The sequence below is a fragment of the Patella vulgata genome, chromosome 8 (genome assembly GCF_932274485.2).
Source record: "Patella vulgata chromosome 8, xgPatVulg1.2, whole genome shotgun sequence".
Taxonomy (NCBI): Eukaryota; Metazoa; Mollusca; class Gastropoda; family Patellidae; genus Patella; species Patella vulgata.
Window position 1 is genome coordinate 36,330,006 of NC_065886.2, and position 215,233 is coordinate 36,545,238.

General features: G+C 37.3%; 2 protein-coding genes across 5 annotated transcripts; one reads left to right on the forward strand and one right to left on the reverse strand.

Annotated features, from left to right (window-relative positions):
- Positions 1-8,628: 8,628 nt before the first annotated feature.
- LOC126830560 (gamma-aminobutyric acid receptor subunit beta) lies at positions 8,629-86,846 on the reverse strand. The gene is made up of 9 exons (XM_050560959.2): positions 86,676-86,846; positions 69,389-69,483; positions 46,500-46,567; positions 38,133-38,356; positions 37,409-37,491; positions 29,868-30,002; positions 23,123-23,275; positions 21,241-21,485; positions 8,629-15,047 (listed from the first exon to the last, which is right to left on the reverse strand). Exons 1-9 carry the CDS (start codon positions 86,726-86,728, stop codon positions 14,664-14,666), a joined length of 1,440 nt encoding a protein of 479 aa, XP_050416916.2. The 5' UTR covers positions 86,729-86,846; the 3' UTR covers positions 8,629-14,663.
- A 12,415-nt stretch (positions 86,847-99,261) lies between these two features.
- On the forward strand, positions 99,262-214,136 carry LOC126830561 (gamma-aminobutyric acid receptor subunit alpha-2). Of its 4 annotated transcripts, none has more exons than XM_050560961.2 (10): positions 99,262-99,342; positions 127,994-128,101; positions 190,325-190,425; positions 191,808-191,875; positions 195,775-195,998; positions 201,922-202,004; positions 202,822-202,959; positions 204,537-204,689; positions 212,158-212,357; positions 212,675-214,136. In XM_050560961.2, exons 2-10 carry the CDS (start codon positions 128,052-128,054, stop codon positions 212,993-212,995), a joined length of 1,338 nt encoding a protein of 445 aa, XP_050416918.2. In that variant the 5' UTR covers positions 99,262-99,342; positions 127,994-128,051; the 3' UTR covers positions 212,996-214,136. The 4 variants fall into 4 exon arrangements, with proteins under 4 accessions (XP_050416918.2, XP_050416917.2, XP_050416919.2 ...); XM_050560960.2 differs by lacking the exon at positions 99,262-99,342 and adding an exon at positions 122,288-122,732; XM_050560962.2 differs by lacking the exon at positions 99,262-99,342 and adding an exon at positions 122,770-122,915.
- Positions 214,137-215,233: the final 1,097 nt, after the last annotated feature.

Consider the following 215,233-nt stretch of genomic DNA (forward strand, 5'->3'; position numbering starts at 1 on the left):
CTGCAGCTGGCTCTAATGTTTAAACTCGATCGTACCCATAGTGACTATTTATTCAAGAACACAAAATAACTATCGGTAAATAATCTCCCGGGTTGGATTCAGTCGGATTAAAAACAAAGCGCTGTCTTGTCTATATCGTCTGCAGTGCATGCCGAATATTGGATAACTTTCCATTCATCATTTCTTTGTAAATATTGAATGGAATAAACCATTTTATACTGATAATAATAGGTAAAGATGGCCCGGCGCTGCACAGGTTGTGCGCGGAACCGACTAAATCTATTTGTTAAGGTCAACTCAATTTTCGTCAATTAATGCGAACAGCGGAATTTAATCCAGAATAGACTAGTGGAAAAACTTGGCCTAGAAAGTTCTTCGAGATTTTCCCGCGGCAGGGATGCGGGACGGAGGTCCTGGCGAGGCGCAACGTCTAGACTTTCGCATGAAATGAAAACCTGACGTCATACAGGAACACTGTAGTTTGGAAGAAGAATAGGTTGTAACGCTGCTATCTGGTCATACTTTAACTCATATCACATTGCAAAGCGAACGCTCATCTTCATTAGCATAGGCTGGGCAGCCCCCCCCCCCGGCCCCTCTCTGATGCGTGACAATTTTTTCAGGCATCATCATATTTTTGTTTTGTTTTATCAATTATCCGGTCAAATAGTGCCCGAGATCTGATGACGTTTTGGTCTAGAGCCACCCCAATTCATTGTTTTCTGACATCCATCAATTTTTCGAGAACCGAAATTCTGTAAATTGAGTAATGGATACAAATTCAAAATCAGCGTAATAAACATTGTCCAGCGTTACTTGTGAGTAGTCACTCTGCTTAAACCGCGACATTTTTAAGGGCATCATCATTATTTGGTTCATCAATTTTTCGGGAAGTGAAATAGACTGCTTGATTGTTCGATTGAAATTGAGGTGGTCATAGAGTAGGATTTTGTGGGGCAAGTTGCTGTTCTCTTGTTGAAAAAATAATTCGGATCGAGGTCCACCATAACACACCCACCCCTGATACCATCATCCTTCAAGCCTTCGGCGGTCTCTGACACCCGGATTTATGTCCCCCTAAACCTTATTGGGCTCTTCGCATATTATGTTTATTATCCTGGTTGATGCAGACAGGAAGTGAAAATGAAATGGGGTTTAACGCCCCACTCTTCTGCTCCGAATGGGCTAATGCAGACGAACATGCGCCATACAGTGTGTTATGAGGGAAATTTTGCCCGGACAGTGACGCTACGGCCTACTCTTATATCTAATTCCAACTGCCGATGGATATTTTACGTGCACGCCAATATGTACACGGGACCTCGATTTTTCGTCCTATCCGAACGAGTAGACAGTTGTCCTTGTCAGGTGCTCCGTCCTACGCCTCTGTCAAGGGAAAAAAACGTCGGAAAATCCCGATGAACTTTCTCGGCCAACACCGTGAGCGAACCAGCGTCTTACTTAATTTTCCACCATGGCTCCCTGGGATCATATCACACGCCTATTTGTCCACAGTCTTTCGGTAAATTTAATTACCTATATCTACACAGGAGCTGGATTATATACAATGAGATACAAATGGAAATTAATCAAAGTCAATCATATCTCTGATTAAATAAGATATTCGTTAATTGAAAATTACCAATGTTTATTATCGCTCTAACATGGACAGGGTGTTGATCTACGTGATGTCTTCAACAAGACTTACGATTCTCAGACAAACCTTATGACACGGTAGGCAGCGAACTATAGAAAGTAAAATCTATCCAATTACTAAACCAATTCGGACACTTTTGTCCAAATTAGGATATGAATAAAAAGCAATAAGGGAATTATAGAAATGAAGTGAGGACGGTTCGTGTTAGGTTTGTTATTTTTGTATGTCTTCGTGGCTTAACTGTCCTGTGGATTGTTTTGTTGGTCAGAGGAGACTAACTGAAGTCGTGGACAGTAATAAGGTAGTTAGGGTTGATGATGGTCGACCATTAATTTAAAGAACGTGATTTGACTATGTATGTTACTATATGTGGAATTATTATTAGTCATCTCTATATAAGACCTATCCAGATAACTATTTTTCTGATAAGTTCATTTCTCTCTTTTCGATTAGGAAGCCACGATAGTTACGTGAGTAAGGCACTAGCCCACAAAGCTTAAAGCCCCGGGTTTCGAATCTTTAACTAGGCATGACATCGGGGCAGGTTGATTAGCTCTTAATAATAGTTTTTTTCGTCTGCAAATTAAATTCTAAAACATTTTTTTTAAATTATCAAGAAAAACAATAAAGGTGTTTGAAGTATATCTGGATAAAAATATTTTCTATTTAGTGACATACAATAGTACGCTGAGGCTTAGAATGAGCAAAAGGCACGAATTTGTATTAGTTACGTCCGATGTAAACAACGCACATGCCTTGGTACCTGTTATCAGAATCCGTACAACACTCGAGAAAGGTTGGCCAGGTATTGGACGTAAGGTCTCTATCGCGATTGGTCGACAGCAAACATGCGCGAATTGGAATAATAACTCACCGACCAATCACAGTAGGGATATAAATTCACGCCTTGAAATCTGAAATTTAAAAAGCAAAAACAACAAAAAAAAAACAAAAATCGACAATTCATTTTCCAAAATACTTTTTATGGTTACTATTAGTCACAAAATCCAGGGAAGTGTTTTGGCGGGAAAGGCCTAGATACGTTTCACGTATATATTGAAGAGCTAAGACCCGATCAATCCCAGTACAAACTTACACCTGAGGCCACGAATCAACGTTCAATTGTCGGTGCTTTTCTTTCACTTGGTCTGTTTCTTTATCTAAATCTTGGAATGGCAATGAAAAGAAACGGATCGAATACAAGTGCTTGTACAAGTAGGAAGACAAACCACCACAGGGAGAAGAGGAGAAGTGATTCCACCTCAACAACTCTATTTTCTTTAGTAAACACCTACCCTGGGACTTAGCCTCCAACAATTTACGTTTCTTTACAAATACGACCAATGGAGATAAATTGCTTTACCAACAATAATCAATGACAATTATGTAATCCGAATGCAACTAGAAGAAATGTTCAAAATCATTCGTCAGTTTTTATTTGTCTCGTTTTTATCAACTGAATAAAACAAATTTTGTGCGACCAGGGACACCAATTAATACAAGGGGCAATCAAAGAATGACGGAGAGAAAAGAATTCCATCTCGTGCCATTTTCGATCTTTCATTCTAATAACCGCGCATTTCAAATAATATCCATTAATTTGTATAGCTACTGCTGAAGATCTAAATGGTGAACAACTCCAGGGCGGACAGTAGACGACCCGCGAGCACCGAGTCCTCGACACAAAAGAATTAAATAACATAGGTCGACAAAAAAAGAATTTTATTAAAGGAACGAATATCCGGATAATAAAGCGGATGTTTTTCTGTGAAAAGAAAGAAGACAAATACTAATGTTCACTATGATATGAAATGAAATAGGGTTAAACGTTCCACTTTCCTGCACCAACCGGCGAATGAAGAAGGACATACACTATGCAGTGTGCTGTGAGGGATATTTTGCCCAGATAGAGGTGCTACGGTCTTTTCATATTTCGAATTCCAACTGCTACTGGATCCTACGTGTAGTCCGACGTCAACGTATAGTCTACATGAGACCCCAGTTTTTCGTCCTATCCGAAAAATTATACATTGTTCTCACCCGAGCCTTCGTCCGGCACCCTTGACATACCATAAACTATTTCATTGATATCATTTTAATTTTGAAATTTTAAAATGTTTTGCATGAATCCTAGAAGCAGGAATTTGTGTTCGCCCAAATGTTATAAAACTTCCAATGACCTTGCAATAATTGTCCTAGACGCCAATCTAGAATTAAAAAAAAAACCCATTGAATTGTTATTATCAGATGATTAATCGACTAGACAGATCTTTTTTATAATAATTGAAGAAGTCCTATAAAAATTATCTCTAATAGTTGTAAAATGATGAGTCCTCCATTTAATTGACCATTTCATTTCTCCCCTGGGGTTTCACTTAAATGATTTTTTTGATAGTATCGTAAGAGAGCTGTCAAGAACAATCCAGGGTTCAAATTGTGATGTGAACTATATATACAGCCGCTTGTTTGTCAAACTGTTGGATTCACACCAGTGATACATGGATGTCAGTTTGTACACGGATATCACTTTTGGACTGAGGTCCTGGCAAGGGACAACGTATAGTCGTTCGGTTGGGACGAAAAACCGAGGTCCCGTGTTGGAATTCGATATAAGAATAGGCCGCAGCGGCGCTGTCCGGGCAAAATTCCCTCGTGGCACACTGTATGGCGTATGTTCGTCTTCATTGGTGCAGTCAGTGTAAAACAGTAGGACGTTAAACCCCATTTCATTTGTACACACATATTTCTTTCACAAAAAAATTTTGAATTTTTGATTGCATCTATCTGTACCTTAAAAATCATTTGTACACGCATTATCACTTTCACAACAAATTTGAATTTTCTTTGCATTTATACATGTATTATAACCTTAAAACATAAACATTTGTATTATAATTTATGTTAAAGTCTATGCACGCCATTTGCAATTTTGCATGACTTAATCCTCTCTAAAATGTGTTCAAATAGTTTGGCCCATAATAAGATAGGGATGTAGTCAACATATATCCCACTAGGTAGAAGCGGACGTTAAACCCTCCCCTACTACTTCTACCACTAGTACAGAGAGAAAGAGGTGTGGTTTAACGGTCCACTCGACACAAACTAGATCATTTTGGGACTAGCATATGGTTCTATTTTTGTTATTAATTCGCTTGCTCGTATGGGTCTTTAGCAATATGAGGAAACCGGAGGACCCGCTGAAAACCCACGAGGTTGGGTAGGCGACCCTACCCCTTGTCACGTACAAGCGGTATTGGAAACCATGTCACTTAACTCGATAACAGACCTAATGATCTAACTCGCACGCCTTAGACCATTCGTCCACCGCGTCATTCTTAGCACAGTCAGTTCAGAAAAGTCGGACGTTAAATCACTTTTCATTTCATTTCCATTCGACCACGCAACCCCCGCTTGAGTAATAGATAGATATCAAACTCTATTCAGGACGGACATCATTTTCAGTTTTTTGTATGATGACACGCAATTAGTATTTATCTTCTATTAATCTAAAACCAAAAATACATTTGTAAAACTAATATTGTTGGGCGTGCAGGATATGAACTTTAATAACGTGTACATATATCCATTATACTTCTTTAAACAACATTCTGAAATAATCCGACTTTAAGACTCGAATAACATCATTTGATCTAAATGAATACTAAAAATAAACATTTGCTCCTATTGACTTTGATGTCCGGTGTTGGTAAAAGACAGTTGCATGTTTGTATAAAATCTGCAAAAGAACGATGAACCAACACTGCATTAGAAACATCGTCTCCGGTATAAGATTGATTCGCGGAAATCTAAACGTGGATTTATTATCTCTGTGTGAAATATTACCACATCAATTACTCTTTCCAAAACATGAAATACCAGGTGTAGCCCAACTGTCAAAAACTCCCCACATCCAACGTGCGAGGCATACTCTCTCCGCTCCTATATATTTTATTAGCCTTGTGATCGTCTAGTATTGTCGCTTGTACTGGTAATTTCTCTTATGACTCACGTTGTGTATATATTTTTATCTCCACCGTTAAGAAGTATCTTTAAACTTCACTCTGACATCCCACATTATCAGTCCCAAAATATCGTATGATTAACAAACACGATGACAAGAACAAAAGTACGGTTTCTACAGTTTTATATCAAGCTGGATACATCGATTACAAACATAGACCAAAATAAAGTCGTTCTCTCTATCTCTCAACCCAGATGTTACCATTTGAACCTCAACGAATTTCTACATGGTTATCTAAAATCGCGCACATCTCGAGTATTTTTATATGTCTTAATTTTTGCTATCTATTATTTAATTGGTCAAATATTAAGTAATTAATTATGATGATCGGTTACTAAGCCTAATGCTAAGTCAGATATGGAATGAAATATTCCTCACATGAGTGTAATATACAATAGAATTTATCCTTGGCCTTGGGCTCCAATGCCCTGTTATTGTCGCAATATTTCATAAACAATTTAATTTGCGTTTTAAAATAAACTCATACCATAGCTAATATACTGACAATGGAGAAGACAAATAAAACATATTATATTCGCCTCCTGCACTTTCGCATAAATTACTAAATAGAATTACACCGTAGACTCAACTTATTAATGCGGTAAAGACACCACTTCAGTATCTGGGTACTAATATCAAGGTGAATTAGGAGCGGCACTATACACTTCCGTTTAATAATAAAACTAGACACCGTGTCGTGATGGGAACGTCCGGTCTGTTTATATTGCCCTGATAGGAAGTGTGATTTAGATGACTAACTTGATGTATTAATGGACAAAATCATAATTTAGTCGGATGTCAGTGTTGTTTTCTTTTGATTAATTCTGTATCACGTGTTGTGCACACAATAACGTCGATTGTTGTTCCACAAATATTCAACCTAAAAACTTGATTACAAACTTAATTGGGGGGGTTGAATGGCCGAATGGTTAGCACGTGCGCGCTGCGCTGTATCATACGGTCTGTCATTGAGTCAACTGGCGGGGTTTCGATTCCCCGGTTGTACGTGACAAGGAGTAGGGTCGCCTGTCCAACCCCGTGGGTTTTCTCCGGGTCCTCCGGCTTCCTCCCACTGCTAATTAAACCATATGTTAGTCCCGAAATGACCTAGTTTGTGTCGAGTGAACGTTAAACCCCATTTCTCTCTCTCTCTCTCTCTCTCTCTCTCTACAAACTTAATTACAAGGTTCACATTGAAGAGTGTGGTGCTGGCTGGGAAATATCCTTAAGCGTTTCCCATCTGACTTACCTTTGTCGTTTTTGTGGGACGAAACACAGAGGTCCGTCCGTGTATTCGTTAGCGCGCATGTTAAAGAAACTTTGGCAAATGGAAACGTCACTGTACAGGCAAAATTACCCCCATAAATCAGTTCATAGCGTATGCTCGTCGCCCATAAAGTATGATATTAAACTGAATTTATATTCACACCAATCTCAATATATCTTATTCATGGATTGTGGTCATGGCCGGTTTTAGATGAAGAGAGGCCCTAGTCTATTCCACGTATGAGGCCTCTGTCAACCCCCCTCGCTCAGGAATATGATGACAGATGTTTAAGACGGCAGTACGCACATGACAGACTCATGACAGGGTCATGACAGGGCCCCTCCCCATCCCCATCTGCTCCGACTGTGGTACTGAAGACGGTCCATCAAGCCTATATGTAGGCCTTGGTTTAGCTGCTTTATTTGCACTATGGTTTATCGGATCAGTGGTTAATCCAGGAATAGTTTTATGGATGGCATATAACAGTTGCTTTACCTGCATTATTCCATAATATGTGAATGGTTTTGATGGTTATATAGAGATTCTAGCACCTTGTATTTGAAATAGGAAGATTATATGAGAAACCGATGCTTTTAAACAATTTTTCCCCTTATAAACCATTAAGTGAATTGTATCCGCAACGTCCGTTACCATATACGCAATGTCTGATATTGTGTCTAGACTAATGTTCGTTGTATGTTTGAAGCAGATACCGTATATGCTTTATTATATTACACTGGGCGCTCGAATACATCTTTAGCAGTGAAAAGAAACCGAAAACATAGTTTCATCTACACCATTTAGCCATTTACCTCATTTCAGGATGGTTAAGTGGAACCTTAAAGTCGCTGTGGGTCATTTGCATTTCCCCATGCTACTGATTATTTAACATTTAAAGATACATTATGTAAGAGCTAAATCTTTACGTTGGCTCCATTATTATTTATTCACATGACAAGCCTATAATCCACACTCTAGACCATCAGATGGTTGAGATTTAAATGGATTTGAACACCCTCGAGATTGAAAAATTTAATGATAAAATGGATCATCAAGACTCAATCTCGATTGTCAATTAACGTTGGTACGCTACAAAACTTCCAATATTTTCATTTTTCATTGTCTATTTTTGAACTATGATAGCAAGAACGACCAACTTTTTATCTAAATCTTACATAATACATCTTTAAAATTTTCAAATACCCATCCCTCTCTGGCCATTGCTGAATTGACTTCTGATACTTGAGTTTTTGAGGAAGTGTGTCTATTCTTCCCGTTTAATCAAATCTATCTTTAAGTACAGCAACATGACAGTCCTTCGTTTAATCTGGTAAAAGTATTGTTCGTCTCCAAACAATATTGTTTACATTATAGCCGTTTTTGATAGCCTCGTTTTTCATGCAATTAGTTTTTCTGCAATATTCGCGAGTCGTGACGTAACGTTATGTAAACATATTTGGAGGTATGTTTAAACCCGAATGATATTGTTACGCAGTTAGGTTTTGTTTGTTAATCGGACTATTGACCAGTCATAATTTGGAACAGAAATTTGCTTTCTTTACGGCAGTGCTTGAGTGGGATTAGTATAGGTCTATGCAAAGGAAACACTGCGGGGAGTATGTTCATCCACCGTCATCTCAATCTACAAGTCCATACACAAGTAAAATAAAGAGAGTTATTCAATACAGATATAAAATCTTTATTAATATTTTAATGATAATGTACATGACGAGGAGTAGATATATTTATATATATATATATTAAATGGGTGATCATGGTGTGTAGTAATAAAACTGTACAATCTTTATATATCTATATACACAATTATCTATACTGACGTACACAAGACAATACACAAATTAAGTTGCACTAAAATCACTTTCTAATTTGGATAATGAAACGGATGGGGGTAAACATAATCGTTGTAACCGATGACATACAACCTGTTCTAGTTCAGAGGTTCCGTTTGTCGGGGATCGGGGAAGCGGAGACCAGTGGATATGAGGCTTGCTCGGTAAGCAGGACGTATTTTGTTTGATCCCAGGTTTTAGCTGAGAAAGTTTTCCTCGGGATTTCCCCGCTTGGTTTTCCCTTGTCAATTATGCAAGACGGTGGGCTTTGTAGGAAATCGTCTAGTCGGATGGGACGAAAAACCACAACCCTTTGTATACCATTGGCGGGACGTTAAAGATCCCCTGGCAGTTTGAAATCTAAATAAAAGTAGACAGTATCGCCGCTGTCTGGGCAAAGACTTCCTCGCAGCACACTACAGGGTGCATGATCGACAACATTACCTAGATGGTACAGAATAGGTCTCGGTTTCACAAAGCATTCTCAGACTTGAGTTAAGAATTTACTCAACTTTCAATCACTGTTTATGAATATTATACCTTTGTTCCAGAAACGCCAAAATTTGCACATAGTTTCTTATTGGTGTATTTGATACATTAAAACAAAAAAGTTTTAAAAAGAGTTATATTTTAGTTAAAATAAGGCGAACAATTTTGAGTAAATTCTTAAGACTGAGAATGTTTTCTGAAACCGGGACCTGGACATTAAACCCCATTTTTATTTCTGATTCAGTTTGATGTTTTTGGGGTTTTTTTTTATTCAATCGTCTCCCAGTCTTTTTTCTGATGTACGTCAGTATATATTGTTATAATTAACTCGACCACAAGGCAGCAAAAAATTAGGCAAAAATTATTTGATTTTCTGTTCTTCGGTGTCTTGATAAATAAAAGGTCACTCGAATCTCGTAAAAGACGTTTTGTTTAAAATTTCAAAATTTAAAACTTGGGAACTAATACCTTTTAAATAATGCAACCCAGTACTCTCTGTTTTTAAATTATTTTTTTTTCATGAAGAATTAAAGTTTTGACAGGTGTTCCAGAAGAACAGAAATCAAATTGGTGTATCCATAGAGTATTATTACATTTAATTCAAACTTATATCTAATCTACAAACAAATAGTCCAAAATATAATTTTGTTATAACATTTGTTAAGACATTCGTGCATGTATAACATAACTACATTAGTTTGAAAACCCCCGAGCTTAACGACATTAGTCAAGAACTTCAAAACTATATTTAAAACATAATTCTATCGTAACATTTGTCAGATGTGCTTGCACAAATTACAGAACTACATAAGTTTGAATTATTAGTCTAGATTATGTTGAGTTTTATTTATCACTTGTCTGATTTTACTGTTCTGTATGATTTATAATTCGATTTTATTTGTCATGCTGTCGGTTGACGAAATAATAAATGCCAGAACTAGTCATTACAAATACAATAGTAATATAAATAGGCCAGCTGACGGAGAGATTGGCTACATAGTATTATTAGTGAAGAATATTTTTTTTCTTACAAGAAGACGAGTTCTGTTTGGGGGTTGGGGTTTGTGTAAGCGGACAATTTCATTAAGAATGAGTTGGTGAGGGGGCGGGGGTGCGGAGGTATGCTACAGGGGCTCGATTGGGATTGGGTTTGGAGGTGGGGGTAAGCTACTGGGCTCGGGTAAATAGTATTAGCTTTTACAAGAAGGCGATTTCTTTAAGGAGGGTGTGTGTGTGTTGGTTGTTGGCGGGGGGGGGGGGGGGGTACGCTACAGGAAACAGGTAAATAGACCGAGTGAATAAATGTCTTGTTCCAGAATTTATAAACGGCATTTAAGTCATAGAAAAATACTGAAGCACATTATTTCAAAAATTCATGAAACATTTCGTTCGCTATTTTATTTCCAGATTTAACGAGGTAAGCACCCCGTGTAACAGTAATATATCACACAGACTTTACTCATACAGATGAGATATTAAATTGTCCTCATTTATTCTAGAAATCTCCTGTACATCTGTCGTATGGCCCCTCTTTCCTGAACATCCAGTGCCACGCTTCACTTGAGACGTTGACGTGGTAACATAATATGTTTATATTTTTACTTGAATTAGTTGATAACAAACAAGTGCACAATGTTCTAAGTTAAAGTGTAAGAAACCACCATTCAGTTAATAAAAAGCCTAAAGAGGAGTTTAGACTATGCAATTTGTCCGTGGGGTCATCTGTCAAACCCGAAGGTAGATTTCGTCTCGTAAGACTGGTTTCATTCCACATTCCACAGCCAATCAAAACGTCCACGACCAGATCAGCCATAGTGGTCACTATGACGTCATTGTTAACAATAATGACGTGTATGTCTGGCGGTTAAGTCGCACAGTGTAACAATCATGAGATTTATACTTGAGACAAACCCCACGGATGTCATAGTTGACTGAACCCCACTTCAGTTAATAAAAATTCAGATTGAATTTAAACATTGATCATTTACTTAACATAATCATATTGTATATACAATATTTATAAATATATACACATATACATAACGATAAGAATTGTTTAGATTAAAAGTTTATGTACATCGATCTAACGTTACCTGGTCATGCTTGAACAATTTTATGGTCTCTGTCATACAGACTTTCATGCATGCAATCTATACAATGATGGCATTTCTAAACATGTCTCTCAGCGGAATTATGCCCCCCCCCCATTACAATTTTACTTCAGTGAGAACTAATTATAACAGAAAATTTTAAAGTTTAACACATGCTGTCTCTTATCTAAAAATGATTTATAATTTATAGAAAATAAGCCTTGAGAGTGTAGGATTGGGTCCACATTAGAAACACGGCTGTTTTAACGCGTGCGCACGCTGAGCCATTGCACGGGGTCCACTACAGCATAGGGGTTCAAAATGAAATGAAATGAAATGGTGTTTAACGTCCTACTGTTCTGCTCCGACTGGGTTAACGAAGACGGACATGCGCCATGCAGTGTGCTAGGAGGGAATTATATCGAATTCCAACTGCCAAGAGATCTTTTACGTGCATGCAAATGTGTACACGGGAACTCGATTTTTTCTCCCACCCGAAGGACTAGATGGTCCTGATTAGAAACACAAAGACTATTTATATGGAATACAATCAATTAAAAGAGAAAGATTTTGTTTGTTTGTTCGCTATATGAAACCAAATGGTTGAACTTACAAATTTTAATAAAACTTCAGAATTTACAGGGTTTGTTTTACAAGAAATTAAATGCTTCTATTGATTTTGTATTTGATATGTTATTTAATGATGAAATTAACAATTAATGGTTATTGCCTTATTAGGGATATTAGAAATTGAACGTTTACAATATCGTAGTTTTCGAGGGAATCAAAAATCCTTCAAATGATCAAAAGCGGCTTTAATGAAATGCCCGAATCATATGATAAGCTGAATCGTGAGCCCTACTATATATAAACACCTCTAACTGCAAACCTGAATCATTAAAGAAAAAAATCTAAGATCTATATATTATGACCTTTCAGTGCACTAATAAAACTCCAAATGTGAACATCTTCTGGATTGTTATGTACAGTGTACAAACGGTTCGATCGAATGATCTCTTTAAATAATGGCTAAAATAGACAATACTAACCCGCATCAAGGCGAACTTGTCCAAAATTGGGAAAAGCTAAATCTAAATTTAATGAGAAATATGTCAAGAAGATCTCACCCTTAATCTTTATTCACAATATATCAAAAACGAAAGGATAACACTTCAATATTTACAGACATTTAAAACAAATGTGGCGTCAGATGAAAATCTAGTTGCCATATTGTTGTCCAGAGGAGTTTACCCCTATGTAAACGATAGGTTTCCAGACAAGGAAACACACTCCCACATCGGAGCATTACCTGTAGCGGACGATAGGTTTCCAGGCAACGAGACACACACCCACATCGGAGCATTACCTGTAGCGGACGACGGGTTTCCAGGCAACGAGACACACGCCCACACTCGAGCAGTACATGTAGCTAACGATAGGTTCCCATGCAACGAAACACACGTCCGAGCACATGTAGATAACGTATTTTATTTGCAAGACACTAACAAGTGACCGAGGAAAAAATTATCAGAAATAATCAGATTCGTTTTACCTAATTGAATTTACTGTTTCATGGGACCTGTCGAATTGTTAACTAGTCCCCTTTTCCGGATAGAAAACAATATTCCAAGGCCATACAATTTGCAATTTTAGTTCTTCCGATACAGCGGTTAAAATTTTGGCGAGTTTTAAACAAGCCCAAACAAAAAAAAAAATGTTCTTAGTTGATCTTCTAAAAAAACAAACATTGTTCCTCGTCAGACGATTTGACAGAGTATAAGATCATCTTATAAATTTCCAGGATGAACTGCCTACTTCACTTCCTGTACAAATTCGATACACACAATGGATGTAAATCCGTCAAGTAATATCTAAAGCACTAAACCGTGTAGTGATGCCATTCTATCTGAAGTGGTGCGGAATTAAAACAATATTGAAAAAGCATAAATATGCTCAAAATCCATTTGGCTAATGCGACATTGAAAACTCAAAATCCATTTGGCTAATGCGACATTGAAAACTCAAGCAGTCTCGTAACAGGCGCGCTCGGCATGATATACAGTCATACTTTCAGCTTATTTTACAAGTTCATATTAAATTGCATAATACAGAAGATTACAACAATACAATGAAATATATTTAGATTTTACCCCAAAAAATCTTAATGGTGTAAGCTTACGTTTGAGAATTGGCATTTATACCCAGGAGATGAGAGGAAACTGAGTCCCTTCAGCCCCTTTACCCCTTCTCCTTTAATGACTTTAATATCCGGTTGATTATTTTAATAGAAACATGATTTTAAAAGTAAAATATACATGGGACATTATATCATATTATAATACACCTAAATAATAGCAAAAATAATCTACTCCTTATAATTATTAAAGGATATCTATAATGTTCGAATCAGACTTATATTGTTCTACTTTCATTTTCTAATTGATAATTCTGGAATTTTACTCAGAGAAATAGATAAAATATAATGAAATAGACATTTAATAGTTATCAATTGTCATAGTAACAATATACTGGACACTGTTGCCTTGGTAACGATGATTGCTTACTGCTATTGTCACCTTGATCAAATCTGGGTGTCATCTTTACAACAATTGAGTGTTACTATGGTAACACCGATGTATAAATGGTAACCTAGTGGCAGTAAATCTACTAACTCCTTGGTAACAACACGCTGTTTCCATAGTCACAAAATATTGTCTCCTTGGTAACGAGACATTATGTCCATGATAATAACACACTATAACCTTAGTAACAACACACTGTAATTTTGGTAGCAACACACTGTAACCGGGTAACAACACACTGTAACCATGGTAACGACACACTATAACCGTGGTAACAACACAATGTCATTGTGGTAACAACATCTTGTAGTCAATTGTATGAGTTTTAGGAGACAGTACGTCAAGATTCTGCACTTTGGTTTCATTCGCTATCATTTTACACTATCAATACAACACCCCATTACTGATATGGCGACACAAGATGTAGTAGCCAGGTTACCATAACAACGTCTAATACGACCAAACCACAAGTTTGTTGTTCTATCGGTTCAATCTTGAAAGGATATCGCCATGTCGTCCATTGTATAATATATTAGTTGCCATTATTGTCTTCACTTGAATTAGAAATGTAAAATGTTATCGTCATCGACACCAATGTTCCCAATGATATAACTGTGTTTTACACGTCACTAACAGCCATCTTAACAAGCTGGCCCTTCCGGTTTGTTCTCACGCTGACAACAATCTATATCAATAACAACAATATCCTATGACTGCATGAGATACACCGCCCAATAGGCACCATTAAAAAGTAAAAATAAAAGTGGGAAAACCAGTCTAGCATATTTATCAATAGTGTTGACGTCCTGCACACGCGGGATTTTCACTCGAATAGATTTTGCTTTTTGCTTAAAATTTGAGAAAAGTTTTTTCCGTTTAGGTATCCCGTTGCTATTTCTACGCCGCAACATGTTGCTAGGCAGGTAACCATGGGAAACGTATGTCCTTGGTAACACAGGCGCCATTCTGATATTAGGAGGTTCTGGGTTTCCTTCGTCTAACTCCATGTTAAAACTTTGACTATTTCGTATACCCAGCATTGGTGACATGCGCACTTCTCGCATTTCCATCGTATCATAAGCGTTGTTTTGCTACAAATATACAATAACATCAAAATTAAATGAAGTCAATTTAAGTATACAGGAAATTGGATGCTTAACCGTTCGGATTACTTTTAGAGTTTTGGATGCTACTTTTTTTACTGTGCGTTTGAGCCATATGCCTTTGTAATGCTATTATAGTGTCACATATATCTATAATCATTCTATACATGGTGTTAACCTCCACTCGATCGACACAACCAAGGTTATGAGGTTACAGACAGGCGACGCAACGCCTTGCCACGTACATTTGTGATATCGAAACCATGCCACTGGACTAACAGACAGACTCTATGATCTAAATTGCACGTATTAAACCATTTGCCCCCCCCACCCCGACACCCGACACCCGTTAGAGCCATATGCATTCGTAACAGTACTATAGACACCCGTTATAGACACTAATGTACCCGAAATTAATGGGTCAGTTCACTTGAGAAAATACTACACAAGGTTCATCATACCAACGCATTGATTCAAAATCCTAAATACTTTAAAATGGACATTTTCATGTAAAAAGAGCAATTATCACTCCTTACGAGTAGAAGGTACCATGGCTGGACAAGTGTAAACGCTTTGCAAATCATTAAACCATTGTGGTAAATTCTGAAAATATTCATGCTAGTAACAGTTCAAAAAAGTCAGACTTTTCTTTTAGTGCTGTCTGGGCAGCACAATAATACGACATAACCATTTATTACAGGACTCTGAAACCAGGCACGATAGTTTTGTCTGTGGAGAATAATCAAAGTCGCCCTCAAAAGGAAAAAAAAACTCATCAGTCTTCAAATCCCAGATTTTTTTTTTTTTTAAAAATCGCATTCAGTTAATTGACTAACCTTTCAAAGCTCTAGTAGACGGACTGAGTTTTTTTTTTATCATGAATGTGGTTTTATCTAGCAATCTTTATATAAAAACCTTTTAGACTTAAGTTTTATCAAGATACAATGCCAGCTCATTCGCTTAATGTTCTACCAAATAATCTTGACAGTGGTCGAGCCGTGTAAATTGAAAGTTAAGCGAGTCGTACTAGACAATTTTTGTCAAACCAAGACGGTTCATTTCACGTTGAACTAAGTCATCAAACTTCTTATAAAACATTGATTTTAACGCTCTTATTTCGACATCTCAAGAATGAACTAAGGACACTGCATCATACTTGATCAGTTATTTGAGACGGGCAAGAAGCGAGTATTTCAGATGAAGTCAATTCGATACCAAGCTTACAAAAAACCACCTCGAACGCATTTGACAAGATCAGACAAGTTTGTATACAAATCTTCAGTTTATCGTTATAAGAGACGGAAATGAATGGAAATATCATGAGTGAGTAGCCCGACATTAAACTCTATTCTCTAGTCAAACATTACCTGATCAAATATAGATTTAGATTCGATTAAGGAAACTTAATAAACTCATTTCATAGCGTCAAGATGTTTATCAAAATATCGAGAATCTTTAGTAAAACATTTCCAGACACTTGGTAATAGTTTTTATGTTCGTCAATGGGTTTATATACTCTAGGAATCTATAAAGTTGAATAGAATAATATCTTGATTACCCACTTGTCTCATAGAAAAACATATTCAAGTCAATTTTCATATATTTTCGTGTGGCAGACTCTCACTGACGAATATCACCTTCATTGATTTTGTAAATAATACGATTTTAAATATATAGATCTATGTGGATTGTATTTTAAAATTCAAATTTTTCTTGCATTCTGCACACAGAGATCCATCTACTTCATACATCGAGAATAGATCTCTGTCCTGAATAGCCTCCATATCCAAAAATTATTATACTGTTTTGCATCTGCTATACACAAAAAGACTAATTTTATAAAACGGAAGCAGAATAACTAATTAATAAAATTCTCGACGTATACTTAGTGTTCTCGACTTAAATCGTCGATTTAGGACTAAAAATGTCGGTCAAATAGTTTGGTGTCTGTTTTCAAGTTTAGTATAATTCCAAAGTTAACGATTAGAAATTGCCTCTTTAAAGATGCTACATGTAAGAGTTAATTAAGTCTGTTTATTTTCGCTTCTAATGTTATATAGATTATTAATTAGACATTTATTCACATGATAAGCCCATAATTAACCCTCTAGAACACCGGATGATCATGATTTTGAATGGATTGAAACACAATCGCCATTCAAACAAAACAAACCAGAGATTTGTATATCATCGTAACAACGCTAGCAAGGGAAAACATCGAGACTACACTACTCTTCAAACATTGACAACTTCGCTCAGAATAAAGTAATTTAACTGCAATGTTTAACATATTACTTTTTCATCATCTGTTTTAAACTGTTATAGCGAGAACTGTCAACTCTTTATCTAAATCGTACATAATGCATGCAGCTTTAATAAACATTGTATATGTATACTGAGAATGGAATAATGCTGTGTATTGGTTGTCTTCTCTTTTGATGCTATACAAATAAAGTAGCGCCATTGAGCAATACCTTGGTGGTGGGGGGGGGTGAAGGTGTTATTTAAACACATTATTGCCTCATATTAAATGGAGGGAGTGTTGGGATATTTTTGGAAAGAGAAAGTCAGTGTCTCGAGATCTACTCATCTACTTTGTTGTTCTTATTGGGGGTGACGTTTTTTTGAAAAGGACTAAGGCTCCGACAATCCAAGTACGTTCGACAAGTCACTTGGAATGACTGTTCCTTGGCTAATTGCGCATAGGTGGACGACATAGGTATACATATCGTTCTTGTTCGGTAGAACCATAATAGAAAATATAGTCATTCGTTGTGTGAAACCATTTTGCAGATAAAGTCACTAATTAGGTAGAACTGTACTGAGTTATCAGCTACAAGGAATGGCATTACTGGTCTGACACCGTAGACCGAGTTATTCAGCATCTAGATTCCATTTAAAGGACGTGGATGAGTTGTGCCGATTATCAATCGGGAATGTAAAGACTCTTGTCAAATGTATTTTTGTAATAGCACAAAAGAAAATCAAGCTAACGAAAGCGATATCTTTGTTACAAATATATTTATTTAAGATCTAGGAGTGGATAACTCTGCCAAGGTAAACTGGTATGAGTACCACATCACACCGTGTGAGAACCGCGTTCTTTAAATCAGGCGTGCAAGATTAACCGCCAAACAAACGTGAACCAGTTTCATATATTTACAGACCCGCCACGTACTAACTAGAAATACATCGTGTTTGCAAAATGAAACTATGGGGATGCTCGATTCACAGTCCAGAACGTCCCGAATTGACAGAATTGCAATCGAGTAACGCGGAATTCAGTTCTGTCACAGTTCTGTCAGTCCCAACAACGGAGGTGGTGTGAGTAGAATCGTGACGTAATTAAAAGGTTTCGGCTGCACAATTGGTTGAGATATTTACTAATTCAGTCGACGCATGCGCTGTAGCCCGAAATCCACCTTTTCACTCGATTGTCACTATTTTTGGAATTGAAGGAATTCAATTCCGGAACGTTCAATCGAGTACCCCCTGTATATAGATTGTATTCCGAATGGATAACGATCATGCTATATGTAACACACATCCTTGTTTTGAACACGACACACGATAATATTTGAAGAAGGGTAAGAAGACTCTATACGGAATACAAAATACAATTTTAAATTCATTAAAATCAAGTTACTTCCCCCTACTTTTAGACAATGGCGACGGTCGACAATATTTCACGCTTTTCAGATCACGATTGATTTCCAACTGTAGAAAACGTACTCGATATGCCGAGTGGGTAGAGTAAATATCATACGTAGAACATTCCTCCTACCTCGTGTATTATCGCAAGCTCTTCCCATTGTCATGGACCAGACAGAAGACCCAATGCGTAATGAGAAATTGTGAGGACATCGCTTAAAAAGAAAAGAAATCTTCGATCCAGAATCGATTTTTGATTCCTTTTTTTTATTTCTATATACTAGGTAATGACAGGCTGTTAATAGGGGGTATTGGTGCTATTCTGGTAGTAAGTTCTATCAGTTCTATTTAGTATATATTTCTGGATTCGGGGGCTCGATAGTTGAGAAGTAAGCTTGTGGTATTGGTATGTATTGTATAGCGTATTGATCAAGGCCAGCATACCGGTACGTTAATATTGAACTAGAGCATCTTGAGTTAATAGATTTACTCTAGAATTACAATCACATTGTATTGAAGACCAAGATATAAGATCAGTTTGTGGGATTGTATTTTGTAATGTAACCACATAAAACTGTTTATTTGTCGGTATTACTACTCTGGTTAGATTGATTACTTTTAATCAGTTTCCACAAACTGCGGTTTTATGAACGCCTGATTCCAGCCATGGACGGTTGATTCCGGTGACAACCGAACTTTTAGCAAGAAGATAAGAAGAAGGAGAGAACGTGTAGAACAATTCCGTGGTTTCGAGCGTTCGTGGTCAAATTGCGGGTGTTTCCGGTCATGGACGGTTGATCCCGGTGACAACCGCGCTGTTCGCAAGAAGAATAAAAAAGAAATGAAATGGGGTTTAACGTCCCACTTTTTTGCTCCGACCGGTCTAATGAGGACGGGCATACGCCATAAAGTGTGTTATGAGAGAAACTTTGCCAGGGCAGCGGCACCCTGGCCTATTCTTATACAGAATTCCAACTGCCAAGGGATTTTTTTTTACGTGCACGCCAATGTATACACGGGACCTCGGTTTTTCGTCCCATTCGAACGACTAGACAGCTGTCCTTGTCAGGCACTCCTTCACAAGAATAAAGAAAAAGGGGGAGTGAACGCGACCAGCTATTAAACCTCGGAGTAAAAACTACAATTGCTCTTCAAAGTTGTGCAATCTGATTTACTGCAGACGTTTCTTAAATGATCTCGTCGACAGGCCATAAAAAAAACCCCTCTTTTGCTTCATCTCACGAATCACTTCAATTTACAACTCAACAAAAACTTAAAGGAGCTAAATCGCTAACATTTGGGACCTAGAAATTGACAAAAGTGGGTCGCTACGCATATAATACTGTAATATGAATGTATATAAACTGATTTACATTCAAATGGTTTCCGTTTTTACTCCAATTTCAAATCAGTTATGTTCGGCGAAATAAGCCAGCAGTCTCAATCGAGTGCAAATTTCTAGCGTCTGGTTATTCCAGTCTACATACGCCCTTGAGTCTCTTTTTACAACTGGGGCTGAAGCGCATTATGGTACACGATTCGTGTACCAATGGTAAAATGTTTATTTTGTCTTAAATATTGGATATCAAAAGCCCATCTTATTCCGGTAAGATCACAACATAAATGTTGATTTAATTTGACAAATAAATCGTGTTTTCAATGTTGAAGATTTTGGATGATATTGAGTTAGAGACTTAGCTACTTTAAATGCCATAGACGCTGCACATTTGTTTGCTCTTGGATGACATTGTATTAATACTACTTTAAAGGCTCGATGCGCGTCATTTAAAAATGAAATGGGGTTTAGCGCCCTACTGTTCTTCTCCGACTGGGTTAATGAAATGGAATACCCTACAAGCTGCACTATTTTGACAGTTTAATCTCTAAAATGAATTTCAGCCCAAAAAAGGTTCAATTCCGTGCAGTATCTACAAAGTTATGATAAATTGAAACTTCACCTATAATCTTTAGTTGTTAACGGAGAAGCCTGATGGTCCTAGTTTAAATCCGATTAAATCAAATGAATTTCAGTCTAAAAAAGGTTCAATTCCGTGCAGTATCTACAAAGTTATGATAAATTGAAACTTCACCTATAATCTTTAATTGGTAACGGAGAAGCCTGATGGTCCTAGTTTAAATCCGATTAAATCAAATGAATTTCAGTCCAAAAAAGGTTCAATTCCGTGCAGTATCTACAAAGTTATGATAAATTGAAACTTCACCTATAATCTTTAATTGGTAACGGAGAAGCCTGATGGTCCTAGTTTAAATCCGATTAAATCAAAGCCGGGTGCTTGGTTTTCTTTTCTTAATTAAATATTCAATAATCAAATTGAGTACACATTTAGCGTGTGTTAAGCCGTGAGGAATTTGATATTTTAGCGACAATGCAAATAACGCACCGAGCTGGTCCATGATATTTTTCATCGAGAGCGCCAACAGCACGCGATTGAAATGTAACTGAAATTTTAAAAATAAAACAAATACATGTCTGACGAAGATAAAATTTAATTTAAAAAAACGAGCTTACCATGGTTTCCCCATCGTCTCTTGCTTTACGAACTGAATTAGCTCGTTCTCTTAATCGTTTAGCCTTTCGTTTAGCTCGAGCTCCCCAGTAGGTGTAATTAACGGCGGCGTACTCTAACAAGGCAGCGAATACAAATACAAAACACATGACAAGGTAGATATCTATAGCCTTTACATAAGATATTCTGGGTAGCGATGATCTCACACCATTACTGATAGTTGTCATCGTTAATACAGTTGTTATACCTGAAGATTGAATAAAAATAAAAAAATATATATATATCTATCGTTTGTCTGTTCACAGGCTGGCGGCTACACTAGGGCTGTCCCGAGGCTGACATTTAGTGTATAGGAGGAGTAGCTCGGACCGGGGAGTAACATACCTCTGGTGACGATGGACTACCCCTTCCGCTTTTGGAATTATGTTACTTCCGGTTCATGGCCATACCCCTTCCGGTTTTGGAATTATGCTACTTCCGGTTCATGGCTATACCCGTGCTACGCCGGGTCAACCGCTAGTTTAGTTTAAAGATAAGGTGAATGTACGATGTTATGGGAAGAAAGGGGAGCCACGGTGATTTAATGAGTAAGGCGCTGGATCACTGATCAGGAGTTTCCTGTGTGGTTTTCTTTTGTAAGTTGGAATGCGATGAACCTTTGAAGAAAATCAGGACGTCCAATGCCATTTCCTTTTATTTCATGGTCACAAAGGTTTTAACCCCAAACCTAACCAGTTAGCCCCTATAAGGTGCTTGCTTGATGGTTTGTGTTTAACCACTGCTTCCACAATACGTGATATCGCAGACAATCCTATGAACACCAGTCAGCACCTATTTAACCTCTGATGCCTTAAATTATGTGACCGAATCGTCCATCTACCTATAAGGTAACCCATAGAGGCCTGAGTTTTATTATTAACAGAGACAAAGCAGTGATGTGAAGGCAAAATATAATTTGACTCATACTATCTTGACACTATTTGAGCGACGAACCTACAATTTGGCAATTTGGAGGGAAGTTATCAAACATACATATTGTACAACATGTAAAACGTTAATGTTATAGGTGCAATGATTTTTGAATTATTCCACTTTAAATCGTGTACTCGTTTGCTCTGAACCATCCGATATAACACAGTGGATAAAGTCTTTCCAATGAACTGATAACTTTACAAAGAGAATAATGGTGCATCGATTTCTATCAACGACAAATAATCATTGGGAGACAGTAAATTATAGTACTTGATAGATTGTCACCGATGTTTCATCTGCTACGTGTGTGCTACTGGTGGATAATCTATCGCCGACAAACCATATTTCTAAATGTATGCAAACAATACTTACCTTCTATTGAATATAATTACTGTTTATTACGGAGCAACGTTTCAACTAGACTTCTGTAGTCTTTATCAAGTCGAAACATCGCCCAGTCATAAACAATTTCCCTAATATTTATAAAGTCCAAACGTCACCCAGTCATAAACAACTAGACTTCTCTAGTCTTTATCAAGTCAAAACGTCGCTCAGTCATAAACAATTTACCTAGTCTTTATCAAGTCGAAACGTCGCTCAGTCATAAACAATTTCCCTAGTCTTTATAAAGCCCAAACGTCGCTAAGTCATAAACAATTTTCCTAGTCTTTTTAAAGTCCAAACGTCGCTCAGTCATAAACAACTAGACTTTCCTAGTCTTTATAAAGTCCAAATGTCGTTCAATCATACACAACTAGACTTCTCTAGTCTTTATAAAGCCCAAACGTCGCTCAGTCATAAACAACTAGACTTCTCTAGTCTCTCAAGTAGCCTTCCGTAGTCGATCAGTAATAATATTCAATGGAATTGTGTCCGGCGTGTATCAGGTTCAATATATAACCGGACACTCACCTAAAGCTACCCTAGCGGAAGTAGCCTCGTGGTTTATCCAAAAAGACACCCATGATAACATGACTATTAGTATAGATGGTAAATACGTCTGGAAGATAAAGTATCCTATATTCCTCCTCAATGAAAAGTACAATGACAACCTCTTGTAATCCCCTGAAATAGAAGAAAACATAATGTATAGAATAACACATACAACATAATGTATGGAATAATACATACGACAGAGTTTGAATGTATGTGTAGTCCCACAGGGATATGCAAAAATAATTTTGAAATCAGAATACGAACAACTTGAAACCTTTATTAAAATGGCTGTTAAAGTTTATCAAATTTCATAAAATATTCTATAAATATACGTAAGCACATTATATGTACTAGGAAGCGAGCCATGTTGGAATTGTGATAATAGAATTCCCATCGATGGTTTAAAAATCATATACATCAGATTCTAGCCAATACACGCACGACTAAGTCTTCCGCCTCATAAGAAAATTGCTGTTCAGCATTTTATTCTTTTTTATTTCAATGTAAAAAGGTCGGTATTATGACGTGTAAGTATAAAAATATATTCACGAAGATTCAGCGGGTCTGTACAAGAAAACAAAAACGGTGCAAAAATGTCAAACTTCAAAAACATTTAAATAGAAGGACTGGTGTTATTATGTACGTTTAAAAGTATGTGTCTAAGGGCGATAAAGATAAGGATATGAAATCAAATGGCCATGTCCCTTAGGGGCCACGCTGGCGGCTTAGTGAGTAGGGCGTTGTCCCACTAACCCAGAGGTCCTGTGTTCGATACCTGCGTTGGCTGAGAATGTTCATCTGGCTTTTCCGGTGTGGTTCTCATTTGTGAGTGGTGGCAAGGAACAGGGTATAGTCGTTCGAATGGGACAAAAATACGAGATCCCGTGTACACATTGGCGTGAATGTAAAATAACCCTTGAAAGTTGGAACTCGAAAAAAGTTAGATCTTAACGCCGCTGTCCGGGCAAAATTTCTTCATTAGCCCAGTCGGTGCAGTGAAGTACATTTTTATTTTTTTTCAAGATGTCAATGATTGATTTTAATAATGTCTTGATCAAAGTATTTTATAATGCATGTATTATTGATATGGTCTTAAACGCTATATTCTGGTATTTTGAGGCTTCAAAGGTTACTATCGTAAAATATAAATCGAGGCTTAACTGACATAAATATAATACCGGGACCCCGCTCCACTGCGCAACTGAACCTCACCATATGACCTGTCATCCATTGAAGTTTGGTCCCGAATTCTGCCCCCCTCTCTCTCTCTCTCTCTCTCTCTCTCTCTCTCTCTCTCCCTCCCTCTCTCTTATAACAAAAGATTCCCTTGAAGTATCCCGAGAGATGTGTGTTCATCCTGTCACCATGAATGTATTATCCAATATGTATAGATGGCGAATTTAATAGGCTTATATATATAAAATACATAACGTATTTATTGACAATCTGTGAATATCTGAGAGAAGAATTACTGGACTATCAGGACCTAGATTCTATGATAGCAGAAGACAATTAAATGACCATTTGTACCCCATTGGGCAATCTCTGTATAATCTCATAAATGACAGTTTATTTCCCTAAGGAAATTGTTCAATATAATCAAACAGTCATGTTTGCATTCAATAAGCCTGAGTTCTGTCGACAGATCATAAAGGCAAACCACTTCCTTTCATTCTCCAAATATAAAACCCATTTATCGTCCAGTAACAAAATCCCTATTATCTCTATTCAAATCGAGCGAATAGTCAATTTTCAATTCCGGTCCGTTCGAATTCACGTGATATTCATATCCATGGAAAGTGTAATGGTCAGTTTAGAATAATGCACGTGCACAAAGAACTAATAACCATGTTTATCGGAAAAGAAAAAGGAAGAACGAGTCAAAGCCATATATAGGGAGTCTGGCCATTATGGTCATCTACAAACTTATATAGGTCAAAATTATATGGAATACAATTACTGCCTATTTCTAAGCAATGTTTCCATTAGGATTATCTAGTCTTTAGCAAGCTTGTTATTAACTAGAGAAGTCAAATCGAAACGTCGCGCAGTAATTGCATTCCATAGAATTGTGACCTGTATATTCAAGTTCAATTATTAAATGCCATTGAAACAATTTATCCACAAACTTAATGAATCCTACAAAATCCCAGCCCGTCTTCATAAGTCCAGTCGGCGCAGAAAAGTAGGGCGTTAAAATTCCATTACATTTCATTTTACAAACCTAATTCTCAAATACAACGTTTAAAATCTCTAAATCTATCTTAAATTAGTGTAGTAGACTAGACACCCATCCCCCTTTTGACAGCAGAGAAATACACAATGAACGTTACTGAAGAACCAGAGCTTAAACGTTTAGAATTTCTAAATTACAATTCTCAAATACAACGTTTGGAATCTCCAATCAAAATAACTTTTTTTTACAGGCGATGTAATAGAGAGATATGGTCGTTATTCAAGATTGTAATTGCGGATACTAGTGCAATAAGCCTGACAAGTCCATTCGACACAATCTGCAAAAAAATAGTATTTTAGACCAGAACACTAAAATTGACTTATATTGTGATAGAAATGATAAAAACGAACAGGTTGCTAAGAAAATCTGCTAAAAATGGATTTATTTGAAAACATCAAATGATCTTATTTAAAAACAACAACACTTGTCCACCTTCCAGCACTAAAATCCTCCATTGATAGTGAGAAGAATGGAGAAATAAAGGTAAGTACTGGAGTTAAATACATAATATACATAATTAACGATTAGTATGATTAAGCATTGACTTATTATGGCCACTTTAAGTTTTAGTAGGTTATGAAATCATTAATGTTTTAATCATAGTAAGAAACTCCTGCTACGTTAAACAAATGGCTCACAGCCCATCTTAAGAAAGTCATTTCCAATCTATTACTAATCAATGTATATAAAACGACTCATTAAGCGCGATGCAATCAGATAGGCCAAATATAAAAAGTCATTTCCTGCGCACGTCAAAGTAAAGCAGGCTGTTTCGGGTTCCTGTTGATTAGTTCAGAAAAGATTTCAGTAAATAGTCCAAGAGAAGGTTCCTGTCAGTAGCTGAGTCTAAGCAATGGTTCCTGTTAATTGTCACAGACAATATTCCTGGTAAAAGTCAAAGGAGCTGATGATTGCCTTGATAAGTTAATGTGTTTTCAGTCAAAGAGAAAGTGAAATACTGAAGTACTATGACCTCGATCTGATAATATAATGATCAAGAGTGATGACACTGTAGTCAAAATGAGCTTCAAATTACCAGTTATATATGTATAAAATTACGGGGTTTGATTGGGTTTTTTTTCTCAAAGAGTTAAAACTAACTTAGATATGTTTTGGTACAAATTGCCATTTAAATGAAACGAAATTGGGTTTTAACGTCCTACTTTTCTTTAAATGTCGTATATACGGTAATTACCAGGTAGCTCTTTAATAAACTTACATATTTCCTACTTACAAATAGCCCTTAATTAAACTTACATATTTCCTACTTACAAATAGCCCTTAATTAAACTTACATATTTCCTACTTACAAATTAAAAGGGCATTATGTAAGATTTAGATAAAGAGCTGGTAATTATCCCTAGAATATTTCAAAAATAGATAATGCAAAATTAATATCTTGAAAATTGCATTCAAATTACTTTATTTTGAGCAAGGTTATCAATGGTTGTAGTTTTGACAATATCGTAACTACTGTACTAGTCATTCGAGTCTTAACCTCTTTTCTCCATTTTTAAACTAAATCATTAGTTGGCCCAACCGTTTTAATCTATTTAAAATCGTAGGCGTCCAATGGCATCAAAGGTTGATATTTTAACTACAAGTCTAATAGTAGGTTTTTGTGTGACGATCGAGACTATGATAGAAACACGCGGCTTTGACACCTAAGGACTGAGTGTATATAGTTGGCATAAGATGCTATATTTAGGACACTAAATGGAAATATTAATATGTAGGCTAAATCTATTTCTTCAAATAAAAGACCACCGAACACAATCTAATCACATATTAACCCATTTTCTCAGAATGTCGTGTACCAAGACATATTTCTGTTTGAAAGAAGCCAGTTATTTTAAATGCAGCCCCAAAGCATATCAAATAAAGGAGATTATATTGGACGAAAGAAAAGATTTATTATCAAAGTGCGTTATAGGTCACGCAAACGGGTAATAATCATGGTATGAATTTTAATCATTCCGGCGTCTTTTCATAAAATCTTATTTTTTCAAATAAAAACGAATGAATAAGTTCAGGCGATCGTGCTATATTTCATTTTCTCCAATGATATTATAGAGTTGATAGTAATTGCTAGACTTGTCGGTCAGATATAGCGATACAATCCAGCACGGGGTGATTGAAAAACGATATATCCCGAGGTATTTAAATTAAAACTCCAAGTAATGTTGTTCTAAAATAACTAAAATTTGGTTCCAGAAATTTTCCTCACTATAAAACACCAATGAATGAATAATTCCGAGGTATTTAAATTAATACACTATATATAGTGTTATTCTAAAATAACTCAAATTTACAATAAACTATAACGCATACATATGGAAAAACAATGACTTATTTAATTTGGGCGACGTTTTGAAGAGTATCGCTCAAATAAATAAGTAGTTTAGTGATATGTGATATAGTTTATATTACTCTATCCAGTTACGAAATGTCACTTAAAGATTAACTAAAATTTAGTTTCAGAAATTTCTTCACTTTAAAATACCAATGAATGAATATTCCGAGGTATTTAAATTAATACACTATATGTAATGTTATCCTAAAATAACTAAAATTTGGTACTATAAAACATCATCTATCAGGGAGATTATTCTTATAAATGTTTAAATTGTTCTGTTCTGTGTTGCTGCTGGTTTTACTTTCCCTTTTCAAGTAACTTTTATCTGGGGAGAGACATCCACAAGAAAAAAAAACAACCTTTTAATAGACAACAGACTGCTTAAACGTAAAACTGGTGAACTGTTTTAAAGGTATATAAATGTTTAACCTTATGGAACTCACAAACAGATTTTAATTGGAAATAGCCGTAAGAACGTTATTTTTTTAAAATATTACCAATTTTTATTATTCTTTCATATGTAAAAAATCCTAATATAATATCATGCATAATGTATTGTACGTTAAATTTGTAATAAACAACAACTATCCGAGAGACGTGCCATTTTATACTAGTATTGGATGGAATGAGATTTAATGTCTAATGAGATTTAATAAAGCTTCAGTCTATTCAAGCGAAAATTAAAAGCTCTCCTTGTAATTTGCATTTTTCGGAAAATATCACATTTTCCCCACTGTTGAATACTCGCTAGAATGCACTAAAATTGATTATTTAACATAATTTTACAATCATCTGTTCTTTGTAAATACTGAACGAAATTCGGCTATTTTAGACTGCAAAGGGATTAACAATCCCTCGGACAAAAAAAATGAAGGCAAATAACATTTGCCGATATTGATGGAATTCAGTAAGAAATTTCATGGAATCAGTGTTACCATGGATATATAGTAAAGTTTCTATGATGTAGGCGGACATTAAAAGGCCATGGGGTGAGACACATCTGGGAATTCTGTAAGCGTTAGACAGAAAGGTCCTGTAAGATGATATCAGAGTTCCAAACTCACGCTTCTTCAAATTAGTTTCCTTTTCAATTCTTACCAGGCATGAATAAGCCAATATTACGACAGACAATTTAAATAAAAGAAATTGATAAAACCAATGTTTATATCAAATTATACCCGAGTCCGACTTGTATAAATTTCGTTTGTCTGAAATCTTTTATTTCTTCTGTCATTAAAATTGCATGTTTAGAGCCACTTCATGTCAACAAAACGTCTTTGTTGAAATATCAATTTTCGTTGTTTTATGAATTTCTTGTAATTTTATTGTCAATATCAATTTCTATGGAAACAGACAAGGTTGCGTGGAAACCATTTTAAGGTGATCAGCATCTATCATTACGTCAGAGGTTCATAAGTTAAAGACAAAACGAAATAACATAAACTTGATTGCTCAATGTCCGACTTGGTTGTCTCTTCCCAGAAGCCACAGTGACTTGTGAGTATGGCGCAGCTTGAGAACATTGCGGACTGGTTTTCTCTTGGTGGTGGTGCAGAACGGTAGGTCTCGCAATTAAACGATTCTAGTCCTGTACATGGGACAAAGAAAAACGTGGGCTCTATCCAGTATATCATTAAAGAGCCCCTGAAATTAAGTTAGGCCACAGTGTCGCTATCTAGGCAAAAGCTCCCTAAGCGCACTCCCTATGTATGAAATGAAATGGGGTTTAACGCTTTCCTGTTCTGCCCTGACTGGGCAAAAGAAGATGGGCTATCCGGGAAATCATGCCCGAACGGCGGCACTACAGCCTACTTTTATATAGAATTCTCACTGCCAATGGATCTTTTACTTGCACGCCAATGTATACACGGGACCTCGGTTTTTTTGTGCCATCAGAACGACTAGACAGCTGTCACCTACCAGACCCTCCGTTGTAAACCACTGGCAAGTGGAACTATGCCGGAAAATACAGATGAACTTTCTCGACCAACACCGGGTTCGAACAGGGGACCTCTAGGTCGGCAAACCAACGGCTTACTCAATGAGCAACCGCGGATTTCCCTCTCTATATATGTCCCTGGCATCCACCATTTGGGGATAACGATAGTCAAGGCTGTGTGACGTCTTACCTGTTAATAATTTCTCTATCCAGTGTCCTGCATGATAATTAACAATAGAAAACTGTGGTAATTCTAACTGATCCACACCCGATACAGCTTTATCTTGTAGCCACTGCAGCACCAAGTCATCTGTTGTGTAACCATCTGAAATATTGAAGAGTATGTATAATGTATGTGTATATCAAATGAGATTTACATGAAATGAAATGGTGTTTAACGTCCTACTGTTCTGCTCCAACTGGGCTAATGAGGATGGTCATACACTACGCAGTAGCTGCACTACTCTTATTTCGAATCCAAACCGTCAAGGGCTCTTTAACATGCATGCCATTGTGTACACGGGACCTCGGTTTTCGCACCATCAGAACAATTATACGCTGTCCCTTTCCAGGCCCTCCATCCTGCACAATGGGAAACCATGCCGGAAAATCGAGATGAAATCTATCGACCAACACCGGGATCGAACACGGGAATCCTAGGTTAGCGAGCAAACGTCTTACTCACTGAGCAACCGCGGCTCCCGCTATATTTGAGAGATATGGCCAATTTCGTTCTCTTACCAATTATACCCGATTATTTTGTGCCACAACGTCAGATGTCAACAACGCTGGTGTTATGATGTGATGTCACACATAAACCTATGCTGCACGTGCACTTAGAGATCAGTCATCTTACACAGAGTTAAATGAAGGCTTTCGCATTATCGCTATGACACAGACTGGGACAAGTGTGACTTGATAGCCATGTCTACGTACCTGAACCACCCATGCGATACCGAAAACAATACCCAAGTGTCCCCATAAGCAAATTAAAGACCATTTCCTAATGGATAAATAATTTACATGCCACTTTTAGACAACATAGTTCAATGAGTACCTTGTGAAACATTTAATATTTCAAAAGAGGGAACCTATTGATATTCCATATTTTAACAAAGACAAAGAACAAGGTTACGTTGAAAATGAACTTAAAAAAGAAAATTAGAAACTAAGCCAGAGTTTAAACCAATTTCAATCAGGTCATAATATCAAGTCCTAACTCACACGCAACTTGGAATTTTCAAACATCAACCTAGCAAGGCTGTGTATATAGATTGCCACAACGGGTTTTATTTATGTCATTAAAATTAAAAACCACCACAACACACTCAATCAGATTTGTTTATAGTCTCATTATGAGTTTCCACTGAATTAAGATCATACACATATTTTAGGAGCCTCAGATAAGAATTGAAATTGGAGAAACGTACTTTAAATATAGTTGCGGGCGATTCGTAAGCTTACAGACAGATCATTGGCACTTGGCATAAAACTATTTGTGTTCGCTATAAGCTCTATCTATGACATACCGGTTTTACAGAATCCTAGATTTTACTCTTTTCCTTTCAAAGTTACCGATTGCTTAACATCGGTAATTGTTTGATTTGAAACGTTTCATAGAAACTATATATTCCCCCAAATCTCTGAATCTCTCCCGGGAGAGTTATGAGCACGTTCCGGGCATCAAATGTCACAAAAAGTCAAGGCTTTGATTGATTGGGTGTAACATAATTGTACTCATTTACAACATCAAGGGAAAGTTGGCTGGTGTTTTGTACCCTGAATGGTTGATCAATACAAAATGTATGTCATTTACAATCAGTACTATTCAGCATTTATTATGGTTTTTTTTTGGTGCAATGACGCAATGGTGTTGCAATTCATGAATGAAAGCAATGCTTCCTATATCTTTACTTCACAGACGAAAATAAATACCATGTTGTATTTTGTTGTGATGGCGTTCTACTGCTAATGACGGTATTTTAATGTCGGCGACGGTGTTCTACTGTCAGTGGGGGTGTTCTTAGTTTAGTTTAAAAAGATTTATTCATTTGAAAAGGATTGGACAACAGGCAAAGCCTATGTAAGTTCTTTCCTCGTGTTCTACCTTCAGTAATGGTGTTCTACCGCCCCCGTCTTCATTTGCCCAGTTTAGGAGCAGAACAGTAGGACGTTAAACCCCATTTCATTTCATTTCTTTCTACCGCCAGTAATGGTGTTCTACTGTCAGTAATAGCGTTATATTGTCGGTAATGGTGTTCTGCTGGCAGTAATAGCGTTCGTTCTATTATAGTACAATGTTACGTTGTTAACCCCGATTTCTTATATCGTCATATCATATGATCGTTTATTCTATATTTAACTTATTCTGGGTTTCGATTTCCTGTCTCGTCTGAACAGAGAAAACGCAAAAAATATCTACATTATCCTAATATGACAATCTATAGAATAAATTTAATATGGGCGTTGATTAGGGGAAATTAAAGCGTTTCTAGAAGTATTACGAGTAACTTGTTTCAATTCTATAAATGTAACATAGACTGATAAATAATGAATAATTGACGATAACTTCAAGTCAAAGACACCTGCTTGGGTCTCAACAAATCCTGGTCAAAGACCGATATTCATAGAAAGTTTATATCGCTATCTCGATCTTCAATCATGACTACAGATGCTTTGTTTTTCACAATTCCATACCCCAGAGATATTTTTACGGACGATTCTTACTCTCGTGTCATTCATTTGACAGACAGCATAAAAGCCCGACAGTTAGATAAAATCAAAACAATATCAAAAAATATGTTTGTACAAAAGAACCACATTTAGTGAATTTCTTATATTTTAGATATAACCCTGTTGCCTTTTTTTTGATAAATTATCTAAAGTTCGACTTCCACTAAGGTAATATTTTTAAATATCAAAAGTCAAATTCAAAATAAAAATCAAAAAATGTTTCAATTCCGTTCAGTATTTACAAATTTATACCAAACTGACAATTTTATCGTTCTATGTTACTCCTTATGTAAAAAGACGACTGTCATCTTTATTTGCCGTGAACCAAATTGATAGGCCTATTTCATATCTGAATGAATCCAAGCTGGGAGATTATCGAGCGTTGTTATTTTGATTATGTTTAATTAAATGTTAAATACTCAAATTGAGTAAATATTAGCGTAAATTAAGTAGTGAAGAATTTGAAATTTTCCCCCAAAAATGCAATGCATGCATCATTACCTTAAAATTACAATTTCATATTTTCTAAGAAAGTCAATACATAATATTTATATGTCTTTTGCTCAATAGGTTGTCAACTCACTATTATACGATCATAGGTTATCTTTCTCACACTTAAAAATCTTCACACTGGAAATAATAACACAATTACCTCCCTTGTTTTCCTATTCCCCGCCATGGAATAGCTATCTTCAAAAGTTTGAATTTGAAGTGGAAAATGATATCTTTGCCAATTTCTCAACTGGCAATAGTAAATTATAGGATTAATAGGATTATTCTTTAACAAGGTAGGACTGTTTATAAATACCATCTATTTTAGGGCTTTATTTTAATACATTTTAAAAATGTAACTTAAAAATGTGAAATTGTAACTTTAAGACATTACTGAAAATCACAGACATTCAAAACAACAGTGTATGGCAATATGGTTGTAGTAAGACCATGTGTTGCTATATAGTAAGTAGGTAGCGTGGTGGTAACACAGATGCATTCGGTCTACAGACCTCTAGTCGTGATCAGCTAAATCATGATTCAATTATTGTGTCGGATTAAACATTTCTTTCTTCAATGAAAATGTGACCGTTTTAGTTGGCCTTTGATGTTGATATTGGCTCTCGCATTTATTGTAGTTTGTTGAACGGAACTGAATCTCATTCTTAGTTATTGATCACAAATCTTTAAATGTCACTTTTTTTATCTTCATTCTATTCACTTTAATGGCGCTTGTCCTTTATATCGGTCTTGCCACTCTGTTAACTCTATAACTCTACATCAGTCTTGTCGATCTGTACCCTCTAGAATTATATTCACACTAGAGCAGTCTTGTCAATATATTAACTGTAGATCGATCTTGCCATTCTATTAACTCTAGATAGGTATCGCCATAATTTGAACTCATGATCGGTCTTGCCATTCTAAACACTCTAGGTCACTCTTGCCAGTCTAGTCATTTTAGAAATGTCTTGTCATTCGATTAACTCTAGATCGGCCATATCATTCTATTATCTCTAGGTAGGTCTTGTCATTCTATGAACCCTAGAACGTTCCTGTCATTCTATTAACTCTAGAACAGTCTTGTCATTATATTAATTCTAGGAAGGTATGACCGTTCTATTAACTCTAGATAGGCCTTGTCATTCTATTAACTCTAGGTAGGTCTTGTTAATCTGTTAACTCTGGGTAGGTCTCATCTTTTTATTACCTCTAGATAGGTCTTGTCATTCTATTATCTTTAGACATGTCTTGTCATTCTGTTAACTCTAGGTAGGTCTGGCCATCATACTCATTCTAGGTAGGTCTTGCCATTCTATGAACTCTAGACAGATCTTGTCATTCTATTATCTTTAGACAGGTCTTGTCATTCTGTTAACTCTAGACAGGTCTTGTCATTCTATTATCTCTAGGTAGGTCTGGTCATTATATTCTCTCTGGGTAGGTCTTGTCATATTCACTATAGGTAGGTCATGTCAATATATTCACTCTAGGTAGGTCTTGGCGTTTATTAAATCTAGGTAACTCTTGACATTATATTCACTCTCTAGGTAGGTCTTGTCATTCTATTAATTCTAGGCAGGTCTTGTCATTGCCTTTCTATTCACACTGCATTGATCTTTCCATTTACATAACGTTATCTGTAGACAAATTTTCGCGTGAGGAGTAAAACACGACTTTTATTTTTATATGGATTGTGCAATTTAATATTATAAATAAAGAGCATAGGAATTATACTTTCTGCAAGCGGATTAATGAACTAAAATTGAACCATATGTTAGTCAGAAAATGCCCCCCTCTCTCTCTCTCTCTCTCTCTCTATCCGCCCCCTCTCTCTCTTCTTGGTATTTTAAGATAAAGAACAAGGGCCCTAAAATATTTTGAGAATACCAATTGTTGATTGGCTGAGCACTAAAACAATAACACAAATTTGAGCTCTTCGCAATTTAGTTATTGCAATAAAGTACGACGTTAAACCCCATGTCGTGGGAAACAAACAAGGTTAGTTCAAATAAAAGTATTGTTCATACCCACCACCCCCTTAAAAAAACAAAAACAAACAAACCAAAAAACTCCAACATCAAAAGCTGTAATACATTATTTTGAGTAACCTCCTACCAGTTGGTTTATTTGAAGGACATTTTGTTCATCAATTTAAGAACGGTCTATCATCCTATTTATATCGCCAGTCTTTTACAATCTTTATGTAGAATTACTTTTTAGAAACCTTTCATTGTAGTATCGATTAAGTTCGGTCACCTTTCAGCGACAAAAGACAATGAAATCCATTCTTTATGGAGTCTTTAATAGGATTTTTTTATGTGGGAATTTGTCTCAGCTCGTGAAATCAGACGCATTAATAACACAGAATCTACAGAATTACCAAATAAGGTCACCTAAGGAATATATTGAAGTAATTCTTTGTTTTTTTTCGGCAGGCGTCCGACTGAATAAGGGAAACTAGCGCACCTCGTAAGTACTAGCGTGCCTTTCTCAGCAACCAGCAAACCTTTCTTAGCAACTTTGATAGGACAAGGAATGTAGTCACTCCTAATTTAGTTTGTATTTTTGCTACTGGGCTATTCTAGTGGACTCTTGCATTCTACTTAAAACGGGTGCTTATTGCGCTAGTGATGACAAGTATACGCCATGCAATAAAAGATAACTACCTATACACATGTGAACAAATATTCCAAATTGACTCATTAAATAGAATACCGCAACGACCACTTAAAGAAAGATCCAAATAGTTCCTACCTCAGAGATTCCAACCCTTTCTTAAAGAGCGAAAACAAACCCTAGAATAGAGCATTCAACCGTTTCCTATAAACACATCTAAATAATTATTTTATGATGTAATTACAAATAAACCATAATTTCATTCAGTGGTTATTTAGTTTTAATTCAGTTTATTCACAGTGGTTATTTGGTTTTCAGTCAGTTAATCCACAGTGGTTACTTAGTTTTAAGTCACTTTATTCACGACGGGTTACTTGGTTTCAAGTCAGTTTATCCACAGTGGTTATTTAGTTTCAAGTCAGTTTATCCACAGTGGTTAGTTAGTTTTAAGTCAGTTTGTCCACAGTGGTTACTTGGTTTCAAGTCAGTTTATCCACAGTGGTTACTTGGTTTTAAGTCAGTTTATCCACAGCGGGTTACTTGGTTTTAAGTCAGTTTATCCACAGTGGTTACTTAGTTTTACGTCAGTTTATCCACAGTGGCTACTGTGTTTATATTCAGGTGTTTTTCAATTCATTTATTTTTTGTATTTCATATCTTACCAGACCCATTTTTTACTTTTAACCTAACAAATCTAACAAGTTGTATGTGTGTATAGTATTCTTCGTTGTCTATTGTAAACAGCTACGAACAAATAGCACAGGCAAACAACCGTATGTTAGATCTAATTATTTACGAAACATGCAGAAACATGCAGACTAATCAAATATGTAATATGAATTAGATTTTACTGTCCCTTGGGTAAGACCATGCTGCATATAAAACAGACATTATGCAAGAGTTAAATCTGCCTATTGCAGGTCTTTCTTTACGTCTGAAATGTTATCTAAATTATTAATTAGACATTAATTAACTTGTTAAGACCATGATCAACTTTTGATGTCATCGCTAGCTTGTGATGTTTATTGCATTAAGTTCCGATTTGCTGTTCGCTAAAATTTCGGTTCAGAGTAGATCAATTTGACTGAAATTTTCAGCAAATTCCCTTTACATTATCTAGTTTTTAACTATTATAGTGAGAACTGCCGATTCGTTATCTAATCTCCCATAATGTATCTTTAACAAACCATCTGCTATATCATATTAAAGAATTGACTAAAACTATAAAAATGGTTTTGACGACCAAAAACAAAATGTTTCGCGGGATAGATAAAGGACGAACAAGTTTGGCAGCATGAGTTAATTAAGCTGATTGGCTGATGGACTAATAAACACATGACTTAAACACAAGTAAATTTCCAGTCTTGTCTGTAATGCAAATCAAGGAGCTGCCCCTGACGCGTTGGGCTACTAAATTAAGGATTTTAAGAATGGCAGCTCAGAATGACAACCAATCAAGGCGAAATCTTCTATAACATTTAATACTTCTAATGTTCGTTTAAGATTTCAACTCGGAATGATAACTAAGCACTAATTTGTAGTTGCCCAAGGTACACCACAGTGGATGACCGACCTAGCTGCTACTAAGTCGGGTGACCTAATGACTTGCCTGTCGATGTTGTTTATTACAGATTTAACGTCCAATACAATACATATGGTATAATGGACAGATGTGATATGTACATTGGCCTTTATTTTCTATTCTAACTATTTATTAATGAATAAGCTCGAGTGTTGTCATCAAAACATATTAATGGATTACATACGTCTAATAGCTTCTACCCTGATTGACATTAACCGTAGCACATTAATTACTATCTAAATCTGACTGGTTGTTATAACTGGTCATAATATTTTAATTTTAACATAAAGAAATTCAATACTTACAACTTTCTATTTCTACTGTACATTCTTGTTCATCTAAAGGGTAATTATGCAGATCCATCATACAAGCTAACGTTGTCGTAAACCTAAAAACAAACAATAATCATCGATACATATCTGCTTCTATGGTTACTTACAGCATCATACCAAACTTACGCTGTCTATCTAATATTAGCACCGCTTGCAAACAGACACGAAGATAGTTGACCGACTTTTTAATTTCTAAATCGACGATTTTATTCGAAAACATTAAGTATAGTTCGCGAATTTAAAGAAGTATTTATCCCCCTTACTCCTAATAAAATTGAATAGGTTTAATTAGACTTTGTATGTATGACAGGTTTGAAACGGAGTAGAACCGCATTACAAAAGCGTATACTAATTTTTTGACATGGCTGTCATCCATGGCAGAGAGCTATTCTCGAAGTAAAGAGTTATCTTTGTGCAGATTGGTGTGTGGTAAAACGTGGCATGGTTGATTTCCATAACATTCTCTCCCATGTGCAACCAAGGTGGGCAATCTATACTGGTATTTATGACTGTCGTTTGTTTGTCTGTCTGTCTGTTCAGGGTTGGCGGCTACACCAGGGATGTATAGGGGTAGCTCGGATCGGGGAGTGACATAGCCGATAAACTACCACTTCCAGTTTCGAAGTTATACTACTTATATATCCGTCTAAGATAAAGTATGGGACGAAAAGCTTCCAAAAACACCGCCAAACCTTACCTCATTCCATATACTATGGACCCATTACCATATATCCGAATCATTTGATTTTTCTCTGTGACGTCATGAAGATAAGAGTTCTTGTCATTGGCTAAGAAAGTATCAGGAACCCAAATTCTCTCTGCGAATTCTCCGGTCAAGGTCATACTTTCGTTGCTATTTTTAGAGAACTCTAGACGATCGTCCCGCCAGTATTGGTTTAAATACATGGTAATTGTGTAGTCCTAGAAATATAATATATTGAATAGTATTAGTTAGCCAGACAGTTGAAATCAAAATGAAAAAAACCTGTAAATCGTTGAAATGAAATAAAATAAAATATAATTTAACTTAACGTACGTCCTACTATCCTGCACCAACGGCCTAATGAAGGCGGATAAACACTAAGCAATGTGCAACGATGGGCGTTTGCCCGGACAAAGGCGTTTATGTCTACTCTTCATCAAATTCCAACTGCCCAGGGGTCTTTTACGTGCACTCCATTAAATTTTAAATATTTTACAGATATACTCCAATAAATATTACATATTATACACACATACCCCATGAAATATTACATATTATACACACATACCCCATGAAATATTACATATTAAGGGGCCAATCTCGATTATATTTTGGAGAATAAAACTGCTTAACTTTGTGTGAAAAGCCCTTAAAAACATCTACCTTAGGGCCGAGCAACTACCTCAATATACGATTTGAAACAACTTAAACCCGTCAGTCTTCGTCTGGAAATGAAGACCGGTGTTCCAAGCGGTTTTGGCGTTCACGTCCAAACGACTCAATATTTTGAGCTGAAATTTTGAGACAAGCTAAATACATGTCATACATGCTCAGGTTTTATTTTTGAGACTCTGTTAAAATGGCATGGTCCCTTTAAACATGGGGTGGGATGGGGTAGATAGCCGAATATTTAGCACGTGCACGCTGTATCATAAGGTCTATCATTGAGTCAACGTTACTGGCGTGGTTTCGATTCTCTGGTTGTACGTGACAAGGAGTAGGGTCGCCTGTCCTCTGGTTTCCCACTGCTAAAGACCCCTACGCGCAAGCGAATTATTGGAATAGTATTTAACCATTATGTTAGTCCTCGAAATGACCTAGTTTGTGTCGAGTGGACGTTAAACCCCATGTACCCTTTACAGATCATTAAATAGTATATTCAAATATTTTATTTTATATAGGTATACCCCATTACATATTATACACATATATTCTACTAAATATTACATATTATACACATATATTCAAATAAATATTACATATTATACACAGATATCCCTTTAAAATATTACATATTATACACATATATTCAAATAAATATTACATATTATACACAGATATCCCTTTAAAATATTACATATTATACACATACACCACATTACATATAACATATTATAACATTACCTCATTACATTTTATACACGTATACCCCTTTAAAATATTACATATTATACAGATATACTCCTTTAAAATATTACATATTATACATTTATATTCCTTTAAAATATTACATATTATATACTAAATACCCCATTAATATAGTACATGTTATACAAATATACCCCATTACAATATTACAAATTATACAGATATACCACATTACATATTATACACATATACCACATTACGTATTACCTCTTTAAAATGTTACATATAAAATGGATATACCTCATCACTTAATATAGACATACACTCCTTTAAAATATTATACGCATAAATCCCATCAAAATATTACATATTATAGAGATATGCCCCTTTAAATAAATGAATTAAATATACGGATATATAATCTAATCCCAAGATGTTACTATCTGATATCACAGCAGTCTTCAAACGGTAAAAGATGAATTGGTGGGAAGGATATTTCCACCATTTAGATATGATTATTTACCATGCTTTCTGCTGTCTGTGAAACATAAAGTCAATAATACCGCGTCCTGTGCTATTTATGTACACAAATGTCAACGGTTACCTTGGATAATAAATGATAGCTGACACAACTTGTTTCTTTTCTTTTCTTTGAAGAAATATTGATCCGAGGATATTAAAATAATACCAAGATGTACTGATTTGAACTGAAGTTAGTAATTGTACATGTAAATATGGTAACATAACTACAGCTTAATTTCTTGCAAAAATAATCACTACAAGCGAATAACCAATCTATAGCCAATTTTGACTCTTCTCCTCAAGGTCAATATGAATTCGAAGTGAACAACATATTATATAATTATTATTCTCATTTTCTCATTAATACTTTGATGGCGTTGTTAATCGCCTAATAAGGAATCTATCTATAATAAGTTATTTACATTGTCGATAAGGAGTAAGAAGACATATACCTGGTTGATCAGGAGAAATAGCGACGCTACCTTGGGGACAAGGATTAATAGAGAATGTACCTTGTAGATAAGGATTAATAGGGAGACTACCTTAATTACTGATAAGTAGTGATAGGTACGTTAACTTGTAGATTAGGAATAATAAAAGTAAGGAAGGATAAGGAATGTTACCACAAAGGACAATTGTTAGCTATTAATAGGGAGGCTACTATAATTGTTGACGCTACCTTGTAGATTAGGAATAATAAAAGTAAGGAGGAATAAGGAATGTTACCACGAAGAACAATCGTCAGCTAATACACTGATCATATTTTAGGTGTGGAGACACATTATTCACTTCTTATAGCTAAATTGAACCAGGATTTTAGTCCGATGTCCACTTGTCAAATGATTGCGCGCACGGGCTACAGGACAATGAGTCTTGAAGAGATAAAAACTGCCAGTGCAAGAACCATAACAGTTTCACTTCAAAGAGCAAAAGGTCGAACATTTCATTGATCATATGACCATGGTAAATAGACATAATCATAAATTGGTCTCAAACGGCCATGATGTCTGGTTGAAAACACTTTAAATTCCATTCCGTTCCACCGCTTTGGTCAAAAATAAAATATATGGTACAATCCACTGTCGAGAGAAGTGGACGTGAAGGAGCTAGATAGTGTTAATATTCAAATTCAAATGTTAAAGATCTAAGACATGGGAATGAGAGTTATTATTACTTTGTTGAAAAAACCACTTCAGCGGTGAATACTGAAGCCTGGTCGTATTATTATTATCAACATTGATACCATTGGGGATGAGTTCTGTGATCACAGTACGTTTAACTGATGTTATACGTATTCACAAGAATAACCAGCCCATTGAATTATCTCTCAAATATTTTTAAAATTTATATTAGAAGCAAATAACTAATATCCTTTAATTCTCCCATCCCCTTTCACAACTTATATCTTCATCCACTTCCACAACACCCCAGCCCACGTTCATAATGCTCTCACTCACCCCACTTGCGCACCCCCCCCCCCCGCCTCAAGCCACTGCGACAACACCTCATTGCCCCAATTTCTTAACACTGACTCACTTTCACGACAGTCACTTTTACAATACCCACCTCCTTCATCCACTTTAATGTCCTCAAATCGCGTGCCGCTACCAATTATCACCCCAAACCCTGATACACACTTTCAAAACACCACCATCCCCAAGACCACCACCCGCTTTCAGAACACCTTCCCCGGCCTTCCCACTAGTCTATTTGTTTCTGAATATTGAAGAATCTTTATAAAAGATCGCTTTATTAAAGGGCCTATCCCGAATATATTTTGGAGAATAAAACTGCTTAATTTTGGGTTAAAATCCCATAAAAGCCTCTACCTTAGGGCCGAGCAACTAATTCAATATATGTGATACGTTTTCAAACAACTTAAACCCGTCAATCTTCATCGGGAAATGGAAACCAGCGTCCCAAGCTGTATTATGCGGTGTCTGGATAAAACCAAGACTTTTATTTTATAAAAATAATGTGTCGGTGAAATTTACCTTTCGTTACCAAGTATAGCACATGGGTCATTTACTGTATAAACCTCAAATGGAACGGGAATCGATTATCAGGTCACCCGTCGAAAAATTGACCCGAAATCTTAAAAGGGTTACGTGTCCGGATAAGCAGTTTGGAAGTTCACGTCCAAACGACTCAATATTTTGAGCTAGAATTTTGAGAAGGGGTATATAAAACATTCCTCTATATTTTGGCGTTTAAATTTCATACGTACTCAGACTTTTATTTTGTAGACTCTGTTCAAATCGGGATAGTCCCTTTAACAATCTCAAATTATCACAAAAAACAACAGTCAATATTTAAACAACGATTTTATTACCTAATACAATTTAATAAAACAATTATTCATACGTAATATCTTTTCAATCACAGTCCGTTTCAATAAAAGTTGCACATACAAATGAAGTGAGGGTTAAATGAAACGCAAGATAGAAGTGTTAGTAAATACTTCTAGCAACATATTGGGTCAAGTCTATACCAATTTCTCACCATCGATTTAATTGCTCAATCGCTTCCTTTTCACAACATAAAGTCTTCAGACAAACACGAATTCAATTATCGCAAGGAAATAACTTTTCTCTGAATCTTTATCTTCTTCAATTGAAATTCAACTTTTTAATCTTTCTTGACTGCCTTTTTCGTTAAACTATTTCTGTGAAGTGCATCGCTTGGGCTGTCACACGGCTGCATATCAGGGTTAGGAGTAGACAGTGATGAATGGAGCAAAACTTCTTAAAGAGCCGGTATTTCTTTGCTTTCTGTGTTTTTGTTGGTTTGATATTATCGCCTGTGTTATTTTAGATCGACTTCTCTCAACATGACAACATTTTAAAAAGAAAGCTTAAAGAGTTGTGCTTGTATTGAGAGTAAACAAAATGTGAATTTAGTAATATCGAAAGGAAATGAAATGGGGTTAAAATGTTCTACTGTACTGTTCAGGCTAATGAAGACGTGCATATGTCATGCAGTGTGCCAAGAGGGATATTTTGTCCGGTCTACATTTATATTGAATTTCAACCGCCAAGGGTTCTTTTACGTGCATGCTGATGTGTACACGGGACCTCGGTTTTTCGTACCATTCGAACGACTAGTCAGCAGCCGTGTCAGGCCCTCCGTCCTGCACCACTGACAAGAGGAAGCTGTGCAGGAAAAATCCCAATGAACTTTCTTGGCAAACACCTGGAGCGAACCGACCACCCCCAGCCTAGCGAACCAGCGTCTTACTCACTTAGCCACCGTGGCTCCAAAAACGTATAATAACATGTCATAAGATCATTACTTAAAATCTCTGCACATCATTTGTGGGATTTTGAATTTAATCTTGTGTTCTTGATCGTATATTAAATAATCAATTTGGGTTCATTTTAGATTAAGTGACATTTTCCCGTAAATACAAAGGGCGCACAGAGCCTTAAATTACCATCGTTCAAACCTAAGTAGCAAACCAGGCAGGACCTTTATTCGATGGAAATGAGGAGGTTGTTATTCGAGACTAAAAGATAATGTGCAGCTATCAAATCAAATCTAGGTGCTTTCCTCTGTCACATTTATGCTATTTGTGAGTAACGAAGAGCATTAATGGATTTATGTTACGTTATGTGAAGTTGGAAATAATTCTGTGTCTCTCGATTCTCGCTGTCATCGCCCACGACATCAATTTATACAAGCTTGGAAGTGTAAAAGTACAGGAAGTGTTATACCACATGCAGAGAGAGAGAGAGAGAGAGAGAGAGAGAGAGATAGATTTGGGAATCAGAATTCAGATAGGAAGTTGTATCGACATTTGAAAGTGATATTTGTTATTGTTAATTGAAAGTCGACACATAATGAACTTGTCCTACAGGTATATAAATTATGTGAAGTATACCAACAAGAAGTTAAACGCAGCGTAAGAACGATTTACTGGACGAATCCAGTAGCTGATTTAGTTCGGTGACGCACGTTTATACAACTGTAGATTATTCTGGCGGAGAAGAACCAAGAAAACCAATCTACACTAAAAGACTTTACCATCCAAATGTTCATGTTACTGTCTATAATATAGTCAGTTAAACACACACCTACGGTTGTCAACCACAGCATACATGCGCAGAAATGTTTGAAAGAAGAGATTTGGGAATAGACTTGATGAGAACACAATAACATGTCATGCCAGACCCGCCCCGGATGTTTAAGCTTGTCATAACGAATTCACTCAGATTGAAATGTGAACCTAACAAACGTCACGTAAGTCAATTAGACCTCTACAAACATCACGCGAGTCAATTCGAACCCAACAAACCTCACGCAAGTCAATTCGAACCCAAAATGTCAATTCGAACCAAACACACATCACGCAAGTCAATTCGAATTTTATATACTACGGCAAAACAATTGTTAGCTGGGAGAACTCGGATCCTTATAAAACAATATGCATATCATGCCTCATACACGGTATACGTCACAACTTAGGTTCCCTCCAGCGTACAGCGAATGTTTGCTATGTTATTTCATAAGTCGATAACTACTGATGTTATCCTTTCCTTACCGATCCTTGACTTGATAAAATCGTTCCACTGGTCTTTCGACTTTCATCCATGGTGATTACAAAACCATGTTAGCTTTAAACGAATCATATTTTTCTAATTACTGAGTAATGTTTCCAGCTTCCGTGTCTCAGAATCACCCACAAATACACTGTTACTTTATAGATATTTCAAAATCCAGGGTTATTAATCTGGAGTGACATTTAACCAAGATTTTGAAGAAGGTGGATTCGCCATTAGAATGTCGCGACGAATCTGGACTGGGGAATAATCATCGGCATGTTTCAACTTTGATTTCTACTTGGCCTCTGGGGTATATTAGCCTATATGGGCATAGCCAGTACGAGGAGACATATATACGCATCCTATAAGCATTAGCATACATGCACGTGTACGATCAATTGGCAGTTGGAATTCGAAGAATAGTAGACAGACAATTATCCCAATTATGCTAGGCACAAAATGTTCCAAATAAAAGACAAATATGCGTTAAATTCCGTTTTATTCAATAGTCTTCAGAAATTCCATGCCCATGTCTAATTATTGACATTTAATCTGGAAATCCTTTACTCGTTGTTAATCTTTGTTAATCCGTGTGCGTCATAATACAATGTCAAATCAAATACTGAATAGTTTCTGATCACGTGAAAGTGTAGACTAGATTATTTATCTAGGAACTGCCAATAATTGGACGAACATTGAAGCAGCATTGTATCTATAAAGACAATCTTTCATAATTATGGCGCATCATGTTTGTGAGTTTTTCAGATTAAAACCCCACACGGTTCCATCATGAGACGTGGTATATCAGGTCACATAATTTATATTTCGCGGTGGGTAAGACGCTGGCTCACTAACCGAGGGATCTCAGATTCGCTCGGGATTTTCCGGTGTGGCTTCCCCATGTCAGTGGTGCTGGATGGAGGTCCTGATAAGGAAGAGTGTCTAGTCGTCGTGATGGAAAAAAAATAGGGATCCTGTGTACAAATTATAATAAATAACCTGAATCTCACTGAAAACTGCATGATTGTAACCGCTTTCATCAAACTATAAACTTACTAAACATTGAAATTAAGAAATGAAATGACATGGGTTTAACGTCCTGCTGTTCTGCACCGACTGGGCTAATGAAGACGGACATACGCCCTCTGTCCTGCACCACCGAAAAGGGGAATAAAATAAAGAAAGTGCATCTGTAATACAATATGATCCCACGGATTTTGCAATATTTTATTACTATGTGCAAGAGAACCACACTTTACCACACACAAATCCCCAGACGACAAACCCATGGACAACATACACAACACGCATAATTACAAGACACACATAAGTAATAACTCCCCCCCCCCCCTGCCCGCCCACCATGATTATCAGCACATGGTGATACGTCGAGTAGGAATTGGGGTTATAATGGCACAAGTAATAATGACAAACCCAACCCTCTTACCTGAAACATTGCACCCATCACCCCGTTCACTTTCTTTACCATTCATCCATTAGTAGATACTTCAAAAATAATTTGCCAAGCTGTGCTCATGCCCTTTAAATATTCAAGATTCTTTCTTGACACAAGAGGTGTTTGGTGGCCGTATGGTTTAACCGTCTGATCAGAGGGTCTGTCATTGAATAAAGTGGCATGGTTTGGATTACCCGCTTGTATGTGACAAAGAGTAGGGTCGCGTGTCAAGCCTCGTAGGTTCCTCCAGTGTCCCCCTACTGCTACAGATCCCTAAGCATAAGCAAATTATGGCAAATAAAATTGAACCATATGTTAGTCCCGAAATGATTTAGTTTGTGTCGAGTGGACGTTTACCCCCTCTCTCTCTATCTCTCTCTCTCTCTTTTTTTTTGCAATGCTTAATGTGGAGACAACGATTGTTATAAAGAACAACCATGATGTTTAGATTATTATAATATATCGTATACTCACCATGTTAACCTCAGATATACTATCAAAACTGGCCAGTATTACCTCTATACCGATATTTAACGGTTCCTCTGAAAGAAAGAAAAAAATAAAATCGTGAGAATGGGTGAAATCTGGAGGGAGTTCTTGTTGTACACTATTATAAAGTGTCAGGAAAAAATAAGCCACAAGAAATGACAGGTATTGTCTTAATATTATATCTAAATTTGTACCTGGATACCAGTGTCTTTATAGTGACAAGAAAGTCTGGATAATCTATATCAATTTATTCTAGGGAGAGAGAGAGAAATGGGGTTTAACGTCCACTCGACACAAACTAGGTCATTTCGGGACTAACATATGGTTTAATTTTATTTACATAATTCGCTTGCGCGTAGGGGTCTTTAGCAGTGGGAGGAAACCGGAATTTATTCTAGGAGATAACAGACTTGAAGACATGTAGTGCCTTTATAGTGACTTGAAAGATTGGATAATCTGTTCCAAAATATCATATATCCAGGGCTGTGTAATGCCTTTATATTTTAACAGTGACATAGAACGTCTGTGTAATTTATATTAATCGTATATAATATATATTAATAGTGAATTAAAGATAATACTGTTTCGAGATTCTACATTAAATTACACAACCTATGATTATAGATTGCATCCAAATTATATGTGTTTTCCAAAACAATAATTTCCGACGTGTTTCGCATTGTCAATGGTGCAAGAAGGAGAGCATGGCAAGGACAGCTGTCTAGTCGTTCAGATGGGACGAAAAACCGAGGTCCCGTTTCCATATTGGCGTGCATGTAAAAGAACCTTGACAGTTTGAATTCGATATAAGAGTAGACCGTAGTGCTGCTGTACGGGCAAAATTTCCCTCATAGCACACTGTATGGCGTCAATCTACCTGCAGAGAAGTGACTCTGACACAGTGAATAGCCATGATATCCACATGACGTTATCTAAACGTCACAGGTCATGAGGTCACATCAACAAACAAATGTAAACACCATCATATTGATCATTATCAACATTACAAGACACAATGTTACATTGTAAACAATAGCCCTCTTGCAGCCTTTAGGACTGTATAATCCGTACAGAACGTCTTATCGCTTCTTCCAATGATTTTTCACAAAAATAACATCATCTACAACTCTAGATTTGACGTCGGCATATTGGCACTATTTTGTGCTTCGGTCGTGTCTATTTCAGATATACACAATCAATTATGTTAATGTTTTTAGCGTGGGTATTGACTAAAAGTTAATTTATTTCAGTCCTAAACAAAAATTTAAAACTTTAACGCAATTTTAAAAAAAATAGCCAAATTCTGGCTGGGATTACTGAGCAAAATGGCCATTCACTGTATACGTGCGAAAAAAAAGCCAGCTACCATTTAATTTTCGTATGTTAGTTACGTACGTGTATGGCGTATGCCCGTCTTCATTAGCCCAGTTCGGAGTACAGCAGTATGACATTAAACTCCATTTCATTTCATTTCATTTGTCATACAGCCCCCCTCCTCCTCCTTGTATAATTACTCATCTACAATGTCAAATGATGAACTTCAGGAATTACTCTAATCCTTGATACAGAAACCTCCTCTATATCGTATAACTTGTTAATGGTCTATTATCAGATATACATCTATAACCTTGAACGTAATTAGAAATGTACCGTGACAAGTTTGGTCTTACATGACTTATCATCATTATTCTAGTGTAGTTAACGTTTCTCTAATTCATCGATTTTACCTCAATTCAATGTAGATTCTCTCCCCGTATCTCGGTGTATTTGGCTATCAAATCAACTTTTACAAAACACACTGACTGTAATTTTGCCCTTCTTCTGGCTTTTCAATGTTCCGATCGATATGTTCATTGCATTTGAATCGCATGAAATATCGTTAAAACAGACAGTTAGTTGGGAATGAATGGCAACTAATGCCCCACAATGCATCATCATATCTTTAATTTCAAAGTTCCATTCGATTTAAGAAACATGGCTATTATTTACAATGTTGATTGGACACAAAACGAGTCAAGATATCGACATGAATAGAAAATAAAATCTATATGCATCATTTTATGAACGTCCTTGAGATGATGATTAGGGTGATAACGGAAGAAAGCGACTATAATAGGCAGAAACAAGCTTTAGAGTGGATGTGTTGTAGTAGCATCTTATATTTTTCACAAACCACACCATTGTTCAAACTTCCGATTTTAACCGGAATAAAACAAATATACGTTAACGAAGACGTTGAAGGACAATGTTGGCATCAGTGGGCTGAAATCACCTTTTATCTGTTATCGCACTCTACTTCCACAGTAAGGATGCCTCGCGTTTTTCCTTTTTAGTGTCAGTTCCAGGTCAACCGTATCATAGTGTAGCACCATGGGTCGTCTATCAGACGTGGAAAGCGGGCATTTGGCAATCAGGTCGCCACATCCGGCGTATGTCCCACGTATCGTTTCTTACTACATATTTAAGAACAGCCCTTGATCGGCTAGTATTGTTTCTGGTTGTGTTTGTCATGCACTTCTTATGACTCACGTTGTGTTTTTTTAAATGTCATTCTAATTCTGACATCCCTCGTTATCAATCCCAAAATAACGTATGATTAACAAACGAGATGACAGGAACAAAAGTACGGCTTCTACAGTTTTATATCAAGCTGGTTACATAATTACAAGCATAGATTATAATAAAGTCATTCCCCCTATCTCACGATCCAGATGGTTTCCCTTGAACTTCAACGGACCTTCCTAACGAATTTCTACACGATGTTTGCTCTCTCAAATCTACCTGGTGTCTACTCTAGAGCGCACATTCTATTAATCATATACTCTTAGATTCACAGCCATTAATTATTCTATTGGCTAATTATGATGTAATTAATCACGTGAATGGTCATGCCAAATATGGAGTGGTAACTTTCCTTTCACGTGTTTTAGACATATAATTTATCCTTAGCCTTAGACCTCTTTTCCTGTTATTCTCAGAATATTTCATAACAATTTAATTTGCGTTTTAAACAAACTTATACCACAGCTAATATACTGACAATGGAGAATACAAATAAAATATATGACGTTTATCAAATTATAAATCATATCCTCTGGTGTATTTATATTCGTCTAATGCAATTTCGCATAAATTATCAAATAGTATTAAAATAGATCGCTGTGTTAAGATTGTATTTGGAATGTGTTTAAACCGCCAAGTATACCACATATATGTTATACTGGCTGACACCAACATTTCCCTTTATCACTCTTATTGTAGTTATTTATAGCTAGAGAGAAAATGAATGATCTTCGTAATTGTAATGTTTAAAACTTGTCACTCAGATATAGTGATCGAGTACTGTTCGGCGTTAATGAGCTTGATCCTTATTAATAAAGCTTAATAATTTGTCGAAATTACCGTCTCCCATTTACTATTCGGTGGTACCAAATGGCCTCGATATCAAGAAATATCGACAGCTTGATTCATGAATTGACCGTTTGAAAACACAGTTATTAAATGGGACTTTAAGTGTAATCAGTATGAACAAATAATATCCTTTTAGTTGGGTCTTAGAATGTTATAAAATGTAAATTATTTTATTTATTTTATAATATCTAAGGCATTTTTGTCTGGAAATTAATTAATGTTATTTAATAAAAGCTATATTTGTTACAATCAATGCAGTTTTCTGCTTTAAGTGAGAAATGGACTATAGTTTTTCGGATTCACTCTGAATTAGCGGCAAAATGTGAGTTCAAAGTCTGCCGGAACACCCCCATCCCTCCTGATATATCCCGTTTTTATCTGATGAATTAATTATGTAACTTTTGAGTCATGTCTTCTTTTATTATAATGTTTAATTAGTAAGTAGAGACGGGAAATAAGTTACCGAATTTAGAAGAACTGGATTTGGCTGCCAGGTTTTCTTGTGAGGTACGGTGGCCCAGTGAGAGAGAGAGAGAGAGAGAGAGAGAGAGAGAGGGAGGGTGGGGGTAGGTTCACACGAACAAACTAGGACATTTCGTGATTAAAATTATGTTCAATTTTATTTCAATAATTCTACGGCGCCTTTAGGAGTGGGAGGAAACCGGAGGGCCCAGAGAAAACCCATGAGGTTGGACAGGCAACCCTACTCCTTGTCACGTACAAACGGGGAAATCGAAACCACGTTACTCGACTCAATGGCAGACCTCACGATGCAACGCACTCGCGTTAACCATTCGTCACACGCCCCGCTCTCAGTGAGTAAGGTATGGGCTCATTAACCAGGGGAAGTCCCAGATTCGACCCCGGTGTTTCCCATTGGCAGTGATTGCAGGGGGGGGGGGGGGGGAGGAAAAACCGCGGTCTCTTATACATATTATTATGCCCATAAATTAACTGTTGGAATTCGATAAAGAATTTGCTGGAACGCCGCTCTCCCTGCAAAATTTGCCACACAGCAAGGCACAGGCCGGTCTTTATTATCCCAGAAAAGTAAGACTGTAAATTTCTATGTTGTCTTTGTTGCTTTCTAGTTGTTATATTTGAACTAATAAAGAGTCTGGAATTTCTCTTGATGATCAATCAGTTTTATATTTGTAGACAGCAATATATCTTCTATTATTATTATTATTATTTCGTTTACTCTCCTTCCATATTAATAACAGTCAATTGTCTAATCAAAGGTTATTGCGTGCTCAGTGGAATAGTTGATGTAAGGCTGTTAAATTATCTAAGGCTGTTATTTGTGACGGAAGTTTACACATAACAAGACATGAAACATTAATAACACCACCTTCCCTGTAAGAAGAGTTACGTCACATGAGCCATTATGGCCTATTCCGATAATAAGATTTCCCTGAAGCCATGTCATTTCTGATTTGATAGTGGGACTTGTACAAAAGAAAGACAATAATCTATGTAAGGAACGTTTCTTATTTAGTCTAGGCGGGGAGGCCTAGAGACAATTTCCAAACACAATGCCTTGTCTATCGTAAGAGACACGGTTAGTGGAATTCAAAGAAATATTCCCCGACAGATCGTGCATGAATTTATCTACTATGGTTTCTTGGTTACAAGAAAAGTCGCATTCGAGTTTTCTCCTGACCATCCAGTTACAAACGCATTATTCAAAATAGAAAACGCAAACGTTTCCATAGGTTCGCCACAATTTACAAATAGTCCATTATGTAACTAACTTACCAGAAGAAAGAGGTAGAGAGATTTAACGTCAACCCGACCCAAACTAGGTCATTTCGGGACTAACATACGGTTAAATTTTATTGTGCGTAGAGGGATCTTTAGCAGTGGGCGGAAACCGGAGAAAATCCACGAGGTTGGATAAGCGACCCTACTCTTTGTCACGTACAAGCGGGAAATCGAAATCACGCCACTTTACACAATGACAGACCTTATTATATCACGCACACGCGTTCAATCACTAGACACACCCCCTATATATCTCTATTAGACCATATAAAGTTATTTTATATCTGACAGACATAAGTGTCCACTATAAATTATATTCTGTAATTGGATAATGCTTTCACTATAATATATATTAAATAAGTTTATTATTACGAAGTGACAACCAATCGGTCTGGCCTAAACGTGCAGTATTCACATAATGCCCGGAAACAGTCTGGTGCTGATATATCGCTGTATGCATTATCCATAAGTTGCTATGGATTTAGGATGGCGGTTGTCCAGGAATAATATTTTTAAAATCGGCTGTAGCTTTCGATAAGTAAAAACACAACAATGTTCAATTTGAAGTGATTCAACTCAAGTTAAATGGCGAGCCCAATCATCCAATCCATCGCTGAACACGAGACAATAGGCCTTATATTTGGCCTTATATTTGATTTCATAATTACAGTTTTTACTGGTTTCTGAGCCGTTTGACTCTAGGCAAGTGCTCTGAGTATTTAGTAACTAGCGGTTGACCCGGTGTAGCATGGGTATAGTCATGGACCGGAAGTAGCATAACTCCGAAATCGTAAGTGGCAATCCGTCGCCACAAGGGGCCTGTTTCACGAAATTTTAATTAAGATAAAATCCAGATTTTAGCAATTTGATTGGATAATATAGGGATTGATTTTAGTGCTTAGCCAATCAAAATTTGGATTTTATCTTTAGTTAAGATTTCGAGAAACAGGGCCCCGGCCTATTTTACTCCCTGGTCAGAGTTACCCCATTACAGCTCTAGTGGTAGCCGCCAACACTGAACAGACAAACAGACAAACGACAGTCACAAATATTAGTATAGATTACCTAACCGACTGTACAATTCAATAAAATTAAGTACTGCGTTTCTAAATATTGTACATACAATATAAAGTTATTGCTAGCGGTTTCTATCAGAACTGGCGCTGCCGTGACAGTAGAACCCGAGATAAACACACCATGCTGGGTCACAATAAAAGGAATACATATATGTTATGTTTATCAATAATTTCCTGGTGACGACCGGTCACTACTATCAAATGATTGGGTTAATGCAGAGAAGGCTATTTTATTGAAATGGATCTGTGATGATAAATAAGATATGGATATTTTATATTTATCTACAATTTCCTAATGGCGACCATATAATTCTTTCAGTGCAGCTTTTATCCTGTTTGTCAGTAATAACCCCCTTCCTGAACACACTTCATAAATTTGTTTAATATATATGCGAGATAAGTTGAATTCTTCCCATTTTTCATGTTTTCTGGTTTGCGTCACATTCAAATAGGACGCCGGGAATTTATTTACAGTTACCTCTTTAATCAGAGGAGGATATTTAAAATCTATATAACCAACAAACCGTTAGGTATCTATTGAAACTGCATCGTCTATATATCTTTGGGTAAAATTAAACCTTTTTGCGGTTTTGCAATTGAAATTTTAATAAATTCTTGAATGAAATCCGAAACACGAACCATATTAACGAGTAAACGAGGACGATTACTACCCACAGGAATACGAAGCCCTTGTTGAAATATGTCTTCACACAATTCCGCATAGGTGAAGTTCAAGTGCTCATCCAATACTAAGTAGCCTTTTTCATCGAGACTAGAACATTTGAATAATAACAGGCGTTGCATAAGAGGCATGGTATGTGCATCCCTTCTAGATACGATACTATAGCTTACAAAGTTTCTGTGGCTCATTGTTACATACACTGTTAAGGACTATTCCAGTAACGGAGAATAATTACTTGCTTTCCCGCATGGAATTAAACCTAGTTGTAGCGCAATTACAAGTCAAATTCAACGCCAATATGTCGGATCAACTTGAATCTAATAAGACAAGTAGCAGGTATATTAGTATGGTGATCTTCACAGACAACATGGCTCAAATTAAATTCTTCATTTGATTCCGTCATCACCACCTTCTGAACCTAACAATATTATTTTAAGACTATTGAGGAAACGTTTAGCAATAAGTAACTGGAAATCATTGGACGTTGTATACTCTTTGAGAGGCGATTAAACTGCAGTTATCTGGCGATAATGGCGGAAAGAAAGTGGTTTGTTGAAGGAGATTGTGTGTTATAGGATTAAAGGAATTAGAGCCAGACGTTTTAAAGCTGATTTATCTAAAGGTCATGTCTACAGTTTTAATAGTTTAACAGACAACGACTGCTATTGTTGGATATTTTCTAGATCGGGATAAAGAAATATAAGATCTACTGATGAACTACCTAAATCAAATCACAGACAGTGGCACTTAGTTATCTTCATAAAACCCGACTATAGATTTAAACTTATTGTGACATTTGTGAACTCGCCAAATACATAACAAGTAGCACAAGGTAAGCATACCGTGCCTCGTGCACGACATCCGGCAGTTGTTTGTGTTTGGTTTTTAGAAGACGAATCAGGTACCTTTAGAACTAGTGTCTCCAGTCGATTGACCGAAACTGTGAAATACTGTAATTAGTGTAAATGCAAAGGGGCAATATCATATTGTTCGAATGATGAAAATGCACACGAAGTTGCTATAATTTATACTATCAACAATACAACTATGGATAAGTGAACATACTGTTTGGTCTGCGATATCACCCTAGTTGAAAGCGGATGTTAAGTCAACACACTGTAGAAGTAGGTAAGTCTCCCTATTTGATGTTCCTACCTATTACTTATTCATTCATATATGTCATTATTCGCTCCCGGTGTTGGCCGGGAAAGTTCATCGAGATTTTCCGGCGTGGTTTCCCCTTATCAGTGGTACAGGACGGAGGTCCTGCCAAGGACAGATGTCTAGTCATTCGGATGGGACGAAAAACCGAGGTGTCGTGTGTACACAGGAATGCACGTAAAAGATCCCTTAGCAGTTGGAATTCGATATAAGAGTAGGCCGCAAAATTTCTGTCATAGCACACTGTATGGCGTATGCCCGTTTTCGTTAACCCAGTTGGGTATGAACAGTAGGATGTTAAACCCCATTTAATTTCATTACTTAAACGCCATTATTACCTTCAGTGTATAATTAATACCGATTATGTTAAAATATATGCGATTCGAAAGTTACTTGGGATCCTATGACATGCAATCTGTTGTTTTTGAGACACGCGTATTACACATTCCAAAAGTCACGTTAATATCAACAAATCGCTCAAATGTAAATTATGAAATGGTATCACATGCCATGTAAAATTACTGGTCTAATGTGGCACTAGACTCGATCGGATTAAGCTTGCATGGGGCCCCTGACTGACAATGAGGCATATTCTGGTCATTGTCCGTCACACTTACACAAATGAAATTTATATGTCAGTATAGTAGATAAGATTTATTTGGCTCAAACATACAACATAATAAATAAAATCATAAAATTATAAATTTCGCCCGCCTAGTTAAACTCTTTGAATATTTATTTATGGAACAATTTTTTACAAGAAGTAATTTGGGGCCCCTGGTTGCCATGAAGATACAGGGGCCGATCCTTGGAGCTACATGAAAAACATTGTAAAAGAAAACACTTGTATGAGAAAAATGTAATGATGGAATGGGATGGGCATTCAAAGCGCGAGATAATGATATAGACATATGTGATATCACAATTAATGCTTTGCATCAATGAAATTGAATCACAATGTGATCATAAACATATGTGATATCACAGTTCATGCTTTGCATCAATGACATTGAATCACAATGTGATCCTATTAATTCATAATAAAAAAATGACGTCAAACGGTGGTGTTGGATTTCTTTCTTTAAAAAGCTCAGTGCGTATGTATTTGGAGACGATGATGGCATCATGCATTGTCAACTGTCAAATTTCCTTGACAGGAACCTGACAAACTCCCTGCTGCAAAACCTAGAATTGTCTTATCGTCACCCTGATCGCACCTGTCATATTTCATGCTTGTATAGATACATACATACAACGTTTGCTTGATAGATATACCGGTAAGGCTATTGAAACGTTACATGTGGTTAATCCAAAATACGTTATACTTATACTTCTAAATTTCATTCAAGTATATAATAAAAGATACCAAAGATAAAATCATGGATTTTGTTCAGTGTAACAAGTAAATATCGACTATAAAATAAGGACATAGCCTCTGGTTTGACACCTAACACATAAATCAGCAGTAAAGACGAATTCGATTTTCTCACATCGTGAAGGAATGTGATGAACATGAAATACAAATGAAACAAAGTCGATATGAAAGGATGTTAATTCAATTAACCCACGCCTGAAATTCGAAACATATTAATAACGAGTGCAGCACTAATATTATAGCACATACTGTCAAACCAAATGACAAAGTAGGTTACTTAAAAACAATACATCAAAGTATGAAACAAAAAACTCAAATTAACCAGCAATGCCAGGGTGAATAGAAAACTGTTAGTCAAGTGCATATGTCCGAGGACAATTGAGCGGAGATTCTTGATTTCATCTGGCTTGAAAGCTTACATTGTTTCGTTATCTAATCATTCGCCATCCTTAAAACCTTATTTTAAATATTTAAATTAAATCCAACATATATTTCATTAACGTGGGCAAGACTTCTGAAATCCAAGTGATAAGTGTTTGGCATGATGTTGATCCTGTCCAGTAGCACTGTGATCAACACTCGGTAGAACAGTTCGATTTAGATTTGCATCCTTGACCAGCGCAGGATCTCCTTCTATTTACTCCGAAATGTTCGTTTTATTAATAAAGTTTTGATCGAACAATGCATGATTATATGAATTCGACAATTATCAAATACACAATTTAGGCCATCGATTTGTATACCAATGTTTAAATTGAAACTGACCAGGCGAAAATAGTCACGTCCATCAAGATTTTAACTCGGTTTATAAAACTGTTGATTGGAATCCATACATCATGTGATGAATTTGTCCCAGTAGGTTTGTGGGTATTGCGGACAAAGTCGGTTATAAACTCAACCCCTGACCGCAGCCTGTCAACGAATCACTTAAATTATTGGAAGTGTTGACCAGGTCGAGAAAAAGTGTTAATCCATAACGACTTCATCAGTTATTATTAGATCTAGCCTAGTTATACCATTTATTTATTACCCTCCTTTATTTTCCAATCACCGCCTTTTGGGATCAGATTCTGATGACATCGTTCGTCGCTAGAAGAAGTAATCAGCGGATGTTTTCTAAGCTCTTCATACCTACTGTTCAAACTCTTAACCGCTGGAAGCTAAAAACCATCAGTCCGGTTGTTGGGAAATACGGTAAGCCGACCCAACCATTCATTAGATTCTCATCTACGTATCTGGATTTCTAAGGTAAAATCCATATTTTAGTAATTTGATTGGATAATATTAGTTTGAATTTAGTGCTTAGCCAATCAAAATTGAAGTATCCACTAAAATTTGGATTTTATCTTTAGTTAAAATTTTGTGAAACAGGCCCCAGCAATTTTAAAACGGCTTAAGACACAACACTATTGGCCTTGACTATGGAGGCCGGTCGGTATTTGCATTGCTTTGGTATCTTTAACAATACATTAGAGAGGTTAAAAGCGATGGGGAAATCGTTTGTCCGTGAATGACACGAAATATATCAGTATAGTATATATTGTCTAAGCCATGGTGAAACTGTTTGTCCGTGAATGAAACGGAATGTATCCGAATTGTAATTAGCGACGTGTGAAGCGTGGATGTTGCATATAACATTACAACTGAGACACGTACTCTATATTCGAGAATCTTTACTAGTTTAGTAGAGGACGGGGAGGGGTTACTCAGATATTACCCAGCGAGTAAGGTGCTGGCTCACTAACCAAGAGGTTTTGTGCACCTTGGGGGTTTTCAGTATGGCTTCTTCATGTCAGTGGTGCAGAACGGATTGTCTAACAATCATAGTGGTATCATATCTATTCGTAAGACAAAAGACTGTTTCGCTAAACCTAGTCTACAAAAGATCAACGTGTTTAGCACTACATACCTTTGAACTCAGTACCGAGATTTAAGTGAAGTTTAATAATGTTACATGTAACAATAGATTACGTTTGTACGGAGTCGCTTGTTAGGACGGGGATAAGGTTATTGAGCATGTTAGCTTACATACGGATTGCTTGGTCAATCGTTCTCAAAGATTGCTTCACTGTCTGGGTACACAAACTCTACATCCAAATCAAACTCCAAACTTCGACATGGATCGACTAATTTCTTAATATAGCTTTACGTAATTACGTTGACAAACAAATAGGACCGATTGGCCATTCTTTGCTAAAAGCTAGCGTGGTCTTTGGAAGAGCCCAGACCAAATATAATTTAAGCGTGGGTTCGTCTCGCCCAAGTAGGTGATTATCCTTGCAATTTTACTGTACAACAAATAGCCAATAGTTTGAAAGGTTCCACTTCTTTGATATACGGATGAAATTAGATCTAGAAATCCCCCGGGATACATCCTTATAAAATTATGGGGAATTTAGGTCGAAGGAAAGCCATGTATGACATGCCTCCACAGTGTTTGGCTGAACCCTCTATTTTCTCTCTCAACTTATATTTCCTGTGTGGCTAACCAGGAAAGGGTACCTAGTCATTCGGATGGGGCGAACATATCAAGATTGGTGGTGCACGTAAGATATACCTTGGGGTTCTCCACTAACAATGTACACGTAACCATAAAATTATCACGCTTAAGTCTCAAAAGTCAAACTTCACATGGGGTCCACTTTAGCTCGGTCAGCAAGACGTTGGCTCGCTAACCCTTAGGTGTTGGCCGCGAAAGTTCATCGCGGTTTTCCGGCTCGTTTCTTCAGTCGTGCAGGACAGAGGAGCTGGCAAGGGACAGCGTATAGTCAGTCTTTCGGATAGAACGAAAAACAGAGGTCCCGTGTACACATTGCCGTGCACGTTAAAGAATCCTTGAACATTTCCCTGGTATCACACTGTATGGCGTATGTCCGTCTTCATTAGCCCACTCAGTGCAAAACATTAGGGGGTTAAATCCCCTTTCATAGCGCAAACTTCACCATGACCATCACTTATAAGTACCACATTAAGGTTCGTTGCGGATCTAGAGGGCGAGTGGGGGGGGGGGCTTCCCTGTCTCAATGTGATCCCATTAATTCATAATAAAAATTGACGTCAAACGGTGGTGTTGGATTTCCCTCTTTTAAAAATTCCTGGATCCGCACCTGAGGTTCATACAATCTTGGGGACACAATAAAAAGAATTTGTTTTTCTGTAACAACTGAGAAAAAAAAAATCCATCAATCTCACAATAAAATAAAATATCAGTTGCGTTTCATTTTGTTTTTGATGTTTCACTCCATCAATAATGTCGTTTAAAAATCAGCAAAATAATCAAAAGGAAATTGTAATCTAATTTTGAATAGATTGGCCTATCCATCTATACAATGGCCGAGTGGCCTGTCAGAGTAGTGAACGAGTAGGGTCGCCTGTTTTCTTCGGTTTCCTCCCAATGCGCAGGATACTTATTGAAACACAATTGAACATATATTAGTCTTGAAATGTCTTAGTTTGTAGTTACTCTTCACCCCCTCTCTCTCTCTCTCACTCTCTCTCTCTCTCTTTCTCTGACAGAGTAAACATAAAAGTACACACGCATCTTTAAAGAGAAACGCCCTATTATGATGTCATACTATTGCACGTCAGTGATTCTTTCTATGGAATTTTGTTATTGACACTTTCAACATATTCTGAATGTCATCTAATTGCGTGGTAATGCCCGACTTCCTTCCAGGAGAGACGTTCACGGTGTAGATCCCAATCACTGACTGATTATTTAACTTAATCCAGACATTTACAGAAACTAATTAGAGTTATTTACAATCAATGGAGCTATAATTAACTTAGGTTTCTTCCAGATTCGTTTTGGAATTGATTTCAGTCACTGGGTTTAGAACGACTGAACGGTTTTAAAAGGAGTTTTTAATGATTTCATTTCCGCTTTAAAGTCGAGAACGATACATAAACAATCTTGGGATTCTTTTACATTTTGGGAGAATTGGCTGAGGATGTGGTCGTGTACGAAACAGGATAAGCTTATTTTGGATGGACTATTTGCATAGTATTACTGATGTTAAAAATGCCGACACGAGGGTATACTGTATACAGGATGATAGTACACTAATTTTCATGAGCGGTCAACATTTAGTCAGTTTGACTGCTCCGTGGTGCTTTTAAAGAGAGAGAGAGAGAGAGAGAGAGAGAGAGAGAGAGAGGGAGAGAGATGGGTTTAACGTCCACTCGACACAAACTAGGTCATTTCGGGACTAACATATGGTTTAATTTTATTTCAATAATTCGCTTGCGCGTTGGGGTCTTTAGCAGTGGGAGGAAACCGGAGGACCTGGAGAAAATCCACGAGGTTGGACAGGCAACCCTACTCCTTGTCACGTACAACCGGGGATTCGAAACCACCCCAGTTGACTCAATGACAGGCCTTATGATACAGCGCGCACGTGCTACCCATTCGGCCATCCAACCCCCCTGGTGCTTTTAAGCCGCACCCATTACACTCAAGGTATGGCTATGTTGTTGTCTTTAAACTTAACTACCAATATAGAGTTTAAACAGGTCGTCTTATATAGCTCGGTATTACCGAATAGTGCTTAACTCCATTAAATAACACCTGAATGGAATATGAATATAACTAAGATATACTGTTTAATTACTAAAGGTACGTGGTATCATATGTCATACCAAACATGCGATGGCAACTTAAAAACAAATATAATCTGCAACAGAACACTGACTCCTTTAACTCTACGGGTAGCTGTTTGCCTAATTAAGCGTCGTCATAAATGTTCAGTATGTGTTGACATTTTACTTGATTACATCTGATAAATGTGATATTTAATCTCATCCAATGTAATTACAACTTCATATGCATGAAGTAGGGATGAACGAGGAATTCAGTGCAGGAGATTGCTTTAGCAAGTACTTCTACGTTTACGGTAAATATATAAAAAAATAAAAATACGTCCAGTTAAAAAATGAACCAGTTTTATTTCTCCATTCTGACATATATCAAATCATAAGCTAGCTGTCTGATCTTAATTGGGTGCTTTCATATATAATATGTTTCTGGTGATAAACCTAGTATACCCGACGTATATCCTGTTCCCTGGTAATAGAAGACCCAATTACAGTCTGATGGTAATAGTATATAATTTCTACGGTTACGTGTGTATACGAGGAAGAAGAATTCGTCTTGTTGGGCTATCAAGGTTGTTGGTTTTACATGCTAGCAAATATGTATACGGGAGAACCTCGGACTTTTTCCTCGATCGAACGACTTTTCGACACTTTATACGCAGTAACGTATGTACTATGAGATTTAGTTCAACCTTCGGTCCTGCAAATGCACCTATCTTATTGTTGACGCCATACACGCTAACTAACCACTGTTGTGTACGAGGAAGGGCATACTTACTCTTTCCAAAACACGTGGTACAACTTGTCATCGAACTTACTGGTTGTTGCAGGTGATAGACATGGATTCACTTTGCCATGTGTAGATATAATGTGTTGTGTACATTCTGTATGTATTTTGTTTCGCGTTTGTGTATTTTGTTGTATATATTTTTTTTTACTTTTGAGTATTTTGTTGTATATATTTTTACTTTTGTGTTTTGTATATATCGGTCGGTATGTTTCCAGCGCAATCTACCCCCAATAGGTAGAACGTTATTCACTATTATAAGATACACTCTGATTGGATAATATTGACATGGATAATAGGGTCGATATGATTCTGAGGTCTACGGTAGTGACGGTCAACATGTCCTGTCGAATCACGGATCAATTCGGTCAAGTCAATACAAAATTCTGTACACTAATCGTCTGTATTAGAAATGTCAAGATTTGATGGTCAGAGTAAAAGAACCTTTCAGGCTGATTAACTCAATCAAGGGTCTTCACAATCTTCACAATCCAGTTTATTATAAGTACAGGCAATTACCGTCTCAATAATATACCCTGCATGAATAATGCATAAATACAATTTGATATACCCTCTGGGAAATACCTGAACTCCAGTGGACTAATACGAGACCCATCTTGGCCAAAAGATCAATTTCCTTATGAAAACTGTATACAACTTATACTGGTAGTTGTATTATGTAAGAGTTAAATCTTTCTATTCCAGATCTTTGTTTTGGCCTATAACAGATCTTTGTTTTGGCCTATAACAGATCTTTGTTTTGGCCTATAACAGATCTTTGTTTTGGCCTATAATCAACTCTTTAGGCCATTATATGGTTGTGATTTTGAACAGATTGAAAAGCCATCGCCATTTAATAATGCAATTCAAAAATGTATAATCGTAACAACCGTAGCAATGAAAATCGAAACTACTCTATTCTTCTTACATTCATAACTTCCTTTAAGAATGAAGTAATTTGACTGAAATTTCCAATATATTCGTTTTTCATTGTCTATTTTTAGACTATTATAGCGAGAACTGTCAGCTCTTGATCGTACATCTTTAAGAGTCGGGACAGGACGTATGTTTTATTGGTTGCATGTTTATCACATTCCGATATTGTGACAAGTGGAGGAGGATTAGGCTTAATAGGAAGGTATGTGCGGTGCAATTCAGCGGGTTAATACAATGAAGCACGTAATATATATTTAGAGGTATCCAAAGACAAAGTCCATAAAATGAAAAACCATAAAAACCAAGACCAAACAGAGTAAATAGTTAACAACATTCCTAAATGGGATGGTGACGTAGTATCGTATCAGGTGATATTCTCGAACCAATTTCCGTAATCTGAAGCAAAAAAATCGAGTTCCGTAGTCCTTATAAATCTTGTTAGTGATTTCCCGTGGAGCCTATTACCTCTCTGCTGACACTAATGGGCAATTGGCATTTCAGAGTTTATTTTTTGCGTGACTAAAGTGCGAACTGACTTTTTCCAAGCTTTTCCAATGGCCATATTGACCGGAGTCCAGCTTACTATATTCAATGTGGACTCCTCTATCGTAATAAGTTATCGATCCTATAGTAGTGGTAGAACTGGGTCACTGTCTAGAAACGAAACTCAATAGAGTTTGTTACAATTGTGTTATTTAGTCTATATAACAACAACCTAAACAAACTGAACGAGCTGGCGGGGGTCTAGGCTTGTCATCCAATCATAAAATGGGGTTTAACTTCCTACTTTAGTGCACCAATTGGGGTAATGATGACGGACATACGTCATACAGTGTGCTAGAGGAGGAATCGTGTCTACTCTTCGTGGGATTCCAACTGTCAATGATTCTTATTCGTGCAGGAGCCGCAGCGGCTAACTGAGTAAGACGTTGGTTTGCTCCCGGTAGTAGCTTAGACAGTTCATCGGGATTTTCCAGCGTGGTCTCCCTTGTCAGTGGTGCAGAGGTGCAAGGCAAATGACCTGACAAGGACAGTCGTCTAGTCGTTTGGATGGGACAAAAACCCGAGGTCATGTGTAGACTACACGTTGGTGTGTACGTAAAATATCCCTTGGCAGTTGGAATTCGATATAAGAGTAGTCCATGGCACCACTGCCCCTTATAGCAAACTATATTGCGTATGGCGGTCTTCATTTGCTCAGCCGGAACAAAACAGTAGGACGTTAAACCCTATTTCGATTCTTTTACTTAATCGCCAGCGTGGGAATGGGTAGGGTCTGTGGCCAATCAGTTGATAAAATTTTAATCATATTATTTTATGCACGTTGTCTTTAGAATGGTATGTGATATAGGTCATGCTGGTCCGCAATACTAAAATATTGTTAAATTACACATTATCTTCTACACGCGATTTGAATCGTTTTAACATTTAACACATGTCTAGAAGCTGTGATGAGATTCTAATGGTAGGTCATAGAAAATCGTTAAAAATGAAACGGGATTTAACTTATCTGCATTGACTGATCCAATGAAGACGACCGTACGCGTCTGCGCGGTCTAATCTTATTTCGAATTCCAACTGTCAAGGGTTCTTTACGTGCATGCCAATGTGTACATGAGGGCTTCGGTTTCTCGTTTTATCAGAACGACTAGACATTGTCCCTTGCCAGGGCCTCCGTCCTGCACCACTGATAAGGGAAAATCACGCCGGAAAATTCCGAGGAACATTCGCTCCAAACACACTGGTTATAGTGAACCAGCGTCTTACTCACTGAGCCACATCAGCTCTAAAAGGTCGCTTTTTATGTATTCTATCCAATAAATGTATGTCTTTCGTTTTAATACGTCTCTGATCCTACCTTTATGCATTTTATGAATGTTCTTTTTTCTTTAAATGTGATTACATCTGGCGCGAGTATTCGCTAAAGAAATTTAACAAAGGAAATTGGAACAAAAATAGATTCACTTTTAAGAAATGGATTCTATTGTGTTTTTATTTTCTTTTAATGCGAGAACATCTGACACTGTTATTCGATCTAAAAAAATGATGATGATAGACACAATCTAATCAACCTTCTAATTCTAGATCGGTGGAATATAAAAAAATGGAATCTTGCAGATGAACAAAAACGAAATACGAAACTAGATTTTGTGGGTAAAATCAGATTGGATAAAAAAAAATAACATTTCGTGTCATCAGATGTTAAAAGACGTAATTCACATGGAGACAATTAATTCCTTCTCTTATTAAATTTGAATATTCATAAGGGTTGAAAGTGTTGTTTTAAGTAGTAACACGGACGATAAAATCAAAAACCTATGGCAAATTGATTTGCCTACCGACCCCCCCCCCCTTTTTACGTTTAGGTGGCTTTAATGCTTTCTACCACAGTTGGGGCAGCATGTGGAACGCTTTGATCACAAACGTGTATGAAGTGAACCGTGGTCTGATGCCACAAAGCGCTTGCTGTAAATGGATTGAGTTATCTAATGGCGTCGTGTAATTTGTAGAAAGTAGCGTGGTCTTTTATGAACAAAGCTGATGTAAGGATTCATTTGTTTTAATAACCATTGTCCTAATATGCCTTGTGTCTATGGCTGAAATGATCCCCACATTGCTCTTGCTGTTACTGATATAAGCTTTATTATATAAAATGTTCTATTACACACCGTAGTAAACAAGTGTCAAGGTTAGTAATTAGATAATTTGGTGGCTAGATTCTAAAATTGCTTCCTTTTTTGTTTTCCGGATTCATTACTCTAATGAAAACCAGATACTAGGATTATACGACGCACGTCAATTCGATTCTTCCTCATTTGCATAAACTAATTACTAACTGCTAATCATCCGTTCTAATATATTCACTCTCAAATTTACACGGTTTGGACCTCGATTTGAATTTGTACTTGACCTATAATGACAGAATTCAGAGATATCTGGGAAATAAGGGCTGTTGATGCCGTCCGTGATGTTTCAAATTCAAATGAAATGGGGTTAATGAATACGGGCATATGTCATGCAGTGTACAATCGGGAGTATTTTGTTCGGACAGCAATTAAATTCCAACTGTCAACGTGTAAACGTGACCTCATATTTTCGTCCCATCCGCTCTGTACCACACCGGCAAATCCCGAGGAACTTTGTCGGACATCCTCACTCACTGAGTCACCGTAGCTTCGTTTCAAATTCAACTTTATACTATACTATAAAGCTAAACGGGTGTTGCAGAGAAAACAGTATATGAAATAAAATGCATGGGGTTGGTTTAGTGATCGACTTTTACCGTTTTGCACCGATTGTTCTAATGAAATACGCCATACAGTGTGCTATGAGGGACATTTTGTCTAGATAGCGGCGCTACGGCCTATTTTTATTCCGAATTCCAAGTGTAAAGGGTTATAAATTAGGTTAGAATCCTACAATTCACCAACAGCAGATTGTGATAAGGCTAGGTTTTAATAGATATCAAAAAAGGGAAAAGTATTGTTCTCTGGTGTTTAAATTATTGGGCTGGGTTGGTAACCGTAGTGATGGGCCGGATATCGTCTTCTACCTCGTCGTCCTAAATATAGATCCCAATTATTGCTCTGTTTTCTTAGAACAGTCAAAGCAAAGGACTAGTGTAGTGGATAGAAAGAAATTTGGTTTAGCATCCACTCGGCACAAACTACATCATTTCGGGACAAACATGAGGTTCAATTTTATTACAATAATTCGCTTCCACGTATGGTGGACACTGGAGGAACCGGAGATAACCACAAGCTTGGATAAGAGACCCTATTCCTTGTCAGATACAAGCGGCGTATCGAAACCACGCCACTTGACTCAATGACAGACTTAATGATCTAATGTGCAAGTCCATTCGCCACCCAAACCCCTAATGTTCTAAGAAGTGTCATTGTGTCATGAGTCGTGGTTTCAATACCAGGCTATAAAGTGTAAAGTATTAGGGTTATCTGCCTATCCATTTTCCCACGCTTGTAGAACCATGTGTACAACACAATATTTATCCCTCAACGGCGATGTATCTGACGAACATTTTTTTGGCATACAAAACACACAAATTAAAATTACTATTCAATCTAATTTAATGCCCGGGGAACATCAGAACAATCACATCTTCTATTTGCTAATTGGTTCAAACATTACCATTATTCATGTAGAAATTCCACTTCCACTTAAAATTGGGTTTATTGTTAAAACCCGAATACCATGCTTTAATTGGTTAAATCGTAGACGAGTCTCCTAGGACTGGATCAACTCTAATAATGTAATTGGCTTGTTAAGCAAAATCTCAGTGGTAGCCATGTACTATTATTCAGTCTGATCACGGACGATCGGCGATAAACTGATTATACATAAATATGGATTGGACTTTATAATCATTTAACAGGACATTAATTAGAAATCTGAATACCTATGGTGTGGGGTTCCGCGGTGACTCGTTCAGTAAGATGCCTGCTCACTAAGTGAGAGGTTCTGGTATTGGTGAGAAACTACCGTGGGAGTTGTCACACCGTTTCCTTTTGTCAGTGGTGCAGGCCGAGGGGTTGGGGTTGGGGTGGGGAGGGGGGTGACAAAGCATAGCGTTTACTCCAGTCGTTCCGATTGGACGAATCATAGAGTTTTAGTGTCCACAGTGGTGGGGTACGTCTTAGTGACGTTATCATGAGATGATAAAACGAGCACAGAGGCGTAAAATGTTGAAGTTTTGTTCGTGTAACATTATTGCTCTGGAACATTGCAAGTACTTCTGGTCAAGAATTAGATGTCAAGGAAGTTTTGTTGCATCTCAAAATAATTTCTCTTTAATGTTACATCCAAATTTAATATTAAAAATCTCAAGTTTAGATATGAGATAAATACAAATTATACAATTGTGTAAATATAGCCCCTCAAACAACTTTTATTTCTTTTGCAGCATTAAAAAAATGTGTACTAAAATTATTTTGAAATGTAACCAAAATTATTGATCATATCTTAAACTGTTAGACTTGCTATAGTACTGGTAATCTGCATATTACACAATCGGTATAATAAAAGACTCATATAAGATCATATTTGGCTTACGTAGTCGGATTGCCATTATAAGTAGATCCACGAATCCAGCTATGTGACGTAGGCAAAGGCTTACAACTGCGTCTAATGTAGGTTTGTCATTCGACCCCCAGCGGTGAACAATTCAACTGCGTACTTGAGTGACGTGAAAAATGATCATATTTGGCTTATGTATAGTCGGATTGCCATTATAAGTAGATCCACGAATCCAGCTATGTGACGTAGCAAAAGGCTTACAACTGCACCTAATGTAGGTTTGTCATATGATCCCCGCTGTGTCTTATGTTGACATTTCAACTGCGTACTTGAGTGACGTGCTCTAAATAATCAAATGTCGCCTTGTGTTGAATCAGCGGACTACTGATGATAGGGTTTCGTTGTGTTTGCTTTTATAATAAACAAGGAACCCATACATGACGATTACTGTGATTTATAAGATATATATATGATTATGGGCATTTTGTAAGGTTATGTACATTTTGCGTCAATGGTGTGACAACAGTCATTTTGGGATGTTAATGTCCTATTTCGTGTTGTATTTTGCCAAAATATTATTAATAATGAAACTGGTCATATGGATCTGAAAGGACGTTGAACAACAAACAGTGTCATAACAAATGGCTGTAGCATTTCCGATCCGAAGCCAATCATCGAATTACAACTGATAAAGGTCCTTTTACGTGCACTCCAACGATTATACGGTCTAGTTCTCGGATTTTTGTTGTCCCACCGGAATGACTAGAAGCTTTTCCGTTCCAGGCTAATCACTGAGAACGGAAACTCAGACTTGATGATCCCGAGGATCCTTCCCGGCCAGCACCAGGATTGAACCATGGAGTTCCTGGCTAGTGACCAATCGCCACAGTGTGGCCCTCATATTGAAATTGACTATTATTAAAATTGTGACTGACAAATCTACATTAAATAAAACGAAGAGCACATCAGGTTAAATAACCTAAACGTCCCACTATGGTTTACAAATATTTATAATGAAATCAGTTTAGCCATTCTACGTCTCGATTCACTAAGCAGCAGGGGACGCAGCAACTGTTTGATAGACGTCTATCAGGTCAGACCATCTACCAGACTCTCCGTCCCTTCCTGGGTTTTAAACTCTTAACGGCACCGAACTACGGAGGATCATTAACCCTGCCTGACCCCCAGACCATCTCTCCCATAACATGTCTCTAACTCGATCAGACAAATGAAGCTTGCCTATCAACAATATTAGGTTTCTGTAATAATTTACTGTCTGCTAGCCACGACTTGGTTAATAAAGAAATGACGAGCAATTTACCCAGCATTTGAAATACAAGTAGATTCTAGCTTTCTATATTCTTTATTTGTCTCATCTCGACAAATTACAGACACGGGGTACTATATGTTTTTTTGGGTTAGTTTTATTTTTAGAAATTATGAAAGGTTTAAAATCAGCAAATCGAGCATAGTAACAGTTAGTTATAGAAACCTATGCACATTATCTGAACATTTTCGTTATTTGTTTTTTTCTCTGTTTACGTTGCACGTCCTCTTTGGGCACATCTTGACCAGTTCCTAATATTATCGCCATCTGACTGCCGTTATGAAATCAATTATCGATTTTAATAATTTTACGACCCAAATACTCCATCTGATTTAAATTGGAAAATGGCGCAATGGCAAGGTTATTAAGGGGAATTAATGTGTGAATTATAGTTTTATCGAGCTCAATCTGTGAAACGTTGACCATTGTTTATTGTTTTATCTGACTCTCTGTGTGAAACACTATGGCCAGTGTTTATTGTTTTTTGTCTGAAGACTTTTTGTGTGAAACATGGACCAGTGTTTATTGTTTTATCGGACCCCATCTGTAACGAGGACTAGTATTTACTGTTTTATCTGATCCGTGTTTATCGTTTTATCGGACACTGTCTGTGATACATGGACCAGTGTTTATTGTTTTATCGGACCATATGTTTGAAGCGTGGACCAACGTTTATCGTTTTACCAGACTCCGGGCAATGGACACGTATTTAAAAAGCTTTATCTTACCTCCAAAACTTGGCCTCAGTCTTATGTCATATCCTTCTAATAATCCGTCAATTGTATCGGTTACATTTCTGAATCTTTCTACTGTATCTTGACCCCTGAAAATTAAAACACGCTTACATATAACTACTTTACAACAAAAAATATCCCAGTGTCGCGGACGTTAGGGTAGCGGGTGGGATTGAGGTCCGAATTCGTGGCTAGGTCAGTAAAATGTCAAATATCAAGGGTAAATAATCTACTGACTTGGATTCAATCGGATTCAAAATAGGTCCATCAAACTATTTTCGTAGTGATTATGGGTGGCGCTGGCTTGTTATGATCATACCTCGTTTATATGGTTCGCAAGGGATGATGACTTTTGACATATATTCAATACATCCTGTCTATGTAAATACTAAACAGAATTTAACCATATTTGGACTTATATTCGTTTTAGAAATTTAACTTTCACAATATTATAGTTTGCAAGATTAGAGACTTTAACTAAAAAAATGAACATTAACGTGTGCTGATATTTCGCGTGGCTCTGTTGGTACAGCGGTGTTAGCCGAGGATGTTCTGCAGGAAGGGGACAGCGTCTACTAATTCGTATGAGACAAAAAACGAGGCCCAGCGTACATATTGTCAAGAATCCTTTACAGATGGAATTCGATATCAGAGCATCTCGCAATGCCGGTGTCCGGACAAAATTCCCTCATAGCACACCGTCTTCATTAGTTCAGTTGGTGCAGAAAAGTAGGACGTTAAAGCCTATATCATTTTATTTTGATATTTTGAACAATAATTGTATCCTGAAATTTGTCTTGTGAAGAAGTATAGGAATGATTGTTTTCGATAATCAACCCTGGCCATGAATTGGTCCTTGGTGGTTCTATGTTTAAATGCTATAAATTAGCATCAGGGAAATACAAAAAGCAAATGCCAATTAAAATATCCCTAACGACGCCATGCTTTTCTGCGATCTAACTAAAGTAATACTATAATAAAGCTCTACACTTTTTTCATTTGTTTTAACGAAGTAATTTAAACTCGGTAGGTTTTTGCAATCTCTTATGACATGATTGTCAATTAAAGAAAATTTTACTATTAACCCAAAACGACATCTTGTATACAGAATGGAAGATTAGCTCGTGGAACGTGAAATTAAATATAGAAAATGACGTGTTAAGAATCGAAAGTAATCCCTTTTTATTCAATCCAGAAGATAAAAAGAAGGCTGTACATTAATCTAATGTTGAACTTGTTCAAGTCAAGATGGTTTATTTATACGATTTTAATGAAAGGAGAATTGGGGTGAAGATGTATGCTCGATCATAACAGTCATATCCGGTGACGGATTGGCTTTAATGGACGTGTATATTAATCAATAACGACCCATATCACCAAATTAGTTCTAAGTCATATGTCACTCTTTATAGTCCACGTCTTACATTATGCTCCGGAATGAACTTCCGGTGTTGAAACTCTTCTTTTTTTACATCTTTTATTCGATTTTCTGGCCAGACTAATAACAGCATCGCTACAATTGCACAACACAAGTTGTTTTCTGTCAATATAACTACATTGAACAAAATATGCTACGAGCAATTATTTGAAGTTAATCGAAAAGGAAATGATCGACTTTATGAATAATAAAAGTGATTTCAATAATATAATTACTTCCTATCACTCTTTTTCCTTTTAATTCACGTATTATCGGATGTGTTAATTTAATCTAGATGAATGCCGCCATGTTGCCAATATGAATTATATAATCAGTTGTCTAATAGATGATCTCTCATCAATCAGATCGTTAAGTACCCCAGCTCACTTCATGTCTAGATGTTTGACTGTGTGATTTACATATACGTATCGATGATATTCCACTTCACTGACTATGTAACATAGTAATATAATTTACATATCGAAACCAAGTCAGGATAATCTGATTCCCAGTTGTATAATACACAGAAATTGTTTAAAAGATGAATTATTTTACTATTGATCTTCTAATGAGATTTTTAATCAGATACAGTTATATTTAATTCTATATAGTTAGATAGCCTAGTTATATTCAATCAAATAATATGGTTATATTAACTGAGAGCTAGAGTTCTATTTACTGAGATATAGATCTGTTTACTGAGATATAGTTCTATTTACTGAGATATAGTTCTGTTTACTGAGATATAGTTATATTTACTGAGTTTCTGAGATAGAGTTCAGTTTACTGAGATAGAGTTCTATCATCTGAGATATCGTTCTATCATATGAGATATCGTTCTGTTCACTGAGATATCGTTCTATTTACTAAGATAAAGTTCTGTGTACACTGAAACATAAATATGTTTACTGAAATATAGTTCTATTTAATCAGATATACATGTAGTTACATTTAATCAGTAAATTTCAACAAGGCACCAGAAAACAAACAAGATCAGGTAACATTTATTAGATACTGACATGAAATAAAATATACGTTGGATCTTGATTTTCTCGCCATACCCGAACGACTAAACACTGCATCCCGCACCATTGACAAAGGGAAATCCCGCTGGGAAATTCTAAGGAACTTTTTCGATCGAACCATAAATGGAACCTTGGACTTCCAGCACCTAACTCACTTCGCTACAGTGGTTCCTATAAAAAATCCTGAAGTTTTATTCAGTAAAATGAGACTAACACTGTTCTTCCTTTCTGCTTTCCTTATTTTGGCAAGTGTGTGTGTGTGTGTGTGTGGGGGCGGGGGTAACATGCTGCTCTGTCGTGTTTCCCTTTTTTGACCAAGAGGTGTAACCAGGCTCGTACATCACACAATACCCATCATATTGAATGGTTATTTACAAAGATAATATGGATTATTATTTAATATTATCTTCTTTCACAGCCAACATTTAATGACAATACAAATGTAATATTTTTGATAATACACAATATAATCAGTGTCGTTAAATATAAAATGACGATCTGTGTGAAACATGTACAATATAATCGGTAAATGTAACATGAGTATCTGTGTGAAACTTCTTTATCTTTTAATTGACCATAATGTTACCAAAGAGCAGCTTCGGTTGGATTTTAGGACATTATTATTATTAATAATACAATCGGCGTCGTTAATGACGATATGTGTGAAACATAAAATATAATCTCTGTCGTTAAATTTTAACATGACGATATGTTTGAAACATGTACAATATAATATACGCCGTTCAATATAACATTGATCAATTGTTTAACGTTAATACGATTTGACACAATAGCATGCCGAGTGATAGATTATGTTGAAACAGAAAGATGCAGATCACTAGTAAAGTATGATAGAGTAGATGATTACTACACAGATTATTACTATATTATTATCTATCAATACACATTCACACTACATTATCTACCAATACAAACATTATTACTACATGATATTGTATCTACATTATCTACCACTACATAAGTATTTCACTAAAAATGAAACGAAAAAAGAAAGACGTAATAGGAATAATGCAACCGGTCTTGAAATAGGGGACTGTTAAAACATTATAATATTTAGAAATATCAACCAATATCATACGAGTAATTTTAACCTGAATTATCTGGAGGGATAGTTGATCATGTTCATAAAATGGTATTGCGTAATAAGGACGTAACACCATCTGTATCAGAAACTGCACACAAAAACTATCTCATTTTGATTTTAATGGTTTCCAGAACCAAGCGAATTTGATGAGAAGCACTTGTAATTTCTTTCGACATGAGATTCGCTGATGCTTCATATCACGATATTACTTCTATTACATCATTTTGATTTGCTAATTAAATTGAATAGCTGTATTTTTATGTGATGCCGATGCTGTTGCTCAATCAATATTTGTTTAAACCCATCTAAGCTTCTCGCCCAGAGCTATATAATATGTAATTAATTTATCTTTGATGATTATTACTAGAAGGTTTCAAAATGATCTGAGAATGTTATCTGAGCACTAGAATATCAACACCACTTGTTCATCTCGTTGGTATGGCTGACATGGAATAGGGTTTACAGTCCTATGTTTTTGCGCCAACTGTGATAACGTAAAGGGGCAAATGTAACTTTTGCCAGGAGAGCGAGGTTTCCGCCTACTCTGCGCCGAATTCCAACTGTCCACGGCACTTTGTACATTTACACGGAGGATAGCTGTCTAGTCGTTCGGATGGGTCGAAAAACCGAGGTCACGTGTACTGATTGGCGTGCACGTAAAAGATCCCTTGGCAGATTGAATTCAATATAAGTGTCGGCCTTAGTGCCGCTGTCCGGGCAAAGTTTCCCTCATAGCACAGTGTTTGGTGTATGCCCGTCTTCATTAGCCCAGTCTGAACAGAACAGTAGGACGTTAAACCCCATTTCATTTCACGTTTACACAGGAACTCGGTTGCTGTTCTCTATCCCGCACCACTGATGACAAAAGAAAGGTGGATATAGAACTGGCTTTACCATTCTACTGTTGTGAATTATGTCCCGTCTTGGCTAATGAAGACGGACATACGCCATGCAGTGGGCTATCAGTTTTGCCCGGACTACGGCGATACGGCCTACGTTTTATTTCCAATTTCAATAGCCAAGGGTTCTTTTATGTACATGCCAATGTGTATAGATTACCTAGGTTTTTCGTCCCATCCGAACGACTCTACGTTGTCCCTAGCCAAGCCGCGCCCTAAACCCCTGACAACCACGTCGGAAAATCCCGATGAACGTTCAGCCAATACGGAAACCGAATACGGGCCCTCATGTTAGAGAGCCAACGTCTTTTTTTTTCTTGTAAACTCGAGCCAACGTCTTACTCACTGAGCCGCCGCAACTCCCTTGCTATTTAGAATAATCTGAGATATTAATATATATTTGAGATGTAACAACATAATAATGTTAATAATGTGTTCTGGCACATACACTTATTGTTCGAGACGGTTAATCGATAATTTTGCGAGATAATTTTCAGAAAAAGACCAACTACGTTAAATGATACATTGAATCTTTCACTGGATTGTCAGTTATGCTTTAAATGGAAACAGATGGTTTATTCAGGTGTTGGTACTTGTTGTTTTAGCTATTTCCAACACAACGGAAGATAACTCAGTCCATAAAACAGTACGTAATATCACAACTACAGAAAAACCTGTCTTCAATTGAATACATCGCCAATGATTCCTGATCAAATAGAATAAGAATTCAATATTCGCCCATTTCAATCAATATTGATGTTGTTATCTTGCCGTGAAAATATGAGATCCTAATAACCAATATTTAAGACACAATTGTGAACATTTTATAGTCGGTACAAAGAATCGTGTATTTTATGGTTTCAGGCGCCATTTGTAATAAACTAAGAAATAAAACTATATTCTCCAAGAAAATACGGAAGTAATTAGTAATGAATTAAGCAGGTCTTTACGACAGCCGTTTAATTTGGACTGTTCACGTATTCCACCGAACAAATTTCATTATAGAAATTTCAAAAATATTTTTAACATGGGACATAAATATACACTCTTGGTAATTAATATGCGCTTTTATAACCAGTTTCGTCTATTTTAATGTTCCAACGATCAGACTTTGTTAACTACAAAAATCAGAAACGTTCTGCTGCTTCTTTCAAGACATGTTTACCATCTTGCACTGGCCATTTTTATCGTATCGTTTCGTATAATTGGTGTTATGTTTTTGATTATTGATCTAACCAATGACGTTAGCTCTCAAGGTTAATGCATGCAAATTACTGGTAAAAAAATGTGATCGGCCATTTTCTTTAATTGAGATATAAACACACTTTAAGAAATGGTTGATCACCTTGATGGTCACTAATGGTCACTAACTATCAGTTTCTTTATTCTTTATACACGGTTTAAATTTTAATGTATTTCTCTTAAATCGAGAAGATTTCGTCCAATTTAATGTTTAACATTTTTTATTTGTATAGTGTTAGTTGTAGGTTTTTGTGAGGAATTAGTAGAAAGAGTCATGCAAATTAATAGAAGCAATGGGCATTAAGAGTCTCGGAGCTGCACGTTTAAACAATACCCAACCCCATTCGCTTCGGTTTTAAAGCATAGACAACTACCTTTATTTGTTTGCTTCGATTTTGTGAGACATTTAGTAGAAAGAGTCATGCAAATTACCAGAAACAATGGGCATTAAGAGTCTTGGGACTGTACGTTTAAACAATACCCAACCCAATGCGCTTTGGTTTTACAGCAGTCAAATACCTTTAAAACAAATACCCTTATTTGGCTTCTTGTTTCCGAGAAACATCGCGTCAATCAAACCAAGGTTTATTGTGGGATTCTGGAGGTTTTTTTGGTTAAATTACGGTCAATGTGTCAAGACTAATATTGAGAAATAATGTAAATCAGCTCCCTTTCCGTCTTGAAAGTCTTCGCCTAATGACCAGAGTGTCGGTCCATTAAAACTCTAGCTATATTAAACTATGGAATATCACGTGAGTTTTGTTTACTGACGGAATGATCTTGTAGATCGAGTGTCATGTACAGAGCACGTGCTTGAGACGGATTTGTCTTGATGTCAGTTTAAGCCAATAGTAGGCGTTGAGAATAAATAATGTCTTGTCATTCAAGATAAAACTCTGTTTCTTACAGAATATCTGGAACTTGTTTCTGAATTCTCTTTTAAAGATGGTTACCGATCAGATAAGATGAAATGAAATGGGGTTTAATGTCCTGCTTTTCTGCACCGACTGCGTATGACGGAAATTTTGCCTTGACAACGGCCTACACTAATATCGAATTCCAACTGTCAATGTGTTTTACATGCACGCCAATGCGTACAAGGGACCTCGGTTGTTCATCGCATCCGAATAACTAGACACCGTCCTTTTAACGAGTAGATACAAAACGCTTTTATGGATTGTTACAAAACGCTTTTATGGATGGTTACAAAACGCTTTTATGGATGGTTACAAACATATTCCTGTGGTATGCTGCGTTTAAAGTATGTCGTGTTTCCGATACGTCTTTACAAACCAGGATCACCATTAATTATTATGTTTTAATCGTAGTAACTGTTGAACGAGGTTTTTACTTTAGAAAATTTTATAGTTTAACTTCCGGTAATTACAGAAGTCTTTTGAGTTGTGCTTTTACGTCCGCGTTCATAATAACGATATTACATACGCAATATTCGTGAATACTGCCCATTGTTATCTCAACTTACTGCAAACAGGCGTATTTTCTTAGTTAACTAATTTAAGAATTAGAGTTTTCAAATTTAAAAATATGGAGGTTTGTAAGGTAAGGTTCATTAAGTGTGTAGATGATCATAATATAGTTTTGACTCCACTCTAAGACTCGACGTAGTTTGATTTTATAGATTAATAACAAATATTGCTACTTTAAACTGAAAAGCATCAATAACACCCGAGCTTATCGTCCATTCTTTTAGAACAGGTTATTTCTATGATAGGTGGTGACATCCATCAATACTTATGGACGATAGTTCGGCTTCGGAATCGGGCAACGACCTTAAGCAAAATCCACATCCAAATTGTACCAATACAGAAACCAAAAAAAAAGAAATCCTTTCACTGAATAGAATAAATAATATAACGTTTTATGAATATGTAATAATCAAGACTTCTGTTGAAGTAATGACCACTGGCCGGCTATAAGTGGATGTAAGCTTTTACCAAAACTGTACAATCAACTGAATAATTGATGAAACAGTAAATATATTTAGCTATCGTCTGATGATGTTAACTACCGATTGGCTTCAAGTGACATTCTGCTTGGTGTTGTTACTATAAATAGATATAACATCACACGAAGGTGATCCAACTTAAGATGGTTTAAGTATATGACATGCGTGGTTAAGAAGATTGCATTAGTCGCTAGAAATAACAGCAGGGGACTAGTAGACCAAGCAATCTGGATTGGAAGCAGGTGGACATGTCTCAATGGCTAGTTTATGAGTTATTCAGATAATCGGATAAGTTCGACCATAAATAAAATCATATTGTAACTAATTATAGGTTTAACTACATAATAAAATCACATTGCAACGACTGTATTTCATAGACTGTCTTTATCATCTGTGCACCAATCCAAATACCTTTGTAGTACCCCCGTCGTCATTAGCTCAGCCAGTGCTTAAAAGTAGGACGTTAAACCCCATTTTATTTCATTCGTATATTTTACGAACGTACAGTGAACATTCGTAGTACACCAAGCATGGAATGATAATGGACAGAGGCACATCCGCATAAGCAAATGCCGGATTAAGGGGAGGCTGACTGCTCTGCAGTCATTGGGACTTAAAAGTGGTTTAAAAAATGCTGTACCATAAATAGGGGCCCCATGTAAGCTTAATCCGGGTCTTGCATGACCCCAGATTAGGAATAGTGACAGTAAAGATTGTTGGGCAGATTTTGTAATTAATACTTTATTTATTGTAAAGAAGTATTTAAGCTTTAGTAGAGTAGGTCATTTTGCACACAGAGATTAATCTACTTCATACTCCGAGAACAGATCTCTGCCCTAAATGGCCACCATATCCAACAATTAGTATACTATGACGTAATGCGGTCAAACTCCGGTTCACATCTGATATACACAAAAAAGACTAATTAAACCGTTTCAATTTTATTTAATGAAAGCAGAATATGTACTTATGAAACCACTCGAAATATACTGAGTGTTTTCGACTAAAATCGACAGACAGCCTAAGTTTAGTGTGAGAGTGATTCATACGCTTTGTTGTGATTATGTTGTTAAGTCTGGATAGGGTCTATGTTGATTAAAATCAAACAATAAATTGCGTCCCCTATTATCACTGGTCGGTTGCCTTGTTCTTATAAGTTTAAAACGATTATTTGCTTATTGGTATCAGAGTAACGATGCTTCATAAGGACCCTGTCCAAAGGGAAGTAACCGAGGGGGATAACTCTCTTCCATTACTGCCCTAACAACTAGTAAAATCGTGTCATAAGGATATTTATTTGTTGTTTATAAAATCGTTATTTCAAGCTTCATTAACATACATGTTGGTAAAATTGGTATCGATAATGTTCAAAACTAAATGTCGTAAGACAAATCAAATAACTGAAAGTGATACCAGATGTTCTTAAAAATGGGTAGACACTCGATTAAAGGCATTGGTGAGTACTGGGATGTGATAAGCGGCAGTAAACACTAACGAACAGACATTAAACACACTAATAAAAATTACGGATGGCGAGCCATACCTATGGAACAACCTCCAACAACATCTTCGTCAGCAAAAGGAATTAAGTTCATTTAAGCGTGGTCTTAAAACCTATTTCAACAGGCAATTTTTACTTTAAAATTTTTACATTGTCTAAACCCCTATTACAAAACTGTCACTCTTGTAAAGTGTGTCTGAAACGAATGCGCAGAACGCTATATATAAAAAAATATTAATATTATTAGGAAAATTCTTCTAACGCAACAGTTTTAACCGACTTAGCGACAATTGCTTTAAAGCCAAATGAAAAATAAAATAAAGAATTAAAAAAAGAAGACAAGTAGAGGATGTAAAATATATTATTACATGCCTGTTGTTACCTTTTTGAACCATGATAATTACAAGAGATTGTTAGAAGGTTCACATTTTGTTTGAAACCCAGTTAATCACCCAGAAAGAAGTTAACATTACACGAGAAAATGTCAAACTCTTGTGCTTTACTGAATCAACTCAGAATCTAATTTCCGATATGGCAGCTAAGACAATGAATATCGGAACTTGAAAGAACTTGTATAGATGCCTGATATATTAAAAGAACATCTAGGTATATATCGAGTTAGAAAACACCCAGAAATTTAAACTTGAGTGGTAGATGATTTATTGAAATACGCCTGTTTGCATTGTCATTTACTGTAAATACCCATATGTGTTATTATGTGCATTGTAATTCATTACATATGATCTCATATGTATTGTAATGCATTACAAATGATCATATGCGCGTTTTAATTCATTGCAATGTTCCGTATATTGTAATTCATTGCAAATGACCCGTATATTGTAATGCATTACAACAAGATGATCTCGCGTGCATGGTAATGCTTTGCAAATGATCCCATATGCAATGTAATTCATAAACGACATATGTATTGTAAAGGCCATCGCAAATAACATGTGTATGGTAATGCATTACAAATCAACTCTTGTGCATTGTAATGCATTGTAATTTATTACAAATCATATCGTGCATTGTAGTCCATTGCAATTGACATATGTATTGTAATTCATTGTAAATGATACGTGTATTGTTTTATAGTCTGATTAAAATCAAATCAGGTGTCCGCGACGCGTCAACATATATTACGTGTATGTAAATTGTAAGTTTTGAAGGTGTATTGGGCTTAAAATCAGCTTTTATATAATATATTCACCAAATTACATTATCAACAGGGCTAATGATTATAGGCATACGAAGGAAAGTGTGCCCAGACAACGGCGTTTCTGCCTCCCCTTTGTCGAATTCCAACTGCCAAGGGGGGTATTTTACTTGGCCCATCCAAATGGCTACGCGCTATTTCTCGCCAGGCCCTTTGTCCTGCACCACTGACAAGCGGAAAACAACGAGGGGGAAATCCCGAGGAACTTTCTCAACCAACACTGGTGTAATAAATCTTTTCCATAATGACAAACATATGGATATTTGTTGATAAACCATAATAGACGGATCATATTCATGATATTTATCTTAACCAGATACAGTAAATGTTCGACTCATCTAAAGCGTCTTTAAAAAAAAACCCGTCTTGTAAACTATTTGAATATTATTCATGTTATGCATTGTATGAATTGATGAAGATTTGTTATATGTCAAGATAAGAGATGATAAAATGATAGTTAAGGGATCATCCAGTGACAGCTTTCGAGTTGTTAAAATGATAAACCATGAATATAAGACGATGATTATCCCGTCACCGACACCAATATTGACATATTTAAAGAGAAAATGAGTTGCAATTTACCGTTTTCCATCCTGAGAGACATATATTGGAAGATTTAGGCAGTAAAAAACGAGTTACCGAGCTGACATCCCGGCTAAGTATTTCAGGCAGTAGAGTATTGGCAATTTAGTATTTATGATAATAGAACATTAAAGCTTAGGAAATGTAGATCATACAACTCTAATGTTGTGTACTTTTGACAGAAAAGTGTAAATCTGACAATCAAATGATATCCCTATGAACCAGCTGCTGCAATTACAATGTTATAATCTAGGAGCTAGATTTGCCACCCATCTACAAGATGACGACCCGTCATCTTCAATGTGACCAGTCGGGCTGCGGCCGGGAATAGCAAGCATCATTACACAGCTATGGACAAAATAGATACCACCTGCGACCTTAGTCCAAGTGCTCCTGGTGGAGCCGAAGGAGGTGCTAATTAAGGTTTGTGAAATACTAGCTTACTCCAAAAGATAAGAGAGTTCATTTAGGATTATATCAACCAAGCAATTGACTGAAAAATGTTGTACCGTGTCCAAATTACAAAGTTTTGTATGCATGTTAAAATATTTCAGTCGTGAATTCAATAATATTTACGCCAATCGTCTATCGGCTAATTCTCTGAAAATCATTCAGCAAGTATTTATTAATTAAACATCAAAACATTTTGAAGGAGCAGAGTTGAAAAACTATTTTAGTGTTCCCACTTTGTATATTGGATATTTTCACATATCGAGTACATCATGTCCTGTGTATAACGTTTTGTACGAGTAGCACACGCAACAGGTTGCACAGGATTGAGGGCAGCAAAGTCTTCGCCGATTCTCATTGATTACGGAGGTCTGAAGATGAGTATGATGTGCAGTATATCAGATCAACATAGCCCAGGACTGTACAGACGCTATGAGGGAAAGCAGCGTTTTCTCTTACCCAAACTGTTATGGTACCTGGGTTGTCGTCCCATCTGAACGACTAGACACCTGTTCGTCGCCAGGCAGCCACCTCGCATCACTGACAAGGGGACAGCACACTGGAACTATCTCAGCTAATATCAGGCTTGAACCCTGGACGTCTTGGCATGTGATTCAGCGCTATACTGTCTGAGTCATCGTGGCTCCCAAAAATATGCAACGAAGATTTGTGGCCTATCGTCTCCATTTGTCCACTCTGTCCAGAACAGTAGGGCACTAAACCTCATTGCATTTCATATGATGGAAATGTGAAGTGATATCAGATCTTCTATGGAGATTAAATCATACAATTGGCCGTGTATGTAGTTAGGTAATTTAGATGGCTAGTATTTATCCATGTTTAAAACCCTGGTAATATGTGTAGACGTTACAAAGTTATGACGCCGGGAGTAAATATACCCAACCTAGAAGCTATTAAATGAACAGAACAAACCGAGGACGGGTTAGAGTTTTAACGTTTTCTATTCCCGATTAGACAGACAGAGTAAATAGAATGTCGTTACTAAAGCCGTGCTCAGACAAACTGAACTACGGTGGTCAACGTTTAACGATATGTTTGTTGAAACCAAAGTATTTACTAATGATGAAATGAAATGAAATCAAATTTGGTTTAACGTCATACTGGTCTGCATAAACAAAACTCATGAAGACGGGCATTCACCATACAGTGTGGTCTGAGGGGTGTTTCTCCCGGACAGGGACGCTCAGGCCATCCGCACGAATAGACGCTGTTCATTGTCACTCGCCATCCTGCGTGACTGACACAGGGGGACCGATGTTGAAATCCTAGAATAAGCTCAAATAGTACGTGCAGGGGAGTTGCACCACACACAAACATTTACACAGGACAGACCTACGGACAAGACACAATATACAGACAGCAAAAACAACAAATTCACATATCGGATCAAGTAAATGGATCCTGGGGTTAGTAGTAAGTGGGCTCTCCTTATTCTTCCTTCGCTGAACATCGAATATAAGGTCTTGTTAAAAAGCAAATCTCGATTATATTTTGGAGAATAAAACTGCTTGTGTTAAAGCCCTTAAAATTCTCTACCTTAGGGCCGAGCAACAGGTGTCCAAGCTGTCGCCCCTCTCACGGACCCTGGTTTGGAGAAGCGTATGTATACTGCTTACACTATGAAAGTCCTAGCGTGGAATCTGGTGAATATCAATGTATCATTTAGATGAATACAATTTCATAGATAGATTGTAATGGATTTATACACGTCTGTTTATCGTCCGTCTGGCATATTTCTTCGGAATCATGGACGTGATTGAAAAATAATTTCATATAGATGTTGTGAGGAGCATTTCAAGCTGTAATCATTGAACAATTTGGATTTTCTTTAGAAATGAAACGAAATGCCTTCAACATCCGACTTTTTCTTGCAATAATCGGGTTGATGAAGACGTACATACGCAATGCTTTGTGATATGGGGACAATTGCCTGAATTGCTTAGTGAGCCAGCTTCTAAATCACTTAGGCATCCCGCATTCCGTTTGTAAATTTAATTAAACCTGAATAAAGAACGCTTATAAGAAAAATAATCATGTTTTGCCGTGATCCGTAACGACACTTGTATAAGCGTGGATTCATGAGCTTTGGTTGGAGCCCAGAAAGGCTGGCTTTTAATACCAATTCCTTGTGCAAGAATAAGCAACCCGAACAATTTGATCTTCCATATACTTCAGTTAGTATGTCTGTCTTTAAAGATACCTTCCCATGTACAAACCGGGTGATCTGAAGATATAATTGAACTAAAACATATTCAAACTAAATAATTTTTCAAAAATTTGCTTCGGATCCCTCTCAAAACAATGAATTCTCGAGGCCATGTTTGTCGCCTAACTTGATTGAGAGAGGGTCCATTTGCAGAATCTATGTATCGCTACTTACTGTCCATTTACCATTCACATTGAAGCCTAAGTAAATTCTTGGATTATCTTTTGCCAAGTTATTTTTCCGTGGTTTAATTACAGAGTCTGTTGTACGCTTACACCCCACAATGTTCCCAAAACCGCCTAACCATTCGATCATAAAATAACAACCTCTCCCTAAGCCAAGCTAGCAGACAAGAAGCCGTCGGGTTGCCAGTTAGTAATACCCTGACATTTTGCTCAGCGCTTGCCTTATCGGTGGTTTGGGGTGGGGGTGGGACCCGTCCAGTATTTTTCTTGTAAGATTGGGCGTCTCCACCTTCAATATATACGAAATTTGCCATACTTTTCTTGGAAATAACTAACCTGTAATTACTTTCGTGACAATGTATCTTACGCCTTTGAAACCCTTTGTTGGTTTTAATATGGGAAACAGCGAAATTGAACTTTACCGTATGTCCCCCCCTCCCCCCCACACACACCAGACAACTGGAATCATTATGCTATGTATTAAGTACTAGATTAAACACCATTTAATTGAACACGATGGATGAACAAGGCTACTGGGAATAAAGTTAATAACAGTGCATTCTTACCGCTGTAGTATGAGCTATATAATAACCTAATATTGAATTAATCATATTTATATTAACCAAGGGATCCTCCATGTGATGGGATATTGACAATAACATTACATCAATTACATACTGTATACTGATCTACAGCAATTATAACAAGTGGCCGCTACTCGCGCTGCTAATCCAATTCAAATATTTCCTGCTATTCGTGTCTAGTGGCTGGTTCTAGCTTACCGATATAACATTAAGTCATGGTTAATTTGATTTTCATTACCATGTTGAGATTTACATGGACTGAATACCAATAACTCTAAATTGATAACTGTCTTATCAATGCAGTTTGTTTGATACTACCTTGTCTTGGTCCCAACCTGGTAGAACGATTTACCCTATACTACCCAGTACCACCCAATACTACCTTATCTTGGTCCCATCCTGGTAGGATGATTTACCCTATACTACCCTGTACCACCCAATACTACCTTGTCTTGATCCCAATCTGGTAGGACGATTTACCCAGTACCACTCAATACTACCCAGTACCACTCAATACTACCCAGTACCACTCAATACTACAACATACTACCATCACATACTACCTCAAGGAATCCGCAAACAAACAATAAAAAATAAAAAAATAAAAAAGAAATAAACAAATTAATTATTATTTGTATTTAATTAAAGTATTTTCACAATAATGAGGTAGTATTGGGGTAAATCGGCCCGACCATCCCCACCGTTCCCGTGAAGACCTTCCCCGCCGACCATCACAATCAAAATAAATAAATTCAAATTACAAAAGGTAATTTGCTTGGTACTTACTCCTACATGTATGTACCTACATATTCATCCTCAACCTTGTGTCGGATTGAGGCCCCAATCTGATTGAAACACAGTTAAATTTAACAACAGAAAATATATTACAAAAAAATCGGAACCAATTATTTTGGACATTAATGCCCCACCCACCCCGCAAAGAGGCTTGGATATTCAGCGGCAATCAAAAGAGATGGATCCGAATAATAAAAAGACAAAATAGCGAAATATAATCCAATATACGAAATTTATAGGCACATAGACTTCCAATTAAACTTAGTAAACATTAAAAACAATACGACATAATTATGATTTGGAGAAAAATTACTTTGCACATAAATTGTTTTTTAAAGTGAAAACATAAACCATTTAACATGTAAAACAAACTTCTATATTTATAAGAACATTGAAGAGGCACGATTTCAACCATTGCTTAGTGCTTTCTGAATGACGCTTCATTTAGCCGATAGGTGCAGAAATGTATGACCTTAAATCTTCCAGACATGTCTTCTGTGACATGCCAAAAAGTCATCGCTACAAAAATAATGGCGACCAACGTTGACACAACGATCTATAAGACAGTATACTGTAATCCTCCCGGGATGTTATTAAGAAGTAATAAATAACACACGTTTACAGTTGATGGTCGGTATGTTATAAATAATTCACCATATTATATGGCCAACATTACACGATAAATGTATATAAAGAGCTTAAATATCAAACACAATCTCAGCCTGATTGTCACTTGTCAGTGATGCAGGATGGATGGGCCTGCAAGAACAAGCGCCTACTCGTTCGAATGGGAGTACAAGCCGAGATCCTTTATAACATTAACATCCCGGACATTTTGAAACCAAAATAAGAGTAGGCCACATTGTGTAGAAAATTAAGGTATTGAACTAAATCCCAAAACAAGTTTTCATACAATTAAAATGACCTCGATGGAAACTCCAGAAATTAATTTGTAAAAGAACAATATATATAGTTGATGTGAAACGAGATTTGGTGGTGTTCCAGAAAAGTAATTTTGATTAAAATCTTATGTACAAGAACATTTTAATGCCCAACCCACTTGTTGTTTGCTACTGTTAAATCTCAAGTATCGAAAGCGGAGACATGTAGATATTGTTATAGTACATGTCGGCGACCGAATACATAGTAATAGTGCCTCGTCCACTGTATTACAAACACACGATACGTCTTTCGTTTTTATCAACCTTTAAACATAGCACAATAAAGGACCATCTCTGAAGTGACACTGAAGGTTGCAAATATATATTTAGGATTAAAGGCAACCTGAAATAAGATTGTAAATATATTTTTGACCTTACAGCATATCCCTTCTGTACGATGTTTGAGGAACTGCTGATTATTGTTACACGTGTTACTCAGTGGTGAATCGTCCCCTACTGATAGATAAATCTAACCAATACTGTAACAATAACAATGTATGTATGTAGTAAGGCAGCTCTTTCTGTTTCCACACCTTCTTGTGATCGGGAGCAATTAATGTACAATACTTAGGGGTCATGGTTATTACTGGGTAGATCGTGAGTTCCAAAACAACAAATTTCTGAGTCAATCTGTGATACCCGATTCTCTTAATAAAAATTGATGTCTATGCGTAATAGAGCCGATTCCCCTCCGCCCTCTCTACACCTTGTGACGGTAGAAAGCAATTGGTGTATAATGCTAATCAGTGTACGAAAACATCTGACATTGTTGGACTGATCGGGGGTTCCAAAACAACAAATATATGAGCTAATCTGTTTAACCTGATTTCCGTAATAAATAACAACATCTCTGTATAGTAGAACAGACCTTTCCCTCCCTCTCTACACCTTGTGACGGCCGAAAGCAATCACTGTATAATACTAATCGATGTACGAACCACATTTGACATTATTGGACAGATTGGGGTTTCCAAAACAACAAATATCTAAGCTAATCTGTTTAACCTAATTTCTTTAACAGAAAACTCAGATAAAACGATGAATTAATTAGGGACATGAGATACACGAAGATTGCCAATACTGTAATGACCAATGCCTACGTGGAAACTTCTATTGTCTGATGGAAAAGAGATAGTTACTTACCTCGCTAGATTAACCACTGACATAAAACAATACACATTCCAAATATACCACATGTTGGTAGTGTTTACATATGAAACGAAGTGTAACTTGTCTCTACCTCACTAAAGTCCTGATAGACAGACCATACTCCATATACTAGCTGACGAGAACGCGCATGCTCTAAGTCCAAACGCTTGTTTCTACTGTCGTTCTATCGCCACTAGATGTCGTGAGTGTATTGGAATCGCTGCATGAAATAACCAGCCATTCTCCAAGATCAATACACACGAGTGGACGGTGGCGTATCGACCCTATACCTACTCCCTATAAGATGTGCAGCAACATGAAAAATGACTAGAGACCGTTAGCGTGTTTTCCACGAGAATGACGCTTTAACTGAATTGTAGGGACAAGTTGAAGATCTGTGGGATGCTGTACCAATAAAGCATGTTGTACATTAATAGATATTATTAAGCGAACAAATAAATTATATGTAATGGCGTTTAATTTCCAGTTCCAATCTATGATTGATTGTATGATCATATGATCATTATCTATCACAATGATCGCCAGTGTTGTTGTTATAATAGTTAAAAATGATCGGAAGATTTCCACCGCTCTGACACCTAAATATTTCACGATAACATATGCTCCATCAGTGACATATATTGAAGTCGATGTATTTTCATTATAGCCCACTAGATTAACGTATATTTAAGTCGATGCATCGTCCATATAGTTCATCTGAGTAACCTATATTCAAGTAGATGAATCTTCAGATAATTGGTTGGATTTAAACATATTTTTCGCTTTGTTAATTACGTGTATTTGAATTTGAGGCTGAGTATGGCCAGCAACCGTTTAGCTTTGTCAAAGAAATGAAATGAAATTGGGTTTAAAGGGACTATCCCGATTTGAACAGAGTCTCAAAAATAAAAGTCAGAGTACGTATGAAACTTAAGCGCCAAAATATAGAGGAATAGTGTATCCACCTTGTCTCGTCGTTTGGACGTGAACGTCAAAATTGCTTATCCGGACACGTAACCCTTTTAAGATTTCGGGTCAATTTTTTCCTTGGGTGACCTGATAATGAATTCCCGTTCCTTTAGAGTTCTATACAGTGCATGGCCCACATGCTGTACTTGATAACGAAAGGTAAATTTCAGCTACACATTATTTTTATAAAATAAAAGTCTGGTTTTATCCAGACACCACATAATACAGCTTGGGACATCGATCTCCATTTCCAGATTAAGACTGACGGGTTTAAGTTGTTTGAAAATGTATCACATATATTGAGTTAGTTGCTCGGCCTTAAGGTAAAGGATTTTTGGGGATTTTAACACAAAATTAAGCAGTTTTTTCTCCAAAATATTATCGGGATTGGCCCTTTAACGCGCTATTTTTCTTTCCAACTAGGACAGTGTGCTGTCATGGAAATTTTGACGGACAGCAGCGTTTGTGACTACCATTCACCAAATTGAAACTGCCACGGGTTCTTTTACATATACGCCAACGTGTACCCCGGCGGACGGTGCCGCTGTTTCTTATCAGGTTCGGCGTTCTACTCCAAACTTTCTTGGCTACTAAAGCATGGGATCAAACTCATCTGAACCATCATCTGAAAAACTTCCCCACCGCTACTCCAGAAAATTTGGTGAATATTCATGATTTGAGGCGAAAGGATTTTAGAGCTAAGGGGTTGCGGTTACATTGAAATGTAGGGCAGAGAGTTGCATCCTTGTTAGTATGCTACTTCCAATTTGTGTATTTCAAGATTGTCATGGTGAACCCCATATGCGCGCTTGAGCAAGATGAGCAAGAGGTTGCCACACATTGTTCCCTGATCTATTTCGGTAAAGAAAATATACGAGAATTAATATTCGAGTCGATGGGGAAATTAATGGTGTACTATTGCCAGATAGCTGACACCATTGCAATTGCTTATCCAGTCGCAAAGTCGGGAGATAACTCTAATATTTGTGTATGTGAATGCAGACCACCGACACTTTACGTGTTCTGCATTGTCCTCGTTTTGATTATAGCTGACAGGAGGGCGAACAACCAGGCCAGTAGCCAGCTCGGTGGCTGAGGAGGGGCAGTGAAGCTTTTATGGGGGGCACAGTCCACAGTAGGTACTTTAGAGCTATGGTCGGCAACTTATTTTTCGTGGGGGGGGGGGGCAAAACATTTTTTCAAGGGGGAATTGCACCCCTTCCCCCCTATCCTTCCCACCCGCTGGCTACGGGCTTGCGAATAACAGGTTAATATTTTTAAATATAGTTAGTTTTTACCCATAGAGTCGATATCTATGATTTTTACGGTTGCCATGGAAACCAGGAGAAATAACTATTATAGCCCGTTTTGAAAATCGCAAAAGACCGATTTCATAATGTCGATAAAATTACCTTTCTAACCATACCAAGTAACGCTTGTTCTATCATAGGTAGGGGTATCGGAAAAAATATGGGCTTAAACCGCTAGCCTATTACATCTTGTCAAAACTTCAAACACTGATAATTTCTCTCAGTAAAAGTAATTTGAATTAAATTTTCAATATATTCATTTTTCAATATCTATTTTATAAGGAATATAGCAAAAACGGCTTGCGCTTTATACAAATCTTACATAATGCATTCTGGATGAAACTTACACATAGAGGTCGAATTTTGGAGTGCATTCAGTTGTAAATGTTTTAATTTGAATTTTAGTTCACCTCACTTCACATGCCACGTCACAATAATCAAGATCTTGGCCATTAATATCGTCACAATAATTACACGTTAACAAACCAAGCGAAGACTAACAGAGAATGGACACCTAGAAATTAGTATAGGAAATAATGTGCCATGTTAACTATTTATTATGTGTAGGATAAAGCACGAAACTGAGGTTATGCTGGGGAAAGAAAAACTGAAGAAAATAACCGGCCTCGGTTTGTCTGTCGATGGTTTTTTTCTTAAGTCTTTCTTTCCCAGCATAACCGAAGTCGAGGACTTTATCTTGCTTATAAACCGTTTACATGTACGCAAGATGAGAATATCCCAGAATTCCCGCAAGAAAAACCTTACATCATGTTTTCTTATGGAAAAAACCTACCCTGGAAGAATAACCCGTTAAGGGTTTAAAGAAAAACTTTCAGAAGAATAACCCTAAATTTCCCTGTATATATCCAAAACCGTCCCCAAAGATCAAAGAGATTACTGTTACATGTTTATAACGGGCATAAAATCCACCTGTCCGGATAGATTGTGGTCCTAGAGTGGTTCCAATAGTGAGTGCTCACTTCGACTGTTAGTAAATATCACGCGACGGACTACAACCACAACCGGCGATACCTAGCGGATTGAAACCACAATCGGCAATACCTAGCGGACTACAACCAAACTCGGCGATACCTACCAGACTACAACCACAACTGGTCATACCTAGCGGACTACAACCACAATCGGTGATACCTTGCGGACTACAGCACAAATGGTGATACTTAGCGGATTTCAACCACAATCGGCTATACCTAACGGACGATAACCACAACTGACGATACCTATAACACCAATCGGCGATACCTTGGAAAAATACCAAATTGTTTTCAAACTGCACCCCGTCTATTACACAACGCAAGCGTAGTAGCCACTCAGTTTATAGCAGTATCGCTGGATTAAAGATGCATTATACGAGCTAATGTTGTAGTCCATTGCAGGTCTTTCCTTGGGCCTTAAATATTATATAAAACCATAATCAACCCTCGATGTCATCGGATGCTCTAGATTTTCAACCGATTTAAAAACGATTGGCGGTTAATGTTTTAATTGAAAAATGGATAATAGAGACTTTGTTTACTATCGGAACAACGGCAGCAATGACAATCGAGACTCCACTATTTTCCAAACAGCCCTAAAGTTGCTCAGAATGAAGTAATTTGACTGAAATTTTCAATATATTCCTTTTTCATTATCTAGTTTTTAACTGTTATAGCGAGAAGTGTCAGCTCTTTATCTAAATCTTACACAATGCATCTTTAATACAGATGAAAAAAATCCATAAAAGTTTAAAAAGAAATAAATAAAAAAGAAATCAATGGACAGAAACATTTCCTATGGTGGCTTTCAATGTTGTGCAAATTTAAAATCGTAGCAGGTGCCCTTAACGCACGTCACAATTCACATAGTGTTGGTTTAATTAACATCAGTGGTCTCAAAATATCCGCCGAGAGGAAAATTAGTCACGAAACCGGCTTGCAACTTTTTGTCTGCTTTAAAACGATTCTTCTCGAAGATTTTAGTTTTTTTTATGTTTGGATATTATTAAAAGCTTTATCAAACACTGTTTGTGATTTTGGCTCTGTCGTTCCGTATTAGACCCCTGAGAATGACTCTGAGTGTTCTCGAGTGTAAGTATCATACTATGGTATTGGTCTTTGAATTAACCCGTTTATAGCGGCAATATGTGGTCTACATTTACTCAAATTGTCCTGTAAACACATTAAATTATCTGTGAAAACGGAATTGTCTGTGGACACAGAATTGTCTGTGAACGCATAATTGTCGGTGTCGTTTTAAATGACCTGTAACGAAAACAAGTAATTGCGCTATATTTGTTAAATATAATTGGCCCTGTTTGACTTGTCCATACCGGCGCATACCGGTTGACCATAGTTCGGCAATATTAGCGGCGAGGTCACTTGATTTAACCGGAAGTCTACAAAAGTTCGGCTGCGGCGTATACCAAATGCTTTGGTGGTAGCGGCGAATAGCACTTGACCGGCGTGCGCCGTCTGCAAACCGTCTCGCCTATCGGCGGAGAAATCAAACAGGCCCTCGGTGTTCATTCCCGGTTAGATGTTTGTTGGAATCATATAAAAACTTAAACTAAAGCATTTGAAAATTACAGCCTTTGCTTTGGCCCATAGCTAAAGTCATTTTGGGGGAATATCGGAGTTAATCGTTGATGTAAATTATTTTCTAAAATTAAAGAACAAGTTGTTTGATTGGGAATTGAAGTGATAATGATGCTTTTGTTGATAGTCCAGACTCATTACCACACAGACAGGCAGGGCCATTATCAAGTTTATTTATAATACAAATTGTTACGAGTCCCGACCCCAGACAATCCTCCCGTTGGATTGTTGTCCAGACTCGTTACCCCAAGATGACCACCAACTTGATTAGCTTTATATAATATGTAATTATTTACATAATAAATATAATTAAAGTTGATTTATTCAATCAACCAGAAAATGTCTCGACTCTTTATAAAAATGTTAAACGTATCATGACATTCATTCCGGCAAAGATAAGAGAGAGAGAGAGAGAGAGAGAGAGAGAGAGAGAGAGGGGGAGTGGGTGGGTTAACGTCCACTGAACACAAGATAGGTCATTTCGGCACTGACATTTGGTAGAATTTCATTTCAATAATTCGCGTGCGTGTAGGGGTCTTAGTAGTTGGAGCAGACCGTAGGGTCTGAAGAAAACCCACAAGGTTAGACAGGCGATCCTACTCCTTATCACTTACGAGTGTCGGATCTACAGCTCACGCGGTTGACCATTCACCCCCTCCCCAAGATGAAAGATATATTGAACATTCTCAGTCAAGAATGCGAGCAAATTTTGTCAAATCTTCATGCAGTTCTACTATTGTACTGCATATGTAACCCTCCTTGTGCACATTATCACAGTTCAGAAAGTCGTGGATGGATAAAAGTCAACGCCACGTCCAACCAATTGTTCCCCAGGCAATGTGTTCCATGCAGGAAAGTGGAACGATTAAACACTAATAATTATGGATCGGTACTTTGTACCGCCAATTTCATTGTTTACATGCACCTCGCTTTCTTTTAGTCAAACGACCACAGACAGTTTCGTTCCAAGATTACCGACCGAAAGTTGTTACTCTCGCTTTATCACTTCAGATGCTGAACGTTTTGGCCACAGGCGGATCATAAGGGAGGCCATCGGTGCCACCGACACCAAAAACAGCGACCAGTACCACAAGTCAACTTTGTATATAAATTTAATGTTTATTATGTATTTTTTATATATTTAAAACTAGGAAATACCACGAAACTAAATTTCCATCATACTAGGTCAGTGCTTATGTGAAGACTTAACCTCTGCCCACAATTCTTAAACCTAACCGGTTGACTCCTACTTAAGCTTTGTGGCCTAACATCTTAACATCTACGGTCTTGCCTTCTACGGCCTGAACATCTACGTTCTTATCTTTTACGGCCTTAACATCTACGGTCTTAACTTCTACGGCCTTAACATCTGCGGTCTTCTCTTTTACGGCCTTAACATCTATGGTCTTAACCTCCGTGCCCTTAACGTCCGATTATACCCCATGATTGAGCGAGGTAGGGAAAGACCTAAATACCGAAGGCTTAGGGGTAGCTTACGTGAATTGACAACCAACGACCACACACAGTTTCTTCGCAGCACCAATCACTGGCACCGGAAGACTGTTATTCTGTGAATCAAATATATCAGTTAGAAGTAGAACTACGACCACAACAAAAATCTGTTAGTTATGAGACGCCCTATCTAGTGTTTCTACTACGAACAGTAGATTTTGTAATTCCGGATTTTGTTTACGACTCGAGCACATCATATACCTTTGTAAATTAGTTAATAATTGTGAGCATTGTCAATGGCATTAATAAAATTAGATTATAATCATCATTTTCAGGACAGTTTACGACTAAATGTCATACGCAACACCAAATTATCGTTTCAATTCCAACATAAATTTCGAGGAAATCTCGGTAGCTTTATTACCCCTTATACCATTAACAAAATTTAAATTACTGAAAAAATAAATTTTTATTTCAGTTGTAACACCACTTGAATTTATATTCACTTGTGTGAGGTTACGAGGTAATATTGAAAGTAAATCGTACCCTGTTGTATTTGTTAGCTATCCGTGGTTATAAATATCGAGCGACTCTAGTTCTACTGAAATATATATTTTTGTTATATTTATTGTAATTGTGGAGGAAAATAAAATGAGGTTTGATGTTCTATTTTACTGCACCGACTGAGTCAATGAATACGGGCATTGGCCATACGGTTTGCTATGAGGGAATTTGTGTCCGGTCAAATTTCCCTCATAGCAAACTCACTCTATGAGGACGGGCGTACGCCATAGAGTGAGGCTGCTATGAGGGAAGTCTGACAGGACACAATTTTCCTCATAGCACACCGTATGGTCAATGCCTGTCTTCATTAGCCCAATCGGTGCATAAAAGTAAAACTTTAAACCCTATTCCGTGTCATTTCATTTCCAAACTTACTCATAGGTATAGGTTATTCATACGTGTAGCATCTCGTATCACTTTTTGCTTATTTCACTGACAAATAATTTTGTACTCGTGTGTGCGTACTGTTCTATATATGGAAATAATAACGTATGCTAAAGAACGTAAAGCTCTATTTTTTGGAGAGCTAGCAAGCATGCATACTCAATACGAGTTTCCCGACATTTTAAGTCCTAAATGGATGCTTTTAGTCGAAAGCACTAAGGCACTAAGAATAGTTCGAGAATTTTGAGAAGTACATGTAAATATTCTGTTCTTTTCTAATGAAATTAGTAATAGACGAAAGTGGGTCTAAAAGCACATATTATTACTGTTATGTGAATGTATGTAAAGTGATTTATATTCAATTTTAAAGAAATGGATGGTAATTCCTAACGACAGTCGTTTACACTACACGGTTTTTTAAATATTTATTTTATCGTTTGTGAATATGACATTACTAATTACGTCAGTATTGTCTCGTGGGATATGGTTTTCTTTGTTCATTACAAATTCCGCCCGAAATCATAGAGTACACGACTGATGTACTGATTTTAATATGTTCATTGTGTCTTAAATATTGGATATTGGGATCCTATATTTTCTTGGAAAGATAAACACGTCAACATTGATTAAAATGGGCCAATAATGAATTCTTAATTCGCGTTTTTAATTTCGAATATTATGATCCGAAACATATTTAGATAGAGGTTTAGTCCTTTTAAAGTTCTTTTCGGGGACAAAACAATAAATTATAAGGAAGAGATGTAACATCTGTCACTGAAAAGTTATATTTATTAGACTAGGTTTTAGAAAAATAAAAATAATTGAATTATTATTCGTGTCATTGTTTCAATCATGACAAATAATCAGAAAAACGAACAGTTTGCTCCTTGATTACACAATAGCTTGTAATTCTGTCAAATAAATAATATAAAAAAAAACACAGATGTTTACGACAGGGTTGACTTAAAAGAATAAGATAAGGGAGACACGGCGAATCAGTGAATAAGACGCTGGCTCGCTAACCAGGAGGTGTGACACTATCCTGTGTCGCGGCACCAAATAAAAACGCCTGTGGCACTACGGGGTAGATGTGACTATCCTGGTCACGGACTCGTCTAGGACTTTCTTCGACTTCACGTTGTGATAACTATTTCCAATGATCAATTAAGTCTAAAACACTGTTTATGTTGTTACTATGTTTATATATCAAATACAGAAAACTACAAAGGTTAAATACAGGAAACTACAATATCTACAGTCTGAGTTTAATATCTTTTCTAACTCAGACCAGAACGGCTTAAACGTGGCAAGAGTCACACACTTCTTGATAGTTCTACGTAAGGCTCGCGCTAGGATGATGTGTTCACCGTAGCCTCTAAGCCGACGAGGCTATGGGTATTATGTTCCCTTGAGCTCTGAATGATGTCTGAGGGTAAATCAAACCAGTTCTCTGCTACAGAAAGTATAATGCGTCATCTATTAGGGCGGGACACTTACCATTTTTGTGTAAGTGTTTCGTATAGGCACCGTTTTACGTCAACACTATTCTAGTTAATTGTACTAATCCGTGCACGAGATGACTGAACTATAGTACCCTTCTTCCAGCAATGGATACTGACATAACTGTCGGTGAGTTAGTCTAAGATAATAGTAGAATAATGCAAGCTACTTCATTACCCTAGTTTTCGCCACACATCTTGTTAGTAACGAATTTCGTTATTAAACAGAACATCTTTCTTAGAACCCTTATAATATTACAGAGGTCTCGGGTTCGCTTCCGTTGTTGGCCGAGGAAGTTCCTCGGGATTTTCAAGCGCGGTTTCCCCATTATCAAAGGTGCAGGACAGAGAACCTGGCAAGGAACGGTGTATAGTCGTTCAGATGGGACGGTAAATCGAGGCTGCTTGTACACATTGACGTACATGTAAAGAATCCTTGACAGTTTTAATTCGAAATACATGTAATTTCATTTCATTTCACAAACATTCCAAAGTAGAAATTATATCAATATAATGAGGTAATAATTCTGCCTGAGAAATTTTGTCGGTATTTTCCAACCTGAATTGACCTTGTCACTGGTAATGCAATATGGCTGACAATCTAGCGTACTTGGATAGGCCAATCTATTCAAAATTAGATTATAATTTCCTTTCGATTATTTTGCTGATTTTTAACCGACATTATTGATGGAGTGCAACATCAAAAACAAAATGAAACGGAACCTATATTTTATTTTATAGTGAGATTGATGGATGTTTTCAGTTTTTACAGAAATACGATATTCTTTTTATTGTGTCCCCAAGATTGTATGAACCTTAATGTGATACTAATAAGTCAGTGATGATAATACAACCGAGGGACCCGGAGAAAACCCACGAGGTTGGACAGACCAAACTACTCCTTGGCTCAATGACAAATCTTACGAACTAATGCGCACGCGTTAATCCCCTGTGACTGAAACCCTCGTGGTCACAACGTCGTACATTGATATTCATCGAACATGAATTACTACGGAGGGGGATGGGGTGCTTCTAAATAATCTCACTTTTTTTTCCTTTATTCGATTCTTAAATGGAAATACGTAATAAACTGGAGCGGGTTATTATCAATATTCGTAATGTGTAGTAAAGAGATAATCCTTCTTCGTGTTTTAAGTGGTTTGGTTGGCCGTTTAATGTTTGGTTTGATATAAAGTTATTTTATTGAGTAAGGAATCCATCTATGTAAAAGATAGCCTTTTGTTTGATCATTGATTTCGTCTGGGTTCATCTTGTATAATACATTTTATATTGGTGATTGAATACATAAAACCCTTGCTTACATTGTTTACATTGTTTATATTACATGGTTTTTTTTACAATTTAATAGTAGCATTTAGTGTCAGGGATCTACGTTACTTATTGAAAATAGTAAAATCAATATTATACATTTAATATTTAATTATTATATAAGTTTAAATTTGTATATTTCTTGTTTAAAACATGGAACACACGAAGTCCGTCCTTTAGATTTCGTTATGTCGTCTATATTTTGTAATTGTTTGTATTTTGTAATTGTTTATATGATTTCGTTTGTAAATGTGTAATTGTTAATATTATTTGTTTTGTAAATGTGTAATTTTTTATACTTGTTTTGTAAATGTATAATTGTTTATATTTGTTTGGAAGCTTGTATATATTTCTGTCCAAGTTAAACAATATGTGGAGGTCGTCGATTACGTTTTTATTGAAATCACAATTCCCCCTGTTTCTATTCTAATTTTTGGACGGTTGGGTGGTGTAGTGTTTTAACACGTGCGCGTGAAATCACGAGGTCTTTCATTGAGTCAAGCGGCGTGGTATTGATTCGCGTGGACGTTAAACACCATTTTTCTCTTTCTCTATTCTAAGTTTAGGAAAATGTTGACGTTACATATCCATATCATCATTCGGCTGTGGTTACTAAAACATGCTCTAATAAAAGTTAAGTTTGCAATACAACAATTTCCAGTTTGGCCGTAAAGAGGCGTTTTCGCCATCCCGAGCTTCATACATATTACATGGGTTCTTTACCAGACAACATACCTAAAGTCCCGATACGTCATGCTTAGAATCATGCTATAGAATCGCTTACATACTACAATATTGTGAAAGATGAATCTACATGTATAATAGGAATATCTGTACAAAAATGGTTCAATTCCGTACAGTATTTACATAGATATGTGGAATTGAAAATTCATCCATCTATGCTTCTCGCTATGCAATAAGCCAATTGTTCTCGACAATTTATTGATAGACCTTTTTAAATCCGATTGAATCCCGGCCGGGACATTAATTAGCGTTGGTATTTTGATTTTGTTCTCTTAATTAAATGTTAAATAATCAATCTGAGTACATATTAGGGTGGATTAAGCCGTGATATTTGATATTTTAGAGAAGTTTAACATTGATTACTGTTACTTATATCAATCTATTATTAGCGCTGTGAAACACCATAAGGGGTTTGGATGGTCGAGTGGTTAGCATGTGCGCGCTGTATCATAAGACCTGTCATTGAGTCAACTGGCGTGGTTTCGAATCCCCGGTTGTACGTGACAAGGAATAGAGTCGCCTGTCCAACCTCGTGGGTTTTCTCCGGGTCCTCCGGTTTCCTCCCACTGCTAAAGACCCCTACGCGCAAGCGAATTATTGAAATAAAATTAAAAACCATATGTTAGTCCCGAAATGACCTAGTTTGTGTCGAGTGGACGTTAAACCCCATTTCTCTCTCTCTCTCTAAACACCATAATTTAATAGTTGCTGATCCATAATGTCGTGTATTTTTAGGTTTCGATTTTTCTGAAATTTGTGGATTGAGTCAGTTACTCACTGGAGCAATATGACACTAACAAGGGGGTTCAGGGTTTGATCCTGGCCGAAAGTAATAGTAGCAGTAGTAGTATTTTGGTCGTTTAACGTCGACTTCCAAAATAGTGATATCGCAGACAACATTCCTCTCGGACTTTTCCGGTCTAGTTTCCTGCCTATTCGGCGTATCTGACAAGAAAAAGAAGTTTAGTGTTTCGGGTGACACGATAAACCGAGGTCTCATGTATACCATTGACATATATAGCTCGGTTTTTCGTCCCATCCGAACGACTATACGTTGTCCCTTACCAGGCCTGCTTGTCCTGCACCGCTGACAAGGGGGAACCAGGCGAGAAAAATCCCGATGAACTCTCTCGACCAAGCAAGGATCGAACATGAGAACCCCAGGTTAGCGAGCAAACGTCTGAAACACTGGGTTATCGTAGCTCCCATGCCATTAACAGCATGCTAAAGATCCACTGGAGGTTGGGAATTGAAACAACTGCAAGCGGTAGAACCACTGGCAGAATACAGTTTCTCACATAGTGAATGAAAGTCTTCAGTCGAACAGTAAGACGTTCAACCACATTTCAGTTAGGATAAGATAGGACATTCCTATTTTATTATTAAAGCGTGGATATTTTATATTTCGGGATGAATTACACCTTGCAGTTATTTATAACCATTGGCGGGGCTGTAAGCTTTCTGGTTTGAATATAAGTAAATAAATTCGAGCTAAAGTTTCTTAAAGTTGATTTAAATAAACGTAAAGGCCACCGGATCGTGAATATAGATGTTTTTATCTTTGGTATATGTAATGTCGTTTATGCGTGCCGTATATACCCAGTATTCTCTACTACAACTTGTCGATCAGCGATGGGAGGAGCTAAGATCATTTCAACAGAACAGAACCAATCAAATCAACGATAGTGATCCTGTAAATTGGAACTTACAATATCACCGCTTTGACAAGTTAGTACGAGTTATCTCCCCTTGCTTGCTTGCTTCTTCCTGATAGTTTGAATAGCCAAGTTAGAGGAGTTTTTCAGCAGCGAATAAGGTAAGTTTTGTTTTGTTCTCTCTTGAGTATATCAATTTAATTTTTCAGGAATTGTTTCTGTCAATTGCATATGACTTACAAACGGTATTTCTCTTTCTGCATTAAATTTTTTTTACAAAGATCATCTAATAATGTTTTTCTCTGCTTTTACGGGATCGAAGTTAATAGGATTTTTCGCAATTTATTTTGTGATTTTTGCGCGAATTATTTGATTTGTTTATCCAGTAATGCGTTTTATGTGTTTTATCTTGTAATTATATTTCGATTAATAACAGCCATTGCATCGTTTTCTGCCTCATCGGTCAACCATTTGTATTATTATTGGATTGAGCAGAGGCGTGGAAAAATATAATATGCGCTGATTTCAAACACAATAGAAGCTAATAACCACATAACAGAACAGGCAAATCGAATTATGGACAATTTTTATGTTTTATTTTTATTATTATTAAATTCATCTGTATTAAATAAGGTGTGAAAGACAGCAGGTTATATTGTTATTTACGACGTTCATACTATATCCGATTAGTGAATATATTTCATTCCCGCTTTTTTGACAAATGAAATTTCATCATAATTATTTTCTATCGTTTGAAATTAGCGTTTAATAATCAAGTGATTAATCCATAGGAAACGCCTGCCTTCATTAGCCCAGTCGGTTCAGAAATGTAGAACGTTAAAACCCATTTCATTTCGTAGAAAAGGGTGTTCTGCGGTTGTCTTCGACATTAAGGCGTCGTCTGAGGGCACCGCTAGATTCAAAATAAAGACACTTTCCGGAAATTATGGTCTTTATAAATAAAACCCATACAATAACTTGTGCTTTATTAAACATTATTCATACCGGCGGGTGCGAAGGTGCAAATTTGAAGACATTTTTCTTTCTCGAGCCGATTTAATAGTGGGTGGTGGGGGTGAGACGAGAGAAAATAAAGTGGAATTTATTTTGACAATAATATGGCGTTCCCTGTATCATCACCCGGATGAATGTGTTTGCAGAGTGATACGCGGAATAAGAATTTGCGCATCTTTCCAAAGGTAATACAAGTGAGTCTATGCCATGTCTTTTGTGGCCATCTTGTCACATTGCTTTTTGTCATTAATAAAATGAAGGAATTTATCTCAGTTTACAATTATAACCCGACAAAAGATAGCATGTGTGTTGGAAGCGACAAGTATATATTGAATGGCATTTTTAATGATTTTGAAGCTGGATTTCAGAACACGAGGGAGACTATATTAAAAAAACCATTTGCGCACTTGTAAGGGCGTCCGCTAAACACCCTCAAAACCACTTACGACTTTAATCTGTACGACATTAATCTGTAAACATCGATAGATTGAACAGTAGGACGATAAACCCCATTTCATTTAATTTCACATCTTTTGATGGCGGATATATAAATACGTATATGATATAAGAGTTCTATTTAAATTACGGCAAACTGATATTTCGCGAAACGCCAGCACCACGCCTCTTTATAGGTTCCCGACCTGTGAAACCGCCCGTACATGGGTGGCAGATACGAGGGCTGGCTGAAAAGTTCTAAGCCTATCCTTGAAAGATCTGTACAAAGTCGATGGTTTCCATTTATTTTTCTACATACTCCTTTTCGAGGTGTACACACTTTTGCTAACGAGGTTGCAAACTAAACAAAAATCGTTCACAGTTGACATGACGTCATCATTACCAGGACAATGACGACCAGCTAATTCCTTTTTCATTTTTGGAAATAGGTCCTATGGTTACAAATCTGGTCCAAAAATGATCAGGATCTGCTTCAAAATGGTACAGACATCGATATGGAACGTCAAGAATCTGACACGTTTCTGATCCGCTGTCAAGAGCTTTAGCACCAATCTTGCAGAAATTATTGTCATTCCTAACTTGTTGGCGATAATATGCTCAACCCTCTCATAAGAGATACCCTGAACACTGGCAATATGTCGAGATGTCAATCGTCGTTCAGCTATCACCATGACATGCACCCGGGTAATGTTTTCTTGGGCGGTCTTTCGGTTCTATCGTAGACAAAATGTTTCCTAAGAAACTTACTGGAGGAAGACAAAGGGATTAGGTTTGGTGAAGTTTAATTTGAGACATAGTGTCTTTGCAGGGAATGCCCAAGGTAAAAATCTCATCGAAAGGAGGGGAGAAAGTTTGTTGGGTAGAAAAGGAAGGATGGCGAGCGTGTGCAGTCTGGCCCGCTTAGCCATTAATGCTACGACCTTATTTAGGGTAGGTAGGTTGGGGTGACGGTCAGCCGGGCCCTAGGGCCCACCGCCTGTCCGACCTAGATCTAAAGTTCATAGATGCTCTGACCTTTGGGTCGGTAGGGATAGGTAGGACTGTCAGCCGGGCCCTAGGCCCCGCCGTTGATGGCCTTTCAGAACGTGGATCATCGTCAAGGCTCTCTCTGTCACAATTAAATTCCGCAGCCCACATTTTTACTGTGGATAATGACGGGGCATCACCCCCTAAAGTGGAGACCATGTCGGCATCTATCTGTGTTGGGGTACTTGATGACTTTCGTATAGCCGGGTTTGACCATTTCTGGTGATTTCAATGGGTAGGCTCACAAGATGGTCTGGTACGAAGACAATAATACCCTTATAGCTACAGTTCTTATGTCTACGATTCATTCAATGATTGTACTTGTTGGTGGTAAAAGTTTGTTTCAACCCATTTGATCTATCATTTCAATTTCAGTTAGAACTTTTCTTCCAGCCCTCGTAACTTGAAACTAACTTTAGTTCTCAATCGAAAGGCTATTTGTCTATATGTACCGTAATACTTGGACTTTTCGGCGATAAAGTCTATGAGCGTTAATTTCATTTTTGTACAAAGAATATACAATTTTAAACTTATAGAATAGTTAAATATAAATTTTATAACATTTAATGTATTGTTTTCAAGAAGTCGATATCAATTCATTATTTAAAGTTTTTTTTCTGATAATTTGTAACCCAGTTGGCAAAAATTTAAACCTCTATGACTAGTAGTAATTTTATCATGTGTACTATAATATAATAAAAGCTAGTAGTCATTTTATTATATAAACTATAATATAATAATATAACGCCCAGTAGTCATTTTATCACGTGAACTATAATATAATAAATATAATACCTAGTAGTCATTTTATCATATGTACTATAATATAATAAATCTAACACATAGTAGTAATTTTATCATATGAACTATAATATAATAAATATAACACCTAGCAGTATTTTTATCATATGAACTATAATATAATAAATCTAACACCTAGTAGTAATTTTATCATGTGGACTATAATATAATAAAGCTAGTAGTCATTTTATCATTTAAACTATAATATAACACCCAGTAGTCATTTTATCAGGTGAACTATAATATAATAAATATAATACCTAGTAGTCATTTTATCATGTGAACTATAATATAATAAATATAACACCCAGTTGTCATTTTATCATGTGAACTATAATATAATAAATCTAACGCCTAGTAGCCATTTTATCATATGTACTACAATTTAATAAATCTAACACCTAGTAGTAATTTTATCATATGAACTATAATATAATAAAGCTAACACCTAGTAGTAATTTTATCATGTGAACTATAATATAATAAAGCTAGTAGTCATTTTATCATATAAACTATAATATAATAATTTAACACCCAGTAGTCATTTTATCGCGTGAACTATAATATAATAAATATAATACCTAGTAGTCATTTTATAATGTGAACTATAACATAATAAAGCTAGTAGCCATTTTATCATATATATAAACTATAATATAATAATGTAACACCCAGTAGTCATTTTATCATATGAACTATAATATAATAAATATAACACCCAGTAGTCATTTTATCACGTGAACTATAATATAATAAATATAACACCCAGTAGTCATTTTATCATATGAACTATAATATAATAAATATAACACCCAGTAGTCATTTTATCATATGAACTATAATATAATAAATATAACACCCAGTAGTCATTTTATCATATGAACTATAATATAATAAATATAACACCTAGTAGTCATTTTATCATATGAACTATAATATAATAAATCTAACACCTAGTAGTAATTTTATCATGTGAACTATAATATAATAAATTTAACAACTAGTACAAACTATAATGTAATACACATAACTGCTAGTAGTCATTTTATCATACGAATTTTAATAAAACTACAATATAAATTTCCCGCTTGAACGTGACAAGTAGAAGGGTCGCCTGTCCAACCTGGTGGGTTTTCCCGGTTCCTCTGGTTTCCTCTCACTGCTACACGCAAGCGAATTATTGAAATACAATGTTAATAAGGAAATGACCTAGTTTGTGCAGAATATACGTTAAATCCCCCGCCTCTCTCTCTCAATCTCTCTCTCTCCCTCTCTCTCCTCAGCCCCTCAAATGACATTCGGAGACTTTAAAGAAGGTGAAATCTCGAGTCGTTACTTCGGGATTTTCCAGTGTTTTATATCAGATGAAAAAAAAGAGGTCTTATATATACATTGATGTGCACGTAAAAGAACCCTACACAGTGGCTCAGTTTGCACAGAACAATATATATCTATAGCTGAGCTTGGTATGTCACTCATTCACAGTTTCATTCGTGAGTTTATGCCATACCAGTTAATTATACTGCCGTTCATTAAGAAAATACGACGACGATGTGTGGAAGGATCTAATGAAGTAAATGTGATTGTACTGAATCAGGGGTTCGACATCAATAGATTAAGACGAGCGTAAAATGTGTGGTTAGTTCCAGGAAGTTTGATGTTTAAATAAAAAAAACATTACATCTCGTCAACGATGTTATTTTTTCCCCTTTTCTTAGATACCAAGTACAGTTCATTTATGTACTTCATTTTATCTTAAAGGGGTTTCTGCCATTAACTCCATTTTATCTTAAAGGGTTTTCTGTCACTAACTCCATTTTATCTTAAAGGGGTTCTGTCACTAACACGATTTATATTAAAGGAAATTCTATCACTTAACCATTTTATCTTAAAGGGGTTTACCATCTTATCTTAAAGGGATTTACCATCTTATCTTAAAGGGATTTACCATCAAATCTTAACCGGGGATCAATCACTAATTCCATCTTAGCTTTAAAGGATTTTTGTCTCTATCTCTATTTTATCTTAAATGGGTTTCTGTCACTAACTCCATTTTATCTTAACGGGATCTCTGTCACTAACACCATTATACCTTAAGGGGTTTCTGTCACTAACACGATTTATCTTAAAGGGATTTCTGTCACACCATTTTATCTTAAAGGGGTTTACCATCTTATTTTAAAGGGGTTAAACGTCATATCTTAAACAGGTTTCTATCACTAACTCCATTTATCTTAAAAGCGTTTCTGTCACTAACACCATCTTATCTTAAAGCAGCTAAGTCTCTAACTCAATATCATCCAAAGTCTTCGACATGGAAAACACGAATTATTTGTCAATTTAAATCAACATTGATGTTGTGATCTTACCGACAAAAGATGGGCTTCCGATATCCAATATATAAGACAAAATAAACATTTTACCATTGGTACACGATTCGTGTACCATAATGCGTTTCAGTCAGCGCCATTTGTAACAAGGGACTCGAAGAACGTGACTAGACATATTCCAGAAGTCATGTCAAACGGTAATATGCGCATTACATACTATCGATGTAGGCTGGAATAACCCGACGCTAGAGGTTGCCATTCAATTGAGACTTCTGGCGTATTTCGCGAACATAACTGATTTGAAATTAGAGTAAAAACGGAAAGGATTGAACGTAAATCAGTTTATATACATTCATATTACATTATTACATGCGTTGCGACCCATTTGTGACAATTTCTATGCCCCAAATATTACCGATTTAGCTCCTTTAAAGGAGTATCTAACTGTCACTAACTCCATTCTATCTTAAAGGAGTTTCTGTTACGAACACCATTTTATCTTAAAGGAAATGCTGTCACTTACACCATTTTATCTTAAAATGGTTTCTGTCCACTAATACCATTTTATCTTAAACGGACTTCTGTCACTAATACCATTTTATCTTAAAGGGACTTCTGTCACACCATTTTATCTTGAAGGGGTTTCTGTCACTATCACCATCCCACCTTAAAGGGGTTTCTGGTTTTTGTCACTAACTCCATTTTATCTTAAAGAGGATTCTGTCACTAAGACAATTTTATCTTTAAAGTGTTTATACCACTATTCATGTTTTACGTCATGCGAAAGAACCTTTGACAATTGATGTTCTAACATGTTGGGTTGGGGATAAAGGCGCTGTTAGCGCGTGACGTGTGGTATCACAAGGTTTGTCATTGAGTTAGCTGGCGTGGTTTCGATTCCCCGGTTGCACGTGACAAGCTAGTGGGGTTTTCCCGGGTCCTCCGGTTTCCTCCCACTGCTAAAGACCCCTACGCGCAAGCGAATTATTGAAATATAGTTGAACCATATGTTAGTCTAGAAATGACCTAGTTTGTGTCGAGTGGCCGTTAAACCCATCCTCCCCCACCCCTTTTCATTTCATTTTATTTTACCTTGTAGCTTCAGCTTCCGAATAACAACTGAGGTCGAGAATAACGAGTGCCTTTAATGATGTACATTAAAGTCGCTCTTCTATAAACTTCTTTCGCGAACGACTTTCTGTTGAGAGCTTATATAGAGTGTAAAGATGTATATTTGTGAAGACAAGAAAAGCTTATCTCCTTCCCGCAGACCTTTATTTCCTGCCCGCTAATCACATGTAAATCAAGTCTTTGAAGCCACTCAAAGAGCAGGGAATTTGGTTATTTATGGTGTCTAAACAAATTTACTCGTGCGGATTTCCATAATTGTCCTACGTACTGAGAGCAAGCAGCGTAATTTAAACAGGAACCCGTAGAAAACTTCTCATCTTCAAATCAACCCAGATCACCAAACGTTAGAAGTCTTCCGAGCTTCTTCTGAACCCCCTGACACTAAAAATCAGTTTCTTTAATTTGGCACGTCTGCGTGCCGTGTGTTCGAATCAGCCGGACACAGATAGAAATTAGAAATATTAGACCACAAGTCGTCTTGACACGGTGTTATTGACGTTTCCGATTTAATGATATTTTTTTTTTATTTTAAATGGGCATAAATTTCTTTATTATATGAAGACTATTTTCAACACATTAGCGCTTAATATTGTTATCGAGTCAATATTGGTAGCAACATGAAGTCACCAAGGTCGACGAAGGACATTGGCTGCGTTAACCGAATGAGAGAGAGAAAAAGAGAAGGAGAGAAAGTTTAACAGGTTCGGCACAAACTAGGTCATTTCAGGACTAATATGCTACAATTTTATTTCAATAATTCACTTACGCGTTGGGTCGTTAGAAGTGGGAGGAAACCGGAGGAAATACACATGAGGAGAAATTATCGCCTAGTGGTTCAGTATCTTTGCCACCTTACATGGGTGTTGTTTTCAAAAACAGGAACTATGTGTTGAATATATGTAAAAACACAACATTTTATAATCTTTGCCACCTCGGGTGTTTATTTTTAGAAACACCATACATGTGTGGAATATACACAAAAAACCCACAAGATTCTATACACCCTTGTGTTAATACATTATAAAACAACATCGGATTCTTATATTAGCCAGAGCTGTTCTTTTCGTAAAACTAAACTCAATTGTAAAATCAACCCCGATGCACATCGATCCAATCCAGTAGATTAATAATTACTAGAACTAAGGGTACCAAATAATTTTCATTTAGAGTAAATAGTCAATTAGTAAAATGAGACTTGTTTTTAAATCCTTGCATATTTGACAATGTGGGCATTTAACATTAATCTTATCTTAATAAACTATTGTTTAAATCGATTAATAAACATCAAAACTTTATCCCGTTCCATAAAACCAATTTCAATGTACATTGGTGAGTTTTCCATAGTCTATGTATTACTTAGTCCCGTAGATAATTACAATTTAAATAGACAATTAGCAGCAACCGTATAGAATAATTAGCTCATTATGGAAGACCTACAAATCGCAAGTCGGGCGGATTTCCGACATCTGCTGTTTCACTGGTATTGTTGAATCCCTCGTCATGGAGAGAAGGTAATATAGTCGGATGCTCTCTGATGATATTTTTGATTGCTTGCTTCTATTTATATATTGGGGGCGACTGATGTTATAACTTGTATCTGTGCCACGATCTGTACTGTTGGCTGTTGAGGTTTATCTGACAGGACCATCAGGGAATATATACGCGGAAATTATACGACTCTAATGCTCAAAAATGCCGAAATGTTTTAAACATATACAGGGGTCAGGGTGATCGAGAGTGTACTTTAAAGCATAAAGGTCTGCTATTGAGTTAAGTGCGATTGTGTGGCTCAGTGGGTGAGGCGCTGGCTTATTAACCAGGTTTTGGTCCCCAATAGCACACAGCAAGGATCTCTCTCTCCCCCCCCCCCGACTCAATCCCATGTCTGTGGGTGTAGGCTAGGTCGCCACAAACACTCACGAAAGTAATTATAGGGTAGTTATTTCTAATAGAAGTTTGGGGCAAATTTTGGTATAAATGGAAAGTAGAAACACCCAATTTTACTAGAAAAATACCGGTTTCCGGAAAAACACTCATAAGGCAAGTACTAAGCAAAAGTGTCAGGGTATCACTAACTGGCAACCTAACGGCTTATTGCCTGTCAGCTTGTTATTTCTTGATCGAATGATTAGGCGATTTTGTGTACATTTAGGGGTTTAAACGTACAAAAATAAACCCTGCAATTAAATAGTGGAAAAATAGTTGACAGAAGATAATCCAAGAATTCAATTAGGCTTCAATACGTATGGCAAATGAACAGTAATTAACGACAAATACATTCTGAAAAATTGGCTCTTACTCAATTAAGTTACGTGACAAACATGGCTTCTAAAAATAGATGTTTTATACGTTGGGGTATTTACTCCGAATACAATGTTTTGAGAGGGATTTGAAGCAATTAGTTTGAGTATGTTTTTCGTCCAAATATATAATCAAATCGCCCAGTTTGTACGCGGGTAGGTATCTTTAAAGGTTCTTGTAAAAGGTTCTTGCATAGAAAATCAATATTTCTCGTAAGTACTGACGTCACTCAATTAATATTACCACATTATTTACTTAAACTGTCAAATATTGTATATACCAAAATACTATCATAATATGTTAGCCATTATGAACTCTTTCACCGAAAACTGATTTTAGCTGGTTTATAAAGAGTAGGTTGTGGGTTTTAAACTAGGAGCATAATATAGCATTTCAACAAGAAGTGAAAAGAGATGGGAGTCAAACCTTTCCACGAAATGAAATGGGGTTTACTCTCCTACTGTCTGCACCGACGGGACTAATGAAGACGAGTATAAACCTAGGGTTAGGGAAATTTTGCTCGGGTAGCGGCGCTACGCTACGGACTACTCATATATCGAATGTCTGTCAAGGGTTCTTTTATGTTCACACCAATGTTTACACCTCGGTTCAAACCTTTCCACACTGAAAGCCTTCGTTCAATAACGTTTTGTATAACGTCATGAACTGAAGGCGAGGTCTACTTCCGTTTTATTAATAATGTTATAATAAAACCGCTGTTTAGTCTACCAAAGGTTTCCAATCACCTTATAAATTTTAAAACAGCAATGTACTACAAAAAATGACGTTTATGCGTTATCATAGATGCTAAGACAGCTAAACAAATCTGTTTATGCCTGCGCATAATTTCTTTCCAATAAAAACTCCAGCTAGTAAAAATTTCTACCCATTAACTTTGCGGCATGCTCTTTGTAACGGCCCAAAATAAATCTCGGGATTATTTTTTTTTTATTTTTTTTTTTAAAGCGTATATTGGCTGTAAGCATGCAACAAAGCACATTTGGAACAAGTATTATGATTGGTCCGCTCTGCATGTCGTTCAATGTGCTCAGATTCAGATACCTTGATTTACAAAAAATGAAAATAAATCGCGACTATTTATCTATATACTTAACTATACTATTCAAAAAAAGTAGGGGATATTTGATTTTTAAGTGTTATTAAAGTCACCTAATGAAACTGACGAAGAAACAAATGACAAAATGAAATGAAGTTCACATTCATCGATTTATTCCAAATGATCGTTAGACTAAGTAAGGCACAGACTGACCATTATAAGGGAAAAATGATACCCGGGGTCAAACAGCAAAGTTACCACAGCATCACAACCAAGTCAGTAACGGGTAAATCCTCCTCTGTTTGCCAAACAAGCATTGATCCGACGTGGCATACTCCTAATGAGACGTCTAAGGTCAATTTGGTCCAGATTGTCCCATTCCTGTTGCAACGCAGCAGCAAGTTCTTGGACATTGGCAGGACGTTGTTGACGTTGACGTAACCTCTGACCAAGCATGTCCCAGACATGCTCGATGGGGGAGAGGTCGGGACTCAGTGCTGGCCAAGGTAATGTGGTGATGTTCTGTTGTTGGAGGTAACCTGTAACGATCCTGGCCCTGTGACATCTTGCGTTGTCATCCTGGAAGATGAAACGGCGGCCATGACGTCGTGCGAACGGCACAACATGGACTGCCAAGATGTTGTCCCGGTAGTACTGGCCTGTAACACGCCCTGCAACAACATGTAAAGCCGTTCTTCCAGCAACAGTGATGCCTCCCCACACCATAACAGAACCACCCCCAAATCGATCATGTCTGATGACGTTAACGTCTTGGAAGCGCTCGTTTCGACGACGCCACACCCTCCTACGTCTGTCCAAAAAATCAACAGTGAACCTTGACTCATCTGAAAACATCACATTGCTCCAGCGTCGATTATCCCAGTGTTGACGATCCCTACAACAACGACGTCTTGCCTGAATGTGATGATCTCTCAAACAAGGGATCACGCGAGGACGTCGGGCGCGAAGGTGACCCCTATGCAGTCGATTCCGAATCGTCTGGCCACTCACTCTCACACCAGTGTCTGTTTGAAGACGAGCGCTGATCTGATTTGCTGTGATGACACGATTTCTCAAGGCCAAGGTACGGATAAATCGATCCTGGGCTTGAGTTGTCGCCCTTGGTCGACCTGAGCGTGGTCTGTCCTGTACAGATTGTGTATCACGGTATCTGGACCATAGCCTGCTTATGACAGACTGAGAAACATTCATCGTCCGCGCCACAACCGCCTGTGTTGTGCCGATCTGTAGCATGCCAAGGGCACGTAACCTTTCATTTTGGGTAAGCCGACGCATATCAAAATTTGTTTTCTGGTCACTAAAACAATTAAACTGATGTTTCCACCCTGGAATTCAATGCCACAATGACTGTAACATTCAAAGTCAGAGTCGTGCAAATCTTGGGTTGGACCCCCATGATGATCCCAAGCATCACCTGCATTCCATGCGGTAGCTATTGGTGCGTTTGGGCGTCACATGTAACTGGAAATGTTTCTTCTGTTAGGTTCTATAGTGACTTTTTTCGTAGTCATTTGCATATTTTAGTATTATGCCCCCAAAATCAAATATCCCCTACTTTTTTTGAATAGTATATAATATTATCAATATAAATATTTTGTTTAAAGTTTTGCTTTGGTTTATAAAGCAAAATAGTGTAATCAGCATATGGACTGTTCACCGTGTACAAAATACACGATAAACAGTGGTATCATGTGTCCTGAAGAGTAAGCTTACCCTGCCTGGCGCCACACCCGCCATAGCTGCATCCAAAGAGAGAGAAAAAAAAAGAGAGAGAGAGAGAGAGAGAGAGAGTTGGGGTTTAACAGCCAATCATCACACATTACTGGTCATTTCAAGACTGACATATGGTTCAATTTTTATTTCATTACTTCGCTTGCGCGTAGGTGTCTTAAGCAGTGAGAGAAAATTTGAGGACTCGGAGAAAATCCCCGAGGTTGGACAGGCGACCATATTGCTCATCATGTACGAGCGGGGAATCAAATCCAAGGCACATGACTCAATGACAGAACTCAAAGTCCATAAAGTAGATCGTGGAGGTTAATGACACGGGTTGCCATGGCATGACAATTTCCCTTACTTTGAGGTCAGGGTGTGGTTATCAGTTTGACATCTATGATAACATCTTTGTTTTTGTTGCCATAAAGTTCAAATTGTTATTCTGATTATTCATTGGATTATGACTAGACGTGTCGGATCCAATCATATCTTCTACTCAAATATCAATAAACCACGTTGGAGGAATACATTTATTTTAACTAAATATACAGTTGATTATTGGACCTATTTTATATACGCTTTGAGAGCCGCGGTGGTTCAGTGTTTATGACGTTGACTCACTAACCTAAAGGTCCGGTGTTTGTGCCCGGTATTGGCCGATAATGTTCAGCGGGACTTTCCGGCGTGATTCCACTTGTCAGTGGTGCAGGACTGTCAATAGACAACGTCAAGTTGTTCGAATGGGACGAAATACCGAGGATTGTGTACACATTGGCGTGCACGTAAAAGAACCTTTGGTCGCAGTACCGCTGTCCGACACAGTTTCCTTTATAGCACACTGTATGACGTATGTATGTCTTCATTAGCCGAATCGGAGCAGAACAGTGGGGCGTTAGTCCTCCATTTCATTTATAAACGTTTCTGCTTAGGTTATGTTTATATTAAATATACACGGATATCCACTGACTGGCGGAAGTGACTTTGCTCAGATGGCTAGATAACAACAAAAGCAATCCCAACGCTTAGTCGAAATCCTATGAATTAAGGCATGGCCCGAGAAGCGCCGTCCACAAGCAACTCTACGAATTGACTCAATAACGGACCTTAAAAGCATTCGGCCACCCAATACCCCTTATACTATATAACAGTTTTGTTAGTGTAATACAGCATGGCGTTGTGAGAAGTGTATCTGTTCCCACAGACACGTCATTCCCACATGTGTATAAGTAAAAACCCGCAACGCCACTAAGAGGAGCCTCTCAGGAGATCATGAACTAAAAAGAAACATGCAGGTGAAATTCTTCTGATTTCAACTCCACACAAGACTCATAGCTTCTAGTGTGCTGACCAACGGATAAGAACCTACCCCCAATAGGTAGTAGGTAGTTGTCTGGGCTACAGGGTCCCACATGCATTCGACAAACTTATCATGGCCTACATAATAGGTATAAGCCATTGTACTTTCCTATGGTGTTAATTCGATTGTAAACAATTCTATAATCACGTGATCAAAAGAAAGGGATGAAGCTAATCGTCGACGAGATCAGATCGTCCGATATAAAATAGACAGAAGGGGATTACAAGGCGAATAACTCCAGACTCTTACTCAAATTAAACTGTCTTTCATCTCGTCAGAATGGTCAGAACCATTTTGTGATAGAAAGATCTTTTAATTGCCTGGTTATCCTAGCAAACACCCCATCTACATTATCATCACTTACAATCACTTGATGACCGAGAAACTAACGGCTATACGTCGGCAATTATTCAAATGACGAGTCAATGATGAACACAGGCCGACCACTGCATGCTCGAGGTCCACAACAGTTCATTCTACTGTTTTAATGGCGAGGCTCTTCACAACGAAAGTAATTTACTGAGTGAGAAAACAACTACAACTCATTCTCCCCTAGTTTTCAATTATTATAAAATATTGTCTTGGACCAACTCGTTCTGTTTACAGTTATAACGGAGTTTATGTTTGCCTAGACATAGTTGCGAATGTCAACCTTTCGTCTGGGTATTTATCTCACGTTTTGTGTCAAGAAATAAATTCGCGAAGTAACAATTTACTAGTTAAAGTAATAGTCACGATGTCCTACTATACTGTGTAACCTGCGGCTGGGTATTTATGTCTAATGTGCTCGTAAAATATCCCTTGACAATTGTTTATGTATTGATCTACCGTAAAAATATAAGTACTTGTATTTTATCTGCTTTAAACTATAAATGCGGTGGTATTACATACAAAGATGTAGCTGCAATTTTTAGCCGAGATAATTCTTATCTACGGCTGCAATTGATACACTATTCGACTCTTTACGCGAGTAAAATTAGGTTCAGTTATAAAATTTTCAACACATATTAACATAGTTTGCATGGAAATAAATGATTATGTTACAAATAGTGAAGAGTGGAACACAGAAATCTTAATTTCATCATACCGAATAGTTTTTCTGTATTTTTGAGTGATATAATATCACGTGATTTTGGTACGCCGGCCATTTTAACTGAACACAAATTTCGCATAGCAGTTGGGTTAAATCAAATCATATAATCATGCGGTAAGGTTTCACCTTTATTTCAATGAGAATTGGTTTATTATATTTTAAGCTATGTACAGTACAGTTTGGGGTCAGTCTTATTGGAAATTAAGGGAGTTATAGGCCAGTAATTTTTTTGTAGTCAAATGACTACAAAACTTGCTCAAAGGAAGACCTTGGGACGGCCCACTACTGTGGCTGGAGTAAGACGTAAGACATCAGTAGTGGAACCATTTCTAACAAAGATGGTGTTAACTAAAACGAAGAGAACCTCAAAAATAAGAGTGTTGTACTGGTGTAGGACACAAGTATCCATAATGTTAATGGTGGGAACAATGTTTGATGCTTGATAGACGTAAACCACGGGGTAATGTTTGATATACGATAACCACGTGGTAATTTTTTGCACCTGATAAACTATACCCACGGGTGTAATGTTTGATACTTGATAGACGATACCCACGGGGTAATGTTTGATATCGATAAGCACCTTGTAATACTTGGTACTTGATAGACGATAACCGTAGAAAAAGTAGAACAAAAATATATTTTTTAGTTACGTATACTTCACAAATATATAAGAAGTGGTTTCAGGTATTCACAATGCAATATCACTGAGCAGCATGTCGATGGCTGATTGTAGGAGGTCTATCAATCATTATTTACCACAAACACTCTGGATAGGATTGATTGAGCATGATGATTTCTGGCCTTCAGTTGCTACCACGACACTAATGTAATATATATAGTGTAAATCAAGTTATTACATTGTAATTGTATAGTATCGTATATACTGTATATAATGTATTTGTCTACCGTTCAAAATAATACGATTTGTGAAGACAATCAAATGGCTAGGTCAATGTATAGTCAATCATCTAGACCCAGTAATCTCTGCGTGTATATCAACCTCGGTTATAAAAAAACACAACATAATATATATTATTGAACTTTAACATGCAATAATTCAATATTCCTTCTTTTTATTGAAACTAAACGTATCATATTGAACACGATAGAAAGAAAAACAATAACTGAGGGTTTAAACAGCTTAAAGTGGAAGATATAATTTTTATTTAGGGAAATGTTTATACACTACTGTATCTCGATTCCTTGTTTCCATGTAAATTAGCATTCTAAAATATTGAGAAATTATTGTCTGAATGGGGGGGGGGGGGGTCACGTGGCTAAGGGGGTAAGACGCTGTCTTGCTAGCCTGGAGGTCGGGTGTTCGATCCCTGCTTTTGGCCGAGAAAATTCATCCAGATTTTCCGGCGTGTTCCCCCTTGTCAGTGATGCAGGACGGAGGGCCTGACAAGAACAGCTGTCTAGTCCTTCGGATGAGACGAAAAACCGAGGTCCCGTGTATACATTGGAATGCATGTAAAAGATCCCTTGACAGTTGGAATTCGATATAAGAGTAGGCGATATTGCCGCTGCCCGGGCAAAATTTCCCTCATAGCACACTGTATGACGTATGCCCCTCTTCATTAGCCCAGCATAGGAGCAGAACAGTAGGACGTTAAACCCCATTCCATTTCATTTATAAGTTGATTGATTGTTGGGACTAATATCGTTACTAACAGATGTAGTCATGAAACAGGGTTTAATGTCCACTGTTATGATCTGATTGGGTTAATGAAGACAGCCATACGCTACGGTCTACTCTTATATCGAATTCCAACTTCCAAGGGTTCTGTTACGTGTACGCTAATGTGTACACGTGACCCCGGTTTTTCGTCCCACCCGAACGATTAGACCACGCCGGAAAACCCCGACGAACTTTCTCAGTCAACACAGGAATCGAACATGGAACCCCTTACTCACTGAGCCACAGTGGCTCTCTCACAGTCATCACGTGCCTGTCGTCCACGTTTATCCACAAGAGTACTAACAAACTGATTAAGAAGATGGAAACTCACATTAATAAAAATGGCCAGAACGCGTTCTAGAATCAATTTGTACAATTATGTCAATTTTGTTGGCTAAGGATTCTATTTATGAACTAATCATAACAGAGGGTGATGGGACCCTTTTGAAACAAAAATGAATTTAGAAATATAATCTTAGAAATGTAATGATAATATCACTCAGACAACACGGAAAACACTCGAGTTACTGTAATATAGTGGGATGTTTTAATATAACTATCAATATTCCAGTGTCATTGTATTCCCGTTAAGAATAAATCCGTGTGTCATTGTTATTTATGTGATGTGATGTCCAGGAAGCTTAGTCTAACGCTTCACGTGACATGACATATTATAAAGACAACGGGATAGCTGTTACATCTACTGATTTACACTGTGAGCAGTGTTTCATTTCTTTACCAATCATTGGCATTCTTTACTTCCTGCTTCACAAAGTCTGAAACACCCTTTCGCATGGCTAAATCTATTTTGTTAATGCCAGCTCAATTTTCGTCATGGTCGCTGAGATGAAAATGGTTCATTTCAGGTACGCCGAAAGCGCCAAATATGAATTTTATTGGCTTTATTTGTGTAGCAGGGGCGACGAAATCGCCGCAAGTTTTTTGACTGTAACCTGAAATATTTAATTCCTTAGAGACTTTGCCAGACGTGTATAAAAGAAGTTGAGTTTAAATGAATTTTAATGCATAATTGGCCCAAAACTGCACTTGTTCTCGCGGTCTTCAGTCCCTAGAAAGAATGCGTCTGATGATAACTAGGGGAGAAGGGGGCGGGACGGGGGGGATTTAATGACACAAAATAGGTCATTTTAGGACTATCAGTTAAGCGGGGAATCGAAACCACGCCATTTGACTCAATGACAGGCCTTATGATTTAACACACACGCGTTAACCCATATGGCCACCCAACCCCTCCTGATAGCTATATGAATAGAATTGCAAACAAGGTTATCAGAACTTGTAAAAATATCCGAAGGTTTATGAAATATAGAATGGTGACGCGTGACGATGTCGAGTGATCTAAAGCGGCCAAGACGTTAATAGGTTTTCGTAGACAATTTAAAGTGTCCCGTACTGGGTTAAATAAATACCGAAATCTAATTTCAGTTGCTTAAAAACAGAACACCCCTTGATGATCAGCGAGGAAAAAAACCCAGACTAATAAATTAAGTCTCTTCAGTCTAGAAAAGTATTAAATTTAATAAAATTCAAGTAGACAAGATCCTCGAGGGGTGACTGGTAGCATTGTACCGTCTGAAGTGTGAATTCCTTTATTATATTCGTCGGACAGCAACCGTGTCCAGGAGACGGTTCCCAAATTCACACCAGACATATTGCTGAGTTTCAGAAGAAATCACCGCAGACAGGTGATGTAGTTAGAAAAGCAATTTAGGCTTTATGATATGTCAGATTATGTCGCGCTACATCACAACTATGTGATATAGACTCCTCATCACGGTTCGTCTGTGATTCCGATCTGATGTTGTGAAGGCCGCGAGCTAACCATGTGGACGTCTTGACAGTTAGATTATTCATCCATCAAACTACCAAGGAAATAAAATTACATCACCCATTATGCACGAGATTGAAATGGAATTACGTTCAGGGCAATGGTTCCAATTTTCTTCCAGATATAATTGGAATAAATCGCGAAAATTAAAAACGTATATGGAAATAGCGGCACATATTTTATATAATTGGGTATAATAACCGATACAATGAATACTCCCTGTTCAATACACAGGGGGAAATAATCACTAATAATAAAATTTCGTAAAATCGATTGTTATTGAAAATCAGTGAATGGTTGCTATTGTCAGTTGGCATTATACTAATGCGTGGTTTTAAATTTTAATCATAAAAATAGAATATGGACACCGGTAAATAATTTTATTCGTTCGAAATTACATTCTATTATTAATGAAGTCTGTAAAAGATAATAAGCAGAAATTTCAAATAGATTTTAAGTTAGGTTTCAATTTGGGTTTTAAAAGGATGAAAAGAGAATCTCCTACTCGTCTTTTTCTTATATCAAAAAATATCAACACAAGTCGACAATGTAAAAAAGAACAGCTGTGCCGAGTAGAAGATTTATTTATCACGCACCCTTTCTTACAAAGCATAAGTAAATAAATACAAATCTTTAGGATAGATTTTATTTCTAGTAAAGTGATCTTAAGGGATATCGCTCAGTTGATTATGAACGTTATCACCAAAGCGATATCTACTGTAGAATTTGTTATTGGGTGATAATTACATATGTTTATACAGAATACTGGGTGCGAGGTACACGGATAGTATCAAACTCGACAGAGTTAAAACAAGGTTTCCGTAATATCCTTATAAAACAGATTTGGATAGTATACTTCTGGTATCTCTCACAAAAATATGCACACACGCGTGTACTCGTTCGCTTTATCCGGTCCACGAAGCTCTTTTTAAGAAATGAAAGCGGTTAAACGTCCAACCTTTCTGCGCGATTCTGGTTAGTGATCCACTGTGGCCCCATTTTGTTTAGTGGGCTGGATAATTTATGAGCTGTGGATCAAAAGCTTGTTATCCATGCAAGTCACGAGTTCAAATCCACACTTATACGTGACAATGGTAGAGTCGGGTATCTGACATCGTCTCGGAAGTGTTATAAGATGTTTTTTTTTTCTTTTTGTAAGTTGTACTCGTTTACGTACAAGTAACAATAACCTTGGCAGTTGGAATTCAGTTAAGATAAAGCTTAAATGCCACTGTACGAACAAAATGTCCCTCATAGTAGCCTACACTGTATGGCATATGTCCATCTTCATTATCCCAATTGATTAAATTCCATTCCATTTCATTTCCCCAACTGGGTAAAATGAAAGATAATTACCATATGTTTAGTTGCAAATATAACCTAATGGAGTTAACGTGATATAAACCTAGGTTATTTGATTTCACAGTTATAGAACTAGAGTGACACGATGTCATCAAGATCAACATTGTGTACGGAATATTTCAATCATCCCGCTTATTTTTTACTAAATATTTTACAGTAACCTGTCGATCCTGTCTGACTTGTTTCCTTCTGTTGAGATTCTGTTGTTGACGATTAGATTTCTCAGTCTTCTTTATTGACATGAGTAGAATATAGTATACGCGATACCCACACAGATTCTAAATCAACTTGCCAGTTGAAAAAACAAACAATCGATTTGTCGTCTAAATGTTAAATCAAACCACAAAATGGTGCTTGGAGTTGTGCGAACATTATTAGTAAGAATTTGATAATCCTAACGAATCCTAGTCCTGGAACGTGATAAACATGTCTTACCCTTATAATCATATCGAATAGTGGAACATGATAATCTTGTCTAAACATAAAACTTTATAATATCATATCTAATTGTGGAACTTGATAATCCTGTTTACCACTGTCCGTAACTTGATAATCCTACGCAATTGTGGAAAGTGATAATCTTGTCTAATCCGGTAACTTTATAATCTTATCTTATAGTGGAACTTGATAATCCTTTCTAATCATGTAACTTTATAATCATATCTAATCGTGGAACTTGATAATCCTTTAACTTGATAATCCTGTCTATCTCTGTAACTTGATAACCTTATCCAACCCCGTATGTTAATAAGTGATGTAAGTAACCTTTAAATGACATTTATTGCAACACTCAACGGATTATGATACACCCTAGAATAAAGCATTGTTTGGGAAGCGCTCCATTTGTCGGGTTTTGTGGATTTTTTTTTCGTTTGGTTACCTGCCTTGGTCATTTTGATTAAAGCCTGTATTACTGAAGGTCCGGGACTGTACAGCACGGTGGAAGCTTACGGTCCGCCGTCGCAGTCATTAAATTGATTCGGTACTACTTTTATTATCCACTACTTACAATGTCAGTGTGTTATGTGATTGACCTGTAATCCGGTTTTCTGTTTCGTTTCTGTCTGTAGTGTAGTTGCCCTGCCGGTAATTACATGACTAGGAATAGAACAGGAATACATCAAAGCGACAATAATTTGTTGAACTGCGTCATTGAACCTTTGTTTTAATACAGTTTGCGGTCAATGTACATGAAAAGAAAATGACATTCCAATAACAAACGACATCTTTGATGTTCAGTTAGTTTGTGACATTATCTGGGGTTTATGCTCTGATCCATAAAAATGAGGACATTTTATGCCGGTCATCTTGCCCTCGTTATTATCCGAACTATAAGCCCAACAAGACACTGGCTCGCTAGCCTGGGGTCAGGGGTTCGCTCCCGGTGTTGGCCGAGAAAGTTTCTCGGGATTTTCCGGCTTTGGTTTTCCCCATTCTGCACACAGAGATCCATCTACTTCATACTTCGAGAATAGATCACTGCCCTCATTGGCCGCCATATCCAAAACTGAGTGTACTGTTTTGCAATGCTGTTCTACACCGTTTCACGTCTATTACACAGACAAAATAAACCTTTTCAATTTCATTAAATGGAAGCATAATAAATACTTAAAGGAGAATATTGGTGCCAGTCATTATCACATATGTGATAGAGCTGGTTAAACATATTACAAAGACCAAAAGTTGTTATATGGGACTATAAGAGGATACCTGACAATTCAATAAAGTAATTAAATGTCATTAGATAAGAGAACACGAGAAAAATAGAAATAGTCCGTACATTCCCTTGTTTATATTTATTCTGTACCTTATAAAAACATGGTAATGCACGGAATTTTTCTGTTTTTCTTTCGTGTTCTCTTATCTAGTGGCAGTCAATTCTTTTTATGAATTGCCAGATATCCTCTCAGAGTCTCACACAACAACTTTTGGTCTTGGAAGGAATTATTAGTGAGCAGAAATTCGCCCATGTATCTGTTATCACTCGTCACTTCGGTCAGTTATATAGAGAGATGACTCGTGTTTTCCTTTGGCGTTCGTCACTTCTGATTCAGGAAACCTGTATTACTCAGCTATCGTAGCAATGATCTCTGTTTTAAAATTATAATTGGAACGTGTTTAATTAGTTCTATCACATATGTGATAATGTCTGACACCAATATTGTCCTTTAACCCAATTCTCGAAGTATACTTAGTGTTTTCGACTAAAATCGTCGATTTTGGACTTAAGATGTCGGTCAACTAGCGTAGTGTCTGTTCTCAAGCGGAGCTCACTGTAGACAACCACCCTTAGTTTAATATGAGTTTCCCCTTGTCAACGGTGAAATACAGAGGACTGGCAAGGACAGCGTCTAGTTGTTCGGATGAAAATCCGCATACCAATGTGAGATAATCTCCCGGCAAGGATTTAATCATTGTAGCAATATTAAAGGTGGTGGCGGCGGCTTGTTTTCTTCTTCTTCTATTAGAGTTTAACATCCGCCTCCACCAAGGGTGATATCGCAGGAGCCACGGTGGCTAAGTTAGTAAGACGATGGCTTGCTTGCCTGGAGGTCGCGTGTCCAATCCCTGCATTGGCCGAGAAAGTTCATCTAGACAGCTGTCTAGTCGTTTGGAAGAGAAGAAAACCCGAGGTCCCGTGTACACATTGGCGTGTACGTAAAAGATCCCTTGGCAGTTGGTTGGATATAAGAGTAGGCCATAGTGCCGCTGTCTGGGCGCAATTTCCATCATGCCACACTATATGGCGTATGCCAGTCTTGATTAGCCAGTCGGAGCAGAACAGTAGGACGTTAAACCCTGTTTCATTTCATTTTCACTTGTGATATCGCAGACTCGCTGTCTTATTTTACAATGCTCAGCGCATGTGCAGTGGTTTTTCCTGTGGGAGGGAAGCGGGGCACCCGGAGTAAACCCACGAGGTTTGAAAGGCGCCCCTATCTCCAAGCTACATACATCAGGGATCGAAACCACGACCACAAGCCAGAGTTCTTCTGCCCCCCCCACCCCACTACTAAAGAACCCTACGCGCAAGCGAATTTATGAAATAAAACTGATCCAGATCTTAGTCCCGAAATGACCTATATTGAGTCGAGTGGACGTTAAACCTCTCTCTCTTGAACTTTTATCATATGGAAACCAAAACAAAAAAATTAAACAAAATACTTATGTTGATAATATTATCGTAAGGTATATATATAGATAGTCGCGATTTATTTTCGTGTTTTGTAAATCAAGGTATCTGAATCTGAGCACATATTTAAACGACCTGTAGAGCGGACCAATGAACTATTTTCAAAACGTTATTCCTTTTAGAGATTCAGCTTTCACAATATTGTAGTTTGCAAGAATTTCCTTAATTCCTCAAATGATGATCAAAGACTTTAAGCCAGAAATATTAATTCAAAAATACTTAAATTCAAATAATTGTGATGGAGTAGGGCTTTATGCAGTCTCTATATTTAAATTTTATCTTAACATGTCGTTTCCGTTAAATACCATTACGGGCACATTTTTTAGTACAGCTCTGTTGCTAATAAACAGTAATTGGAACGTATTTGACTCTGCTAACTGCCCTATGCAGTGACAAATATCGATAGCAGATATTTAAAGTCCCAATCAGAAGGCAAAAAACAAAAAAAATTCTATAGGAAATGGAGAAGTTCTCAACCATAATTGATTCGAGTTTGTTGGAAAATTGAAGTAATTATTTTAAGTGTTCTGCGTGTAGTTCACCCTACCGTACTTGATTTAGAAATCGGGGTGATATATTTAATTTAAATGATTCCAAATATGGAAGAACAATGGTGTATATATATTTATGGTGTTTGATAGTGTTCGAGGGAGCTTGTTATACGTTTGTTGGAGTTTTCATATAATAGCTATAAACGAGACCGAACGTTTGTTATTAATCAACATGATAGAACTAAGACAGAATACATGTATATTGACGAGTACAGGACGAAGACAGAAGAAGCGGTTAGTTGAGCCGTGGGTATTTGCTATAATCACTAAGATTCATATATCGATACTGGAAGTCGAGGCTAAGAGGCCGCTCATCAAGACACCATCACGTCACTGTGGATAACACTCTCACTCGCCAGTATATACATCACCATTTAACTTCCGTATATATCACGTGATGAGAATACCAGTCACAGGAACCAATCATTAATTTTTTATATATACATGTATATATGTAGCCTACTGTTGTTAGCACGTGTGTGGGGAATAACTCTCCCGATATTCAATGACTGATTCGAGGACGCGTATTGATGGAAGTACAAAATGCTTGATAGAAGAAAGACCTAATCTCGTCTTTAGGCTCTGAGTAGAAATGCCAGACTTCTAATGGTAAGTTCAGCTAGCTTATAAACTCATAAGATTAATGAACAGTACCAACCGACTGATGTTAACTTTAGACACCAGAATCTCCCAAGTTAGTATAGAAGGAAAATGAGGAAAAGTTCCGAAGGTAAACTGTATTATATGTTGTGATCTGATGTGGGGTTATATTAAGTGTACAGATTCCAGAAGGTAACTATAACTGTTGACATATTTTTATACTTTATATGTTCATTTAGTTTAATGAAAATGACCCCGCTTGCATTGGCCCTGATTCTATTGTTCAGTTTATATTGGTCCTGGTTCTGTTTACATGGGTCCTGATTCTATTATTAAATGGCACCGTTTGTATTGGTCCCTATTCTATTGTTAGATGGCATCGTTATTCTATTGTTAAAAATGTATAAATCTGTAGCTGTAAATCTACAGAAGTCAAATGAAATGGAGTTTAACGCCCTACTTTTCTGCATCGACTGGGCTAATGTGAAGACGGGCGTTCCCCATTTACCAACGGATTTATGTATAAATGCGTCACTAAAATATGACCTAGAACTTAGTTCGCATCTTCTGTTTGCAAAAAGTTTAATCACGTGGCATCAGAGGCGTGCTTTCCATAAAGTTCCTTTAGGGCCACAAGTGTCACTTGATATGTGTAATGCATTTGAAATGAAATCGGATTTAACGCCCTACCTTTCTATACTAAAGAAGGCGGTCATACATTGCCCTATCATGGGATTCTTGCCGTCTTTGTCGTTTTTCATGGCAATTTTTGTTGACGTTTTTGGACTTGGATCGCAGAAGAGTGTTGGCATGTTCATTTTCTGCCAGATTGTGGTGAATATTCATGAGGCGGAAGGATCGGGCAGTAAACCGACATGAACAAGGGAAATCACCTACTAGAATGACGGCACATCAGTCGATATTTTTATCTGATGACTAGCGGTTGTAGCCATGAACGGGATGTAGTATTACTACGCAACCGGAAGTGGTAGTTCATCGCCACCAGATCTGTTTTACTACCCGGTCCAAGCTATCCCTATACACCAAACTTCGGGACAGACCTAGTGTAGTCCATATCCTGATCAGACAGACAGACAAAGTTATACAAGATATACTTTTTACTGCACCGACTGGGCTTGTGACGATTGGCTTAGGCTATACAGTATGCTAAGATGGAGATTTTGTCCGGACAGCAGTGCTACGGCTTACTCTTATTTCGAATTCCAACTGCTGCGGGGTCTCTTACATGTACGCCAATGTATATACGGGACCTTGGTTTTTCGTCCCATCCAATCGAATAGACACTGTCCATGTCAGGTGTTTTGTGTCTGTTGATGATCACCATTGAGAATATACGTGTGATGACAACCATATCAGAATATATTTCCATCAACTGAACCACAGATAAACAGACTGGTGAGATCTCTTGTCATACCGCTGCCAACTTTCCAATTATGTAATTGTAAATCTTACCGATGAAACGTAAATTGTGTGGGTGTCGACTTCATGTTTGAATACGTCATACGTCATACTGATCGGCTTTATGTAAAGTAATGGCAAAAGATTTCCATGCATGGCAGATTATATACGACAAAATGTCAACGAGATGTATAACACCATTTGACAGATATCCCAACTCGTACAACTGAATCGGCACTGATTTGAGTTTTCACAGAACGGCTTCTATAGTTTCACTGTTGTAGATTTACATGTATCATTTTATTCGAGATATACATTCGTTTGGTGTGAAAGTTTATCGGGATTTTCTGGCGTGGTTCCCCCTAGTCAGTGGTGCAGGACAGAAGGCCTGCTAAGGGACAATGTATATTCGTTCGGATGGGACGAAAAACCGAGGTTTCGTGTACACAGTTGAGTGCACGTAGTAAAAAATCCCTTGACAGATGGAATTCGATGTAAGAGTAGACCGTAGCACGGCTATCCGGGTACAATTTTCCTCATAGCACATTGTATGGCCGGTGTATGCCTGTCTTCATTAGCCCAGTCGGAGCAAAACAGTAGAACGATAATATATTCCAAGTTAATTTCACTTATCGAAAATTAATTCGCTTTAAATTCTACTTTTAAAGTAAACCTTGAAGTGTGATCGATATTTGCATAAATAGGACATGGAACTAAGCGGATAACTGATAAGGAAGAATTTAGATAGTCATGTAGTGTAGACCAACAAACACTATTACTCTGTATAAGACCGTTTATCAACCAGATTGAAATTTGCGTCGCACAATTTCTACGGTAATCATAAATTATAACCTCATTGAAGAGCGTTGCAATCAACTCTATAATTGTAGGGGGTTAGGTAGTCGATTGGTTAACGCGTGTGCGTTCGATCAGAAGATTTGTCATTGAGTCAAGTGGCGTGGTTTCGTTTCCCCGCTTGTACCTGACAAGGAGTAGGGTGGACTGTCCAACCTCATGGGTTTACTCTGCCCCCCCCCCACTGTAAAAGACCCCCACGCGCAAGCGAATTATTGAAGTAAAATTTCACCATATTTGTCCTGTGGTATACTAAACATTTCTCAAATTTTATATTTATTTGCATGCTCTATTTCGAATGTCCACGTTTGAAAAGTGCCAACACATTATTGTTTATATGATCCGCCTATTTTAATTAATAATGAAATAATGATACCAGGTAATCATAGCTAATGAACGATAGACGGTTGATCGAGATTTGACGAATGTAATGTTTGAGCAACCGTGGTGAAGTTTGATGTGATATCTATAGAACTAGATTGCTGTGGAGACGGATGTACGCCATATAGTGTGCTATCAGGAAATTTCGCCTGAACTGCGGCTCTATGGTCTACTCTTATTTCGGATTCCAACCAACAAATGTTCGCTTACGTGCACGCGAACGTGTCCAAGGAACCACGGTTTTTCCGTCTCATTAGAATGACTAAATACTGCCCTTGACAGCCCCCTTCACCGTCTTTCTCAAGGGGAAACCACGCTGGAAAATTCTGGGGAACTATGTCGACCAACACCAGGATCTTGTGATCTCCAATCTACATCTGAACAATTGAAAACTGCTTTTGTCATGTGTCGTAATAACTATCAAACGTTTGACAAGAAGTGTACCCGGGGTCGTATCCCAGACAAAAAACTACTTCACAATGAAATTATACAATGTCAATAATTTATTTATTCTTTGATAAGTTTTCTACGAAAGTCTTTTTAAAGTAAAAAAAAGTATTGTCTAGCCTAACTTGATGAACTGAGTTTTTGGAGTGATTTGACATTTTCATCGGATATTGGTTTAGGTGAAGCGTAAGCGGAATATTAAAGAAGTCTATGCGTAAACCTAAGATCATTCTTTCTTTATCACGTTTATATTTTTGAACAAGTGTCCTTACATGGCTATTACTTACTTAGAGTTTTTATATGTCTGGCAGATACATGGATAATCAGGGGGTGAACTTTAAAAATAGCATGAGTTATACTTATTTATTCATTGGATTTTAATAACAGTAGACCTACTTATAAAACTAGACTACACAAGTAGTTATTTATTTGTTGGATTTTAATAAGAGTAGACCTACTTATAAAACGAGACTACACAAGTGGTTATTTATTAGTTGAATTTTAAATTCAGTAGTTTACAAACCGAGACTACACAACAGGCATAAATGTAATTATAACTTGTAAATAATGGCACAGATTTTGTGAAAGGTCAGAAAATACGTGAGATTACATATTATGGATAACCGTGGAATGGTAGCAGGCAGAGTTTGAATCTGCTGAATGTTCCTACGGTATGCGTTAAGCGTTAACCAGACTCTAGAAGACTCTACACCTTTTACAACGGAGATGGCCGGAACTGTAAATTACTGTCTTGCCCCACCCCCGCCCCCACTTGACTTGCCTCTCTTTCACGGCTGGTTCTGCTGGCAAGTTTCTTGGGGCAGATCTTGTCTGCAAAATCACCCTAGGTGGAAGCCGACGTTTCCCACACTACCGAGTTTTACACGAGACTTTGGTTCTCTTGCTTTGCCACTGGCGAGTGAAAAGATGTGAAAATGAAATGGGGCTAATGAAATGAAATGGGGTTTAACATCCTACTGTTCTGCTCCGAATGGGATATTAAAGAAGGCAACATGGCAAATGAAGACGGCTATACGTCATGCAGTGCAACTGGTTTTCCGTACCATCCAAACGACTTTGGCGTGTACGTAAATGAACTCATATCAGTTTCAATTCGAAATAAGGGTAGACCGGACAGAATATGGCGTATGTCCGTCTTCATTAGTCAAGTCAGTGTCGAAAAGTAGAACGTTAAACCCCATTTCATTTCTTCCTACTCTATACAGTTACTAAAACCTCTATAGGATTATAAACATCATGTTTCTATGGGACGTCAATATTCTTTTAACGTTATCCAAAAAAAAGGTGGACATTACATAAAAATTCTTGTTTTGGATGGAAATTGCATTCTTTATTTTGATTTAAAACAACGGTCTATTTGTCTGATGTCGACGAGATGCGGACAGAATAATGCGTAAAAATGTATTGATGTGGGAAAACGGTATCAACCCAAATAGTTTTTAATGGTGACGGATAATGGTATTAAGGTATCACTTGACCTTAACATGGTAGCCATCATTACATATTTTATATGCACAGAACTAAATCTCCGTCCGCCTAAAAGTGATATAATAGTACACGCCATTATATCACATTAGATCAACACAATTCTAAACATATTTTGGTATATCACGTATGTATGTGGTGTATCATTAGTAGTGTCTGAGTATCCGTTGTCGTGCATAATGTTATTAATTTTTCAAATATGAAAACTGTGACTGCTAATGTCTTCGGACCCAAAGTTAACTTCTAGCCAGTACCCCTGACTTCCGAATTCGAATTCGAAACTATCGCTGTATTTGACGAAAAGTCGGACTAGATGTAGTGTGTGCTTATACGTGTTGGAACTCCCGGTTTTATTATACTGGTGGTTGCTGGAGGGTAATCTTACAATATTGTGCTAATTGCTTGATTTTTTTATTTTGAATTCATTTATGAAGAAGTTTAATTATGAACGCTTGGGCCTAAAACGTTTTACTTTATGATACTTTCGATCATCTCCGGTATAGTCCACTGTTAGAATTTCCAGTCAGATCAATCGCAAAGTATAAAAACCGGAACGAAATCAGATTGGACATAAGACCAGCAATATGTAGTGGGTGTGTGTTAACGAATTCTTTCTGTATTTTTGTTGGTTCTTTAACTAAACTTGTTTTTGTTATTTTCAGTAACCAGTTGTTTGCCTATTGAGAAGACACCGTGAGTTGTAGTATATAACTAACAACAATGTTGACCACGACAACAACAATTCTGTCGCTGTTATTGACTTATCTAAGGTAGGGAATTTTTGTATCAAAGAGAGGGGAGGGGGTTCATAAATGAAACAAATATAGCCACTTATTTAACTTTATATGTAACCGGTTCAAATTTTATTCTTAAAACATGCTAAAACTATACGCGACACCATCTTAAAACATGACAAAACATAACATCATACTAAAAGATGTCAAAAACATAACATCATCTTAAAACATGCTAAAACTATACACGTCACCATCTTAAAACATGATAAAACATAACATCATACTAAAATATGTAAAAAAACATGACATCATCTTAAAACATGCTACAATTATACATGACACCATCTTAAAACATGACAAAACATAACATCATACTAAAAGATGTCAAAACATGACATCATCTTAAAACATGCTAAAACTATACACGACACCATCTTAAACATGACAAAACAAAACATATGTCAAAAACATGACATCATTTTAAAACATGTCAAACACGACAGTATCTTAAAACATGACAGTATCTTAAAACTTTTCAACACATGACATTAATTTATAACATAACATGGCATCATCTTATAAAACAGGACATCGTCTTATAAAACAGGGCATTATCTTATAAAATGACACATTTTAGATGGTGCCAGACAAATGACATCGTCTTATAGTCTGCCAAAACATGCTAAAACATTACATCACCTTAAAACATTACATCACCTTAAAACATGCCATCTTCTTAAAACATGCCAAAACGTGACATCATCTGAAACATGACCAAACTGACATCATCTTAAAAACTATATATTGGATAATAAACAAATATAAAAATATAACAGGTGGTAATTTAACCAATGTAATTATATCTTTTCCTTAATAAAAACTGGGGACCGGGTGGTCGAATGGTTAACGTATGCGCGTTGGATGATAAGATCTGTCAGCGAGTCAAGTGACGTTGTTTCGATTTCCCGATTGTAGTTGACAAGGAGTATGGTCGCCTGTCCAACCTCGTGGGATTTCTCTGGATCTTCCGATTTCCTCCCACTGCTAAAGACAATTAATTATTAAAATAAAATTTAACCAGATGTTAGTCCCGAAATGACCTAGCTTGTGTCGAGTTGACGTTAAACCCCATTTTTCTCTCTTTAATCAGAACTGAAAGCATCTATGTTATCAGATGTTGTGAAAACAATAACAAACGTCCACAGTGTAGATTATGACTGAGACTGAGGTTAATTGTTTGATCTAACTGCTACCACGGTCGACATGCAGTAAGACTGTAATGGCTTCTATCTCTAAATCTGTAAATTATAGCCCAGGAAGACACCATGATGCATTATCTCGTATGAATATGATTTCAATTATACAAGATATGTTGGATATTATTCTCAATACACATTGATTATCATACAGTTCTCTTTATATATTCATTGTATTCACAACAATCAACAGTTGATGGTTTTTACCAAGATTATATATTAAATATTAAAAATCAATATCACCTATTAATGAAATGTTGATTTTGCTGGCGTTACGAAGGTTGGGATAGGAACTGGAAAAATATCAAGACAGCAGTAGGGGAAAACAGATAGCTAATTAATTACATAATAAAATGTTTTATGGAGGAAAGATTGAAAACATTACGACAACTGCAAATCCCAATAGCGTACAAACAGTACATGGACAGCCGATATTTATGGTGGGTAGTTATTTCGGACGGAGTAAACATGTGGTTTATATGATAAGTTATCTTTAATAAAGCTGTATGATTATTTGTGATATGTAGGAGGACAAGACACAGGACAAAACATGGCCAATATTCACCTACCATCATTAAACCAGAATTATTTCCATCATATAAATCACCTGTCCTTGTCTAAAACACGGTCAGTCTATGCGCCGATTTAGGGTCATTAAGTTTGTTTTTTTTAGACTTGCCAGTGCGAGGGGGGGGGGGGGTAGCGTCTAGTCTTGAAAGACCGGAGTCCCGTATTCTCGTTGAAATGCATGTAAACGAATTATTGAAAAGCAGTAGAAATCGCTCTCATAGCACACTGCATGGAGTATACTCGTCTTTATCACCTCGGTTGGTGCAGTAAAGTAGGTTGTTAAACCCTATTTTATTTTTTTGTTTTGGAAATCATGTGAATAACATATTGAATTCGATCAGGTCATGAACTTTACGGTCATTTAATTATCCCGATCTGGCTCTGATTCTGTTCCACAGAAAGGTCAGCTTTACTTGCTTCCATTTTTATATGTCTGGGGATGCAGCTAATTAGGGAACAGAATTTGGAAGTCGAATGGCATTGTTGATGTCCTAGATCTTTCATTCGACTTGTAATGTGCCTCATTCTGTTCAGATAAAAACTATCTGAAGGCATAAGAAGACTTAAGTCCTGTTTGTTAATTTGAATCAATCGCTGAAAGAATTCAGATTAGTGAACATATATTAATATTCACCATCTTAAATGGGAACCAGACATGTCAATTGACTTTCTGAATGAAGTAGAACACTTGGGTAGACATTGCTTCTTAGCTAACCTTATCTCAATGAGTTTTACTAAGACCCCTAAGAGCCGATATGTTAATTTGCCTTGTGAATGTCTTGCATTTTTAAAATGAATAGAGAACAATTGTGTCTCATTTTAAACCCATTGATCAGCCTCTTGAATAATTTAGCGCTATCTCGACTCGGCCTTGTAGAATTTCCTTCGAGAATTTCTCAAGTAATATTATGGCACTCTCAGAAGATGTTGTTAAAGTGCAGGAGGTTGTGGAATTATTGTTAATTAATGAGAGGAAAAGCTTGTAGTCAAAATACAAACCCCCGTGGTTCAACTCGGCAAATTCGCGTAACGACTGTTACCCTCGCATAAATCAGAAACTGTTCATAAATTAAGAGGGTGGGTCTTATGAAGTGTGGGGGGGGGGGGGGCACCAGAGTGCCCAGAGAAAACCCACGAGGTTAGGAAGACGAGGTCCTGAACAGTAGTCAAAATTCAAACCCCCGTGGTTCAACTCGGCAAATTCGTGTAACGACTGTTGCCCTCGCATAAATCAGAAACTTTTCATAACTTAATAGTAAGTGCAGGAGGACCGCACTACACGTAAAACAAAAATCTACACGATAAACCTGCGGACAAGGCAGAGAATAGACATTGCACCAAATAAAAAAATATCAAATCAAGTGAATGGATCCGGGGGCCAACCGTAAGAGTCTACTGCACTGTACAGTCCCGGGCCTGCAGTGTCACAGACTTCACCCAAATTTGAAAACAATCAGAAATACAAAAAGACCTAACAGAAATAATGCGACCAATCTTGACAGAGTGTGAGTGTTATAAAATGGGAGGAAACCTGAGTGCCCAGAGAAAACCCACGAGGTTAGGAAGGCGAGGTAACTCCTTTTCCCTTAAAAACCTGGGGTCGAAACAGTGCCTTCCATATATTAATAAGACTTTAAGTCCACAGTGTCCAGGTCATTATGGACTAGGAAAGGTAAGCATTCTCCGCCTCACGTCCAACAACACCCTCTTTTAATTAAATTGTACTGCTTTTTAAAAAATAGTATTTTATTCTATTGGAGCTCATAGATTGTTTCTTGAGAGCTGGAAATTCATTTCTCTTACTACTTACTAGGTAATTTTTTTGAGTATACCGTAGAATCATGTGAAAACCCACGAGGATATGCTGGCACAAGTGTGGTGTCGAGCCCAAGACACATAAGTAACGTCAGTGCCAACCACCGGGCCCACAGCCGCTCTCGATGGCTCTGGGTAACTTACCTTATGATCTACAGTACGCCTAATTAAGTTATATACCTCACAATAAATATAATTCTGTGTATTCTGATATTCCCACAGAACCAGAGAAACACAGCTGGGTATCTGATGACGATATCTATCTTAACCCAATAACGACCGCCATTAGCTTTATATTTTATCATTGAACTTTAAATGCTTAGCAAAAAAACCCAACCCTTTTTATATCCTCAGTTCTACTAAACTAGATTTCCAACTTAAACATCAGCTAATCTGGTTATTCACTTAATAAAGTTAAAGCTTCCAGTCATGTAAATATGTAACGTTTTATTTAAGTGCTAAAGCGGGGAATCTGCTTTGACGTGTAGTTCTTCATAATTTTTCTGTCGGGAACTCATCGAGGTCACTTATGAATTAGGGCATTATTATATTTGAATAGGTATTATAGATATTGAGATAAAGGGTGTTTTTATATTTATTATTGTTTTGAAATCCCAATCAGCACGTAGAATAAAAGAACCGTATAAATGAAATGAGGTTTAACGTACTACTTTTCTGCACGGTATGGGCTAATGAATACGGACTCTTAATTCGAATTCCAACTGTCAAGGGTTATTTTACGTGCCCGCCAATGTGTAAACGGGTCTCTAAAATAAGAATGGTTGAAATGTGGTTTATTCATCTGAGCTTCTCCTTTGCATGAATTTTACCTTGGACGCTGCCCTACAAAAGGCATTGTGTCTTTTTTTTTAAGGAAACGGAATCGAATAGGCCTTCGAATCAATACCAGGCTGAACTAAGCCTATCTTGTGGCTTTTCTGGCGAGTTTCTTAGGAAACACTTGTCTGCGATAACACCCATGGTGGAAGCGGAAGTAAAACCCTACGACCGAACGGACCCAGGGTCGTCTAGTACGTGAAACAGTGCCATGTGCAAAAAGCCACCGTGGCTCCATGTCTAGACAGAGTAAGTACGACGACCGGAAGTCTGGACTTGAGTTTATTTGAAAATACAAATAACCAATGAAATGCGCGAGGATTAACTCTTGAGTTTGCAGCGTTACCCGTTTCATGTCATTTGGGGAGGGCGTAAACGGTAAAGCACTCTTTAAAGGGGTGGATATACATTTATTTTATAAAATAATGATGCTGTTTTGTTGTTGTTTTTTAAAAATAAAATGAATATAATGTTAGTGTGTAGGTTGATACGAGGCCACGCACAAGCTGTAAACTAAATTATTTAATGTAATAAAAATCATCGGTGCACATTCTAGATATTCCCTTAGGTAGTTTAATAGTGGAGATAGCACGTCTTCTATCTCGTACATTTAACAAACAAAAAACAACTATTCGTGATCTTGGTTGAATTTGATTCATTTTCCATGTTCGGTGGCTAATCATTAGGATAATATAAGGGTTTTAACGATGTGTTTATAATGAAAATCAAGACATTTCCACTTTATGGCTCAGAGAAATGATCATATCACCGTTAATAGAAATTACTCAATCTGAAAAACTTTCCAGTGTGATAGCTGTTAATATTGGAGCTGACAATGCGGTGCATCATGATGACTTTTCGCGAGTGCGGACTGACATGGACCTCGTCCAAAGATATTTGACAATTGACAACCGTGTATTATTACATCGTATCCATGTTCATAAATAATTTTTGTGGACCCCAGCATGATATTAAAGCGTAATAAAATAAAAAAAATTAAGTTGTGTTAAATATCGAAATAATATTCGCGGTGAATGTTGAACTAAATTATTGAATTCCTAAATTTCGACAAAAAACTATGTGGAGGTTTTGTCCAGATTCGAATCCGACGATGGTCTGTTTTCATGGGGTACTGTTGAAAGCTTAACCGTATATCTGTATATGCTGAATCACATTGTGCATACAATGACACATGAGCATACGTGATACAACTGTATAGTCCACTCGTCCTACAAGTCCCGATTTCTAAAGCACGACTTGACACAAGTAAAATTAGGTCCATAATTGTATTAATTTGCATTTCCTCCGCAGAAAAGAAAACTGGAAACAGTATGCTGGCTTATCTCGGTAACGTTTATAACTGAGTAGCCGCTACCCCACCTCACCTCCGTATCTCATCCCCTCTCTTCTACCCATATCAGTAAATCAAAGAAGTGGTCATCTTGGTTCAATAAGAGTTATTCATTAGACGATGTTAATTTTACTAATGATGATTGCAGTTCTACTCGTCTTATCAAATTATAAATCAGAGCACTGAGTCAAACCAGCGTCTCGTTAAAACTCCATTACATTGTGGCCACAGGTCACTCATTGACCAGTAATCACTAACATCCGGTCTCTTATTGGTACACCAATAAATCTTACGTGACCTAGATAGTCTTGATCAGTGTAGACACAACCCACATATTATACAGTATACCATCGTTCTTTACAGACTTATAATATGACAGATATTGGATTATCAGAATCTTATAGTCTTAATACTCTCTCACTCATTTTCTCTACTAAAGGATACCACTATCCCACTGAAAGGAAATGTTTTAAGAACCATTTGTTGCTATGGTTTTTAGATATTGGTACTTCCAATCTTAGACTCGACTTCATGTTATTGAATTATCAGGAGAAAAGTATTTGTCGATCTTAAAAGAGTACTCACTAATCGAAGACCAACTTCCTCTATATTATAAGGCGCAATTGTGATTTTATGGATGTTTTACGAGGCAAAAAATCATCACCGTGAATATGCATTCTCTTGTGAACTCATCATAAAATAATTGAGCTATCGGTTGGCAAAATCATATGATTTTTGTATTTCTGGTGGTCATTCTAATCTCTGAATCATTCATTAATTATTAGTGACACTAACGTCTATTGGGCACAAGAAAAAAATTGTCATTCAAAACGATGGTTTTATTAGACACTTTTTTTCTATGTGCTTTGAGGAACATTTTACTGGGACAGAGGCGCTACGTCATACGTCTATTTTGATGTGTCATTACTACCAATGGCATACACTGAAACTCGGTTTGTCGCAACCTCCACAAAACTTGAAAACAGTACATTTATATTGTATATAGTGTTTAACGTCCACTCAACACCAATATCTTCCGAGACAAACATATGATAGACCTTCGTTTCAATCATTTCAATCTTTAATTAACATTTGGGGGAAATCCCGGGACCCGTGGAATCCCACAAGGCTGGACATGCGGCCCTATTCCTGAATTAAAAAACGTACATATATATATATTGTATATATTGTTTAACGTCTATCTAATACAAACTAGGATATTCCGGGACTAACGTATGTTGATCATCGTTTCAATAGTTCGCCTGTATGTGTCTTGAATTACTATTGGGACGATCCTGGAGCACCCTGGAAAACCCACGAGGTTAGGCAAGCTATCATATTCCAAGCCGGCGACCAAAACCACGACAGACTATGACCACTGGACGAGTTGCACGGAAACCCACTCCCCCAGCCCTACTTTGCCGTACTTTAATGGTTATATACAAGATACCGTCCATTCTTATCGCAAATAGTCGCCAATATATCTACAAGCATCCCATTAAGAACAGGAAAACGTTATCCCTTCAATTTATTGGGGTCCATTCTTTCACTAAACGAGTCCAATTCTTGTTTTATATTAGTACAAGATTCACATTGAATCAATATCTCGTTATAATGTGACTTTCTTTCTTCTTCTTTAGTCCGCTTACAACTTGCTTTCTTCTCCTCAAGCCCGCTTACAACTTGTCGACATTTGTAGACATTAGAACCATTTGTTTCTCCCTCGTTATGTTACCTTTCATCTATTCAATCGACTTCCTGTTGGCTTTCATGGTTTACATTAGACGTTTCTCATTCAATAGCTTTTATCCATTGGCTGAATACTTATTTGAAGTGATTTTTATCAAGACAAGGATACTGCGGTTCTTGTAATATTCATTGTCGCTAATTGTAGCTCTGATAGAAATTTCAATTCGATTACAATACAAATAAATATACCAATACGAAGCTTGGTCGCTGCTTGTCTGGGATGACTCGGTTGCGGGATGACTTGGCCAGAAAAACGTTAAAGATCCCCTGACAGTTGGATATCGAAAAAAGAATTACTGTCACACAACAAAGTCATGAAGTATGCCGGTCTTCATAAACCCGCTTTGTGTAAACAAAATGTCGTTTTTCGCCCAACTGGAGCGTGTCTCAAATTGATGTTTCTAGAAACATTAGCTTTAATGGAATTAAAATTTTAAAATTTATTTATTCATTTGTAAATTCCCTGTATTTGATCGAAACTTCTTAAACTAGTTGGGAGCCGCGGTAGATGCTCAGTGAGTAAGATGTTGGCTCGCTAACCTGGAGGTCCCGTGTTCGATCCTGGTGTTGGACGAGAATATTCATTGGGGTTTCCGGCGTTTTTCTCCCTCGTCAGTGGTGTAGGACGAGGGGCGTGGCAAGGGATAACGTATAGTCGTTTGGATGAGACAAAAGACCGAGGTCCCGTGTACACATAGGCGTGGACATAAAAGAACCATTGGCAGTTTGGAATTCCAAATAAGTGTAGCCGTAGTACCTCTTTCCGGGCAGTCCTTCGTGGCTGAATTTATATCGCATGCCACGGTGGCTCAGTGAGTAATAGGTTTTGGCTCGCTAACCTAACAGTCCCGTGTTCGATCCCTGCGCTGGCCAAGGAAGTTCATCGGGTTTTTCCGGCTTGGAAAGGGAAACGTATAGTTGTTCGGATGGGACGAAAATCCGAGGTCCCTTGTACACATTGGCCTGCACGTAACGAACCCTCGGCAGTTGGAATTCGATATAAGAATGGGCCGCAGTGTCGCTGTACGGGCAAAATGTCCCTCACAGTACTCTGACATATGTCCGTCTTCATTAGTCCAATCGGAGCAGAACGGTAGGACGTTAAACCCGATTTCATTTCATTAGCCCAGTCGGTGAGACAAAAAGGACGTAAAACCATTTCATTTCATTTTTTTAAAACATGAGAAACCCATTCCGTTCTCTTTTCCTATCGAGAAATATTCCTATTGAAAGTGGCCTGGTTTCTGGTTTAGAACTACTAACTGCTGGTGACGGGGATAACAAATATCAGGAATGGATACATTAAGAATAAATGGATCGAATCGTTTGGCTGAAGGCAATAATAGAAAACGTCACTATATATTTTGTTTACCTATGGGATATCGTGCCGGATTTGTCGAATTTAGTCTGCTAAACGTCGTGAAGATATTATTCAAAGATTTGTAAGTCACCATGTCAGTGTGTTCTCATGAAATATGCGAGACACAAACTTATAAGGACGAAAAGCCCATCAACGTGCCATAGTATGCTAGATTTAAAACCTACTCGCTTTAAATATCATCCTTGAGTATGTATTCATGGTTAATATCCCTGGAATTACAGAACAGTGGGGACTAGAAGGTCAGGATTCTCCATTATACCATGGTTAACGCATAAGATACTTAAGTCAGATTAGGGGAGATAATGGGGAAGGAAATACAGTTTGATAAGAGGATAAACCACTTTATGGCTGGGAGATTGGGAAGATTTGAAATCAAGTATAGTCCACTTCTCTTCACTGTCTTCAAGGCTTCTAATTCATCTTAGTTTTCCCTTTGAAGAAGAAATTTGGTTTATCGATAATCGTATTAATTTTATCGGGTCGATTTTTAGAAAGCGTTGTATGTAAAATCATGGACATTTTTTAATATTATGGGACAACGAGCCAGGTATTTCATCAATATTTCTTAAGAGTCAAAGAAGACAATTTCTCGGAAAACACCAGGAGCGAACCCAAGACCTGCTGGTTAGCGAGCCAGCGTCTTACTCACTGAGCTACACCGGGTAATGAAATGAAATTGGGTTAAACTTCCTACTGTTCAGCTCCGACTGGGGTAATGAAGACGGGCATACGTGCGTACAGTGTGCTATAAGGAAAATTTTGCCCTTACAGCGGCACTACGACCTAATCTTATTTCGAATTTCAACTAACTTGTATACGGGACCTCGGTTTTCGTTCCATCCAAACGACTATATTAAAAAAAACATGGTGCACATTTCATTTTATTTATTTATTTTTTTTAATTTTTTTTTTTGCTTTCTGTGTCGTCACCTAACCACGTTATATTTAAACATGGGTAATATCTACGGATGTATAATTCTAAACGAAAAGAGATGCAACTGCAGCAGCACATCAAATCAATGTAATAAATAATTATATTTGTGACAAAGTTCGAATTGATTTAAAACACGCTGGACCGTTATGATTTTTCATTATTGACTGTGCGTTTATAAATGAATTTTCAGTGTTCTTAGATTAGGTTCACTGTTGGATTTTTATTCTTTCCCCCCCCCACCCTCTCTTGTAAACCAAGAGCAATATTTACAAAGAACTGGAGGGATTTCATAAAATTATTGTTTAAAATAAATATCTGTCACTGAAATAAGTCATTCATTAATATAAACATTTATCGCTGAAATAAGTCATTGTTTAATATAAATATCTATTGTTTAATATAAATAACTATCCTTGAAATAAGTTTTTGTTTAAAATAAATATCTATCACTGAAATACGTAACGGTTTAATATGAATGTCTATCACTAAAATAATTGTTTATTATAAATATCTGAACATCGAACTAAGTGTAAAACTCTCGTCACGTTAGTAAAGGTTTGTGAAGATTTTATAACACGTGTCCATATAAATGTCTATCACTGAAATAAGTGTTTATTATAAATATCTGAACATCGAACTAAGTATAAAACTCTCCTCCCGTTAGTAAAGGTTTGTGGAGAGTTTATAACACGTGTCCATAACCCCCATTATCCTAGTATAACGTACTTCCACCACCACGACTTAAATTAATTACCAGTAATCTGTTATAATGGTCAATCCAAAGCAATATCTGGCAATAATATACGTCTCTCAATCTTCGGTCATGCGTTCTTGATATAAATAATGTATCGTACTCGTAAAATCACTATCTTTAATGCTGTTGGTCAAGTCATTTAAGACAATAGATGACCACCAGCATTTATTACACTGATCAATGAATGGTCTCAGATGCTCCAGTTAAACATCTTAGTAAACAAAAAGTCAAGGTACCAAATGTTCAGTGAGTATATTTTAGCACTGGTTCGCAAACAGGGAGCGAAGGTCCTTAGTGAGTATAGCACTGGTTCGCTAAAAAGAGCTATGGTGCTCGGTGAGCATATCACTGACTGGCTAACAAGGGGCCATAGTGCTCCGTGAGTATAGTAGAGCACTGAGTCGCTAACAATGAGCGAAGGTCCTCAGTGAGTATAGCACTGGTTCACTAACAAGAGCGATTGTGCTCGGTTAGCATAGCACTGGGTCGCTAACAAGGGGCCATGGTGCTCCGTTAGTATACTAGCACTGGGTCGCTAACAATGAGCGAAGGTCCTCGGCACTAGCACTGGGTCGCTAACAAGGGGTCATGGTGCTCCGTGAGTATACTAGCACTGGGTTGCCAACAAGGAGTGAAGTTCCTCAGTGAGTATAGTACTAGTTCACTAACATTGGGGCTAAGTGCTAATTCAGTATAGCACTAGTTAGCTAGCAAGGTAGTCAGTAGCTCAGTAAATATCGTATATCACTGCTGGTTAGCTAGCAAGGCCAGGTGTTCAGTGAATATAATATAACACTGGTTAGCTAGCAAGTAGGCTAGGTCCTGGAAAGGAACGGCATCCACTCGTGCACTCGCTGGCGTGCACATAAAAGAAACGATGGCAATAGTTTGAAAATTATTTTATGCAATAAACTGGGTGGGATTGAACAACACGTAAAAGCCCATATTAATAAGTTATCTCTTAAACCCATTTCACTCTATTTCATTTATCTGACCGACTGCATTATTAATTTCAGTGTATGAAAAGTGAATAACCTGGTGGTTCCGTGTTCGATCTCTGCATTGGCTGAGAAAGTTCATCGGGTTTTCCGGCATGGTTCCCCCTTGTCAGTGGTACAGGCCTGGCAAAGGAAAACGTATAGTCGTTCGGGGTGCACGTAAAAGATCCCTTGGCAGTTGAAATTCGACATAAGAGTAGGCTGTACCACTGCTGTCCGGGTATAACTTCCCTCATAGCACACTGTATGGCACATGTTCGTCTTCATTGGCCCAGTCAGAGCAGAACAGTAGGACGTTAAAACCCATTTCATTTCATTTCATTTCATGAAAAGTAAAACGAGCTTGCAGATATGGTATTTTTGTTGAGATTGTCTTCTCAAATTTGTATTTATCAGGAAAGGTATAGCCCCCTGTCGATATTTCGCAAAAAAACCCTTTAAACTTAATGAAATAATTCTTCTATAACCATAAATACGAGGCTGTTTATATCGTACCATATTGTCTTTAATCCAGGAGCCACCAGGTGCAGTTGTGTAACTTTTATAGGCCTTTGTGGTTTTTTGTACACAGGTTTTACATTGAAATTGTTATGTATGAGTCCTCTGAGGATTCAGGATAATGAAGTATCAGTTTGGCTGTAAGTTGCGTTGAAATGGTGGTCGTAATGGGATTATCGTGTGCTAAGCATGGTTTATATAATTGTTAATCACCCTCTCTCTCACCACGTACAATAACATGTGTTATAATCAATAACATGGATTGGTTTTTTGGTACGGATGGCATTTTGGGGCACCTGAACTGAATCAATCGCGTGTTTTTTTACGGATAACTTTTTAGGAAATTTCAGCACCTGATTTGAATCAATTGCATCGTTTTTTTTTTATTTTATGTTCAGCAAATAAACATGATTATGTTATGTATTCTTTATTGTTTGCTGTTGCAGGTGTGTAATACGGATTTGGTTTGAATATCATTAAAATGGTAATATAGAAAATAATTTATTGTACAGTCTCAGTGTGGGGGAATGGCGAAATTAATGTTAATTTGCTGTAGTCATGCAAACTCCAGAAAAGCCTAATGTAGGCTGCTCTAGTGTATTATTGCCTTGTGTAATATGGTTATATTTTCTGATATAAGAAATGAATTGAAATGATATCCCATTATAATGAAAGTGTATTTCCGTCGAGGTTGTTGCTTTTATTTTTTTTTTTTTTTTTTTTGATGAACGGTAAAAATTAAATCTTTATTATAATTTTACATGCAAAAGGAGAAAAACCCGTCCACATTCCAGGTGTTCCTGTTCGTGCTACGAAACGACCGAGGTGGTAATGTGCTAGTGAAGATGCATAATCGTGGCATCGATGTTATATTGACAAGTCTCTAAGTGACATAATTTTAGATTTATAATAGAACATACTTTCCCTGTTAAATAAACAAGCACCAGTACCTCAGGGTAATATAACAATTCTAGTTATATGTTTTATATATCGAAGGGATAAGGGTTGCTTAGTATAGTTCAAATTGACTTGGAAAAGGTTGGGGGTTGGGGTTGGGGGGGGGGAGATACATTGTACGGTTGTTTAATGCTAGGAGTCGTTATATGTCGTTATATCAAAATAAAAAAACGCGATCTGCTTTGTTCTGACTGAAATAGCATTTCAATAAATACTGGGATGTGAGGTTAAAAAAAATGACAACGGTAAAAATGTTGAGATTAAATAGTTATTACTTTGACATTTCGATTAGACTTCAATAAGAAGATTATGTTAGAGCTCGGTTTCCTTTTATAATGAACCAAAACACTTTGATGGTTTCTTTTCGCTGAATTGTAAATTTTCTGATATAGATATTTTATTTTCGCTGATGTGTAAGTATTCTGGAAATAGATATTTTAACAAAATACATGCGATAGAACTTAATCCCGTATCCTTAATAGAAACAGAATTCTCAAAAGCGCGGTCCATTTACAAAATTTGCTGGTAAATTGTACAATGACCTAAAACCATTTTATGTCTCTTCACTTTTTAACGGATCTCTCGATCCATACACAGCGAGACTAACAACCTAAAGTGTGGCCTAATTAGATAATAGGGCAATCCTTTCACGATCTTTCTTCTCAAAAACATTGAATACTAGCGGGGAGTGAAAAGCCTTCTAATTACATTCATTGAAATGGTTCGCTTTTTTTTCAAAACTGAAAGACAGAGTTCTTTAATTAAACATTTGCGGTTTTTGGGGTAGTTTTTCTGTTTTTAAAGGAATTTTGATTAATTTTCAAAAGGATTTCACCACGATTTGAAACAGGAAGACTTGAAAAATTTACCCGGTGTTCTAGGACTGTGTAATATTTCAATATAATAAATCATATGAACCAGATTACTTCACCCCTTTCAAAGCTTTCAAGTTTGTATTAATAGGCCACTACATATACATATTACTTACTTGCGGCAGTTCACTGTGAATGTGACGAAACTATTTCTTTTCGTATTCGACAAGAATTTTTACTACTTAGATTAATAGCTGCCACCTACGGCTAACAAAAGTTAATTGCAGGATAGACTGGCAAAAAAATAACCTGCATGCCAGGATACGTGAAACTAGGTTAATTTGTAGAGAGACAAATATTATAAGATTTACACGTTTCCGTAAAGCGACGAACATGCTGGAAAACAGACAGTGTGCATAAAAATTTCGCACGTTTAGCAATGAGCTAGAATTCATCCCGCTAAATCAATGTTTCATTCATTCACTACGAACCCGTCATTCTATTATTATTCTAAACATTATACACTTCAAAATGTATATTATTTTAAAGCCGGTCGTTTATCTGGATTTGACCAGGATTATTAAATGGCTATATATCACACGGCCGTCAACCCACACAGTGTTTCAGGTTTTTTTAGCTTAGGGTGGATTTCAGTTTTGTTTTCACAAAACATAAGAATCTGGATTTATGTTTCATATGGTATCCGTGATGTTTTTGTCATGGTATCGTCATGTCCCTTTTGTGGCATTAATGGTATCAATGATGTCTTGTAATAAAGGTGTATGATAACAATGAAGTCTTTTCCTGTGGTTGTAAGGGTGTTAATGGTATCTATATTGGCTTTTCTTGTGGTATTTATGGTGTTTATCGCACCAGTGATGACTTTTCTTGTGCTATTAATGGTATTCATGGTATCAATGATGGCTTTTCTTGTGGTACTAATGGTGTTCAGGGTATCAATGATACCTCTTCTTGTGCTAATGATGGTGTTCCTGGTATCAATGATACCTTTTCTTGTGGTGTTCATGGCATCAATGTTATCTTTTCTTGTGGTATTAAGGGTGTTTACGGTATCACTGATGTATATTGTCATGGTTTTAATGGTTTCTTTTCTTGTGGTATTAATGGTGTTCATGGTATCAATGATGTTTATTGCTTTGGTGTTAAGGAATCGGAAAAGACAAGCAATACATGGGACCATATCTATTCTATCTAATACCTAAATTCCAAATGATAGTTCGCGTGTAAGCAATAGCGGGTATCCTTTACGAAAACCCTATACCCACTATTCATTTAGCTAGATAATTGACATGGCTTACATTAATTTCATTGTCCATTTTGTTTTTATCTTTCATACATTCCAGATATATTGTTGAAAATGTACAATAGGCAATGAATTTGTATTCACATCATTGACGTCTCTTGGGTCTCATCCTTCTCACTTTTAATCTAATTTTACTAAATAATCGCGGCAAAATTCTTTGCGATTATCAATGTCATTGATGTATATGAATGGGGCGTTTTCATTTAATAACTCTATAACTCGGTTGTCCTTTTGCAAACCTCCTGTCTCAGGAATTCTAATATTTATATTCATGACGCGCATTTTATTAACCGCCAGTTATCTTTATAAGGGTCTAATAACCATATTTACATTGTCTAGGGCCACGCTTAACTATATGGTGTACGTGGTAATTATGACTTTCCTGGTCGGGAAGAAATTTCCTTCAAGTCGACCTGACATGCAACGTTATCAACAAATATTTATAACTTTCAATGTAGTTCATGATGTCTTCTAGCTCACAGAGAGAGAGAGAGAGAGAGAGAGAGAGAGAGAGAGATTAACGCCCACTCTACACAAACTAAGTCATTTTCAAACTAACATTTTATTTAAACAATTTAATTCGCTTGCGCGTAGGGGTTATTAGCAGCGGGGGGGGGGGGGCTTCCTCTTGTAACGTACAAACGGGGATCGAAACCACGCCATTTGACTCAATAACAGACGTTACGATCTAACATGCACGCGTTAAATACCCCCCCCCCCACACACACACACAAACCTAATTAGAAGTTCTGTTGTATCTTCTCTATAAGGACAGATTTTCCAATTATTTGGAACAGGAACATACATCTTTTCGTCAAATTAACACAACATTTACAAGAAAAAGTCATATGATGTGTGTGGCTAGGGGACGCATTCACACTTACTAGTCGCAAGTTAATATGTTTCCTGTATAAATATTCATAGTCAATATCCGTATTAAAGAAATCTATTAGCATTATAACTGAACTCGACGAAAGACTTGTTTTTTTTTTTTAAAAATTGATTCCTTCAAACCATTTTGTCGGTAAGCTTTTATAAGATATTTTTAAGAATAAATGATTTTAAGCTATAATTATATTATTCTATACAATTTATTGGTTTGAGACGAACAGGAATCGATGGATAGGTTTATTACATGCAAGCATTATCATCATTGGTCGGAAACGTAAGAACGGGTCGAATAGCGACGATTCTCGAGTGAGAAATTACTCCGCCGTTTGTTTCATTACGGTTTCCACAATACTCTAAAGTGTACGAAGAGTTTCATGACATTGACATTTCTACCAGGGTTTCGGATTACGGTACCTGAAAATAACAATAGGCCAATTGTACACGCAAAACATAAATTTAAAGAAATTTGGCAATCCTTGGATGAGATTTAACGTGTAAATACTGAAAAGATTTTGTGCATTATGTGTGCGAAAAGACTGAAGTCACCAAAGATAAAATCTAATGTTAGCAGATCAAATCGAAACTGGGCTAATGTATTATGTAAAAAAAATTTTTTTAAGTTGTTGTATATTGTAATTATATCGTTAATTGTTTTATAATAGGCCTACCAGGGCTGAAAAGTAAAATTGTTACATGTTTTCTTTTTTGGGGGCAAATAAAATATTCCAGTTGGCGAAAAAAAAGATAGGAACATTTTTTTATATAAAAATCATTATCCATTTTGGCGGAAAAAAACCCCGAAAGCCAGTGTGAGCCCTGGCAAGCACGATATTGTCAATTATTACAATTGTTTTCATGCGGACGTATATTGTCATCACCCCTGTCCGTCCGCTCTTTGGTTATCGCACTGATTGTACGAAAAATCCTTGTGGAAACCTTAGAGGTCGCAATTTTTACGAAACTAAAATGGTTTGTTTTGTAACCCAAAGATTTCGATTCCTTTTTATATTACCGCATATCGTACCGTAATTTCCTGGCCCCTGGTTTTACGAAAAATCGCATAGCTCGTTCTCAGTCCATCTCTTGATAAATGTGGGCGTATCCTGCATGGTAATCTCTTGTGTTGTTAATTGAATACAATGAAACGAAATGATATGGGGTTTAACGTCCTGCTGTTTTGCGTTGTGACATGAGGAAAATGGGTTATGTACCGACTGCCCCCCCCCCCTCACCTTGGGCCTGGTAGTGTGGGGGATTGAATTTAATCAAAATATCGTATGAGTCACATAATTTAAATACAAACAATTATGATCCATACAGTAATCCATAAAATCCATAGAATTAAATTTAACGAGGTTAGTGCATTACCAATCATTAATGTTTATTGAAGAATTGATTCTAACATTATGACAAATCTCTAGGAAGTGAATGGGGGTTTAACGTCTCGTCAGTACATTATTTTGTTCATTCTGAGACTAACATATTATGACAATTCAATTGTTTTCCAAGGTGAGGGCTCAAATGTGCCCAGACAACTGCCAAGGTTTTTTTTACTTGATTTCCAATGTGTACCTAGGAGAGCCCGGGTTGTTCACACCATCCGAACAACTAGTCACATCTTTAGTTGAGAACGGATATTCATTTCGTAATCCCAGCACGGGACATTCTAATACAGGAATTTTTGCAGTTTAAATTATAGCCATGCTGGTGCAGAAAAGTGGCTCGCATAGCCCATTTCATTCATTCAGTCAGAGTCCATTTTATATTTGTAACCGGATTTTATGTATTTCTGGCCTAGTCGTTCGGATGGGACGATTACCGATGTTCAGAGTACATGTTGACACGTACTTTTTAAGTTGGAATTCGATAAAAGATTAGGCTGTAGGAAAAATTCCCCTCATCTAGATCACTGTTTGGCGTATGCCCGTGTTCTCTATCAGCCCAGTCGATACAGAAAAATAGAACGTTAAACCCCATTTCATTTCATTTATCATATATCAAATATCCACTTTAAATCCCCTTTATTTCATATATAACATGCCAGTTCATAGTTTCTGTAGAATATCAATCATATAACAAAATTATTACACTATCTTAATAATAAAAACGTTTCTCGTCTGAAAATATGAAACCCCAGTTAATAGTTTCTCATAATTTCAATTAAGTAACAAAAATACGGAAACGGGTGCTACACCCCTTTGATAAAAGGTCGACAATTTTTTCTCTCGTCTAGCTATACATTTATAAATTCAATTAATACCTTCTTAACAGGATTGTTATCGCGACATGTTGGCTGTCTCTTTGCATGAATGCTGTCAAATTGTGTGTTTCAACGCCCCAGACCAGTAAGTTTGCGGGCTATTGGGTTTAATTGGGAATAAGTTCACGATTGGTTAATTACGTATCTCAGAGCTGCCAGTTCCTGATGAATGGGCTGCCCATTTCACTTCTTTTCTAGACGAAAAACAACTTGAGAATTCCAGGTTTATTAGAGCCCGTATCAACAATTTCTTCTCCCAATTTGGAATCTCTGATGTTATTTCGAAATCATTTACTTAAAATTCCAACAATTCTGTAATTTAAAGGAGACTATGACGCCGCCTTACTAATCGAGTGGGGGGGTGAAGGGTAGGCAGGGTACGATTTTGATGTTGACCGAGGAAGTTCCGAGGGATACTATTTTGCCAGTGTCGCAGACTGAAGGGCATTGCAAGGAATGGTATCTAGTCGTTTACGTATACCAATGGCAGCACGTTCCAAATTGAAATGAGAGTAAGCCGCAACAGGGCAAGATATAATATTTGTTATTTGAAGTGGGTTTGATGCCCTTACTTATTATTGATAAAAAATACTAAAAATAAACACGAAGTACAAATACCCTCACTCGCCTACTCTTATACGCCAAACTGAGACCGGAAACCAAAGAGATAAAACATGTTTCCTGACACTCATGTCAGATTTGATTAGCTCAATTTGGATTGTTTCTATACCATTAAAAAATCGGAATCTTCATGTCGATATCGTCCTTGCGATTCGTGTAAAACTGTTTTATATTTTTCTCTGGAGACTAGTAACATCTGCTACATTTTTACTGCACTTATCTTGTTTTTGTAATTTAATAATATTGCAGCATTGTAATATCCCAACTGAGCCAAGAAAATGTAATTATATTTTCCAGTCCATTATGCCTAGGTCCCACTGGGGAAAATCATCGGCGATGTGTAAATAAACAAATTTTCTCCCGATGGCTCCTGATGCTCCCAATGTTTTTTCACAAACAACGGAGTAGTCTCATGAGAAATGACACTTAATAGTCCGGTGAACTTTCACTGATGCCTCGGCTATGGTCACAAAGCTTCTGGGAATGTCCCCTGAACAACTGCCGTGAATCATGGGGATGACTCCCAATACTCGGGAAAGTTCCGAGGTACCTTCGCCGATAATCAAGATCATCTGGTGAATTCCCGTAGATTAGGGGATGCATCGGTGAGTACTTGCGAATTTAACGCCCACTCGACACAAACTAGGTCATTTCGGACTAACATATGGTTTGATTTTATTTCAGTGGTTTTAAATAGTTCAATGGCGAGTACAGGGGCGGTTTAGAGCTATTTTGAATACGACATATTCAATCAATTACATTTATTGTTTTATTTGAAGTTGTAATGCCTCTTAATAGTAAGTGCAGGAGGGCCGCACTACACGAAAAACACAACCTACAAGACGAATCGGCCGACAAGATAAACTACATAGGCATTGTAAGAAATAAACAAAAAAAATTTCAAATCAAGTGAATAGATCCGGGAGCCGTAAGCGTCCACTGCGCTGTACAGCCCCGATACAACAGGCTTCACTCAAAATGAAAAAAAACCCTCGACTTTAAAGGAGCTAAATCGCTATTCTTTGGCATCTAGAAATGGACACAAATGGGTCGCGACGCATTTAGTAATGTAATATATGAATCTATATAAACTGATGTACATTCAATCGTTTCTGTTTGTACTGTAGTTTCTATGTTCGGCGAAATAGGCGAAGAGTCCAAATTGAATGGCAGTCTTTGGCGTCTTGTTATATCAGTCTACACCGGTAGTATTCTTCAATGACGCTTCATCACAAATGGCACTCGAAATTTTCATTTTGTCTTAAATATTGGATATCGGAAGCCCATCTTTTCACGGAAAGATAACAACATCAATGTTGATTTAAATTGACCATTAAGTCGTGTTTGCAATGTCGAAGCCTGTGGATGATTATTATCGACTTGTCTCCTTTAATCCATCTGACGTTATGATACCTCCGTTAAAACCAAGCGCCATTAGGCACTCTGAGGAAGAACAACTTTACAGATAAATAAATTGTGAACCACTTATCTTGACGTAGAAAGACAGAAACCCTATCTCAGCATCTGGGTTTCTGTTGTGAACACGATTTTGAAGAATAACAAATCAAGCATCTTGGATAAACTCGCTGAGGGAGCTGTTTTCTGGTATTCACTGCAACAGTATTTTGATTCGATTTTAAACATGCGTTACGTGTACAGCTTTGTGGTGTACAACAATATGAACTACACAGGATATGTTTTTAATTAAATCGAAATCTGTATTTTTAACATGGTTCTGTGGTGGCTAAAAAAAATCCTTCCTATCTAGTGGTAAAATACATCTAGTTGGAGAATGCGGTCAAGCCATGCAACAGCGATTTAAATCATCACAGAAGACGCCCTTGCCCTGGAAAAAAACAAATGAAAGGAGGTCCAAGGTCTAGCCTTTCTATATTATTCCTGAAAGGAAAGATATTACTGAATGAAATGAAATTTAATGGGGTTTAACGTCCTACAGTTCTGTTCCGACTGGACTAATGAAGACGGACATACAGTGTGCTATGATGGAAATTTTGCCCGGACAGTGGCGCTATGGCTTACTCTTATATCGAATTCCAACTACCAAGGGATCTTTTACGTGTACACGGGACCTCGGTTTTTCGTCCCACCCGAACGACTAGACAGCTGCCCTTGTAAGGCCCTCCGTCCTGCACAGTGATAAAGGGAAACCACGCCGGAAAATCCCGATGAACTTTCTCAGCCAACACCTGGAGCGAAACTGTATGAAAACAAGTCAAAAGTGAAGTGAAGGAAACGAATGAATTACATGGGGTTTAAAGCCCTACTTTTCTGTGCCAAATGGGCTAATACAGACGAACATGCACCATGCACTCACTGTGTTATGAAGGTAAAGTTTGCCAAGACAATTAGGTTCCCATCTATACTCTACGTCGAATTCCAACTACTAAGGGCTCTTTGACGTGAACGTCAACGTGTGACAACCCTCATCAAATGGCCCAGGAGAAAATTCTCACATAGGAAAAAATCCGTATCGAGACGGAAGCCGCGGTGGATCAGTGAATAAGGCATTGACTCACTAACTAAGAGGTATTGGTGTTGTCCGAGAACCCCATTTCATTCATTCATTACGAATCAGGACTGCTGTATAAAGATGATTATATACTGATACTAATAGGTATTGCTCTCCACATGACCCGTAGACATTCAAGTCAACTAGGGCTAAACACGTGGATTGGTAAGATCAGCCTATCGGTCAACATGTGTGGGTCAGTTCAGGCTATAGTATTGGTCAACGTAACGACATTGATCTATATCTTTAAGTAAAGACCAAATTAGTCGATAAACATTCTAGAGAGACAAAATAGAATCCGTCAATTAGAGTGCAGGGAGACCAATACGGTTAATCTCGAGTTTCAATGAACCATGCCTGTAGCTCGGTAGTAACCATTTAACCTCTGAGTAATCCTCTTAATACATCATGGCACTTAAAACCATATCATCACTGGGTATGTGTTCCAATCGAACGACTAGGGTTAGGGTTAGGGTCAGAATGTGAAATAAAATAGGTTTTAGATCATGCTTTTCTGTACCAACCCGGTTAATGAAGATCGGTTTACACCATTCGGTTTGCAACGAGTTGCATTTTGCCTGGACAGCGGCTCTGTGGCTTACTCGTATTCGAATTCCAACTGTCAATGGACATGTTGGGCATCTCTTTATATGAAAGTTAATATATTAAGATCAAGCTAATCTATAGTTATTGTTAACAATTAAATTAAAATCCGTGACTAATTAAAAGATACCGCCTTTATTTTTTTTTTCAATTTGTGAGGGTTGGGGGTGGATGGCCGAATGGTTAGCACATGCTCGCTGTTTCAAAAGGTCTGTCATTGAGTCAACTGGCATGGTTTCGATTCCCCGGTTGTAGGGTCGCCTGTCCAACCTTGTGGGTTTTCTCCGGGTCCTCTGGTTTCTCCCCCACTGCTAAAGACCCTTACGCGCAAGCGAATTGTTGAAATAAACTTCAACCATGTGTTAGTCCCGAAATGACCTCTCTCTCTCTCTCTCTCTCTCTCTCTCTCTCTCTTAATTTGTATATCTTCTTATATTTAATAATAAACCAGAAATCCACAAGTGAATTCAAAACCCGCTCTAAACTCCGGAACTAGTTAATATGCAATTATCTTTGTATAAGAGCCGCGGTGAATCACTAACTAGTAGGTCATTTGTTTAGTCCTGGTGTTGGCCTTGGATCGTCAATCCTCATAGCCTATGTCGTATGTCCGTCTTCATTAGCTCAGTTGATGCAGGAAGGTAAGACGTTATGTTTGCGTATCACAGCAAATTTCATAAATAAAACACACCAGGCCCCCTATGGCAGCCATATTGGTATCAAATATCATCTCAGCCCACAATGTATGAGATATACCTGATCATATTAGCAGTATATTTTGCGGTAATCGACAGATTCACGATATTTATGACACGACATTGGTAACCAACTTTAGTATTGACCCAATTCTAGTTTTCTATGGTAGCCATAAAAATACCGATAAAATTAACTAACCGTATTAAAGTAATATAGTGATGATACCCGTGTATTCCCAACTCGACTCATGTAGTGAGAATTTTATTGGGATTATGACGGTTATATTAGGTGATGACTATAGATCATGTTGGGCATCAAACTCTTATCATCGACCAAATTATACTCTTAATTGCGCTATCCTTGATTATACGTCATATAATAACAGCCTAAATATTCCACACGTGTCAATAGGTCAATGGTAAAATAGATATTTATATCATTATATATGTATACGTTCGGCCAATATTAGATATATCCATCAGTGAATACTATAGTTTGTCCAAAGTTTTTCTTTAGACTATTGAATGTCAGAAGTTCTAATTCTAGCCGGGATGTTGGGAGCCAGGCTCTCTTTTGTAAGGGGGGCGGGGGAGTATGTGGAGCTCAAAAGGAGAATGTGTGTAGTCGATCGAATAGTATGCAAGATCATACTCTCCTGTAATCTGGAAAAAACTAGTTAATTTTCTCTTGAATGTTAATAATCTTGAAAAAAAAACTAGTTAATTATCTCTTGAATGCCAATTTGAGAGAACAAAGGAAAACTGTTTTGTTTCAGGATTAAGCTACTGAATATTAAACAATTGTTTTTTTGGCTTTTTAGATGAAGATAATATGTTAGACGCCTTAACGTTTTTAACTGAAGGAAACAAACCTTAGTAAGTCCAAATATAGGTATAACTCAATTTCACCAAGATTACAGGAGTAGTGTAGGACGTAGCACCACTGCCCGGACTATGTTTCTCTTGTAGCACACTGCATGGCGTATGTACATCTTCATCATCCCGGTTATTGTAGAACATTAGGACGTTAAACCCCTTTTCATTTCATTTCCAAGAAAAACGTTTTCTATCCATTTGAGCGTGGTTTATTAGATAACAGGTTGATATAAACAATTTAAGGGAACTTTGACATTAATTCCATACAATATAGACAATTCTATAAAAAAATATGGGGCTATAAATAGTCTGTGAATTTTTTCTGATATTTGGTGTGTGGTCGACTAATCACCAGGGGCTATTCACGTAGCACTTAAAGGAATGATTTTATTAGCGTTTAGGCGACTGACATATTTTAGGTAAAAGAGTCTGGGCAAGCGATGTATGGTCGAGAAGATCTATTATATAAGGCCGGACATTTAATCTGATTTCTGTTAATAGTAAGTAAACTAGGAGGCATGTTAAACTGGAACTAGACATTAGATAAGTGATCATCGACTTGCTTTCATTAGCTTGTATAATGGCCGGTCTAGCATAACCCACTACATGAACATATGTTTCGTCTGGAACTCCTTTTGAACAATGAAACAGTTTCCAGAAGTCTCAGACCCAACAGTAACACAGTTTAAACAGCTTCTGGAAATGGCCAAAAAAATATGGTTTTTTTTCGACGACGTCAAATTAATTTTGAGGGGCTTGACCTTAAGAATTATTGAGTCCATTAAATCGATTCGGTAATAGAAATCGGCAGGTCATGAAATCTTGATATTTATGACGATTATGTGGGCTAACCTCCAGACCAGATTGCCCTTTATAGATGGTATTATTTATCGGTAGGTCTAATCTTCTAAATAATTTATCAGTCCATTGCGTCAGAAACATTGATACATAGATTTTCTTGAAAATAAAACTTTCAAATATTCATTGCCCGTTTGCCTGGAATCATTGGAATCCTATGTACCCCGTTAATTAATGCCTACAAATCCAATTCCTGAAAAATACCTTTCAAGCTCCCAATCTGATTAAAACACAGATCCTATTTCGTTTCGTTTTTTATAGTTTAAAATTTCGTTTTAGTTGTCTTTACTACAATAGGATCTGGAAGAGTTGTTATCATTGACGTGTTCTGGATGATGTGAGGGATTAGCCAATAAAACGGTCTGTTACGGCGAGCTTTTGGCGTGAGCTGCATGCAACTGCGGGTAGTCCTCTAGAAACATCAATGCTGATTGGTTAATCAAATATCTGACGTCATAGGGTCAAAAGCTGCTCGTATGACCTCTGACGTGACCTCCCAAACCAACTGGTCAGATCTTCATGTAGTGTAGGCCATCGATAGTATGAAAAACGAAATATAGATCTGTGTTTTAATCATCCATTAATGAAGTAAACATAAAGCAATCCCATGCCTTAAAAATACCTTTCAAATATTTTCATACATTGCTGAAAATCCCGAAACGCTTTTTATCGACGGCGAATTTAGTAACCAGCCTTATCTCATTAAAAAGTCTGGAACCGCCCATATTGCTCCTCAGATATATAGAAAAACAAAATCAAACCAAAAGAGTTAAAACGACTACTTGTCATCGTGTAGGAAACTACGGTTCGTGTAGGAATTACGTGTAGGAGTATTAAAAGAATCTCTAACGTCTGACAAGGTGCGCTCAAGAAATATAATTGCTTGAAGAATGCGAAATAATGTAAAAACGAATGAAAGTTAATATATAACGTTTCAGGCAGAATCCTGACTTAGTGCAAAAATAAAACGAAAAAATAACCTAAACGGCAACTATGTATACAAAAAGTAGTGATCCAAAAATGCGGCTGGTCTTGCGATGGAGCGTTTGTTGACCCGCACCTTATATAGATCACAATAGACATAACTGTTTCTAATTTACAGGTAAACATAGTATTAATATTCCAGGTAAACATTGCATTTAGTAACGCTATGCTCCAATATAAACAAACCCTTTTGTTTTTTTTATCCGTTAATAGATTTCCTCCCCATTTCCCCACATGTCGATTTTAGGTTAAATATCTATATCGGTATTTGTTCAACCAAGTTTCTGTCAATAGTGCTTAAGGATTGGAGATATATATTCAACTAGAATAAATATGTTTTATTTCGACACGTTATTGTACGAATCGGATCTGATTATGTTGTTTTTTCCGCTAGTTATTGCTGATATAACCAATCTTTTAAAAAGCGTGTAAAATTCCATCAGGCTGAATTTATTCGAGCAAAAAAACTCTAAACACAATAAACGTCTGAATCCGCAGGCGACCAAACATCCCGTGTTATCATTGAAAACATTGGAAGTTCGATATTCGATAAGTGACAAGACCCCTTGGCCATTAGTGAGTTTTTGAAAGGCTTTCTGTCGTCCAATATAACATATGGCATTGCCTAAACTATTACCCTTTACTTTCATATCAACACAATAGTTCACCAAATAATTCTTATTTCGAAATCAAGTTTTTCCGCAAGCTTTAATTTTAAAGTTCCAATGAATATTTGAGAGAGATGCAGACGTTTTTGTACGGTACATTAGAACGCCACTCAATCACAGTTCTCGCATGGCCATTAACGTTTTCTTAGATAAGTTTCAAGCATTTAAAAGCAAGTCTTGTTTAAAAACGCATGTACTAAGAGCATATAAGAGGGCTGGCTGAAAAGGATAGATCAATTGGGTTGAAACAAACTTTTGCCACCAACAAGTACAATCATTGAATGAAATATAGACATAAAAACCTATTATTGTTTTCGTACCAGGCCATCTTGTAAACCTATCTACTGAAATCACCAGAAAAGCACAAAACTGGCTGCGCGGCAGATATCAATTAACTGCAACTGAAAGGACTAACCCCAACACAGATATGTGCCGACATTGTCTGCAATTTAGGGGATGATTTCCCTAACGTGTGGAATGTAAGCGTGGCAGAGAGAGCCTTCGTGATAAACCGCGTCCTGGAAGGCCATGAACAGCAACCATTCAAAAAAACATTACCCGGCTGCGTGACATAGTGATGGCTGATCGACGATCATAAATTTTTCATGGGCCAACTTTTCCAAACGCCCCAAGCCTTCCCATAGCTATTGACCACTCGACATATTGCCAGTGGTCTGTATATCTCTCACGAGAGGGTTGAGCCCATACGAGTTAGGAATGACAAAAGTTTCTGCAAGATGAGTGCCAAAGCTCTATGCTGATCAGAAACGTGTGAGATATGAAATATGAGAAATGAACTAGTCCGTCGTCATTTCCCTGGTAATGATGACATTATGTCTGAAGAAAATGTCTTCCTGACATGAAATATGAAATAATTATGAGAAATGAACTAGTCCGTCGTCATTTCCCTAGTAATGATGACGTCATGTCTGAAGAAAATGTCTTCCTGGCCGGCATCCAGATCTTGCAACATCATTAGCAAAAGTGTGTACACCTCGAGGGGAACTATGTAGATAGAATCTGAACTTTTCAGCCGGCCCTCGTATTTGCTATTTTTATTCATTTGACAGCATGTGTGCCGGGTTGGTTTTTTTGGGGTTTTTTTTGTATTAACAATAATTTATTTCAAATGGATTCAAAAGTATCAGGGAAAAGGCATATCATTCCTCTCCGGGTTGATAGCCCATATCAGATGTTTTGATAGATTGACGGTAGGCGAATGGGCGCCACGAAATCAAATGGGGTTTAAGGTGTTACTGTTCTGCACAGACTGAGTTAATGAAGACCTGCATACGCCGTACAGTGTGCTATGAGGAAATAACAGATTCAAATTGACTGACGAATCGTGATGAAGTTTACGTAAAATTGCAATAGACTGAAACCCAATCTGCCCCGTTGGACCGTCCCTGTAGAACTAAACAAATTAACTCCAATATCTGCCCCTTACTGTTGAAGTATGTATATATACACTACATATATAGATCAATATAGTGTAATCTAATACAAACAAAACCCTTCATAAGAACCACCTTGAGTAACCCAACACTTATGGTTGGTTCAATTTCAAGATGGTACTCCGAGGTCCGCGCTCTCAGTGCTTCTACCAATAGCCCGCGGTTAGGAATGTCCTTACACGCGTGAAAAGGGAATGAGAATTTTAATTGGTTATTGATTCTTGGCCGCTAATTAAGATTGGTCAATTTGTGTGGAGGTTAATGAACAGTTGATGAGTTTTTCCATCAATATTTATAAACAAACACCACACCTCTTCATCTTCATCACATCATTAATCATTACCGTCAAATTAATATCACACTGATAACCTTTTATTGATAAAACAGTCATCTCTATAGCAGAGTATCGTCAGCTGATAAAACACACAACAGCATCTCTACAACAGTGTATCGTCAGCTGATAAAACACATAACAACATCTCTACAACAGAGTATTGTCAGTTAAGAAACACAGAACAACATCTCTACAACAGTGTATTGTCAGTTAAGAAACACAGAACAACATCTCTACAACAGTGTATTGTCAGCTGATAAAACACACAATAACATCTCTACAACAGTTAATCGTCAGTTGATAAAACACATTATAACAACATCTCTACAACAGTGTATTGTCAGTTAAGAAACACACAACAACATCTCTACAACAGATTATCGTCAGTTGATACAACACATTGCTACAACAGTTAATCGTCACTTGATACAACACAAAACAACATCTCTACAACAGTGTATCCTCAACTGAAGATACATACATGTATGGTTTTGAGATTCGTAATCAGTGGTTTCTGTTGAAATGTTCAGAGCAGATAGAAGGGTGCAACGGACGTTTTCTGAACTACCGAGTCCGAGTGGCTCGACATATCTCTGACTCTAACCGAGAGGTCCCGGTTTTATTTCAGCGGGTTTCCCCTTATCGGTGTAACAATGGATTGCACGGAAAGGAACCCAAGACAGCTGGAATTCGCGAAATAAGAGTAGAACTTCCCCACCCCACCCGTAGCACACATCATTATCCCGGTCGGTGCAGACAGGTGGGGCATTAAACTCCTTTTCATTTCATTCCATTTCTGTCATAAGACTTATAACACATCAAAGCTAACGAATGGCGTTTTCGTTTTGTCTCGGATTTACAATCTCGATTCTAACACATCAGCAATTTTTTTGTTTGCAAACCGGATGCATCTTTAAGGTTTCTTCTGACATGTCGCGTTGTACAAATGAAACCGCTCTATATCCCCACGGGGCGATCATCAACTTGAGCTAATTTCTTTAAATAAATTAAAAAAATATGTTGAATAAAACCATACATGTTTCACTCAATATGTAGCATAATTTAATATTAGAGAATTGTCTTTACAACGGGAATAGAATTCTTTACAACAAAACACAACAGAATGTAGGCCATAATATAGCTACTTCCCTGTTATTGAATAACGATCACGTTTTGTAACATATACAGGTCAATTTTTCAAGTTAATGATAGAACGCTTTATAAGAAAATTAATCCGATTAATTGCATTTGATTTAATATCTATGACCAATTACAGAAAAAATAAGAAGTTACACCAAGATGCCTCTTTACAGCCGTCCTTTGAACAGTGACAGATCGACAAATATGTCGCAAAGTTTGCTATGCTATCACACTCACGGCAAATCGAAAATTTGTTGGGTTTTTTATTATTATTCTAACGACCGCCAAAGTTCTAATTCCCCTTAAATATAAAAGTCTGTTCTCCGTGTGCACGTATCCTTTTAATTTAGATTTGGCATGTATAATAAAAACCATATAAACCAGCTGCTATTTGATATCTGAAAACTCTTAATTCTAATCCTCGCCGACTCCTTGTCTTGTGGAGTCCAATAATTATAGACTTACAGCCAACTCAATATTGATGCCAATAGGTCAGCATAACTTCCGCGTCTTATTCTGTAAATGGTTAAGTTGTGTGTTTCCGGGTAGTACGAACTTATCACAGATGGCCTAGCACCAAGCGCTTGGAGTGAACGAAAGAACACGAGTTCTGTAAATCATTTTAATCTATACTAATATTTGTGACTGTCGTTTGATGGTCTTTTCAGAGTTGGCGGCTACACTAGGACTGTCCCGGAGCTTAAATTTAATATATAGGGTAGCTCGGACCGTGGAGTAACATAGGGCTGGTGGCGTTGGCCTACCGCTCCCGCTTTCTGAGTTATAGGCACAAGCCGTGCAGTGCCAGGTCATTCGCTAGTCTTTAATAATTTTGCGACCCGCTGCTAGCGACTCGCCGCGGTTTGTGATGTATGATCTACCTTATAAACCCGTTTCTATTGTTTATTTCCGGATAAAGTTAGCTGACCATGCTTATAACGAGTATGATACAAATAAGAAAATAGAATGGAAAGGGAATACAAAGCTTTTAGCGTCTCTTCAATGCAATTCTTGGTCATTTTGATGGTGCAGAAAGGTAGGATGTTAAACCCCGTTTCATTCATTTTCGGACTAAGATATTGTTATTATTCCATGATCATCACATTTCAACTGTCGTTGGTCATTTTACGTGGACTCCGGTGGCCGTCCCGTCTCAACGAACAGACAACATTTACAACTCTGCACCACAGGCACTGCCCCTGATCTGTTTAATTATAGTGAGCAATATTCCAAGATGATTCTCGGAACACGACAAGATTCGACCTCGCGGCCCCAACAACGCAAAAACTGTAATATTTGATGAATATTTTATGTTTTGTACGCGATAATGCGTACAGCCGCCTGCTTAATCTCATAGATTTTCTGTGGGTACTTCAGCTTCTTTTTTTCTTTTTATTTGGTTTAAATAACAGTAGCGGGCCGCCCGTCCAAAGTACATGTGACAATATACAATAACCATATAAAAATATTAATTATCACATAGTTACAGAAATGAGTAAATCATATAAATTTATTAACTACATTATATCGCTACACAAGATAGTGTGTGTGATTCAGTAGCATTTCATATTTATTTGCAATTCAAATTATCTAGGGGGATGGGCGGCTAAATGGTTAACGCGTGGGCGTTGCATCATAAATTCTGCCATTGAGTCAAGTGTCGTGGTTTAGATGCCCCTGTTGTACGTGACAATGAGTAGGGTCGCCTGTCTAACTTCGTTGGTTTTTTCTCCTGGTCCCCTTGTTTCCTTCCTCTGCCAAAGACCCCTACGCGCAAGCAAATTAATGAAATAAAATTGAACCATGTTAGTCCCGAAATGACCTAGTTTGTGTTAAGTGGACGTTATATTTTCAATATGAGTTAATATGTTTTGTTGACGTCAATCGCCCAATCAGAAGACCTGTATATATACTAAAGGTAATGCAAGACAAACTGTTTATGTTAAGTTATGGAATTGTGCTGAGGGGCAAAGAGGATAGGGGAGGGGAGGAATGCATGTGTGAATGTGTGTGACCTGGCGGGGGGGGGGGGGGCGAGGGGTCCTACAACAATGCATCATCATGCTTAAAGTTAGTATCACCCAAACTAGTAGACAATCTATGTTTGGGAGTTTATTTTAAACTGGAGAATATTAGAAGGGATCAGAACAAAACATAATATAATAATTAAATAAACGACAAAAAAAAAACGATGCAAAAACCTTCAAGAGCAAACACAGTATTTAATGAAAAACATTTTCCAGATGCATTAATAAAATATAGTTCTACACTCATTATTCTGTCAGTCTTGTTTAAAGAATAAACTCAGTTTCATAATCGTTTCCACACACACACAGAAAAAAAAAACACATCAGTATCGCGGTGGTGGCGAGGATCAATAGAGTAACATTTGCTGCCTGTAAATTGATATGTTTGAAAGCGTATATAAAATACCCCAAGCCGTCAATACTTGAGTGTTGTTCTCTGGTGAATTGTGGGTCACGACAGTTGTAGTTGACAGCAATCGATCTGAATGCATGAAATATTGGTCAATCTTCTTAGCGGGTAGCCCTTCGCTCCGATCACTCATCCTCTCTATCATCAGACATTATTCTCTCTTACTAACCCTTGATATCAACCTCAGATGATCTCTTCCGTATACATCATCATCGTTATTAACAGGAGTTATCCACAAAAAAATGATCCTAGCTGGTTTACTTGGCATTATAATTATACACTTCTAGAATTCAGCTCTATGGTAGCCATCTTCAGGAGTCCATCTTGGACGATTGATCTGGAAGGTTGAAGTGTCCTTCACGTTCACCTCATTACGGAATTATTCACCTTAAATTGAAGGTGCTACACTCCAAAAGATGGGGTTTATTGTTACCCCGAGTGGAAGTATCTATTCAACACGAATTCGGTCAAAACGATGTTGGACACTCAAATTGCGACATTTAAAGAACTCTTAATAGATATAGGATGATTTGAGTTCAAATCCAGCATTAAAATAGGGAAAAAACGGTTCCGGAGTTCATCAAATTCAAATTTACAACTATCTATGAAATGAAATAAAATGGAGTTTACCGTCTTAGTTTTCTTCACCGATTGTGCGAATGAAGACAGGCATACGGCTTGTAGTGTGCTAATGAAGACATACGCCATGCAGTGTGCTAATGGAATTTCCTCTGTATCACCCCTTTTATTAATTATATATGTAAACTTCAGAGAGAGGGAGAGAGAGAGAGAGAGAGAGAGATGGGGTTTAATGTCCACTCGTCACAAACTAGGTCATTTCGGGACTAACATATGATTTAAATTTATTTCAATAATTCGCTTTCGCGTAGGGGACCCGGAGAAAATCCACAAGATTGGACAGACGACCCTACTCCTTGTCACGTACAACCGGGGATTCGAAACCACGCCAGTTGACTCAGTGACAGGCTTTATGATACAGCACGCACGTGCTAACAATTCGACCATCCAACCCCCAACTTCATTTAGACTAAGGGGTTGAGTGGTCAAATAGTTTAACGCGTGCACTTTGGATCATAAGGTCTGTCATATTGAGTCAAGTGGTTTGGATTCTCCGCTTGTACGGGACAAGGAGTAGAGTCGCTTGTCAGATTTCGTGGGTTTTCTCCGGTTTCCTCCAACAGCTTAAGACCCCTACGCGGAAGCGAAATATTGAAATTTGATTTAACAATATGTGAGTCCCGAAATGAACTAGTTTGTGTTGAATGGACATTAAACTCTCTCTCTCTCTCTCTTCCCCCTCTCTCTCTATCTCTCTTTCTCTCTCTCTCTTTCTCGTTTTCTCTCTCATATTTAGGCTAACTGTTATATTTTGTCATATTGTGTGTTTATTTATCTGTAACAATACATTTTCAGACTGTGAACATTTCCTATTCCGGCCTTAATATTAGTAGAATCTATAATTAAAGGACGTCAATTAATTACCCGCAACGGATAAAAATAAAATCAATTAAAACACAAGCATTGTTTTAGAGTTCTGTATAAATGTATGTGTTGTTGATAATGATTGAAGCACAGCCATTGTTTTACATTTCTATAATTGTCTTCTTTGAAAAGACAGCCGTTATTTTAGAGTTCTATATAATTGTGTATTGGTAATGATATAAAAACAGCCATTGTTTTAGAGTTCTATAAATGTATACAGTAGATTAGATTAACAAACACTATTATCGTGTTGTAGGTGCATCAAATTATATGTAAATACTGGTACAGTAGTTTCCCATTCCTCGAGAGACGATATTCATTGTGATAAATCTATTTATTAGACATTTTAAAAAGTTCTATTATATGATTACAACAAAGTAATGGCGTGCCAAGTGTTGAAATGTAGCAGAATAGTCACACAAGTACTATTTACCATGTGCTATACAATGTGTGGAAAACACAATAATTGCGATTCTAGGATCGTGTAAAACTGCCTAAAATTAATTCCAATAATAGCGATTCAAGGACCGTGTAAAACTTCTTAAAATTAACTCCAATAATAGCGATTCTAGGACCGTGTAAAACTGCTTTACATTATTCTAATAATAGCGATTCAAGGACCTTGCAAAACTGCTTAACATTAAATGCAATAATAGCGATTGGGCCATACGTTTTCCGGTTGTTTTCCGGTGTTTTCTGGTATATAGTATTGCCGTAGCGATTCTAGGACCATGTAAAACTGCTTAACATTAATTCTAATAATAGCGATTCTAGGACCGTGTAAAACTGTTAATAACAATTCCAGAACCGTGTTAAACTGCTTAATATTAACGACAATAATAGCGATTCCAGGACGGTATAAAACAGTAAAAAACAATAATAGCGATTCTACTTCTATGACCAAGCAAAGCCGTTAAAAATTAACCTCGATCGACCGAACAGAATTAAAAATTATAGGAATCAATCACTAACTGATAATTCGATTTAAATGATCCGAAATTACCATTAACTTTTTCTTTAATCCATTTTTATCGTCAATCAATGTTAACGACAGATTTCCACTGATTTTAACCCAATACCCATGTCATCGAAAATGCAGGAAGCATGTTTCCGATGCAATCAGATAATCCTTAATGTTTTATTTCGCTCATTGTTAATTCAATGCAACTTTCTATGAAACAACTCGCTTCTGTAACCATAATACCAGGCAATCTATTCCAAATCTCCCGAGGCTTAGATGACATCGTTACATTTGGTTTCCCTCTGTGTGGTCATTTTCTCCAAATAGCATGTTTCCTTTTTTATCTAATGATCTTAGTTTGAGAGATTTAGAATAAAAGAATAGCAGAATATTCCTGTAATGCGAGATATTCCACCACTAGCTAAAAAGGCGCTTCCTTGAACGTGCCTTGTACGTGGTAATGAGAATAGTCGCCTACTTAATCTCGTGGGTTTTCTCTATAGGTACTTCGGCTTTTTCCCACTGCTAAAGACCGCTCCACGCAAACCCTCTCTCTATCTCTCTATCTTTATGCACTTTATATCAATGGCTGGGATTATAGAGGGTATGCCCAGTTGATACAGACAAGTAGGACGTTAAACCTGACTTTATTTCAAAGCTCTCATACCGATTTCGGAACGCTTTAAGTAGCGAGGTTACTTTGGTGAAAGTTTTATGTTGATAAATTAATTAAATGTGTGGTGAATGGTTATGTCATAAATTATTAACGGAATCAATCCTATACACGCCATTAATGGTCAGTTAATTGGCGAGTAGCTGTTATAGATATACATAATTCAATCAAGTACCTCCGTTAGAACAAACATCCCTTCCCGAGTAAAGGCTGTACAGTGCGTTGAAACTAACATATCTTTTCCAGGTAAAAGGTGTACAGTGCGTTAAAACTAACAGTCCTTCCCGAGTAAAGATTGTACAGTGCGTTGAAACTAACATTCCTTCCCGAGTAAAGATTGTACAGTGCGTTATAACTAACATTCCTTCCCGAGTAAAAGCTGTAGACAGTGCGTTAAAACTAACATTCCTTCCCGAATAAAGGTTTACAGTGCGTCATAACTGATATTCCTTCCCAGTTAAAGGCTGTACAGTGCCTTAAAACTGACATTCTTTCTCGAGTAAATGTTGTACAGAGCGCTAAAACAAACATTCCTTCCCGATTAAAGGCTGTACAGTGCGTTATAACTAACATTCCTCCCGAGTACAAACATTCCGCTATTCCACATAAAGCCAGCGGAATTCTATCCGCATTGATGATACAAAACATCAATCTACTGTAAGTTAAACTGGCTACAAAATCTGCCACTTTCCGACTAGCATATCAGCGGGAACGGACATTAATCCTTTAATTGATTTATTCTTTTGAATATTCATTTCCCATTCTTCCCTTTTGTTTTAAATAGAGGAATGTAACTAGAGTACACGAGTTAAGGTTGTCTGTATTGTAAGGAATTATTTTTATTTAATTAGCGGTATTAAAGTCCCGATGGGTCATTTTATGAAATAGTAATCCCTTGCAAAACGAATCTTTTAACACGAATGTTCTGTATCTAAAAAGTTATGTTGAATTGAGATTTCATCGATTTATGCTGCTCGCTCCTCGCTCTGTAATAATCCCGCCGCGATTCTGTTGTATGCGAACAAAAATGGTAGTCCTTTTTTAAATCCGGTATTTTGATTATTCTTTCTTAATTAAGTGTTAAATAATCTATCTGGGTACATATTAGCGTGGACTAAGCCGTGAGAAATTTGATATTTTAGCGGAAAATGCAAATGACGCATCTTTACTTTAGGGATTGACGAAATCCGGTCAGTGGGATAACGAGTGGTTCACCTTGAACCCAACATTCGATAGTACTTTGTATTTTGTAAGAAATTATTATCACCTCACACGAAACTACAGTCCTCAACGTGAATTACCACCTCACCCGGCCTTGAATTATAGGCTTACACAGTACTAGAATCATTACAGAAAAGAAATAATGATTTATTATAATTCAAAATGTATCATAATGGACTTTTATCACATCTAAAAGTTTATACATTTACAATAGAATGAATAATTTAACACTTGGTCTAATAAACATAACCTGTACATACTCGTATAATGGTTCATGTAGATCGCAATGATTTAAACTCGTCCAACAAAAGAACCTACACTGGCAAATCAGTGCCGGATTTAGATGAAGTGTCCTAGGTTATTTCACTTATGTGGCCGCGCTAATCCCCTACCCCCAAGACTAGATGAAGGTGAATGTGTTTTTTTAAAGGAGTTAAACCCCTGACTCAAAATTAGCCATAATATTTTCAATTAAAAAAACACATTAGAATTCAACATTGGTCCATTTCAATCAATATTGGTGTTGTTATCTTGCCATGAAAAAACTGGATCATAATATCCAATATCCAGGACACAATGGAAATTTTATGATCAGTACATGAGTCTGGTATGCTATGGTTTTGGGCCCCATTTGTTATGAACAAAGAAAACATATCCTACAAGACAATGCGGAGATAGTTAGTAATGGATGGTTCAATCATTATAATACAAACACCCGTGTGCAATAGACTAAGCGGGTGTAAAACGATTGTCGTTCAATTTGGACTGTTCACATATTTCACCGAACATAATTGATTAAAAATTTCAATATATCTTTTTTTAAAAAATACCAATCATTTTATATACATTCATATTACATTAATATATATATCTTTAGACTCGTTTTCGTCTATTTTAAGGTTCCATAGGCTAGAGCTATACTCCCTTTAAATACAGCTGAGCAAAACCAAGGATGATGACGGATATTTAGTGCGTGTAAGAAAGGCTTATAACAATGTAAAAATATTATGCTTCTAGACCTTGGGGTCCTGGGCTTCAGTCTTTGACCAATCGAACTGCCCGATTCTTGTTGACGTTTCTCACTTCCTGTTTCAATCGATGGCGAGATGATCTTGTTTTTGGGTGGTATTTTAATCCGTTTGAAATAAAATTAAACCATATGTTAGTCACGAAATTACCTAGTTTGTGTCGAGTGGACGTTTATCTCTCTCTCTCTCTCTCTCATTGATTGTTCCCACACCATCCTTATTATGTATAATAACCAACAATTCATCAAATGAACCCTTTCCAGTCTCCAGAAATCCTGGTACTCATAAAGCTTGGATAAGGTGCAACAAACGCTCTGTAGTCGAGCATCATGAATTGAATCACGCAATGTCGAAAAATAATCACGAATGTACCAAGAATCTTCTCTGGTAGACCAAGATAATGTCTTTGGCTCTATTTTACGGCCGTTTAATACCAGACAAAAACGTGATGTCATTACTGTTAGTTCGCATTGTTATATAATTACGCTCCCGTGTAGGCGATGATAGGTCGTGCGACCAGGATACGAGTCTACGATCTGCTTCCACCCTGACTGGGTTCATTTATTTTCTGTTCGACCAAGTTTTACACATCATAATTTAACCAGTGTGCTTATAAAATAAAATATCTTGATTTATCAAAATGTATATCCATATTAAATTTGCTGCGGCTTATTATTGGGAAAGGACATTGGCAAGTCCTTTAATACTAATTTAACTAATTGAAAAAATGTTCACGTTCCTCGATCTCTCCAACCCCACCCAACCCTCTAAAATCTTACACACAATTATGTATGACCTATCAAACATGTTGGTTTGAAGTTTAAATGGACAATGCTGTTTAATTTGAATCGTGTATTATTTGTACTAAAATAATATCCCCACTTTCTGTGGAGGGTGGATAATGGCCGAATGATTTAACGCGTGCACGCTAAATCATAAGGTCTGTCATTGAGTCAAGCGGTGTGGTTTCGATTCCCCGCTTGTACGTGACAAGAAATATGTTAGCCTGTCCAACCTCGTGGGTTTTTATCGGGGTCCTCCGGTTTCCTCACACTGCACAAGTGAACTTTGAAATAAAATTGAATCATATGTTAGTCCCGGAATGACCTAAGGCTTATCTCTGTCGCTTTCTGTGGAGAACGACAAAGGAAAGAAAAACGTATGTTTTTTAACCCTAAATGCTAACCAGTCAACTTTGATATAACCCAAACCCGTTCACTGTTTTGGCAATAGCATTAGTGGGTCAAACGTCTACCGCCCTGGCATGGCATGCGTACCATATTTGGAACACGCGATGCTGCTTGTGTATTCAGCAACTTCTCGGTATTACCAGTTGTCAGATATTAGCTTTGTTTCTTGGTTTGTCTCCTGTTACCTTTCTGGTAATTGTCTAGAGAGATTGACATCACACGTCTAGCTGATTACCACCATTAATACATGTTTCATCTGAGACTGTCGTCAACATGTCACTAAATTAACCAACATCGAGAAAGGATCATGGATCCTTTACCTAATGAGACATGCACTGTGTTCCACCATAACAGGAAGAAAGTGTTTTGATTTCGTGGCACGAGCATCATTACCAGATATCGAAGGATTTCTGATTGATAATGATATTTCACCCTTGTCTATCGTACACTAATCAGTGGAAACGTAACAGATATAACAAATTACGAATACAGTTGGAATTCGAATTAAGAGTAGTGCCACTGTCCGGGAAAATGTACTCTCATGGCACACTTCACGCCCGACTTCATTAGCCCGGTCGCTGCAGAACAGTAGGACGTTAAACTCCGTTTCATTTTTTCATTTCATTTCGTACTCGGTTTATATAACCATGGTTTTATCCAACCAAAATACGTTCAATAACGCAAGTCATTGGTATAGAGTCACTAACGAGGTGGTCCTGACATGGACAAACTTCCTAGTCGTTCAGAGGTCCCATATTACTAACAGTGGGTATGACGCTGACTCACTGGCTAGAAGAGGTTAGCAATATATCACTGGCAGTACGTTAAAGATTCCCTGACAGTTGGAATTCGAAATAAGAGTAGACTGTGGCACTGCTGCCAAGGCAAAACTTCCCCCATAACACATTACATTGTCTTCAGCAGATCCGTTGGTGCACACAAGTAATTGTGTTTGATGGTGCCATGCTGTACTTAATGTTGACGAGTCTTTGCTAATTCTGCTTCTCGAGATATGGAACTGAAATAAAATGAAATGGGGTTTAGCGTCCTACTGTTCTGCTCCGACTGGGCTAATGTAGACCGGCATACGCCATGCAGTGTGCTATGATGGGAATTTTGCCCGGAAAACGGAGCTAAGGCCTACTCTTTCACCGAATTCCAACTGCCAAGCTTTTTTTTTACTATAAGGCGAATGCGTACACTTTACCTCGGTTGTTCGTCCGATCCGAACAACTATACCTTATCCCTTGCCAGACCTTCCTGCCTACACGACTGAAAAAGGGGGGGGGGGGCACGCCAGAAATTCCCAATGAGCTTTCACAACCCACACCTGAATCGAACACGAGACCTCTAGGTTAGTGAGCCATTGTCTTACTCACTGAGCTACCGCGGCTCCCATTACATGTAATGGTAAACAACTAAAACTTATTAAAACTTCTATAAGCAGTTTATTATCGTTCTTCCATAATTGATCCCATTATTAATCCGATAATCATTTCTCGGCGATAGCCAACATGCGAAGTCAATTCATGAACAGCCCAGAGTACAAATATATCGAGCTGTGACTTTCGGAATAATAAACACTGGCTTATCGACTTCCGACTGAATAAATCAATCTTGTGCAATTGACAATTATAATCTAGACTATTATGATCGACGATAAATAATAAGGCTAGTGGCCATTATGAATTCAATACTTGTAATCCATCTCAGTCACTTGGAAACACTTGCTCTTTATAATTAAACTATACATTAATCGAGTGTAACGCTACTGCACCCTTGTAGACAGCCACTAAAATTGATAATAGACAAAGTTTCCTGAATATGAAAATACAATCGACGAATCCACGGGTAACAAATTCAAACAACATAAAATTTCTTTCAAACTAACGGAAAACAATCAAGTTGACTAATTTATTTATCGACTGATTTTTTATTTGTAATTATGACTTACTCATAACAGTGATTTTCAATCATCCAATTTTCAGCACATCGCGTTTTTGACCTTATTTCAAACGGTTAACAATTAATTGTAACTTGCGGATGAATAACTTGGAGAGAACCTCGTTGAATACGCCCTTTTAAACAATGGCACCACTCTATTGGAATCAATATATGATTGCTTTCCTGAACAATGACATACAAATGCCAAGTTGTCATTTTAACGTATTTGATCGTCATTTGATAGATTGTGGAGGTCCTTTGTTCGATCACGGTTCATCTGGATTTTTCGGCGTGTTTCCCCCTTGTCAGTGGTACAGGACAGAGGGCCTGGCAAAGGACAGCCTACAGTCGAAACGCCAAGACCCCCTACTACACATTGGCGTGCACGCAAAAGAACCCTTGGCAGTTGGAATTCGATGTAAGAGTAGGCCATAGCGCCGCTGTCCGGGTAAAATTTCCCTCTCAGCCCACTTCATTAGCCCATTCGGAGTAGAACAGTATGACGTTATAAACTTTATTTCTTTTGATGGATTGTGGAATCCCATGCAAACTCAAATATTGCAAAACTGGAATCCCCAAAGGAATATTAGTTCAGTTTGTAAAGATTGGACAACCTACGACATACACAGATATAGTCACTTACAATATGATGGGCCTCTTTTTATTCCGATTGAAGTCAAGTCAACAGATTATCTACCATTGAGGGAGGGGGAGGGGGGCATTTAATGTTAAATAATCAGTCTGGGTATATTTTAACGTGGGTGTAGCCGTGGAAAATCGACAGAACGATTTACCCTATACTACCCATTACCACCCAATACTAACTAAAAAATACTACCAAATACCAACACATTATTATCTCATTATTGTGAGACAAAAAGAATGGTTGAATTATACCCCAAAAAAAAGAAATTCTGTTTTCCGAAAAATAAATTGTGTTGCACAGATACATTAAAGGTGACGTTTTCTTGTGTTGTTACTTGAGGGATGTGAACTAAATTTGTCCTGTATGGTGTATTGTGAATATTAATAAATAAACATGGCTTAAAGCTAGTATCTATATTTCAAGTAGGTTGTTTGAGGAAGTTTGAAGGATCTCGTCGCAGCTGTTCATATACAAAAATTACATAACAATTATTAAAGGGTAAAGCAATCCATTAAATGAAAGGTAACGTCGAGTAAAGAGAGGGGGGGGGGCACGTTCACTCGACACAAATAAGGTCTTTTCGAGACTAACATATATTTCAATTGGGCAGCGATCCTACTCCTTGTCACGTACACGCGGGGAATCGAAACCACGCCACTTGACTCAATAATAGACCTTGTGATTTCATGCGCACGCATTAAACCACTAGACACCCCAACGCCCTCGAGTAAATAGTGGAAACCGTGGAAATAATAATGATACCCAATAGTGAAGTTATTTAGGGATTTCTGCACTATAAAATAGAATATTGGTAAGCGCAGGCGGGAGGGGGGGGGGGCACCAGCGGGTACCACAAACAGATAATTACTCAAAACTAATCTTCGAACATGACATAATATACACATACACCTCAAGCAACAAACGCACATATCAGATAAAGTGAATGGATCCGGGGTATTGTCATTGGATCTGGTAGTTAGGTGGGTTGGTGAAGACGATAAGGCTTATTGTAGCTTTATTGTTGAAAACATGACAACTCTACAGCATGGTTACAGCAAGTAAGAATGCTGATCACCGGAAACATGCACATTAATAATAATTTGTAAAGACATGACACGGGAGCTAGCCGGAAGTTATTTAAACGATATTTGCCTTTACCATTCGTAAAATGTAGAGAAAGTTAAAAAAAAAATCGCAATCCATAATAAATTCGCGTGAACAATCTGTTTCTTCCCATCCGAACATCTAGACCGACTTCCTTTGTCACTTCTGACCAGTGAGAAAAGGGTTTGAACAATCCCCAAGGTTCATCTCTGTCCATGGGTTTTTGGGTGGCCGAATGGTTTAAGTGCCATGTGTTGTGGTTTCGATTCCCCGCTAGTACGTGAAAAGGAGTAGGGTCACCTGTCCAACCTCAAGGATTTTCTCTGGGTCCCCCGCTTCCCTCCCACAACTAAAGACGGCTATGTGCAAGAGAATTATTGAATTAAAATTGAACCGTAGACATATGTTAGTCCCGAAATAGCATAGTTTGTATCGAGTGGACGTTAACACCCTCTCTCTCTCTCTCTCTCTCTCTCTCTCGCTCTCTCTCCCCCCACCCTTTGTTCATTTGACGGATAATTCTTATCGAATTGTTATAGTTAAATAGTTAAACATGTTAATTCAAATCATGTAATTACTGACCTGGAAAACACTTTAATGTTCCATAACGAAGTATTAAATTGACAAACGACGTTCAATCTATTGGTGCATAACTCAGTTTCATAACTACAAACGACGTTCAATAATAAACATGCAGTACTTCTAAATGACCAGAGTAAATCGTTTGATATTTGAGGATAATGTATATGTCGTTCGATCTTTGATTATTAATCGATACCTGTAATAGAAGGGATTAATTGAACTGGTATTAAATTGTCTTGTTCTTCTGGTCCTGACATGAACTTGGTCGGAGCTTAAGCCAGTTTATTGTTCGCCGATAACAGTCAGTTAGTGAAAAGTTAATTACAAACATTTCTATTGGATGGAATGGCTGATCCTATCAAATGGTCTTTCTCGTCTCTGGTGACTTTTGTCATTAGAGATCACATGTAACCTTGTCTATCATTGGTCATTGTGGATAAAGCTTTGATGATGGCCTAAATCCCACAAAATCTCCAATCCATTTTGTCAATGGATACAATGACTATTAAGTTAATCTCGAAGGATTTAATAGAAATCCAAGAGTACCGTTGCTTTGTTTACTAATGGTAAATAGTTGATTTGTCTTTTAGACGTGGAATGTTCCTGATTAATATGATACAAACAGAAACCAGTCTATTTTAATATCCGTTTAATAACACCTATTAAAAGAGACAAAGCATCGAGTACAATGTAGAACTTAGGTGTGCTGATTGGACGATTCAGTAGTCTCTATTGATAATAAGTCGCCATCTTTATGTGTCTGTAGTCTCCTGGAATATATATATGAAAGGCACCCGGTAACATCTAGGTCACCTGATTTTCGATCCCACATTAGTTTGTGTTGTTTTTCTTTAATCGTTTTCAATTATTTTTTACTTTTATCTGTTGACATCGATCCCAAGAGCTTATTAATCCTATATTTTGGGATTAATATTGGTCAATAATTCAGCCGCTGTCGTGGCACAGGGTCGGAATGGTTATCTTAAACTATTCATGTACTGTGTTGATGTTATTGTTTATGTTCCTGGTGTAGTTTAGTTCCTGTTTAATTTATGTTCCTGTTGTATTTATGTAGCTGTTTTATAGTCTTGTTCCTGGTGTAAATAGATTTTATATTTACGAAACTGATCTCTGTTACTACTATAATAGTGTTACACAGTGTCTCCTTAAAGATACATTAGTTAAGAGTTTTATAAAGAGTTGACCATTCTTGCTATAATAATTCAAAATAAATGATAAAATAAGAAAATGTTGAAATTTCAGTCAAATTACTTTGTTCTGAACGGATTGTCACTGTTGGAAGTTTGGAATAGAAATAGGCATCAATTGTGTCTGCACCGTCTATGAGAATTGGCGATCGTTTGATTGACAGACGATAACTCAACTCACATATTCTCGATTCTCCAGTAACATACTCAATGGCTATGGTATAGCCCGCTTGGCAGGCCCTTCATCACCTGTTTTCGGTAGTGACGATTAACGTTAGCTTGGTCCGCCATGATTTAATTTTAAATGAACGTCTGTTTAAATCAAAAATGTATCCAAGCCATCTGTGGGTCTACAGAGTTGATTTTGAGCTTGTCGTGTAAATAAAGGTCTAATTAATAATTTCTATAAAATCCGAAGCCTAAATAAAGACTCACAATAGGCGGATTTAGCCCTTGCATAATCTGTGTTTAATGTAGCGTGTGTTTGAATCCAATTTGCTTGCCGTGAGCTATTAATTCAAATGTCTATCCCGTGCAAACAAATCTTAAGTAATTATCTCGGGATATTTAGATGGCATATTGTAGATTTATTAAAACATATCAATTTTCTCTTTAAACTATACTTGAAACCACTCACCTATATCTTGTGCCATGATCACAAAGCCAACGGATCTCAAGTCATCTTATGATGCACAATTTTTTTTTTTTTTTTTTTTTGATAGATGATAGATTAGAATATCTGTAGTGTATTCGTGTATTAGCTTTAACTGTTACAAACTTGGTAAACCTTATCGTGGGGTTGTATTGCCCCTGGGGTATAATTACCCAATGAGTTAATGAGGCAGAGATACTTGACTAAAAATCATTACGATCATCTATTTTATTTATTTATTTTTTAAAAATTATTATCTGGTTTGCTGTGCAAACTATTAACGATGTGATTATTGGTGCAGTTAAATGGTGCAGAAACGTTTAACGAAAATATTCAGCATAATGTGTTTATTTTATTTTATTTTTTAATTTTGTTTTTAAAGTGTTATCTGGTTGGTATTAACTACGAAGTTTTAACACCCTGGAGTTAAATGGCGCAGAAACGCTTAACTAAAACCGTTAGCATAATTTGTTTAGTTTTATGTATTTGAGATTGTTATCTAATCGCATGTAAAGTTATAGTAACTTATGATACGATTTGACCAAGTGTTATCTTGTCGGTATTAACGACATAGTTAATCCTGGGGTTAAATGGTTTATTTTTAATGATTCCAAATTGTAATGTAATCGTTACTAACTTATGATATGATTTGAACCACGAGACAATGGGATATAGAGGAATTTTCTTCGGGTGACATGTGTTTTAAGATGCACTGTAACGTAAGAAAAACATATATTAAGTTCTGTACATTTATTACGTTCGTTCGTGAGGCTTAACATCCGCTTCAACCGAGGGTGATATCGCAGACAAGACTTTTTTAACACCGTCTACAGAACTATATTATATCAACTTCATGAAATAGTTCCTATTATGGTATAATGGTAGGTTTCTAAACCAAATACTTGTATACAGAGAGAGAGAGAAATGGGGTTTAACGTCCACTCGACACAAACTAACATATGGTTTAATTTTATTTCAATAATTCGCTTGCGCGTAGGGGTCTTTAGCAGTGGGAGGAAACCGAAGGACCCGGAGAAAATCCACGAGGTTGGACAGGCGACCCTACTCCTTGTCACGTACAACCGGGGATTCGAAACCACGCCAGTTGACCCAATGACAGGCTTTCTGATGCAGCGCGAACGTGCTAACCATTCGGCTACCCCCCCCCCCCACATGTATACATCTATAAAAAGACGGGCATTGGGTGGTCAAATGATTTAACGCGTGCTCGTTCGTTCATAATGCCTGTCATTGAGTAAATTGGCGGGGTTTCCAAAAGGGGTGGGGTTGAATGATTAACACCTGCGCGTTTGATCATAAGGACTGTCATTTAGTCAAGTAGCTTGTACGTGACAAGGAGTAGGCTCTCCCTCTCTCTATCTCTCTCTCTCTCTCAAAACAGGACTTATACCAAGATGAACCAATGATTGAAACTATTATCTAAAACACCCTATATTATTACAAGGAAAAGTTTTAAAACTACAAACAATCCAGTTTTAAATATTTATTGAAAGATATTAAATTTTGTTTGAGATATGAAAACAACTCGAGAATAAGTTTAACAAAACAGACAAAACCGTTTTAAACTATTTATTGAAAAGAAATTTGTTCTGGTTGACATTTTGTTAAAACATCCAATGTAAACTAGCAATTAGCAACCACTAGGGGAGCAGTTTAACAAAACAGATGAACTATCGATTAGACGCAATTTGTACAAGAATATCATTAACCGATTTATCAATGTTGCTCTACCAATAACAAATACGATTTATTCATTGAAATAAGTGTACTAGTTATTTTTGCCTGTGTCATGTAGTACATGCAGGCTATTTTAAATAGATTTCTTAAACAATTCTTATAGTTCGTATGCTCTTTCGTAATTTTTCCATACGGAAATTTGAGGAACGAAGTTTAACGTCCGCTCAATGCGTTGGTTTAGTCATTTAGAGACAGGCGGAGGGGCATTCTGAAATCCACCTGTCATTGGATCTTTTACGTGCACTACCAATGTACACGAAACCCTGGTTGTGTTGTACTTTAGAACGAATCGGTACACTTGTCGTGCCTACCCGCCAGATAGTATTAACGTATGCCTTCATTTTGCGTTTTAGCCTGGTTTATCCCCTTATCAGTGGGGCGTGACCGATGCCCTGATATCACTGACAAGGGGAAAGCACGCTGTAAAATCACAAACAACTTTCCCGGCCAACACTAAAGCCGCGTTTCAACGGACAACCAAACAATGCAACTGTTTAAGACACGACGGGCGTGTTGGATTGCCAGAATTCAGAAAATGTGTGTCCAAGTTCAGCTTACAAACATAAAGGAACAGGCACGTCATATTGAAAAGCCACGTGTGAAAGGCCGCCATTTTCAACCCACGCCATCCGGATTCGTGTATCTTGATTCGGGTTTGAAAATCGTTAGTAGAGTTAGAGAAAAGAAATCACGTCGGATGACAATGTTTCTTCTAACTACATTGCACACTCCGAAACTACAAATCTATACCAGAAATTGTCCTTATTTTTTTTCCTCCAGGCAATGTAATTGAAGCCTTATCAGGGGGGAAACTTTACATTAATTTTAATTTGCGGATATTATTTATACATACTTATACAAATATATTGGTATCCCACAGTTCAAAATAATCAAATATCAAAACACACCGGTCAGGTTAAGTGTGTAGATATAACCCTTATGTACGCCAATTAACAACTAATCCTGTTTTTATAAATTATGTCATTGTTGCTCTTCTTCACTGTTCTTCTCTTGGTAGTTTCTTTGAGCAAATTTTTACCCAATCAAAAATAATTCAATTATGAGTAGTTCGTTAGAAATAATAATGTATCTAGCCAATTAGGCTAATTTATACGTTACCTGTTATTGAAGATATCAGGATCAATTGATCATAATAGAAAGACGATAAACTGGATTGAGTAATGGAGCAATCTACACAATGCTTATTTCTGTTCAGTGCCTTGCATCAATATCCTTATAAATTATAACGAATAAACCATTGATTAAAAGATACCGTCGTCCATCTTGATGTCTAATCAAACTCCTAAGATTGATTACTGTTTTTATAGAGTTTTACATTTGTTGTACATCTTCCTCACTGTTTTGAAGCAATTGTTTTTAATTGGATTAACATCGAGATACGTATTTTACAGATGCGGTCCCGGATATGTAATTACTTATCCGAAATGAAAAGAAATGGGGTTTAACGCCCTACTGTTCTACATTGACTGGGCTATTGAAGATGGGCATACGCTATATAGTGTGCTATGAGGGAACTACGGTCAAGGATTCTTTTACGTGCACGCCAATGAGTATGCGGGGCCTCGCATCTTTGTACTTTCTGCAAGACTATACGTTGCCCTTTGCCAGACCCTCCCTCCTGCATCACTGATTAGGGGGACCACGCCGGAAAATGCCCGATGAAATTTCTCGGTCGACACAGGGATCGAACAACGGACTTACAGGTTAGCGAGAAAAGGTTTTACTCACCGAGGCACCGTGGCTCCCATCCGCATTCCAGGCCGCAACTTAATCCGTGAGTTGTTACGAGTTGCTAGGCGTGTAAGGTACCTGCTCCATGTAGACGCTTATTTGGTTGTCAACGGTGACCTAACGCTTTATAATAACAGATACCTGTTGGGTTGTATTTTCAACCTTGTTGTAGCTAAACCTTGCCTGGATTTAGTTATCTGCTGTCAACAGGGATACTTCTGTACATCTCAAAAATATGGCTTCAATTTTAGCCCAAACGGGTTTATGTTATAATAACCTCCATCGCCTATTAATCCACTATATGGATTCCAATTGTGTTTCCTGGGTGCTGCTTATTGAGATCTACCAAATTAAAAATGTTTATGTATTTTAAACTGTTTCTTCTATATCGTTTCATAGACTTCAGTCAAATTTATGGAATAGAATTGTTGTTCCTTTTGCTTTAGGGGGTCACGGTGGCTAAGTGGGTAAGACGCTGGGTCGCTATCCTGGGGGTCAGGTGTCCGATCCCTGCATTGGCCGAGAAAGTGTATCCAAATTTTCCGGCGTGGTCCCCCCCTCCCCTTGTCAGTGATGCAGGACGGAGCTCCTGACAAGGACAGCTGTCTAGTCGTTCGGATGAGACGAAAACCCGAGGTCCCGTGTACACATTGGCGTGAACGTAAAAGATCCCATGACAGTTGGAATTCGATATAAGAGTGGGACGTAGTGCCGCTGTCCGGACAAAATTTCCCTCATAGCACACGGTATAGCGTATGTCCGTCTTCATTAGCCCAGTTTGGAGCAGAACAGTAGGACGTTAAACCCCCGTTAAACCCCATTTCATTTCATTTCATTTCCCTTTGCTTTATCAAGACTAGAGACGCCTAGACAAACGCCTTTCAGTAATAAACTGTAATTGCATTCCATGAATTTGTATCCTGTTCACTTCCATTTCATTTACTAGATATCATTGAAACAATTTATTCAGAAGAATTTAAGGGGCGTGGTTGGTTGGTAAGATTTTTATCTTTTTGTCGACCTTTTTTGAAGATTTATAAGAGAAGTAACGAATTTGTTTCTATTGGTCTTGTTTTAAAATGATTCTTGTTTCAACAACAAAATATGTCGTATATTGATATAGGCCAGACGAGAATCAACACTTATATAAACGTTACCGATGTCTTTCTTAACTTCAACTAATTTATTCATTAAGTTATTTATCGCTACGGCGGCTCGATATATGAATCCTTTTCATTATATTGCACAGATGCTAAAATATTAATAATAGACAAACAGAACGCGGCTATTAGTCAATATTGACTTATAGATTCAAGTCGCTCCTATTATTCTTAAGTTTGCTGATCTGGGATGTTCATCAATGCAGCTATTGACGACAACATAAAGATGCAGACCTAGAAAAAATATATTCATATATTTATTTTATCCTGGACAAATATTTATACGGATTGATCATTAATCAACCTTTTTCCTGGCTTTTATACACCGATGTTTTGTAAGTCAGTTGTGTTTGTAAGAAACCACAAGAAATCGTTTTTGATCAGAAAAGTTTTCAGTGTTTTCAGATATATATATACGAACTGCAGTAACGTCATTCTCTATACAATGGCGATTACTAATGTACAAGATACGACACGTTTAGTCAGTTAGCGGGATCAAATCTTTGTGTAGGCCGTGACAAACCTTTCAATCGTTTGAAAAGGGAAGTGTGTCTGGTACTTTGAAGAAAACTCCGATACACACGTGTACACACCGGCGTTCACACAAAAGATAGCCCGATACATGGATTTCGAGGAAGAATATACTCTAGGACTCCGGTCAACTAACGTGCTCATCGCTGACACTGCGCACGTAAATGTCGTCTTCTTGTAGCTGTTAATGTTCCACACAGACAATGTGTTGCGTGGGAAGCTATTTTTGAAAGAATCTATCTTCAGGTCGGACAGGGAGGTCGGAATGTCCTCACGCCGCACTATACGTGTAGAATAAAGTAGGAGACCGAGGTTATGCTGGGGAAAGAAAGACTGAAGAAAATAACCAGAGAAAAAGAAAAACCGAGGCTAGCATAATCGAAGTAAAGGACTTTATCTTGCTTATAAACCGTCTATGTTTACATGTACGTACAATGAGAATATCCTAGAATTCCAGTAAGGAAAAACTGATATCATGTTTTCCTAAGAAAAATAAAAACTCTACCTTGGAAGAATAACCCGTTACAGGTTTAAAGAAGAACTTTCAGAAGAATAACCCCAAATTCCCCTGTATATATCCAAAGTCGCCCCCGACTTTCAGACTGCAAGTTATTCCGGGCATAGAATATGCCCCAAAGATCAAAGGGATTTACCGTTATAGGTTTATAAACCAGGGGAATGCTCACTAGTCCGCGGGTTCACTAGTCCGCGGGTTCACTGGTCCACCGATATCTACATGTATTATTAGGATTAGGGCTAGTGTTAGGTTTATTGATACCCATATTTATAGCATTTCTTATAGCGGCGGATTAGTGCACCCGCGGACTAGTGAACCCCTCTCATAACCACAAGGCTTAATTATGGGAAGGGGTAGGTATGGAAATGTTCTTCCCGATCTGTTTGATCTCCTCTCTCTGGTCGACTGTGATGCACATATATCAGTACAGCAAAACGTAGTTACCACGTCAAACGTATTCCTTCTATTAACTTACTTGTTATTTCTATCTGTGTTTCATGTTATAATTATGCATGACTTATAGAGTTTGATAGTTTGTAACAGTGTATGTTATAACTGTGTATTTATGCACACTAGAATATAAATCAGCATCTGTTACAGCATAATAACAGGTTACGACTCGATACTGTGACACCCTCATTCGTCGTCTGTCAAATAAACCTTACAATCCCTTTCAATAAAATAACAAAACCCGTACAAATATTTATAATATTTATTATAACTTAATGTCTAAAAACCTGCAAATTTGAGCAAAGTTTGACAGATGTTCGTCATCAATGCGCCAAATCCATTTTCCATCTTATAAATCTTAATTTTCTTGTAACAAAAATTAAACACCTTGTTTTTATAGTTATATTGGTATTGATTAGTATAAAATGTTTTTATTTTGGCGAAATGTCGTTATTTTACAGGAGAGGTATTTCACATTAAGCCGTTTTGGTACTTCGGTGAAATGTTATCTTACATGAAAGGTATTTCACATTAAGCTGATCTGGTATTTTAGTGAAATATCCTTATCTTACATGAAAGGTATTTCACATTAAGCCGTTCTGGTATTTTAGTGAAATGTCCTTATCTTGTATAAAAGGTATTTCACATTGAGCCGTTCTGGTATTTTGGTGAAATGTGCTTATCTTACAGGAAAGTTATTTCACATTAAGTCACATTTTAGCCCGTGGTACTAGTTCCATACACGGTGTATAATCGCCGCTCATGTCTTCTTCTCTTGTCCTCACATATGTAACCGAAATAAACCGTTGATGACCATGATCTCAAATTGACGAAGCTCGTGGAAACCACTGGACTGCCCAAGGCGTAGTAGAACTTTTTGCACGGACAAACAATGTCCACACAACCCAGCACATTTTTTTTCGAGTCTTTCGCAGAAGGACACTCGAGATCCCGATGAAACCCCAAGTGTTTATCTAGGTGTCCAGGGCCTACTGTGTGGCATGTTCATGTTGAGGATCGAACTACGATCTAAAGACGGATATATGTTTGTCCAATTCACGTACCAGGGGTAAACGATTCGATCAGTGTTAGTAAGCTCTAGATATTTTTTTAAATGTTTACGTGGAGAGAGAGAGAGAGAGAAATGGGGTTTAACGTCCACTCGACAAAACTAGGTCATTTCGGGACTAACATATGTTTTTAATTTTATTTCAATAATTCGCTTGCGCATATGGGTCTTTAGCAGTGGGAGGAAACCGGAGGGCCCGGAGAAAACCCATGAGGTTGGACAGGCGATCCTACTCCTTGTCACGTACAACCGGGGATTCGAAACCACGCCAGTCGACTCAATGACAGACTTTATGATACAGCGCGCGCACGCTAACCATTCAGCCATCCAACCCCCCATGTTTACGTGGACGACGAAGCTCACATATTGGTATTCAGTGTTAGTATGCTCTAGGTATTTTTGAAATGTTTCTAGAGACAACGAAGCCCACACAATGGTGTTCAGTGTTAGTACGCTCCAGACATGTTTTGAAATGTTTCCGTGGACGACGAACCTCACAGTAGGGTAGTCAGTGTTACTACGCTCCAGATATTCTTTGAAATAGTTCCATGGAAGACGATGCTCATATTATGGTAGTCAGTTGATGATCTAGTACTCAATCTATCTGGGGGTAAAGGGCAGATAACTGTTATTATATATTTGAATTACAATCTGATGTAAGGTGACAGCGGGAATATCAATCGACATGATAAATGTATTATATTCACGCGACAAGATCATAATCCACGTGCCAGTACCTCTACTACAGAATTCAACAACATTTCTATAACACAGGGGTAATTTCATTGTAGCTGTAGGGGTGCTTTCATAACACGATCCGCGTGATTGTCAACGATCATTCATCACCATTACACCCGGAAGCACTCAGCTTGTGTAAGTGATATGGTTTTAAGGTAATCATAGAGTAGTTGTCAATTACTCCTCGGGGCGTCGATTGGAAACACCAAAAAACAAGAAATGCACAAGTAGCACTATTATGCAACTTTATCCAGTACAAAAAGGCTATAGTTTGTAAATATATAGCATTTGATAATGTAAATGAAATGAAATGGGGTTTAAAATCCTACTGTACTGCACCGACTGGGCTAATGAAGACGCGGGCATACGTTTGCCCGGTTTGTCCGGTCAGCGACACTACGTTCTATCTTATATCGAATTCTAAAATTCCAACTATCAGGGGTTATTTTACGTTGTTCCTTGCAAACCCTCGGCCCTGCAGCACGGACAAAGGGGGGGGGGCACACTGGGAAATCTCGATTACCGTTCTTGGCCAACACCCAGATCGAACACAGGACCTCCGGGTTAGCGAGCCAAGGTCTTAAGATACTGGAAACTAATGGTTTAGTTATCGTGTTACCGGTGTATCTAAAAACCCATTCACACGATAACACAATTTAACTTCATACTTTTTTACATCGACTTGGATTGTGGAGACAGCATTTGTTACATCAACTTGATCATTTATTTGTATGATGACCGACACACGAGCGCCACTCATGAGGGTGTCTACATCTTCCTTTGTCGATCAGTTAGTTATGTCATTAATATTTTCCTGTCAATTTGTTTCTTGTGTTACTCCATTATTCAACATACACACGTCGGAGAATGTTGGACTGTAGGGACGGAAATCCTCAACATCTTCCATTAAATCTGTATGATTTTTTTTTTTTTGGGGGGGGGGGTGAAAACGAATGAACGGCGTTTGGTCGCAGGGACTTTTAACCCTGTCTAAAACACGGTGAAACTTGTAGTAAGTATACTTCAGTAATAACAATGACCCTTTATGATGTCTCACATGAACACGTATGTATAACGACCTCTAACATCAGTCACTGGACAGAACATAGACCAAATCGGCCATATTATACTATTTTAAGTTTTTCATCTTTCGAAATGGTTTATTATAAATTGTTCGGAGACGTTAGCTTTAATAAATTGAATAATGTCATGTTAGACATGGTTTTTATATTTTCAATAATATATAGTTATATACGTGGTTTTAACACAGTCAATTATATATAGTTGATGTCATGATATACGTGGTATTAATAAGTGGTATTATATAATTATGGTTCATGTTGTCCAATACCCGGTTTTAATAAGCTAAATACATATAATCCATGTCATGCTATACGTGGTTCTAATACATTATAGTGCATGACATGTTATAAGTTCAATGATATATAGTTCATGACATGTTTAAAAAGGGCATATAATATACAGTTCATGTCATGGAATACTCGGGTTTTGCTTTTTTTTAATGAGATTTAATACCATTATTACACAGCGAGAACTCTTACAGGTTGTAACATCTTACAGCTAATCATGCGCTTCACTTATATTCACAGATAAACTGACATTTTAGTTTCCGGTAGTACCACTTCTTCATTTTTTACACTGTCGATTCAAGCATTTGTATCTTTTGATTCCCATAAATGCTTCCCTTTGCAACTATTAACTGTAATCGCGTTAGGAGAACGTTATACAGCCGTTTCCAGATCAAAGGAGTAATTGTGTAATATCGAGGCGGACCAATAAGTGTAATTGAGTCGGAAAAAAGCAAATATTTTACACGTGTAAGTCGGGTGCCAGACAGAGGTGTTTTAAATGAATAACGTTTACAGTGTAGACATCCCTGGAGAACAAGAGTCGTTAAAGATACAAACGGTCTAAATTTAAAGATACAACCTATTGGTGTTGAGATCTAAAGTTGAAGATACAACCTGTTGAGTTCCGGTCTAAAGTTGAAGATACAACAAGTTGAGATCAGATCTAAAGTTAAAGATACAACCTGTTGAGTTCCGGTCTAATGTTAAAGATACAACATATTGAGTTCAGATCTAAAATTAAAAATACGACCTGTTGAGTTCAGATCTAAAGTTAAAGATACAACCTGTATAGTTCGTGTCTAGTGTTAAATATGCAACCTGTCGAGTTCAGGTCTAAATTTAAAGATACAACTTAATAATTGACACGCATAAATAGATAATAAATTACCTAGATTTGATTATAGCGACGTCTCTGGTCTCCTGGAAATGATTCATACAGAATCGCAAAACAAACTAAACAAGGAAACCAATTATGTTTAAAATCACACCCTGCACTTACTATTAAATTAATGTTCCTTTAGCTAAACATTATATTATACACATTCATTCCTTTACATACCGGGAGTTTGGGTGGCCGAATGGTTAACGCGTGCGAGTTGCATCATAAGGTCTTGCATTGAGTCAAGTGGAGTGGTTTCGATTCCCTGTTTGTACGTGACAAGGAATAGGTACGCCTGACCAACCGCGTGGGGTTTCGCCGATCCTCCGGTTTCCTCCCACCGCTAAAAACCCCTACGCACATTACTGAAATAAAATTGAACCATATGTTACTCCTGAAATGACCTTGTTTGTGGACGTTGAACCCCATTTCTCCCCCCCCCCTCTCTCTCTCCTTTACATCCCAGCAGTAAACACACTGAATTAGCAATATAGTGAGTACACTGCAACTTCGATGAAAGAAAGCATAGTGTTTAGAGCTTTTATTACTTGTTTGAATCACGCAACACTTCGGAAAAACTACAAAAGACTAGTTATCTTTAGACGTTATACAGTTCCTAACTAGATTTATCAAATGCTACAGAAACCGTGAACAGCAAAATGAGATTTCTGGGAAAGAAAAGAGATAGCTGGTTTGATCATGAGTGAAAACGATCCAACCATTTATGTACCGATAAATTAATGAGCCCGATAATGTCAGTCGTTTTTAATCCAATGCATCAACAATCCATATAAAGGGGGTTTTCGGTTTCTTTTCTGTTATCACGTCTGTGTTTTCTGCAAGAAAAGTTTTTTTCCGTTTTCGTCTTATCTTTTAAATATGTTAGACTGTTGAAGCAACCATTACACGATTGTTGTTCATTGGTGAACGAACCTGTCTGCATTGCCTAAGACGGGAATCTAAATCGCATAAACGGTAAAAAAAACAAAAAACAAAAGTCGATCGCGGGGGAGGAAAGTTTCTGATGTAAATTGCGAAACGTGTTAAAATCTGGTTCATAATTGTCAAATAAATCGAACAGTAATAAGACGTATGATATAATATATAGTAAAAGATAAATACATAAATAAAAAAAATACGTCAAGTTAAAAACAAAAATCACTTTTACATTTTTGATAAACAATATTTTATTCATAAATGAATGATGATGGAGAACAGGCATGGCCCTCTCTTATAATTCAATTTTAACATAAAAGATCTGTAAGGATAATCAAAATAGTGAAATTTACACGTTTAGTGAATTGACTTATATCCATGTGTACAATGTGCTTCATTACGATAATGATTAACAATTCCTGATCTTAAAGTCTTTTGGAAAATGTAAGTTCAAACATTGATTAATCAATCAGCGTTGGCGGTTATAGTGGTTTACCCACACCAAGAACTCGCCGTAACAGACCGTTTCATTGGTTAATCCTTCACTTCAACTATAACGCCGGTAATATAAAAACTCTTCCAGATCCTAGTGTAGTAAAGACAAGTAAAACTAAATTTTGAACTATAAAAAACAAAATGAATTAGGATCTGTGTTTTAAAATCAGATTAATAGTTTACAAACATTTTTAAAGATCAAATTTAGCAGTGACGCCGTTTATTAGGTCACAAATGGCTATAATCCGAGGTCCCGTGCACACATTGGCGTGCACGTAAAAGAACCCCCTCACAGTTGGATTTCGAAATAAGAGTTGGCCGTAGCACGGCAGTCCGGGCAAGGGTTCCCTAATAGCACACTGAACGGCGTCGTATTCCCGTCTTTATTAGCCCAGTTATTTCATTTCATGGTATTTGGTAAATGTATTTATGTCTACACGAGAACATAGAAAAATTGGTGTTTCTATTTTGATTCTTAACATTGTAAACCAATCAACAATCTAATGGTGTTTTCCCTGTTTTCAGTCATCCAAAATTTATTAAAGAAAAACAAAATCTGAATCACAACCATCTAGTACTAACTAGTTGCTCTAAAGTCTAGATTTAGTCAGAATAGTGTAGCATTGTGCAAATTGTTTAATAAACGTATCAAAGTGTTACTTGCATTTAGTAAAAACACGAATTATTAGTTAGTGATATTCTAGCTGCAAACGAACACCGAGCATTCGTTCGTTCGTTCCTGGAGTTTTACGTCCACTTCAACCAAGGGTGATATGTAGACAAGAGTGTTTCCTAAGAAACTTGCCAGAGGAAGCCACAAAAAAGACTTGATCTAGCTTATATGGATTAGACACACTGTCTTTGCAGGGAAGCGCCCAACGTATATATTTCCTCCAAAGAAGAGACTCCAGGTGTTAGAAAAGAAGAATGGAGAGCGTGCACAGTCTGGCCCGCTGTGCCATAAATGCTACAATCTTAGGTGTGGTTGGTAAATTTAGGTTTGACTGTCAGCCGGGCCCTAGGGCCCGCTGGCACCGAGCATGATCTCTTGATATCTGCTCGAAAATCAAAGTCCGTTTAGAATATTTTAACCACGTACAAATTGTTGTAGATATGTACCAAAGTGTTGCTTACAATTTGTAAAAAAACATGAATTGTGAGTTAGAGCGAACCCCGTGCACGATCTCTTTTGATGTATATCCGTTAACTTACTGTCAATACACGGTGACTTTGTTGACAGGTCGGGGTGTGAAGTAATGTAAGGCCGGTGATATTACTATCTTTAAACGGGTATTAAAACCTTCATCTATCACCCGCTAATCTAAAGACACTTCATTTACATTCACCACACGACCCTAGCCTCTCGACTCCAGATCTAATAAACTCTTCCATGATTTGTTTTTTATCGCACGTTGTGTGAGTTCACAGCTTGATAAAATAGTGTTAAATGGCGGGAAATTATTGCAGACAATTATCCGAAACTTGTCGCGGGATCGAGTTGTATAGCGTGATTTAGCTCTGACGTCATGGGTTATTAGGTAATACGCAAAATGAGCGTGAAATATTCAGCGTGAAAAGGGTCAATATATTATTCTGCTTTATTGATTCTAATGGCCCGGCGATTTAATCAAGACAGTTCAACTCCAATCTATTCCTGGATTTATGAAGATTTCGTATTCTGATTTAAAGCCTGCGAAACAAATCTATAGAGTGATAAAAACAAACAGTTTAATAATCCTGTCGTTATAGACCAACAAATTAAGGTTGTATTTTACGAATCAGCTTTCATAGAACAATTTATATGGATCTCCTTAAAGGGATGCGAATACAGAATTTGTTGATAATTCTTCGCCGTTTATTGTTACCGTTTGGACCTGTTTACAAAAGGTACCACGGCGGATTTGTAATACACAGTGCAGTCCCAACTCCCCAACCAAACAGAAGAGAAAAGTAATAGAAACAGCACTTTACAAAGGAATACAAGATGGTGAGAAAAAACTTGAACTAGTCACCTCATCACCGAACAACACCCCCCCCCCCCCAAGACACGGCCAGCAAAAGGTGGTATTAAAGAAACCATCCCGATTTTAACAGAGTCTCGGAAATAAAAAGTTCATGTACGTATGCCATTTAAGCGACACAATGTAGAGGAATGGTGTATTTACCTTGTCTCAAAACTTTGGCTCAAAATATTGAGTCGTTTATCCGGACACGTAATCCTTTATAAGATTTCTGGTCATTTTTTTCGTTGGGTGACCTGATAATCTCTTGTCGTTCCTTTAGAGGTCTATACAGTGCATGGCCCACATGCTGTACTTGATAACGAAAGGTAAATTTCACCTACTCGTTATTTTTGTGAAATAAATCTGGTTTTATTAGACACCGTATATTACAGCTTGGGACACCAGTCTTCATTTCCAGATGAAGTTGTTTCAAAACGTATCACGTATATTGAGTTAGCTGCTCGGTGCTAAGGTAGATGATTTTCAGCGCTTTTAACACAAAATTAAGCAGTTTTATTCTCCAAAATATAATCGAGATTGGCCCTTTAAACGGACACTGTGATGATGTCGCCATGTTTTATTTGACTTTTGTTCCTAGTTTGCTGCTTCTTGATTTTACCAATAATATACTATTCAAAAAAAGTAGGGGATATTTGATTTTTAAGTGTTATTAAAGTCACCTAATGAAACTGACGAAGAAACAAATGACAAAATGAAATGAAGTTCACATTCATCGATTTATTCCAAATGATCGTTAGACTAAGTAAGGCACAGACTGACCATTATAAGGGTAAAATGATACCCGGGGTCAAACAGCAAAGTTACCACAGCATCACAACCAAGTCAGTAACGGGTAAATCCTCCTCTGTTTGCCAAACAAGCATTGATCCGACGTGGCATACTCCTAATGAGACGTCTAAGGTCATTTTGGTCCACATTGTCCCATTCCTGTTGCAACGCAGCAGCAAGTTCTTGGACATTGGCAGGACGTTGTTGACGTTGACGTAACCTCTGTCCAAGCATGTCCCAGAAATGCTCGATGGGGGAGAGGTCGGGACTCAGTGCTGGCCAAGGTAATGTGGTGATGTTCTGTTGTTGGAGGTAACCTGTAACGATCCTGGCCCTGTGACATCTTGCGTTGTCATCCTGGAAGATGAAACGGCGGCCATGACGTCGTGCGAACGGCACAACATGGACTGCCAAGATGTTGTCCCGGTAGTACTGGCCTGTAACACGCCCTGTAACAACATGTAAAGCCGTTCTTCCAGCAACAGTGATGCCTCCCCACACCATAACAGAACCACCCCCAAATCGATCATGTCTGATGACGTTAACGTCTTGGAAGCGCTCGTTTCGACGACGCCACACCCTCCTACGTCTGTCCAAAAAATCAACAGTGAACCTTGACTCATCTGAAAACATCACATTGCTCCAGCGTCGATTATCCCAGTGTTGACGATCCCTACACCAACGACGTCTTGCCTGAATGTGATGATCTCTCAAACAAGGGATCACGCGAGGACGTCGGGCGCGAAGGTGACCCCTATGCAGTCGATTCCGAATCGTCTGGCCACTCACTCTCACACCAGTGTCTGTTTGAAGACGAGCGCTGATCTGATTTGCTGTGATGACACGATTTCTCAAGGCCAAGGTACGGATAAATCGATCCTGGGCTTGAGTTGTCGCCCTTGGTCGACCTGAGCGTGGTCTGTCCTGTACAAATTGTGTATCACGGTATCTGGACCATAGCCTGCTTATGACAGACTGAGAAACATTCATCGTCCGCGCCACAACCGCCTGTGTTGTGCCGATCTGTAGCATGCCAAGGGCACGTAACCTTTCATTTTGGGTAAGCCGACGCATATCAAAATTTGTTTTCTGGTCACTAAAACAATTAAACTGATGTTTCCACCCTGGAATTCAATGCCACAATGACTGTAACATTCAAAGTCAGAGTCGTGCAAATCTTGGGTTGGACCCCCATGATGATCCCAAGCATCACCTGCATTCCATGCGGTAGCTATTGGTACGTTTGGGCGTCACATGTAACTGGAAATGTTTCTTCTGTTAGGTTCTATAGTGACTTTTTTCGTAGTCATTTGCATATTTTAGTATTATGCCCCCAAAATCAAATATCCCCTACTTTTTTTGAATAGTATATAAGAGATAAATTTTTAACTCCCCATATTTTCAACATAATCCCTCGTGACATCAGTGAACTTGCTCCGACGTTTCTCCAGCATATTGTACCGGCCAGAAAACCACTATTTGTCACATGACCCTACAAACCCCTCCACAGCAATGATGACCTCATCATCCGCCCCAAATCTGTCGCCCAAGAGACCGAAAACTTTTGGGGAACCCCTGATAAGCAAATTAATGCTTACGATCTTTAGTACCCTATTAATACATATGTTCTGCTAAGCTCAATACAAACTACTGGGGGAATAGACATACTTAATGCACCTAAAGCACTTAGTGTGCCTGCGTTTTATGAAATTTGTAACGCTAAATAGATCAAATTCTGTGAATGTTGATTATGCTGTGGTATTGAATTACTTACGAGAGGTGTCCTGATTTAGGACTGATGGCCAGGTCATCCCTGCTGATGGGGTGGCGGGGGTGGGGGGGTTGTAGGGTCAACGGTTTTCTGACGGCTTAGATATGCTGGAGAAACGTTGGAAAAATTAGTGTATTAATGTCAAAGGCGATTATGTTGAAAAATAAGTATAACAATTTCCATGTAGATCGCATATTAATTAGGAAACCTCTCGTGTATCCTTTCCTCAAAATGGCTATATTCTTCAATGGCAATAAATGACCGGTCTCTTTAAACTTTAAACCATCCTTAAATCTTTACGTTGTGACAGAAGAATGCCTATTAAAACCATCTAAGTACATTTTACAGAGATTTACATTGTCACTAATTGGATTAAAACACATTATTTGTATTTAGAGAGCCATAAATGTCAACAGTTTGCTTGTGTGTTTACATTTTTTAGTAAGATTTATCTCTAACGGCGAAGTTCGTGATTGTCTCCGCAAGGTCATAAGCCTTTAACATTCATCATTATACTCGGCTTAGCTCAAATGTGTTTAAAACAAATTTTTTCCTCCTATATTCGTCAGGGTGGAGATTGGGGGGGGGGGGCTTAATGAGTGGAATTAGCCTAGGGCTTCTCTCTAAATCCGGCACTGTATCTAAATACCAGACACTATAGTACCTTCCACAATGAATACTCCACTTGACTTAGTCACCTACTGACCCTGCCTCGGTTAAAGCTTCTTCCCTAATTTTTAAAAGTTTTCCTTTTGTCAAGTAATTTATTTTGTAAGAAATATAAACTCTGACAGGGTTGGGGGTAACTTTACCTTTGAAAAACTTCCGTCGGTAAACAGGGCGAGAGAGATTCGGAACCTTTCAACTACCAGGAAGTTACAGCCGTTTAGCCATACATACTAAAACGCCATACTCATACACTTATAAAAAAACATTCTCATTAAATGTCATAAGCACACTTAATTGTCATTCAAACTAAAGATTCTCAAAACACCTACATATCAAACACACTGATACACACCAACAGGTCATACATACTAAAAGGCCATCCTCATTATAGGCCATAAACACACTAAAATATCATTCAAAATTAAGGGTCTCAACACACCTAAATATCAAACACACTGAAACATTTCAGCAGGTCATACATACTAAAAGGTCATTCACACAAAAAGATCACACACTCTAAAAGGTCCTTCACACTAGGTCATTCACACTATAAAAGGCTATACACGCCTAAATATCAAACACACTGAAACTCACCAACAATCCATACCTACTAAAAGGTCATTCACAATAAAAGGTCATTCATATTAAAACACATCAACATTTCATAAATATTAAAGGTCATACACACCAAAGGACATGCACATTAAAAACCCGTTCACACTAAAGGGTCATGCATACTAAAAGATCATTCAAACTAAAAGGCTATACACTCCAAAGGCCGTTCACGCTAAACGGCTATACAGAATTTTGATCTAAAAGTTATTCATATCGATCAAACCTAACGCACGTTATCGCATGCCAAAATTGCCTTTTTTTACGAATTTTGTGCCGCCATCTTATTTTCACTAAGACTTTTAGCCAATGCCTTAACGATATTTCATTTCTATCCACGAACTTTGAGCTCCGGGCAGCATCGAATAGCCCACATGTTATTATCCCTTGAGATATAGAAAATGATTCTAGACTTTAAATGAGGCTATAGATAATAGATTTTTTTTTTTTTATTTCAGATTTATCGATGGAAAGGAGAATCTTAAGAGAGAACAAGTCAGCCACCTATTGGACCAGCTATTACTTAACTATAACAAGCATGTGAGACCTGGTGGAGGAGGTAATTATGTCTGAAACACATTAAATATATATATTCAACTCTTACTGATCTGTCATCAATGTATCCATAGACACGGCTAGTTCGAGAATAATTGGCAAAGTAAATGGGAAGATATAGTATGGTTTATCGTCCTACTTTTCTGCATCAACTGGGATAATGAAAACGGGCAGCTGCAATTTCACCTATCCTGCGTCAAATGAAATGAGATGAAATGGGGTTTAACGTCCTACTGGTCTGCTCCGACTGGGCTAATGAAGACGGGTATATGCCATACAGTGTGTCATGGGGGGAAGTTTGGTCGGACAGCGGCGCTACGCCCTTCTTTTATATCGAATTCCAATCGCCAAAGGATCGTTTACGTGCACGGCAATGTGCACACGGGACTCGGATTTTCGTCCCATCCGAACAACAAGCCCTCCGTCCTGCACCACTGACAAGAAGAAACCACGCCTGGAAATCCCGATGAACTGTCTCGGCCAACACCAGGATCGAACCCGCGATGTCAAGGCTAGCGAGCCAGCGTCTTATTCACTTAGTCATCATGGTTCCCTGCGTCAAATGACAAATTACAGGGTTATTTTACATGTATAACAACGAGTGCACGGATGTATCTCGATTTCTTCCCATCTGAAGTTTTACAGGCGGTTTTGCTCAATTTATAGTCAGTTTGCCAAGGGCTAGTCTGGCTATAAACGTAACGATTACTATTTGCTGTACTTATTCCGTAAATCTAGAAATCAATGCGTGTAATTTAGTATTGCTAAAAATCCTAATAATATCAAGTCTCTTAAGCTTATATAAGCTGTCGGGTTTCCAATTTTTATCTCGTGAAATTCTCGAGGTGTGGTGTACAAATCATCCTTGATATATGAGAGAGAGAGATAGAGATAGAGAGAGGGAGAGAATATTTAACGTAAACTCCACACACCTATGTCGTTTCGGGTGATTCAGTTTTAATTCAATAATTCGATTGCGCATGTTGGTCTTCAATGACACCGGACGCAATGACATACCTTATGATTTCAAGCGCACGCGTAAGACCATTAGACTCTCTCCCCTTGGACATGGCCGTAATATTAAAATATTAACTACAAAAATTTTTTTTATATAAATTTGTCATACTGACTTTTTGCATGCCAATTTCTACTTTAGCCGATCCTTTGAGAATTTCGGGTGATTCAGTTTTAATTCAATAATTCGATTGCGCATGTTGGTCTTCAATGACACCGGACGCAATGACATACCTTATGATTTCAAGCGCACGCGTAAGACCATTAGACTCTCTCCCCTTGGACATGGCCGTAATATTAAAATATTAACTACAAAATTGTTTTTATATAAATTTGTCATACTGACTTTTTGCATGCCAATTTCTACTTTAGCCGATCCTTTGAGAATTTCTACAGACTTTGCTATAAGAAGTATGGGTCCTATCAGTGAAAGTGACATGGTAAGTGAAATATTTATATTTGTCATGGACTTAAGACATAATCTGTTATTCGACGTACTTCCCAGAAGGTTTCAAAGAATCAAACGTCTATCACCTATCTGTATGTGATCCATAGGGGATGTACATAAAACTGATTTTACCTATAAATAAAATACAACCTTATCATGGAAAAAATATTATCACCCTCAGCTAGACAATAAATGTAATTCATAATATCCTTAGACGCACATATTCATCAAGAATTCAAGCAATGGTGTAATTATATAAAGCGTTTGTTAAGCTGCACAACGAAATGAAATGAAATGGGGGTTTAACGTTCTACTGTTCTGCGCCGAATGGGCAAATAGGGACGGACATACACCATTTAGTGTCCTGTAAGGGACATTTTGCCCGAACAGCGGTCCGTCTTCATTAGCCCATTTCATTTTCGGCTTGTCATGGTTAGCTGCTGAGATAAGTGTAGTTGTAGTCGTTCGGATGGGACGTACAATGGGAGTCAATCCCTGTACACGTAGTGGAGCACGGAAACGAAATGTTAACCGTCGGACGTTAAAATAACCGTATGTTAGACGACACGGTCAGCTCCATTCCTCTCGTTTAAATGAAACAAATGATATAAGACATTTTAGCAAACGGTTTTCACCCGTTGATGGTTCAATGATTTCGCCGGAAATAATTGTCGTTTTGTAGAGTTTGTCCAGTCATAGATCTTAATGGAAAATAATCCGTCCTACTTTCTGGGTTAATCACATTTGTCTGTAGGAGATACGAGGTACCATTATAGACACTGTAACATATCGATGTGTTTACATCCAGTCACCAAACATGACAAATCAAATAGCCGTTCTTTCTACCCCTGTATCCATTTTAGTGCTGGTTAATCGCGCATCGTGTTATTAAATATGTATTGTATATTGACATATAACATAAAACATTATGTATAACGTAAAACATTATATATGTATGTGTGTACCCCGGTATATATGTTTTATATATTACTGGTTTGTGTTATATGTCAATATAGACGTTACCGAACCAGAACCCAACTAACTGAACCACCGTGACTCCCAAACGTAATATAATATAGTATGCTTCATTGTACGCGTGGATTCGAAATGACTAGATCACTGCCCGTGGTACCAAAGGTTCATACATATTATAGTGTTCACATGATCCGGTATCAGAGGTTCGTACATATTGTAGTCATTACATGATCTGGTATCAGAGGTTCGTATATATTGTAGACATTACATGATCTGGTATCAGAGGTTCGTATATATTGTAGAAATCACGTGATTTGGCATCGGCGGTTTGTACATATTGTAGAGATCGCATGCTCTGATATCAGAGGTTCGTGCTTATCGTAGAGACCAATCATATTGTAGAGATCGATCATCTGATCAGATGTTCGTCTTATTGTCGGGATCGCATGAACTGATGTCAGAGGTTCGTACTTATCGTAGAGACATATCATATTGTAGAGATCGATCACATGATTTGGTATCAGTTGTTCGTGATCTGGTATCAGAGGTTCGTACCTATTGTCGTGATCTGGTATTAGATATTTGTCATGATCTGGTATCAGATATTCGTACCTATTGTTGAGATTTGGTATCAGAGGTTCGTACCTATTGCAAAGATCGATCACAAGATAATCATGGATTTTGACAGACTATTTTGTTATTTGAGAACAAAAAATTTCCCTTCACGCGATTTAATCATAAAATGTTATAAATCGCTTGAATGTGTTGCGACAGGCGTAATGTATCATCCGGTTATTTTCAAATCGAACTTAGTAATCAATCGAATGTTCTGCAACTCCATGCAGTATAATTATTTATTATACCATATTACCGCCAGAATGAAGCGACTCGCTACATTAAGTAATAAAAAAAAATATGACGAAGGAAACTTTTATAGAGGGTTGTCGTATTTGACGTGACAACACGCGATAGAATACTAAGGCAATTAGTGCTACTCTATATCATATACTGACGGCTATTACCACATATCGCTTGATATTATCGTCACTTTCATTGTATACTCTTATATAATTAGTTGTTGATGCTCCTAGTGTAGATCCGTTTATTATTTGTATAATTGCTAGCGACTTTATATCACAGTATGCAATTACAAAACCAATCTCACTTTACGATGATTCGTACCACGTGGGATTTGACCAATCAGCAACAGGATGTGTCCATATTGAAATAATACAATGCATGTATTCATTTGGTTGTTGAGGTGACGATATTGTGGGGATGAGTACGCCATTAAGATCTGACAATAAAACAATTATTTTTTATCTGCCTTGCACTTGTCTTCCTTTATGGCCCCATAATAAAGTAAAGTAATGATATATTCGTCTGTGCAGCGTGTTAACGACGGAAATCATTTGCGATTTTTGAGAATCTGACATCTGTAAATTGCTATGAGAATTAACTGGTTTTGACATGCTTTCAGTTTTAGATCACTATATTTTGATGTGAGAGTAATTTGAATTCTTACAATACATGTATATTATATTTAATCATATCTATCACGAACTCGACGGTATTCGTGAATAAATGGGGTATTTTATGATATGTCGATAAGACTATAATGGAATATTGGAACAGGGTACAATAGCATCGCACTGGCCTTTCCTAATCACATATTCACTATTGTCAGTCGCAACAACAATACCTCAAGTTTGTCCGTATAAAGTCGGAGAAGAACAGTAGGAAGTTAAACCCCATTTCTTTTGATTTGGCGAATTTTGAATCGCATTGCAAGTTACAATATTGTGAATGTTGAATTTTTATACAAGGAATATCAGTTCAAGAAGGGTTGAATTCTGTTCAGTCTTTAGACAGAGGCGATGAATTGCAAATTTGTCAACAGTCGGCAACCACTGCAAACGAAATAAACAACCCAGTGCTAACTACAGTGTACATGTCTGATAAATGGTTTCAGTGGCATTTAATAATTGAACTGGAATAAACAGATCACAATTCTATTGAATACAATTACTGCTTATTACTGAGGACGTTTCGACCAGGCTTCTCTAGTCATTATCAAGTAATGATAAAATATGAAAATATAACAAGACAATATATACAACAATACTTGGTTAATGCTGACCAACCAGAGATAAGCAGTAATAAGCAGTAATTGTACTCCATAGAATTGTGTCGGATTATCAAATATTATGGGCCTCTACCAAACCGGGGGATTATATATCGTAGATATTTTGATTTTGTTTCTTAATTAAATGTTGAATAATCAATTTGGATTAAGTCATGTTTGAGTTTGTCTTATAATACATGATTCCGATCAATTACGTTATATAAAGATATAAAATCGCGTAGGTTACAGCAGCCCAACGCTCTACCAACGGAGCTATGTCACCATCCATACAAATAATTAAAAGTACATTGTGTAAGAACTGCATCTGCCTATTGCAGGTCTTCTTTCTGGCTTCAAATGTTATTTAATATGTTAATTAGATATTTAATCACATGACTGACAAGCCTATAATCAATTCTCCGGGCTATCGGATGGCTCCGATTTAAAGTAGATTAGAGCACCGCCGTCATTTAAAAGTTTAACGTTAAGATTGATAGGCGAGACTTAGTCTCGATTGTCAAGTATCGCTGCTCCGATAATAAACAATCTACACTACATTTTGTCAAAACTTCAAATATTCAAAACCCAGAACCTCACACATAATAATGTAATTTGACTGTAATTTATAATATATTCGATTTCATTATTTATTATTGAACTATTATAACAAGAACGGCCAGCTCTTTTTCTAATTTACATAATGTATCTTTATCACAACTTGTCGGTGAGACTTTATTAAACAGTCCGTGATTCTATTAATTTGAGACTGATAAACGTATTCTCTGTTTCAGGCGTACTCCATGCAAATTTACCTTCGACAAAGATGGTACGACGATCGACTCACTTTTCAGATTGACAATTTCACGGAGTTCACTCTGAGTAACAAAGTTTTGAAGTCCATATGGAAGCCCGATACGTATTTTGTAAATGGTAAAAATAGCAAGGCTCACAATATAACAGTTCCCAATGCTTTTGTTAGAATTCGTCATGACGGGAGACTGTACATGTCTAGAAGGTTTGTTAAACATTATCATTTATTTATATGTAATTATTGAAGAACGACGGCAGGGGAAATTTAGTCTGAATCTATGTAGCATGTATATCTCAAGTGATCCGTCAATGTCGCAGTCCAACTGGATAGACTTATAAGACTTTGAGCGTTCTACTTGCCAACGACCAAACGATAAATATGTGCCATTATAAAGACGCAGTTCGACGGATAGTTAATAACACTTTCCTTACCCAACTCATGTAAGGGTTGAAATGTTTTCTAAATACTAATTTAGACGATTTATACAATAATGCAATAGGTTAAACGCCCAACTTTTCCGCACCAACCGGAATAATGAAGACGGACATACGCAATGCAGTGTGCTATGAGTGAAATTTGGCCGTGAGGACAATTGATTTCCCACTGTCGGGGGTTCTTTTCTGTGCACACGGGACCTCAGTTTTTCGTCCAATCCCAACGACTAGGCACTGTGCTTGTCGGCCCCCGCTCCCTCGCTCTTGTCCAGCACCACTGACAAGCGGGAACCACACTGGAAAATATCGAGGAGCTTTCGCCTGATTAATATAATAAAACATAGATTTTCTAAACACAATAAAACATGGATCTCGATATTCATGGTTACCCTTAAGATCTAGACATACAATTAAAAGAAGTTCGAAATCAAAAAGCGATGGCCATCTTTTAAAAGTACGTTTTGAAACAATGTGTTTTCTGGTGAGACTATTTGATTTTTGTATAATTTGTAAGTCTATATCTGCAGTTTATCCTGTTATATTTTGTTGAAAGGTCTATAAACGATTCTTCGAAGTTTCCTTGAGATGCCATAGGATTTATGCCCTACGTTTCGACATAAAGCGGGCTGAAAAAGATAGGCATACGCCATTCAGTGTGCCTTGCACGGACAACGGCGTTACGACCTACTCTTTGTCGAATTCCAAATATCAAGCTTCTTTAACGTGCACGCCAAAAGAGTGCGGGGATAGACATGGGGTTTTGCCTCGAGGCACTCTATCCTGCACCACTGATAAGGGCAAACCAGACTGGGGAATCGCGAGGAACTTCTTCAACCTACACCTGAATCGAAGCCTGCATGGTTAGTGAGCCAGCACCATGACTCACTGAGCCATCCCTTTATAAAATACATTTTCTACATAGATATCAATATAATCCAACATTGCTCATTTTATCTACATCAGCAGTTTTTATCTTTTCCATAAATAAAACTCATATCTCTCTCGTTGTATCAGAAATCTTTGATTGTAAATTTGACAAGCAAAAACCGGGAGAGTAAAAAAATAATCTACCCATGATTTGATTTCATGCTGAATAACTCTAAAGCTTCATTTGACTTTGACATGTCGCCGATATGATGAATTAAAAGTAGCATTACCACCAGGAAATGGAGGGAATTTCGTCATTGTTATTGAACTTAGATAATAATGATGACTTGAAATATTGCATGTTTTAATCTAAAGCTATATATTGTTTCTGCGTGCAATATAAAAATCGAAAAAAGGAAATGGAAAATTGATATTGAAGGCACAGTATGTAGGAAGCCAAATGAGGTTTTGTGTAGTTAATCGACAATTTCCAAGTATTATTGCTATTGTATTGGTAATAGGCCTGTCGCCCTATCCAACGGAGCTAGCCAAACCCCCCATCGGGAAAAAATTCCCGTAGTGCTTTCTCGGCCAATAACGGCGGCGATCAGTTATCTAAACAAAAGAGCCCAGATGCGCCTTAAAGTTCCTTTCGGAATGGTGTCTGGGCGTACGAAGTCCACTGACTGTTCCTGCTCAACTTTATAAACTAAAATATGAAAATAATACACATACCGCTTTACCCCCACCTCCGTTCTAAGGCTATTTTGAGATCCTTACCTTTCGATTTTAGCTGTAATTCTTCTTTGTTCGTCAAAAGGGATCAATTTGGCGAACAAAGAAGAATTACAGTAAAAAATAGAAAGTATACTATTCAAAAAAAGTAGGGGATATTTGATTTTGGGGGCATAATACTAAAATATGCAAATGACTACGAAAAAAGTCACTATAGAACCTAACAGAAGAAACATTTCCAGTTACATGTGACGCCCAAACGCACCAATAGCTACCGCATGGAATGCAGGTGATGCTTGGGATCATCATGGGGGTCCAACCCAAGATTTGCACGACTCTGACTTTGAATGTTACAGTCATTGTGGCATTGAATTCCAGGGTGGAAACATCAGTTTAATTGTTTTAGTGACCAGAAAACAAATTTTGATATGCGTCGGCTTACCCAAAATGAAAGGTTACGTGCCCTTGGCATGCTACAGATCGGCACAACACAGGCGGTTGTGGCGCGGACGATGAATGTTTCTCAGTCTGTCATAAGCAGGCTATGGTCCAGATACCGTGATACACAATCTGTACAGGACAGACCACGCTCAGGTCGACCAAGGGCGACAACTCAAGCCCAGGATCGATTTATCCGTACCTTGGCCTTGAGAAATCGTGTCATCACAGCAAATCAGATCAGCGCTCGTCTTCAAACAGACACTGGTGTGAGAGTGAGTGGCCAGACGATTCGGAATCGACTGCATAGGGGTCACCTTCGCGCCCGACGTCCTCGCGTGATCCCTTGTTTGAGAGATCATCACATTCAGGCAAGACGTCGTTGGTGTAGGGATCGTCAACACTGGGATAATCGACGCTGGAGCAATGTGATGTTTTCAGATGAGTCAAGGTTCACTGTTGATTTTTTGGACAGACGTAGGAGGGTGTGGCGTCGTCGAAACGAGCGCTTCCAAGACGTTAACGTCATCAGACATGATCGATTTGGGGGTGGTTCTGTTATGGTGTGGGGAGGCATCACTGTTGCTGGAAGAACGGCTTTACATGTTGTTGCAGGGCGTGTTACAGGCCAGTACTACCGGGACAACATCTTGGCAGTCCATGTTGTGCCGTTCGCACGACGTCATGGCCGCCGTTTCATCTTCCAGGATGACAACGCAAGATGTCACAGGGCCAGGATCGTTACAGGTTACCTCCAACAACAGAACATCACCACATTACCTTGGCCAGCACTGAGTCCCGACCTCTCCCCCATCGAGCATGTCTGGGACATGCCTGGACAGAGGTTACGTCAACGTCAACAACGTCCTGCCAATGTCCAAGAACTTGCTGCTGCGTTGCAACAGGAATGGGACAATCTGGACCAAAATGACCTTAGACGTCTCATTAGGAGTATGCCACGTCGGATCAATGCTTGTTTGACAAACAGAGGAGGATTTACTCGTTACTGACTTGGTTGTGATGCTGTGGTAACTTTGCTGTTTGACCCCGGGTATCATTTTACCCTGATAATGGTCAGTCTGTGCCTTACTTAGTCTAACGATCATTTGGAATAAATCGATGAATGTGAACTTCATTTCATTTTGTCATTTGTTTCTTCGTCAGTTTCATTAGGTGACTTTAATAACACTTAAAAATCAAATATCCCCTACTTTTTTTGAATAGTATATTAGAACAGAGGTGAGGCAGAGTGGTATTTTCACATTATTGCTTAATAAGGACAGACAATAACGGTCAGAGGGTTTAGTACCGAAAGGAACTAGCTGCGCCAATGCTTCTTCCACATATATCAGGAAGTATATTTATTGGAATGTGTCACTGGATTATAAATGTGTCCCAACGTTTGCAATTCCTCCGATACAGACACTCTGATATTTGTTAATGAATCTTGGTAGAATTGTAATGTATCTGGCATTATATTACACTCTCAGGTTAGCCCATAATGTCTGACTTAATTTGATGGTCAACGACACGAAAGCGTCGGGCGTTTAGATCTACTCCGAGTGTGTGTAATTGCTAAATGTTTACATTTTAAAGTTTAGATCTACAGATAGAGCTAATGTGGAGATGCACGCTGATTTTTTTTTCTGTTGTCGACGGCTTAAACTCAAAACAAAACTAAACTTAGTCATCGTTAGCTATTGCTTGTGTCCCATAATAGAAACAGCAACTATTTTCAAATAAATTAATGAGGTTTAGCTCCTTTAAATGCCTTTAACTGGACTTTAGAATATGTACAGAACGTAGTGACAACGGGATACCTCGGGTATAGTTGTAGAACAAAATGTTAAAGGGATACTATAATCACGCCGTTTGTTTTCAACAAATGTCACAAATGCTTACTTTTATACGTCTTCACTTCGGGGATACTGTTATAACCCTTTTGCGATTTTTAAACGTCCCATATTGCTACAATAACAATCGCCTCGATATCGAATACAATAAGACACATAGTTTAATAAGTATATAACACTATCCCGAATGCCAATGTTACCTGTCACAGGTAAGTTTTAACGTTAGCGATTTCCGCCGTTCCCCGTGAGAACTCGTAACTTTCCGCCAATAAACAAGCCGTGACTTAATTTTAGTCCTTCTGCTATAATCTATTCTATGAGCAGAAGTACTCACGGCTTGTTTATTGGCGGAAAATTACGGAGAACGGCGGAAATCTACCTGTTGAAATTTACCAGTGGCAGGTAATATTGGCATTCGGGATCGTGTAATACTTATGGAAAGGATATGTTGACATAATTACTTGCATTATTTAAAACATTTATGAAGCTTTTCCGGTGACCTTTAATGTATGCTAGATAATATTATGCTGTCTACTGGGTCATTTCGTGATAAGACTATTATTTTAAAACTATTTTGTCCATAATGTTCGGGGTTTTCGGACCCATTCAATTATTGACTTGCTAATCGCTTTCTCGACAAAACTATAAACTATTTATAGGAACGAGTCAGTATTTGCATCAGTAATACAATTCGTGGCCAAAAGCAAATTTAGCCGCTTATAACATTGTCCAAAAAAACAAGGTTGCTTGTATGTAATATCCGGAATCCGGAACTCATACAGCGAAACGAAATTGGGGCGTCTGAGGGCCGGATAACATTATTTTAGAGCGTGACTGGCGAAAGGGTGATTGGAGTGTTGGTAATTCAAATGAAGATTTTAAGCGAAACGAAGCGTGTTGTTATTGCGTTGTGTAATGTCTCTAGCGATGTTAACTATTAGATGTTCTCTCCTGACATGGTTGGTGCAGTGAAGATTAGTCGGATATTAACGGCCGACTGGAGTTTTCTATTTCTGGCTATCGACTAAAAGAAGAATTTGGTTAACAGTCTTGGAACCGTTTAAGTGCATCGTGTCTCCTGCATTACACCCTAGTTCACAAAAATCTTAACTGCTTTACGTTAGTGGAATGTAGAATTTATTTGTATTATTGGTTATGTGGAGGTCGTAATGACATGATGGCTCTTCTCGCGTCTGACATATTAAACCATGGAATCATATTTTGTGGGCAATTTGTTTCGTTAAGTGTTGTACAATCTCTTTAACTGACTTGTTATACAGATGGTGATTGAAACGGCGACTTTCACAAACTAGAATTATCATTTCTGTAATAACATTTTTCTCTTTCATTTTTTTGGCTGAGGATTTATTTCTACCTTTTAGTCGCGTAATTACCATTTATAGTGTTTTTGTTTATGTTTTTTTTGTTGTTGTTGTTTCTTTTTATATTATTGTTTTTCATCTTTTTTTTTATATTTTATTTTCGTTTTGGCATTCAGTCGGAGGTTTTAATTTCTAGTTTTGGGGTTATTGCTTCGTCTCTCTGGGTTTTATTTTATTTTATTTTATTTTATTTTATTTTATTTTATTTTATTTTATTTTATTTTATTTTTTTTATTATTTTATTTTATTTTATTTTATTTTATTTTATTTTTTTATTATTCTTTTATTATTATTTTATTTTATTTTTTTTATTTTTACATACCTATGTAAGAGGAATTAAATAATAATTGTTTTGCTGATCAAATAAATAAAATTTATTTTGTGAATGTTCTTACCTATCTTTATGATATCATTGTAGATTAACTGTCCGGGCCAGGTGTCCATTGAAACTGTCCAGATTTCCCATGGATAAAGCAGATTGTCCGTTGATTATTGCAAGTTGTAAGTGTTGTTATTTTATGAAATATAATCGAGATTCTATTTCGCCCATTGGTATGTCAGTGCGTGATGAAGCAGGGTTAGAGCTATTACATTGCCAATGTAATTGATTACATTACCATTACCATTATGTTTTCAATGTAATCATTACAATTAATTTCTCATTTTTAACAATGTAACTAATTGCTATTACCCATTACATTCTTTGCTATTAATTACCATTACCCAATATATTAACAGTAATTAATTGTCATTACCCAATATATTAACAGCCATTAATTACCATTACCCACAACATTAAATGTAATTATTTACCATTACCTACAACATTAAAAGTAATTAATTACCATTACCTATAATATTAAACGCAATTAAATACTATTACCCACAACGGTAAAAGTAACCAATGACCATGACCCTTAACATGAAAAGTAATCAATTACGATTAATTACTTTATGGCTATAAAAATAACAACATTTTGACAGACCTTATTTTCGTGGTAGCAAAACCATTTTGTATGTACTCGCCATTCACCCCCCCCCCCCCCCCCCAAAAAAAAAAAAAAATAAGTAGTCGCCATTCACCTTCCCTCCCTAAAAATGCACCCTTATTTTCGTGGTAACAAAACCTTTATGGCTTATGAAATTATGGGGTTTTGTATGTACTCGCCATTCACACTCCCTCCCTAAAAAGACAACTTTATTTTCGTGGTAACAAACCCTTTTATGGCTTATAAAATTCTAGGGTTTTGCATGTAGTCACCCTCCCCACCATTCACCCTCATATATAATCATTTCCTTTCTGTTTGTATATTTTTAGATGCCTATACCACAGATGAGATCATATATTATTGGAATCCAAATGCCCCTAATGTTGACATGCCGAAAGGATTGACGATGGCTACGTATGAAGTTGGTTGGGTTGACAGTGCCAATACCACCTATCAGACCACTCATGGTAAGTAAAAAGGGGTGGGGTCTGAATGGTTAACACGTGCGCGTTTGATCATAATTTCTGTCATTTAGTCAAGTGGCGTGGTGCAGATTCTCCGCTTGTACGTGACAAGGAGTAGGCTCTCTCTCTCTATCTCTCTCTCTCTCCCTCTCTCTCTCTCTCTCTCTTGGATACCAGCATTCATCCATATCGATCATTATCTTTCTTATAGACCCTAGTGAACTAGGGTTGGGATATATTTAATATTTCGGGAAATTGGGTGAATATATACAGAAATCACTGACGATTTTTAATTGATTCGGATAATGTTCGCCGAAGTTTAACTTTCTAAATATTTCTATGGCAATGAAGCATTAACGGAGATATCAGACGATAAATGATAAAATGTAACTTATCAGCTGTATCAGAATTCACTGAAAGTAAATGAAATGGGATTTAACATCCTGCTATTGTGCTCCGACTGGGCTAATGATAACGGCCATATGCCATACAGTGTGCGTCTTATTCGCTGAGCTACTACGGCTCCCTTAGTATAAGAAAGCACTGAAGATGAGATAACATTACGATGGTTTAGTTTAACTAAAGGTCTTCGTGAACTGTCTTATAGTTCTGCACGAATATGGCTAATGGAGGCCAACATGTACCATGCAGTGTGCTACAACCTACTCTTACATTGATTTCCAACTCTCAGGGAATATTTAAAGGACAATATTGGTGTCAGTCATTATAAAATATGTGATAGAGCTCGTTAAATACATCCCAAATATAATTTTAACACAGAGATCATTGCTACGGGAGATGTGTAACAAGCACGTGAAGAAGCGGGAAGTGACGTCAAATATGACAAGCACGAGTTGTCCTTCTATATAACTGACTGAAGTAACGAGCGATAACAGACAAACGATCGAATTTCATTTCACTGATAATTCAGTTGAAGATGAAAAGTTGTTATATGAGACTATGAGAATATATCTGACAATTCAAAAAAAGAATTGGCTGTCAGTAGATAACAGATGACGAACAAATTAGAAAAAGTCCGTGCATTACCATGTTTTTATTAAGAACAGAATGAATAAAAACGGGGGAATGCACGGGATTTTTCTATTTCTCGTGTCCCTTATCTAGTGACAGCCAATTCAGTTATATAGAAGGACAACTCGTGTTTGTCATGTTTCTTCACGTGCTTGTTTCACATCTCCCGTAGCAATGATCTCTGTGTTAAAATTATATTTGGAATGTATTTAACCAGTTCTATCACATATGTAATAATGACTGACACCAATATTGTCCTTTAACGGTATACCAATGGTTATTCGTTCCATCCTGAACCCTCACAAGGGGACACCAGACTGGCAAATCCAGAAGATCGTTCTCGGCCAACGCCGAGGTCGAATCTTCGACCGAACCATGGTGCTCCCCACAACAAATGACGTTGCATGCATGCTCATGACTTTGACAAATTAACGTCCGTATAAAGGATATCTTGACATGGAAATACATCTTATACCCCCAAAGGTAACAGCAATCACCATAAAAACAAAACCTTTCAATTTTCTGGAGATTTTTTATTTATTTTTCAGGTCCCCAGTCTGTTTTAGAGGTCCACATACACTTACACCGGAACTTGGGATTCTTTATCCTCCAGACTTTTTTACCCTGTTATCTAATAGTCAGTTTATCCTGGATTTCATTCTGGATCAATCGAGACGCAGCTCCTGCCAGAGTTTTATTAGGTAAGTAACACTGCCGACATCTCGGACTCATCAGTAAGATGACGACAACTGCGCGCCCATCTGCACGTTGACGACAACTGCGCTCCCATCTGCCAGCGCGGTTACCTAAGGGAGGTTATTCGTAGCTTTATACTGCACTGTAATTAAACATAATTTATGTTCGGGAAAACTCTTGTCCTTGGTTGTGCTGGGCAAAGAGAAACTCACATAAGAAATTATAATGGTTTCGTCTTCCGATTATTCCTTTTCCAGGCATATCCGTTGGGTTATTATTAGTGCCCAAGGTCTATGTACGTCATTTGAGGATTTGTTAATCTCTTCCCTTGCAGTATCTTGAAAGTTGAATGTCTCTAAAGAATATCAATACAAAAATGGTTCAATTTCGTTTAGTATTTACAAACATGGTAAATTTCCAAAAGAAGTTGTATAGCGCTATCTATAATCTTTTGATGGGTCTCTTATTCAATCCGATTAAACCCCAACCGGTAGATTATCAACCATTGATTTTATTTTCTTAAAGCGTCAATATGTAAGATTACGTCATAAAGAGCTGACAGTTCTCGCTATGATAGTTAAAATAGATAATGTATAGGGAATATCCTGATAATTTCAGTCAAATTACTTCACTCTGAATCTAGAAATCCTCATTTCAATAACACTATAGCCTCGATTTTTATTGTTACCTTTGTTACCGTAATAAACAATGTCTCTATTATCGATTTTTACGGATAATCATCAACCGCCGTTGAACCGAAGATCGGATTCAAATCTGTTGAAAATCGGCCCCATCAAAAGACATCGCGAATTAATTATGGTCTTGTCATGTTAATAAATTAATAATTTATATAACATTTAAAGTAGCTAAGTCTCTAACTCAATATCACCCAAAACCTTCGACAGTGAAAACACGAATTATTTGTCAATTTTAATCAACATTGGTGTTGTGATCTTACCGGAAAAAGATAGGTTTCTGATATCCAATATTTTAAGACAAAATAAACATTTTACGATCGTGTACCATAATGCGTTTCAGCGCAATTTGTAACAAGCGACTCGAAGAACGAGGTTAGACATATTCCACAAGCCATGTCAATCGGTGACCTCATATTGTTATCTGGAGAACATGCGCAATAAATACTACCAGTGTAGACTGGAATAACCAGACGCTAGAGATTGCCAATGGATTGAGACTTCTGGCGTATTTCGCCGAACTTAACGGCTTTGAAATTAGAGTAAAAACAGAAACGATTGAATGTAAATCAGTTTATTTACATTCATATTACATTATTATATACGTTGCGACCCATTTGTGTCAATTTGTAGGTCCCTGATATTAGCAATTTAGCTCCTTTAAGGCCCAAAAAAGACCTGCAATAGGCAGATTTAGCTCATGGAAATAGCGCAAAGAGACTTTAAGGGCTTTAGCACTGACAACACGAGCGACGCTTTTGCTTCCTTGTCTGTCTTACAGGGGGTTTGGTGACCGAATGATCTAACGTTTGCGCTTTAGATCGCATGGTCTGACATGGAGTCAAGTGGCATGGTTTTGGTCCTACACTTGTACGTGACAAGGAGCTCGCCGCCTGTCCCACATCGTAGGTTTATACTCTCTCTCTCTCTCGGGTCTTACGTACGTCGGGTACTTTCATAATGTTTCATTGTCTGATATTATGGAAAGACAGACCGCTTTCTTAATAGTTATATGTATAAGGTTTTCCATAAATAAGTAGAACAAAAGGCAGCTTGTTAACCATGGTAAAACTTTTTTTCTTTTTTTTTAAAAAAATGATTTTTATTGAACAGTTAGGGAAACGTCTATCGACCCCCCTTCAAATATTTTCTCGTCTATGTTTGTACATAGTCTATGTAAAAGAAGAACCTCGTTTCAAATTAAAGACATTATATTTTTCTGCACGCTCCCACTTGAGGGAATTCTTGACTTAATAGAATTGTTCCTCTATACGAAATCACATGCATCCACGGGGCTTCATCATTTAAATATCGTCTCCGTAGAGCAGACTCTAGTGCTTCGACTAAATGGGCATATAAATTAGATTAGCCGAGGACAAACAAAGGCCGTTTATTGCTTGTTCCAAGGAAAGAAATCCTACCTTCATTTGTTTATTTAAGATGGCGGGATAAAATTACCAATTTAAAAATCTGGAAGGAAGTCATGGTCGCGTTGATTTCTTCCGGAAATGAATACCCGTAACATTTTGAATGCATGATACAAGGTCTTCTGGGAATGGGCGAGATAAGTGATATGTAAATATGTAAATTGGTAATTCCTTGGATACGGTAATGCCTGTTCTACACAAGATAAGTTGAAAATTTAATAATGATCTCGTGGTCATTTACACACACCTGTGGGAGCCGCAGAGTAAGATGATGTCTCTCTTACCAAGGAGGTCTCGTGTTCACTCCCGGTGTTGGTGTGGTTCCATCTTGTCATTGGTGCAGGACCAAGGGTCTGACAAGAAACAGTTTCTAGTCGTTCGGGTGGAACGAAAAACCGAGGTCCCGTGTACACATTGGCGCGCACGTAAGAGAACCCTCGCTAGTTGGATTTCGAAATAAGAGTAGACCATAGTGCTGCTGTCCGGGCAACATTTCCCTCATCGAACACTGTATGGCCGTCTTCATTACTCCAGTCAGTGAAGAAAAGTTTGACGTCACACCCACCCACCTCCACTCAACTCCACTCGCCCTCAGTATTAAATGAAAATGAAATGAAATAGGTTCTAACGTAAATGAAATGAAATGAAATGGGGTTTAACGTCCTACTGATGGTTCTAACGTCCTACATGCCTGCACAAACTGAACTAATGAAGAAGGGCATATCCCATACAACGTGCTCATCGGCAGATTTGTGACCGGGCAGCGACTTTTCACCCATATGTACACCGGGAGACGTTAGTTTTTCTTCCCATTCGAATGAATAGGCCATACTTAATTGGCATTTCGGCAATCGTAACCATGTTTGAACAACCTCAAGGTTTGTCGCAAAATGAAGGAAGAATTGTGTTGACGAGACAGTAAACTCCACTTCATCTTTACACCATGGACCTCGCATGGGAACGACTACACAAAATGAAACGAGGTTTAACGCCCTACTGATCTGCTCCGACTTTGAATAATGAAGACGGCATTATCCATACAGTGTGTTAGGAGAGCAATTTTATCTGGACAGCGGCGCTAGAGACTACTCTTATATCGAATTCCAACCGCCAAAGGATCTTTTACGTGCAAGCCAATGTGTACACGGGACCTCGGTTTTTCGTCCCATCCGATTGACTATAACCTGTTCATTGCCAAGTCCTTTGACCTTTAAAACTGACAAGGAGGAACCACGCCCCGGAAAATCTCGATGAACTTTCTCTTGCAACACCAGGATCGAACACGGGGCCCCCAGGTTAGCGAGCAAACGTCTTACTTACAGAGCCACCGCGGCTCCTACGACTAAACAAACTTCCTTTGTCAGGCTGGAGGCGCTAGTTGAAAAGTTGGAATGGGCCCACGCAGAAAATTGAACCGGCGATGTTGGTTGTCGAAAACACAATATATCCTCGGAACTAAATAAATAATAAGAATTGTTTAAAATGTTAGCAGCACATAACACGTGATAAACTGGGTATTAACTGCAAGAGCTCTATTTCAGACACGGCTTAATACAGATATTTACACAATAAAAATCTTCTAAATGTAACAAATGGCCTCCTGTTAATGGATTCTTAGTGCTAGATTGATTATAAAACTATTGCTAGCTAGATAATACATCTTGTATTCGACATGTTTCAAAATAGTCGTGATGCTCACTTAAGGATGTTCTTTTGTGTAAATGGATCTAATTTCGTGTAGAAGTGTTAGCCTAACTTTCAGATAGATCAATAAAAAAACGGGAGAGTAAATTATCAAACACGAAGAATCGGGGGGAGAAAAAAATGAGAACGACCGTTTGTTTTTCTTCATGTATAATAGCACAGTTTCATGTGACCAACACGATTGTTGCTGGTGTTGTTTCATGGAGCCACGGTGGCTCAGCGGGAAAAACGTTGCCTCGCTAATCTGGAGGTCGCGTCTTCGATCCCTGCGATTGTTGTTGCTGTTGTTTCAGCGGGTAAGACGTTGCCTCGCTAACAGGGGGTCGTGTCTTCGATCCCTGCGAATGTTGTTGCTGTTGTTTCATGGAGCCACGGTGGCTCAGCGGGTAGGACGTTGGCACGCTAACCTGGAGGTTGCGTGTTCGATCTTTGCATTGGCCGAGAAAGTTCATCGGGATTTTCCCGCGTGGTTCCCCCTTGTCATTTTTCGGGACAGAGGGCCTGGCAAGGGACAACGTATAAGCGTTCAAATGGAACGAAAACATTGGCGTGCACGTAAAAGATCCCTTGACAGTTGGAATATAAGAGTAGGCCTTAGTGCCGCTGTCTGGGCAAAGATTCCCTCATAACAAACTGTATGGCGTATGCCCGTCTTCATAACTAGCCCAGTCGGAGCAGAACATTAGGACGTTAAACCCCATTTCATTTTCTTACTAACTGAGCCACCGCGACACCCTGTTATTATATGTGATGTTGCTGAGTTACACAGATAACCCAATGCAAACGCCATCGTAAAACATTGATCTCATAAATATTAGCCTTCCACGGTCAGCCACATTTACCGTTTATTGTTATGTCTCTAAACACTCGACAATTGAATAAAAACAATTTTTACAGATTCATTACATTTAGACGTGAACTGGGAAATGACATGGAATACCTCACGCTTTATGTCTCTCGTTATTAATTTAAAGGATTATTGATTGACATTAACTCGATAAAAAAAATTAAAGTTTTTAACGGTATCGAAAACCAAGCAACTTGTTTTTCGTTATTCACCAATATCGAAAAACGAGTAGCTCGTTTATCGCTATATTAACCAATAACGAATAACGAGCTAACTACTCACTGTCTGGCGTATCTCTGGTAGTGAAGGACGGAGGACATGGCAAGGGATTGTGTGTAGTCGTTCGGATAGGACGACGAATCGAGTTCCATTTTCATGTTGGCGTGCACGTAAACGCATCCTTGATAATTGATTTTTGAATTATCTCTCATACCACATTGCATGGTGTAACGCGCGTTTTCATACTCCTGTTTGTGCAGAGAGGTAGGACGTTAAACCCCATTTTATTTCATTTGAAGACAGTTAATAACCCATGATGATAACGGCGTAACTAAGTGATTTTGAGATTACCATTATCGCGATTAAAGCTCGGACAATTGCGCAACTATATTGCAAGAAAGACATTAACTTAATGGATCAATTTGCAATATTAATCTTTTTTCTAAAGTTGTCATTTAAAGACAATCTCACAAAGATGGTACATTTGTAAATACATACTGTACATCAACAACCCGATATACACTAATCTTAAAAGAGAAATATTGTTATTGATTTGCATAAATGAAATGAAATGGGGTTTAATGTCCAGCTCTTCTGCGCCGACTGAGCTAATGAAGAAGAGCATAAGCCATACAGTGTGCTATGAGGGATTTTTTACCCAGACAACGAGGCTACGGCATACTCTGATTTCGAATTAAAACTGTCAAAGGTTCTTTGTTGTGTACGTTCCATCCGAAGGACTAAACCCCGTCCTGCATCCGCTGAAAGGGGAAACCACGCTGGTCAATTCCGGTCACCCGGATCTCTGGACTGAGCCAGTGTTTTACTCATTGAGCCACACCCTAACATGATCTTAAATAGTGGCCATTTATCGAACCTTAGAAAAGCGATCTCTTAAATTAATTGGCAACCCCAAACAACAACCCAACCTTTGTTTCCCTTAAGCGAATTGTCGTGGGCGGGGGTGGGAGTATTACTCATAAATATTGCAAGTGTTAAAGCTTAAACTGTTAAAATTTCTAAATTAATATGATTTAAAAGCTGATTAATGACGTCACATTATTCTGGCTTGCATGGACACATTGCCACTCCCTAAAAACCATTGAGAGCATTAATACTCTTTCGGTACTTTTTAAATCGCAAACATAATATTGTCATTAAAATTCCTTTAGAATAATGAGATTACATGTCAGTAAATAAACATCTATATTTACATGAAGTTCTGCTAAGCAGGCATTATGTAAAAGCTTAATCTGCCTATCGCAGGTTTTTCTTACATAATGCCCCTTTAAATAATGGTTACTTATTTCACTAAAAGTCTATGGGATTAACCGGTTACTTATTTCACATTACTTCTCCAGATTAACCCATTCGGTGCTATATACTAATCTGGCTTAAGAGAATATCCTTTTTTTTCAAAACCATTATTATTATTGCTAAAATACCTCGAAAGTTTTCTACTTTACCAAATAATTTAAATGGATGATCTACGATAGTCCAATGGCCTAAAACACATTTAAATCCATCTCTCTCTTTTTTAAAATTTAGACATAAATATTTTACTTTTGTTGGTGACGTTATTGAAAGGAAACCCGAATCCTCAAACTAGAATTAATGAATTAGTATATGCTGCTTCCTTAAATATCGTTGAAGTTCAGCTGTATTAAAGATGCAGTATGTATGATTTCGATAAAGAGCTGACCGTTCGTGCTATATTATATCAATATTAGATAATGAAAATGAATACATTGAAAATTTCAGTCAAATGGCTTTACTGTGAGCGAAGTTATACATGTTCGTGCTATATTAATTCAATATTAGATAATGAAAATGAATTTATTGAACATTTCAGTCAAATGGCTTTACTGTGAGCGAAGTTATATATGTTCGAAATTTTGACAAGAAATAGCTTAAATTTGGTTCTACAACTGCCAATTAACAGTTTGTAATCTGGAGTGCCAAGTATCATTGTCACGATTAATAAAAAAATCTACATTGTTCAGACATTTCGAAGGGTTTTAGAAAACTTTAGGAAATAAAAACAAAAACGAAAATATGGAAAAAATTCCTTAAATATTCCGTTGATTGAATTTTAGACTGATATTCGGTCCCACAAAGTTTCATTTTCGATTTTAATTCTTCGAAAGTACGGAGTGATATAACAAAAAAGGCTCCATGGGTAAAAATGCATAGTTGAAGTTGACATTTACAAGAATTTTCATCGCACAGGCCCCAAAAGTAAATTGTAGGTTGTCGGTATCTATACTTGCAAATTATGTAATGAAAATGCTTTTGACGAACCCAGTGGTTGTTAAATCATAGATTTCAACGCTTAGACATATCTTCTATCATATCGTAAGGTTGAATTAGACAAAATCCCATTATTTCAGAGACGTTCATTTTGTATTCAAAATGACGACCGGAAATGCGGTCAGATCACGCGTGTCCATCATTTATTCGAAAGAGGACATCAAAAATTACCTGTATGCTTTTGTCAAAATGTGAGTGATTGTTCACCTAAGCGCCCCGACTAAGGAAAATATGCGCATGATAAATTTATAAATATATATTTTTTTTTCAGGTGTGACCACCATATTGAGTACAGCCCAGATAGGAATGACAGTAAGGGAAGGTCTGCCAAGGGTACCATACGCCACGGCTATAGACGTGTTTCTTAACGTGTGCCTTGTGTATGATATGGCGGCTCTCATCCAATATGCTGCTGTCAACTATTTTACTAAAGTCATGCCAATAGAAGGTGGTGACGAGGAGGAGGACGAGGTAGGTAGAACCAACAGTGTGAGAACATCAGTGTGGCTGGGCAGGGGAGGGGGCGGGGGCACTACGACCTACCCTTTCATCGAATTCCAACTATCAATGGTTCTTTTGTGTGCACTTGAAGGTTTTACGTCCCAACCGAACGACTAGACGTTGTCATTTACAATTGACACGTGGAAACCACGAATCCCATGGTTACCGAGTCAGAGCCTTACTAACAGACAGCCGCAGCGTCCATAACTATGGCTGATATTACCCATCATTCAGTTCAACTAGTGTTAATCAGGATGTAATATAACTTTATTCTTTAATTCTTGCAGTTGACTGGGTTTCCACCGCCAAGGAAAATCATCATCTCTGAGCAAGAACATGAACGAGAGCGTGAAACATTAATTTTGAACAATGCCCATGTTGTGGATCTAGAACACCAAGGTTACAAGAAGATTGGGTGTTATCAAATGTTGTGGCGATGCTTGACTGGTAATTCTGAGTTCCGGTTGCATCGTGGTAATAGTGTAAAGCCAGGAGTGGGTAACTCTGTCAGTGACATTGACTTAATGGCGCGAATTATTTTTCCGTCGACTTTTATTCTTTTCAATGTGTGTTATTGGACATTGTATCTTCATATTCCACAGAGTTGACGACCTCATATTATTGATGTTGGTGTTATCTTGTTGCTGTTAAATCAATAGTTTAGATACACGCAGTGGTCTAAGTGCTACGAGAATGCATGGTAATGACGTTTCCCTTTTTGAGAGGGGGATTCCCGTTCCCTCTCTGTTTCAAGGAAATCTAGACTTACATTCTTTAGTATTGCATTTGAAATTTCCACCAACTTCCAGCAGAAATATGGAAAAAAAACTCATTAAATGTGTTAAGTTTTGTGGTTTAGGTGTATTCCCACATTACAAAATTATAAAAACTCTCCAATGTAGATTTTTGCCCAAAAGTGCCCCACCATACCAGTAACATTTCAAAATCCGTTCCCCAAATTCACTGGATATACGCATGGTACTAGGAATCTCCACGATGTCGATTTACATTTATACACTGCGTCCATGTTTGTATGGTATCTACGATGGATAGCTTAGCCTCGTTTGTTAGTGTTGAATTATCGTAGTTCAGGACAAATCGGTGTTTAAAGATTCTTTCCTTCTTTGGGGTTTAAACACCGATCAACGCATATACACACCGAAAGAGCAGTGTTAAAAATATATCCCCACCCAGTTGGAAACATGAACTATCAATTTAGATCATAGAACAGTAAAACAAATAATTATAATTGTTGAAATTATTAAAGCTATTGTTAAATATTCTGCTTTCGTTTTTAAAACACGAAGTGAAATGGGGTTTAACTTTTTACTTGTCTGCACCGACTGGGATAATGAAGATAGACATACGCCATACAGTGTGTTATGGGGGAAATTAGGACCGGAACACGTCACTATAAGGCCTACGCTTTATTCGGATTCCAACTGTTAAGGGTTCTTTTACATGCACGTCAATGTAGACCAAATTAAACCAATATAGGGATTTGATGTTTTGGTGGTTACAGTGACACCTACATGCACCAACATTAATGCTTGATTAATCTGAATGTATTGAAATAAACTTGCTTTGTGTACATGTATAATAATAATAATAATAATATGGTCTATCCGTTTGTTTACCTTTAAAGTAATATGGTCTATCCGTTTGTTACGACATTAAATGTCACACGTCTACCCCCGTTTCCCTGTTTGCACGGCATTAAATGTATATTTAAAATAAATAAAAGCTTAAAACATATCTTGTTTACTTTTTAGCCCAGTGGGCCAACAAAAGGCACACTTCATGAACGTTTTTCGTCAGTCCGTTCCTAACCTTTTTCGACTTGGTCGTCCGTCCTACTCGACAGATGACAACCAAATTGAATATTAATGTTTCTTGGTGGTGGTGACGTTTATCAGCCCAATAATGGTTACTTTAAAGCGATAATATTATTTAAGTGGCATTTAATAACTTGGCAGATAAATAAACTATAAACATATACTTATGGAAAACAGCTACTGGTGTATTTAGACGATGTTTCGAAGAGTATTCTCTCAACGTTTTCAAGCTAAATAAATCAGTAGCTGTTTTCCATAAGTATGTTTATAGTTTATAGTTTATTTAAAGCGATAATTGCATTTTTAAAAATCATATGTTTAAAATATGTTAAGATAAGACTTTAAATACATGGAATCTATACACAGCCCTACGTTGTAAAGGAATAATCCTATAATTCACTAGTGCCAGTTGATAAATTGGCAAATATATCATTTTCAAGTTGAAACATTAACGTTGAGCTTTGCCAATACCATGAGTCGTATAGAAAACGTTGTAGGTATTTTTGCTAGTATGTCCAGTGTTATCATTATATTAAGTGTTAGAATGATTCATATGATTGCATTATAGTGTTTGACAACCTATTAGATACAGAAATCATTATAGTGTTTGACAACCTATTAGATACAGAAATCATTACAGTGTTTGACAACCTATTAGATACAGAAATCATTATGTTTTGATTGATTTTCTTTAAAAAAAATATGCAACTATCGCTTTAAGGTGCAAATTTGACATCTTCTTCAAACCAAATATACTGATTTCCACTGCATCGTATAAGTACGTTATGTGGGTGGTTGGTCAATCACTTTCGGGGGTGCACCTTGAAAGTGAAGATTTGGTATACTATCGTTATAAGATTTTGTCCGTGAAACGGCCCTTACGCCGAAGTAATTCTCTTGTCAGCCATACAGTAGCCAATCACGACATATTGAAACCAAGAATAAAAATCCCGAAGAATCTCCCTGGCCTAGGCAGGGATTGGAAACCAGGACTTGTTGGTCGAGAGACAC

Coding starts and splice junctions, on each gene's coding strand:
- LOC126830560 (XM_050560959.2), bottom strand. CDS start 86,728: ATGTGGTATATTTGGAATGTGTATTGTTTTATGTCAGTGGTTAATCTA. Junction 69,484..86,675: donor TCAGTGGTTAATCTAGCGAG/GTAAGTAACTAT, acceptor TTTAATTTTCAG/GGGTCAAGATACAGTAGAAA. Junction 30,003..37,408: donor TACAGTAGAAATAGAAAGTT/GTAAGTATTGAA, acceptor TCAATATTTCAG/ATGGTTACACAACAGATGAC.
- LOC126830561 (XM_050560961.2), top strand. CDS start 128,052: ATGTTGACCACGACAACAACAATTCTGTCGCTGTTATTGACTTATCTA. Junction 191,876..195,774: donor CTATCAGTGAAAGTGACATG/GTAAGTGAAATA, acceptor TCTCTGTTTCAG/GCGTACTCCATGCAAATTTA. Junction 202,005..202,821: donor TCCGTTGATTATTGCAAGTT/GTAAGTGTTGTT, acceptor GTATATTTTTAG/ATGCCTATACCACAGATGAG.